General features: G+C 32.3%; 4 protein-coding genes across 4 annotated transcripts; 3 read left to right on the top strand and 1 right to left on the bottom strand.

Annotated features, from left to right (window-relative positions):
- The first annotated feature begins 52,320 nt into the window (after positions 1-52,320).
- On the top strand, positions 52,321-74,030 carry mRpS17 (mitochondrial ribosomal protein S17). The gene is made up of 3 exons (XM_035368854.2): positions 52,321-52,563; positions 63,172-63,249; positions 73,689-74,030. The coding sequence occupies exons 1-3, from the start codon at positions 52,450-52,452 to the stop codon at positions 73,866-73,868; spliced, it is 372 nt and encodes a 123-aa protein (XP_035224745.1). The 5' UTR covers positions 52,321-52,449; the 3' UTR covers positions 73,869-74,030.
- Positions 74,031-94,750: 20,720 nt separating this feature from the next.
- On the bottom strand, positions 94,751-98,622 carry Tfb1 (transcription factor B1). The gene has a single exon (XM_035368850.2). The coding sequence runs from the start codon at positions 98,280-98,282 to the stop codon at positions 96,621-96,623; it is 1,662 nt and encodes a 553-aa protein (XP_035224741.1). The 5' UTR covers positions 98,283-98,622; the 3' UTR covers positions 94,751-96,620.
- A 1,642-nt stretch (positions 98,623-100,264) lies between these two features.
- Positions 100,265-180,199, top strand: LOC118197349 (histone lysine demethylase PHF8-like). Its single transcript, XM_085812386.1, has 20 exons — positions 100,265-100,391; positions 100,921-101,006; positions 101,099-101,157; positions 113,654-113,712; positions 118,253-118,413; positions 127,083-127,224; positions 127,404-127,599; positions 130,643-130,893; positions 130,981-131,087; positions 131,891-131,982; positions 137,922-138,005; positions 140,129-140,236; positions 147,304-147,569; positions 153,064-153,248; positions 153,374-153,557; positions 164,665-165,002; positions 169,910-169,999; positions 170,082-170,194; positions 172,992-173,124; positions 177,364-180,199. The coding sequence occupies exons 1-20, from the start codon at positions 100,294-100,296 to the stop codon at positions 177,444-177,446; spliced, it is 2,835 nt and encodes a 944-aa protein (XP_085668512.1). The 5' UTR covers positions 100,265-100,293; the 3' UTR covers positions 177,447-180,199.
- A 5,282-nt stretch (positions 180,200-185,481) lies between these two features.
- LOC118181483 (pre-mRNA-splicing factor ISY1 homolog) lies at positions 185,482-266,782 on the top strand. Its single transcript, XM_035350636.2, has 9 exons — positions 185,482-185,619; positions 208,430-208,452; positions 230,873-231,039; positions 235,242-235,354; positions 243,313-243,374; positions 249,527-249,582; positions 262,797-263,020; positions 265,886-265,975; positions 266,578-266,782. The coding sequence occupies exons 1-9, from the start codon at positions 185,617-185,619 to the stop codon at positions 266,683-266,685; spliced, it is 846 nt and encodes a 281-aa protein (XP_035206527.1). The 5' UTR covers positions 185,482-185,616; the 3' UTR covers positions 266,686-266,782.
- The last annotated feature ends 21,576 nt before the right edge of the window (positions 266,783-288,358 follow it).

Raw genomic sequence — 288,358 nt, 5'->3', positions numbered from 1 at the left:
GTTTTGGATTATGTATTGTTGAAATGAAGGGTAAAAAAAAATCTGATAAGTATAATTAAAAGAATTATTCCACTTACATTTTATAATAACTCAGTTACAAGTTTTAAATAATACTTCAAAAAAAAACTTATTTTATTCCCTTTCAGAAAAGTTCAGAGAAAGTCAAGTACTATTTAAAGTATTTCGCTAATTCCTAATAATTCTCTAATTTAAAATGAACCGAATAGAGCATTAATTATAATTTGACATCCATTTTTCGATTTAAAAGATGCCTCAGAAGCCAAAAAATCATGTCATATTTAAGGAAGTATTTTAGGAAGAAGCTTTTAAATAGAAAAGAAATAATGCATAATTTTAATATTAAAAATACAATAAACTTTGATCTTAATTTTTGTACCTTAACCGAATAAAATCGAATTACCTTAATTTTTTTTCTAATGTAATTAACGAAAACTTGTGAAAATATTTCATTCAAATTAAACCATTCTGAGAAAACTGTCCTGTGAAAAGTATAGCATTTAATTCCGTTCAGAATGAAATGTTGTTTAAAAATATGTTGTTTTCACATACTTAGGACTCTGAAGTGTTGTAGAAAAAGAAAATATATACATTTATATGTATATTTACGACGTAATTACAAAATATTTACATCCGAACGCGTCAAATCCCATTGAACTCAATGGTAAATGACCCAATGTTTTGGTCACCACGTAGGGATCGCCAGTGCTTCAGAGCAGTAACTTGTTTAGAGCGACTCCATCTTACTTCCTACCTCCATGAAGTAGAACTACGGGGGTTAATTACCGCTCCTCCTCATTAAGTATTCAGAATGATTCCAAAACTACGTTCTGGCCGGAAGTGGTAAGTTGAAGTTAAGAATTTGACAGGAAAGAAGTTTAACTAAAAATTTAACTGTAAGTAAAATTAACATAATCTTTACAAAATGATACATTTTATTCTCACAGTTTCTTTTAACTTACAGTCTTCCTCATTATACAAAACTGCCGTTTATGTTGAATAATTGGAACTTTATGTAACTGATACTAAAGAGGAAGCAATTCGTACATTAATTTTAGGCTCTGTATTCATACATTATCTTTAAATGAGGAGATAACTGCAGATTATTAATAGTTTATTCACAGAAATACTTAAATTTCGATTTTTCATTTTATATATTATGCACAAAGAATTGAAAATTCTTAAATACTTTTTGCACAACGCTTAAATTTGGCAAAATTTGAATAATATATATAATTAAAAGTTATAAGAAACAAACGGTTTTACCCCAGGCGCATAATGCATAGTGTTTAGAACATCTTTTTAAATTAAAATAACACTGCAAATTATTCGTCAAAATTAACAACTGAGCATACGAGTGTATAGAGCTATATCTCCTCGTGGAGCATTTCTATGTAACACTAAATTTGCTGTTACTTTATTGCTCTTAAAATGTATACATCTTATCTTTTAAGAGATAGCGACGTCTGAAATTGCTCCAGTGGAATGTCGGAGGACTCATTTATATTGTTTCAAGTGCTAAAAACTCTATAATAAGCTCAATACTCAGTTTCATTCTATTTTTAGTGCTCAAGCTGTGGATGTGTTTCGTTAATTCAAAAACATACGAGGCAAATCTTATTGAAAAATATTTTCTCGTTTCATTATTGTTTGAAATCTCTTACCAAATTTAGAAGACTAACTAAGAAACTAAGAAGCAAATATCACATTGACTGACATTTAAAGTAATTTAATTTCAACTTTTGATATTGTTAGTGATCTTTTGTCAAAATATAGAATTTAAATTAGTGCGCTTTGAAACCATTTGGAGAAAAATCTCTCGAAAATATTTTGCACTTATTAAATATAAATTGGAATATTACTTGCCTTATGGTTTCGAAAATAGCCATTATTGTTGCTATTTAAATTTATCTGGTATCAAGGTATATTTTAAAAGATAAACGATTTTGTCCTGTCATTTCAGAAAAATTCCACATTGTGTCAAAAATGTATATTAAAGGAAAGTTATACATAAACTTAATATAAAGAAAGAAATTTAGAACTAATTTTTCACCAAAAAAAATTAGTTCTAAAAACTAAAAATTGAAATTCACAATCAATAAATTTCAAAAAAAAATCCATTAAATGTAGAATAATAATATATATATAATTTTTGTAAAGTAAAACAACATGTTGGTGTATGGTCTCCGTATATATAAACTTGTCCTGTTATTTCAGAAAAATTCCACATTGTGTAGTGTATTTTAATTATGGCAAAGCACACTAGGGCTATCTGCCTAAGGGGAGGGACGCCTTCGTGGAGGACTTTTTAAGGGGAACTGGCTCGTATACACGTTACACATGGGGAAAACCACGAAAACACCCATGCAGCCAGCCCGTTCGCGGGATTCGAACCTCGGACCGAACTACCAGTGTTCAGCGACTTTACCGCTCGGCCGCTGGTGGGCACCTATGATGTTGGAGTTTTCTATCAAATATCTCGGTTACTTTTTATTGTACAAGAGTCACATTTTTTTTTTTTTTTTTTTTTTTTTTTTTTAATAATAATGAGAGTAAAATTTTTCTAATATAATATAAGTATAGGGACCGAAGTAAAGCATAAAACGTTAGATATCGTAAATTTTACAAAATTAAAAGCCCAAGCCTAAATATTTGCTTCATTAAAGCATTATTGTAACCACGAACGGTTGAGAACATAAAAGCAGAGTAAGAATTTTGTGGACACGACGTATGTTAAGTCGAGCTTTCTAGATTTGAAAACTGGAGCTAATCTTTATCGATTGGCCTACTAGAACTGTCCTTTTCCCTTATTGTACGCAAAATATGACTCTAGGAAGATCTTTCATCAATTACTGTGATGTTACAAAAGTTCATAAAAACTATTTATTGGAGAGATTACAAATGTAATGTTTCTTAAGTTACACAAGTTAATCATATTCTTAATTAAAATAAAATTTATGAGTTTATAGCTTTTTGCAATTCAATTACCGTTGGAAGTAATTTGAATAATAAATTAAAGATCTTATGCCACATCGATCCGCAACATTTCTAGAAGTGTTTATTTGCAACATATAGTAGAAGATCGACTACAGAATTTTTGTTTCTTGCAACGGAAATACTAATTCATATAGATGATCAGTTCGTAATAACAAAATGTAGTAGTCCTAAAAATTACAAAACTACTTCGCTAAAGATATCCTTAACCTCATACTTTTCGGTTGAAGCTCATATATCTTTAAACAGAAGATTACATTTTTCTAGAAAGAGTTTTACCCTCATTAGTTCAGTTGTTTACTGGGCTAGCAGATTTGATTAAGTCTAAAATACTAAAATAATGGAGCGCGTAAGAACTACTATGCACTTAAAAGCGATGTCGTCGTGAAGGGCCCTCTCTAACTGAAACTGGCACATATAACCACGAAGATTCAATGAAATAAACTCGGTCGCCGAGAATTGAGCTTGGGATAAAGTACTGTTGATCAGCAACAGTATTCGTCTTATCTCAAGGTTAGTAAAATCAACACTTTTACTTTACAACAATCTTTCACTTTACGGAGTTTGGTCTCAGCTATTGGTTGGTAAACTGCTTTTCAGAGAAAACCTGATGTGGTTTCCCTTTTTAAAAGGTAATTACAGCTAAGATATTTTGACCAATTTACATTTCTGCTCCTTGATACAATGACAAGAATGCGGTGTAAATCCCTTTTTCTAGGAAAACTCAGAGTACTGTGACATTGTTCAGAAGATTTCTTAGCCTATCCTGATCAACCCTATCTTCGCATCTTTTCTTACGAGGGCAATCCCAAAAAAAAGGTCTCCTATATTTTTAGATATACAAAGAACCGTTTATTTTCTATAATTGCTACATCACTGTAAAGATTGAAGAATGCTTTATTTTTCAACATAATCGTTATTTCGGTCGATGCATTTTTGTAGACGCTGTGGCAGTTTTACAATGCCCATGTCATACCAGCTTGCCGCCATGCCCTTCAAGAAGTGTTGAGGAGCTTCAGGAGCATCCAGATGATCCTCCGATCTTTACGCATTTTACGAACTCAACAATCGCGAAACTCAACGAATACGAACTCAACAATCGCGAAAGTTGTCCTCAACTTTCGCGATTGTCTCGTCGGCAATTGACGGCCTCCCGCTCCGTTCTTCGTCATGAATTTCAGTACGACCGGCTGTAAACTCTCTACACCACTTGCGAACGTTTTTGACATCCATGCACGACTGTCCATACACTTCCGTCAATAGGCGGTGAATTTCAACCGGTTTAACGCCTTTTGCGTTTAAAATCGAATAACTGCGCGCACTTCGCACTTGGCGGTAACGTTTATCCCGAGCTCCATTTCGAATGGCTGCCAAGCCAAGACAGAGCATCCGAGCGAAGCGCCTGCGTGCTTTTGTGGTAGCGGAGAAGGCACCACTCACAACAGTGTTGCCAACAACCGTATTAAAACTTTCTCTACGTCCCCAAAAAATAGGAGACCTTTTTTTTGGGGATTGCCCTCGTAGTTCAACCAAACCTCGATTTTATGAATCTTATCAGATACGGAAACGTAACACTACAGTGACGCTTTTAAGATTTCAAAATGTAAGAAACAAAAGGCTGAAAAACTGATTTCTTTATCATTTATGTAAAACATTTTTAGCCTATCATTAGAAAAATTCTTTGAGATTGAAACATCTTCAGAGGACTTTTTCCGAAATTTTTACCATTACATTTAGAGTGCCATGTTACTCTATCACACGTCAATCATCTATGTGAATTAATAAATGTTGCTATTACATAAATCTCACGAACATTAATGTTCTGTTCACAAGGTTTAGTACACAGCCTATTCTTAAAGTGTTGTTACTTGACTGTAAGAGCTTTAATTTATCATCCAAATTTTGTAAATGCACTTTTAAAAAGTTTAAATCATCATTTTATTTTTAACTATTTCACCGGCATAGTTTAAAATGCAATTAATATGCATACAGTATATTCAGATAATAAATTTTATGAATATTTACAGCATATTTTAATTAATAAAAAATGTTTTTAATGTCATCATGAAAATAATAACAGTACTGTTAATTATTTTTTTAAACAGCCATTTAATAATTAATCTGTAATTGATTTCATAATTTAATAATCAGTTTGAAATTTTTTGCAATTTTATAGCAGACAGCTAAGGAGATCTCTTAATAAAGAGAGTAGCATTGATAAGTATGCTATTTAATGTGACCATTAAAACTCGTACAGTTTAATAATTTTAATTTAAGTAACGCGTTTTTGCTGCCCAGCTGAAATTTAATCCTATCGCCAAAGCCTCATCCAAATTCTTAAAGATCTCTCCGAAAGACTACAGAACTTCTTCCTGGAACTCGGTTAATATTTAAGTACTTCATCGCATTGATGACAATGCATCGCAGGTGTTGCCATCCCAGTAAATGCCGGTTTCTCTTTCGGACGATCGCCTGCATTATTAAAATTCGAGTCCCGGTCATCTTCTCTCATTTTCCCCTAAGCGAATTATAAACCCATTTACGCGGACAGACCTGTCACGTGATTGACAAGTCGGAGGGAAACTTTTAAGCGAAATTTTAAAATGAGTTGAAAAGATGCGACGATTTCGCCAGAGGCGAGAGATAAACAAGCGAACGCTGCACCGCTTTTATTTTGGTATTTATTCAATTTTCTGCTGTTTCAGAATTTACGCACCACTCTCGAACGAAATTAATTCTCATGAATTCTTAAAGCTTCGATGGCTTGAAAATTTTGTCCGATATGATACAGTTCTCTCTTTATATGCATATTTTAAGTGCATACATAAGTTTAAAAAAGAGGGATTTTATTCCCTTACATAAATATGTATCTATATCAAAGTTGATTATAACTTTTTTATGCTAGAAGCCTCTTTAGCGGAGTCTTCTCAAATTATTTCTATTATTACTTGTTGTAACTTCACCTGCATTTGTCTTAAGAGATTATTTTCCGTCTGAGAAATTATTCACGAATGTTGGAATCGGAAAAAATGAAGGAAGTAAATGGGAAAGAAAATGCGTCACATCCGTTTTGGCGAGTGTTTAATCTGAAACTAACATTATAGTGTTCCTCGAAATTGAATATTCACTCTTAGGTCACCAAGGACCAGTAATCTTTACAATATCACAAGCTTAATTTAATTTTAGCGATTTATGAAACTTGAATGCCAGAGACCTATGGATTGATTTCCAGAAGCCATAGGTCACCGGTGACGACCATGTCTAAATATACTTTTCTATCGGTTAACCACAACGGACCATCGATTTATAGGTTACCAATGACCAACAGCCTCGATGTACAAGGGATCAGAGACCTATGGATTGATTTCCAGAAGCCATAAGTCACCGGTGACCATGTCTAAGTATACTTTTCTATCGGTTAACCACAATGGATCATCGATTTATAGGTTACCAGTGACCAACAGCCTCGATGTACAAAGGTTTTCACGGATTAATTTTAAGTTATAAATCTAAATATACTACACAATCTGCGCCATTGACCTATGCGTTTATCATTAATGACTATCAACATGTAGATTGCTTGTGATCAGAAGCTTCAGAGGCAGAATTTTTTTTTTATTTTAAAATCTCTCTACATTTATTGTACTGCCTCACACAAGCAACCTGTAGGTCAAACACCAGAAACCGTCAACCTGTACGTTACCAAGGATCGAACAGCTTTGATGGGCACCGATATTCTTAATTTTAATTTAAGAGGTTCTTTTTACAACTAAGTACAAGAAATATGCCGAAGCATATTTCCAATTGCTGCACAAGTCCATAAAATAGCATTTCAAGTTTTATGAATTTCATGTTTCCAAACTGTGATTAAGTAATCTCTATTTTGGCACAAATGTTGGTAATTTTCAAAAACATGCCAAAATGCAAGGCAGGTAAACCAGCGTTAAAATTTAAATGAAAAGTAATAAAATACAACCCAGAATTTAAAAGCGACTCTCTTCCTATTCCCCAAGGCAAAAATACCAACGAGTGCAAATACTGTTCAACTATTTCAGCTGCACATGAGCATGAAAAATGATTAAGAATCTTCAAGCATGGGAAATAGCACATCAATACAGAAGTATTACAGGGCTTTCCCAATAAAGACGCAACTAACGCGTCAAAGCTATGCTCAACCAGTTTAATGTTAATAAGTAGCAATATGATAACCAAGTTCACATGACACATGAAAGTAAGCTATGACAAATAAAATCAACAAATAGAATATATAAAATTATTACTCCTCTAAACCTAAAAGTATTTTCGTTTTACATTTATTTTTACTGTCATGCGTGCATCATATGCGAAGCATGCGTAAAATAATGTGCGAAATGCTCAGAATGCTCTTGTAAATTTTGCAACTAGTTGTGACTATTTGATTCTTATTTTATTTTAGTCATGCAATTTTAATTTGTTGCGTATTCTTTTATTTCTTTATTTACTTTGTTTATACCTTATTTACTTTATAAATTATTTATTTTATCTAACCAGTAATTTTACGTTAAGTATCTGTACTGCCATTCTCCCTTTCCGTTTTCCTGCCATAATTCAAATTTTAGCTCGCGCGTATTTAAATGAAGTAGAGAGAGAGAAAGAGATTATTTAAGAGGAGGGGGTTTTAGACTGCTTAAACAGAGCGTGTTCCAGCTGCTTGAAGACCACGTTACTAGTTGAGTTTCTACAATAGGATTCTGTCTTCGGCGTTGCTTTATTTCTGCAAAATAACGCTTGTGAGCGGGTATAGGTTTGAGCCATCTAGCACGTTAAGCATTTCTTTGTAACTTTTGGCTAATTTCCTATCTAGATTTAGCTTTAACTTGAAGTTCCTTAATTTTGAGTTACGCTATAAATCCTGGCATGTGCTCAAACCAGCCAGTTCTTCTGTTTAATTGTATTGAGTTCTTAATAAAAGAGCCTTTTACATCTTTCTTACGTCTTTGTTGTGATTAACCAGACATATCGATAAGTCGCTTACGTCTGCACAAGCGTATTGATTAGCGGATGCTACCTAAAAGATCAGACACTACAACTTATTTTGGTGATTTTGTGTGGTAATTTTATGTTTATTTATTATTTATTTTACTTTATATTCTCTTTACAAGCGTTTATAGTGCATTCCTAATTTTTTTTGTTTCTTGTTGTATGCTGTAGATCTTTTAATTGAGTCGCCTGACATTTGATTTGTGAGAACAGTTCACGCCGAACTTGTAAAATGGACAAAAGGCTTCCCAATCGACAAAAGTAAAGATTTTTATCTCTATGTTGGCTACATTTGGTGACTTCTAGAATTTTCGGAGAACGACGTTTCTGAAACGTGCTTACAAAAATTAATTATCAATTACAAACTAAAACAGTTATCAATAGAATTATTAATAGAGCAAAACGCTTTCTAGTTTGTATTAAGTAAGAAGTTGTATGCATCTCTAGCAAGTTATTTTGATTTAAATAAGAACGAGATATTCACTTTTAGTTTTGTAGACTGAGTTAGAAAATGCTTGCATATTGTCAATTTAGCAAAATAACTTCGTTACTCATTAATCTGGAAATTTTTGCATTGTAATGCAATTTAAAATTGTTTTCAGCTAAGCCAAGTAAGAAATTGCATTTGTAAACGTCTTGTGAATTGTGTTAATGCGAAAAGTATTTTGCATGAAAGAGTAACTTTAAAAATTTTGGAAAGAATGAAATGAGTAAATACACCCCCTATGATACTAAACGAAATATAACTGTCTAAAACCGTCTAAAACCTTGTAAACTAAATTTTTCCCATTGTTCTAAATTATTTTCCTTCCAGATACCTGGCAGGAGACAAGACGAGAAAGCGTAAAGAAGAATTGTATGGATCCGCCACGATTATCATCTGTAACATTAAGAAAGATTTAAATTTCAGAGGCTGACTCACGCTTAGGTTTAAAATATAAATATCTTATCCAGGATTTTGAAGCTTTATTTATGGGATAAATAAATTCTGGTTAGAGAACATCTAGATCTCTTAGTCTGAATAATCAATTATTTTAATTTTGGTATCTTTCCTAAACTTCTTATTTCCTCTCGCATTTTTTTGCCAGGATACAAATTAGACTGAAGTAAAGAGAGTATTTAGACAAGCAAAACGAGAAAGACAGAACGCAATGTCGCTAGTTGCTATCCTTAGTTGCGGCTGCAGCTGTTAATCTTAGTTGCGGCTACGCATTCTGGCCGTTTATTAAGTATATCGCCGGTGTAAGTTGTGTAGTCTAGCACTACTATTTACCATTTTGACTTTATTGTTAAATTATCCTTAAATTCCTCACCGCAAATAGTCGGTGTTATTGCAAGCGCGAAGTACATGCCTTTTTGTTAAAGAGTTTGAGACTTAAAAGGATCGGTACTTTTCCGTTTGGCCGGCGCAATTTCCCATTTCGCCGGCGCAAGCGATAAAGTCGCCGAAAATGGTAGAATTGATGCCAAAAGCGAATATCTTCGCTGATAACCTTTCACGGCACTTTTTCAAAACAAGTCGTTGAGATTTATTATTAGATTTACCTTTTTTCTTTTCAATATTGGCATACAGTTACATAGAATTTTTTTAATTATAATATTGAAATAATTCTTGCATTTAAACTCGTATTCCATACTGAGATTTAACTTGAAATTAATGTAGATAATTCCTGAGAGAATCAGATTTTTGTAGCGTATTTTACGTGAGATGAGATCGTTTGGGATCACGTGATATTAACCTGCGAATCAAGAGGTTATACCATGAAAGCATAGTAAATCTTTAATTTAACGTCTTTAAATTCTTAAATTAACGACTTTTACAAATATGTCAAAAATGGATGAAAAACCAATGAAAATTTGGGATTTGCCCAGGACAGAGGAAGAATCCGTCAGATTCTTTCAAGCGAAAGGCGTTTTGCCTAACATTGCTATTTGTGAAAATAATCATGAAATGAAATTATATTTCGGAGACGAAATTCAATGCCGTTGCAACCTTTCAACTTGCCGCAGTAAAAGAAGTATACGGAAAGGCACATGGTTTGAATCATCGAGATTGAGTGTTTTGAAGTGTTTAAGATTCATTTATGGTTGGAGTGAAGAATTAACTTCAGTTAAATGGTGTGAAAAGCAGTTGGAAATCAGTCACGGAACAGTTGTGGATTGGAATAACTACATGCGAGAGGTTTGTGTGGATTCTTTACTTAAACGTCAACAACGCAAAATAGGAGGCCCTGGTATGATCGTTGAAGTGGATGAAAGTATGTTCACGAAGCGCAAAAACAACGCGGGACGGATTTTACCACAACAGTGGATCTTTGGTGGAGTTTGTCGTGAAACAAACGAATGTTTCCTTGTGATGGGGCCAAACCGATCCATGAGTATTATATTAGAGGCAATAAATGATAACATCGAAAAAGGAACTACAATATATTCCGATTCATGGAAATCATATTGCACTGAAAAACTGGAAGAGGAAAGTTTCGAACATTTCAAAGTGAACCATAAATACAATTTTGTAGATCCGGAAACTGGAACGCACACGCAAAAAATTGAAAGACTATGGGGAAGCGCAAAATGGCGGAATAAGAAACACAGAGGAACTGCTCGGCATCATCTGGAAAGTTACCTCGCCGGATTTATGTGGCGAAAAAACACTAAAGACCCATTTGAAAAAATTCTAAACGATATTAAAATATTTATGCCTCCAAAATAAAAAAAAAAAAAAATGTTTAAAATTCTTAGAATTAACATTTCTTAACATTTTTTTATGTGTATACTGTGTGTTGTCGCCAATAAGGTCTGCTTGGCGAGATTTGCGCCGGAGAAAGGGAAATGGCGAGGTATGCGCCGGCGAAACGGAAAAGTACCAAAGGGTCATTTACACCCTTCTTTTGCGCTTGTTAAATAAAAATTGTTCACTCCTGTGCGAGAAGTACCAAGATCAAGTCACTTGCCTGATAGCGAAAAGAGTGAAATCTTACAAGTTTTTTAGACATAGCAATAACTCGCTATTCCTCTGATTAAGGTCTGCAGGCTTTTAGCTTCCAGTTACAATAGCAACCCTGCAAATGCAATGCCCTTATCAAACCGACGGACACGAAACATAATAAAAAATATTTTCGAGAAACATACTTCTTGCAGAATAATTTTGAACGGCAGGTTTTGTAACCGTAATTTTGGGCAAAATGCTACATTCAGTGATCTATTTCGTATGCATATCCACAATGTTTTACAACGTTGAGAGAAAAATTGTTTCAGAAGCTCTGTTTCGCGTTGGTCAAACAAGCACATGAAGGTTTTTCCTCCGTGGTTGTGTACTTCTAAATGTTTCCTTCCTCACTTCTGGTGAAAATTTTCTCGGAAATGGTTCTCATTGCAGTTAACATCCGTAAGTCTGATAAGACCACTCTACTTTTAATTTATATTTCAAATTCAGCCATTCGTAGCTGCTTATAAAACGTGTAAATCTAAAAGCTGTAAGTGTTCTTCCTAATGATTTAAACTAACATTTTATTTTTAATAACATATGATTGATATTTTTAAATGCATTTCGCTTTTAATATGCCCAACTGATTGTTTTTGTCAATATGCTGTACTATTGTAATTAATAAAAATCCTATATATTATATATGTCAGCATAAAATTGTTTTGTTTATCAATCATTGAAATGGACCATGATTGCATTAGTCCAAATATTCAAAGGGTTAATCTTCGGATTATGGTAACTTGGCGATTTTTGGGGGGAAATTTGGCGACCGACCCTGCTACAGCAACCTGCTAGTTTTTTTTGGGGGGGGATGCCATTTTGTTTTGACGAAGTAAAGGCATGGTTGTTTTTTTTTTTTTTTTTTTTTTTTTTTTTTTTTTTTTTTTTTTTTTTTTTACTCAACATTTTTTTCCAACAATCTGCTAGCCGAATTACGCTTATGCTAGAACTTTTATGGTTGGTTTGGTTTATTAAATTATGGCAAAGCACTCGAGGGCTATCTGCCTTAAGGGAGGGATGCCTTCGTGGAGGTCTTTTTAAGGGAAACTGGCTCGTATACACGTTACGCATGGGGAAAACCACGAAAACGCCCATGCAGCCAGCCCGTTCGCGGGATTCGAACCTCGGACCGAACTACCAGTGTTCATCGACGTTACCGCTCGGCCGCTGGTGGACCAGAACTTTTATGGAACAAAAGTGCTTAATCATGACGAAGGTTAGGTGCGAAATTGGGAGAAAGTGCAGAATCGCCCACTTCTTGCCGCGTTTTTAAGAATTGCACATACACGGTATCATCCATGTACACGTCGAGCTATTTTCACTTAAAAAAACACCCCAGAATTGCACAAAAATGGCATTGTGCACACTCTTGACTTTATCCATGTACACTGCTAAAGTCCTAGCTAGTAACCTTTATCGCCTTACCAAAATGTCGCCAAACTACCTGCTACCATATTCCAAAGATTAGCCATTCAAAGCTGTACTCTCTAACTTATTTATCATCTAAAAAACTATTTCAGTTCATCAACATCAGTCCTTTTATCAGTCCCTTGCTTGACCTCTACCTCCTTTGATTGATGGTTCGTATGCTTAACAAATAATAACAGGGAAGAAAAACTCTCCAAACGAACAACTTTTCCAAACTTCTTCAAAACCGTGGTTATTAAGAAACATTTCCTAACAGCAGGTGTTTTGTTTCACCAGGCAAATCCGGAAACGCAAATTTTTTCGCTTTCTTTCTTTCTTTTCTTTCCCCTTATTCCATGCAATGATCTTGAAACTATGTTCACATAAAAGAAAGACTGCGTATACTTCTAGTAAAACGGTAAGAGGGGAAAAAAGCGCAGTAAGATGATTCATTATCACTTTGCTTCCTTCCATCCCCGTGAGCAATTCCAAAAACCTCTTCTAAAGCTATTTGCGGGACATTCGATTTAATTTTGCCAACTTTCCAGACATGCATAGGGGAGAGAGAAGGATGCTGAGGAGGAAGTTACCTTCCGTTTGCCGTTACTTCCGTTCCAGCGGCACGCAATGCTCGAAGTCACGTGATTATACCTTTCGTGAAAATGAACGAAATACACTTTATAGCAGCAGATTTGAGGTTCTGAGGCGCGTTTTCGGTATTCTGTATGAAGTTAAAAGTCCAAAAACGAATTTCTCCCGCAGGAACACGATGCCATTTTTGAGACTTTCTAATTCGGAGATACAGCTTTTCTAAAATTTACAGCTTTTCTGAAATTTAGTCTTTTCTGACATAAGAAACGTCTTTCATAAAGTTTCACAAAATGTTTTCCTGCATTTCTCAGTCTATTTATCATCTGCAAATCTTGGCAAATACTGCCACTGCATGAAGCGTAAGATTAACTTACCCTGCGAGTGATTTCGCAAACAGCGAGTTGTTCTCTAAATCTTCTGTATAATACTATTTTCAGACCGAAGGTCACGAAACGCAGCGTCAACTTTTTCCGATAAAAGCTTTTCTTGAAGAATTAGTTTGAACTGCAGGTTCAAGCAGCAAAGAATACGTTCGGCAGGATAAGAATGGCAAAGAATGATAACTATGAACTGCTTTTTAACATTTGATGACTTGCACCTGCTCAGAAAATTGTGATATACAGAAGCAATACATTTACATCTAATTTAAGCCTATTTTATTTTTAATAATGTACTTACTTTAGTTAAATTAAAATTTAAATTATGATGTGCAACTCGATTGACGTACTTTAAACACGTTATTAAGGTGTTAAAAGCTGAATCACTAGCATGGATAAAGATAACTGAAATTTTAAAAATAACCTTCCGTTTAACATAAAAGAAACTAGATCATCTTGAGAGTAAAAAAACAATGTTCAAAACTTTAGAAACTCAAAATTAAATCGTTAAGGTAGTGGTTAAAACACTTCATATACCTTGTACTTAATTCTGGATAGACTAATAAAATACTATATCAACTTACATACTGCAGGCAACCAGTCATAGGAATGCTACAGAGTAATGATAAGAATGTTCGGTACTTTTCCGTTTTGCCGGAACAAGCGATAAAGTCGCCAAAATGGTACAACCGATACCAAACGGAATATCCTCGCTGGTAACCTTTCACGCCTCATTTTTAAAACAAGCCGCAGCCATTTCTTATCAGATTGATTATATCTTTCGATACTGGCATACAATTACATAGAATTTTTACCAGATAGTTCACTTTTATGCCCTAAGGCCATTCGCGGTAATTAAGTCAATTAGGAGGCAATCACACCGCTTACCCAAAGGCGAAAATATAGAAAAGGTAAAGTCAAGGGTTAAATTCATCCATTCTAATGAAAATGCACTATCGAAGCAAAGCACTGAGGTTTTATATAATTTCTGAATAAGCTGTTCGTACGAATTGAAATAATTCTTGCATTTAAACTTGTATTCCAAATTAAGATTTAACTTGAAATTAATGTAGATAATTACTGAGAGAATTAGATTTGTATAGCGTAGTGATGAGATCACTTGGTGAAATCACGTGATATGAAACAGCGAATCAGGATGTTGTACCATAAAAGCATAGTGAATTCTTAAATAAATGTCTTTTTACAAATTTATCGTCTTTATTTATTATTTTATGAATTTAAAATAAAAATTTATTAGAACTAACATTTGTTAAAATTTTTTTATTTGTATACTGTGTGTTGTCGTCACTAAAGTCTGCTTGGCGAGATTTGCGCCGGTGAAACGGAAAAATACCGAATGGTCTAACCTCGGGTGAGTGTGTTAGTTTTATATTCCTTTGGTGGCTGTTGCATTGGGTTCAATTTAAAAAAAATATCGAAATTTCTCTAAAACAAATCAAAATAATATAAATCACGTATTCATAAGTCGAGATAAACTTCGTTTGTTTTTACCCTAACTGAATGCTTATACATGTATGCATGTTTGTATGCAAGATGTATGTATGTATGTGCGGATTTGACGCTGAAACTGTTAGGATGCTTATTCATTTTGAAAAATCTGCACGCAGGAATAAAATGGGCTGAATTAGGACTATACCATCGAGCATCATAAATTCCAACTCCATTCCTTATTCCTTAAAGATGCTTGAAACACTGCATTATAATACTACTAGGAATGTTGATAAGCCCACCAGCAGCCGAGCGGTAAAGTCGCTGAACGCTGGTAGTTCGGTCCGAGGTTCGAATCCCGCGAACGGGCTGGCTGCATGGGCGTTTTCGTGGTTTTCCCCATGTGTAACGTGTATACGAGCCAGTTTCCCTTAGAAAGACCTCCACGAAGGCATCCCTCCCCTTAGGCAGATAGCCCTCGAGGCTTTGCCATAATCACACACACACAGGAATGTTGATAAAGTTCTAAAAGTGAGAGCAAATTTAGCAGATTTTACATCTCTTTCATATAAGGCGTCCTTTTAACATTTACTACTCCGCGATATTCATAAAGAGCAGAGCAACCTGGTGAAATTATAGCCTGCTATGCCTCTAAGAACATTTAATGCATCCTCGTGCTCTAAAGTGTGATACTACAGAAGCGTCTGGTTCGTTTTAAGAATTTTTGTTTTCATTGGTATTAAAAGAGGCTAGGCATAAAAGACGAATTACCTTTATTTTTATGCCATTTTTTATGTACTGTCTCTATCTCTTTTTACTTCCTTGTACGAAGGAAAAAAAGTATTGTGATCGCGAAAAGTTTGAGGCATCATATTTAAACGAAAATATCCATTTTGACCGCTATCGAATGCAATTTAATGATGTTTTTGCGTGACATCTGTTCGTAAGGACAGAATAAAAGAGTATTTTCCTCCAAAAAAATTATAAAAATGCTTTAAAATGAATTCTGAAGAGAATTCATTTTACTTACGTACGTATGTACGTATGTATCTCGCATAACTCAAAAACGCGTAGCCTCAGAACGTTAAAATTTTGTATATAGGACTGCTATAACATGTAAATGTGCACCTCGTGCGAGTTTTTTTTTTTTTTTTTTTTTTTTTTTTTTCTGAAATTAAATTTAACTTCACTTCATCGCCCAAGTTTACTTAAAAGTTATCAGTAAATATAGTGCTGGCCATTAAAATTCCAACACCATGAAGGAATGCCAAACCAAAAATATATATTTATTGTACGTAAATAGTATGGCATGAAGACAAAATAATTAAATTTGTAAGCAGTTTGAGGTTTACAGAAGTGCGAAATTAGAAGAAACGGCCCTTACCCGGTTAGGCATGGAGTCAAACTGGGCTTGGATGATTAGAAACGGGCAACTGATTCCATGCTGCGTCAAGTCTAATCCACAACTCATCAACCGTATTAGCTGAAGAGGGGTGGCGGGACAGTCTCTCAGTAACTCATGACCAGACTGTTTTCAATGTGTGGCATATTTGAAGACCGTGCAGGCCAGGGCAGCAATCCAATACCCCGCGTATGGGGGAAGATTAGAACATGACATGCAAGATGTGGTCTTGCATTGGTTGGAAGATGGCGTTTAGCAGGCCTCGAAGCTAGAGCATAACCACTGGACGTAAGATGTCAAAAATGGACCGATCTGCGTTCAAATTACCGTTGAACCGAACTAGAGATGTGCGTGTCGTGTACCTAATGCTTGCCCAAACAATTACACCATATGGAGGGTTCCTATGCCGATATCGAATACAAGCAGGCGAGGTGCGGTCTCCACGGAGCCTCCAGAGACGTATACGGCCATCAGGATACTGTACGAAGAACCGGGATTCGTCTGAAAAGACGGCATTGTCCCACTTTGTCGTTCGGCGAACCAGAGAGGACGTTTCTCCCTCTGCTGCATTGTCGAGGGAAGTCGAAGTAATGATCGCTGTGCTGATAGTCCACGCTGCTGCAAACGTCGACGCATCATACAAGCGGATTCTGGGCGTGCTACAAACATGCCCATTTCCTGACTACGGTTTTGCAAGCTGACCTCACAATATGTCTGTCCTCTCGGCCGTTAGTCATGGGAGGGCGTTGAGATGGTGCATGCTGTTCAGTATGACCCTCAGCAACCTATTGATTCCATATTCCATGACAGTGGTTGGATGTTGACATGATCGATGGACGATATCACGGAACGATAATCCACACTCTCTATATTTGCTTCAGATGTCGTTTTCCCTCCTGCGTCGTCTAAATGTGTTGAAATACTAATCATTTGCATATCTCAACCACTTCTTCCTTTCATGTGATTTTGGCTTTCTTCAGATCATTCCTTTCTGGTCTTGCAGTTTTAAAAGCTAACAGTGTATTTCCAACCCTTTTAAAAAAATAAAAGATAAAAATATCTGCTAAAATTTTTCATTTGCAAGTTGGACTCTACATTGGAGTCAAATTTACATCAACTTTAGGATGTTAAATTGTAATCTGGAAAACCAGACTGAAAGCTTTATTTTACATACATTATTTAACTCTAAAGGATGCGCTTTAACTTTATTAAAACACGCTTTAGCTCCACACTCTTTTTTCTCCTCTTTCGAATATTTTATTTTCGTACTTTTTTTCTTCTGCGTGGTGGCGCTCTTCATTATAATCTAGCGCCCCGGCGAAGTTTTCCATCATGGCCATTTCGTGACTCAAATCTTCTGCACGTATTCGACATGAAACGGTTCTGCTCGCTCGTGTTATGCAAGCTTATTTTCCGTTGCGCGAGTAACACGCACAAGAATATGTCAAGGGTAGAATAAAACGAATTTTTAAAACCGTATCTTGATGTGCGGCAGACCGCTTTTATACCTTGTTAATCTCGTTAGGAAATAGTTCTTTATTCTAGAGCCCATGAATAATGAAAAATCAATAAAAAAAAACTCACGTTGCACTTATTGCACTTTTTATCACTGGTGCTCCGTTAGAGAAACACGATATGCATACTTGCATAGGAATTTTAATATTCTTTAGGTTCACTGTTTTGAACCTTATATTGTTAATACCTCGAAAGCCTTATATTGTTAATACCTCGATACCTCGTAGTCTCGATGAACTTTATATTGTTAATACCTCGATACCTCGTTGCCTTATATTGTTAATACCTCGAAAGCATTGTTTAAGCCGAAAACTCATAAAAATAAATTACTTGAAAACACTATTATAAAAATAATTGTTATAAATAAATTTAGCGAAATTGTTCTAAAATTTTTGAGATTAGAATTTTGGGACAAAGGAACGTGAGAAAATCAGCTGTGTCCACTCGTTTGCTCACTGGCCGTGCTAACTATTAACACCTAAAGAGCACGCACAAATTAGCTTATGACATTTCGTAGCATTGCGGTATCATGCGTCTAGCACATGCGCACATTGTTCAAGCTAGATGCCATTACGTGAAATCACTATAAGAAGTTTAATTTGTCTTTAACGCAGCCTTGCAAATAGCAAATTCGGCCATTTGACAAAGCATGTGATTTACAGTTTCTCTTCATATTTAGTTATCTGCAAATTAATAAACTTAATTTAACGATTTAAATGCGGTATGTCCTCTTCTTAACACACCGTTGACTGCCAACATGCAAGTCATCGGTGCCTCGGATTAATTTTCTTTTAATGATATCTGTTAATTTACTGTATCGTCTCACACTGGTAACAGTCAACTCTCAGATTACCAGTCAGGCCATTGACTTTGAAGATCGACTACATTTTATTTTAATAATCTATTTTATTGGTACAGTATTAAATGCATTTGGTTTATGATCCGTCCGCCAAAAAACTTAATGTTACTGTAATAGAGAAAATAATTTCTAAAGCTACACATTGCCTTGCTTGGAATAGAACTTTACTTTCAATGGGCTTGTAACTGATATAAACTGAAATGCACTTAATTTATAATGTATCCATTTCCTATAAATTAAAACAAATCTTGTAGAGACATTAGGTATTTTTGGAAGCAGTAAAGATGAAAAATATGCAACGCCTTCGCCGGAAATCGACCCGTGGACCTCTGGAATACGCTCCCAGCGTGCAGACCACCATACCACGAAGGCATGCCAAGACGCTAGGAGAAATACCTTATATACTCCCCCCTTTTAAAGGGGACTGGGGTTTTTAGGGAACACAATCTACAAATCATGGGTGAGGAAAATTATCATCCACAACTATTTTAGTTCGGGCGCCACTGTAGACACATTAGATATTTTTGGAAGCAGGTAAGAGGAAAAATGAGCAATGCTTTCGCTGGGAATCTAACCACGGACCTCTGGAATACGCGCCCTGCATGCAGACCACTACACCATGAAGGCACGTTAAGAAAGCGCGAGAAATACCTTATAATCTAAATTTATGTATACCTAATTAATAATTTTTGTGAATATTGGAGCCGTATTAATGAAAAATATTCCTTATGACATTTCTTATATATCTTGCACAAAACCATTCGGTATTTTTTTAATTTACTTTAAATACTAATTGAATTACTATGTTTCAAATGTTTGAAGACTTTCTTTAAATTTTACTTCAATAAAGAGTTGTCTAATATTATGGATGTTTGCAACGTTAAAAACAAGTTATAATATTTGTGTTAAAGGTTAAATTTGAGTGTAAAAAATATCTATTCAATTTAATGCCTAAGAATTTAAGAAAAACTTTTGATAATACAATAGATTTTCGACTATGTGTTATATAATACATTATTTCCTTAATTTTTTTGCCATAAAAACTAGAAATGAGCTTAGAAAAATCTATAGAAGATTTCTCATCTCTGTAAAGTGATAACGCTAATTTTGGAATAAGACTTAAAATTACTCGATAAAAAATAATAGCATTTTCCTGTTATTTAAATCATTCGTTCGAAAAACTAGCAAAAGATAACCGTAAGACAAAAGTTTTATTACTAATCATAAACAAAAGGTAACCTGAAAATAAAGTATCACGACTCGAAGAACACTACCAGATTACGAAACCCCCCATTAAGAATAGTTTACCATGAAAACTTTGAAAATTTTAGTATATATAGTATATTACTGTATTTAATTTGCTGCATTATTTCTTCAAAAATAATACATAACGGCAACATTTGGCGGTAGCATCCTTTTAATTGGAAAGTGATTCAACACAAAAGTATAAGAAACGCAAAACTAAGGCTAACACGTTTTAACTTCTTCATAACGAGAGCACGTCTTCATATAATGAGTTTATTCTCGTTTCATATGGCATAATTCCAAAAATACATTTAATACTTATAAATGTAATATGCTGTTAAGTTTGATTAATTCATGAATAATTTGCAACATAAAGAAAGACCATACCTGTACACTGGTAGTTTGATTTCAGGCTAACGGGCAGTCTGCAAGTACGTTTTCATGGATATATATCTCAATGTGTGACGTGGATACAAGCCAATTTGCATTTGAAAGTCCTCCACGAAGGGATCGATTCCCTTAGGCTGATAGTGTCCCTTGTGTGCTTTGCCATAATCAAATAAACAAACGAACTCTTTAGTAATAGTGTTTGAGGAAGCGAAAGAATTGTTACGTAATGTTGTGTTTTACCTTAAACTGCTCATGAAATGGAAAAGGATGGTTTTCATTGTAGTGAGTATCACTTTCCTGGAATTTTAGAAAGAGAGCTTGTAGAGTCATTAGGTTATTTCGAAGCAGGATATGTGAAAAATGTGCAATGCTCTCGCCGGGACTTGAACATGGACCTCTCGAGGGTTGTGGTCTTGAGGGGGTCGACCCTTTATAATCATACGGTCCAGTGGGACTAGGAGGATTGGGTCTTCCCTGTATTATGACTATGACCTTATAAAGGGTGACTGGGGATTCGCCAAATCCTGGTGATGACGAATTAACGTCTACAACTTTTTAGGTAGGGCGTCACTTGTAGAGTCATTCGTTTTTTGGCAAAGTCAGGAAACTAAAGAAAATCCGCAGTGCCCTCGCCAGGATTCGAACTCGGACCTCCCGAATGCGCGTCAAGTTTGCTTCCAATTACACTACGAATGCATGCAGAAAGAAGGGAAAATATACATTATAAATATTACTTACTTTTGTCAATGCTTTCAATTAATACAATGATTCTCAACCTTTTTTGCCCCTTGTAACCTTTTCACCATTGCTAGGAGATCCTCCCCCCCCCCTCCTTTCCAAAAAAAAGATACAAACGAAAAAGACAGGAAATGTTGGTAATTTTCAAGAACTTACTTCCTCACATTGCATTGTCGTTCATAAATAATGCATGTACAAAATTTGAAAACGGTAGCTTATCAGGAAGTAGTTAAGAATTGATGACAAACTTCTGATCATCCTTCTGATCAGTATGATTGAGCTAAATAATAGCTTATAGAAAGCTAAAATAGAATCAAATAATAGTAATTATTAAAATATTGAATAAATAAAGTGCATAAAATATATTATAGAGAAAAAAAAGCATGCAAATCAATTTCTCAGCTCTTTTTAAGAAAAGCAATTTTTATTTTTGCTAATTCATAAAATACAATAATAATCTTGCTACAAAATTCCATCTTAGTATCGATTTTAACTTCGGATGCAGATGGAAATTTTACGGTTAACCTATAGGACGTTAAAAAATCATTTTATTTATGACTTTCGCCATATATTTTGCAATATATGTTCCCGATAATATGAATAATGAACTCACTTTATACTAAACGACGCATCTTTTAAAATATCGAAGATAAATGAAAGATCTAATTCATCGTTGACTGACAACAGTGTTTATTTATACGGTATGACTATTTATCGAAACTGAAAACAATGACATCTTTTCGAGATGTTATAAGGTATTTCTCCCGCCTTCTTGGGATGCCTTCGTGGTGTGGTGGTCTGCACGCTGGGCGCGTACTCCAGGGGTCCGTGGTTCAATTCCCGGCGCAGGTGTTGCTCGGGAGACATTTGCTTCATGTCTCCTGCTTTCAAAAAATACCTAATGACTCTACAGTGACGCCCGAACTTAAAGGGTGGTGGATGATGATTCTCCCCACCCAGGATTTGGCGATTGGGTCCCCTAAAAAAAGCCCAGTCCACTTTAAAAGGGGGGTATATAAGGTATTTCTCCCGCCTTCTTGGCATGCTTTCGTGGTGTGGGAGTCTGCACGCTGGGCGCGTGTTCCAGAGGTTCGTGGTTCGATTCCCGGCGAAGGCGTTGCTAATTTTTCATGACTCCTGCTTCCAAAAATTACCTAATGTTTCTACAGTGTGTGAAAATTAAAATTTCTGTTCATATTCCAGTTTAATGGGGGTAAATAATTTTTAGCTTAAAGACCGTAAAAGCTATTTCCACATTTATAAAACTCTTAAAATATACGACAGGACGTTTAAGAATGAATTCCCAGGTATTCAAGCATAGATCGTTTTTTCATTAAAAATGCATTGTTAGAAATATCGACACCAAAAGTATAAGGAAAAAAATTATAACGTTATTCCATCATAAATTATCTCAAGCTGGAGAAAATCTGGAGAAACTTTCACTTATTTGACAAAACAACAGCGCAGTTGTGCATTTTTTTCCACTGAATCACTTGTGAACGCAACGAACATTTTCTTAAAGTACACTGACAAAGATCTGCATTTTACAAAGAGGAGAAACTTCATGTGCTGAAAACAATAGCACTTGATTAAAAAAGCAGCCTGTATCCAGTTACGTAATATATAACGCTAGAAATATCTTTCATAGATTAAAATAATTATGCGAATATTTTTAAAACCATCATCGACTGGATATATCTTTAAATAAATGTATTTTAAATTATATCAATTATACACATTGTTAAAACAAATAAATGGAGTTTTAAATTATTCAGTAGCTGGCTATTGTTTTTAAACTGCTCAGTTTGTTAAACAACAGTAAAATAATTCGTTTGAAATGTAAGGGAAAAGGTCCTTTCTTTACCGAATGATAACGCTGTAATAACTATCTTTGCTTTGCTGTGAAGAAGGTAACGGAAACTTCTTATGCTTCTAGCAAAATTCTCATGTTTTTGATAAGTAGTGATGATGAAAATATAGTAGCGTAATGTATCAAAACGCAATGGTCCAAAAATGTTTGAAAAACTACGCTAAAAGTGTTCCTGTGGTTATATCATTTTTTTCCTATATGTCTCAACGTACTTTGAGTGAAGAAGGTTATATCTTCACGGCGACATCACAATGAATACTTGTCAAAAAAGCATTAAGAAGATTTCCCAGTTAATGCTCTGTTTTCGCGCACTTTCTCATCTATAATAATAAAAGCAAGTGTAATGTGTCTGTCTGTCTGTCTGTCTGACCGAGCTCTCCAGCCAAATCTATCGCACGTAGGGACCTGGAATTTTTTATACGGAAGCACAAAGGGGCTGGCCACCAGACCTCGAAGCCCGATTTTCGATTTTTGAATTAGAAAAATTTTAAAAAAATTATTTATAATTAATTAATCACGGTTTTTTTGACTCACTGATATTATTATTTGTTTTCAAATAACGTTCGATTGTAACAATTGATTTCTTTATTCTAGCGTTAGTTTGCTGTTTTGACGATACATTAAATCGATTAATTACAATTCATTTCTTTTTTGTAGCTTATTATTTATAATTAATTAATCACGGTTTTTTTGACTCACTGATATTATTATTTGTTTTCAAGTAACGTTCGATTGTAACAATTGATTTCTTTATTCTAGCGTTAGTTTGCTGTTTTGACGATACATTAAATCGATTAATTACAATTCATTTCTTTTTTGTAGCTTATTATTTATAATTAATTAATCACGGTTTTTTTGACTCACTGATATTATTTGTTTTCAAATAACGTTCGATTGTAACAATTGATTTCTTTATTCTAGCGTTAGTTTGCTGTTTTGACGATACATTAAATCGATTAATTACAATTCATTTCTTTTTTGTAGCTTATTATTTATAATTAATTAATCACGGTTTTTTTGACTCACTGATATTATTATTTGTTTTCAAATAACGTTCGATTGTAACAATTGATTTCTTTATTCTAGCGTTAGTTTGCTGTTTTGACGATACATTAAATCGATTAATTACAATTCATTTCTTTTTTGTAGCTTATTATTTATAATTAATTAATCACGGTTTTTTTGACTCACTGATATTATTATTTGTTTTCAAATAACGTTCGATTGTAACAATTGATTTCTTTATTCTAGCGTTAGTTTGCTGTTTTGACGATACATTAAATCGATTAATTACAATTCATTTCTTTTTTGTAGCTTGTGGGGGGGGAAGAGAGAGAGACAGTCTACATGTCCTACACTACTATTCCTGCGCTATTCACTTATCTGCATTTTCTAAATGCACGGGCAACGCCGGGCGGGTACAGCTAGTTATAAATAAAAACATTCTACTTTTCGCACCGAACTCCATCACAGAAATTCCTTGGTAAGTACCCGATTAAAATCTTCAGCTTCCTTCAGCAAATATTTTACTGCCCTAAAACATCTCTCAGTATCTTTAATGCCACCTCGAATGAGACATAACATTAAAAAGACAATAAAAATCTGAGGGAAGAGATTATTTTATGGAGCAGAAAAAGATGCCGCGATTAAAACTTTGTACCATCTAAAGAGGTAGGTATTATGGGAGTCTGCAATTCATCTAAAGAGGTAGGCATTATGATTCTAATCTAGCACATTTAAGATTAATTTTTACATGCCACAGATGATCTTCCGGTCACTTACACGGTTAAAAGTCCCTCCTTTTTAATGGGTTCCATTTTTATGCTACATTAGTCCGCCTTTTTAAGGAAAACTTTATTCAAACGAGTCTTTTCTTAGACACCCAAAACAATTATTAAAAATAAATATATAATGATATTAATGAATCCAGTTAGTGTAATTTTATGGGTCTAGCCAGTGATTAATCGCAATAGAGATGAAGAACTGGGCTTACTAATCGTAAATAGCTTAGATTATTAATCAATGACTACTAGATTAAATTTGGAGGAAAAATTAAATATCTTACCCCTTACCGAATGCCAACATATGGAGTCTTTGAAGATAAAAAGATTTTATTTCGGGTAGGGAAAATATATTTCTTTTAAATCCCACAGTTTTCTGAATAAATTTGAAACATAAAAATCTTACACATTTTGAGTGACACACATTGCTTTTAAATCGCTGAGGTTTTTAATCGAAATTTCTTTTCTTTGAATTTTCGCAAAACATAAAATAAGTCAAAAATAAAATTCGAAATAGAAATTTCTGGCACATGTTTGAATAAAGAACTATGTGTGTTCAAAATCTGGTGGCTCTAGAAGCTGCCGTTTTTTCCACAATGCGAGAAAAATAAATATGTAAGGTACTTACATGCATACAAATTCTGCATTATTTAATCTCGACTAATAAACAACGAACAATCTATGTACGTATTGTTCCGTGCATACGATTTTTTAAATAAACTGTAACAGATTTAATGCACATTGAACCGATTGTAACTTGAAAAAATTTATTTTACAAAAAGGAACACTTTGCAGTTCTAGAACTTTCCACAAAAATGCTCGTACAGCTCCTCTCAGTATCAAAGAGCCCAATGGGTAGTTACACTTAAAACTACTTAGAACTTTAAACACAACGCAGTGCAAAACGCACCTAAAAAACGCGAACCCCTGCTGAGATCTTTCAATGCTTATTCTGAGCCAAACAATTGAGAGTTGATGCCTTCTTCCAGCTTATATAGCTTTCCCCTAGCCGATGAGAAATCTCTAGTACCTTCCATTTCTCGAAATTACTGGAAGGCATACACGGTTACAATTTCATATAGGGATCAATTTAAGTCATTCAATTACAATACGAATTACAGTTATGTAGGGACCGAATTGAAAGGTCGCTAAGTTTGGCGATTTTCCGTCAAATTTGGCGATAAAAAATAGTAGCATAACCATCGCCAGCTTGGCGATGTCTCTTCAATTTGGCGAGATAACCATTTACTCAATGTTAAATCGACTTGCCTCTGTATTCTTACTTTTCTGGAAAGGTTTTTCCTCGGCAGATTTTCATGCTACATTTTTGAAAAGATATTAAAATTTTATATATATAATTTCACTAAAATTATTTATATATGTACAAAATTCGTAACAGTATGCATGTATGTTCCTCTCACTGTGGGAAAACTCCCCGCAGAGCCATCAAATTTTGAGCACACGTAGTCCTCTACTTGAATCTTAAAGCCCAAACTGAGAATTTTAAATTCGTTTTCGATTTATTTCATATTTTATGCGAATTTTATATTTTTTTTATTAATAAAGCAGCGATTTAAAAGCAGTGTGTTACCATTCCTCGGAATAAAACGTTTTTATTTTGTCTCGCCATGTCTGTAACGGCAAGGCTTATACTTAGCTCTCTTATTTAATTACACTTAGCTTTCTAATTTAATTAATAAGCTCGGCTATATTCTTTCAAACAATTATTATTAAATTTTCTCCCAAAAATAGATAAGTCAGGAAAGTGACAACATTTATTTTAGAACTAGAGAAAAGAAAAGTATTTTTCTTGTAAACCGAGAACGAAACTAAGGGTGTGAGGAATCTTGTGATTGCTTGAGAATGATTATCAAAAAAGAAATGAAATAAAATTCACTGCGCTGTTACCAAAGTTTCAACTGATGCGCCCTAAAGTTTGAAAATTAAGAAAAACTATTGCCCGAAATGTGCGCTTTCATTTTATAATGCTCATACTTCTATTTTCCGAAAGCAGTTTGAAAGTAAACTGGAGCTCAGTTTTAGGTCATCTCATAAGTCTATGTAGCTCACCAGCGGCCGAGTGATAAAGTCGCTGAACACTGGTAGTTCGGTCCGAGGTTCGAATCCCGCGAACGGGCTGGCTGCATGGGTGTTTTCGTGGTTTTCCCCATGTGTAACGTATATACGAGCCAGTTTCCCTTAGAAAGTCCTCCACGAAGGTATCCCTCACCTTAGGCAAATAGCCTTAGTCTGCTTTGCCATAATTAAATACACTACTACACCACACCATAAGTCTATGTAAGTTAGAAGACTAATTATTCGTCGTTTTTCGAAATACATATACCTGGATTAGGCTTTTAAATTCGGCTTATACACGGGTTTTCAGTTTTGGATGAATTTTGCAGCAACATCTTACCTGTTGGCTTATCTAGGGATTCTGAATACTATACTGTATATACTTTCAAGTTATTGTGTGATTTATTGGCAGTTTCTATTTTAGTGATTATGATAGAAATTTAGCAAAAGTTATGAAGGATAGAAACAAATTTATACTATGGATAATTATAGTTGCAAAAACTAGAAAGATAATTTAAAATGATAAATGACAGTTCACAAAACTTATACAAAAGTCTATTTTAAATTTTTTCCTGCAGCTCTACCATACTATGCTTCCAGACACACATAGACCTTCCATATTTTTCACGAAGAATATCTAAAATATTATTTGTGGGTTTGTTAAATACACTTACTCCCAAATTTCTCTTTATATACCCAAATATTCCATGAAATATCTAAGCGATTTTTGCAGAATTATCTAATCAAAAGAGATCAGACGGTTCCTAAGATGCAAATCAAGGCGTTACGCTATCAAGGGCTTTACGCAAAATGAATACCTAAGTGAGTTTCTGTAATACATTGTTCGATTTCAGAGTGTAAGGACTCCAAACGGTTTGTTAAGGATCCGAAGTATAATATGGAAGAATCTATGAAGTGATGCACTATCGGCCGTTTAGAAACAGAAGAGATAAGAAGCAGTGAAATGTACGAATATTTCAGGACGTGTAGTCTGAACGTTATGGAGACAATTTGACAAGAACAAGGTCGTAAATGAATAACAACTGCTTCTAAATATGAATATCTGGCAATAACTGCCTGTCGTAACAAGAAGTCTGTTCATCGGCAGTTACGTTCAGAGCTTGAAGTCACCACAGGAACATTTGCATTACGGCAAACTGTATACAGAAGGCTTAACGAAAAGGGCCTTTCTGCCAGAAAGCAAAGGTTACGTGTTTCACTCTCTTCACAACTAAAGACGGATCGCTTTCATTGGTGCAAAGAACATCAGAACTGGAGTGAACACCAATGATTCCGTGTTCTCTTCACTGATGAGTCAAAGTTTAGTTCAATATCCGATTCTAAATGCTTCTATCAGGGGCGTAGCTAGAGTTTCCAGCGCCCGGGGACAACTGAACAATTTGCGTCTCTTTCTGTGTGCCAAAGGTGGAAAATATTTCATTAAAAAATTTCGCAGCATCAATTAGGCTCCCCTTGGAAGCTGCGCCCAGGGATAGATGTCCCCCCTTGCCGCACCCTACGCCACTGGCTTGTATATCTGGAGAGAGAGCCTGCAGGGCGAAATGTGCCTTCGAACATTACCGTTTTGGCAATAGCAGTGGAATGGTATAGGAAAAAATAATGACTGGTAGACGTACAGCCCTACAACGTTTTCAATAGCGGGTCTGTGATCGGCCAGAGATATCGAGGTGAGATCTTAGAGCCGTATGTAAGACATTTCACAATTGCTTAGGGATCTGACTTTTTACTTATGGACAATGATGCTCATCAACATCGAGCAACGTTCGTTGTCGAATTCATTGAACGTGAAGGCACTGAGCGAACAACGTGCCAGCAAAATCTCTTAATCTTACCCCGATGGAGAACTTACTAGACTATCAAGGAAAAGTAGTTATACGGAGGCCTCCTTCCCTAAAAATGTAAATGCCTTGAAGATCGCATTGCTGGAGATGTGGAACTTAATTCCCCAAACTCTAACTAACAGCCTTATTAACTGTATGAAAACACATTGCGATATGTGTGTACAATTTAGGAGAGATCACGCTTCACATTAAATTCATAAACCTTAATTTCCCCCCTCCTTGAACTCTCCTTGGGACATATGGTTACCATTTTTATTGTTTCAAATTACAGTTGTATATCATATGCAGTGCTCTTACTTTTTTTTTTTTACTTTCTACTATTTATGTGTTATAAAATGCTGTGCGTCCCTCCACAAAAATTCATAAACCTTCAGTTCCAATTTTCTGAGAAATCTGTGACTTCATGCATTTAAACATAATTCTGGTTAGGTTGTAGGGTCATTAGGATTTTTTGAAGCAGAAGGCAGGAAAAATGAACAATGCGCCCTCGCCGGGACATTGTTTCTCAATGTACTCATCTCCATTGTTTATTAAACTCACACTTGCAAAAGAGGGATTCTTTAGTGCCAAGATATCCTACTTGTACCTATCACAACTGTTTATAGTTCATCCTTTTAACTTATTCTGGAAGTGGCTTATTTATTATTGAGTCTCAGTGTTTGAAGGAATGAGAAAACCTCGATGCTTGAAAAGAATCAAGAACTTACTTCTAACTCAATCTAATAGCAAGAAGCAATGCATGACAAGTAATGATTTTACTTTTTTTAGTCCAAAGGGGAAATATGCCCAGAAGGACTATTAATTTCGTTCTGGCATTTTCCGTTGAAATGTCGGTTCACTTTTCAAATTGTTTCCACCCAATATTAGAGCCCTGTACTATAGTTCAAGAAATTAAATAACGAAGCATCTGCATAAATGTATATATGTTTCTCGGATTATGATAAAACAACGATACCTACAGCCATCCAGTTTTGAATAACGTACGTCTCCACCCGAATATGGGCATCTGGAAGCCCAAATCTGGAATTTATTTTATTATATATTTCATATTTTGTAAAACTTTAAACTTATAAGGTTATGTTATTTGAATACGGCAAATCAATGAGGTCTATCTGACTTCATTGAGAACTGTTTGAGAGAAACTGACTCGTATACATGTTACAGAAGGGAAAAACCACGAAAACCAACCATGCAACCCAGCCCTTTTGCCTGAGTTCGAATCCAAGCCAAGTCGAATTACCAGTATTCAGCGGTCTTATCCTTTCAGCCACTGATGGGGTCTTGATAATTTTGGACATGAATGTATATAAGCATGGTATAAATATATATCTTCTTATTTGCTTAGTTAATTCAAAAATTGAGTCATTTCTAGATTAGGATATACTGCATTGTGCTAAAGAAATATACGACCAGATCTCAATGTAATATAAATGCAATGATGAAGGAATTTTTTTTTCCACAGAAGCTTTCTAAGTTACAAGTAATATAAATCTTTTGTAAAGTCAATTCCTACTTAAATCAAAAAAGACAAATTTAAAAAATATATAAAAAAAAAATATATTTTTTTTTTAAATTATAAGTTTTAAAATTTTTAATATGTGAAAAAATTATATTAACATCAAGTGTCATTCACTACAAGTTTAAAAAAATGTATTTGAACTTGAGTGGATGGCTAAAAAGTATTTTATTAACGATTGAAAATTTGAACAAAATTATAGAAAGAGTGTGAGCTAATAGTAAGAATTTAATAAAAGTGCATTTTAAAACAAGTACTGTTAGAAAGTTAGTAAACTGCCTTCGCAAAAACAACTCTCTTTCAGAAATGCAAGAGTAATTCTAATATGATTTTTAATTATAAAACATTCGAAGCTTTATAATAAAGTAAAAATTGCACTGCAGAACAACTTAAGAATTCTTTGCGTCTTCTGTTGTGTAATAATAATCTTAATTTTTTATCAGTAACATGAAAACAAGTCCTTGCTTTATGGAAGTAAATATAAGGAATTTTAATCGGGCAATGATTTCAAAGTGTTTGAAACTCTTGGACAAAATTTTAAGAGATGACAAGAAATATCTAAATAAGCCCTTCCATCAAACAATGCATATGCCTAACTCAAGAAGTAAAGAGAAAGAAGGCTGTTCTTTGTGTTTGTTCTAACATTTTCCAGCAAAAGCATATGAGCGATGCTTTATTCACTTCATTTCTGCGATTGATTTTGGAATGGATCACAAAAACCCTCTTCTTAGAAAGATAGCTCTCGCGTGCTTTGCCATAATCCAATAATTCAATCCAATCCAGTCCAGTTGCATCAATGGCATTTCACAATAAATATTTGGAATGGAATCTCCATGACCATTTGACTGGCCTATGTCTTTTGCGAGGCCGACTGGATTTCAAAATGTATCAACTATTTTTACACGAATTCTTATCACAATTACTGAACGTTGTTCTAATAAATACGGACTAAAACACGTATCAAACCGAAGGAGCGCTACTCCGTTTCAGAGCTGATGTACGGAACGTCTTCAATAAAACATTCTCATGACAGTACATTGGTCATAGTGGCTCCATCAATTAACCGAAATAATCAACCGATCTCTCGTGTCTGAACTTTTTTTATGGGTTCATTTAAAAAGAACTATCTACGATAGCAGCACACTACAGTCTTACAACGCTTTGAGCCTACCCTGACGTTTGATTTATCTCTAATAACTTACTTATCGCATATTAAATCATGTATATATACCAAACATAGCAAGTACATAACAAGTAATAGCGGCATGAATTCCGTATGATGATCCAAAATAGCAGTCAATCTAAAATGAGCTAACATTTTTTAGTATGCATAATTTAATCTAAAAGACCAGCCTTTATTTTATTTAAATACTAGAGCTATCTTCGAATATATGACATTTAATTTATCATAATCATTCTACGTAATAAGTTAATGAGATTGTTTCTACAAAATATGAAACGCATTTTTTCTTTTAATCGAATATATTCTTGCTTCTTAAGAAAACAGGAAAAAGAGGAGATACAGATTCCGCCACTGATAATTATTATTAGTTTTGTTTCTTGAAAGTGGCAATAAGACAACTTTATAATGAGCTAAAAAAATACACACTACATGACTTCCTTGTACGGAACATTAAATTATACGTATTTTTTCTTGCATTTTATTTAAACTTATTAGATTAAATTAAACCTACTTCGCCGACTGCGCATAAACCACAATAGAATAAATGCATTCTTTAAAATTCACTTTGTTTACCATAGCGACACTCTGGCGCTAGGTTTACTTAACAGTATTATATTTCGTTCATATTAAAACTCTTAATGCACAAAATGTATATCATTTAAAGAATTATCTAATCGTTGCTACATGTTCTATTCAAATACTATAATAAAGCTAGAACTATGTATAAAAGAAATTAAGCAAACAAAACAAAAAAGAAACAGTTTTTCACAGACGATTGAGTATTTCTCATTCAATTAATTCAGTTTTCACTTCGCGACAAGGCAAAAATACATAAAAACTCAAAATATCTGTATTAAAAATTACGAAGTAAATCTTTAACGCTTATTTTCTCGAAAAAATTCCAGAAAGGATTAAGCATAATTTAAATAATAAATGAAGGCGTTATCTTTGTTGTTCCGAAGCTAAGTTTCTCTAGATTGGCAACAAATCCGTTACTCAGCTGTTTCAAATGTAAACAAAAGTAATGGCCGCCATCAAATTAGGCTTAGCTTAAAATTGTTGATAATTCTAAAAATATTGCATACAGATTTACTAAAGGCATAAAACCCTTAACTGAAAGATAAAAACAACATAATTCAATCATTTTTAAAGCAAAAAATGTACAATTTACAAACATATAAGAGTAAAGAAACTGAGATCACTGAGCCGGGTAACAGAGTGGATATATTTATAAATATATTTATGTACGTTTGGCGCGGCCGATTGAAACCAAGCACATCTACATGTTATAGTAGTCTTATATACAAAATTTCAACGTTCTGAGGCTACTCGTTTTTGAGTTATGCGAGATACGTACGTACGTTCGTACGCAATTACGTACATACGTTCCTACAGACGCCACGAAAAAATCTCTTCAGAATTCATTCTAAAGCAGTTTTTTTGGAGGAAAAGACTCTTTTATTCTGTCCTTACGTACATATATTACGCAAAAACATCGTTAAATTGCATTCGAAAGCGGTCAAAGTGGACATTTTCGTTGAAGTATGCTGCCTGAAGCTTTTCGCGATTACAATACTTCCTTTTTACTACGTACAAGGAAGTAAAAATACGTGCTTTTAGTAGGCTTATTAAAGAATGTTTGTTACTTATAAGAGAGATATTTTATTTAAAATCAAAACCTCTTTTCGAACATATATGATACTTTAGTCCTTGATACGCTGATAGCGTAATAGTTTATTTTGACGCGTTAGCGCAAATTAAGTGCATGGCCCTACATCGGTTGACCGTCAGTGACCCTCAACCAGCGGATAACCGGTGTTTCGGTTTAGTTTTATTTCAAAAATCCATCTAAATAATACAATTTTTAAAAAAAAAGGGCAGCAGCATCCTTCATATACCAGACGGCTTACCAGACATCCCGCTTAAACGGAAACTGCCGATTTGAGAATGTGGTCTCCGTGTCCCGGCCAGTTGGTCCTTTTGGCCAAGTTATTTGGTAAAATTTTGAAAGAACCGAACTATTAATACAGTAAGACCCCGCTTAACGCTGTTTCGTTTAGCGCTGTTTCGGTTTAGCGCTCTTTTATTTCAACCCGGGGATTCCACGAAATCGCTCGCAGCATACGGGGATTCCCCGAAATATTATGCAGCGATAGGTTTCAAATACATATCCGAAAGAGTGTACTTGTATTTCTTGTTTGGTGCGGTATTGTACAGACATATTTTTATTATTGGAAACATTCAATTCAAGAAGCAGCGGCTAGTCTTTCTAATGATGAGCTCAAGGAATTAACTGAACAAGAAGAAAACAAAAATGTTGACAGCAGTGATTCAGAAGAAGAGCAAAAAGAACTTTCGATGGCGTTTGTAAAAAGGAGTTTGTCTACCATAACTGAAATAATGGATCAATTCATTGAAAATGATCCGAATTTTGACAGGAGCTCAAAAGTAAGGCGTGGTGTTAGAGATGCTCTATCCGTTTATGAAGAACTTTTAAGAGAACAACGCAAAAGAAAAAGGCAAACAACATTAGATGCTTTTGTCACAAAAAGGCAGAACACTGAAAACGCGGAAGGCTAACTAAATATGACTGAGAAATTTATTTGTTTTTTTTTAAGAATATTCGTTTTGTTATTTATATTTTGTTTTTATTTTTGCAAGAAATAATAATGTGGTATTAATTTGGGCTTTAAGAAATAAATGTTTGGTTTTATTTTTATTAAAAAAAACATACTTTTTAAATTTAATACCTAACCAATTTCCTAGCCATCTTCCCCTAACCCCAATATTTACATGTAAAGATAGCCTCGTTTAGCGCTGTTTCGCATTACGCTCTACTTTGATGGAACGTATCCCCCGCGTTAAGCGGGGTCTTACTGTATCAATATAAACCTTAGAAGAGCTTACAGCGTTTTATGACATATGTCTCTCTTACATTGAGCTATGAAAAAAAAAAAAAAAAAAAAAAAAAAACAGTTTCGAGGAAGCAAAACCTTTTTTTTTTTTTTTTTTTTTTTTTTTTCCCTCCCCTCGATAAACAACAGTGAACTAAGGTGGCTTGAAATTAAGCTAATAAGGAAATTTAGGAACATAAAGTTTGTGAAGAAAAATGCATTCACTTATTTCTAAGAAAATAACATTTCATTACCTTTCTTGTTTAAAAATTAATAGGTTACATTTTCAGCATGGCAGGTACATCGACGCTAGTCGAAAGAGTTACGAATATCATATGGTCTGAAGAACGAAGTGGAACGCCTGAATTTAATGTAAAAGCTGTACTATACTGCTGAATTCTTAGGGAACTAAATTGCAGTGAATTTTTGCATGCCGTTAAAAGTAATAAAAAATTTCGATGGAAAATTCATACTTGTGATTAATACTAACAAATTCTTAATACTAAAAAATGTTCAGATGAGTTATAAAAATAATATATAAAAATTTTATTTTCATTCATTGTTATTCTTTTTAACAACTTCTTTACTTAGTCTCATCAAGCATAGGTACTTTCTTATCCTAGTAGATTTTATTTTCTGTTGTGAATATTTTCTCGTAACTGTTCTATTTTGAGCAAACAATATTATGATGAACCTACTCATATATTATTAATATAAGTAGCGTTTAAGAACAGAAATAGGCCTTGGCTCGGCCGGCACAGTATCAGACTTCAAATCAACGGAACTCCTGTCATTCTCCCATCGGTAACAGTGTACTGGCATCTCTCATAATTTAGGTAACAACTAAAAATGCATTCAGTTTGCAAAACAAATTCGTTTTCCCTACCGTTAACAGATGGCGCCATCAGACAAAAGACCGTAACTATTCTCTTCTTTCTACACAAAATATTACGACTTAGAATCGTTTACTGTATTTAAATTCTCTATGAATTTTTAATTTAATTAATCAGTTCTTTCAGTATTGAGGCAAAGTATAAAAATTATGCATTAATATGGCATTTGAATTACGTATGTTTAACCCTAAACCACGTACTACATTAGAAGAAATTCTCATACAGATGAAAGTAGAATCATTAACTGTGGACTGGAGGTTGTACGCGAAAATGAATAAATTTGCAGTAATATCCACATGAACTATACATCGAGTTTATAATGCAAATTTCAGCGCCAAGAAATACATGAAAGTGAATAAATCATACCTACAGCTTTCTTATTGTTCTTAATTCCATGATTATTTTAACATAATGGAGAGTTTGCTCTTAAATACTTAAGCTCCACTCACTTGCAACTGGGGATTGCTTGTATTTGTGAACTTTGTATTAAAAAACAATTCAAATAAGTCCAAAGTTAGAAGGTATTTAAAAAAATTGTTTCAGGAATTATGAAGCTTACAGAGAACCCAGAAAAACATGGAATTTATAAAACAATCAGTACATTAGGAATTTATCAAACAATCAGTACCTCAAATGAGGTGGAACCGGCATAAAAAACATGAATCAGAAAACAGAAAAGGAAAAAAAAAAGTCTAATTGCTAAAGACTTAGAGTAAGCTGAATACGAAAACACTTACTTCATTACCAGGTACCACCTTCCAGAAAATGTATTTTCGCTTCGCTTGAAAAAGTCCAGTCGCTGGTAGCTATGCTCTCAGAACATGAACTTTTACGAATAAAACTCTGCCACAGCCAGAGCTTAAATTGCGCCGGAGCCCACCGGAGCCCTGCTCCAGTACTTCACAGTTTTCGAGATAAATTACAATTTCAGCCGGAGCGCACCGGAGCCCTAAATAAAACGACTCGGGCAATTTTTTTATGCAAGTGAAGCACAATTTTCGCCCATAAATTTTGTTTTAATAGTAAACATGTCATAAAAATCTGATTCTAACTTCTGAATGCAAGCCTGTCTTTCCATAGCACTCAAGCCTTGCACAGAGGTTGAGACTTTTAAGGAAAGAAAAGCACCCAATTATATGTCAAAGGCTAATTCTTCAGGATATGCAATGAATTTATGAGAGCTGGTAAATTTTGTATTCCCTTCTCAAAGGACTAAAAGTGACACCCTGAAACGTCGTGCACGTTCCACGCTAGTGACTTCTGCAGAGCTGTAGACTTCCTGAATGATGTAACCAAACGGGGGGACCATTGTTGTCACTTGTACCGAGAAGTCTTATATTTATTCTCACGTTGTATTCAGGAAAAGTAATAAGGGAAAATTTCTGCTTGATGGCTAGAATTATATCGATAGGGCATCGCGATCCAAAAGTCTTGAACTCTTCCCCTCTTTATCTTCAAAGCTACACTTTTCAGTTAAATTCCTTTCCATACCCTCATACTTTTTCTAGAATTCTCAATATTCTCCTTAGTGGAGCTTTAATCGTTCTATCTTTTTCTCTTGGTGTGCTTCAAATACCTGTCATCACTTGGAATAGTACATTTTATGTATAATCAGGGCTTAAACTCAGACGGAGATCTGCTGAACTGCTTTATAGTATCTAAGTGGAATCGTAATTCCAGACGATGCCTCAAATAAGACGAGGTCCGATACTTTATTTTTCTATTTAACTATACAAAATTAATTTAATAATTTATTAGATTTCTATCTCTTTACATTTTTCTTCATTTAAATTTATTCTTTAATTAATTAATTAAATTTAATTAGTTAATTTGCTCAAATTAATATTAATCTTAATTTAAATGTATTATTTAATCATTAGCTATTTTTGTTATTTATTTATTTTTTCTTTCCTTTCTCAGAGTCTTCACAGGGCTCCGACACTTCTAATTTTAGAAACTAAGCCCTGGCCACAGCAAAGGAAATATCTAAAGATCCTTCAGATGTTATGTTAAAAAAAGGTTAAGACATTTAATTTCATTGTTGTATGTTCTCTTAAATATGTCTATTAAGCACTTAAAGAAGGGCAAGTGTAATCTGGAAACTTCAGATTGTAGTAGCGGATATCAAATCTTGTTATGTATATTTCTAGGAATGTATGAGAGACTTTCAGGCTGTATTCTTTGTAGGAATATGTGAGAGCTTTTCCGGCAGTATACCTTAGCTCTTAAAGGAAAGTTATTAAAGACTATTCATTTGTAAAGATACATGAGACATCTTTCAGGCAGTATACTACCAACTCTCAAAGGAAAGTTATTTAATTAGTTCTTTTCTTTATATTCAAGAGGAAAAAAGATTTCGTAAATTTTAAGAGGAAGGAAAGGATTTCAGAAGATGAAAAGGATTTTAGAAGCAGGCAAAAAAAATTTGAGGACGAGTTAAAGGAACAATTTTATGTGTGGCAATTTGAAGTACTAGCTATCTTCCAGCATTTTCTTTTTAATTTATACAAATGAATCTCAGTTGGGTGTAAAATGTTCTCATTAGAGACAAACAGTAATGATGACTACTTCATATTTTTATTAACCGTTTAATCATTATTATCAAGTTACGAGTTATGAGCAGTTAAAGAGTTATGAGTAGTAAGTGTCAGTCGGCCATCATATCTGAGTAGGCAAGACGAATCATCCGAAGACGGCTATTGGCCCATCTCTCCGTAATGACCAGGTCTTTGACCCAGTATGTTATCTCCAACCCAGGTGCAAGAACTAGTCAGGGCATATGTATTATCAAAATAAAAGTACAGCTATGTATCCTAAAGGCAAAAAAAGTGGACGCAAGTTTCCTGATATATATTTCACTCGAATTTTGTCAAATGGTGAAAAGGTTCAAGGAGATTAGTTACTATATTCTACTAAGAAAAATATAGTTTTCGGTTTCTTTTTGTGATTAATATATTCAATGATAGCAATAATCCCTTGACCTTTAAAAATACTAAATTAAATAACCAAGACGATTTCAATCATGGGCATCACTTAGGAAAACATTTGAAAATTCAAGAAAAAAGTAAATCTCGTTTTCAAAATTTACGTTTCTGATCAGATTTGTTACAAAGATTAAAACCTAAGCCGCAGATTTCGAAATACAAAATTTATTAAAAAGTGAAACTAAACACTAGCGCAGCGTCATTGAAAGAATAACTTATACAATTCAATTTTTGGCTGAACAAACGTGGCATTCCGTGGTCTTATTAACAAATCGTTTGAAAGAAATAATGGAAATTTTTTTAGGTGCATAGAAATGATAGCAAATTTTGACCCGTAATCGTTGTGTATATTAATAGGTCTCAAAAAGATATGCCACTTTATCTGAGAGATACAATTCAAAACGAAACGGCCCACCAGCGGCTGAGCGGTGAAAACAATGAACACTGGTAGTTCGGTCCGAGGTTCAAATCTCGCGAACGAGCTGGCTGCATGGGCGTTTTCTTGATTTTCTGCATATGTAACGTGTATACGAACCAGTTTTCCTTAGAAAGTCATCCACGAAGGCATCCCTTCCCTTAGGCAGGTAGCCTTCGTGTGTTTTGTCTTAATCTCAATAAACCAACCCAAACCAAAACGAAACGAAATGATTAAATTAATAGGTGATACTTGTAAGAAGACTGTAAGAATATTTTAAATGAAGCTAAAAAAGCATCGGATGTACTTTACTGTACTCCCTATGTGAGCTACCAGGAGCAAATTTCTGTTTGCATAAGACACATTAATTTAAAAAATAATTGAATTAGTATCGAAGAACGTTTTTTAACATTCCATCTTGTCAGCGATACAACAGGTTAACCTACATTTTACTGGAAAATGTAGAAAATTATGTTTTAGATAAGTAAAATATGCGCGAGCAAGGATACGACAATGGTTTGAATATAAAGGGTTATAGAAAGATTACATTGCGGTTTACAGAAAGAATTTTAGAGATTAGTTCACGAGCAATATTTGTACCTCGCTATAACCGTAGTCTGAACCTTGTGAAATCTAATATGTTTAGTATAATTTTTTTCTCAACTGTTTGAGAACTATATAATTTTTTCTCTGCCTCAAAAGGACGGTGGTCTGTTTTGAAAAGTAATATCTCAAATTTAACATTAAGGTCTTTGTCAGATACCAGAAGGTCTAGCAGAACTGATGCAATAACCTCTCTAAGATTCCAGTTAGGCTAAATTTACGATGCCTTTTATGAAATTTTCTCTGGAAATAATTTTGATAACAATACAAAACATTTGGCTATTTCTCTAGTTAAAGAAATTAAAAATTAAGAAAATTTTGAATTTGTACATATGTTGGTGTTGTGGCACAAGATACTAATTACTGTTGATGTTGCTACCAAGATTCTGTAAACTAAACGATTCAATATTTCACAGCCTTGTGAAGGTTTGAACATTCTGACTAACTTTTTAAACGAATGTCGATCAGATAACGGCTTCAATGACATGCTCATAGATGCCAAACAAATAGCATCCTGCTTGGAAGTAGATGGGAAAATGTCCAGAAATTTTAAGGCCACGAAATATTAAAAAAAAATTTCCTACGAAAGCGAAGATCATCCAATTGAAAACCAAGAATTAAAATTAAAATTCTTCTTTTTTTTCGGAGGGGGGGGGAATGCTGGACATTACTCTTTCATCTGTAAAGGAAAGATTTGAGGTGTTATCCTCTCATTTTGCTATTTTCAAATGACAGAATGGTGAGAATATTGTGGAATATTGAGGATTTTGGAAAGTATTCTGACCAAGATCAATTTAATTTTTGTAAAAAACTTGAACTTTAAGTGGCAAAAATCGAAACAAAAAAGACGTAAACAGAGCACACCTTTTATATGAATTATAATTTCTGCAAAACGGCGACAAGAATGTGACATCTGTAGTAGAAATACTCAATTACATTACAATAAATAACTTAGCCCACTCATTCCCGTACATTACGATTGCATTATATATGTTATCGTGAAAGACCGAAATTGGAGAATGTCGACTTTCACCGGAGAATATCAACATTCACCAAATACGTCGGTGAAAGACCGAATATTTCACTACATTCTTGAATATTCTACATATTCGGACCCTCACCGGTGTATGTCGACAATCACACATATGCTCTGGTGTAAGTCGAAAAGATAGGTCATAAAGTGCCATAATAGTTTAAGTTGTTGCAATAAATAAGATTTTAATCACATAATTTAGTAAGTTTTTTATTACTGTTATTTTATTTTCTCATTTAGAACGTATTGTATAATTAAGTAAGTTTATAACTTCTATTATTTTCCTTTCTCATTTTGAATGTATTGTGTATTTTAGGTTCTCATGTTCTTAAGTTCATATTTCAAGTCTCAAGTGCGTTTATTCGCGACTGAATGACGGAGAAGAAAATATAATATTGTTATATGTTCAACATTCAGCATTAGTACATATGGTGAATGTCGACATTGACCGGTGTAAGTCAGAAATAAGAGTATTTGGAAAATATTTCGGACATACACCAAGAGACTATGTGAATGTTGACATTCACCGGTGAAAGTCGACATTCTCCAGATTTCGGTGTTTCACCGTAACATATATATTGTTAACTATACTAAATTCTGTAGCTACAGCCGAGAAATAATTTCCTAAATTAAAGTCAGTTAAGAATTACTTACGATCTAGAATGGGCCAGGAACGGTTAGAAAATCTCGCTACCGTTTTTATAGAGTCTGACGTTTTAAAGAAGCTGGATACTTAAAATCATCTTAATGAGCTTGCCAAAAGTAAAGCTAAAAAAGTCTGATTTCTGTAAAACATTTCCATTGTTTTTCATCATGTATCTACATCCTTTGTCAGAAAAGTTCCCGGACAAAGGTCGTAAAGAATAGAAAATTGCATTTACGAAGTAATGATCCTAGCTGCTATCAAAATAGTTCCCTTGGCTTCCCACTTTTTTAACATTAAAAATTATATATCTGCTAGGGGTAGCATAAGAATTTTAGAGAGGATTAAGTGGGTCATAGCATAAAAAAGGTTGGAAAACACTGCTCTAAGGATTTTCATTGTTTTCAGTTATTTCATAAACACATTCAAGATTAGAAAAATAAATTTACGTTTTTCAATAAATTTTTAATAATTATAGTTTATTATTTTTAATAATTATAATTAAATATTTATTAAAACCTGAAAGGCCGTATTTGTAAAACAATAATTTTAATTTATGTTTTTGTCTGGATGGGTGTTTTTGTTAAGAAATAATCACAATGGTAGGTAAATAATGAAATAGATTTTACATTATTCTGAAAAATTAAAATAAGCCCTTAATGTTTGCTATTCTAGAATTTTCAGTTCATCATAAAGGAATAACATATATTCAACACAAAACTAAAACACGTAATAAGAATATTTAAATCTTATAAGCTACCTTTAGGTTGAAAATGCTAATTTAATATTACTGTATAAAAATATGTAATATAAAAAGAACTACTGGCATACTATCGGCGGTGAATACGTTAAGATTATTTTTTTTATTTGTATAGCAAAAATTTTGTGATTAAGATTAAATCTGAAACAAAACACTAAGTCTTAAAAGTTTTAATTATGCAAACGATATACTGTTAATAAATTTATGTGTTCTGTTTTGCTCACACCATGTGCGCAGCTAAAGTTTAGAATAGTAACCTAATTTTAAGTAATTTTAATAATAGTAACCTAATGAAATGTTATTTTCGCTCTCTACTATTGTAAGGATCTTAAGTTTTACTAACGTTTATTTTATTTTAAATCTTTACTATCACTTCTTATTTTCTACTTCCGGCCAGAATTATAAGCGTTAACGTATTTATGCAAAGTTTGTCTGGCGAACGCCAAGTATTTAAGTTGTGGCTTTTTGCCAAGCGAGAGAGAGGAAGCAGTTAGTCGAAGCAGGCCGCTTACCTTAGAAGTTTTACTCAGTTGCTGGTTGCCTTCCAGGCCAGAGGTTTAATCCTCTTGATAACTTTAAACGTATTGTAGTGTTCACAGTTCTCTGTACTACATACGGCTTCCTGTTAATATAAGGCCAATCTTCCACGTTTATTATTTCAAAGTTAAGAGTTTAGTTTTATTTTTATATTTTTACGTTTAGACCACAAGTAGTGGGTCTTTGTATTCCGAAGTACGGAAGTTATTGTAAATAGAGAAAAATAAAGGGTTTTGTATACCCTTCTTGTGTATCCTGTCTACTTCCCACAGTTATTGAACATAGCTTTAGTAAGCTCTCTGTTCCGAGTCAGGTCCTTGCATGTTCCCGAAGAAAGTAAAACGGAACATTGAACCTGATACTATAATAACGTAATATGTGCAGCATTTTTAAGTGAAGACTTTTTTTACAAAAATACCATAAGCAACATTAGTAAATAGTTTTAGAGACATTAGGTTATTTTTGAAGTAGAAGTCGTGAGGTTATTTTTGAAGCAGGAGTCAGAGCGGCAATGCCCTCGCCTGGACTCGAACACCGGACCTCTCGAATACGCGTCGAGCGTGTTGATCACTACACCACAAAGGTATTCTAAGAAGGCGGGAGAAGGTGTAGTGTGGTGTGTATTTAATTATGGCAAAGCACACTAGAGCTATCTGCCTAAGGGAAGGGATGCCTTTGTAGAGGACTTTCTAAGGGAAACTGGCTCGTATACATGTAACACATGGGGAAACCACGAAAACACCCATGCAGCCAGCCCATTCGCGGGATTCGAACCTCGGACCGAATTACCAGTGTTCAACGACTTTACCGCTCGGCTGCTGGTGGACAGAAGGCGGGAGAAATACCTTATATACTTCCCCTTTTAAAGGGCGGGAGAAATCCTGGTGGTGGAGAATCATCATCCGTCACCTTTTTTAGTTCGGATGCCACTGTAGAGACATTAGGTTATTTTTTAAGCAGGAGTCTTGAAAAATGTGCAATGCCCTCGCCGGGACTCGAACCACGGACCTCTCGAATACGTGTCGAGCATACTGACCACTACACCCCAACGGCTTGTTAAGAAGGCGGCAGAAATATCTTATAAGTTAAAAAATTATCAAGTTTGGCATAACATTCGTTAATTTTAAACTATTTGCGTTGTTCGTTTCATGTAGCAGATTTAATGGTTTCCAAAGAACTATTGACACTAAAGAATTTTAACATTTCTTTTCATACATGGGCCGTGTTTGGAAACAGAGTATTTTTATTTTTCCGATTTTTAAATTGATTCCTTTTCAAAATTTTTCATGAGTGTTGCACTTGTTTTACGCTTGCATAAAGATTTTGGCAAATTTTGATAATATACGTTTGTGAGTGTTCTCAGCAGATCTGAAACGAGTATAACAAAATGGGTCAATGTAATTTATCCTGAATAAATTATATTCTTGATATTCTTTCTACAATTACCATTTTTCTGTTACAATATACTTTTCTCCTAATTTAAGTGGGCCCACCAGCGGCTGAGCAGTAAAGACGCTGAACACTGGTAGTTCGGCCCGAGGTGCGAGACCTGCGAACGGGCTGGCTGCATGGGCGTTTTCGTGGTTTTCCCCATGTGTAACGTGTTCCAGTTTCCCTTAGAAAGTCCTCTACAAAGGCATCCCTCCCTTTAGGCAGATAGCCCTCGTGTGCTTTCCCATAATTGAATAACCCAACCCTAATTTAAGTGGATATATAATTTCTGATAATATTTCAATATTTTATTTTTGATCATAATAGGTCTCAAAAACTATTTGTCATTTATCAACAGTATCTGATCCAATCTTCTATATTTTTATACTTTTAATTATTCTTCGAAAATTATTTCTTAATAAATTTTCGTTTATAGTTTCTTCTTTAAAATCTGTATTATTAAAAAATTAATATTTTGATTAAATTTTGTTGATATGAGGGGCTCAGTGTCTTATTTCAATAACTGTCAGCAACTAATTATTATTGTAATTGATTACAGACAAAATCAGATGTATTTTTTAGTCTCTTGACAAACTTAAGTTTAATTCAAATCAAAGTGAAAGAACTAGACTGACAGGATTTTCATGTTTCCTTTTTTCCATGATTGATGCTAATGGGAATCAATATCCCTCATAAAGTTGTACAAGAAGATATTTCTTTTGAGGTTTTGCCTGATTTTCTCTTTTCTTCAATAAATAGTTCAAGCTATGTAATTACATCCCCTTCCCCTCCCTGGGTTTATATTAAAATTCTGAAAACAGAACAATTTCTGTGTTCAGATTATTACTTTATATTAAGACTTAATAAATATGCTATAAACTAATAAATATAAATTTTAAGAAATTATGTTTAAAAGTATGGTTTAAAATTTAATAAAAAACGCCAATTTTTAGATACAATAAATCCTCTTAATGATGGAGAGGATTTGAGATTCTGAGGATATGGCTATCTTATAAAGGTATGTTCAACAGCGGTGTATATTTATGCTTCCAAAAGACGGTTTGAAATAAATAAAAACCGCCAGTTTTTTAATATCTTATCAAAGATGGAGAGGATTTGAGATTCTGAGGATATGGCTATCTTATAAAGGTATGTTCAACAGCGGTGTATATTTATGCTTCCAAAAGACGGTTTGAAATAAATAAAAACCGCCAGTTTTTTAATATCTTATCAAAGATGGAGAGGATTTGAGATTCTGAGGATATGGCTATCTTATAAAGGTATGTTCAACAGCGGTGTATATTTATGCTTCCAAAAGACGGTTTGAAATAAATAAAAACCGCCAGTTTTTTAATATCTTATCAAAGATGGAGAGGATTTGAGATTCTGAGGATATGGCTATCTTATAAAGGTATGTTCAACAGCGGTGTATATTTATGCTTCCAAAACACGGTTTGAAATAAATAAAAACCGCCAGTTTTTTAATATCTTATCAAAGATGGAGAGGATTTGAGATTCTGAGGATATGGCTATCTTATAAAGGTATGTTCAACAGCGGTGTATATTTATGCTTCCAAAACACGGTTTGAAATAAATAAAAACCGCCAGTTTTTTAATATCTTATCAAAGATGGAGAGGATTTGAGATTCTGAGGATATGGCTATCTTATTAAGGTATGTTCAACAGCGGTGTATATTTATGCTTCCAAAAGACGGTTTGAAATAAATAAAAACTGCCAGTTTTTTAATATCTTATCAAAGATGGAGAGGATTTGAGATTTTGAGGATATGGCTATCTTATAAAGGTATGTTCAACAGCGGTGTATATTTATGCTTCCAAAAGACGGTTTGAAATAAATAAAAACCGTCAGTTTTTTAATATCTTATCAAAGATGGAGAGGATTTGAGATTCCGAGGACACAGCTGTCTTAGAGAAATATGTTCAACAGGGGTGTTTATTTATACTTTCAAAAACGCTGTTACTTTCGAAGATGATCTTCCTGGTGAGTTGACAGGGTACAGAGAGACGCTGCATTTTTTTTAATTTTTATTTTTATTTTTTTTTTTATAGAAATATAAGGCTAATTACTATTTAACATGGTAAAGGCCTTTCTTAAAAATTATTTCATGAATCTGGGCATAGCAAAGGCAAGTGATTATTTAAGTTAAATACAAGTTATTTATTTGAATTATGAAAAGCACACGAAGAGTATCTGCCTTGGAGAAAGGATGCCTTCGTGGAGGACCTTTTATCGAAAACTATTTCGTATTCGTGTTACACATGTGAAAAATGACTAAACCTCCAATGAAATTAAACCTCTGTGGGGTTTGAGCGCTAGGAGAAGTACTTGTGCTCAGCAATATCACCACTCTGCTCCTGATTGTTTTTGATAATATGTTTAAGCAGAACTTTATTATAATATATTCTTCATGGTATTTATAAAAAACGTCCCACAAAAAATTTAACACTTCTTTTTTATTCAGCTATTAAACTTATTTTTAATTTTTCACATTCTGAATTTTATTATTCAGAAAATTCTGAATTTTATTTTATTTTTATTGAATGAATAATTTTTCATAATGCATTCTATTTTCTCAAGTTTTTCTTATGGATCGCCAGGTAGAAGTATTTAACTGTTTGCTATAAAAATATAGATGCGTAGATCAGAAATATGGTCAAGAGAGCGGTAAACTGTTTAGGCTTTAATGTATGCTTCATACTGTTACGGATTTGGTATTTAAATAGCTTATGTTAGTTGAATTGTAAATTAAATGGTTTTATTTCCCGCGCAGTGCAGCGCGTGACGAATATTAAAAGAAAGCTAAGCCGGAAAATTGAAAATACAAGAGCGCGTGCATGTAACATTTAATAAATATCTCTTTTTGATTTCGAGAAAGTACTAGAAAATTCTCGCGCGCGATTTTAAAATCTTATAAAAGGAGGAAAACCTCTCAGTTCGTAGTAGTTACTTAGCTTGTTGTTATTTAGAAAACTGCTCTTGTTGACTGTAGCGAATTCACGGATTAGCTTTCTCTAGCTGTTTTGAATTAAGTTCCTTTGAACGCTTGAGTAGTTAGAAGGTAACTACTGTGAGATATTATAAAACTGAAAGAATATCTGCGGAAATATAAGCATTTTGTGATAATAATAAATTTTTTTGTTCATTTTTCATCGGACTTGTGAATTCATTTCGTAACGAACCCGTACGCACGCAACAATTTTTGGTGTCAGAAGTGGGATTTGAATGCCAATCACTCGAGCGATGGAAGAACAATTGAGACAGCTCATTACTGCTTTTGCTGCGTTCCAAGAATAGATCGAAGCTGGCCAAGCATCATTTAAAAAGGAAATGAAAGATTCCGTGAAGGAGAAGATAATATCTGGTTATGAAAAGATGGAAGTTTGTCAGGAAAAGATGGAAGAATATGTTAGAAGAGAGATGAAAGCTGTTAAAGAGGAAATGAAGAGAGAAATTACTTGCGTAATAGAAAACAAGTTCGAGGCTATGGAAGGAAGAATAAATACAGTAGAAGACAAAGTTGGAGAAATTCAAGAAAGAGTTTCTGCGGTAGAGGAACAAATTGAACAAAGAGTTTCTGCCGTCCATTAACAAATTGAGGAAAGTGTTTCTGCTGCTGTTGCCAAAGAAGTTGACACTTTAAAGAAGAGCATAGCTACAGAAGGAAGCAATTCTGAGGGTTTTAAATTCTTACCGATGCCTACTCGTCCATCTCTGAAGCTATCCACATATAATGGGAAGACATCCTGGCAAGTGTATAAGACCCAATTTTCTGTCGTTGCGGATGTGAATGGATGGGATTCCCAGATTAAGGCCTGTCATCTCGGCGCATCTCTGAGAGCAGACGCAGCGGATATCCTGCAGACGCTTCCCAAAAATCAGAGACTAAACTTCGAAGCTCTATCCGGCGCATTGGAGCTCCGCTTTGGCGAGAAATGTTTAAAAGACTACAGCAGGCTTCAATTAAAATCCCGTCAACAGAAGCCCTCCGAATCACTCCAGGAACTCGCCACGGATGTTGAAAGGCTGTCCTACCTCGCCTTTACGGCGTGCCCGACAGAAACAAGAGAAATCCTGTCGCTACAATATTTCATTGATGGCATCCGGGACCCTGAAATACAGAAAACACTGCGAATGGCGGATGTTAAAGATTTGAAAAGCGCCTTGGTGTACGCCATGAAGTTCGAGGCAGCCCAGCAAGCAACTAGTATAGATCGCTACCCAGTCAGAGATGTGCGAGTCTACGAGCCAGTGGATCAACTGATGGCTCGTTTAGATGATTTAGCCTGAGAAGTCAATGCTTTGATAAGGAGTAGGAGTGAGTACAAAGTGGCTCTAAGGTGTTGGAAATGTGGTATTGAAGGGGACATACGACGGCATTGCAGAATACCCAGGGTACGGATAATAAAATGGATGATTTGACAAGACCAGTGAATGACTTGAGACGAAATATTGGTGAGAAGAAACCAACCATAAAGTGATGGAACTTCGGTGTTGTAGGCCACATACGAAGGAACTGCAGAACATCCCAGAGCACGGAAAATAAGAGAGGCGGGTTAAACAGACAATTAAATGCCATGGGACAGAAAAGGATTGACAAGAAACTAAAGTGCTGGAACTGTGGAGCTGAAGGCCACGTACGAAAGAATTGCAGAACACCCCAGGGTACGAAAATTGAAACCATTTCTCAGCAACGACGCAGGAAACAAATTAATGACCATATCAATGATCGGAGGTTGCCAGATGATGAAAAGCCTTGTTTTAAAGCACTCAAAATTTCTACAGTGAGTGGCAATAGTAACGGACTGTCCATCAATGGGCATATCGATGGAGTTTCTTGCAATATGATCATTGATACAGGAGCTAATGTTACCATCATTCGGAGAGATTTAGCTCAACAGTTTAAAGATAAACTTATTTGGACGCCATCCTGTGTTACCCTTCAGAGTGCGTCTGGTGACAAGATCGACGTAGCTGGGAAGTTAAACGTGAACATCACTTTTGGAAGTGCCGCCTACCATCACACAGCTTATGTGGCGGATATTACAGATCCATGCACACTCGGATTGGACTTTTTAAGGAAATACAATTTCTCCTTAGACTTCAAAAACAACAAACTGCTTTCAGCATCTGAAGACATGACTATCCCTCCCTCAAAAGGGATTCTCGACTGGAAATGTCGACACCTTGTCCGAAAGACCCAGCTCGGGAAGCTGCCGAAATCATACTACGGACGAAAAGAAACGAAAGACTATCAGCTGCTCTCCATCCCAGATGCTCTTCGGTCGAGACCTTCGTCTGCCTTGTGATCGCCTGTTTGATCGCCATACGAATGCGCCTTCATCGCCTGATCCAAGATGTCAAGATGTCACATCCAAGATGTCAAGGCCCGTTTAAGTGATGCACCGTTCCGCACGAAAGCGAGCGAACTTGGCGACGGAGAAAGTGAAGTCCAGATACAACACGAGAGCTACTGGACATATATCCAACAACGGAGACAAGGTGTGGTTGCGGAACCCGATTCGACGAAAAGGAGTCAGGCCTAAATTACAGTCACCTTGGGATGGCCACCACACAGTCCTAAACAGGCTGAATGACGTCGTGGTTCAGATCCGTCGGAACTCTAAACCTAAAATCGTACATTGCGACAGGTTAGCTAATTACTATGGTCATAGTACGTAGTGTAAATAATTGTAAATGGTGTAAGACCATGGTCCTTTTTGTTTCTAAATGTGTATTTAGTATTTGATTCGTATTTTGTATTTGATTTGTATTTGATAGCATTTGATTTGTTTTATTTATTGCATTTATTGTTCATGTTATTTATTATTGTAATGTAATGCTTATTATTGCATTTATGCCACAGTTGTAAGTTTGGCTTCCTATCCAGGGATTGTACTGCCCGGGACGTGCAGTCCTTGGGAAGGGGGCAGTGTTACAGATTTGGTATTTAAATAGCTTATGTTAGTTGAATTGTAAATTAAAAGGTTTTATTTTCCTCTTAGTGCAGCGCGTGACGAATATTAAAGGAAAGCTAAGCCGGAAAATTGAAAATACAAGAGCGCGTGCATGTAACATTTAATAAATATCTCTTTTTGATTTCGAGAAAGTACTAGAAAATTCTCGCGCGCGATTTTAAAATCTTATAAAAGGAGGAAAACCTCTCAGTTCGTAGTAGTTACTTAGTTTGTTGTAAAACTGCTCTTGTTGACTACAGCGAATTCGCGAATTAGATTTCTCTAGCTGTTTTGAATTAAGTTCTTTTGAACGTTTGAGTAGTTAGAAGATAACTACTGTGAGATATTGTAAAACTGAAAGAATATCTGCGGGAATTTAAGCATTTTGTAATAGTAATAAATTTTTTTGTTCATTTTTCATCGGACTTGAGCATTCATTTCGTAACGAAACGGTACGCACGCAACAATGTGAAGTATTCTCGTTGCTGGTTTTTGCTGGTTGATATTTCCGAATTCTATTATATATAGATGTTAAATTTATTTATTAAATGTTAAATGCACCTGCTCTTCTATTTTTAATTTTTCCTGCTTAGCTTTCTCATAATATTCGTCACGTGCTGCACTGCACGGGGAATAAAACAATTTACAGTTACGCAAGCAACCAATAAACTATCGGCGACAAACACTTAAGCCGCATATATATATGATTTGTGAATGAAGGTATGTAAGCTTTTAAAAATAAAAAAGATATTTATGGAAATATTTATAAACGTACATATGTATGGATGTCAATATATCTCCCATAACTGAAAACCGATTCATCATAAAACGTTGAAATTTTGCACATGGGACTGGTTTTTTTTTATTGAAATCGGAAGTACCAAACATATACATATGTTAATATTATTATTAAAAAAGATTTTTTATATATCATCTCCAAGGAACATAAGTTTAATTAATGCGATAAATTATTGGAATAAATTTGAGTCCAGTCCATAATAACTCACTTTTATCACAATAATCGAGCAGTTTTATTATATATATATATTACAAAACTATTTTTTTTTAAATAAAATATAAACATGCCTAGTATTTTTGCGCATTAAGCTGCTACACCTATTCCTTTACCTAACTTAAAAGTCTTTACCCGCTTATCCGACATTATTTTCGAAATCGTTGGTCGTAGACATACGTTTCCAATTACAGAAGTGTATTAAATTATAAAAATATTCATATTTTGGCAATTTCAGATTTTAAAAAATTTAATTTTCGACAAATAGCGAAATCTAATTTTTAATGCAATCTCCCGGTTTCTATACTTATATTTGGGAAAGTTTTCTGCTCATTATAAAAAAATAAAATTATGAAAAGACTCACATAGAATACATTCGACTTACATAGAACAACAATTGGTCGAGATATTTAATTTCGGAATTTGCAACTTTTGATATTTTCAACTCGCCCTGAGAGATCGGGTAATTAATTTAGAATAATTCGAGGAAATCAGTTTAAATAAAGGACAGCAAATAGGCCATAGAAAAAGTTATGTCCACATCAGATTTTTTTTATTATTATTATTGAAAATTAACTTTAAAATTCTTATTTTAATTTGTATTTATAGCAATTAAGCTTTAGTTTTACAGAAAAAAAGTATAATAAATGTTTTATTTTAAATTATATTGATAGAATAAGTCAGTTCTATCATTTATTAAAACGGTAAACAACATCCCGGTCTCGCATACTTGTATTTAAGATAGGTTCAATATTTTCTAAGATTTTTAACCTTAAAAAAATTAAATCTATATCGTACAGCTCTTTAATTCTATCGTTTTCACAGGTGATCTTATAGAAGTGATAATCACTTATATACTATTAAGTAGGCAATATCCATCATTTCATAAAAATTTTAAGAAATTAATATATTAAAAGAAAAAAATTACACGCCATATAAACATAATATACAACTTTCATTTCACTGTTTCTCAGATTCCTAAAAGACGTTATAGTCTCTTTACGCTTATTACTATTCCTTATACCAATAATTGGCAAATATCTAATTTCTCGCAATAAAGAAAATAAGATACGAAACTAAAAACCAGGAATTTAGAATGATACGCATTATTTCAAGTAGAAAATATACTATCAGTTGCAATTACAATAGCAAACACTATGTATTAAAATAATAATGCAAAATTACTTATCGGGCCCAAGTTTGCGATTAACGCGACTTTTTATAGATCGTCGAACATAGTGATCAAAGAATTCTTTGATCCAAAATAATTCCTTTTTTCATTTTAAGTAGTTACGGTTATTAATTTTAAATCATTCATTTCAAATTTTCAATCGTTTGGTAAATCTTAAAAATGCATTTCTGAACGTTAACTTGCTATCATAAATGCTAATAATAGTACTCAAAAGAGTAGATTAAGAAAAAAAAAAAAAAAGAAAGAAAGAAAGAAACTCACGCAGTAATACTGTAAACGTAACTGCTATAACTAACTTAATCTATGAGCCTTTTGTTTCTTTTTTTTTTATTTGTCCCACCTTTTTTAATCCGGCTTCCTTTAAAATGCGAGATCCTCTAAAAATATATGAAGCTTTCTCTTCTAAAATGCGAGGTAAAATGCTCAGGTGTCGACAGCCTACTTTGGCTGAATCAACCAAAATGCGTATATTAAGAAGACGCTTCAGGTCCGTAGTATTTTCATTTAGAACAGTCTTTTTTGATGAATGATAAGATAAATTTTATTGAAAGGATAATTAAAATGCACAATGACAGGGTAACACCGAGTTGTCATCACCGACTCACCGGTAATATGTTGCTGAGGCCTGTCCTTCACACCTAAGCTTGATCTTTTTTCGCCCTGCGCGCAGAAAGACGGTAAATGCAAAGCAAAGCAAGCAAATTTAATTATTTGACGGTCTAATCTAAATATTGTATTCGGATGATTTGAATTTACTTCAATTATTAGTGTGTCAATCGGAATTATTAGTGTGTGAGAATGCAGTCTGTTAAAAGAGGTGCCCTTTTGTTTGGAAGGGTAATAAGATCTGATCTCCCCCAGGCTGTGAGTGTACGAGTGGGCAAGTATGTTATGGATGAAAGACTAACTATGGTAAGATTATAAAATTTTGAGAAAATTAAATTGTGGGGTGAATGAATTCGAATTTCCACTGATTCTGTAAAATTTTGACCTCATAGTGAATGTCATTTGTTATTAGTCATTTGTATACATTTGATATATTTTCAGAAATTATTAATAAAATAAGAACGCACTTACTGGAAAACTAACACGTGTTTCTTTTTTACCCTGGCCCCTCTAGTGTAAAATAGGGTGCCCCTTCGATTTAGCAACAATTTTTTTTTTTTTTTTTTTTTTAATTTTGGCGATGAAACCTCACTTCTGGTTACCATGGGAGTTTTAACTTTGTTTTAGCTTCTTGATTTTATTTAAATGAAAATAGATTGATGTGTACATGGACAAATTTATGGCAGTGCGCAATGCCTAGTTTGTGTAATTCTAGGATGTTCTTTTTTAAGTGAAAACAGATCCATATGTACATGGACATAGAGATTGTGGAATTCTTTGACTTCTTATTTTGGTTTTGTGTAGTGGCCATCTTGAAATTGTGCCTTCCTGGCACCAATCTTAGCATTAAAAAACAAGGGGCACCCAATTGTAAACTTTTACCCTCCTGGCTTTTAATTTTAAAACCGTATTTGGGAAAGGGTTTCCGAGCATTAAATGAAACTTATTGACTTGAAGGAAATTAAAATGTGCAAATCATTTTTCCACCTCTAATGCATAATTTTTTATACTAAATTTTAGGTAAAAGTGTATTTTAGGGTACCCCTTGGCAAAACTTGGTGATTTTTGGCGGTACATGGATACCGAATTTGTGCAAGTCTTTGACTTGTTATTTTGGCTTGTGTAGCGGCTATTTTTTCACCAAAAATCGAAATTCTATTTTTGGTGAAAAATCGTTGTTGGCGATTTTTTTCACCAAAAATCGCCTCAACACAAAGCCAAAATAACAACACAAAGAATTGCACAAATTCAGCATCCATGTACACATCGACCTATTTTCACTTTTAAAGCAATCCCAAAATTGCACAAAAATGGCATTGTGCACTCCCTTGACTTTATCCATGTACACATTGACCTATTTTCACTTAACTCTTTGCGGCTCAGCGTTCCACTACATGGAACACCCAAATTGAATCGCTTCTGAAACCTTTAAATTCAACCATAAATAGATAAAAATGCCTTTATAATATACTTTGAATTTTTCTTTTTAAACAGTAGATAGCAGCATATCGCAAGGAGACGCAGAATTTTCATTTAATTTGTGTTATTAAAACCCACTTTTTTCAAGTAATTTTCTCTATTTTTTTAATGATATAAAAATTTTTATTTGGAAAAAAAAATTAGGCACGATTTTGCTGGCTGTACTCCAAATTATTTGTTCTATATTTTTTTAATCTTTCATACAAAAACCATATGCAGAATCATTGACTAAAACCGGGTGTTCCATTAGCGGGAACACTGCGCCTTTAGCGATCTCATGCTGTTACGAATCAGAATATCCGTGCTTAGGAGAGAACATCCGTTGTTTACATTTTGTGCTTCCGTTGTTTTGGGGGGATGAATTCACAAAAAGCAGTATTGAGGGGTGGGTGAGGTGTGTTTTGTGTAATGAAAACCCTAATATTGGCATCTCAAATTTTTTGGGAGTAGTTTTTAGGCGGGAATTTTATTAGTAGCTTGACTCATCTTTGCTTAGACCTGCGCAAATTTTTTGCTGTCGCATTTTAGTCTCCTTCCCATATATTTTCAATAATTGTGTAAATATTTTGGAACTACTCTGATATGCACCCTCAAGGTGCAAATTTTCACCAAATATTTTTGGCGAGAAACTACACGCAGCCATATTGCTATCTAAATTTTTTGTCTACATTTCGAACTTTAAGCCTAAAATGTCTCCAAAAACACGGTTTTCGCGAATGCAAAAACCACGTTTTGAACACACAATTTAAGCTAAAAATCCAAAACAAAAACAAAAAATTTAGATAGCAAAACCGTGAAGTTTCTAACCAAAATTATTTGACAAGAGTCCATGTACACAGCGATATGTTTTAACTTAAAAAAACATCTACGAATGGCACAATCTAGGCAACGAACGAATTTACCAACTATGCACACCTCGCTTTAATAAATTAACATAACAATAAATTTCAAAGAATGCCATGTACACAGCATCCTGTTTCAACTTAAAAAAACATCTACGAATTGCACAATTTAGGCAACAAACGAATTTACGAACTACGCACACCTCACTTTAATAAATTAACATAACAACAATAAATTTCAAAGAATATCATGTACACAGCATCCTGTTTCAACTTAGAAAAACATCTACGAATTGCACAATTTAGGCAACAAACGAATTTACGAACTATGCACACCTCACTTTAAAAAATTAACATAACAACAATAAATTTCAAAGAATACCATGTACACAGCGTTCTGTCTCAACTTTAAAAAACATCTACGAATTGAACAATTTAGATGGTACGCACTAATCAACAAAATTAACTAAAATAAATTTCAAACAATTCAAAAAAACAATAATAACAACAGAAATTCATACTAAAAAAACAATGAACATAACATTCTACAAAATAAGAACAAGAATAAAATAAAATGCACTTACCATTAATGCTTTTTCGAACAGCAGAAATATCAATTTCATACCGCCTTTAACAAGCCGCCATGTAATCACTATCGTATTTATATGACAGCCAGACACACTATCCAGAAAATTCATACTATGGTTCACAAATAAATAAAATAACAAATAATCACAAATCCCTACTTCTATCACGCACAGCCACTAAAAATAATCTCCCATACCTTCTTTCCACACCTCCAAATACCCATTGCTCCTCAACAGGATGGCCACGACGATATTTCCTTATGCCGAACTTCAATTCAACAACTTTCACCATTAAATCTTCCCCCCCCCAGCTTCTCAGATACAAAGCATGATGGGAACCAACGAACTCCAGGGAAAGATTTTTCAACGTCAACAGGGTTGCCATACAACACGCAATCACGCCAAAAACCAGCGCAGAACACATATCGCCACATTTGGTGAAATTAGGGCGTATATCAGAGTTGAACCGATATTTTTCGTGTATGTGTATATTATAGGCTTATTTTTCTTTATTGTTAATATTAATCGTAGTTAATTTTTTTTATTAATTTTCCATAAATGGTGCGGAGAGGTCTAACTCTTTACGAAAATTTGTAAATATTTTTGTATATAGGACTTGTGTATATACATATTTATCTCATTTATCCGTATATATTCAAGAATATTGTATATATCTAGGAAACCATGTATACAGCCATAATACAGATTTTTTTCATTCTTATACAAACGCTTCTACTCATTTTCATGCTTCACTGCAATGCTCGCTTAGCACGCACTTTTAAAAGCTCTGGCGGCGCAGTGTTCCACCTCATGGAACACCCACAGAATTAAAACGGTAAGTGCAATTTTTACAAAATTTTACCTATATACTCCTTTAGGACTAAATAGACTGCATACAACTTTTTTTGTTGAAATTCCGACGTTAACGTATAGTGCACCGCAAAGGGTTAAAAAAAAAATCACAGAATTGCACAAACTAGGCTTTGGGCACTCCCTTGAGTTTGTCCATGTACACATCGATAGGCTAAAGTGCAGAATTGCCCACTTATTTGTTTGATGCTTTTTACAGAGTAAGAAGAATTGGATTTTTGTCAATTTTCTTTGACTTTCTAAGTGAAAATGGGTCAATGTGTACATGGATAAAGAGTGTGCAAGCCATTTTTGTGCAATTCTGAGGTGTTTTTTTTTAAGTGAAAATAGGTCGACATGTACATGGATACTGAGTATGTGCAATTCTTAAAAATGCGCCAAGCAGTGGGCGATTCTGCACTTTCTCCCGCGATATATTTTCTCTTAAAAATTCGAAGGAGCACCCAATTCTGCAGTAGAGGCAAACAAAAAATACATAATCTCAATAAACTGCATTTTAAACCAAAAAATAAAATAACATAAAAAAGGAAAAATCTGTTATGCATTTAAACATTACACAAAACAAATATCCACTTACCTCTTTGGCACACAAAATTCCTTAACAGCATCCAAAAACTTCCGAAAATTATATGAATTTGAATCCGTATATCGGCGTCGCCACGTAAATTCACAAAAATAAGAGTCGAAAATATCCTCCGTAGTTCCGGACTGTCCGGAAAATGGCTACTAATTAATCCTTCATTTACACGCTAGTCAATTAATGCAATTTTCCCCATTCGTTCCAAATCGTACAGAAACATCAAATTAATCTTACTACATTCAGCCATTCTACTGTCTAAACAATGAAACAAGCGATGCACTTCCTAACCTTACACACCACAAAAGCCCTTACAAACATCCCACGGAACTACTCTGATATGCGCCCTCAAGTCGCCAAATTTTGCGCCAAATATTTTTGGCGAGAAACTTCACGCTGCCATATTACTATCTAAATTTTTTGTCTACATTTCGAACTTTTAGCCTAAAATGTCTCCAAAAACGTGGTTTTCGCACATGCAAAAACTACGTTTTCAACATACAATTTAGCTAAAAACCCGAAACAAAAACAAAAAATTTAGATAGCAGAAACATAAAGTTTCTAACCAAAAATATTTGACAAGAATCAATGTACACAGCGACATGTTTTAACTTAAAAGAACATCTACGAAAGGCACAATGTAGGCAACGAACGAATCTAGAAACTACGCACACCTCGCTTTAATAAATTAACATAACAACAATAAATTTCAAAGAATACCATGTACACAGCATCCTGTTTAAACTTTAAAAAAATTCTACGAATTGCACAATTTAGGCAAGGAAGGAATCTACGATCTACGCACACCTCGCTTTAATAAAATAACATAACAACAATAAATTTCAAATAATACACAGCGTTCTGTTTCAACTTTAAAAAACATCTACGAATTGCACAGTCTAGACACTAAACAACAAAATAAACTAAAATAAATTTCAAACAATTTAAAAAAACAACAATAACGACAGAAATTCATACTAAAGAACCAATGAACATAACATTCTACAAAATAAGAACAAGGATAAAATAAAATGCACTTACTATGAATTAATGCGTTTTCGAACAGCAGAAATATAAATTTCATACCGCCTTTAACATGCTGCCACGTAATCACTATCGTATTTACATGACAGCCAGACACACTATCCAGAAAATGTATACTATGGTTCACAAATAAATAAAATCACAAATCCCTACTTCTATCATGCACTACCATTAAAAATAATCTCCCAGACCCTCTTTCCACACTTCCAAATACCCACTACCCCTCAACAGGATAGCCACAATGATATTTCCTTTTGCCGAACTTACCATTTTATCTTTCCCTCCCATCTTCTCAGACACAGAGGCGAATCAACGAGCTCCAGCGAAAGATTTTTCAACGTCAACAGGGTTGCCATAGAACACTCAATCGTGCCAAAAACCAGCGCAGAACACATATCGCCACATTTGGTGAAATTAGGGCATATATTAGAGTTGTACCCATCCCACGATTCAAAATTTCCCGGAATAATGCAAATGATTACATCATAATATGGTTTCCATAGCATTCAACTACTCAGGTTACCATAAACGAAACAACTTCATGATAATACAAGGGGTACGATAAAGTCAACTCTAACAAAATTTTATTTGAATTGTCTTAAACTGCTTTAGACATTTTTTAATTGTTAAGAAGATTCAACCCATATTTAATCGATGAATATTTGTATTTCATTTTTTAATACAGTCAAAAGTCATTAGTCGGGACTTCGGCGATTCCGGATTATCGATTTTTCCGGATTATAGATCATCAGTTTAAATCTCGTAAGATGGCATGCAGAAATTCTAAAATTAAAAATATGAAATCGTAATTTATGAAATAAAGAACAATTATGATCTAAAGGGTATCAAAATTTACAAAAAAAAAAAAAGCTTAATATTTATTTGTTTACTTTATTAAACATTTATTTCAATGTAAGTTGCTTCATTTTATGTGATAATACTTTCTCTTTAATTCTACAGACATAATTTCTTGTTCAGTTACAAAGTTCCGCTGTTCAAGTCCCGTAATTGCTGTGCTGAGAATACCGACTAACTTGTCAATCGAAATTTTTTCATTTTCACTAACCTCTCTGTCACATTCTTCATGTCTTTATCCATTCTTTGCAGCAATTCCACTTTTTGTTTGATGGACATCGAAACATACTTTCGTTTTGTACGATCCTTTGGGAGCTCCAGAATCGGAAATTCTATTTGACATAATCGAAAGTTCAAGTTTACTTTTATAGTATTGCTCTTACAGTCTGCAAAAAATAATAAGCCGGATCCAATTCGAAAATTAAGGAACAACGAAATCATCAACATTAACTGAAATAGATAATTAGATAATTTTAGCTTATACCGCCCGTTATACATAAAACGCGCACGCAAAAACGTATTCTGCGCTTGCTCACACGCATATGCACAGACGTAAGAGGTCTTACGTGCACGCGTAAACGCCTATGCGCATGTGTCAACGCGGCGCATGTGCAGAAAGTTTTTAGCTTTGAGGTCTGCATTATGGGTGTCCGAATTAACGACTTTTGACTGTATCAATTCTGTAGTATGTTACTAAGTTTATATCTACAGAACAATGTGTGCCTTCATAAATAAAAGCTTTGCTTTTCTACTCAGGATTTTTTTAGCATAAAAACTATAAAAAATTAACAAAATTTAATTAGTCAAAGAGTATAAAATTTATAATATCTAATTAAATATTAAAATATTTTCTATCAGACTCTAAATCGTAAATAGTTCAGTAACTTGATCATGCATTGTAAAATGAATTTTAAGTCACTTCAGTATTGTTTTGAAATGAAATACGCCTGCAGCACAGAAACCTCAGCTACACGCACAGAAGCACGAGTCTGTTTTTAAGCACGAGAATTTTCATTTTTCAAGGTTGGCATCAGAAGATTCGGGACTTAATTTCTAAATTTAGAAGTGTAGGAGCCTTATGGAAGACTGTCAGGAAAGGACAAAAAAATAATAAATAAAATAACTAAAAATTAAAACAGTTAAATAATTATACCAAAATAAAGAGATAAATAGAAATTTTATAAACTATTAAATTAATTACAGTACTAAGTCCGTAATCCGGACTCGTCAGGACTTCGGTGATTCCGGATTATAGATCATCAATTCAAATCTGGTAAGATGGCATGCAGAAATTATACAATTAAAAATATGAAACCGTAATTTATGAAATAAAGAGCAATTATGATCTAAAGGGTATCAAAATTTACAAAAAAAAAAAAAAAAAAAAAAAAAAAGCTTAATATTTATTTGTTTACTTTATTAAACATTTCTTTCAATGTAAGTTGTTTCATTTTTTGGGCTAATTCTTTCTCGGCTAATCTTTGGAATATGGTAACAGGTAGTTTGGCAACATTTTGGTAAGGCGATAAAGGTTACTAGCTAGGACTTTAGCAGTGTACATGGATAAAGTCAAGAGTGTGCGCAATGCCATTTTTTGGCAATTCTGGGATGTTTTTTTAAGTGAAAATAGGTCGACGTGTACATGGATACCATGTATCTGCAATTCTTAAAAACGCGGTAAGCAGTTTGTGATTCTGCACTTTCTCCCAATTTCGCACCTAATCTTCGTCATGATTAAGCACTTTTGTTCCATAAAAGTTTTAGCATAAGCGTATTTCGGCTAGCAGATTGTTGGAAAAAAATGTTGAGTTAAAAAAAAAAAATGCCTTTACTTCGTGAAAACAAAATGGCGTCCAAACAAAAACTAGCAGGTTGCTGTAGCAAGGTTGGTCGCCAAAAAATCGCCAAGTTACCATAATCCAAAGATTAACCACTTTCTCTTTAATTCTATAAACAGACATAATTTCTTGTTCAGTTACAAAGTTCCACTGTTCAAGTCGTGTAATTGTTGTGTCGAGAATGCCGACTAACTTGTCAATTGAAATTTTTTTATTTTCAATAACCTCTCTGTCACTTTCTTCACTATCGGAAACAGTATTTTCTGGGTTTAGAACCATACTACGGATTTTGCGTCCATTTATTGGTTGATGATTGGGGCATTGTCATCGCAAAAACTTCTGTTATATCATGTCATCTTCAGTTATTACCGTTTCTCTACATTTCTTTACAAAATTGAATAAATGGAAAATTTCACCTTTGGTTTGCGATGTCCGAAAACCTTCAAATTCATGGCTATCATCTTCATCGTCCTCACCATGAAATATGGTAGCTGGCCATAAATTATGTTAAGTATTTTTTAACATATCTGGAGACACATCCTCCCAACGTGCATGCGTAAAGCATACAAGAAAGTAGTTTGTGACTTTGAGATCCGAATTATAGATCATTCCGGATAATGGACGTCCAGATTATGGATTTCGTACTGTACAAATAATTAAATAAAAAGATAAATTATCAGATCTCTTCTTATTTGGGGTTCCACTTGAAATTACAATTCCACTCAGAAGCTAAGAAGTAGTTCAGCAGATCTCCTTCTGAATTTAAGTCATGGTTATATATATAATGTGCTATTTAAAGGGATGGCAGCATACAAATAACGATGAAGATAAAATGATTAAACTAAGAACTAATGATTAAACTTCACTAAGAAGAAAAGTGAAGTCTAAAAACAGTATTAGGCTATGAAAGGAAATTTTAACAGAAAAATGAAGCTTTGGAAATAAAGAGGGAAAAGCAAGATTTCTGATCGCTGTACCCTGTCGATATAATTCTAGCCATCAAGCGAAGATTTTCCTTAAATACGATTTGAGAGAATAAATGTAAGACTGCTCTGTACAAGTAACAGTAGTGGCCCCACGTTTAGTTGCATCGTTCGAAAAGTCTACAGAATGTCTGCAGTAGGAAGTCACTAGCATGGCACATGCGTGTTCAGGGTATCACTTCCAGTTTTCTCAAGAGCAAAAATTTACACACTCTCATAAATTCTGTGCACGTCTCGACCTCTGTTCAAGGTTTGTGTCCAAGAGGAACTTATATTCAGAACGTAGAATATATTTTAATGCATATTTATTATTAAAATAAAATTTGTCTGTCTATAGTGGGCTTCGGCAGAATTTTAGCTTTGAGAAGACCTGATATTGTAGCTCCTTCAAATTGATATGTATCCCATTGTTTCTTAAACTTTTGTCAATTGTGACTCCTTTTTATCACTGAGATTTTTTCGCCACTCCCAGGACTCCATAATATTTGAAAAAATTTCGTGGGACCCCATAAGTATTCCAAAAATCCGACAAACACGCGAGTGAAACTGTCAATTTTTTCACTTGTACTGTAATATACTATTACAGTTTTAGGTCATTAATTTTAATTTCTAATTTTAAGACGTAGAAGAATGTGAAAATTTTAATAAGTAACAGACGAAATGGCAGCATCACATGCAAGCAAGGAAAATGAATGTTTATATTATAAAAAGAATATGTCAAAACATTTTCATTTTTTAATTTGTCTGTATTGTCTTATATTTATCTATTTTCAGATACATTGTGTAAAAAATATGGTAATTGTAAAATTATTATAAGTTAAAGAAATATCAAAACTGCTAAAATTTTTTGCGACCTCCTGCTGCAGGTCCCACGACCCCCAGGTTAAGAAACCCTGCTGTATCCCATAAATAAAAATTAGATAATTAAAGCCATACTGTATTTCTGATAATTTATGTTTTAAAATTATTTGTATTTTCATTTATTTTTTTAATGTAAATATTATAACCAACCAGTACATAAGTATTATTTCAACCACCTGGGTGCAGTTTGACAAATCTTACAGAAAAAAAGAACTGTGATTATTCTATGCTTCAACTATATATTTATTCTAAAAGACAATCAATAAAGCTCATTACAAACAGCTTTTTGTTTATGTTGTGGTGGAGATTTCATAGTGATCGCATCCAGAAAGAAATCAAAGCATTGTTAATTTAGTGATTTTGCAGCAAATCCGCAGAAATTTTATCCCTTTTTTTTCTACGTTTCTCGTATTATATGGAAATTTTGCAAGCAAAAATATTAACCCTCTGGGCGGCCAGGGTTTTCGCTAAGAAAGCACAAATTTCCCAAAACTACTATGAGAACAAATTATTTTTTTGAATTTAATGTAAAAACTGTACTGGTATTTCATACGTAGATTTGTTTTCTTTTGATATATTGCCTTAATTTCGTTGACATATTTTATTATGCACGTATATATACGTTCTTACAGATATCACAATAAATATTCTAAGCCGTATATATACGGCCTTGCCGCTTAGAGGGTTAAAAATCGAGTTTAAAATAAAAAATAATCATAATTTTTCTATGAAAGTCATTGGAACTTTGACTAATTGAACTTGAACTAAAAAGAATGCATGTTAAATTGTCGATGTTGAAGACTAAATATTTATCATATATGGTTGCTTGAATGTTTGTTATGTGAGTGGGTACCAGAGTTTGGTGTACATTCTAAATCTTCGGCATTTTCTGCTTAAGTGGTTGCAGTAGTACACATGTACCAACCAATATTGCAATTTTAATTGATGTTAATTGTAAAAATTGTTTTCTTTTCATAGTATTTTAAGGAAAATTTCCAATATTATGCCTATGGTGCATCTAAAGAATGCAAGGAAGGTGACTATGTATTAATACGGGTAATGTATATATTCATTCTGCTTCAGTTATTTTACTTGTGTGTTAATCATATTCCTAAAGCTAAAAATAAATAGTGTCCTATTACTTTATATTTAATTTTAAAATTAGCTTTTCATGAATATACTACGTGCCTAAAATTCAAATATTTATGACTGATATTTATCTCATTATTATCTGAAAACAATCTATGGATTTGCATTATTAGATCTTTCAAATAAAATACACTTTCATAATATAAAAGCAATGCACTAAGAAGGAATTATCCTAATAGAATGAAACTATACATATGCCTTATGTTAGAATATGCAAATGATTAACTTTGGTGGTCAATGACTGACTAGCTAGAGCTCCAGTGCATCCATTACATTGGACCAGTATGGCATATAAAACAAAATATTCCAATACTAAAGCATAACTTCCACATGCAATTATACTAAAAGAAGCAAGGAGGTCAAAACACAAGATTGCTAGACATTTGGGTTGGAGTGATGCTACCAAGCAGATAGCAGTTGACAGAGTGAGGATACTGATCAATGCTTTTAGCCCCTGATGCATCTGTATCATTGATCCAACGTGTAACTGATACACCAGTGATTTCAATGACCATTAATAGGTGACTTAGCAAATGAGGGCTGAAGTTGTAGAGGCCATTGCACACCTACAGGTACATTTGCAGTAGTCATTGGAGCATTCAACCTGGGATCTCATGGACTCCATAAATATCCAAGACAGTGATGGGATAATTACCTGGGTAAAAAATATATTTACGGGTGCTCCTTGGCGATTTTTGGCAGTACGTGAACACCGCGTTTGTGCAGTTCTTTGACTTGTTATTTTGGCTTTGTGTAGTGGCGATTTTTCTATACGAATCCAAAATAATAAGAATTGCAGAAACTCTGTATCCATCGACCTATTTTCACTTAAACAAACATCAGAGAATTGCACAAACTAGGCATTGTGCCCTCCCTTGACTTTGTCCATGTACACATTGATCTATATTCACTTAAAAAGTCAAAGGAGCAGCCAACAAAAAATATTTAATTTCAGTAAACTATGTTTCAAATCAAACAATGAAATAATATAAAAAAGGAAATTCATCTTAGCACTAAACAAAAGAAATATCCACTTACCTTATTTACAAATTTCCCTGTCATCAGTTGAACAAAATTCCTTAACAGCATATAAAAACTTCCTAAAATTATTTGAACTAGAATCTGTATACTGTTGTTGCCACATAAATTCACAAAAATAAAAGTAAAAAATATCCTCCAATGTTTGACCATATCCATTTCTTTCATTCAAACAGAACACTTATAATGACAACTAAGTAAACCTTCATTTACGCACCAGTCAATTAATGCTTTTTCCCCCTTTTGTTTGAAATCATGTAGAAACTTCAAATTAATCTTACAACGTTCAGTTATTTTACCATGTAAACCACAAAATAGCAATGTACGAAAATCCGTCCCATCATTCAAATTCACGCAATCACGCAACCAATTATGTCATAATAGGGTTTCCGTGGCATTCAACTACTCAGGTTACCATAAATGAAACAACAATTTAGCGATAATTCCAAGGGGTACCCTTCAATCTACTCTAACCAATACCTGACTGGCGTCTGCCACGCAGCCTGATGACCAGGAATTATGATATGGGACGACATTTCATTTGATTGTCAAACACCTTTGGTTGTTATCTGTGATACCCTTACAGCACGGCAGAATGTCAATATTATTCTACACCCCGTTGTGTTGCTTTTCCTTTCAAGGACTCCTGAGCTTACATTTCATAGGATAATACCCGCTTGCGCATGGCAAACCTTTTTACTTCATGGCTTCATGCTTCTTGAACACTTTCGTGGCTGGCGCAATCGGCATATCTCTCCTCAGCAGAGTACGTTTGGCTGTGATGAGCAGCCGTCTTTACCGTCATACCTGGATCTTGCAAATCCAGAACTCAGTTCAATAAATACAGCAAGTATTGCATTTCTGTTGTTAATAAATTTTTAATTATTCACCTTCACATTTTGGTAGTAATTTTTGATGCTGCTTTTTTAAATGGATATATTTATTCTGAGAGTTCATAAGTTTATTTATTGTTAATATTTCATAATAATTCCATTGAATATATTTGGTCGTATATTATAATTCTTCAGTATAGTTTATTTTTATGTGGCTGTGTGTTATCTATAGCCTGTCTGTAGACTGTGAATTCATGAAACTGTGATTAAGATGATATGTTAAGAATTGTTTAGACCATTATTTTGCAGCATGGAATAGAACTTTTAATAATTCCTTTGTTATTGCAGATACAGAATAGTAAAGTGAGTATTAAATGATTCATTATGCATGAGGAACTATTAATTAACTTTTATAATTGTTTGTAATATATATTGTATATACTGTATGATACATTGCAAACTAAAGAATTTTTTTTATGAAACATTTGAAATCTTTTCTTTTCAATGGAAAAGCTGCCTTTTTTGTTATAGCACTAAATCTCTAGGGCAGCAGTTCACGGGTTGTTGATTATCTGTAGTTGTTAAATTGTTCATGAATTGCAGTCTTGTTTTTGTATTCTGATGCCATGTACTGTTGTGAATTGATATTAGTTTTATATGTTAGACAAAATATGCTTGAGATATATATTCACTTGAAAGAATATTGAAAGCTAGGTAATGATGTGCTATTCAATCTACTGCATTTAATTAGTTATTTCTTAGCTAGCAACACCAAAATGCATTATTAGATACAAAAATACATAGAAATAATTAAGAATAAATACATAAATGAAAATGATTCCATTATTGACTTTAATTACTTATAGAATTTTTAATTCCATTAAATTTAAATTCCTTCCAGTTTTATTAAACAGAAGCAGGAGTGGCTCTCAAAAGGGCTGTTTTTATAGTGTCATTCAGCACTTTGTCAGTCATTTCCATTATCAATACCGTGCAACATGGTGTAAAATCAGTTATCACTTTTATAAATGGATCTCCACCATTATTCTATGAGATAGCATAGTATAGCATTATTTATGGTGTGATACTCTTCAATGTTGTGTAGAATTTTCAGTTTCAAACCCTTCAGCATGATTTAATTGTTTGAATTATTAGTACCATCTGCAGGTTTAACTCTTGTCAGTGGTACTGCACATGGTACTAAAAAAAAAAAAAAAAAATGATTAAAACAACAACCAGTTTTAGTGTCACCATCAAAAAATAATTAATTAAGAACAGTAGATTACATACTATGTCATTACTGAAAACGAGGGGTTGACAAAGGGGCACCCCTCGCAGCCCTGTCCTGTTTTTGCAGCCCTGTCCTAATGTGCTCACACTAAATTATTCTGCTTTGTGTTTAATTTTTCAGGTTGTGTTTATATAATACATATTAAAATTATATATTTTTACATCTATCATTCAAAAGCCAATTTATTGCATCGCCACTGCTTGAAACATTTTATTGTCGAGTGAAGCCAATTAAAATCAGACCTTTGACATGTGGCAATGGTCAATGCATTTATCCGTAACTTCTGTGCTGCAATCAACAGTACTTGTAGACAAAAACACTTAGTACACACAAAAACACACAACAATACTTGTAGACAAAACAAGATATTTGTCTACTTTGTCTGTTTGTCACAATTTTGATTAATTTGTAAACATACTCTGAATTTCTGACTTTTACAGTGAAATCAGTAATTACAAATCATATAATGTGTATGTAGTCTATCGTTACTTTCTTGTTAGATTCATTACTAAATACCCAGGATGTTTTCTTACTTTCCTTACAAACTGATGATTGTAACAACCCATGATGGACAAAGCTAAGCAAGTACACATTTATAATTTTAATGAAGAATGGGAGCACCAATTTTACTTTATAAATCATAAAGACAAATACACATGCTTATTATGCAACAAAAGTGTATCAGTTCTAAAGAGAAGTAAACTTGAGAGATATTTTAAAAATGGTCCATCCAAAGCTTGCCTCAGAGTATCGTGAACTTTCTGGAAATAAAATTTTGTTGTTAAAGTCATCGATTTTGAAGTAACAATCTACTTTTACCAAACCATTGGAAACATCAAAGGCAGCAGCAATTACATGGCTTAAAGTTTCACATAGATTTGCTGACAACAACAAAAACATAAAAAAAGGACATATATGGATGGAGCAATAATAAAAGAAGCAAAGTTGGAATCTGTAGACATATATTTTGCAAATTTTAAAAATAAAATAAAAAAAAAAATCTGTACTTTTACGTTTTGTTGGCACAAGCGATAAAGTCGCTAGTAATGGTACAACCAATGTCAAATGAAATATCCATACTGGTAATCTTTTACATTAACTTTTACATTTCATTTTACCTTTAACTTTTACAAGTCACAGCCATTTCTTATCAGATTGATTGTTTCTTTCAATACTGGCACACAATTACGTAGAATTTTTACCAGATAGTTCAATTTTATGCCCTAAGGCCATTCGCAGGCATTAATTAAGTCAATTATGATGCAACCACACCACTCACCCAATGGCAAAAATATACAAAAGGCAAAATCAAGGGTTAAATTCATCACTTCTAGTGAGAATGCACTAGTGAAGTAAAGCACTGCGGTTTTACGTAATTTCTGAGTAAGCTATTCGTACGAATTGAAATAATTCTTGCATTTAAACTTGTATTCCAAATTAAGATTTAACTTGAAATTAATGTAGAGAATTAAATTTTTGTAGTGTTGTTTCCGTAAGATGAGATCACTTGGGGTCACGTGATGTGAACCGGCGAATCAGGATGTTGTATGATGAAAGCATAGTAAATTCTTTTTACAAATTTATTGTCTTTATTTATTGGCTTTTTTACAAAATTTAAAAAAAAACATTAAAATGTTTATACCTTCAAAATAAAAAATTCTTAGAACTAACATTTGTCAACATTTTTTATGTGTATACCCTGTGTTTTCGTCAATAAAGTCTTCTTGGTGAGGTTTGCCCCTGCGAAGTGGAAAAGTACCAAAAATTCTTTATGCCATAAGTTCCATGCAAATGTCAGCTACACTGGTGTGCAAAAATTAAGGACGAGACGGTTTTTTCAATATAACTTTGTACGAAAGCTTTCCAAATCAACACATTTAATACCGTAAGATCCCCAATACGTAAGGACATGAGTAATGTAAGCAACACTTACTAAAAGAGAAATCAGAGGGATAAAAAGAAGCTTTATTGAAAAAGTGGCATGGAGCGCAATGCGACTGAAGGCCGAAACATCCCTGTGATGGGTGTCCAGCAAGAAACATCCGGTCTTTAATAGGGGATATGATCTCCCCTGACTGCTAGGCAGGTTTCACAGTGCCTGCCCATGCTGAGAATGAGGGTCAATGAGTTGTTGAGGCATTGCTGCCCATTCGTCTTGCAGCGCCAATCGAAGCTCCGGAATCGTTACTGGTGGTAAGGTACGAGCTGCCAAGCGTCTGCCTAGAAAATCCCATACATGCTCGATGGGATTGAGATCCGGAGATCATGCCGGCCAATCCATACGTTCAATATCCTCACTCTCTAAGAGCTGTTCGGAAGCTACTGTGCGATGACATGGTGCATTGTCGTCCATGAAAAGGAACTGCGGATCCATAGCGCCCCTAAAAAGACACACATATGGAAGAAGAATCTCGTTACAATAACGGGTCCCGTTGACTGAACCTGCGTCGAAGATGTGAAGGTCTGTACGACTACCAAGCATGATGCCTCCCCAAACGAGAACACCGCCACCTCCATACCTGTCCCTTTCAATGATGTTCGAGGGATGATTGCGGCTTCCCCGCTCTCTCCAGATGAGTATGCGATGAGAATCGCTACTCAGACTGAATCTGCTCTCATCTGTAAAGAGTACTTGTCCCCATTCATTGTCTCTCCAATTCCGGTGTTCCGGGCACCATAGAGAACGCCTTCTCTGATGGGCAGGTGTTAGAGGTACACACCGTACAGGGCGTCGTGCAAACAGACCACCACCGTGCAGTCTTCTGGCGACGGTAAAACGCGATATCGGTCGTCCAGTCGCCTGTGTCATGTGTCTAGCGATTTCTCCCGCTGTCTGCCGCCTGTTTCTTTTGGCCCGTAAGGCAATATACCGGTCATCTGCGGGTGTGGTTCCTCGTGGACGACCACTGTTATACCCCCGGATAGCTGTTCCTGTAGTTCTAAATTGTTTCCAAAGTCGTGAAATGATGCTGTGAGAAATTCCGAACTCTGCAGCCACACTTGTCGCACTGCGGCCTTCCTCCAATTTCCCAATGATTCGACCTCGGGTAAAAGCATCCAGATGTCGTCTAACAGATTGATTATTCGCCATTTCTCGCTGAGGCAGCAACTCGGTGTGATTTTAACTGCTATACGGCGTGCAATCTCTTTGCCAGAAATACTGATCTTACACCGACAACATGCTTTATACTACTCAGACACTCCCCCATTATGTCTACCTGCATATCTGCGCATGTGCTACCGTACATCACCTTACTTAATCTCCTGATTGGTCTTTCTGTCCACTCTGCCTCTTCGTTCAGCTGATATGCTAATTTTTTCGACTTCGTCCTTAATTTTTGCACACCAGTGTAGAACTGTTACAAGGAAAACTGAAACTATTGCAGGCCATTTAGAAACCCAGTTGATAAAAGATATAAAAACTGTCACTCTTTCTTTTCTTTCTTTGAAAAGTCTGGAGCTGATTCTTCTTGTTTTGATGCTAGTGTCTTTCTGAGCAACAATTTAAAATTCAGACCCATTTCCTCACAGCTATAAATTTGTTGTGCATCCAGTTTATTTTATTGAATGATATTATCCAATTTGTTAATAAAGGAAGTCACTATACCAGAGTTAGCTGACTAAATCTCTCCAGCAAAGTTTAATTGTTGCATATCGTACTGTTTTTTCCTGTATAGATTTTGAATAAAACGCCATCAGTTTTGATGGCAATCAGATAAAGATAAAAATCGTTGAATTTCTTTAAGGAGTTAGAAATAATTGATAATGCTGATTTTATAGTTCAGTAAATGTATTTGTGTATGGTTTGAGTCTTCTGATGAATACAAACAGAAAACCAGAAGAATTTCAGGGTAAAATTGTTAAAAATCAAAGGCAACCCTTCAATGTGTGTAATTTCATTGAATGCTTGATGGGCAATCCTTTGGTGTTCTTGTAGTGCAATGACCATATTAGTTCAGGAGTCTAAAGACCTAGGTTTAATTCTCAGAGGAACAGTTAATTTTTGGAAAAAAAAATAATAAATAAATTCTTCAGAAAACTTATTTTCCGTAATGATGCAAGTTTAAGTGATAGATGATAATATTTGGTCATTAAGTTTTATTAAGCGATAGATGATAATAATTGATCAGTTGGGTTCTCTTTCTGCATAAGTTGCACTGTAGCTGGGGATGGAACAGAATTAAAAGCATTTATTTCCATGTAATTTATGCACTTTATATACCATAAGAATTCAGAGAAATACTGGCATGTATGATATATATGGTATCAGCATATACCATAAGAATTCAGAGAAAGCTTTATCCACTTATCTGACTACCTGGGTTTGGTTTCTGACAGGATTACAATTTTTTTTTTTTTTTTTTTTAAATTCTATATTAAAACTCTGGATGTCTCTGTGGCATGCACTGATACTAAAATAATGACTCAGGTGAACTGAGTTACATGTCAGGTGCTTAAGCAGATGCCGCTCCTGTATAGAATTGCATCAGCAGAACTTAATGTAGAATAATGGCTAACATGATGGTGTGGAAGAGAGGAGAAAGGCAAAAGCCATTTTCCCAGGGCATGAAGTCATCTAGACAAAGATATATTTCTCCAGAGTGAAGTTTGGTAGAACAATTACAGTATTTCATACAGTGAGTACAGGAAATACAGTAAGCAATTAAGGAGTGAAGTAGCAAATAAAAAGAACACAAAGGAGTTTCCTGAAAATCCAACATCTTCTAAGGCAGCCAGCGCTAGACGTGAAAACAAAAATTTGTAGAAGGTGTAAACAGTAATCAGGGAGGTGTGGCAATCAGTAATTTGCAGTCAAAGAAGTTCATGAGAGGCTGGAAAGAGGAGTGTATTCACAAACTAATGAAAGAATGTTATTATCTTCTTTTGAAAGCAGTTGTAGGAACTAGGAGGAAAAATAAGAAATGAAAGATCATAAAAAATTATTTAGGTACAATTCCGTTTTGGGGACCGTAAAAGAATTGCAGGTAAAATGTATGCGCAAAAGTGCCAAATCTGTGAAACACAACCATTTAACAGCATGCAAAATCTAGCGAATGCACTGATTTCAAATTGCGTAAGTTTAAATAGTTCTATATTTGTAAGTCGCCATTGAAATACTAGTTTCATTTTTTAATTCTTTATGATGCTATGGATTTAACAGTTTGGGAATTGCCCAGTAACGAAAAGTCTGCAGTAGAATTTTTTTAAAGAAAAGGCATCATTCATCATAGAAAATTATGTTTGGATAACAATGAGATGAAATTATGCTTTAGCGATAACTCAGTAGCGAAATGGCAGTGGAGGAGAGAAACTGGAAATGAGAAGAAAGGATTAAAAAGTCAAAATTGGTTTGAAGGATCAAAAATCCCCTTCTTTACAAGTCATAAGTTTCATCTATTTTTGGTGTCAGGAAATGATATGTATTGAAATTTGTGATCTTCAACTGAAAATGAACCACAATACAGTAGTAGACTGGAACAGTTACATGTGTGAGGTGTGTACTGCAACTTTAATTGCTCAGCCTGAGTTATAAATCGGCAGTTATGGCAAAAATATTGAAATAGACGAAAGCCTTTTCGGTAAAAAGAAAGAATAACGTTGGACGTGTTCTTCCACCACCATGAGTTTTCAGCGGATTATGCAGAGAATCAAATGAATGTTTCTTAGTCGCTGTTCCAGATCGATCGGTGAAAACCTTATTGAACATCATACAGGAAAATATTGCAGAAGGAAGTGTTATTTATACTGACTGCTGGAAATCATACAAGTCGGATGAACTGCGAGATGCCGGTTTTGGACACTTTACTGTCAACCACAACTACAATTTTTGAGGACCCCGAAAGTGGGTGTCATAATACAAACAGTAGAACGGCTGTGAGGCAGTGCTAAATGGTGTAATAAACGCTATCGTAGCACTCCACCTACCTTGACAGCATTTTGATTCTTATTTGTCCGAATTTATATACAGATGTTTGCACCAAAAAAAAAAAAAAAAAAATTCTCTGCTATGCTGGAAGACGTAAAAAAATTTCTCGTTTAAAAATTTCTAAAAAAAAAATCTCTCATTTAATTTCAGGTATATTTAGCCCCCCCTTTTTTTATAAAATAACAAAAAATTGTATTATATGAAATTAACCTTTCATCTAAAATAGTTACTTACTATTATGCTTCCATTCAGTTATGTTTAGCCTTTTTTAATATAAATTATAATAATAAAAAAAATTATTATATGAAATTAACTTTTCATCTAAATTAAAACAGTAATCTTAGATAGTTATTTACTATTATGCTTCCTTTCTTGTGTTAGGGTTGCCATTTATTTTTGGCAGCATTGGCATCAACAATAGTTTGGAGATTTTTTACAGTCCTCAAAATGGAAATGTACCGAAATTTGAGTTGAGGGCTATTGCTGGTTAGTTTCAGAAGCCTCCAACTGAATTGTATATATTCCTTCATTTGAAAAATTCATGGAAATATTATGTCATGTGTATTAAATGGACTGTTAATGGAAACTGGCAGTAGAAAAAATATATGAAGTGACATCATCCAGCACAAGTGTTATAAAGGCAACTTTCAACCATTTAGCACTTTGTCATAGTCTGAACAGATGGTGCTTAAAAATGCTTCTGCTCCTTTGATCAGAAACAGATTATTATCATGTCACAACTGTCTCATCTGTCAAATGGTTGAGCCTATCTAAACAATCTAATAATCAATTTATGATGGAAAAGGTCAATCTCCCAGTGCTCTCCAGATAAATGTCAAGAGTACTGAAATAAGTGTGCTTTAAAGATGACTGCTTAGGCAGTAATTTTTTTATACTTCAAAGAGAATGGTCCTACAAGTATTTTTCATGAACTTGTTTAATGTAGAGATACTATTTACATAAATGCTATTTAATTTAATTTATAAAGTCAATGATTTGAGAAATACATGTATTGTTTTGATATAGTGAACATTTATACAACTTTTTAACTTTCGAGATTGTTTTTAAAATTTTATTTTCTATTAAGCATATGATGTATGATATAAATGTATGATACATGTGAAATTAGCATGTTTGTAAGATAACTTAGTCTGTTTGTAAATGTTCTGTGACTTGATATTTTATCCAAAATATTGAATATATTGTTTAATAGTTTATAATAATTTTTGCTAGCTTTTAACTTCCATTGATATTTCAGGAACTAGCAGAATCTGATGATAAAAATATAACACATGCAGTGGAGAGTGTGGTATACAAATTAGGCTACTTTTATGACCCTGTTACCGGGAAAAGAAATGCTGGGACTGAATACATAGATGATATTAAGAGAACTTCTGAACTTTTTGGTATGAAGCCTCCATACCTGAATTCTTCATGAATTGAAAAACATTATTAATTTATCTGAGGTGTAAGAAGTAATAATAAGTACATTAGTCTTGCATTGTGAAAGACTGAAATGTATAGCATAAGCATTGTGTATAGTTAATTATTAAATCAAATGACAAATGTTATATCTGAAATAAAATTTTTAAAAACTGGATTCTTTTTATTAGATATTAACTAAAAATACATTAAATAGGAGTATTTCAATTCTACTTAAGATAATTTAACAAAAGTGCCTGAGCACAGGGTTGCCACGCTACCTGGAAAACCGGAAAAAGTCAGGGAATTCGGAAATTGACCAAAAAATTCAGGGAAAAGTCAGGGAATTTAAGTGTTTCAGTCGAAATCTGGAAAAGTCAGGGAATTTCATACAACAATCCCGCTAAAAAAGGTGAGTTTTGTTCCGACGTCGGAAGAGGTCACTTTTTTGGCGAATTGTGTATCATGTGAGTGTCATTCGGGCAGCTGGCATAGAGCCAATTTTCGCAACTCCAATTTGATTGTCTTTTTAGAAAGGCAAAGCAAGTTTTCCGCAACTTTTGGTTTCCAGTAACCTCGAGAATCGCACGTGCAGTGAATGAACTAAAGAAAGTATCTGTTCTCGTATAAAACAAAATGGGTTTAATCCTAGTATACGGTACCATGAAGGTTAGAATCAAAAAATATGTATCGTAAAGAAGGAAAACTTCTCTGCAAAAAACGTGGCTCCGTTCCATCATAGCGGGAAACAGCTGTGCATGCGTGATATATCTGTCGCCAAAGCTCGAAACTGGTGTCGAAGTTCGAAGGTCATGTTATCAAGAGTTCATAAAATGAATATCGTTTAAAATTTCTTTAAACTCTAAAGGAAAAGAAAATATTTTTTAGCGCAAATAAATTAATTCATGGATTAGTTATTTTGAGGGGGGGGGAAATCTACGAAAATCCGTTTTTAAAATTATTGCGAAAAATCCGAGAAAAAACGTTCTTTGATAAAACATTTCTTATTGGATTTTTCGCAATAATTTAAAAACGGATTTTCGTAGTTTTCTTTTTTGTCAAAGAACGTTTCTCCTTAACACATGTTTCTCAATTTCCTGTACACATCGCGAAGAGGGAAATTCTGGCCGCCAGGTTCCGTCGCCAAATCCCTTGGCAAATTTTCCCTCTGCTTTTTACATAGACGTTCTTTGGTTAGAAAAATCTCCATATATGGTACAGCGGGATTTGGCGACATGATGATGAGCAGTAAATGGGTAATTTTGTTCTTGGCGACAGTTTTCAAAATCATGCGAAGGCCGTATCGTATACTAGGATTTTACCGCAAAATCTTTTTTTTTTTTTTTTTTTTTTCTTTTTAATAAATACCTTGTCATTTTGCACTAAAATAAAAAAAATAGTAATCAATCATCTAGGATAACCATGTAATATAACTATATTCGCTAAAATATCGTTAATTATTCTAATTAAATTTTTAAGTAATTATCTTTACTTTTATGTTATTCATATCATTTAATGTTGCTTGTTCCCTCTAAATTTATTTATCATTAGTAAATAATATTTCCAAATTTCAGAAAATTTTCTCTGGCATAATCCTGAAATTAATTCTAGCAGTATCATGATATCACGAAATTTAATGCACATATTTTTTCCTTATGTATGCTGTGAAATAAATATAAAATACCTCAATTTAGTAAAAAAATATCATTAAATAGATTTTTTTCTTTCGTTTAGCTGCAGAGTGTCTGCAAAAAAAAGCCTTATTTTATTCCAGATTGGGCAGATTCTAATCTCAATCTTCAGTGGAGAAAACAACTCCTATTATATTTGTGTTTTCAAGTGTTAAGGTGCCTTTTAAGAATACACCTCACACAAATTAAATTTACCTAAAATCTAACCTAACTTTTAGCATTGCGTTGTGATTTATAAGAACCGGATGATTAGCCTCGTGTTGAACTGGGGATGATCATGAGTAATAATTAAATAAAACGTACAGTTGTTATCCAATGTACATATCTTAAATTTTATTAAGTTTTTTTAAATAGAAAAGTAAACAAAATTATCAAACAAAGTGTACCAAGAATAATTAAGAATAAATGTCCTCTGGGATTTATTGAATAATTAAGTGAATTTGCTACACAGTACAAGTAATACCATAATTAATTTACCTCTTAACACAGCCAACGTACATTACACGGATAGACTGGAATTCTCTCGAAACATACCTGTAAAACCTGGAAAAGTCAGGGAATTTCATTCTCCTGTTTGAGTGGCAACCCTGTGAGCAAAATAATGTTTATAAAATAAAGTATAAACCTAATCCATCTGTAATCTAGCTTACTAAACATGAAAAATTATTAATAATATTTGTTGCATACATATTACAGTTTTTGTGAAATTTTATGAATTCTCATGTTTTATTGCATTTAATGTATATTCCTTCACAGTAAGTTTCGTTGATTTTGCCGAACCATCATCTCATCCTGAGCAGCCAAAGTGCAAATGAACCACATGCTTCATTCATATGCCTCATCCACATGCCTCGCTCAGATGATGGTTCAAAATTAGTCCTGAAAAATTTGCAAATGTAATGCTGATTTTTGTTGTTTGACTTCTAAATTAATAACAGACAGGTTAAATATGAAGGAATAGTATCTTTTCCAAATAGCGAGAAACTCCTAACCACCTAAAATCGCATTTTGAGACTAATAGCACCTTTTGGACAAATAAAAAGAAATAAGATTGACCGATTTGCTATTGTAATACTATATATTTGCTACAGCAAGTGTATGTAAAAATTTTTACATACACAATCTTTTAATTTTGCTTCATATAGGTATATACTTATATAACTTAAAATATTTTTCTTTTTATCTATTAAATTTCTGAACTTGCTATAAATGTGAATGAGCAATCATTAATATATCGTTAAGTTTTTTTTCCCTGACACCAATTGTTACGTTATTTTCCTTCCTTCATGTTCGTATGAGTTCGTGTGGATTTAGAGTGAATAACGACGACACTTGATAAAGATCGAAACACACTTTATTGGCCATTATTGTCAGGACAACTCCAAAACACGTTTTTACAGTCATCGATGAACTACTGTAAACACGCTGATACGATCAGCCACACAGTCACCAAGTTATCAGGCTATCACGGTGGAGACAGCTTCACGGCAAAGCTCTAGAGTACAGCTCCCGACTCTGCTTAGTTGTTCTCGGAACTCCTCGTACTATCGAGAATCTCCACACTACAACTCGCGATGCACTCAATGACACACAGAGCTCCTGACTCTTCGGTTCTGTTGTTCCCGCAGCTTAACACACTCTCTCGACAATGCACTAACCGCAATACACTAAGAGACTCTAAAAACTGCTTTGCTGGGAAGCTTTGTGGGTAGTGTGGAGATTACTATCTTACCATGCCTGGACATTTCGTAACAATATTAATTTGGGAAAAGCGATTATTAATAATTATGATGTAACAAAATCTGATCTGCCATAAAATAATTAATAATCTATTTACAATTTGTCAGTTAATTTATTAATTAAACATGCAAAAACTAAAATTGTAAAACACAACATTTTTATTTTATTAAACAAATCATAATGATAAACAATGAATTGTAGATCATAATGTGATTATAATACAAAGTGAGACCAAAAAGTAAGGTGACTGATGTCATAATAATAACTGTATTATATATTTACATGTAAATACATCACTGTCCTTCAGTGTCATCATCACATGTAAATACTTTTGCTGTATTTACAGTCATACATCACATGTAAATACTTTTGCTGTGCGAGGAACCGTCTTAACACAAATTGCAGTATGAGGGCGTGCATTATCATGCAACAGGAACCACCTGCCTGATGCAGCGAGATGGGGCCGAACATCACGAATGCGAGCCAGGAGGTGCTTCATAACATGGTAATAAAATTCACCATTAACTGTTTGGTATTCTTTATGGATAATTTCCTGTGCATCGAAAAAGGTAATCAACATTGTCTTAACTTTTGACTTTTCGAAACGAAACTTTCTCGATTTCGGTGAAGAGGGACTGCGATACTCCATGCTTTGGCATTTCATTTTGTGAATCATACACAAAATACCACATTTATCTCCTTTGACGATTGACTGTAAAAATGTGTCATCTTTATCTGTTGCATTGATGAAGTCACCACAGGAGTCCAATCGCTGCTGCTTTTGTTCACCGCTTAAGTAATGAGGGACAAACATCGTGCAAAGTTTCCATTTACCCAAATCCTGCGTTAATATTGTTCGGACAATTTCACGAGGAAGATTAAATTCATTCACCGTTATTCAAACAGACAAACGGCGATCTTGCAGCAATAACTTCCTAACTCTTTCACTATTTGCCGTCGTTCTGCTTGTTAACGGTCTTCCACTAAAATGCTCATCCACGCTTTCACTACCTTCACAGAAAAGTTTGAATTACTGAAATACTGTCTTGCGAGATAAAGTTTCTTCGCCATACACACTTCAAAGCATTTCTAAGGATTCCAAAGCAGTTTTACCCATTTTAAAACAGTTTCAGATTCGTTTTCTGCTCAGTTATGCAATGCTTTAACACCTTTTATGTTTAAGCGACTGCACGAACAAACAAGAAACTTTGCAAATGACTCTGAACTTCAACGTTGCATACCAAAGATCGTAATGCGCATGTGCCAGGTCGTCGGGCTGTTCTCATTTTCGAAAAGAGGGATGAGTCACTTTACTTTTCAGTCTCACCTTGTATATTAATAAACAAGCAAATCATATAAATCTATTTTATTGGAAATATCATGAAGAGAATAAGCAGACAGAAAATAAAAAATATATTTTAACTCAATTAAGTTTGCTTTTTTATTTAATTCATTAAAGAGCTTTATTGCTTAATTAAAATAAAATTTAAAGTGAATATTAGATCACTATTTTTATTCCCAAAATTTACATATCGAAGTACTCATAACTGCAAATATTCCCAATTATGGGATCCCAGTATTGGGATCAATTCCTCAGCGTAATGTCAGAATATGAATATATATATCAAAGCATTACATGTCAGTGCAAGCAAAAATCAAAAACTGGAATAGCGTTTTATGATTAGAACCAAACAAATACAGCAAGATGATTCAAAGAGGCCAAGATTCGTTATTAGACGTGCACACTCGTACAGCGAGTCTCCAAAAATAGTTAATAAATATATAAAGTGGTTAGTGAATACATAAATTAATATTATTTAAATGTGCATTATCTTAGAAGTTCAAGCTTTGCTCTTTATGTAAAAATTTGACAGTTTTATTTATAAACTGAATTTAATTTTGTTTTATTTTTTAAAATTAAAAATTTCAAAATTTTTGTGTCTTCGTTTTTACAATCTTGTCACATAAGGATAATTTTTAAACACATGATAATATTCTGTTCAAGTTTTTACAATATTAAATGGAGCGTGGTGTAAAAGTTTTTTGTTATACTTAAAATATCAGAAGTTTTAAAACTAAAAAAAATATATAGTTTCAGTTATTAAATAAAATATAGTTTTTATTTTAAAATTTCAGACTCTTCTTAAATATTAAAAATGTTCATAGTTATCAATGAGCATACATTTATTTTTGAAAATGACTTAAATATTATGACTACTTAAAAGTGCATAATTTGCTTTTTAACCTTGTGTACACTTAATCCTTAAATGTAAAATGATTGTTTATACCAATTAAAAGACCACTTTGAAGTACTTTAAAAAAAAATTTTAAATTCAAGTAAAAAAAATATATAATTTATCACCTCTGAAGAATGTTTTTACTAATTTCCTTCAAAACTTAAATAATATACTCGCTTAGAACATGAAAGTTACATTTTGATATTTGAATATAGATATCATCTAAGCTCCATGGATAAACAGAAAGGTAGTGGCCACCCCAGAAAAGTTGATATATTCGAAGGTAAAAGCATCCTAGCATGACCCAATGGTGACCACAAAAAAAATAGTTGCTGATCTGGGGTTAGCAGGAAGCTCTGCAGCTAAGCATTATGTTTCAATTAAACAAACTTATATATCTTTTAATTAATTAAAAGATGTAATAGCTGTCAATGTTTTGTTAACACATTACCAATCTCTTTCTCTTAGCAGTCAGTCTCTGAAAAATGCTTATCACATTATAGTAATCTCTCCATATTACATTAAAAATTCCTCAATTGAAAAGGAAGTTAAATTATAATTATGAAGACATTTATGAAATATTTTTACATAATTTAAGAATTTAACAAATCTATTTGTTTCCATTCAAATTGTGTGAAACAGACTGCACGAGAAAAATTTCCTCAGTAAGATTTCAGTGTGTCAGCCTGCTTTGACTGATCTCCGTATTCAGGAGAGAATGAACTTTGTAATCAGTTTTCCAGTTGGGGGATTTCTGAATGGGATAACAGTTTGTTCAGCAATGAAAGCTTCATCTGGTCTGATTATTCTGGGCATGTAAAAGTTTGGAGACCTCGGGGTCAATGTTCCAAACCTTTATATTTTCATAATATGGCAAAAGTGGCAGATTTTCGATTTCTGTGTGGGGTTAAATAATCTGCTAACAGACTTGAAATTCTACACAGAATTCAAGGCTATCATGATGCCAGGAGTTTTGGACAACCTATTTTGTTGATAGGCTATTTTATTTTCAGCATGATAAATTTCCAGTTCATCATGCAAGACAAAGAATGGTTGGATCAGCAAGCTTTCTGCTCATACCATGGCCAAGCAAAGGAGCAGATCTAAACCCCATTGAGTATATTTGGTCTCTTCTGAAAATGACTGTCAGTTACAGAGGCAGAGAAACATGGAAAGCAACGTTGTCATCTTGGCAACTTATGTAGTATGATTCAACATTAGTTCAGTTGCTGTATTCGTCAATGATCTTTCGTATTTAAGATGTTATAATACTAAGAGGAAGAATGGCAATGTATTAAAATTCCTTTGAGATATTTAATTTATTGGATTGTTTTTCATTTCCTTTCTGGATTTTACTTCATGTAAAATTCATTTGTAAATAACACAAAAATTCTGTGAATAGTGCTTTTGATGGTGCAAAATAATTCAAATATTGTAATCATTAGTGTTGTATTTTGTTTTGCTTATGTGTAAAAGTTTTTAAAATTTTCCAACCCTCATAGAAAGATTTTAAATCATCAGAGTTTTAGAATGTCACAAAAGTTCATTACAATATTATTTAAAGTAATATATATTAGCATGTAATATTATTGATGCAAAAATTCATTCTACAAATGGTAATCAAAAGCAAAATACTTCTAAAGAAGGCAGACTTTTCTGTTAATTAGATTATTTTATTCTATAAATGTTATTTTATAATACGAGGGCCATCCAGGAAGTAGATTACGTTTCCGTCTGTGTCCGCTAGGGGCGGGGCTAGCGCGGCCATCTTGGGGTCAGAGCGTTGCGCAGCTCAGTCTGCATCTAGCCGTGCTAGTGAGAGGTTCGTGCTGTGCTCCGTTCAGATACTGTGACGGTTTGAAATGTCTGCGTTAATTGAAAATCCCGCGAGGTGCGCTCAGTAATAAGGTTTCTGACTGCAAAAAACTGTAAACCGATAGAAATCTATCGGCAGCTTCGTGAAGTGTATGGGGACAACATTATCACTGAAGGTGGAGTGCGTCAGTGGGTCATAAGATTTCAAAATGGCCGAACCAATGTTCACGACGAAGATCGAAGTGGGAGACCCAGCATAGTGACCGCCGAACTTCTCGAAAAAGTCGATGCTAAAGTCCGTGAAAATCGAAATTTCACAATAACGGAACTTTCTTTGAGTTTTCCACAAATTTCGCGAAGTTTGTTGCGCGAAATCATCTGCGAAAAGCTTGGTTACCACAAGTTTTGTGCAAGATGGATTCCAAAAATCTTGACAGAGGACCACAAAAATCAGCGAATGGCTGCAGCGTTGAACTTTTTGGACGCTTACCATAAGGATGGTGACTCTTTACTCGATCGCATCGTTACTGGTGACGAAACATGGGTGAAACATGTGAACTGTGAAACGAAATTGCAATCAATGCAGTGGGGGCACACAAGTTCTCTCCAAAAACCCAAGAAATGCATGCAAACAATGTCGGCAAGGAAGATGATGGCGACTGTTTTTTGGGACAGAAAAGGTGTAATTTTGGTGGACTTCCTGGAAAGAGGCACTACAATAAACTCTCAAAGGTATTGCCAAACTCTCCAAAAACTCAGAAGAGCAATTCAAAACAAGCGCAGAGGAATGTTGAGCTCTAAGATCTTGTTGATTCACGACAACGCCCGGCCCCACACGGCAAATGTCATTCGTAAAGTTCTTGAATCTTTTAAGTGGGAGTTGTTTCCTCATCCGCCGTACAGTCCCGACCTGGCACCGAGCGACTTCCACCTATTCCCAGCAATGAAGAAGTGGCTGGCTATGCAGCGTTTTGATGACGACGCACAGCTGCAAGAAGAGGTAACGAAGTGGTTGAAGGCGCAGGCGGCCGAACTTTTCGACGAAGGAATTTCCAAGCTCGTACATCGCTACGATAAATGCCTTAATTTGTATGGTGACTATGTAGAAAAGTAGTATTTGAGTGTGGCTTTCATCTGTATATAATAAAATTTGTTTCCTATACTTTGTTTATTTTTTTATTCCAAAACGTAATCTACTTTCTGGATAGCCCTCGTACTATAAATATTATTTTATAATATTTTATATATAATAATTAGATTATTTTATTTTATTCGAGAAGGTGAAAGAATAAAATGAATTAAATTTTGCATTTAAAAGCTAAAGTCTTATATAACTAATATGATTTTCCCCAAATTGAATGAAAAAGAAAATATTATCTAATCTGAATTAGAAGTTTTGTTTAATAACAAATACTAGAGTTTCGAAATCTGAAATTTTTGACAAGAAGGCAAACTGAACATCAAAAAGTAGAATTCAAAATTAATATTAAATTTTTGATTAATATTATTTTTATAATCCCTTCACTTTCAACTTGTCAAAATTACACTATTTATATTTCGTAAAGTTTCCATTTCTTTACATGATTCAATCATTTTATAATATTTTATTTGTTTCATACATCTATTTGGCACTCTTAAAAAATTACATACAAACCCAAATGATGTGATAAGCTTACAAATTAGTGATCTAATGTTTGCATAGATTTTCAGTTATGTCTGTGATTGAGAAAGAGATTTTGCACTCACTATGGCTGATAAAGCCCAACTACAGCTTTTGGAATTAAAAATAATGTTTCAAATGCTCAGGTCAGTGGAGTTTATTTATGAGCTTAAAATGCAGGTTTTATCACTCTGCGAAGAATGCGAGCAAAATCAGCTGGTTGCACATATTTTTTGCCATGAAAAGCAATATAAAATTTACAGAGCCAAATGTATTAAAATTAAAATAATACACGGCAATTAATAACACAAAATTGCAAAATATTTTCTGAATTTTCACCCACGAGCACGTGTGTGTCGTAAACTTTACGAAAAAGCTGCCACGTAGCACAAAAGCCCAGTAAAAAAAAAAAAAAACAGATAACTTCCTATTGGCACATTCCATGATGTGGGGAAGGATAGAAAGGAGGAATAGAAATGACATATTTTTTGTATATCGAAATCTCATTTCGATATGCAAAAAATGTGCATTAAAAACTGAATTTGTCATAAAGTTTGCACACGTGGTCAAAGGTTAAACTAAGTTAGTTGTTATTTGAAAATAGCATAAGACATGGGAGCTATTTGCCTAACAGGGAGGGATGTCTTCATGGGGGACAATTACAATTCTCTTTGTAAGGAAAACTGGCTCATATTCACAACCTAGAAAAATACGAAAACCAACCATGCAGTCAGCTTTTTTACCTGGGTTGAACAAATGACAAATAATCAATATTCAATCATTAGGCCACTACTGGTGGGGCTTGCTTAACCGCTTGCCTGGTTATCTCGGGTTCGTATATATTGCAGTTAATTACTATCCCGTGAAGCAGAATTTGTTAGTACGATTTGTTTTATCACGGTTTTACTCGGTCTGGAGGAATTGAAAGGAAATATTCAGCTTTGATCGGCAGTTGGCCAAATTTTGTTGGTTGCGCGTTTCTTTTGGAGGGACTGGTCACGTGTTTCCCTATTGTATACTATATGTCGGCTTGTGGATTAGTAATGTATGAAGAAGAATACATGCGTTGGAAAAAAATAAAATAATGGCAATAATGCAAGATAGCGAAAGTGATGATTTTTCAGATAGTGATTGTGAAGAGGTTGAGGGGGAAAAAAAAATCCAACAAGATGGTGTACTCTGTGCTCCTGTGAAAGAGATTCCAGCGGTAATCCAGTAAGAAAAGAGACTAGATACCAGCACCGAATGTCAATTATCACTGTGTTGTCCCTTGTTTCAAAAACTATCATACAAAGACTAATATTTAACTTTTTTTTGTTTATCCGAGAAAACTTGGGATAGTAAACTGATATTAAAAATAAATGCTTTTACACCTTCAAAAAATTAAAAATTCAACTTAAAGCCTACATATTTTGATTTGTTTCGTTTCATTGTATTTAATAATAAAATAAAAAAAAATGTGATGATTTTTTGCAAGTTTTTTCAAAAAAATTTGTAAGGGAAGCGGTTAAATTAGGAGCCAGATTAATAATGTCTGATTTACTATTTTATTTGTAAATATTTAAAATATTGTATTCTCAGACACAAAAAGTATAATTTAAGTTTTGTTAGCTTACTAATAAACTACCAAGCAGCAATACTAATGAATATTCAATTCTATTTGCTGTCATTATATTCACTTAGTATTCTTGGAACCTGAAGCTTCAAAACAATGCTGCACTTTTAAATGTTTTACTGAGCAGCTGAAAATTAACGAACAATGTTTAGCCGTTTTCAGTTAGAAACCATTGTATTGCACAATAATGCATCTTCCCATTGGTCAATAACCACATCGCAGAGCCATTTTGACCTGAAAATAGGTATTTGTACTTCTTCCAGCTTTTTCTCCAAATTTATGTCCTTGCAATATTTTTTGCTTCCCCAAAACTAGTTTTCTTTCAAAGGAAAGTACTTTTGACTTAGGAGAGACAAGAGGAATACATCTACTCTTAGAGGCATGTCAAAAACAGACATTGAAAAACCTTCTCTTTCGTTACCTGTCCAACTTGCCAGACAGTGAATATACACTAAAACTTTGATTACTTGAGCTTCAGTAAGTCGGAAGTTTTGGCAAAACAGTTATTGGAACTAGGAATTAGAAGCTAAGTGAATATTGAAGCATACATTTCGAAAATCAAACTAATTCAAGGTAAAATTTTTCAGTATTTTGTTTTCGGAGAAGGGGGAATTCTTTCAGTTTTGGCTCACTGAAACTTAATTATGTTTAGATTGTTTTTTTTTTCCAACTTACACATGATGTACATATAGTGCATCATAGCTTCAGATTAAAATTTAACAACATAAATTAAGCTTTAAGAATTTTTTAGTTGGGTCATGTTCCAGCTTTCAGTAAAAATATATGAAATATAAATTTTTACTTTAATCTTCTTACAAAGAATGTTTATGCTGTAGAGTCAGTAGGTTATTTTGAAGCAGGAGACATGAAAAATGTGCAATGCCCTTTGCTCTGGACCTCTTAAATATGCATCAGTTATGCTTCCAATCACACCACGTAGGCATGCAGAAAGGAGGGAGAAAAGATGTTGCACACTCCCCTTTTTAAAGGGTGTCGCAAAATCCTGGTGGTGACAAATTGTCATCCACCGCCTTCATTCGGGCACCAATCATTATGTAATTTTGAAGCAGTAAACGTGAAAAATGTGCACTGCCTTAACTGGGACTCAAACCTCTCGAATATGCATCAAATATATTTCCATTTACAAAGTCATGTGGAAAGGAGGGAAAAAATACCTTATAAAGTAGCTAGTTTTTCCTCTTAGTGTTATGGATTATGTAAAACATATTGATTGTTTGTATCCAAAATAAGAATTGGGTCACTCTCTGAACAGAACAAATGCTACCTTCTGTTAGCCAGAAAAGCTTGGAAAATGCTTTATATCTTTATCATTTGGTAAAAACGTTTTAACTTAAATATTCGTTCTTTGGACTTAGCTTTAAACTTCATTTATAGTTAAAATGTCTAGAAAATGGAAAAACTGTCTCTAAATGCTCTAAATAAAAAATCTTTAATGCAACTGATATTTTAAAAATGTTAACAAGAAAGCAAAATTTATGGCAATGTAACAATTGAAAAATCTTTTTTTTTTTTTTTTTTTTTTTTCAACATTGAACACACTTTTAGAAAGAAATTAAAAAGAACAAAAATTTGCAGGAAAGTTCTCTTCAAGGAAGTTGCATGTTCAAGGAGAAAATACCTGGAGGTTTATCTCAGTAAATACCAGCAAATGAGAAAGACAAGAAATAGGTGTGAGTGAGGAGTGATTGGTTTTTGATTTTGTATAAATTTAAGTTATGTCTTAGAACATCGTATCATATTATAAATGGAGAATTCCAAGAGGTCTCAGTCAAATTAGTTAAAGATACAAGAATTTATCAAAGACGTATATGAATATCATCTGAAGACTTTTCCCTGTTGATGAAACCAGTCTTTCCTTTCATCTTGTGTAGACATTCCATATTAAAAATCTTAAATGGTATTAAAAATTACGACATTCGGACGTAAACTTTTATGTGTGTGTGTGATTTGTGTTCTAAAGTTAGGCTGAGCAGACACAAAAGTCTTCTGAATTAATCAATTTTTGTATTAGAAAATGCATAATTTTTGTGATAGCATAAATTAGAGAAACTTTACAGTATGGCTCAGATATATTGCAGTAAAACGTTATTTTTCAATATTTGCTTTTTTATTTTATTGTTTGCATTAACTAGAATTTTATAGGCTATATATATATATATCTACATTAGAATAGTTTAAGCAGTACTCGTTTTCAGGCTTCCATAGGAAAATGCTCAAATTTTTATTTTGCTTACAGTATATAAACTATGCATTTCAGTAAAATATATTCACGATAAAACAATAAATAGTTCAATGGAAAACATCCAGATTTGGCAGCAAGTTTTATCCAAACCAAAACTGCAGCTGTGTATTAGGGATTATAAATTATAAAGCTCTTAAGTTTAATATCCATTAACTTCAGACTAAATGTCACACATTTCCTATGTATAGAATTTTAATTTTCATCTTGTATTTTTCATTCCATACCATAGTATAACATTCTCAGAACATTTGAAATATTCCAAGCATATCTCCAGAAAACATTTTAAAGGATCATGGGAATAAATATTTTATTACATTGTAAAAGATAGTTGATATTTTCTTTAAAAACATACCCAGCCTTAAAAAGAATGGGTTGCGATGGTGTCTTGTATACAAAGCCAGACAAAATCATTAGATATTGACAAGGTAAAAAATTTGTGTTTTGTTAATAGACTTAAGTTTCTAGTAAACGTAAAAAATATGAAATATGCCATAGATATTGCTGGGAATATTCCTGGCATACGAAAACAAACAGCAAATGGCTCCTGGCAACAAATATTTTTCTTATTTGTTGGGGTATTCCATAACTGGAATATCTCAGGGATATTGCTGTGGTGAATATTATATCATACACAAGAATGGTTACTAACAAATACAAAAAATATCAATGCACATTCCCCTTGGTATTCTACTTACAACTGTATTTCAGGAAAATAAGAAAATCCATCAAGTCCAAATGGCAAACACAATAAAAAAAACATTGGGCAGAGCACAACATAATGGCCATAAAACTATCAACAGATGACTATCTTGAGATATGCACAGGAAGTCTGTATTCTTATAGAGGAAGACAGACAGACTCATGTAATCTCCAACAAGAGCAAAGTTTGAGAAGAAAGCAGGTTTCAAAATGAAGGCTCTATCTCCTTTCCTATTCCATCTCACAAATTTTCTTGTGAGAGAGAAAAACTGGACAAATTTATGTCCCAAAAACTTTATATCAGAACCGTAAATGCTTTCATAATAAAAAAGAGTCATCTGGCAAGTCTGTGTATGGTAATGTTAAACATCATATGGAAAAATTCATAAAAAATTTTCTTATTTGTTAGAATCATTTTCTTGCTGGAAAATACAAAAATATTTCTCTTACTGAGATAGAAAATTTAAAATTCTAGTGAAGAAAAATGAAACTGAACTGACTGAAATAAAAGTTTTTTTAATTAAATGTACAATATGTTTATAAAAATGACAATTTCAAATAAATAATATATGATATTTTGTAATTTTTTATCAATACGGTACTGGATATGATAACTCTCAGATAAAAAAACAACATTGGTCAATCAGTATGATGTAGTTTCTTGAAAGCATTAATGTGAAGGATTCATGTGAATTATTTTTTTCATCACTAAAAATAAAAGCAAAATAATAATAATAATATTTTTTAAAAGTGAATAGCTGATTAAGAAATGTAGAAAAATAAAAATTAATTTGTTGATAAATTTCAGTAAATATTACTCATGTAATATATTTCTCACAAAAATGAGAGAAAATCAGAAATACATTGGCAGTTAAGAAGGGAATTAAAAAGTTTTGTTGCATAGCTCTTGCATTGTCCAAATAATTCAATATGTCCCAAAAGACAGTTACATTTTGCAGCAGATATTTTTTAAACAATCAATTACATAACAAACATAAATCATATATATTTAAATTTTTGATACATTTATTGATTCCCATACCATAAAAAAAGCTCTGAAATTAAATACCTAGCAAATACATTTTCTGGTTTCAAACTGTACTCAAAATTGTTAAAGAGAAGTAGATACTGATAAATAAAATGGGTAGGCCACATTCTCAGAATGGATGGAGACCGTGCAACCAAAAAAGTTTTCAATGCCCAGACCAAGAGGCACGTGGAAAAAAGGCAGACAAAATCTAAGATGATTAGACTGCCTAGAAAATGACCTTACCTTAAAAACCAAAATATGAAAATGGAGAGATTGACCTGGAAAAAGATTCTTGAGAAGGTCAGGGCTCACCCTGGGCTGTTGGACCATTGAGGAAGAAAGATATTGATAAAGCTATGCTATATTACAAAATTATATTATATTTCTCTAACAGGAAAACTGCTGATTTTAACACTTTAAAATTTTACATAAAAATGATTTTCATGTAGAACTTTATTTTAAAAAATGGATTTATTTGTTTGGAGAATTTTAATAACTTTTAAAATGAATAGTTTGGTTGCAAGCATTAATCATAACATCTTATTTTTTTCTAAACTGCATATGACTATATATATCTGAATCACACTGATTGATCATTGTCTCAGACAGATCACAATATTCTGTATACTAAACACTTTTCTGTCACTTTCATGAAGCTACTGCTTTACTCAGCATGGAAAATAATGTTATGGTCAAGTCCTAAATCTGGTCACTGCAAAATGACTGCACACTTCAGGATGGCTGGTGAAAGACAAAAATATTGATAAATTATTTTTTAACTTGACCAGTTCACGTAGCAAAAGTTAGAAGTGGTTATTCATTTCATGAAGTTACTAGCTTAAAGTTTTTGAATATTATATAATCCTTACATTAGAATGCCTACTTATGTCTATTCATGAGCTGCTGTCTTCATTTTATAGTTATTACCTTACTCTATAAATAATTTTGCTTTTTTTTAAAACCTTGAAAACATTCTTAAAAGCTTGATTATTTGAAAACAAGATAATAAATATATTAAAAACATAGTTTTTCATAAATAATTAACAGCTGATACTAAAAAAATTAATTGCAATATGCAGATTAAGGTGTTAAATTAAAAATACGAGAATCCTTTGCTTAATGCAATTAATTAAGCTCCATGAAATGCCATATTAAATTGTGTATGATATAAAACACATACATGCATTTAAAAAAAATCCTATGATCAAATTTTTATTGTTTGTATTTAAATTTTATTGCTTTCAATCACAAGCAATAAGTCACATTCACTACTTTGTTTCTTAGTATCCATATTTTTCCTTATGGCAGTTCAGTGCATTGTCAGTAATATAATAAATTTAAATACTTCCCTCCAGATTCGGATTTATGTCCATAATTTGTATTTTCAACTTTCCAGAAACGTGAAATTTTTCCTGCAACTGCTTCAATTTCATTTCACTTCAAAAAAGGTTTTATCATCAGTGAATTCATTATTTTCAAAATTTATATGCTTGTTGTTGATCAGTGTCAACAAGATTGCTAACATTATTGTGAAGAGCATTACTTACAATGCTCTTCACAAAATGGGTTCAACAGTTCTTGCATAGTTAGCAAATCCTTTTCATTGAAATCTTTACTCATGTCAAGTGGTTGCAGTTTCATCAAACTATATTTCAACTTAATCAATTGCAAAAGGAAACATGTTCTTTCCATACAGCTGATATCATTCCCTGCACAATTCTCTAATAATTCAGCTGATGTGTTTTTTTACTTTACTTCTTTCTTCCAAAACAGATTGTTGCTGGTATAATTTTATATTTCTTCTTCAAATATCAATTTAGGTGATTGCCCTTAAAATTTGTAAAAGACCAATACCTATAGGTTTTTTTTACTTTTTTTGGTTTAAAATAAATGTACATTTGACATTCAAATAGAAGTTATTTATTGAAGGAACATAACCAAAAATGTTACTTAAAAAATTGAAACTTTAAATCTCAGATTATTTTACTTACGATACTTTTATTACTGGACAGAAATAGGTTTTCTACCAACCTTAATAAAGTGACTTCTTTATTTATGTTTTTTCATTCAAGTGAAAATATTTTCAGGTGTCTTTGTGCTAGTGAATCTTTCTGTGCTGTTTGTACATTATTTGACAAAGAAGTACAAGCAAACCCATGATACTGATATCAACAAATCAGAAAATAAATGTTTATTTTTTACTTTTATAGTATACTATCTGGACTATGTTACGTAAAAGCAGGTTACAAATGATAAATCTTAATTCAAAAACATGCTAATTAAAGCCGTTTTTTAAGTGATGGATTCTAATCAAAAAACTTGTAAGTGCTTAAACATAAAAGAAAATAAGGTTAATATAGGCTTGGTAGTATTCAGAATTAAAGAATTTGCCAGCCATTAGCTACAAAGATTAGCTAAAAGTTTGTTATTGTCAAAATGAAGTAAAATTATGCAAATTGGGTCTAATTATTGAAAATGCTGTTATACTAATCTCTATTTCAACATTTTTCTTTTTTGCAAATTTTTAGGATAGTTCTCATTGATCCAAATTTATTTATTTTTTGCTGTCACCTACTACTTTCAGACAAACCAAGAAAAGTGTCATAGCTAAAAAGGAGAGTCACTCAGCAGGACAGCATTTTTCATGAAAAATTTTATAGAGTGAGCTATACTCTAAAATACCCAGTCTCCTGATCGCAGTTCCAAATATTGTAATACTATTACAAATTTCCCTGCAGTTGCTGTATAACTTGTTGCAAAAGGAATTTTTCTAATACAGACAGCACCTAAGACCTGCAAATGAGTATCTTGAATTTAAGAAACCTTATTGTAGTGAACAAGAACTGGAGTAATGAAACAAACTAGAAGCTTATCAAACTCATAGCACTTGGTTTGCTCACAGAAAATAAAAATCTGTTGTTATTAACAAAAGGGAGCCTAATTTGTATAAAACATATGTTGAGAAGCTTCAGCATTTGAAGAAAGATTCTGGAATAACAGATCTATAGCTCTCCTTCTTTTCTACACCTTTTCCAACTGTGATTCAGATGGAATAAAAATTCAGTGTGACTGAACTCTAAAGAAAAAAAAAAAATAGTGAAGTAGGTATCTCCAAGGTTTAAAAATACATAGCTGCATAATTTCCAAAAAATTACAAATCTGCATTTCAATGTATCATTGATTTCCATGTATCATTGTGGACAACTTTTCACACTCATGAAAAGGAACAAGTCCACAGTGAGATCCAGTTATCTGACATTTATTCTGAAAATCACTCGTGCAAGCAGACATCCAAAAGCTGATTGAAGGAAAAAGATGCAGATATTGGGACAGACACAAAAACAATATCTACTACTTAAATTTCTTTACATTACTTAGATATATATTTTTACATTACTTGAATACTGAGTTTGACATATCTGCTCTAGAATACCATCAACCACTTTGTTAACAGAAAAATGAAGTAGCATCTTAGAATGTTGTAAGTTTTACTTGAAAAATTAATAGAGTATTGATGAAAGTTCCAACTATGCCACTGACCAAGAAAATAATCTCTTTTGTACCAAAAAATGGAAACTTCTGAAATGGTAGAACACACCTTTTTTTGTCTTAATCTCAATAGCTTAATAAGAACCAGTTTTAAATGAAGTAAATATTTTTCACCAGGCACAATATTCTCACATAGAAGCTTTAAAAAAAAATATGTGGGGGTTTGGCACTTCTTCAGCTATTCCTTCTCCTTATAAGAAAACTATCACTTCTAGTCCAGTTAACCCTTTACGGCACGGTGTGCCCGGTTTGGGCACAGCTAAAAATTTCCTTCTGTATGCACAGAAAAATTTAATGAAAAAGGATTTGAAGATTACTATAGGTTACTCTGAACGTTATTTATTTATAGTAGATGGCAGCTCAACACAAACCAGTCCATATATTTAAGCCATGTTTTAGTTTTTTAAGACCCTCATTTTTCAAAGCAATCTTCCAGATTTTTTTAGGGTATAAAAGGAATTGTTTGAAAGGAAATTTCTGTTATTTTTTTGGCTGTATGCTAATCTCCTTATTCTATATTAGTTTTAAATTTTTACCTTGAAATCTTGCCTAAAATCGAACAGCGAACCGAGGTTTTTCCAGACTGGGCTCACTGTGAGTCTAGGCCACTGAGAGGCAGCTGTATCTTTGTTTCTCTGCAGCTCATTAACAAAGAAAGGTGGGTCCACATCTTTGTTTTATTTCCCATCTTTCTCTTTCTTTTTTTTGAGGGGAGGTTTGGTTATCAACTAAGAAATTGTTGGAGTGATTTTCTGAAGGTCAGGGATAATTTTATTAGTTAGCTGTATGGTTTTTCACTACAGCAGTTCTCTTTCGCTTTGGTTCAAAGGAGTTTTCTTAGCACTATGTTTAATAGGTTTGGTTGCAGACATTTATATTTTTATTTTATAGTTCAGAATTTCAAATTGTAGATATAATATTAGTTTATTTTTTTCGGATTTTTAATTATTTTCTAAACGGATCAGAGAGGGCTGACCATTTCTAAAGCACTCAAAGTGCTACATGAATTGCTTTCAGATAGTGAACCTGATACGGATCCCAGCATATGTGCAAAACATGAAATATTGGGTTGTGCTTTTTCAAAGGTGGTGTCACTTTCTTCAAAAAGTACCACCATGAAAAAAATAGACTAAAGTGTATACATGAAATATAAATATCATATACCTAAGTTACTTTTTTTCATTCATAAGCATGTAATCATCATATAACCCAAAATGAGCTTTTTAGGGAGGTGTAGAATAGCAGATCTCCCCGTGGCACACCCTGGGCAATGCTAAATCTGTTATGGTATTCAGTGTTTTTTAATCGTAGGCAAAATCTCTTACTCTTTTACACGCTTCCCAGCAATGCTCGTTTCAGCACTCTTTTCAAAGCTTTATCAGTGTGCCCACTTCGGGCACACCCACAGAATTAAAACGATAAGTGCTATCTTTACAAAATTTTACTTGTGTACTCCTCTAGGCTTAATTAAACTGCCTACCATTTTTTTTTAAATCGAAATTCCAACTTTAAAAGGTAGCATGCTGGAAAGTGTTAAGAGAGTCGCAGACATCAGGTCAGCATAACAGGTTCGAAAGATGATATTTGTAATGCATATTTTATTATTTGCATTTACAGCATATGAAAAATAAATTCATTCACAATAAGATATAATATCGCCTTGAAATTATTTTGGATAAACTGATTACTTCAGTTTGTAAGTTATGTGACAGCTTAAGTTCAGTCATCAGTTCTTAATCATTATCACAATATTTTACTCAAATAACAAAACTTAGCTTTCTCAATTGGTATTTTATGTTTTAGTGTTTTATATCTGATAATGATCATTTGTAATTAGCCTCTGATGAAAACTTTTATTTCAATAACAACTCTATTTCTGCTTAAATTCTCATTATTCCATTATATATATATATATATATATATAAACCAATAATCATAATAATTTATAAGAAAACTTTCCATTTACTTTTGGTTTAGTATTTTTGCGATTAAAGATTTTTTTTAATCGATTTTTAAACAAATAATTGAAATTATTTAAAATACTAATTTAAATTCTAAAAAACATTTTCTTTGACGGTTTTAAATTTGTATTCCTTGGAGATGGTATATGGAAAGTTTTCTTATTATAAATTATTGGTTTATTACTTTGTAACTTTAGCGCAAGTCATAGTCATAGGCTTACACTGAGACTGATAAGGAAATTTTATTTCATTTTCATCTTGGTAAGTTTTGACGTATGCAGAAATCTTGATAAAACAGTCACAAACTATCATAATTTGTAAGATAAAATCAAAAAGTCAGGTATTATTTTGTAAAAAAGCAGCTCATCAAAGGTTTTGGTTAAATTAAAAAGGGTTTGGTAAAAATCACCATAAGGTTTTGGTAAAAATTTAAAATCAATTTAAATAATTGTTTAATATCAATTTGTATGGTTTAAAGCTGAACTATAAATTTTTGTAATCTTGAAATATTTTAACAAACAGCTAAAGAAATCTTAATGCCATTTTAAAAATGCACCTTGCTACACTTCTGTCATCTAAGAACAGGCTGAAGACAATAAATATATCCTGATTTTATAACAACAACACAACATATGTCGTTAGGGTAATAAAGCCATGTTTCATTATAATTTATTAGATACATAATATAATATTATGCAGACAATCTAAAAATAATGTTTCCTAACATTACATATAATTCTTACAGCATCAGAGTAGAAAGATACTTTAAAGGAATTTTATATGTGGTTGAATTTCCATTTATTTATATTGAATACAAACTGAATGATATATAACAATTAAAGACACTGGTTTCATTTATAATTAATTATTGCAGACATGAAATTTTTATTATAATGTTACAGATAGCTAATTGATGAAATGTAATTTATGCTTTTGCTCAAGCATGTGGCATCCCTTCAAAAGAATTAAAAATAATCATTTATAAATTAGGATAAAATATGCCAATATAATTTTAGGTAACTACATATACAAATGTTTTTACCATAAGATAATCATAAAAATTTTTAATATACCTTGATCAACTAAACACAGTCCTTTACTCTTCTGTTATCAGAACCAGATTCAGAAATGTATGTATGTGCACGTGTGTGTGTGTGTGTACACACACACAAATACATATGTGCACACATACATGCATACAATTTCTGGATGTGGTCCCAATAACAGTACAGTACCCATAGTACAGTACCCATTCATTAACACCCTTGTAAAAAAATATATATATATATTTGTATTCCTATATTAAATGCAAGATATATACAAACATAAATTTTAATAAAAAGAAAACATCAACCTATTTTTTTTAAACTTTTTAATTCCAAGCCATGTACTTTTATTATTTACTTTAACAGTAAACTTCTCCTATATCTCAATATTCAACTTTTTCCTCCAGATCTAAAAATTGTTATGGATTAATACTTAATTAAATGCAAAATATACATGCAACATAAACTAATAAATAGAAAACACCAACCTCTTTCTTTATTTTTCAACTTTTCATTATTAAAAAACTGAAGTCTTATCAAAAGGCATATACTTTTCTTTTACTACTAATTTTTCTGGTAAACTTTTCATGTATGACAATATTCCATTTTCTTCTGTGGATAAAAAAATTTAATGTTTTTGAACATTATGTTTTATTAATACTTTAATAGCATGACTGCTATATGTGTTAAGATTTTTTCCACATATCTTGATGAAACTTAATATTGGCACTGAAAAAAAATAAGAATAATATCAATAATCAGGAAATTAAACAATTATGTCAGAGAGAAAACAGGAATATATATTTCAGTTCTATATCCATTTGAAAAAAAATAAAATGCAGATTAATTGGCATTAAATTCTTAACATATCAACTGCAGGCATGAATTTTTTTCTATAGCTTGAAGGAAATACTGAAAAAATAATATTAAATAATTGGAAAAGACTTCATAAAGGTGTAACATACTTTGATGAATTAAAATACTTGTAAATACAAATAATTAGAAAAACAGAATGTTAAAATTTTAATAAAATTTCATAAATTTCCTACTACATAATATGTACACCAATGAATGCATACATACAACATTAATGACTTCATAAATATATACTTCAAACCATACCCCTACAAAATTGAAGTTCAAAAATTTTATTCTTTGAACCAAATTTAACTTATATAATCTTTTTTGTCAAACATATAACAACCCTCACAACAATAAATCCCTTTCACAAAACATTTCATTAACACCCTGGTTTGATTTTTGTGATTTGACACTATCCTACACAATACATGCAGAACAATTACAATACAATAAAATAATTTCAACAATAGGCTGCATTAGCAACAATCAAGGAAAACATAAAGCAATGATAAAGCATTCTATGAACTGCACAGATAATGAGAATATAATGCAAATTTGTTTTCAAAACACTACCTAAAGGCATTCATAAATATGACATTTATCATCTACCAAGTCTGCTTTGCCATGTAGAATACTTTTTATATGCAGACTGCAGAAGACTTCTTAAATGTTCGGTAAGATTTAATGGCAAACAATTTCTAGCCAGTTTATCCTGAAAAGGTTGCAATTTTGCATACTCAAATCTTTGAAGACTGCCTTGCATAGAGATTACTTTCTCTTCAAGCTGTGGTGTTGTAGTAGGAAAACAGCACCAGAAATGACGTAGCAATTCACTTAATGCTAAATATAATTGTTTCATCTCATTCTGTATTTCTACTGGTACTGTATCACTTAATCGTGTGCCATCAACATTTTTCATTAACGAGCCACCAGGCATCAACTCACCAAGAGCAAGAATTGCAGAACTAGGACGAAGGACATTTGGTAAATCTGGAGTCCATGAATGAATAGAGTTGTTAAGTTGATCAACTGCAAATAACACTTCCTCAGGAGAAGTATTATCAGCATCTGTAATAGGTGTAGGTCCACTAAGATAGCGGCTGACTTTACTCAAGTTTAATGTACTCACATTCTGTTGTGCATCTTTATTAAGATCTTCATACAATATTTTATGCTTTATAATGCTTTTTTTGGGATTTTTTTCAATTTCTAAAACAGATGATGCATTTTTCTTGGAAACACAATTATTTATAAGAGCAGGTTTTTTTGCACTTGTTGCACCATCTACAGGAACATCTGACTTTTTCTTGGAACAGCTTTGAAGAACCATCATGGAATGATGATTAAAACGTCGAATCATAGACTGATTTATTTCTTTTTGGGTATTTTGTGCACTCACAATAACTTTACCATTATCATCAATTAAATTATCTTCTTCAAATGATGTCACATCAACAAATGGATCAGGAATTCCTTTATCTATAGCATTCTTTATATCCTGGTCATCAATTTTAGCACACTCTGAAAACAAATCTTTCGAATTTATATTTAATCTATCTCTGTGAAAATAATGAGACTGAAAAAATTTAGTCCAGAATTCATTTTCAGAAATTTTGTGTGGGACATTTTCCATGTGTTTCCTTTTCACAGCTGGATATGTTCGAAATATGGAATCAATGATTTCTGGAGTTATATTGTATTTAATACCACAGGAGCCATCAGTTTGAGGAGCAATGCCAATCAAAAATGATCCTGAAACTCCTACTTCTTGGTCTACCTTTGTTTTTGCATTTTGATTGGGTTTTTTTACATAATTAGCCCAAAATTCATCAGCTGTTATTACCTGAGTAGCTACAAGATCTCTGTACAGCTGGAAAAGTACAGGATCATTTGCCAAAATATTATTCTTTTCTTCAAGTTCTTTGTTGATCTTTCTTTTAAATTTTGGCAGGAGTTGCTGAAGCAGTTCTTTAACGCTATTTCGATCTTGAAATTGCAGATTGGTTCCCAGCGGATTAACAAAATGAAAAGTAGTTGTCTCTCCATTATGTAGCACCACTTGCAACTGCACCTTCGCCTTTCCATCAGGTGATATTTTCTGCATTTTGATATCCGCATATTTATGGCTTATAGAGAAAGTATCCTTACCTTCCGGCATCCATGCTATGCGTTCATTCATTAAGTACAATGTGCCATCATTCTTCTTATGATGAACGTGACTAACCATCAATAATACATCTTCGGATGATGTTCCTGGAGACATACTTAATTTAACAAATTTTAAGATTAAATGAAATTTGCGATTATTTGTTTTCCAAATTCCGATTCGTAACAGACGAAAGAATTTTTATATCATGCACTAATATTTGATATTCTATATAAAAGAATTTTAAATGAATGCTTTACTTATAATTTCTTTAATACTCAAATATATATATATACACATATAAATAATAACGCGTTCAATTTTCTAGCCTTTGTGATTTTGTTAACGGGAAAACAAAAATTTCTCTAATCGAGCTCGGCATGCACGCCTGCCATGTCGTATTCCTAACAAAGACTTGGCCTTCGCCTTCTCATCGTGCTCCGAGCTCTGACGAATTATCAATACTGCCGACTTCGCCAGACAACCGGCTGGTGACGTCACATGATCCCATCTAACCAATAGAAGTAGTTCTACGTCATAAATTTCACAAAAAGCAGAATACAGGGACTCTATAAATCAAATATTATGAACATCAGCAATAAGAACAAAAGTAATCCTGAAAGAATCCAGGATTAAAATTAGGATTTCAAATTTACAGTATTACTGATTTAATATTCCAAATTAAAACTATATGAATAGAGCGCTACCTAACGGTGAAAAAATGAATGAATCTTTCACACAGATCGCCCAGATCGTATTTTATTCTCGAGTGTCAAGATGTAGAAACATCGTGAGACGAAGTAGCAATGAAAGACGACTTGAAATAATATCTAATATTGGCTGGATCAGGCAGATCCAGACACTTCAATTTCTGAAATTTTTCCAATATGAGTGCCTGAAATAATCATGCAGATTGAAAGATGCGCAAAATTTAAACTTGATAGTGCCGCAAATTCTGAGTTACCGTTTACTCCGAACATTACTCCCCATTTATATTGAGCTATAAGTCAAATTAATCATGAATTTTAAAAAATGCAGTGGTATTCAAGCAAAATGCACTAGAAGTTTTGGAACTCTAATTATACATAGAGTTAAGTTAAAAAGGGCAATCTGAAAAATTAATCAGTAATTTCAGAAACAATCTAAAGTTTCAAATCTCTAAACTGGATCTTCCGAATTGAGAATCGATTTCAAAATGACTGGAGTTTACTGTAATTTTTAAATTGAAAGCTGTATCCATTTACATAATTGTTAGTTTGAGCGCTGTATGGACTCAATGGTACAATCAAGTGCAGTAATGATTTTGTGTACCTCTAAATATATTTATTTAATTATTTAGATCAACTGGGGCAGTTATTATTAACTGCCTAGTTGGCAGTCTGGGGCTAGAGATATCTGTATTGGCTAGTGTCGGGTCGTCTTTGTCAGGAGCCAGTCAGTTGGTTGATTTATTTAATTACGACAAAGTCTCGAGAGCTATTTTCCGAAGGGGATAAATGCCTTCTTAGAGGACTTTCTAAGGGTAACTGGCTCGTATACAAGTTTCACATGGGGAGAACCACGAAAATGCGTTGGGGGGATTCGAACCTCTGAACGAACTACTGGTATTCAGTGACTTTACTGCTCGATCGCTGGTGACCCGCCAGTTAATTGGAGAGCTGTATTCAAGGTAGCTTATACATCAGTGCAAGAGTTCACATCATTGCAGCATTCAAGAAAACGACCGATTTATTGGTGCAAGTATTTAGATACTATAAAGAGGGAGATTAAGAATTGAAGGTTTGAATAAAAAGATCGCAATGAAGATAATTTTAGTTAATTTATTTCGAAGATCTGATGAGATTAACAGTAATTAATGAAAATGTTTTGAGCCCTGGATGTGATGTTATATCGAAAGCCTTTTCTCATTTAATTTCTAAGAATCAAAATTGTTTATAAAAATTCGATTTAAGTATGCCATAAATATTTTCCAAGTATGCCATTTTCATCTAGATTAATTAAATGATAAGTTCTAGGATTACAAAACGGCTTATTAAGGAATCAGAATTTTTTCTGCTTTTTGTTACAATAATTTTTGAAAGAAAACCAGTCTTGCGTTTTGATCAACTCAACTCTGTGGGTTCAAAATATGGCTTCGCGAACTGTTTATTGTATTTGCGGTGAACCTTATGATTCACTTAGATTTATGATACAGTGTGATTCTTGTAAAGACTGGTATCATGGAAGGTATGACTGTACAAATAAAATTGTGTAGTAATGTTTTGGTGTATTGTTTCCAGAACAAAAATATCGAATTTTCGCTTTACAGCTTTCTTTGAAATCCGATAATCAAATTAATATTTCTTTTCTTTTTTATGTTAATTATGAATAATTTAGATATTTACACGCATAGATATTTGGTTTCAAAATTTGTTATGAAATCTAGTATCTCAATAAACAGAATGTATCTAAATACACTTTCCACCATGTTATAGAGGGGTCGCTGATGAAATGTGTTAACTTGCTCGTTATATTTTGCATATTTTTTTTTAATTTTCCGAATTAGACTAATCTTTGTTTAAAAGTTTGTACTATTATTTTTTCAAATTGCTAAATACAGTATTTTTTAAAGTTACGATCAAAATTATTGAATTAATAAAATTGTTTCATATGAGGAAATAGCTCAATTTCATAATATGTGACATTTGTGATTTAAAACCATTGTTGTTTACATTAAAAGTACTTAAGGCATTTAATTTTAAATATACTTTTACAGTTGTGTCAATGTTAAAGAACATGAATCTGTGGATATTGAAAAATACCACTGTGTACAGTGTCAAGATATTGTTGGTCCATCAGTTTGTAAGTATTTTTTACATAAAATTATTCGGTAATTATTCATTTATTAATAATTAAATTATATTATTAAATATACTTCTTTTTTCCCTCCACAGATCGTGAAGTGAAAAATTATCATAGACACGATTATGGTGATTCTGAAGCTGAAGGAAAGGTAGGTTGTGTAATAGTGTATTTTATGACGAATTCATGTAAATCATGTATCACAAATCATAACTCTAATGTGTACGGAGGAAGCTGTATGACTATTTTCAAAGAATAAACTATATTTTTTTTATGAGTTTAGAAGATCGTAAATATTATCTTGCTTGTATGATTTTAAATTTGTTAAAAATTTGGGTTCTTTTAATGCCTTTTTAAAATTATCCATGATGTAAGTGAAAAAACTCCAGTACTTGCATATTATTCCAACCACCTTAGTTGAAATTTCCAAAATTTTAGTATGTACTAAACTCTGGAAACCATGTGCATGACAGTTTTTCATTTTTTTACAAACTAATGTCACCACTTTTTTAAGCATATTTTCCACTTTTTTCTATTCCAAAGTTTAGGTTTTTGTAAGACAAATTGTATTTTCATCTGAAACTAAACATTTTGTAAGACGAATTGTATTTTCATCAGAAACTATATGCATTTATAGCTTTTGCCTGAATTGGTGAAAATGAAATTATGTATATAGGACTGTTATAACATGTAGGTGTGTATCTCCTATTTTGGTCGCAATCGGCCGAACAGAAAGTATATAACATATATATACATACCCTTTTGTTATTCTGTTAGCTCAGTTTTTAAAAATTTTTTATTTGGTAAATTGTGCATTTGGGTTTTCATCTGCAGAGAACCCGTTGGTGCTTCGGGAAAGAAACCGTTGGCGCCATTGCGTTTTTACTTGCCAAACTTGTGAGTAATCGTAAATGTTATTTTTTCTGAATTTTTTAACAACGAATAGATAGAGATATTTTCATGCTGGTTCTCGGTTCGGGATGAAAGGAAGAAAATATGACGGGAGGGGTGAATGCTAATTTGTAATACGGAATGTACATTTTAAATAAGTAATGCTTTTATTCTTATTATTGGTTATTGTCATCTAAAATTATGAGAATGAATCAATTTTTATGACATAAAATTTTAACAAGATAATACAGTTAAAAGTCGTTAATCCGGACTTCAAAGCTACAAACTTTCTGCGCATGCATCGCGTTGACGCATGCTCATAAGCATTTACGGCTGAGCATATGCGTGTGCGCATGTGCATAATACATTTACGCATGTACGTTTAATGTATAACGGACGGTATAAGCTAAAACTATCTATTTCAGTTAATGTTGCAGATTGCGTTGTTCCTTAATCTTCGAATTGGATCCTGCTTATTATTTTTTGCAGACTGTTAGAGCAATTTTATAAAAGTAAGCTTGAACTTTCGAATATGTCAAATAGAATTTCCGATGCTGGAGATCCCAAAGGATCTACAAAGCGAAAGTATGTTTCGATGTCCATCAAACAAAAAGTGGGATTGCTGCAAAAAATGGATAAAGGCATATCCTTTTTTCTCTAACCATTCTGAAATCTGTTTATCAATTTCACGCTGCTCTGCGGCACGGGGGGGTGGGGACGCCGCGGTGATGAATTGGAAGTTGATCTGTCAGCACTATCCTTATTTTCAGGGCAGATGTTTTTATTTTATTTGGCTTATAATTCCTTACTAAATGTAGTATTTCATCTCGATACACTCCGTCTTTGATATAATTTAAATCAAATTCCTCGTCATTATAATTCGCTTACAATAGTGAAGAAAATGACACAGAGGTTATTGAAAACGAAAAAATTTCGATTGACAAATTAATCGGTATTCTCGACACAGCAATTATAGGACTTGAACAGCAGAACTTTGTAACTGAACACGAAATTATGTCTGTTTATAGAATTAAAGAGAAAGTATTATCACATAAAATGAAGCAACTTAAACAACTTACTTTGAAAGAAATGTTTAATAAAGTAAACAAATAAATATTAAGATTTTTTTTTTTTGTAAATTTTGATACTTTTTAGATCATAATTGTTCTTTATTTCATAAATTACAGTTTCATATTTTTAATTTTATAATTATCTGCGTGCCATCCTACCAGATTTAAACTGATGATCGATAATCCGGAATCGCTGAAGTCCGGATTAACGACTTTTGACTGTATATGTTGTTGTTTGTTTACTCGCGGCTCATCGTAAACATGATATTTTGTAAACGTGATTTTTAGTGCATGTAAATTCAAGTTAGCAGACAAAACAATATATTAAGCATATGGTAGTAAAAATTCACAGATAGTAAGCATGTAGATGTAAAACAAACCGGTAACGTGATATACAAAAATAAATTTGTATTAAATTCAAGTTAGCACATAAAAGAATATATTAAGCATAAGACAATATATAAGCATTTATAACAGAAATAAAAATTAATTTAAAAACTATAAATTAGTGTTAATATACTGAAATTAACCGGTTAACGTGATATATGAAAAAAAATTTGTCTTAAATTCCAGTTAGCACAGAAAACAATACATTCCTTACACCAGCAGTTGTTTGCTAATCTTTATGACCATGGGGATGCATCAAACTATTCTGTCATCTTAGATAATCAGTAATATTTTTATTTCAATTTCATCATCTATTTATGCCACACCTGCCATCCTCTGAATGGTTATTGTTAGAAAAGCATTGTTAATACTTTTCTAACGAGCAACAACATATATTATCTTGTTAAAATTTTATGCCGTAAAAATTGATTTATTCTCATAATTTTAGATGACGATAACCAATAATAGAAATAAAAGCATTACTTAATTCTTTAAAATGTACATTCTGTGTCACAAATTAGCATTCACCCCTCCCACTTTATTTTCTTCCTTTCATCCCGAACTGACGCATCGAGAACCGGCATCTATCTACAGAAACTTCTTTAATTATACGAAAATATTTCTTTCTATTCATTGTTAAAAATTTCAGAAAAAATAACATGGAAAATCAGAAAAAAAAGTAATAAATAAGAGAAGAATAATATAAATCTGCAAATGCGGACAACGACAGTGATAATTCAACAAAATGAACGCAAGAGGAATGATTGCAATCTTCGAACAAGCGAATGGGATGAATCTGCTGGGTTACCAAGTTTGAACTATTATCGTCAAAGTTGGCAATGCGGAAGTGCTTCCGTGCATTTTTTCCTTAAATTGATTGAATTATGGATACTATTCTGTTTTGAAGGCCGTAAAAAAATTGCAGCAAAAATGTATGCACAAAAACGCCAAATCTAGCAAACGAGCCCATTTAACAGCGTGCCAAATCTAGAGATTTCAGATTGCGTAAGTTTATATAGTTCTATATTTCATAAGATGCCATTGAAATACTAGTTTAATTTTTAAATACTTTTTTGATTTAAAATCCTTTTTTTGATATCCTATAAATTTAACAATTGCCCATGATGAAAAGTTGGCAATAGAATTTTGGGTAAAGTGCAGAATCATCCACTGCTTGATGCGTTTTTAAGAACTGCACATACTCGGTATCCATGTGCACATCGACCTATTTTCACTTAAAAGAAAAATCCTAGAATTGCACAAAAATGGCACTGCGCTCACCCTTGACATTATCTATGTACACATCAACCTATTTTCACTTAAAAAGTAAAAGAAAATTCACAAAAATCCAATTGTTTTTACCCTTGTAAAAAGCGGCGAATAAATAAGTGAGTGATTCTGCACTTTACTAAGAATATTTAAAAAAAAAAGGCATCATTCATTATAGAAAATTACGTTTGAACAACCAACGAGATGAAATTATTCTTTAGTGATAAGTCGGTAGCAAAATAGCGATGCAGACATCAATTCAGTTATGTTTAGCAATTTTTATATAAATTATAATAATGGTTCGAAATAGTTATTTACCCTTATGCTTCCATTCAGTCATGTTTAGCCTTTTTCATATAAATTATAATAATAAAAAAGTATTGTATGAAATTAACCTTTCATCTAAATTAAAACATGAATCTTAGATAGTTATTTAGTATTATACTTCCTTTCCTGCCGCAATTATTTTTGCAATCATTGGCATCAACAGTAGTTTGGCGATTTTTTACAGCCCTCGAAACCGAGTAGTACCGAATTATGTTATTCTTATCTTCCGGTTAAGCTGTTTATGCCTTTAGTTAATCTGCATGCCATAGTTGTAGAATTATCATACAATTTTATAGTTGTTTTAGTGTGGCTAAACCTAATTTTTTTAAAATCATAATAGCTATATTTTTTTACATTTGAAACTTGGCAGAATAGCGAATTAAGTCTGTCAGGGTGCTACTTTGGTAGACAGTTGCACGGATTTTGGCAAGCGATACGACTTATGGTAAACCCACTACTGGACAAGTTATTTATGGTAATACCAATGATTATAAGTTATGGAGTGCCTATGGTTCAAAACCTTGTACCTCCACATCAGAAAAATATCTAAGTAGTAAGCAGAAATAGGAAAATTGCATAATTGATTATCATGATGCACACTAGAGGGAGCTACATTAACTCAAGAAAGTTAAAGGATAGTAAAAATCTAGTTTTTAATTTTTTGGAAGTTTTATGATTTTAAACTTTTTTGTATTCTTTAATTTTATATATTATTATTATTATTATTATTTATAACACACAAATATTACACTAAAGCAGAAAGGAAAGATTTTACAGATTAATAGGCTCATTGGCTATGGCACTAATCATAGCGAAGCAAAGATTAAATTTTTGCGACGAAATATCCAGGACAGCGGCCATGATGTGATTAAATAGTGAACAGATTGATAAGAATGCAGAGGTGGTCACTTTTCAGTAATACTGGAGTAGGAGAATGGCAGAGCAATTTCATGGTAGAATGTCCTTCATGGGCCAGGCGCTGGAACTGAGAACAGAGGGGCGTGTCTACGCCTTTTAGCTGGAGGATAGATGCTGTATTCGCGTCCCACGATGGAGCGAGGTCTTTTCTGTGAGCTGTAAATTGCAGGATCATAGGCCGGTAACTGTTGAAGTGCACGGTTATCAGTCTGTTTAATTTTGAGGAGTAAATTTTGACTAAGTTTTTTAATAACAACGTCTATGGATTTAATGTTAAGATTCGAACGAATCGCACTACGGACATAATAGGCTGCATTAAGGACTAAACGCAGGGTTTTACTTTGGAAGCCTTAAGTTTTTTTATGTGTGTTTATGTAGCTGTACCCCAGATGATGCAAGCATATAAAAATATTGGTCGAATGATGGAAGTATAGAGAAGAACTTTGTTTTTGATTGACAGAGGGCTCTTTCGACCTAGAAGGGAGTAAAGTTGGGTTCTGACGGTCTTTGCTTTATTGAGTGTATAATCAATATGAAGATGCCAAATTAAAAGTATCATTCCTAGATACAATGAATTTGACCAGGGGACTCATCGAAGAACTTTATATTAATGGTAGGGTACAGGATTCGGGAGCATGTGAATATCATGGGAGCACATTTAGCGACGTTAATTTTGATTTTTCAAGTAATAACCCAGTGCTCAAGGCTATGGAGATAACTCTGAATATTATGAACCAGAACATTCAAATGTTTGTGTTTTGTTAGGATGGCCATGTCATCTGCATAGAGTGCTAGAGTAACACTGGGTGATTTTGAAATGTCGTCGTTAAAGATGTTGAATATAGTCAGTCCAAGTAGACTACCATGAGCTACACTACTTAGGATTGGACAGGGAGCTGAAATGATAGAACTAGTACGGAGAAAGAACGATTAGTGAGATACGAGTTAATTATGTGAATAAGTTGAGCCGGAATACCAAGTCGCATGAGCTTTGTTGTCATTTTATTTAAAAAATAATGCATTTTATTTTGCATAAATTCCGTGTTTTAAATATTATTTATGGCTTCTAAATATTAAAAATCAATTTAATTTTGCATTTTTATTTGAAATAAAAATTTTATTGTTTATGATATTTTATGTTGTAGAGGTGTAATCAATTATGTCACCTTACTTTAAAAGTAATTGGTTTTAATATCTATAAATTAAACTAATGTTTTAAACATTATTTGTGGTTGTTAAATATTAAAATACAATTTAATTTTGCATTTTTTAAAAAGGATTTTATTGTGTATGATTATTTAAATAATTTCATAACGAGAAAGGTGTAAGGGAAGTGAAAAAAGTGGAAAGAAAGAAAAAAAAATGCTTCGGACCTCTCACCACCCTCCGCCGTCCCCCGTGAGATTTGTTTTTAAGTCAATCCCCCTCCCTCCAGTTCTATGGTGATAATCAATCGAACCAAAGAAGCAGCTTGTGCACCATATATTAGGTACCCAAACAGAGAAAAAAATGAAATTCATACTCCTGATTATAATATTGCTAAGAACTAAGCAATGGAAATGACTTAAAAATCAAGCAAATTTTCTAAATAACAATGCAAATAAATTTAACAGTGAAAGAAAAAGGCTTTCTTAATTAATCAAAATCTGAAACAGATCAAACAGAGAATAGAAACTTACTGAAAAGCATTCCTCAAATAAAAGGTTCAATTTTAAGAAAAAAAAAAAAAAAAAGAATTAGAAAACTTAACTGCCAACTCAAAAAATGTAGTACAAAAGCGCTAAAAGTCTAAACTTGAGGAATCTCTTAAGAATGGATATCTGCAAATTAATTTAAATATAGAAGGTTAAATGAAATGAGAATTAATTTTTAAAAAATGGATATTTAAACATTTGAAAATGAGCAATATAATTTTAAAATTTTCGTTAAAGCTAAGACAAATTAAACAGACTAACAATCGAATACAATCTGTAACGTACAAAACCAATAGATGGTAAATTTTTGATGATGTCAGAGGTCATGTGAGCATGCATAATTATGACGTAACAAAAATCGCGTGATCTCCGACGTCCATTTGCCATTTTAGTGACTTTTTTAGTCTTCTTTTGGTACTTTAGTTGAAAATTTTCTGGCAACACTGTGTCCCGGTACTCCTCCTATTAATTAGGAGTCCACAGTAAAATACCTGTGGAATTCCATTAATCTCAATAAAATGAGAAATGGGTGATGAGTGTGGGCTTCATCTCCTATATGGATAACTTGTATAATTTTTAATTTTAATGTCACGTGAAAAGTTGCCTGTTCCTCTACAGATTATGTAATGTAGACTTATGGTGTAAAAGCCAATACATATATCAGATATACTAAAAAATATTACATTTTTTTAAATGCATTTTTAAAAATGTTTGGGAAACATAATCCAAACAAAATATTTTTGTTTATGTCGTCTTCATTTAATAACAAGTAGCTAGAGTATCTTGACACCAGTCACCAGAGCAAGACAATTCGGTTGCCCCCCCCCCCAAAAAAAGAGGACTTTGAGAGAGAATTTTATTTCAAACAATTAACCCCATTCCTCTTCAGAACTGCTACATTTATTTCCAGTAAGCAGAGTTCAGTGTGTTTGTTTTACAGATTTGAAATGAAATGTTTGTTCTGGAAACAGTTGGTTTTCTTCCAGAAGAAACAATGCCTTCCAAGTTAGGGGGGAACTGAAAGAAATAAGCAATAGTAGTACATCCATGGAGATCCAAAGGTCTTGACCTGCAAGACTAAAATTTAGATTTGAAAAATAAGGTAAATAATACATAAATAAATTTTATATAATAATTAAATTTATCTAGTATCATGCTAAATGTATTGAATGGAAGGGTCTGTAGTTTTTTGGTGATAACTACAGATGAAGCAGTAAGGAAACCTAAAAATATTTCATTGAATCACATAAGCATTATTTTGTTATATGACTTTTTGTCATATCTCTAGCAGCTGGAATATTCTCTTTTTTTAAAAGTCACTAGGTTTATTCAGAAAGTTATCAAGATGCTGTTTGACATTCTTCAAAGAAGTAAACTCCAGGCTGTTTTCAGAAAATTTTGAAGGGACCTGAAGATATAAAAATCATTAGGGGTGAGGTCTAGTGAATATAAAGAGTGAAACCAAAGATCCCATGCATACTTCAATAAACTTTATCTGACATGCAACAAGCAGCATGGGATGCAACTCCCTTCTTGAGTTACTAAAGGAGGTTCCCTATTTTTGCTTATCCCATGATCTTTTTCTTGTGGCATAATGATATAGTATTCACTAGTCATTTCTAGTAATGAGCCGTTTGGGGAGAGAAAAAAAGGAGTTTCTTTGTTTCTGTTGAGTAAAGAATCACAAGCTCAAACGTAAAGGCAATCATATTCCACTCTTTTAAAGTATGGTGTACCTATACATTGTAGGGACTTACATATCCATTCTTCTTCAAATGATCATGTGCTGTTCGTTTTGGTATATTTATTCTATCTGACATTTCTTGATCTGTAGCATGCATTTTCAGCAATAGCTACTTTTAATAGGTCCTTGTTTACAGAGAAAGGTCATCTCAAGTGTATATCACCTTATATTGATGCAAGTCTGAAATTTCCATGCTTAAACTTCTCAAACCACCTCGAAACTACGTCACTACTAACAGGACTTTAGCCTGATACCATAGAATCTCTCTTAACCGGTAGCTTTGGGACTTAACTGATTCTGGATAATTGAGTATATATTTCTAAAACTTGCCTGTTTACGCTTTTTGATGCCACAAAAACATTATAGCATGCAAAACTGTTGGGCATATTTTCTGACTTATCAGCCAATATTAAACAAGTGTATCAAAAATCATGCAGGTTATTTAAAATTAAAACATGATTTTAATTTTCAGAGGAATAAATATTTTAAAATTGTATAGTAATTTGTTATCACATAAAACGTAACAAATTTTTTGTATGAAGAACTAACTTTGAATGACTGCCTTCTTAAGATATTGCCACTGAAGGTTTTTGCTCCAAACATGTCCAAGATGTCGGACAAGGGCACTGGATGTGTTTTGAAACTAGACAAACATGATTCATCATTTACGATTGCAATTGCAATTTACACAAACCTTGGATTGATATTCGTATCTTTGCAGCAAGAGCCAAAGTAAATATACGATCTTTAATTGTGAAATCATGGACACTACCTTCAAAGTTCACACATTAATGCATAAAAACATATCCATAGGCCATCTTTTTATTCTGCATAATAAATTGATTGGTGGCAGAAACATAACACAAGTGTTTTCATCCTCTAAGTCATCAGATTTTTAATTCATTATATATTTTTTTATCTCGGCTTAAATTTTGAATTTAAACTTAAATCTCCAAAAGTGCCATTCTGATTTCCAGTTAAGAGGGATTTTACTGTCTAGCACAATCAACTTCACTAACATATTTTCCTTTTTAATAAAAAAAAAGAGAAATCTGAAAGTCTTCAGATTTTAAATTACGTCCAAATGGACTTTTTTTTTTTACATTTTATGTGTTACCTTTGTTTATTAAATATCATGTTCTTCGCACTTAAACCATAAAATTCAGTTCAACAGCAATATCGAAAATAATTTTAAAATGAGCATATCTTTAGAATTTCCAATACACGGTCTCGTGCTCTGGAGATAAAAATGCTTTTTCTGTACAACATTTCCATTGCTCGCTTTGAAATCCTTGAGTTTTTTTAATTAAAAATTCATTAAAGTTTTACAAAATATTAAATTGATAATGAAAAATTTCAAATTTGGGCTTCCAGATGCCCATATTCGCAGGAGGATTACGGTATTCAAAATTGGATGGCTCTAGGTACCGTTGTTTTATTGCAATGCAAGAAACATACATACATTTATGCAGATTCTTCATTATTTAATTTCTTTAAATATAATACAGGGCAATAACATTTGGTGGCAACAATCTGAAACATGAAACAACGCTTATGGTGAATTGATGTTTTATTGATCCAACCAGTCACTGTGATATATTAAGGCCTATTATTTGTGCTGTACATTTCCTGCAGCAGTAAAATATATAGCAGTAGAAAATGTGCATACTGTAATCAAATTTTTTACATTGTCAAAATATAGGCATAGCATGATATTTATTGATAATGCACAATACAGGTAGTATGGAAAACATATTGTGGAAATTATTTCATTGATTTTGAATCTCATTTTCCTGAAGTTGCTAATAACATAGTAGAAATTTAACAGCAACTTGATTTCAGAGAATTAGATTCAGTCTGTGCATCATATCGAACGTTAATGATCTAGATAATGAAACAATTAACAGAGATGAACAATAGGTTTGAGAATGAGAGAGTAACTTAAGAATGACTGTTGAAGTGCCTGCATGAAAATGAACAGCTAGAAACTATGAAAAGTTATTGGAATGGTTAAAACCTAGTCGGGGTATATTATGAAAGTTGATCCCACTAATGAACTTAGCTTTACAATTTGTCAAACAATAAGCAATGCAGTTCATTGCTACAAAGAAATTGTTTAAAGAGAAAAGGTAAAATAAGTGGGTAGATATCGATATTGCAATTTTTAGAGACTAAAAATTGAATTACAGAACTGTGAATTTTCTAACTTTCATCTGATAAAATTATTTGAATTTATTCAACACATTATATTTATTAAAGAACGGACTTAAAAAAAATTAACCAATTATCTTAATATATATAGTTTCTCTACAGAATCTCATGCTCTTTGGTAGCATACGTTTATGGACTCTACGAAGACTAGAGTGAAATAATCCTATTGTCTTAAACTGTAGACTGGCAAAGTCAGAAGAATAGTGTAAACAGCCCTTTTGTTTGAACACAAACAAGTAACAATGACCCAGCTTGGGTTTACAGAAGCCAACACTTCTGGGTTAACTTAAACAAGTAATGTTGAACTAAAATAAAATGTAGTTAAATTAGCCTAACGGCTCACAGGACAAAGTAATGTGCAGGAAAGCTCTGGTTTGTAGAAAACTGGTTAGACAAGCCGAATGGCTAGAAGCACTCAACAGCACAGAATCAAATCTCTATTTAGTCACAGAAACAATGTGGCTTTGAGTAAGCAGAAGACATTCTAACTCTAAACTTGCAAAACCTTCACTTAAATAGCATTTCTTTCTCCCTCAATCTAACTAAATTCTCATTAATTAAGATACAATAACATGCTGAACAAATATTAATTTAGAAGTCAAACAACAAAAATCAGCGTTATATTTTCAAATTTTCACAGGACTAGTTTCGATAGTTTTACTGAACCATTATCCTCAGCTGCAAAAGCGCAAATGAACGAGATAAGATATAATGGTTAGATAAAATAAGAAAGCCTGGACAGGAGATAAGCTACTGGTGCCATCTGTTGATAAAACCGGAACTAAAACATAATTTCTTTAAAGGCTGAACGATAAAGATATTCCAATCCAGCTTTGCCTTAAGCCTTTAAATAAATTATGTTTTAGTTCTGGTTTCATCAACAGATGGCACCAGTAGCTTATCTCCTGTCCAGGCTTTCTTATCTTATCTCGTTCATGTGCGCTTTTGCATCTGAGGATGATGGTTCGGTAAAAACCATCGAAACTAGTCCTGTGAAAATTTGAAAATATAACGCTGATTTTTGTTGTTTGACTTCTAATTAATAAATACTCATTTACATTCTGGCATGAAAGCATGGGTGAAAAGGAAAGCAACAGAAAAGTTACTTTAACTCAAAATTAACTATTAATAAAAAATAGATAAATCCTCACACCTTGATTAGTTCAGTGCTGAAACCAATTACTTGGTATTGCTCTCTCTCTGTCTATATATATTATTATACAGAAAATAAGTAATTTTTTTTTATATTCCTCTCCTTATCAAAACATTTTTTGCAAAAAGTTTTTCTGCTTATTTTGGACAGTTTATAGTAATTTTCAACTTTAATTCATTTAAAATATGTAGATGATTTAAATTGCATGATTTAATTATGTCCATTTATCAAATAAGAAATACAGTTTGAATGCATTGACCATCTTCTTCATTGATGCTACTAAAATTTTAACTTTAAAGAAAGATTATTAAGTAAGTCTGTTTTGCAGTTAAGTTTGCTATTATTGCTGAGTAAATTTAAATATACACATGAATTTAATAATAATAATAGTAAAAAAAAAAGAGATAAAATTCCATATCCTTTATACCATTGCATTCACTTTGTTTAGCAGAAGTTGGTCTCAATGAACTAAATTTTGACTTAAATCTAAAACAAAATGTGAACATCTGTGTTAATGTTTGCAAAATAGAGAAATTTAGAATCTTTTTAGTATGATCAGATAGACAGAAATTGGTGGAAAGGAAAAGAGACTGTGGATGCTTTCAGATGAGATTGAGGTAAAACTAAGTTGAAAGCCCAAGCATACTTTGCTTTAGTTTATTAATTCAGTTCCACCTTTCATACAGTTGTTATTTTTATTGAAATAATAACATATTTTCTTACTACAGCCAAATAATCTAAGATTATATTTTGAGCAGTTTTTCTTTAAAATGAATAGAAAAAAATATGTAGTAGTCATAGTTTAACTTTGAATTTATTTTATTTCTATATTTGTATGTCTTTTGTAGAATTTATCTGAAAGTACTGAAAAGAAATCAAGATATTCTTGTTGTATGTTGTCAATAAACTTAGCTGTGCTTTTTTTTTTAACTGAATATCAGATATGCTTTTTGTTCTTAATTTAAAAATATTTTATTTACTAGGCTGTACAATCTGGAACACCAGTTTTTGTCAAAGAACTCAGGTCTAGGCATTTTAAAAGGTATGTTCTTTTCAATATCATTTCTTAATTATTGTTAGCACTATATTCTGTAAAACTCCATTAGTCAGAATTTGCTTAGACATGTCAACATTTGCATAATGCTTCTTGAAATTTTTTGGAAATATTTAGTTGCTTAAAAAGTTCTGAAGTACCACATAAATTTTCTGAAACTTTTATATAGACTATATATAGACTTTTTAGACTAAAATATTTTTCATTACACTTATTCTGCATGTATAAAAATTGTCAGAAAACCAACTTTTCCACATTTTGTGAGAGAACTGGTTATACTCTGTCATCTGTCTTGAAGTTTTCATTGTTGAAAAATTGTCTCTATTTTATCTATTCTTCATATGATAGAAAAGTCAAAAGGTGTTTTGTATTGTGAGGAAGATGTTGCACCATCTGCAGAGTATTTGCCAAATAACTGACATATAATTTGGAGTGTTATGCAGGACTTGTCGTTGAGAAGAAGCAGTGTGTCTTCTGTTAAACTTATTGAATATTTGTAAGAATTTAAACAACTTTAGACAGGTACTCCTCAATATGTAATTGTGATTGTCTTCTGTATTTCCTGTGGTACATGCTGTATGACTTTCATAATACTGAAATATACTACTAGTTTTTTGCCAAAGAACTCATGTCTAGATATTTTAAAAGGTATGTTCTTTTCTCTTTATTCTTCTGTTCACAGAATATCATTTTCTTCTTTTGAATACCATTCTTTTCTTCACAGATCATGATTTTTGTCTGAACCTGACCGTGTTTTCATCCTCAAACACTCAGATTCTGCTTTGGGCTTTTGTGTGTACATCATAATAATACAGTCAAATTGTATTATTTATTATTATATTTTCAATGTAGTGAAATGTTCCAATTTCAAACTTCTTAGACACCTCATGTGACTGACTGAAAACTATATTGTTTACTGATCGTATATGTTATGAAGTAACCAAAAGGAACACACTTTTCTACTTTAAAATGGTTGCTATCCAACTTTTGTCTTTTTTGTGATAGGTCACATCTGCTGGCCTTGACTGAAGCAATTTATTTTGTGACAGATGAAGTTGGGCATCCTGACCTTGAAGCATCTTCCAGGCTTTTAATTCACTCTCATAATCTCACCGTACAGTTTGCAAGAGAAAGAACAAGCATCTTCCATGGCACTGAAACTTTATAAAGTTGTAGATTAAAATGGCTCTTTTGACAAGAGTGATATTGTGAGCATTTCTTAATGCCACCGTCCTAGCACTCGGAGCTTGTCTTGCTAGTTGCAGTGCACTTAAAATATGTCTCAACATGCAAAAATTCCTGTGCATTTATTAGTAATGCCGTATGGAACAAATTTCTTAGTTATTTTTAAAAGTATTCATCTCTTTCCAAATAAGTATTCACATGAAGTCATTTGTCATGAAGAGAACTTGATTGCATTGTGTGGAACTGCAATTATAGTGATCTACACTATTTCAAATACACGGCAGGAACACAAATTAAAGTATCTTATATCTGTTTACATGCATCCTTGCAGATGTAGCAAGCTCACAAGTAGTCTGTTTTGCTTTATTTTCCTGCTTTTTATGACTTTTATGAATCTTTTTTGCCATACGATAGTAGCCCTTGGACGACTATTAATAAGAAGATGGAGATTTGTTTTTTTAAACTTTGTAATGTGCTAGAGAATGTATTGGTGTGGATGTCTATCTGATTTATTTGTATTTCTGTTCTTATCATCATTTGTCATTTTTCAAAATTATTAATGCATTTTGCTTGATTATTTGAATGTGCAATACTTGAAATTTACTCTGATATTTATAGAAATTGTACATATTTTAACCCTACTGTTCTAGCCCCATCATATATTATATGTCCTCAAATGTCTTTATTTGCTCTTTATTTTTGCTGGCATTTTAAAATATAAAAAAATTATTTAAAAAGAATTACAAAACTTGACTTTTTATGCAGTCTTTCAGCTCATATATCCATATTGAAGAAAATTTTATGCTGATTATAAAAAAAAAAAATAACCCTACTGTTCTAGCCCCATCATATATTATATGTCCTCAAATGTCTTTATTTGCTCTTTATTTTTGCTGGCATTTTAAAATATAAAAAAATTATTTAAAAAGAATTACAAAACTTGACTTTTTATGCAGTCTTTCAGCTCATATATCCATATTGAAGAAAATTTTATGCTGATTATAAAAAAAAAAAAGTTTGACTTCTCTTGACAAAAATCAGCCGAGTTATTTTATTTCAAGGTTTTGGATATTTGATTTCATTTTCAATGTGCCTTTAAGGGTCGAGAAATAATTAATTAGAATAACTCAAGGTTTATGTCATTTTTTAATTTATACAGTCAAAAGTCGTTAATCCGGACTCGTCGGGACTTCGGCGATTCCGGATTATCGATTTTTCCGGTTTATAGATCATCAGTTTAAATCTCGTAAGATGGCATGCAGAAATTCTAAAATTAAAAATATGAAACCGTAATTTATGAAATAAAGAACAATTATGATCTAAAGGGTATCAAAATTTACAAAAAAAAAAAGCTTAACATTTATTTGTTTACTTTATTAAACATTTCTTTCAATGTAAGTTGTTTAAGTTGCTTCGTTTTATGTGATAATACTTTCTCTTTAATTCTACAAACAGACATAATTTCTTGTTCAGTTACGAAGTTCCGCTGTTCAAGTCCCGTAATTGCTGTGCCGAGAATACCGACTAACTTGTCAATCGAAATTTTTTCGTTTTCACTAACCTCTCTGTCACCTTCTTCATGTCTTTATCCATTTTTTTGCAGCAATTCCACTTTTTGTTTGATGGACATCAAAACATACTTTCGCTTTGTAGATCGTTTGGGAGCTCCAGCATCGAAAATTCTATTTGATATAATCGAAAGTTCAAGTTTACTTTTATAGTATTGCTCTTACAGTCTGCAAAAAATAATAAGCCGGATCCAATTTGAAAATTAAGGAACAACACAATCATCAACGTTAACTGAAATAGATTATTAGCTTATTCCGTCCGTTATACATAAAACGCGCACGCGAAAACGTATTCTGCACTTGCGCACATGCATATGCGCAGACGTAAAAGGTCTTACTCGCACGCATAAACGCGTATGCGCATGTGTCAATGCGGCGCATGCGCAGAAAGTTTTTAGCTTTGAGGTCCGGATTATAGATCATTCCGGATTATGGGTGTCCGAATTAACGACTTTTGACTGTACAAGTAATTTTAGGATATGGCTATGTACCAGTACTGAAACTTGCTTTGTTTTCTTGAACATGATTTCTAAAAGATTCTGTGAGTTATATCTCCTTTTTGGAATATATATATATATATATATATATATATATATATTGAGCTTTCTTTCTTTCTTTCTTTCTTTTTTTTTTTTTTTTAAGCAATCTGCATAGAAATGCTCGTCATTTACTTTTTTAACATCAGAAATTTTTTTTTTCTCAACTGTTATTTTATTTTCTGTTATATACATATGCAAACATTTTGTCTTCACTTTGTGTATGGTCCTAAATGTGATCCTAAACTTAAAAAGGAAATATCTTCTTCAATTTTCTTCATATAGGAATTTTTTTGGGGAGGGATAATGGGTATAAAATTTTCCTATATAATATAGAACTGTGCATTAAAAGCCAGGTTCTACTTGTTTTTCATGATTATATTTTTTCATCTTGGAATGTATTTTCATCATATACACTTATTTTTGTCAGTCAATAAAGCTTTATATAATATTAAAAGTTAATTGTTTCATAAGAATAAATTGAATTTAATTAAAAAAATTAAATTTAAATATAAATTTAATTAAATATTCTTTGTGCCATTGCTGCAAGGAATGAAATTTAAACAAATTAAAATTTAATTTTTAACAAATATGTATGAAAGTAAAAAAGCAAATTAAAATCTTAAAAAAAGGAAAAAAGCCAAAATAATTTTAAACAAAAAAATGTGCAAACATATTATTTAGAGAGCGAGTTTAAAATAAAAACAAAACTATTAGAAAAAGAAAGTTGTTTTTAATAAAAAAAGAGAAACAAACCAGGTAATTAGCGCTAAAGCTGCTAAGTACAAACAAAATTGTTTCATAAGAATAAATTGAATTTAATTAAAAAAATTAAATTTAAATACAAATTTAATTATTTAATTTACTGCTATATAAATTATTAACATATTTTACTGAGAATTTGTCATTATTTTTATATGCAAAGTTAGTGTTATTTCCGTGCTTGATATCCTTTAAGTGCACTTAAGTATTTTGGAAGATTGTTCATGGGTATTGTTATGACCTATTCCTATTGTTATTTCAGTAATTCCAGAATACCATTTAGTAACAACACAACAGTGTATTTACTGTTGGGCAGAGGAACCAAAATTGAATTAAAATTTGCTAATAATCTCAATGCCATTTAAATAACTTGGGCATAATAATGGAAAGTACCTTTTTCTCTATATAGTTAATGATCTGTTTTAAAAATTTATTATATTATAGATTTCAGCTAATTTCTTAAATTTTATGTCTTAGTGCTGATGATATTGTTATTCGTCTGCGTGGACCACAGCTGTCACTTCCATATTTGATACAAAATGGTTTCAATTATCCTATACTTGTTGATTCAAAAGTTGGCTTGGGTATTCAGATGCCTTCAGACTCATTTACTGTTAGTGATGTCATGGATTATGTTGGTAAGAATTTGTATTTCTATATTTTATGTGATGGCAACTGATCATTTATATCAGTGATTTTTATATAAGTATTTTTGCTGCATTATATTTTAAAACTGCATTTGTTGTTATATTTATTTTAAATTTATATTTGACAACGAAAGGTTTCTGCTTTATTAAGTATTAGACATTTATAGGTGTTGAAAATTCATGCTTCTATTTCATTCACTAATTGTTGATTAATGTTAATAAATATTAGTTTTAAACCATTACTTTGTTTTAAAGCATGTGTTTTTCATTCCTTATGATTTGCATACATGTGTAAATATATGAGGGGCTGTCATTAGAGCTAACAATGCATTGTCTCCCTCTCCTTTCCTGCGGTTGCCGTTTTTACTAATTAATTAACAAAATTCAAGTTACATTTTTCATGGTTACAAAGTACAATTTAAATATATATATATAAGATTTCTTTATTAAAGAAATATTGACTATATTATCTCCTAATATAAATTTAGTAGAAATATCAAAAAAGAGTGAATGCATATGTAGGAAGTTTAATTCCGAAAATTGTGTTTTAAAGTAACTTGAATGTAAATTATTAAAAATGTTTTATGGGGACTTGAATTAAATCATGAATAACAAAATTTCAAACTTTGAAAAAGAAATTAAATTAAAAGCAAGTATTTATCACTATTGATCGGAAATTAGTTGACTTTTCAAGGAGAACAAACCAACTCCTGTTCAATGAACAATAATTAATAAATACAAAGGTGTTTCATCTTTTACTCAAGTAAGAATGTTTATGCCAAACCGGCAAATTAAGTTAGGCCAAATAGTTCCGTGAAGTGATGGGATTTAGAACCAAAGTTGAGTACCAAAGAACTCATTCTGAATTAAGCATTTTCACTAATGCAAATTTTGAGTGAAAAGTAATTTATGTAGTAAAATTTATAAAATACTTGACTAAATGTCCCCGACACCTTCGCTTTTATGCATGTTAATTCAAAACTATTTGTAAATTAAACAGTGGTAATCTTAATTGGAATTATGAAATAGAACTCAAAGTAATTGAAATAAACATTTGAAAATTAAGAAACATAATGCTATCTTTGCAAAAACAAATCAAATAATAAAAAATTTAAAAATTAATATATATATAATAAAATATGTGAAATGTACATGAAGATATAAAAGGCCAGAAAATAAACTTAGAGAAGGAAAAAAGTGATTTTCACTGTTAACGAGCTATTTGACAGACTAAAGATTATGAAATAGGCTCATTTTTTTAGTAACAGCATAAAGTCTGAAAAAAATTAGCTTTTTATATTATATACAATTTTGTAATTACACTATGTACAAATCCTCCAACTGATAGTCATCCAACTTATACCGCCTTCTCAGGTTTAGGAACAAATTATCATATCCCTATCAGTTAAATGATTTAGAGTGAGTATTTAACGCCTGCTCTTTTAAGACAGTGGTTAATAAATCGATTAGTTATTAGATTATTTTTGAGAATTTTAATAAAGAGCAAAATTTCGTGTTGTAGATCTATCGTATCTGTGCAAATATTTTTAATACGTTGTATTTGATTTATTATTGTATTATTAATAACTTTTTTGGAGATATTGGAAGTCCAATTTATTAATTTGTTAGTATTGAAACTGAAGTTTCTTGTTTTGTCAAAAAGTAAAATTTTTTTGTAGTTAATGATTTGAAGATCGAGATAGTCGATATTATTTTGCGAATGATTAGTTTTATTAAGTGTAAGGCATTCTGGATAAATTTTGGAGGATTCAATCTTATTAAAATTATTAAATGTAAGAAGATCATCTGTATATCTGTAAGTGTGCTTGTAGTAATTTAATTCTTGCTGTTGTAAAAAATATTTTTTTTGTTACTTCTACTAAATTTATATTAGGAGATAATATAATCAATATTTCTTTAGTAAATATATAATTATTATCTTACTTTGCAGCTATTGTGCAAGTATTAGAAAAACTTGTTTTCGAACTAAGTGAATTTAAGATCATGCAACATAATATTTATTTATAATATTTCTCTAATGTACATATTTTGACTCAAAATCAGACTTTTCTTTTTAAATGCTATCATATTTTTTTCCCCCATTTCTTGATTCTCTACCTCAAATTATGTCTAAATACCAAAGTTTGGAGAGACTGTATGAGTGTTTGTACATTTATTTGCATTTTAGAATTAGTAATAATTTTCAATTTGATGCTGAAATAATTTTGTTTGTAGAGGTGCTAATAGTTTCGAAACTCACTTTTTGTCCGAATCGTTTCTCAGGTACCACCAAATGTATCGTGATGCATTATTTTTAAAAAAATGAATAATCTGTATTTATGTTACTTGCATTGTGGAACAATGACAACACCTAGAACCATTGAATCTTTAATATGCGTAGTCCTCCATCCCAACATGGGTACCTTGTGGCCCGAATTTTGTATTTGATTTGTTTCATGTTTTGTACAAAATTAATGAATTTTTGTTTAACAAACTCGCCGATTTGAAAGCGAGAAATAGAAGTACTGAAAAATACTGTTCAAAATAAAGCATTTTTATTTCCAGCATTAAGTAACAGTCTATATTCAGTCTTAATCTATAAATTTGGGCTGTGTGAAAGCAATATGTTGCCACTGCCTCAAATAGAATGCTTATATATCAATGTTCCAATGTTACAATGTGTGAAATATTAACTTTCAAGTTTAAAGCAAACCAAGTGGGTGAAATCCATAAACAAAAATTTATATAAATAACGAGATGTATAATTGGAAATATTAAATGTTTATATGAAAATAAAAGAAATTATAAAATTAAAAATATGAAACCTTAATTTATGAAATAAAAAGCAATTATAATCTAAAGGGTATCAAAATTTACAAAAAAAAAAAAAAAAAAAAAGAAAGCTTGATATTTATTTGTTTACTTTATTAAACATTTCTTTCGATGCGAGCATGCGTAAAGTATACATTACGCATAGTCGAAATTAGAAAATTGCAACCAGAAAACTATTTGATTTGTATTCGTGATATTTATAATGACAAGGAATTTGATTTAAATCATATCAAAGATGGAGTACATCGAGATGAAATACTACATTATAAGTGGAATAAAATAAAAATATCTGCCCTGAAGATAAGAATAGTGCTGACAGATCAACTTCCAGTTCATTGGGCGCCGCGACTCCCCCCCTCCCCCCTCAGAGCAGCATGAAATTGATAAACAGATCTCGAAATGGTTAGAGAAACAAAGGAGCCTTTATCTATTTTTTGCAGCAATTCCACTTTTTATTTGATGGACATCGAAACATGCTTTCCCATTGTAGGTCCAGCATCGGAAATTCTATTTGATATAATCGAAAGTTCCAACTTACTTTTATAAAATTGCTCAATAACAGTCTGCAAAAAATAATAAGCCGGTTCCAATTCGAAGATTAAGGAACAACGCAATATGCAATATTAACTGAAATAGATAATTAGATAGTTTTAGCTTAGCTTATACTGTTTGCTATACATTAAATGTGCATGCGTAAACGTATTATGCGCATGCGTAGACGAATATGCGCGTGCGTAAATGTATTACGCGCATTGCGTCGACGCATGCGCAGAAAGTTTGTAGCTTTGAGGTCCGGATTATCATCAGGGTTGCCACGCTACCTGGAAAACCAGAAAAAATCGGGGAATTCGGAAATTGACCAAAAAATTCAGCGAAAAGTCAGGGAATTTAAGTGTTTTAGTCAAAATCTGAAAAATTCAGGGAATTTTATACAACGATCCTGCCAAAAAAGGCGAGTTTTGCGCCGACGTCGGAAGAGATAACTTTTTTGGCGAATTGTGTATCACGTGAGCGTCATTCGGGCAGCTGGCATAGAGCCAATTTTCGCAGCTTCAATTTGATTGTCTTTTAGAAAGGCAAAGCAAGTTTCCCGCAACTTTTGGTTTCCAGTAACCTCGAGAATCGCATGTGTAGTGCATGAACTAAATAAAGTACCTGTTCTCGTATAAAACAAAATGGGTTTAATCCTAGTATACGGTATCATGAAGGTTAGAATCAAAGAATATGTATTGTAAAGAATGATGCACGATATATCTGTCGCCGAAGCTCGAAACTGGTGTCGAAATTCGAAGGTCACGTTATCAAGATTTCATAAAATGAATATCGTTTAAAATTTCTTTAAACTCTAAAGGAAAAGAAAATATTTTTTTGGCGCAAGTAAATTAATTCATAGATTAGTTATTTTAAGGGGGGGAAACTACGAAAATCCGTTTTTAAAATTATTGCGAAAAATCCGAGAAAAAACGTTCTTTGATAAAACATTTCTTATTGGATTTTTCGCAATAATTTAAAAACGGATTTTCGTAGTTTTCTTTTCTGTCAAAGAACGTTTCTTCTTAACATGTGTTTCTCAATTTCCTGTACACATCGCAGAGAGGGAAATTCTGGCCGCCAGGTTCCATCGCCAAATTCCTTGACAAATTTTTAATCTGCTTTCTAGCGACGTAATAGCATTTACTTGTATGGAACCTTTTCTTCTTTACATACTAGACTTTCTTTGGTTAGAATAATCTCCATGTATGGTACAGCGGGATTTGGCGACTTGATGATGAGCACGGTAAACGGGTCATTTTGTTCTTGGCGACAATTTTCAAAATCGTGCGAAGGCCGTTCCGTATAGTACTAAAATTTTACCGCAAAATCTTTTTTAAACCTTTTTTTTTTTCTTTCTAATAAATACCTTGTCATTTTGCAGTAAAATAAAAAGTGTATAGTAATCAGTTATATATTAATGACTGAGACTCAATATTTTATAGTAATCAGTCATCTAGGCTAACCATGTAATATAACTATATTCGCTAAAATATCGTTGATTATTCTAATTCAATTTAAGTAATTTATCTTTATGTTATTCATATCATTTAATCTTGCTTCTTCCCTCTAAATTTATTTATCATTAGTAAATAATATTTCCAAATTTTAGGAAATTTTCTCTGGCGCAATCCTGAAATTAATTCTAGCAGTATGATGACATACCATCACGAAATTTAATGCACATATTTTTTCCTTATGTATGCTGCGAAATAAATATAAAATACCTCAATTTATTAAAAAAAATATCATTAAATAGATTTCTTTCTTTCGTTTAGCTGCAGAATGTCTGCAAAAAAAGCCTAATTTTATTCCAGATTTGGCAGATTCTAATCTCAATCTTCAGTGGAGAAAACAACTCTTATTATAATTATATTTGTGTTTTCAAGTGTTAAGGCGCATAAGAAGACACCTCACACAAATTAAATTTACCTAAAATCTAACCTAACTATTTAGCATTGTGTTGTGATTTATAAGATCCGGATTAGCCTCGTTTTGAACTGGTGATAATAATGAGTAATAATTAAATAAAACGTACAATTGTTATCCAATGTATATATCTTAAATTTTATTACGTTTCTTAAGTGGAAAAGTAAACAAAGTGTACCAAGAATAATTAAGAATAAATATCCTCTGGGATTTATTGAATAATTAAGTGAATATGCTACACAATACAAGTAATACCATAATTAAAATACCTCTTAGCACAGCCAATGTACATTACGCGGATAGACTGGAATTTTCTCGAAACATACCTGGAAAACCTGGAAAAGTCAGGGAATTTCATTCTCCTGTTTGAGTGGCAACCCTGGCATCATTCCGGATTATGGGTGTCCGGATTAACGACTTTTGACTGTATAATTTATTCAGGAATCAGATAAGCCTTAAGCAAATGCAGAAAATAAATTAGAGGCAGTGTTTGGAAAACAGATTAATATAATAAATAACTTAATCTAATTCTGGGTAGAAGTGAGAAAAAATTTAATCATCAGTCTTATGCTAGCTAAGCTAAGCTCTAGGTAAACTTTATGATGATAGCCACGACTTTGAAGGTTCTCAGATATCACAAACAAAAAAAGGAAATTTTCCAGTTAATAGAATTTGTGAAGAAATGTAGAGAAGTACTTATAAATGAAGATTAAGTAATGAAGTTTTTTAATGCAATGACAATGTCCCAATCATCAGTGAACTAATGGATGGCAAAATCTAGTGTTTCCAAGTCCAGAAAATATTGCTATGGATAGTGAAGAGAACAAGAAATTTTGATTGACAATTTTGTCGGATTTCTTGACATAGCAATTACAGTACTTGAACAATGGAACTTTGTAACTGAGAACAAGAAAGAACACTTTAAGAAAAGGCTCTTTTCAGGAGAAAGAAACTCCTTTTAGGGCCAAAAAAGCCTCTTTTTTTTTTTTTTTTTTTTTTTTTTTTTTAGACTGAGGAAATGTTTTATTGTATTTAAGATAAACATGCAATTTATTTTTAAATATATGTCCTTATATTTGGTATAAAATTTTTTATCAGTTTTCATTTGTATAATTCAGACATCTGAAATCAAATATTAAAGCAAAATTTTGTGTTAAATTTACAAGCAATATTAGAAGATCTTAATCTGAATCCAAGTATAGTGCGCTTCATTGATTTTTCATTCATATGAAAATCATTGCTGTCTTGATCATTGATTTTTCCAAACATATTTTTAGAACGTGTTGTCATCTAATTATTGAGAATTTTTCTGGTCTAAACCCAAAAAATTATCTTTATTAATTTAAGTATTATCTTAATTCATTTTTAGCAAATGTAATGTCAATTGAATACAAAATATTTACCAAATTCAACATACATTTGAATGAGAAACTACAATAAGATTGAGTACTTTACAACAAAAACCTCCCTGCAGATAATTTCAACCATATTTGCTTAAAATTATTGTACCTGTTTAAATGAAGGGGAAAAAATTATGAAATGTTTAAACTTCAAATTAATTTTGTTACTTATAGCCGTAGTTTCATTGCCTAATATTAAAACAATTTTTTAATTATATATGAGCTGTTTTTTGTATTTCTTAGTCTGCGTTATTTATCGGTTTAGGGGGGAAATACAAATTTTCATTGAGCTGTGAATGTCACCCCAGTGGTAATGGCAGGTGCTCTATAAGTTAATTGGGTGTCAACATTGCAGGTTATGCGATTTTAACACTATAGGCATCTTACTTCACATAGATGGGGAATGCAGTGTTAGGCAGGGAAACTAACTACATGTGAACTAATTTTCTTGTGCGTTCTTGCCCGTGCAGAATGAATTTATTTCATTGAGCTGCTATTCAAGGGGTTAAACATCCTTGGTTTTTAACGATTTTGTGTCCTCGTTAATTTCATCCAAAATTGGCAAAAGTCTTAAATCAGCATAATTTATCCAATTCCTATTTGCTGTTAGGTCCATAATTTTTTCCATTGTTAATCTTTAAATGAGCTTGATTTCAGTGTGCAGAAATGTGTACAAACTCTGTGTAACTCTAGTTTTTTTTTAATGTATATAAAATGTATTTAAAATTTAAAACCGTATTTGTATTGAATTGAGCATTATATGAAAAGACAGTAAAATTATAGAAAAGCGGTATTATTTAAGTATAAAGCAAATTCAATTATTATTATCGAGCTAAAATTTCGCATGATATCTTGGAGGGCTGAGAAAGAAACTCGGTGAGATTTTACCAAAATATAATAATTTGGCATGCTTTCAAGTATGTCATAGAAGTACAGAATGAAAAACAGCATGCTATTTTGAGAAAAGTTAGATTTTGTATCAAAATTCTGTAAAAGTTAAATTATCAAAATGCTCAAGAAATGCGGATTGCTGGATACATGAAATTTCCAGATAATTGAGCAAATACAAAATAGAAATGATAGAAAAGCTTTGTGGATGGGAAAAGAAATTTCTGATCTAATCATCTTCTTTGTTATCACCTTGCATATCAAAAGTTTGCTTTCAAATAAGTCACATGTTGGCATATCACAGGGCCATTCAATTTCATTTTTCTTGATGCCATAATTTTGTACTAATGGCAAAAATATTCCATGTTGTTCCATAGAAAGGAGATCCCAAGTTTTAGCCATTTTTCCAAACTGCAAGAGTAAACCAATAAATATCAGTTAACTTCTTTACAAAAGCTAAACTAACTTATGCAATGAACAAACTAAAAGCCTGTTGTGAACTTTGAAATCCCTTATGCATTCCAATTAGAAGTTCATTTGTAATAACTCCTCACTTTTCTTTCTGTGAGGGGCATCCTATTCCAAAGACGAATTTGTGGAAGAATACAATAGATGCAATGATGGGTGGGAGGTGTAAGCAACTCTTATAAAAGAAAGCTGTGTAATTCCATTCATGTTTTAGACATTTTCAGCAGGTTTCAAAAGTCCTGTACATGCTTTATGATGGTTTTGAGTCCCCCAGCTGCTTGCCGTTTCTGGTTGGTTAAATGCCTGATACTCGGGTTTTTACTATGCACTATTGCAGTGCTATACGTAATACTAACGTGTGTCCTAAGTTATACTCTGAAGACATGAAAATGCAAGTTTAATTTTATCAATCTGTTAACTAGCACAAGACTGTCCTCTCTTCCACTCCCTCTGTATTAAATGTTAATAATAAATTGCTTCTCATGTGTATATGTATTTTATGTTTCATTTGACTAAGTTATTTATATTTAGTTGTTGTTGCAACTAAAAATTGTTTTGTTGAGTCTTAATCTAAACATTATTCATTTAAAAAATTTTTATTTTGGGTTTTAGGCCCCAACTTTCCCTTAGACGTCATTGATGTAGCTCGGCAAGAAAATATCCGCATGCCGATGTCTGAATGGGCAGAATACTTTAACAGTCCTGTTCGAAGCAAAGTGTATAATGTCATTAGTTTGGAGTTTTCTAAAACTAGGTAAGGTTAATTATTAAAATTATTATATGTGTAGTTTTGGAATAGTGTATTAAAGAATGTTTTAGTATAATTCCTTGTTTAAAATGAAAAATAAAGTTTCAGTTGAATCTTATAGTTATTTATGTTATGATTTATAAAGTAAATGAAAAGTTATTTTAAAAAAATTCTATCCTCCTCAGATTATCTGAACTGGTGAAACCACCAACTATTGTACAGAAGCTAAGTTGGGTTGAAAATTATTGGCCCAAAAATTCTGAAACTCATACACAGTTCTGCCCACAAGTGATGAAATACTGCCTTATGAGTGCTCAAGATAGTTATACAGATTTTCACATTGACTTTGGGGGCACATCTGTGTGGTATCATATATTGCGTGTAAGTACAGGAAATGTTTTGCATCATTGATCAGAGCTGTAAGCATTTTCTGAATAACAAATTTTTTTATCATTATTTTTCTCATTTTTAATTTAGAAATACTTAATATGTCATAATTGCCTTTATTTTATTTATCTGTTAATTATTTCCTTTATTTTCTTGCTTTCTTATTTGTTCATTTGTAATAAACAGTAAGACATATTTAACCTTCCAGTGGGCGCGCCTTCTGCACCAACAAGAAAGGTCGAGCGTATTTCCTAGATGTGCTATTATAAAAAATAAATTTTCCAGAGCAAAAATATTAAAATTATTTTGTAAATAGTTAAATGTTAATAAGTACAATTGAGTAGAAAACTACAAGAGACCAATGCCTGGTGTTCCAGGCAACATTGTAGGAAGCACAGAGTTTGTCCACTGTATCCACACCTCCTTCTTTGGTACAATTGTAAAATGTGATAATCTCAGGCTGTTTTTGGTCCTGAGTATCTTCATCTATTGCTACGTCATCTTGAAGACTTGAAATCAGTATTACGTTTCTATAACGTTTTGGTACATAGGAGAGAAGTGTCATATTTTCTCTAAATTCAAAAAGACTCGTATTGGGTTCTCGATTTTTCGTCAGCTTGAACTTATCTGGAATTTGAGGTTTATTTATTTATTTATTTATTTATTTTCCAAAGTATCTATAAATGACAATTTTTTTTTTCATCTAAAGATCTCATACTAACTCAAAACTTGAAAACCAGTTGTGTGTGGTTACATTTCTTCCAATGTTATGAATGTGTTCTGTCAACCTTTTTACAACTTCTTGTGGTTTGTTGCTTATGCAAAAAGGACCATCTGACTGCGCTCCAGCATAAATTTCCATATTGTATGTGTAAAACATACAAGCGTCTACCATGGCATAAATTTTTATGCCATATTTGTTTGGTTTTTTTAGGAATTATTGAATGAAACCACATGTTCCTCGAAATCCTTCTAATTTCTCATCGATTGTGACATTCTCTCCAAGTGAACAAACACACTTCTGGCAATTAGAGACAAACTTTTCAAAAATGTTTCTTATTGGACCAAGCGGTCGACTCCTCTTCGTTCTGCTCTTGTGTTTATGTCATCAAACCATAAAGCTCTTAGTAAAAAGAAAAATCTCTTCAAGTTCTATTTTAAAAAGTTCCTCAAGATTAACTCTGTTACCATGATAAATACCAGCTAAGTAAAGTAAGCCCAAAAGAGCTTTTATTTCTGCTCCATCCATGTTTTTGCTGTTATACGAGAATAATTAGACCTCACAGAAGAAATAAACTTATTCGTATCTTCAACGATGATTTCTATCATACTATCAGTAAAAAAGCATTTCCATATATCCAAAATATGTTAGATATTTTAGCTTCACCGATGACTCCAGGAACATGAACACATATGTTATGAGGCGCTTGTTTAAGTTTTCTTAAACGGTTCTTTATGCTATGTCCAAGAATTGATTACTTTTCTGTTTTTCATTTGATGAGCTATATACACTTCGGAAGAATTATCATCATTATTTTCCTCTTCAGAATTGCTCTCTGCACTTATCTCCGATTCTAAATCACCTTCTCTTCCTGAAATTCGCTCCTCTTCATCTGTAATGCTTTAATCTAAAATAATGTCCTCATAGTCATCACTGTCACATAAAAGCATATTTCTTATAATCTCAAGATCCTTGGGATCATTCATGTTGAGCATTTTACTTTTATTCGCCATAACTGAAAAGAAAAGAACAAAAATATCATATATGATCGCGTGTGTGTAACGCATACAGTGCTTCTATTTTATTATTAAAAGTAATTATGCACACAAATTATATAAAATCATAAGATTTAGATGCAAAAGAATAAAAATTTTCTATAATAAAAAAGGAAATTAAATATAACAAAAACTTACTTCAACGGTCGTGCGTATTTTCTGGAATACAAATAGTAAATCTGTAGACTCTCATTAATCCCTCGAAATCCAGCAGACGACTGAAAGAAGGGCGAATGAAGAGGAGAGAATAGCCAAGGACACGTGGTCATAGTGCCGTCTGGCCTACGAAACAAATGTGAAATTAATATCTAGTCTATCTCACACATACGCGTGCCCGCTGGAAAGTTAAACTTCTTTAATTGATTCATATTGTGACTAAATGAAGTTTTTAGAATACACATATCCCATTAAAATAAATTGTAAAAGCTTGATCTTCATATTGCATGGAAGCTTCATCTTACCTGCATGTGAGGTACCTGTGAGCGAGATAAGTAAGTAGGAAATACTTCTGCCCATTAAAAAAATAAATAAATAAATAAATAAACTTTTGGGGGGATCTCAAATATATAAATAGGTCAGTCTCCACTATCTTTGACCTGTAGGTGATCAGTGCATTTGATTTCCCCATAAATTAAATGTATTAGTAATTCAAAGAGAAATACTTTTTCATATGGTTGTAGTTTCCAAGCAGATGCTTTAGATGACTGCTTATGTCATCACCTATGCTTGGAACTAACTCCGCCAAATTAATTTGACCACGTTTCACAGACGTAATGGAGATGTCTGTCATTGTATAGGTATATGGAATATGCAATAATGTACCTGGTCAAGTTCAGATTTAGTTAACAGTTTTCCATGCTATCTTCACAGTCTTTCACTAAATGATTTATGCACTCAACAAACTTTTTTTAAGGAGAATGAAACAGCTTCCAGGGCCCCGAGAATGGTATTTTGCAAAACAGAAGATTATTTTGAATATTGACATGCTTTGAGCTTACACTTTTTTAATTTTTTGGGTCACAGTTGAAAGCTGTGCTATATAGAGATAAATGAGAACAAAATGTGAGTTGACCAATTATGTATGTTACTGAATTAGGTAATATTTTGGTATTTTACATATTTTGACCCTTTTTTGTCATATACATATTTTTTTATATGCCAATGTGTAATTAAAAAAAACTTATATAAAATATAGATGCAGTAAATAATCTGTGCTATAACGTACTTTTTATAATAAAAGTTGTTATTTTTCTTTTGGTAGGGAGAGAAACTCTTTTTCCTCATTCAGCCTACTCCGGCCAATCTTGCACTATATGAACACTGGATGGCATCTTCAAATCAAAGTGAAACATTTTTTGGTGATCAGGTTGACGTTTGTTATCAGATGCTTCTTACACATGGTCAGACATTGTTTATTCCCACTGGTTGGATACATGCTGTTCTAACACCTGTTGATTCTATTGTATTTGGAGGCAATTTCCTTCATTGCTTAAATATACCTCTTCAGCTCCAGTAAGTGGAAATTTACTCCACAGATTATTTTTATTTGAAATATAAATTCCTGTTTCATTTTAGTCACCAATAACCATTATTTTGCAGCATTCATGAAATGGAGAAACGAATAAATACCCCAGAAAAATATAAATTCCCAACATTTGAAACAGTGCATTGGTTTGCAGCACCTCACATTTTGGAACAGCTTAAAGGTTAGCGTGAAAGTTTATGATTTCTATTGTCAGTTTTTCATATTTTATTTCTGTATGCAGTTCACTTTTTTCGGTTTTCGTAATAAGATATTTCAAATGCTATGTAAATAAATAAAATATTGGAACTTGTGTTTTGTAGCTAGTAATCTGAATAAAAAACTGCTGAATGTTACTATAATTAAACTTTTAATCACACTTTTATAACAAGAAAGCTAAATAAAAGGAATAAAACATGAAAAAAGCAATTTAAGAAACAGTTGCAACTAATTTCAAATTAGTAACATGTTTTTATTTCCATTATTAAGTTAAAAATTGCTTCAAACTTTGTACTTTTTTCTAAATAGATTATATCCAATTAAAGTTGTATTTGAATTTCCAGTATTTTTGTGGTTTGATTTTGGTTTTGTACTTTTAAACATAAAAATGCATTTGATTTTTTTGTTTCCTGTTTAGAAACGTATTTGAAATATTGGGTAGTACTATGAATATATAATTAATGATTCAATCCATTCTCCACTAATATTTCCTCCAATGTAAAACACAGCTTTTCAAAAACTAAACATGTGTTTTGCTGAGTATGAAAAGCAGTTTAATTAGAAATGTTTTAAGTAAAATTTAAAGATTTAGGTGTTATCTTTTTTAAGTCTTAATTGTCATTGAATAAATATTTTATGTTTAATTTTTCTTTTCCTTATATCAATCATACAGTATTTATGTAATGTTTATCCTTAAGCAAAATAATTAATTGTAGCTTTATTTAAGCTTACTTAATTTTAAGTTATACTTTTCTTTTCTTTCTACAGATAATAATGTTAGCAAACGGGAACTAAATTATTTAGTGACTGGAGCGAAGGCATTAGTTTCTGTTCTAAAAATATGGAGTTCTGACAGTCAGGTAATAGTTAAATTTTAAGGAATTTTCAATACCTTTTTGGTTAACAGAATGTTACTTTTTCCCATTTTAGTGTGAAATCTTAGCTAGAAATAGGATTGGCAACTTTAATTATATGCAGCCTCATAAAAAAAAAAAGAGCGCTTATATATATCCAAAATAAATTTTTAAAAATTATAAATAAAAAAGTGTGAAGTGGATTTTATAAATGAATTTCAGGTTATTCTGAGGATATGAAGTTATCAATTTCAACTGGGGAATTATCCTAAAAGTATTCGTTCTTCCTGCTTATTATGATATCATTGTGTACCCACCATAGATGTTGCCAGAAATCATACATGGCATTTTGCAGCAGGATGCCTCATTAATCGAAAATAACCACATAATTAATTAAAAATATGTATCTTTTTTTAACTTGCACTAGCCGACAAGCTCACCTGTGGCCAAAGCAATATTTGTAAGTTCTATGTACTGAAAAATTGAAAACAAAATGAACTATTAATTTAATATACTGTATACAGAGTTGCTAGCTGTGAGCAAAGCAAAACTAATTTCCATTTACACCTGAAATTAAAATAGTATGAGTGAAGTCAGTTCATTCTTTTCAAGCAACATCCAATTCATAAGTAATTTTTTTTTTTTTGTTGCCAAATCAGAAACTGGACACTTCAGAGTAATACGTATATGCATGACATCATGATTTAAATTTAATGTAATGTAACAACTTTTTCTCAATATCAATAAAAGAATAACATACTGTGACAGTTATCAATGCAATCTGAAACCAAAAAGCAGCTAATTATTTAAAACAAAAAATTTTCGACATGTATTAAGTAACGTCACATGAAATCGTATGCTTTCTTCAATGCCAGAACGTGACCTTATATAATAGTAATATATTTAATGTTTGGCAATGCTATTTTTATTTCGTATTTTGTAAAACTTAAATTTTTTCTATTAACAGACTGTACGATTTGAAAGCGAGCAATGGCAACGTTTTTCGTAATACAGCAGATTTTTATCGCCAAAACATGAGACTATTGCTACTCGAAAAAATTGAAGACAAAAATTGGCATTTTCAGAGTTTGGGTGTTTAAAATCATATGAAGAGGAGACTAGTCGAAATGGCTTTCTACAAATTTTTGGAATTCGAGGGTACTTCTCTCGAAACTCAATTCCTCTCCATTCCGGATTAGATAATGCCGAAAACAAACAGACAAATGTGCAGGAATTTTAATAGTATAAATTTTGTAGAGTCAAATCTGCGTGCTTTTTACAGTGATAATTTTAAGTTTGTATCCTTATAGTTTGACAAATTTATTAATTGTGGATATGTTGAATATACATGTGATTGTAAAATTAAAGTTCATGAAATATCATTTTATTTAATTCCATAATTATAAAATTTAATTGCATTTTTTTCAAATCATTGTAATTTTCAAGTTTAAAATCTAATAAATAGTATAAGAAAATAAGAATATATATGTAGCAATTCTAACTTTTAATTTGCAGTATCTCCTAAAATCTTCTTTTTAATTTCATTATTATTCCTTCTATCCTAAAAATAGTAAATTGCTTTCAATAAATCTTTCTGAAATGCATAATTTCAAAATTGATCTTTATTAGTCTGATTCTTATGTAATGTAGTGTACTTGCATGTGGCAAAAATGAAAACCAAATCATTTATCCAATTGCAGAGTTGCCAACTCTCCCGATTTAGGCGGGAGACTCCTGATTTTCGACCGCTCTCCCGCCAACCCGATTTACAATATATTTCTTCCGACTTTTTCTTATTCTTAATATTTCTCACGATTTTTATGGAACTTGGCTTAATACTTCGTTATAGGAACAAAAAAAAAAAAAAAAAGTGATTTTGGACGTCTGAAAGCAACTGAATTTTCTCTAGATTATATCTAAAATGAAACCTTGCGAATCAGATGAGAATTTCTGCTTTGTGATTGACAGCATACGTATCCAGAAACGTCGTTCTCCAGTTGTCCAATGGGCATCGAGCTCCACTGCGTGTCATCTGGCATATATTAGCCAATGAGCACAAAGAAAGCTCAAGGCCGTTGACCGTTCTTTGGATGTTCTTTCGCTATTTCGTTCATCTTGTCCTGAGTTGTGTGAGTACACGTGCCTTTAGGAAATAGTTTTAGAAATTATCGTCTTTTGATATGTCTGCGAGAAAGGTGAAATACTCATGCACGTTTCAAAAATTGTACACAGTTGACTTTCCTTCCATTATTTCTTCAAGGAAATGTAATAAATTTGCGAGGTGTACCATCTGTCGGTGCGATTTTTCGATTTCGCTTGGTGGAAGGGCAGATGTTCTCAAACATGTGCGTACACAAAAACACAAGGACAACATGAGTTGTTTTGAAAAAACGAAAAATTAAATTTTTCTTCGGAAACAAAAGACCAAAAAGTGATTAATGCAGAATGCCTGTTCTCTGCCTTTTTACTGGAGCACAACCTGCCACTGAATGCATCGGATCACGCTGCAGCTTTATTTAGAAAAATGTTTCCCGATAGTGAAATCGCTAAGAAATACTCAAGTACAAGGACCAAAACAGGTGCAATTGTTAAAGAAATGGGTTTGAAAAATAAATCTTCAGTTAATGATTGCATTAAAACAGCTCCGTTCTGCCTCTCTACGGATGGAAGCAATAATACCAATTCAAAACTGTATCCAATTGTTGTTTCTTTTTTTTAATCCAGAGTCTTCAGAAATTGAGTGCAGTTTACTTTCTGTCCCCACTTTAGAAGGACATTCGACAGGCTTTAATATAGCACAGCTAATTATTAAAACTTTAAAATAAAATGCAGTCTCTCTGGATAATTGCTTAGCGCTTGGTGCCGATAATGCACCAGTAATGGTAGGCTTGAAAACTGGTGTTGCAGGCATCTTAAGAAAGGCAAATTCAGATTTGCAGATTATGAGGTGCACCTGTCACCTCTTAAATTTAGCAGCTGAAAAAGGGGCAGATTCTTTACCATTAAATGTGGATGAACACATTGTTGATATTTATTATTACCTTGAAAGGAGTTCTAAAAGAAAGGAAAAATTGAAACAGTTCCAACAGCTGCATAATACTGAAATGAGAAAAATTTTGATTTTTTGTAATTTCTGCATCATTCAGCAATTCAACTGGCAGTTCTCAAAATAATACTGCAAAATATAAGCGTAAAGCTGATACAAATTTCTCTCAAAATAATAATAATAAAAAAAAATTGCTCAACACACGAAACATTTTCCGATTACTGTAAGTTTATCTTGTGAAGAACGAATATTTATGTTTTTTTCTTCGGACCTTAACAAAGCTTTTTGCTTTTTTTTTTACAATTCATTTTGCCTTCATTCGATGTTCTGAACACAATTATACAAAGCAGAATTCCATTAATTCATGTTTTGCAATCAATGATTTATGATCTGTTTAAAGACATTTTATCTAAGTTTGTAAAACCAGTCTGTGTTTTGTCTTGTAATTCTATATGTGATGTGATTTATGGTGAAACAGAAAATCAGAAGGAAGATGAAGATTTGGTAATAAGAGCTGCAACTACAAAAGTAGTGGAAGAACTTTCAGAAGAAGACAAAAATAAGTTTTATCTTCATGTTAGAAGTTACTTCTGTTGAGTATGTGATTACACACTACATAAATTTCCAGTCAACGATGAAGTGATTTTGCATGCTAAAGTTCCTGATGTTTCTGCTCTAGCAAATGCATCTTTTTTTGATATAAAGTACTTTTTGAACAGATTTCCTGTGTTACTTCGTTTAGTCATGAAAGATGATGATATTGATGTTGCTACTGATATACTGCAGTCGAAATTTTGCAGTTTACAATTAGAAAACTTGGATGAAGTTATAAAATCAGCTAGGATTGACACCCAGTGGAGGTTAATTGGAAAATTGAAAGGTGCTGATGGAATTTTAAAATATAGTGAACTCTCTAGAATTATGTTGGCCATCTTGACAGTTCCCCATAGTAATGCAGTGTGAGAGGATTTTCAGTGTTGTTGCAAAAACGAGGACTAAATTTAGATCTAATATTAGTGATGACACATTAGAAAAACTTTTATTAGCAAAAGCAGGCCTACGTGGCAATTGCTATGAACAAAATTATGAAGTTTCTTTCTTAACGAGAGCAAAATCTGCCACTGTCCATAACATTTGTATGAAAACTGATTAAAATGCCCCCCCCCCTTTTTTTTTTTTTTTAACGATGAAAGTAATAAAAAATTTTTTTATGTCTAAGGTATTTTTGTTTTGCTTGCATTTAAGACTTAGTAACTATTTAAAGTTAATTCATTATTAAAAACTATATTTTTATCATTTAAAAAGTCTTTTTAACATTGTGAAAAATCTCCTGATTTTTGAGTGTCATAGGTTGGCAAGTATGCAATTGTAATAAAGCCAGTTCTTTTATTAAATCTATAGTTATAAAGAAATACTATGTTTCTCTATTGATAATTAAATTTTTAAAGGAGCCATTAGAATAAAAAAAACATTCTTAATCTAGCATCATAACATAATCTTATTCATCTAATTCCTGTCTCTGTCTGGTACCTTTCTTTTTTCCCAGTTCTGTTTTAAATGTGAATTGCTTTTTTCGTTATTGAATAAAAGATGCACATTTAATGCCGCTTTAGCTATATGTATGCTTATTTTAATACTTTGTCAGAAATAAAGAATTATATCAACCAATCATAATTGCAACCATATCATCATCTCCTATATTAGACCCAAAATTTTATCTCACACTCGTATATTATTTCTATTGTTAAAACAATAAGCTTAATATTGAAATTTAATATTAACATTTCTAAACGGAGAATTAGTATTTTAGTTTTGTACTTGTTTTAAGTCCGTAAAGATGTCATAATCTAGAAGTGAATTTGGACATTGTTTTCTTATAGGAAAATGATATTGAAGATCTAATTTAGGTCCTTTAAATATCTGTAAAGAAAAACAAATACTCTGTAGGGTGAGAACAATCTTACCTATTTGAGTGTAGTTAACTGGTTTTATCAATTTATTTGCATGAGTGAATGCCTATTGGGCAATAAAATTTATTGGGAGTTATGCAATGTGAAACATCTTTGAAAGTAGCATTTCTTTTGTACAGAAGAAAATTTTAAGATTAGCTTATTTTTATTGGTACTACTCCATTTAGGGGGGCTATTGGCGATAGTTAAATTATTTTTCGCCAAATAAAAAAATAAGTCAAAAATCTGAAAATCTAGATCCTAATCTTGAATTGTTAATTTATTCAGAAGGCATTATTTATTCCAGCATGCGGTTTTTTTTTTTTTTTTTTTTTTTTTTTTTTTTTTGAGTAGCCTGAAATATGTATAAAAATAAAATGTGTAGCAATATTAAATGCTTGTTTAACCCTCTGAGAGTTATGGACATAAAACTTCGTATCAAAGGATGGCTTTCTCATTTGTTATGCATAAAAATTTATGCCAGATCTTGATAAATTCGATTTCAGCTTGGATGTATATACAGAAAAAAGAAGTCCATGTACAAAGGGTCATTTTGAAATTGTGATCAAGAAAATACCTCTTATTCATGGCATTTTGGGGGACTTTGAAATTTCAGGGCAAAATCCATAATGCTCGGAGGGATAATAAAGTAACTTTTCTGCCATTTTAACTTGGTTTGCTTTTTAAAATATTTAAATCCCAGCTATTTTTCTTTTTCTTTTTTACTCATGTTATTATGTTTCGTTTTGACTTTGCAAAGTATTAAGTCTGAATCTAATAACTCGAGATTTTTAAAATTGTGGCTGTAGATAGAAGATTATTAATGCAATTTTGTACCCAAAAAATGTGTTCTTGATGTTATTTAGAATAATTTGCTGAAAAGTTAAGCATATATGAGAATTCTGTTTTTAATATCTTTATCACTTTCATTTTTTACTTTATATGTTTAGAATCATAAGCATGATGATGTACCACCTGGGATAAATGTAACTAAACTCATAAAAGACCTTCAACGAGAAGTCCGAATAGCAGAGGTAAGTTAACTTATTTAATTTAATTATTGCCTCATTAATTCAGTATGGAGTAATGTATAAGGTTCCTGATATTTTATGTTTATAATGCAAATATGATTAAGTGATTTAAGTAGTTTGCACTTTAAATAAATATTTTTATACATTTCATTTTTGATCTATAATATGTTATTTGATGCATTAAAAATGTATAGTAAAGTACAAAAAGGTGTACTCAGTAAAAATCTGCAAAAAATCAGAACTATGAGAATTTGTTTTTAATCAAAATAAATCATATCTGGGTATTACATATTCAGCCTAATAACTGATAACTTAACTAGAAGAGAAAAAAGAAGAATTATTAAGTTTGTAAAAGTTTTGAAGAACTTATTATTTTTTTTTTTTTTTTTTTTAATTCGTAACATCAAAAAAAAAAAAAAAAAAAAAAAAAATAATTCAACAAGTCAGAATTTCTAGTGAATTCTAAAAGTTTCAGTGTTTTGTAATTATTAATGAAAATAATATATTATCGGAAATGAGGTTTGTATTCTCAAGTGTTCGTCTGAAATTTCATTGGTAATGGTTAGAATAAAGAAACTCAACTTGTGTTATATTAATATACGAATATTTTTTTTTCTTTTGCGATAGTGTACAAGAGAAAAGTTGGTCTGTCCCTTCCCCAATTAAAATAAAGGTTTTAAGAACTTGAGTTTTATTGTTTTTTATGTTTTGTTTGTTATTCATTTGATCGTTAAGTGTGCACTTAAGAGTAAAAATTTTAATTGCATCAATTTCTTAATTCACAAACTAGAACAAAGTAAAATAATTAATTAAAATATTCTGGAAAGACAGAATAAAAACAATAATATCTAATATTGTTTCACTAAGCTTACAATACCTTATGAAGTGAAATAACTATTGACAGTTTTTTGTAATTTTAATGCATTTTTTTCTGATTAACTAAATATTTTTTGGTCTTTTCCATTTTGCCATTGCAGGCGTTAAAAGTCGCCAATGGTGGTACAAATGATACTGGTAATCTTTTATGCCTCATTTTCAAAACAAGTTGTAGCCATTTCATAGCAGATAGATTGTTTCTTTCAGTACTGGTGTACAATTACATAGAAATTTTACCAGGTAGTTCAATTTTATGCTCTAAAGTCATTCACGGTAATTAAGTCAATTAGGATGCAATCACACTGTTCACCCAAAGGCAAAAATATAGAAAAGGCAAAGTCAAGGGTTAAATTCATCAATTCTAATGAGAATACACCAGCGAAGTAAAGCATTGCGGTTTTACGTGATTTTTGAGTAAGCTAGTCGTACGACTTGAAATAATTCTTGCATTTATACTTGTATTCCAAATTAAGATTTGAAATGAATGTAGATTATTACTGAAAGAATTAGATTTTTGTAACATAGTTTACGTGAGATGAGATCACTTGGGGTCACGTGGTATGAAAAGGCGAATCAGGATGTTGTACGATGAAAGCATAGTAAATTCTTAAATTAATGTTTTTTTACAAATGTATTGTGTTTATTTATTGGCTTTTTACAAAATTTTAAATGATATTAAAATAACTAACATTTATCAACATTTTTATGTGTATACTGTATGTTGTCGTCAATAGAGTCTGCTTGGCAAGATTAGTGCCAGTGAAATGAAAAAGTACCTATTTTGTAAATATTAATTTTTTTAAATATGTAAATATTTTTCATATGAGGAGTTTTATAAAATTTAAATTATTTAGGCCATTGAATAATGAAAATTATAATTGGTAAATATTTAATTTTTCACAGTAACTCTAACAAAATAATGAAATTTGAAAAGTTTTGTATCTTTTGTTTCATACCATTGACTAAAAAATTCACTCGTAATTTGATGCCTTATTTCTGATCTACATTATATGTGAAGTTTAACAAAAAAAGGAGAAGTATCAGTTTTGTGGTCAAATTTAAAATATATATATGCTGTTTTCTGAAGCAAATTTATAATTCAAAACTATGGTAATTTTCGTTTTATGATTTTTCTCTGTGTGTGTGGGGGGGGGTTGGGGTTTATATACTTCTTTTAGTACATATTTATAAAACAACAAATACATATATAATTTTTATTGTTTTTGATATTTTAAACTTTGTGATTTTAGAAATATGCAAGTAGTAAAAATCCTGCATTAGCTGCTCGAAAGACTCCTCTGCGACAAAAGAGGCAAAAGGAAATAATTGCTAAGCCTATAAAAAGGACTATAAAGCAGGTAAATTATTTTAATTTTTTCAAATGTAATAATTAATTGTTATAAAACAAAATGAGTGATATGGGTAAAAATAAAATTAATGTACTTCTGTAATCAAAAGCCAGTTTTTTTTTTAAATTTAATATAATTTTTAACATTTTTCAACCTTGGTTTGAAAATTTCTGTCAATCAGAATTTGATTGCTATTAAACTATGTAGCTTTTTTTTTGAGGGGGGAGGAAGTAGTTAACCGCAAAGGCTTTAAAATGTAATGTTGTTTAAAAAGAATTAAGAAATTGAACATATAAAATATTTTTAACATTTTACTTTTATAAATAAATGAAATTTAATGAACTGGATAATAAAAGGTATATTTAACAATTAAATGACATAAATATTATATACAGTCAACTGCTGCAGATTAACTGAACTCTGTATTAAAAAAAAAAACAAAAAAAAATTTGTTTAATGCAGAATGCTGAAAATACTACAGTCACACAAACTGTGAATTTAAAACAAGTGCAGGAAATACATGACATTTAAAATCAAATTTTAATACGACATTGCTTTTATTAGTATTATACTGAAACAGCAAATAGTATGTTGTATGTGCTGCCAATGTATGTGTAATATAATTGATTTTTTAGACACCAATATTCCAGCTCTTTAGAAGCACAACTCCAGATAAGCAAGTCATCAGCAAAAAGGATAGAATCCATCCACTGTGCTAGAGTATTTGGTAAATCATTAATAAAAACATTAAAAAGAAATGGGCTGATGACTGTTCCCTGCTGAGTGTCAGTTTCAGTCTCTTTAAATCTAGAAATGTCACAACCATATTGAACTGCAGAAAAATGCTGTGGTAAGAAATTCATAATCCATAAAAACATCCTGCCGTTTATTCCCAAGTTTTGTAATTTCTGAATAGTTCATAGTCTCCATACTTTAATCATAAGCTGATTAAGTCCTTAAATGTTGCCGGGACATCAAATGATTGTCTAAGTGGCTTGACTAACAAAAGATATCTGTTGGACAGTGGAATGATAGTGTCTGAATCCAGCTTGCTTAGGAGATAAAAGGCTGTTACTCTCCAGAAACCAAGTTAATCTAGAGACTATCATCTTTTCCATAATCTTTGACAAAACACTAGTCAGTACAGTAGGTCAATACCTTATAATATTATCTGCAGGCTTATCCTTTTTCAAAATAGGGATAATAATGGTTTTATTCCATTTAATGGATACATAACAGTTTCAACTAAATGGAATAGATGGAACTAAATAAAAAATAATAAAATAAAATGATGGAACTTCAGATCCTATTTCTGCAAGTTTATCTACAATTTCGAAGAAAGAAATTAGGTAATTATGCATTTTTTTGTTCATGTTCATCTTTTTGTGGATAAGTTGCTTCATGAAGCTAACTTACGTAATAGGTACTTTAGGCGGATGAATTTCGTTCAGTTTCATCCATGCTTCATATGAAGTGTGACATTTTTTTAATATGCACTGCCTCTGATTTCATGCTCAGAGCAATAATTGTTAAAGCTTTTTGATTTTTTGAAACCCACTTGTCATACTGTTTTATATACAAAGTTACTGCTACAAGTTTTTGTCGTATGCAAAGTTACTCCAAGTTACTGTACAAGATTTTCAGTTTGAATATTCAGGCTCATTATTTTCATCAGTTACACACAATTTTTATAAAACCAAGAAAGAAAGAAGTAATATGTTTACCTTGTTTTACACCAAAAGACGGATAAGAACGAACTCGGTCTTCCAGGACAATCACTTTTATCTTTATCAGAATACTTTTGGATACTTTCTTCAACCATTTGCAAACAAAACTCCAAAAGCTTTATATTTGGTTTTGCTTTTTGTAAAGTACATATGCATTCCACAACGATTGATCTAAAAACTGCCTGAAAATTTTGATATAATACTTCCCCTGTTGCTTTCGGAGCATATGGTAGTAGGATATTTCTTGGTTGCATAAATCAACGCCCCCCCCATTGTATTATTATAGTCACAAACAACAACTGGTTTCATAACAGTCTTTTTAGATTTGCATGTCACCAAATTAGAGTTTGCATCATGAATAGTACTCATAAGGCAGACACTCTTGTCCTGCCACTTCAGGGCCATAACTTTACCTCTTTGGTAAGCAACAGTTTCACCCTTGGGGACTTTCTCTTTTGAAAAATTGACAGGGAGGCCTTTTTCTGTTTTTATTCACTGTCCTATAAGTGTCCGTCTTTTCTGTAGCTAAGATGTCTGCAAGCTGTGGAGACATATAAAAATTATCAATAGTGAACACAATAACCTTTTTCCAGGAATCGATCCATCAAGAGTAAAACAATTTTGATGGATACTGGATATTGGCCGTATTTCGGATTATACACTGTTCCATCACCTGTGTATATGACGAAATCTGAAATGTATCCACTTTCTACTTCACAAAGAACGAAACACTTCAAACCTTGCTCTTTTTTTGGCAATTTCCATTCGAGCCTGCCTTTGAAACACATCAAACTCTCATCTAAACTTAGCTTTTTCTTGGTATATAGACTTCTCGAAATTTGCATTGAAGATGTTCCACTAGTTCATCAATTTTATTCAGTTTTAGCCATGGTTGTCGGTCTGTATCAAATTCCTCATTATTAGTAAAATGAAGAACTTCATAAGCAATAAAAACCTATTCCTTCCAATTCTTTTTGCAAAAAATTGGTGTGGATAATATTTGGTGCTTAGACCAATAATGCTCTTGTTCTGGCTTCTTTACGACTCCTTGGAGTAACAAAACTGCAAAACATAGTTTTAGTTCTTCAACATTCGTGTCTGTCCATTTTTTCCAGCGTGATCCTTTTTTTACAAACTGTTTTATGGATATATTGTTCAGCGTATCTCTTGGTTTCTTGGACTATCATTTGTAATATTTGATCATCTAAAAAAAGTTTAAAATAATTCAATAACTTGCACTGTACCACGAAAAGGAACTGGACGAGGAGGAATATTCTTCATATCAATTTTGCACCAATGCCTAAAGCTTTGCAAGTTTATTGAATCATGATCAGAGTCATCGCTATTTGAAGAGCAGTCCGAAAAATCTATATCACTATCGCTATCAAAATTAAAATCGCTTTCAGAATCTGATGAGTCATCAGGAATATACTCATTGTCAATCGCTAAACGTTTTCTAGCAGCCATTTCTGTAAGAAAAAGTGAAGTTTGAGCGGTAATACCACGTGTCTTCAAATGCCGCAATTTAGTGAACAACTAACGACATCTGTTGGCCAAAACGTAAACTGAACATGTAATACTATGTATAATTTATTTCAGTGGTTAAACGTGGGGGAAACAGGATGTGCTCCCTAATAAAGGAATAAAAACAAATGCCCATGGAAGTCATGGGCATGTGTGCATTTTGTTACGTTTGAGTTGCTTGCGGAAATCGCGGGATGAGCAGCCAGAGGGTTAATGCATAGTCGTGATGGCAGAGTGGCAGGACGAGAAGATGTTGATACCAAGTTTCAGCTAATTACTGTCTTTATTCCTAGGCACATTAGAATAATTCTTTGTAGGCAGTATACTTTTTTATCATAAACAATTACAATAATTTCTTACATACACAGGTTAACAGGGACGACATCATTTTAAGAGGAACAAGCAGAGCAGCGGGAATATGTTAGCAGTGGCAAAGCTAGGAAAAAGAATGACACATAATACCGAGTGGTATTTATACCGAAGTAGATGCAGTTATAGAGACAAGCTATGATTGGTTAATTTTAATTTTAGTTACCTTTTTCAAGCTGTGTTATGGAAAGATCTCGAATTTGGGAGAACATATGAATTTAATGGGAGAGCACCAAATCTAGAATAGTTAATTTTGAGGTCGCCAATTATTTTTAAAGCAACTATCATATTTTGTTATATCTTACATATGACTGAAATACGAAATATTGTCTTGTGTTCTTCTTATTCAAAGCATTAAATGCCATCAAAAGTGATGTTGAAGTGCTATTAGTTTTGAAGTGCTATTAACTTTCAATTACAAAGGCAATATTTTTTCATTAAGTTTTAAAATAACTTTGCTTTTATAAGTAATTGTATTATTTTATGATTTATTGATAGTAATAATTTGCTTAAATTATTTTAAGATGAAAGTTAATAATTTAAAAATGTTATGATTTATTTATAATGTAGTTTCGTATATTTGAATTAAAAAAAATACTGAACTTGATAAAACTTAGGTAAAGAATTTTGAGGATTTTACTTACGGAAGGTTCCTAATACGATTAATATATTTGTTTGTATATTGTTTAAATGTCTCTGAATTTATATTTTTTAATGTTTGCAGTATTTTAAGAATTAAATTATTGTTTGAAAATTTTAAATTGTATGAATTTCTTTAATGTTTTTAAGATAAATGTTGAAGGCTCTCACCTAATGAAAAAATACATTTTTTAAAATCTAAGTATTGTTATTTTTTCATATAGTAGTGTGTGTTTTTAATCCTTTATACTGGAATGATAGAGCAGTTTAAAGGCCTATTGCCTCTATCCAAAGAATGGAGGTCTTTTATATCATAACTGCAAATTTGGCATTTCTTTTGGCCACTGGTGCAGAATGAATTAGAGAAAGTTGTGGGGTCTCCAGGTTTTCTAAAGAATAAGTCAATTTTAAATGTCTTGATAATTGTGAAAAGCATAATTTTAATAAATTATCTCAAATGATGCTATATGGAGTGAAAAGTTTGAAATTTGTTGTGTTTGTGAACAATGTATACAAAATTTTTATAATATCATTATGGAGATTCTAAAAAGTAAATTATGGTAATTTTAATTCGAAATTTTTTTTTTCCTTCCTTCTTTATTGTAGGGTAATATTTAATTATATTTTGCTGACATTTAAGAGACTTTAACTTGATTGGATAAGTTATTTGTCTTAAATTTCTGTCTTAATTTTGTATAATGTTGTATTTTTATTAATTAATATGAAAGATTTTTTAAAGAAAAACAGAAAAAGTTTGACAATTGTACAATGCTAAAAACCAATTACCTTTTTCTAAGGAATGAAGATTTTTTTTATATACTGTACTTAAGCGTCCCCCAACCATTAGCAAGTTAGTAAGCGATTTTGTTGGAGAGGACATGTCTACTATAAATAACTAATAACTGCGTAGTCTCCTTCTTTTTTGCCTGCCTGCTGGCAGCGTGTTGTTCAGCCTCTGCTAGCTATTCGCCATTATTTAAAATGTAATTGCATATCTAAATTTATGGGGCACATTTAGAACCCCAAATCTTTTACCAGTTATAAAAATTTGTGTTAAGAAATTCGTCATTCAGAAATAAATTATTTTTAACTGTCAAGCTGATTGTGCTTCTTCTAAAATTCCATTCGATCGTTCACTACACCATAATGTTCAGTCATCTACGCAGCAGGTTTTTTAGCCATGACTAGAACATGATTGTTTCATCTCTCACCAAAAGCAAATATTACATATATATATAGTGTGTGTGTGTGTGTGTGTTATGTTCTTTTATAAGGCATAATTTAAGCTGTTTATGGTAACAGTGGCAAGTGGACACAATTCCAATAGTTAATTTTGACAGTCTATTTTATCATCTTATATTTGTGCACATAATTTTTTTATGTTCTGTTTTGTTCTAATCATTTTCATGCCCATGGTGATCATGCAAATTTCTGATAGTCCTTCCTGGAATTGCAGTTTTGATAGTTAGCTTGCGTAAAACTTCCATACATTAAAAAAAATTTAGTTTATTTAATGAAAGTGATTTATACAGGCATTAAATTTTGTATCCTTATATATACATTCTTTATTGATTGATTTTTATTATTTATTCACTTCTCTCATTTTTTCCAGCATGTAGGAAAGTGTAGCAAAATTAAATGAGCTTTGAAATCTTGATTAAAAAAAAAAAAAATTATCTGAATAAATAGCATCTTTGATGATGAATGGTATCTCGAGTTACCAACATATAAACAGGCTACAAATAATTTCAAAGGTGTTTTGTGGTAACTTGACATAGAAGTAACAATCAGGGACTTCTGGAAACATCATCGGAATATGTTCCTTTGCTTGACTCTCTGTAACAAACCAAGGCAGCAAATGGTTTATAGGACCAAATTTTTCGTCGGGAGAAAATATATTTAAACTTTGTTGCAGGCAAAGGACTTAAAGGGCTTTGCCACTGAGGATTTTTTGTTATTGATGATATTGTGTCTCTAAATAAAATGATTGGCTTACATGTTAGCAATAAAGAGGTGAAGAGGTTTAAAGAAGGATTATAAAAATAGGTTCAACAAAAAAGAACTGAAGCAACAACAAAAGGCATCTGTGGAAGAAGTTTCTTCAGGGGAAGGAGGAGCGAAGAAAGATAAATCCAGTCCCTTGATTCCCAAATTTTGTTTAAAAAGATGCAAAGTTTTATGTGGTGAATTTACCCTGATGAAGGAGTAGCAAGCTAAAACAAAGCATTTTGAATGACAGTGCCATGTTTTACCTTAGAAACATTTTTAAATGAAAATAACAAATCATATTGGTCAGATTTGTATTCAAAGTATAGTTGAATGATGCTAAAGGAGGGGGGGAAAAGGTTAGGGGAAATAAAAGCATAAAGGAAGGTGCTCCAGAAAGACAGTTACCAAATGTTTTTATAGAAGGGGATAACTCATCCAAACAATAACATCTCTACATTTTCTCTTTCTCATTACTTCGCTCTCATGTCATGCATGCTTCTTAGTGTGGATACAGTTTAAGATTTATGTCCATTGTTTTTATTTTGAACTTGTACTGTTGTAAAATTTAACTAAACAATCATATATGCGGTGAACCAATGTTTCACTGTAATTCTAATATTACTTTGCTTTTTAATATGTGTTTAAAATTCTGTTTTTAATGCCCCCCCCTTTTTTTTTTTGTCTTTAAAAGTGAGTTTTAAAGTAATATTTTATTTTCATATTAATATATATTTTAATTTCATATTGATATGAAATTAATTCATTTTATCATAAAAATAAAGTAGAAATATTTGAATAAAATTTTTATAATGAAAATTGTTATTTCAGGCTCCCACAGAATCAGAAAAGAATTTAAATTTAGTTTCTAAATTTTCTCTCAAGCCCAAACTGTTGTCAAACTCTGATCCTTTTTATGGTAACTTCAATTTTCAATCTCAGAGCTCTGACATAAAGTTTCATCTACAAGATTCTAAAATGATGTTAGATCAAATGAATATGGGCTTAAATCCTTCCCTTTTTGTTGATTCTCAACTGAAAGATGGACTTGTACCTCATAGAAATAGCTCTGTCCCTTTTGGCATTGCTAATGCATGGTAAGATATTTTCTTATTTCAAAGTGTTTTTTTTTTTTTTTTTTTTTTTTTTTTTTTTTTTTTTACTGATGTTTTAAATAATTTTAAAAATTTAATTTTTTCTGAGCTGTCAATAATTAGCTTGATTTAAAAATATCCATTTGTGCAAAAAATAACATACAGGACCATTTTTTCCAAAATATAAAACTTTTATGAAAGTCAGTAGGAGGGATATGAAATTTATTAGCAATTTAACCTTTCATCATTTTAGAACTTATAATTATGGTATTCATTGAGTGGTTGTATTGATTTAGGGAAATTACATTTTATTTAAAATAAATTGTGTCCATGAGCATGATTAATATGAAAGTTGTTCAAAATAATAAGAAAACTTAAAAATATAAAGATTGTAATATGGTTAAGTTCAGAAGTTGTCCAAAATAATGGAAACACTTAAAAGTATGAAGAATTGTGCATATAATAAATTTATTAATTATGTTTCATATAACAATAAAACAAAAATGTATTTCTTATAAATATAGAAACATAATAAATGAATATACATATAAAAATAAATAAAATTCTCAGTATGTTTACATTTCAGATCATTCAGTCTCTTCTATATTTCCAATTTTCTGCCTTTTTATCAAGAAAGTATCTAATGTAATTTGCGTTTTCCTTTAGCGCTCTGTAAGAAATTGGTTGTAAGCGGATAAGGCATCCATAACACCCCGTCTTGCCTTTGAACTCCTGTCAGAATTTCTTTTATAGTGATCAAACTGGTTTTTAGAAACGCTTTTGAAAGTTCTTTTAGCTCTTCTTCAGAATCACTACTTTCAATATTTTTGTATTCTTGTTACGCTAATTCCTTGAGTTCATCATTAGAAAGAATTGCTGCTGTTTCTTGCACTATTTCTTCGACATCTTCCACATTTACCTCATCTAAATCAGTTTGTTTCGCTAATTCCACTATTTCATTCACATCGACAGAGTGTCCAGTGTCACCTCCCTTGCTTAGATCTGCCCAAATGTTCTTCCACACCCCTTTCAAACATTTTTCTGTTACCTCATTCCAAGAAAGGTTATGTTTTTACAGTATTCATGATATTGTAGTCCATATCAGGACTACTCTCTTTTTGATCGTAAGAGTCCAAAACTCTTTTACTGATTGTTTCTCTTCTCTGTCTGTTTTTTCAAACGTCTGTCTAAATGTTTGCCGCAGGTAATAAGCCTTAAAATTTGATATAACACCTTGATCCATTGGTTGGATTAAGGCAGTTGTGTTAGGCAGCAAGAAAACCACTTTGATTGGAATGGTTGTTATTAAGTCAGATAAATTCATTGGATAACATGGAGCAAGTAGTGCTCTTGATTCAAGTTTTTTAATTTCGCAATAACGTTTAACAGACAGGCAAAAATATTGATGATATATGAATATTTTATCATCAATATTTTTGCCAATATTATAAAAATATTGATGATATATGAAATGATAAAAATGCGTTTGTATAACACCACAGAAAGAAGAAACACAAATAAACTGCTTCAGATATCGGGAAGCCTAACCAAAGAATATGCAATGTTAAGAAGGAAAACATTGCTTCCCTCTATGTTGGCTCCTTCCCAACGAAGAGGGAAACAGCTGCGCGTGTGCAAAATATCTGTTGGCAAAGCTAGAAGCCGGCGTCGAAGTAAAGAAAATATAATATTAAGAAGGAAAACTTCTCCGCAGCAGGAGTAGCTCTTTCCCAACATAGAGGAAAACAGCTGCGCATGTACAAAATATCTGTCGCCAAAGCTCGAAGCCATCGTCGAAGTTTGAAGGCTACGTTTATCAAGAGTTCATAAAACAAATATCATTTTTAATTTCTTTAAACTTTAAAGGAAAAGAAAATATTTTTTTTTGCTCAAGTAAATTAAATAATAAATTAGTTATTTTGAGCAAAAAAGTTCAAAAATCCGAATTTAAATTATCCCGAAATGTCAAAGAAGAAACGTTTTTGTCGGAGGTTGTTTCTTCTTAACACGTGTTCCTCAATTTTCTGTATGCATGGTGGAGGGGTAAATTTTCGCCGGCAGGTTCCATCACCAAATCCCTTGGCGAATTTTCACTCCTCTTTCCAGCGGCGTAATAGCAAACTGGTTTACGGAATCTTTCCTTCTTTGGTCTAACATTGCATGCAATTTCGGGGAATTCCACAATTCAAATAAAAGAGCGTTAAAATGAAACAGAGCTAAACAAAACAGTGTTAAGCAGGGTCTCACTGTACAGACATGTAGGCTCTAAATGATGATAATAAGTATTCTGCCATTCTTTTATTTGAAACTGCTTCACATTTTTAGAACATGCTTGAAGATAAAAAAGGACATTGTATTATCGAAGTGAGAATGTGGTGATTCAATGCTATTATGTCTAGTGATTGTGCATTCCAGGGAAGATCTGTAATTTCACATTCATGTTCTTAAAACTATAACTGAACAATCTGATTTTAGTCGATGGAAGCATTTTCATCTTGAGAGATGCAGTTAATCTGTAGAAATCAGAGTATCTGCACCATTGAGTAGACATGATCACTTAAAATGTTTATGTCATCAGCAATATTTATTCTTTCTTATAATGTAATAATTAGATCAGTTGAAAATCATGATATAACATGATCATCAGATTTTATTGTTAGAAATAGACACTGTGGATTGTAAGCTTTTCTTAAGGTGGGAAATAGTGTGAAAGTTGATTGACTTATCTGAAAACAGGATTGTTTGTTTCCTTTGATCTGCATTTCACATTTTATATTCGTAACCCATTTAATATTCCTATTTGAGATAGAAGCTCTGCTGAGAATATTATGCTTTTGTAGTTCCCCTTGTACTCTTCATGTTAAAACTGAGTTCTATAAATGCATATTTAGTACAGCAGTCACTTTTGATTTTCTGAGTGATTTTGACATCGCAATCCTACTACATATCCTTCTAGCCTTCTCGATAAATTTCATTTTAATCTCCCTATTATGACTCGCAACACATCATATTTTTCTGAGAATATTGTATGAAATCGTGATTTTGGACACTGCACATCTTGATTATCCTCAATGATTTTACAATTGAGATTACAAATGTGCCACTGAGCCAGATGCTGATATTTTGATCTATTTGGAGCTCAATAAATTCCCTTCACAATGAATAAATTTTTATAAACTGCAATTAATATTTACAACTTTTTCTGCTTGTAAAATAATCATACAAAGAAGTAATGGCTATGTTTGCTAGTTAATCGAGATGAATAAAATTAAATTTTTTAAGCCTAATGTTTCCATTATCTTAGACAATTTTATACATGGTGTATTAGATCATGCAATCTACCACTTTTATTCATTTTTAGCACTAAAATTAGGTAATTAGTTCAATATTAATTTTATTCATTTTTTAGCTCTAAATTAGGTAGCACTAAAATTGGCTGTTCTGTTAATCATTTTTCTCTTCCTAACATTTTATTGCTAATAGCGTTTTAGTGGCGCCATCTAATAACTAAATAAAAGCAGTATATCGCATACTACATAATTACCAATATTTATAAGTTATATTAATAACTGTTCCAGACATGATGTTTTGTATATGTGTCTGTTAATACAAAATAGGGATAAAATATTAATATAAGTCCAAGATGATAGCTTCAAGCCTCATTACAGTAGAAGTATATGGAGAGCGTTTTTTAAAATGCTGATTAAAGGCCAGTTTACATCTGTCAAAGCTGCTCATAGCGAGCCGCTCGTCCGGGCGTTTCGAACCGAGTGAATGGACCTGTACTCTGATAGATTGTTTACACCAATCAGAGTGGACTGACAACTCGCCACCGTTTGTTTACGAAATGGATACCGACGTCGCAGCTGCAGGAAAGAATATGCATTGAACATACATATATGTTCTTAGGCTGCAGTGCTTAAAGTCTGCGAAGCAGTTTCAAAAGAATTAATTTCTGCTCTTGGGAGGGAAAAAAAAAAAAAAAGAAGAAGAAAAAAATGGGTACGTCATTGGGTAGCTTGCCGCGATGAATTAGGTGTATCAAATGAACTATTAAATGAATTTCGGACTAGAATGTCCAAAGTTACAAAAACGTTATTGCATATCAGATACAAGAATTTAAAAGAAACTCAGTTTGAGAGAAGTTATTTAGTCAACTGTGGTTACTGAAAGTCAAATTAACAAAGTTTTTCTACTATATACAATATACAACTGTTTATTTACAACTAATTAATCATTTACAAAATAATGTAAAAGTAATAATGTGTTTTATTATTTATTAATAGAAAGAATATATTTATTCATACAGAATCAGTAGCTCTCTGTGCATGAATTAATTATGCAGAGTTCTGACTGGAACTGTGTTATTTCTAGAGAAGAATGCAAAATTAACACATGGAATATTTATTCAAAGCTACCATTAACACGACAGAAGTAAACTGTATGACATCTACCTAATTATTCAGAAAATCTTAAATAAATAAGAAGTACCAAAAAACTTGGGAGCATTACATATATTTACTACAGGTAAAAGAATATATATATTATGACATAGTTCCAAGAGGAAGATATTTATCGCAAATTGTTACTTTTGGATCCTACTGAAATTGTGTTTCTGGACAACACACAAAGTGATATCAACAAAATTAATAATGGGTAAATATAGTGATTATACTTTACTTTTAAAATGCTAAAACGGATAGTTTAAGGAGATTAGAATTCATCTAGCATAATTTGTATAAACCTTAATACACCTTCAGTACTTGCACTCACACATCCAAGCTGAACATGTTTCACATCCAAGCTGAATTGTAACGAATTATAGCCCAGAATCTTTTTATACAAAGCAAGAAATTTAAATATCCCCAATAAAACAGATCTACATATCTTTTTCAAATTTTTTTTTTATTTTTATAGTTTATCACATATTTATTGCATCCTCATGCTTGTAGAAAAATGAATATAAGCTCACATAATTATAGAAGTAAAACACTTCATAAGATGCGTATGCATTAAAAAATGCCATGGTTTGGCTATCGCTTAATCTCGGATTATAGAAGTCACTGTCACGACGTCCCTGCGAACGCTGCTCAGAGTAACTGCCCGGAGAGATTTTTCAACAGGTTCAAAGTAGAAACGGAAGCGCTGACTCATCTCCCCTACGTTTGTACTCCGTCGAAGCGAGCGTTTACATTGTCAAAGTAATCGTAAGGAGCGACTCGCTCCGAGCCGCTCTGACAGGTGTAAACTGACCTTAACTGTTCACCTTTTGTATGATATGCATTTCTGTGATAATAGTTCTTTCATTAATTATGAAGAAATTATTGCTTGCTTTAATCTTGTGTATAATGTTGCTTCATATAAATAACATTTTAAAACGGATAAATTAAAAAAAGTTACCCAGTAAGAAATTTTGTTTTAAATTGAAATACCTATATTTACCTTAGTTTAATAATTTGGCAACTTTAGTTAAATAAATTTATATTTTGCAATATAGTAAAGAAGAGGATGTTCCTGTCAAAAAGGAGTCTGTGTATGACTTTGTCGATTCAGATGATGACAACTTAGTTGTTGATGAAAATCCAACTAACAGCAAAAAACAAAGAGTAGAATATAAAAAGCAAGTTATTTCCCAAGAAGCATCAGAAATGCAACCCGGGGCTCTTAGGCTTCGCTTATCCTGTACGTATTTTGTTTCTATTTTTAGACTATAGCAGTCTATTAATATTTTGACACTTATATTTTTTATATTATTGTAGTATTAAGCCCTAAAAATGTGATATGCACTCTTCTCCTGTATTTTGTAGTCAATGGAAAACCTGTAGAAGGCAGTTTCAACTCAGTTTCAAGTGGTTTATTGTCACCACCACCACCACAAGATGATAGTAATGCAGAAGTACCAAAAAATGCCACTATAGATGATCTTCTTGTTGCAACTGGCCTAGCTGTTGAGACAGAAAGCAGTGTTAGTCTAGATGAGGATGTGTTAACGTAAGTTGAAATTTTCCTTTTATGCATTATTGTAATAACCAACTACTTCTGACTGATTTTGCTTAACAATATACATAATACAAAACTGCCATAAAAATAAGATGTTACGAATTTGTTATAAGTAAAGATTTTTGTGAAAAAGGTCTTTATATTATCAGGTTCAATGTTTCTTCTAACCTTCTTCGGAAACATACAATGACCTGACTAGAACAGAGAGCTTACTAAAGCTATGTTCACTAATTGTAGTAAGTAGACAGGATACAGACGAAGGGTATACAAAACCCTTTATTTTTTTCTTTATATACAATGACTTCCGTACTTCGGAATACAATGACCCTCCACTCGGGGTCTAACTTAAAAGATATCAAAATAAAACTAAACTCTAATTTAACTTTAGAATAGGATTGGCCTTATAATAACAGGAAGCATATGTAGCACAGAGACTGTGAACACTACAATACGTTTAATTTATCAAGAGGATTAAAACCTCTGGCCTGGAAGGCAAAGTAGCAACTGCGTAACTTCTAAGGTAAGCGGCCTGCTTCGAACTCACGGCTTCCTCTCTTCTGCTTGGCAAAAAGGCCACACTTAAATACTTGGCGTTCGCCAGACAACTTTGCATAAACTCCTTCACGCTTATAATTCTGGCCGGAAGTAGAAAATAAGAAGTGATAGTAAAGATTTAAAATAAAATAAACGTTAGTAAAACTTAAGATCCTTACATACTTCCCGGCAGAGTTAATTAGTTTGAAACTGAGGTCTAAAACGACCTTGTTGAAAACTTTTAGCTCTAGAAACTAACGCGAGGCCAACCTTTTACAATCATAACTTAGCTAGAAACTAGAAAATTTTAAAAGAAAGAAATTTGTTACAATAGCAGCTCCCGGAATATACAACAATCTTTTTTCTTTTTCATCTGTACTGCATCAAAACAGGAGCTTTATTCAATTCTGGTTCCTTCCAGAGATCTGGAAGGAAAACTAGTTTAATGAAATGTTACAGAATGACATTGCAAATAACATATAGAATATACTTTTCTTAACATTCTTATTTCATTCATGACTATTTTAATTATCTCTCCCCGTGCTCTCTGACATGTGTTGTAAAAACACCAAACACGAATGTGTTTCTGTCTATGTGTTCAACACTTCCTCCTACAATCAAAACACTAACGTGTTAAAATTCAACATACGAGACCTCTTAACACACCCTAATTTCAACTCTAGACCCTGAGGTACTATTCTGAAAGTGGCTAACTCTAAAGTGTAGCGTCAGAGAGCCTAACTACATCATTCAACCTTTAACACATATTCACCATGATTTAATCTTTACAGTCACACGAATAACAAATTTTTTAACATTACTTTCACTTTTACCATATCACGGTATTTCTAAACATTCAAAATAACAGTTCACATGTATACAAGAACATATCAAGATGCCGTTAATTTTACACATTTGAAAACATACATTAGTAGTACATTGTTAACTTCTATTCTTTTCAAAGCAAGTGCCAATTCTTTCTACATTGAAATAATACTACATTTCAAAAAGTCTTTCAGACTAAAACTTCTTTCTTGCTAGAATGTTTTAAATAAAATTTATACAATAACTTTTTACAATATTTAAGTCTTTACACAACGCTATTATACATCAACTTTAGTTTTACGCGCGAGTAATTGAAAAACATAATAAGAAAATCGGTCACAACTCATTTCTCGCCCTTTTGGCGATAAAGGTAGACCTCGCATGAGGTAAAACTTCTTGAAATCTGCCACTTGCAGTAAGAATGAAAGATTAACTTAAGTTTGTAAAGTAACATAAAATTTTACTTATCTTTGTAATATTCAGACATCCTTTTCTGGGCCCAGTCTTTAAAGGTGCTGCAGACCGTAGCTTGGTTGATCCTCCTTCTTGTACGGGCTCGCCCTTCAGTGCTTTCCTCTGGAAGCTTCCGTTTTTCACCACTACGGCCACCCTTGAACATCTTCCTTCTGTCCTCTGCTTGTGGTCTTGGCCGTTTGAAGGCAGCTGGTCTTGGTGGAACCGGGAAACTTCTGTCGTGATCCTGCTTGGACCTCGTTGTTGGCCGTTCAAATTTTTCTTGTACTTTTTCCTCCGCCGCTGATGGCCCTTCCGCAGTTCGGCGACTTTTGCTGCGGAGAGTTCTGTCGGATGAGTCAATCTTCCGTTTCACAGCCGGGTTATAGTTGCCGTCCTTTCTCCCGGTCTTTTCCACATACGTCGTCCTTCTCCCTTCTTCATTCTGGGGGTGTTCGTGAACTCTGTTTTTTGGACGGTGGAACGGCTTCTTTTTCTTTGTACCTTCAATTTTTCCGCGGGGCAATTTTCTTTTCACTTGCTTCTGTCTCTCATTGGCTTGCCCTTGTACTTGTCGTTTTCCCACCTCTGGAACTTGTACCTGCGGTGTCTGCCGTACCGGATCCTGCAAAAGATCTGAAAAGATTTGCATTTTATTACGATCGAAGTAGGGCTTGATTTGATCCATATTTGCGGAACAGGTTTCACCATTTCTTGCCTTTAACACTACAACAGTGTGAGTTATTTTTTCTATAACATATGGTCCTTCAAAGCGTGGAAAAAATTTGGCAGTTTTATCTTCTGGTGCTGAAGAAAGTGAATGCTTAATTTTTAGTACTTCATCCCCTACTTTATAAGTTACTCCCCGTCGTTTCAAGTCATAATACAATTTTTGTTTTCTTTGTGCTACTTCCGTATTCTTTTTTGCTTCTTTTATTAGTTTTTCTATATCACCCATTTTAAATTCTGGGGCTCTTTGTTGCACATAAAATAGTTTATCTAACGGTGTTATAACCTTTCTGCCTAGAAATAACTCAGCAGGAGTTTTGCCCGTTGTATCATGTTTTGCGGTCCTAAGGGCGAAAGCAAATTCATTGACATAGTTATCCCAGCTTTTATGAAAATTTTTAACATAACTACGGATAATTTTCACTCTATTTCTGTTGACCCGTTCCGCTATATTTGATTGCGGCCGATACGGGACCATTTTTAAATGACGTATGCCCAGTTTTTGGCACATGTCTTCAAATATATTACTTACAAATTGAGGACCATTATCCGATATAACTTTTAGGGGCGCCTCGTATTTTAAAATATATTTATTTAAAATAGAATCGGTAACTAATTTCACGGAGGCTCGTTTTAAGGGAACAATTTCGGTCCATTTACTAAAATGATCAACTATAACAAGGAGATAGCGACTTTTGTTTAACTGACTTTTTGGGAAAGGGCCCAATAAATCGATGCCAATTATTTCATTTGGAAATTCGGATTTAATACTATTTAGAAACCCGGCCGGGCGGAAATTAATATAATTAACGGCTTGACATGTTGGGCAGGACTGGACATACGCCCTTGTTAACTTTTGCTGTTCAGGAAAGTAGACTGCCTCGCGTACGCGTTGAGTAGTTTTTCGAATACCAGCATGAGAAGCTAAAGGGCTGTCATGGAGTTCTTGCAGGATATTTAATCTAAGACTAGCTGGGATAACAGGTCGAAATTCGTTGTTGGAATTCGTAGTTTTTGTATAAAATAATAGACCATCTATTAGTTCGTAATGGGCCGCCCTATTTCTTATCGCCACAATATCTTGGTGGCTAAAATTTTCAGGATCCTTCAGATACTCATAAATACTTCCAAACTCAGGATCCTTACCCAGTTCGGTTATTACAGTTTCTCGGGAATTTATTGTACACGCTGTCAGCATTGCAACTTTTACGGTATTACCCTGTTCGTCTAATTTAATTCGTGATAGGGCATCTGCTACGATATTTTCCTTTCCGGGGGTATGCTTGATTACCAGATTATATTCTTGCAGCTTGAGTGCCCATCTTATTAACCTTGGGGATAAATTTTTCCCAGAGTACAATCTAGTTACCGCCGCATGATCAGAATATACTGTTATCGGCGCCTTTCCAAAATAGACTCGGAACTTTTGCACTGCTAACAGAACTGCAAGTGCCTCTCTCTCGGTCGCGGAATAGTTTCTTTGTGTTTGATTTAAAGTTCGGCTAAAAAATGCCACTGGCTGCTGATTTTGCGAAAGTACCGCTCCTACCGCATAATCCGAAGCATCCGCTGAAATTTCTAAATTTTCATCCTTTTCAGGAAATTTCAACACAGGGGCTTGCGTTAATGCTTGTTTTAATTTTTCGAAAGCACTATTGGCTTCGGCCGTCCACGAGAATCTTGCCTTTTTCCTTTTTAATTTTAACAAAGGCTCAGTGATAGCCGCAAAATCTTTTATAAAGGACCTATAATATGAACAAAGTCCTAGAAAAGAAGAGAGCTTCTTTGCCGTGTTTGGAGTCGGATACTTTTGTACAGCGATTATTTTTGATTCATCTGTCTCGATCCCTTTTTGCGATATTTTGTAACCTAAATATTTTAATTCAGGGGCTGCAAATTTGCATTTTTCGACATTAACTTTTAGACCGGCCTCATTTAATAAAGAAAACACCTGTCTTAAATCCTGTACATGTTGGTCTAGATTATCACTAGTAATAATGATATCGTCTAAATAGATAAATGTGGACTTTCCGAGAACAGGTCTTAACACAATGTCCATGCATCGCTGAAATGTTGCTGGGGCGCCTGAAAGGCCAAACGGCATTCGCAAAAATGCATAAGTGCCAGACTTGGTTATAAAAGCAGTCTTAGGCACGTCCTCAGGCCTGATCCCTATTTGAAAATAACCATTCGTTAAGTCTAAAGTTGTCATAAATTTGGTTGATTTTATGTTCCTTAAAATTTCTTCTATAATCGGTAACGGATATACCGGATATTTCATTATGGAATTTAATTTACGGTAATCAATAGCGAATCTCCACCTTTTTGGATGCTCCAAAGGATAATCATTATTTTTCTTACATAAAACCACCGGACTAGCATAACTACTTGAGATAGGCGTTACGATCTTTTTACGTAGCATATCGGTAATATGCCATTCTATAATTTTTTCCTTATTCTTATCATACCGGTATGGTTTTTGACGAACCGGCAATGCATCTCCGGTGTCAATACTATGGTTAGTAACCTGGGTAAATCCTGGAATATCACTAAATAAGGAAGCAAATTCACTTACCACTTGTCGGATTCTATCTTGCTCGTCATTAGGCAGGTGGTCAAGATTTAACCTCGGCGGTTCAACCTTTTCTACACGCACTGGTTTCATCGTCAGCTTAAGAGACGCTTCATTAAAATCCAGTGTAGCTTGTGCGTCTGAAAGAAAGTCTATTCCTAGTATTAAGTGTGCTTGCAAATTCTTTAGTATAAAAAACATCACCTTTACTTGTTCGTCCTTGATACGGATGTACAAAGGTACTTTACCTACGCACTTACATTGTTCTCCTTGCGCCGCTAATACTGTTGTATTATCCGCATTATATATGCGGTATTTGCGAAAATACTTTCTAAAAAAGACTTCTGCCACACAGGAACACTGCGCGCCGGTATCCAGGAGTGCGGTGGCCGGGATATTATTTACCAAGACTTCAATCTTCGGAAGAGTTAAATTTTTCACCATTACTGTATTTAACTTGTAGGAAGAGGGGTTTTCGTGGCCTTCGGATTTCCGCACCCTCTCGTCAGCAGAAATCCGTTTTAGTTTAAATTATTTTTTCTTTCGGTGCTTTCCTTCTTTCTCCACTGGCCTTGAGACTTTTTTCCTGGGTTGCTATTGAACTGTCGACGTTCGCCGGCTGTTTTTGAATGCTCGGGTTTCCTTGCCCACTGATTCGCTTTTTCTCCGTAGCCATGTGCTTGAGTTTGCTGTAGTCTTGGCGTACCAAATTGGTTTCGCTGTTGATATTGGCGTCTTCTTTCGACGTCCGCCGTTCTTCTACTTTCAAACTGGATTGCTAGCTCAAATAACTTTTCCAGTGTAGTCGGATTTCGTAATTCAATAAAGTCTTGCACTTGGGGTAGTAACCTCGGCAAAATCACTTGAATTATTTCAGGATCCGGACGGTTTCCATACAAGAGCTTGAAAACGTGAATTTTTCTTAAAATAAAACTCGAGAGGTTTTCCATTCTTTGTTGATATATACTGAAAAGTTCTGTTTCTAATTTCGCACGATCCCTTACAACAGGGAAGGCTTTTAGTAGGGCAGTCTTGAAATTTTCGTAGGTATAGGTGGGACTTCCTGCTTGACCCAAGAGACTTCTGCCGATACATTTGAACCAGTTAAGCGCTTGGCCCCTCAAAGCGCTGGTAGCTAAGGTAACTTTTTGAAACTCGTGCACGGGGTAGAGCATGAAGTGGTCATCCAATTTTTCCAAAAAACTGGTTACCTGTGAGTTTCCATTAAACGTTGCTTCTGGTTTCATCGAAGCGCGCATGGTCTGGACAATATACCCAAATCCTTCCAGGGCGGCAGCTGGCATTTCTGGATTCTGAGCTGTTTCTGCAGGCAGCACAGGTTCTTCTTGAAACTCGGCCATGGTTATTCTTCGTCGGGCGCCACTATCAGGTTCAATGTTTCTTCTAACCTTCTTCGGAAACATACAATAACCTGACTAGAACAGAGAGCTTACTAAAGCTATGTTCACTAATTGTAGTAAGTAGACAGGATACAGACGAAGGGTATACAAAACCCTTTATTTTTTTCTTTATATACAATGACTTCCGTACTTCGGAATACAATGACCCTCCACTCGGGGTCTAACTTAAAAGATATCAAAATAAAACTAAACTCTAATTTAACTTTAGAATAAGATTGGCCTTATAATAACAGGAAGCGTATGTAGCACAGAGACTGTGAACACTACAATACGTTTAATTTATCAAGAGGATTAAAACCTCTGGCCTGGAAGGCAAAGTAGCAACTGCGTAACTTCTAAGGTAAACGGCCTGCTTCAAACTCACGGCTTCCTCTCTTCTGCTTGGCAAAAAGGCCACACTTAAATACTTGGCGTTCGCCAGACAACTTTGCATAAACTCCTTCACGCTTATAATTCTGGCCGGAAGTAGAAAATAAGAAGTGATAGTAAAGATTTAAAATAAAATAAACGTTAGTAAAACTTAAGATCCTTACAATATGAAATATGGAAAAAATGGATTTGTATTGATTTAGCTAAAGATTAGATAAATTTTAGCTAAAATGATAAATTTGCTAATTTGTAATATAAAATAAATACTAGTTTGTAACTTTTTAGAAGATGTTTGCAGAAAGACAGTTTTAGATTTAGAATGCCATTTATCAAATGCAGATATTGAAGCAATATTAATTTTCATTGTCTGATGCTTCGAACTGCTCCCTTCTAAAAATTATTTATTTGTAAATTCTAAAAATGTGTTTTTTATTTAAGTGAAAAGTTTGCTTGCAGTTATGTCACTGAAAATATTATCTTTGAATTGAAAAAAAAAAAAAGTATTAAAATAGTCTTTTTAAGCAATATTTTTAGAAATATTTACATGGTATATATATATATATGGCTGTCTAATTTGCTGTTATGAAATCTTATTACAGGTTTCTTTGTTCACGCAGTTCTATCAAAGGAATTTCTGAGGTTGTGTTGTGGCATAATGCCGTAAAATTATTTGATATGAAGCTACAAGAAACTTAAAAAATTTAGTTAAAATGCTTTGAACAAGATTCATGTGCAGTTCGTGTTAAATGTATCATATTCAGTAATTACTAAGATACTTAGTAAATTATCATAAGTAAGAATCCAGACAGGTGAAATTACCTTACTATGTAGAAATAGTATGTGTATGCATACTCATATCATGCTGTATATGTGTTTGTGTTAATTTTTTTTCTCTTTATTATCTTTCATGTGTGTATTACAGAATTTTTTTTTGGCTGGGGGTTGTATGTTGAGAATTACTCTGTGTGAACCATGCATACTGAGATGCACTTTAGTATCTTTATGACAGGATAAATCAGTGCTTATTAAACACACCTGTAAGAATCATAAATATAATAATTCTTTAAGAAATTTTTACTCGATGGATCATGATGCTTAATCAGTGGCTCCAGTTATGTGTTCTCCTTCCTCTTTGCTTATCTTCTGCTTTTCTTTTTTTCTCTCTTGTGGTTTCTTTTTCAGAGGCTGGGATTCAAAATGAGATGCTATTACATCCCTTCTGTTCCTTACTTCTCGCAGAGATAAAACTGGCTACACATTTGGAGTACATGGAGACCTGGGTTGTTGACAGGGAAGGTACTATCCCCAAAACACTCTTGTGGCCTCTGTTTTATATTAAAATGGAGGCACTTAACTGTTTTTGTTAGTGACAATTGGCTGATTGCTGTCTTTTTCAGCTTAGGGATAAGCGATCAGCAGTGCCTCCTTTCAAGAGATTTAACTGTGGGGCTTCATTGAGCATATTGCCCGGTTAGTGCAGAAATCTGTGTCCACTTGTTGATTCATATTCTAGGCCATAATCTGTTTTGGGAAGGTAAGCTTGCAGAAGAAATTGTAAAAAGATGTGTCTATTGATGATGCAACAAAAGGCATTACTGATGTTATTATACAAATAGCTAAAGTCTCTACACCACTGATTTGAAACAAAGTATCTCGAATTCTGTGGTAATTGGGGCAAACAGGGCCGAATCTTTTATTTCCTTCAAATATGTCTTCTAAAATTACACAAAGTGCTGAAAATGAGAACACCTGTCTATCTAAAAAAGTGGAAACGGATGTAGATCCACCAAGATTTCTTTGCTATCAACAATACAATAGGTGACCTTCAGAAAATGTCACCATTTATGATCCACGGTACTTAGTCTTACATTGGAGAACCAAAAAATATCAACATTTGTGTTCTGGTGGCCTCCTTATTGAAATTTCTCCATCTCAATCTGCTATGCTCCTTGGATTAAAAAAAAAAAAAAAAAAAAACTTGGGATAGTTAATTTTAGTGTTTCAGAGCGCTAAACTACAGTAATGGGATAGTTAATTTTAGTGTTTCAGAGCATTAAACTACAGTAATGGTGTAATCTTTGAGATCGACCTCCTCGCCCTACTCAGAAGAGGTAATTATCTGTGAGTTATCCAAACCAAATATATGGTAGAATCAAGATGTGCAGAAAGGGTTAATTGATCAATGTAAAACATGTAATCCTGACTATTGCCTGATCTGCCAAAAAGGATTAGGGCCAAGTATTTACATTGCCTTTTAAGGCCTTGCATACCAAGTCCTTTATAATACTTAATGCCTACACTTTTCCACTCAGAGATGTCCTATCTTGGCGAGTTCATATTGTGTATGTTGCTGTGTGAAAAGCCAGTGATGATTGCAATGCTGGCCACTGTGTGCAAATTGTCAAGGGCAGTGCAGAATGTTTTCTTGACTGTGCCCAAAATACAGATTAAGAAAGAAGATACAGACGATAAAAGTAAACAGATGTGTTTAAGTGACATAGAGATTAGTAGCAGAGTCACAATTGCACAAAAATGTATCATATCCCCTGCTGCAAGATGTGTCAAATAATACATATAAAATAAACATCCAGCACTGAATTTATAAAAAAGCACAGCATAAAAATAACAGCAGTAAGACAAAATAATAAAAGAAGAAAAGATAATGAAATTTAAAATATTAAAGAAAATTTCAAAACTTCTCAGAAATACCTGTGTATTGAGTATCACTTGAGATCATTTAAATTCTGGGACAGATGTGGAAGTGGAAATCGAACACCCCAAAACATCTGCTTTCATGTAAAACCAAAAAACAGCACCAAAGTTAAAAATTCCATGCATGATGGCCAGTCATTTTATGGAATTGTTGGAATTTCCACCAAAACCCCATTAACATCAAATTTATGATATTTGTGCATCACCCCGTGTACTGTGTGCTTCATTGGTAGATCTGTTTTATTCTTCAAATGGTATTACAAAAGTACAGCCTGCAGTGTTCATGCATAGATGATTGCTTTTAATTTTTTTAATTACTATTTGCTGATAGTTCCTTAATTTTTTTTCAGTGATGGTCTTTAGAAGTGTTTAATTTCCATGTGCAAATATGTCACGAATCTTGTTTATTAGAAATAAATATTTAGAGTTTGCTCCTGTGGCCTCCTAAATGATACTTTTTGCAAATTTTTCAGTGCATTATCACTTATTCATAGATAATTTATTTTAAAATTAAATGTGTTTAAATATTTATGTGAAAGTATATTGAGACACATTTAGTAGACCACTCAAAAGAGTTATTAAATGAAATTAAATGTGCACTAAACTTTGCATAAATTGAAAGAATTGTAGTGAAAATCTATACCAAATCCCTAAAGAATAATGAGGATTATTTTTTATTTTCATATATGTGCCTGCTATGTTGGATTTCTTACATGTAATCTTGAATAATTTAAATAATATATAAGCAGAGATTAATAATTATTAAGTCAGCAAAATTTTCAAATAAAAATAGTTCAAGGAAGTATTTGATTTGTTGTGGGTATTTGTAATGATATAGAAGATATTTCAACAAAGTATTTACCATAAATATCCTTTACTGGCATGCTATTATCAGATGTTAATTTAAAATTCTCAGTCTTTAGTATTTCAGATGTTCTAAGTGTAAAATTTTTAAGAAGTTTCTGTTCTTAGAGAATTTCAAATATTTCTCTAATATCTTAACTGTTTTTTAAAGTATGCAAATTTAAAAAAAAAAAAAAAAGTTTCTTTCAAAATAACAAAAACATGATTAAATGCCGAATTAAAGTTGTCTTAATTAAGTATTGAAAAAAATCATAGCTAACATAAATTAAGGTGCCAAGTGAAATTATTTCTCACACGAAGATGAAAATTGATGCCAAGTTTAAATAAGTAATTGCGAAAAATGTAATTTAAGACATGCAATTTAATTGGTGAATGAAAAATCTGCATTTCATTTCATAAAAATCAGTTTTTTATGCCTAAAGGAGGAAATATAAGTGCAAAGCTGGATATACATCCTATATAATTTTATCCTCTGAGACACAAAATATGTAATTTAAAATTTGTCAGTCAGCCAAATATGGAGGTAAAACTGCTCTTCCCCCCTTCTCTTCCTTTTTCCTATGTATATTTGGCCTTCTCATGCATTATAAGCAAGTAATTGCATTTATTACTCTTTTAGCGGTGCTCCAACACAACTCGAACCCTCAACTAGAGATGCTGTGCAGGGAATGCTCTCTATGAGCAAGGGTGCAATTAGATTTTCTAGTCAAAGTTATCCATCATCAGTACCCATTCAAGCAGTACAAACTTCCTTACAAACAGAAAACTGTACATCTGATTTATCTCTGCCTCATATGGACAGTTCTCTCGCCAATCTCTCTATTCTTGCCAGAAAATCAAGCCCACCTGTAAGGAATGCTAAAATTACACTTGGCTTGTCAAGGTGTAACAACAATAATGAAGAAGAAGATGATTTTGAAGAGCAGTTAAAACAGTGTCATCAAGATGGAGATTATAGTAAGTTTAGCTTTCACAATTTAATGTGTTCTTTATTAATATTATGCATTATGATAATTATTTGCAATTTTTCAAACATTATTTTTCTCTTTCCAAGTATATAATATTAGCTGCTTTTATACAGTCAAAAGCCGCTAATTCGGACACCCATAATCCGGAATGATCTATAATCCGGACCTCAAAGCTAAAAACTTTCTGCGCATGCGCCGCGTTTACACATGCGCATAGGCGTTTACACGTGCACATAAGACCCTTACGACTGCTCATATGCGTGTGTGCACAAGTGCAGAATATGTTTTCGCATGCACGTTTAATGTATAACGGACGGTATAAGCTAAAATTATCTAATTATCTATTTCAGTTAATGTTGATGATTGCGTTGTTCCTTAATCTTCGAACTGGATCTGGCTTATTACTTTTTTCAGACTGTAAGAGCAATTTTATAAAAGTAAACTTGAACTTTCGATTATGTCAAATAGAATTTCCAATGCTGGAGCTCCCAAAGGGATCTACAAAACGAAAGTATGTTTCGATGTCCATCAAACAAAAAGTGGAATTGCTGCAAAAAATGGATTAAGACATGAAGAAGGTGACAGAGAGGTTAGTGAAAACGAAAAAATTTCGATTGACAAGTTAGTCGGTATTCTCGGCACAGCAATTACGGGACTTGAACAGCGGAACTTTGTAACTGAACAAGAAATTATGTCTGTTTATAGAATTAAAGAGAAAGTATTATCACATAAAACGAAGCAACTTAAACAACTTTCATTGAAAGAAATGTTTAATAAAATAAACAATTAAATATTAAGCTCTTTTTTTTTTTTTTTTTTTTTTTTTTTTTTGTAAATTTTGATACTCCTTTAGATCATAATTGTTCTTTATTTCATAAATTACGGTTTCATATTTTTAATTCTAAAATTTCTGCATGCCATTTTACGAGATTTAAACTGATGATCTATAATCCGGAAAAATCGATAATCCGGAATTGCCGAAGTCCCGACAAGTCCGGATTAACGACTTTTGACTGTAATTTATTTTTAGATTATTTTTTATGAAAAAAGGAATAGCTGAACATCAGAAATATTATTATATTTTGGCTATTGATACTCTATTCATAATATGTGACTATGTTAAAATTTTCTATACGCAAGGAAAAAGACTTTGTATTTCAGAATTCTTTGGTGTAAAACATGATTTGAATTATATAAATTTACTTCACAATTTACAATCATAGTTGAATCTTCTCTGAGACAATAATAACTTTTATCATTATCTCTTTTTGTCTTCTGCATTGTAGGTCTTATTCATATGAGAATAATCTGTAGATTTTGGTGATTTTACCAGAGCATGAGATGCATTTTGTCTTGCCTGGCAATGCTGTGCCTTTTTTTTCTTCATAAATGTATTTTTAATGTAGTAACTAGATAATATTTTTAGCATTTTAGAATAAGAATTTTATATAACAGCAACAGTGAACTATAGGGATTTGTGTGAAACTTTAAATTTGTGTCTTAATTTGCAATGTCTTTGTTTTGGAGTTAGAAAGTTTTACAGCTTAATGTATACATGCCTGTATAATTAATAATTTTGATTCTGGTGGATTTTCTGAAAACTATTTCAAGACTCATTTATCTGCATTTGATTCCAATAGAGCTAATGTATTGTTAGGCAGAAAGACTTCTTAAAATTGAATAACCATTCGAATTATAAATATCTTTGAAAATTTCTGTCATTGTAATTTGGTATCATAAATGTTATAATGCTAAGTTTTCAGAAATTCAACATAATTTCCAAATTCTGTTAATTTTGCCCACAAGTTTAGTTTTTGAATGGCTTTCCCTATTTGAAGGAACAAACAACAAGCCAATCCATTTTGTATCAAACAATAAATATAAGATTTTTTTCAACCAGTTCCTAAATTTGGAATTTTAAAAAACTTTTTTCTTGATGAATATTCCAAAGGAACTGTTGTATCTTATATATTTTTTTATTTTTTACCAAGTGTTTTCTTTTTCATGCACAATTATTTTTATTTTCTGTTTTTGTAAAAAGTAATGCATTTCATCAGAATTTGATATTTTGTTTTATAGAATTGTCGAAATTTTCATTGCTGATATGTGTCTAGCAGTCGTTGAAATGTAAATGTATTAATTTACAATTATATACAGAAGTACATGTAAAAATTGTAAAATATAGTTAATTTGACTAAAATGAAGTTATTTTTACTTCCTTATACTAATAAAGGAAGTATTGTAATTGCAAAAAATTTGGTTATCATATTTCCCAAAAACATCCATTTCGACCTCTCTCGAATCCATTTGAACGATGTTTTTGTGTGCTATCTGTATGTACAGACAGAATAAAGGACTGTTTTTGCCAAAACAGGATTGTAAAATGGACTCAGAAGAGATTTTTTTCGCGACATCTGTACGTCCTTACATATATATGTATCTCGCATAACTCGAAAATGAGTAGCCTTGGAACATTGAAATTTGTATATGGGACTGCTATAACATGTAGTTGTGCACCTCTATTTTTGGTTGAAATTGGCTGCACCAGACTTATATAAAATTTATATATTTGCCCACTTTGTTGTTATTTGGCTCAGTGTTTTTATTCTTATATGTTGGTAAATTGTGCATTTTTTTGCTTTAACAGTAATTGAATTATGCTGTTCTTGTGTTCCAGTTAAGGTTTTCATGACTTTAGTTAATCTGCATGCAATTGTTATAGAATAATCAACAATTAAAAGTTGAAGTGGCAAGTGAAGCCTAACATGATAGCCATTTGTTTTTACATTTGAAATTCTTAGAAGAATATTGAATTAAGTCAGTTTTGTGTGCTGAAAATTTCGTCTTTGTGCTCGCTGGCCGAGTTTTTGGTGCAGAAACTGTCATTTTAATTTGAAAAAAAAAAAAAAAAAAATAGCAAGGTAGCCACATTTAAAGCTTCTAGTAGAATAGTGAATTAAGTCAGTTTTGTGCATTGAAAACTTTGTCTTCCTGCTCGCTGGACAAATTTTTGTGCAGAAGTCTCATTTTAATTGCAAAAATATTTTTTTAGCTGTATGTCATCTTTTAGATTTTTTTTTTTTTTTTTTTTTTTTTTTTTTGTGTGTGTGTGTGTGTGTGTGTGTATGTGTGTGTTACTAGTTAACGAAGGTGCTCTCTGAGTTTTAATAGATAATTTTTAAAGATGATTTCAGTTGAAATGAGAACTAATTGATTGAATGAGAAATATATTTCTAATGAAATTTGAGAAAATATGTTTAAATGAAGTGCAGCAAAAAATGTGCATAATTTAATAGGCTGTGCAAGGAAGTCATGTGGTGTCCGCATCAGATTTTTCTATAATTAATCTTGGCAATAAAATTTTTCTGAATTGGAATGTTGTAGTTACATCAATAGACCTTTTTTCTGTATTATTCATTATGTGCTTTAGTTGAAGATTATTTTTGGCCAACCAGTGGGTGAATAAGTTGACCATCTAATAAAAGTATTTTATACCAGGTTATGTAGGGTACTAGATTTTTTAAAAGAAATATATTAAATTCTTATTTGCTTTTGTTTCACTTTCTTTTATTTCACATAAAAGGCATTTCATAATATTACTGTATTAACATAAATGAATTGATACAGAATTGCTAAATTAACTCACGTTCAACAAATGGGAGAAGAAAAATGTTGAAATGCCTTTTTGTAGTCATCTACAAATTCAAAACTTAATCGCTACAGTTAACAGTCACTAATAGCAAATACATGTTTGTAATTCTAGCACTTAATTGTATATTAATTTATGACTTATCATACAATTTTTAGTTTGATTTTTTATTGCTCTAAAAATAATGTTGCCTTTATTGTTTTTATCAGATTTTTCTAATTAACTTTTCAGAAGTATTAAAATATGTAGCTGATGAATGTTTTAATTTTCTTTTTGCCAGAAGAAATCCATTAGTTGAGGAAATGTGTACTTGATTTTGTAATAAATTCCTATTCATTGCCACTACTGGAATATTCTTCAAGTTGCTTCTGATGAATGAGGGAGATATAATGCAACTAATTATTAAATTAGAAAACAGGTTCTCCCACAGTATTTTTAATTTCAAAGAGTATTTTTTTAAAGGTATTGTTAATCTTTTCCCTCACAGTTCTTTATAGTTACCATGTCACCGTTCTCTGCATAAATGTTTTTATCTATAACATCTAATTAAGAAAATTTTAAGCAAATGACATTATGCTGTGTAAAAACATAGATTTGCACATGTCTGGATTTAATGTTTCTAAACTTTTTATGCAGGATGTTTGAAATTTATGTGCAAAACAAACATATCACAGTTTTACAACTCCTTACAAACCTTCTTTCTTACCTAAATTCATTTTGGAATGGATGCATTTTGACTGTTAGCTGGATCTATTTCTTCAGTGTGTCATTTTCATTGTTGAATTTAATCTGTATATTTGTAACTTCTCAAAATTTCATTAATTTTCTATAATGAATTTCATATTACTTCTAGCTGATGATGATATTCATTATTTTAATTATTTAAGTTTTAGTTTATTAATGTTGGTAGAAGATTTTATGTTATCATTAAACTGGGCTTGTTCGGTCCATCTGCTGCTGCATTCTGTGTAAAGTATGATTTTATGTCCTCATGTATGTTGTTAATAATTGCAAGGGAAAAAGTATAAGTTGTATTCCATTAGAGTCTTTCATGAAGAATGCCTGTTAAGGCAGATAGCACTTATGGACTTCACCATAATCAGTTAATCAACAAAGCTTTTTTATGTTATAAACAGGGGTTAATGGTTTCACTGTTAATGTATTAATCAAGCTTTATTTAACTTTTTTAAATATTTTGAAGTGAAAAAAAAATTTTTTTTAATACTTTTTCCCTCTCCCATTTTTAGTATATTTGGGTTTGGATGCTTCAGATGACGAATGTCATGTGTTTAAACCACGTGGAAGAAGTAGGCGAGATGAACCTTGGAATCCCAAAGGTGAATGTTTGAAAATTAGTTCAGTTTATAAAGGATAACTTATAATTAAGTTCTGAATTATATATTCATCATATTATTTCAGCCAAATTAGTTCCAAACTGTCCAAAACCAGAACGTCCAGTCCGTGAGGGTACTCGCAAAGAAGCCATAGAATGTGGTTTGGCCGCAGCAGCTGCTAAATTAGCAACCATGCCAGTAAGTGTACTTTCTAGAATAGATCCAATTCCTTATGATTAAATATTTATAATGAATCATGATTAAATATTTTATGTATCCTATTACCATACTCTTGAATTTTTTATTTGAAATATTTTCACATTTAATAAATTGTAGTTAATTAAAAAAAACTTTTAAATTAAAAAAGTTGCTAAAAACACTATACAGTACAAAGTCCGAGATCTGGACTCATCAGGACTTTTTATAATGTCCTGTTGAGAAATCCCGGATTTAGGGTTTTTCCAGATATTAGATCGTCAGTTTAAATCTAGGAATATGGCATATTGAAATTATAAAAATATGAAATTGTGATTTATGATCTAAAGGGCACTGAAATTAAAAAAAAAAAAAAAAAAAAAGTAGCTTAATTTTTATTTGTTTACTTTATAAAACATTTCTTTCAATGTAAGTTGTTTGAGTTGCTTCATTTTTTGTGCTAATACTTTCTCTTTAATTCTGTAGACAGATCTAATTTCTTGTTCAGTTATAAAGTTCCATTGTTCAAGTCCTATAATTGCTGTGCTGAGAATTCAGATTAACATGTCCGTTGAAATTTCTTCGTTTTTGATAACCTCTCTGTCACTTTCTTTCCTATCGGTAGTGATAGGATCTTTCTGGATCTAGAAGCATACAGAAGAATTTCGCCGTTCGTTAATTGATTAATAATTGGGGCATGGTCATCGCAATGAAAAACTTCTGTTATATCATCATTTATTACTGCTTCTCCACATTTTTATAAAATGCATTAATTAGAAAATTTCACCTTTGGTTTGCGATATCAAAAAACCTTCGAATTCACTGCTTCTTTACCGTGAAATGTAAACACCTTGAAATCACGATAAAATATAACACCATCTTCATCATGAAATATAATAGCTAGCCATAAATCATGCCAGGCATTTTTTAAAGTATCTGGAGACACATCCTCCCACGATTTTGCAATGCTTCACACAGCAGATTTTATGCTAAAATATTTCAAGAATTCTTGAATAGTCTTGCCATTATTCAAGAAATTTAATATGGACTCTAAAAATGCTACTTTGTATTTGCATTTCAGCATGCTCACTGTTCCAATATTCATAGGCTGAGTGGTGGACGTACAATTTAGAGGAAAAAATAATGCGAATACTTTCCTTCACTTTCCTTGTAAAAAATGTTCATTATACTTTCATAGTATCAAGTTCTTCAAAAGCTGCCGTGCATATAAATTTGTATTGTAATCAAAAGTAAATAGTGCCACACCAATAATGGCACAGTATGGTCATTAGCAGAGATTTGTTGTTACTTGTTGAGCTCAAGTTATGCTTGAATTTGTTAGTTGTTGGAGTGCTTTGCCATAATCTACAAACCCTAAACTCGGACTCATCTCTAATAAGATATGGATTTTTGTAATTATTGAGTCTTTGTGAAATACAGGCACTTAAAATCTCTGATGCCCAGAAGTACTCTTGGAAGCTTGATGGTGGGAAATGATGGATATGAGACAAGATATCTCTGAAGTACTTTTAGTCAAAAATAAGGCATAGTTATAACAGGTAATCATGCTGTGCTAAAATGTATTTCTGGGTGTTTAGTTAGAATGTCAGGAATGGTATTTATTTCATGTTTGAATGATATTTATTGCCTTGTTTAACTGTGATGTCAAGCAAAGCCTGGCTGTCATGCAACTGCTGAAGAATAAATGTAAATCCTATGCAAGGCTTGGTTGTCCATTTGCTCTCTGTCCCATTTCATGTATTATGTTGTCAATTGCTTTCTGCATTGCATGTTGAATAGCATTATTAATGCTGAGACAGTTAAATGGATTATGGTTGTGGTTCTAGGAACTGCTGAAATGTGTCAATACTCAGCTGCTAGATTAAGAAAAGAATAACTTTCAGTTTCGAATCTTTGAAAAAGAAATCAGCAATACTGAAATATACTATATTCCATCACCCGATGTTCTTGGAATTCATTGATTAAAATATCTCTTTGGGATACTTAAATGACCAATCTCAATAGCATCACATCCAGAAAATGCTTCATTGTGGGAGAGATAATCTGGGGAGAGGGGGGGGACTTCATGCTAGAAACAATTGGTTTGCATTTGGGGTAATGCAGATTGAATTTTGATTCTTCTAACAAATTCAAATTTTCCAGTTCTTCACAGGCCAACTGGAAGGTTTTTTATGTATAATTTGGACTTAGATTTTTTAGTCAGCAGGGACTTCTTTCTTGGTCAACCTGCCATGAATCCGCTGCATGCTAATACTTTTATACTACAGAGGCATAGAAAATGCCATGTTTTTTCTTTAACTTATTGTCTAATAAGTTTAGTTTCAACATCTTTGTAACTAAAAAGGATGAAAAATTTTTTTATCACTAATAAAACTTATGCAAATTAGGAACTAAAATATAAAAACTTACAAGAAATTTGCATGTGGTAAGTACCAATTCATTTAATTTTAGATAGTAATGGTATATCTAAAAAACCTATTAGATGCATGGTTTCTTCTTTAAAAATGATATTAATTATATCAATGTTAAATTAATTTTAGATTTATTTAACTAATTCATAATATTTTATTTGCATTTTAATTTCTTTTTATTTTACTGAAGTATGAAATACTTTCATTTATGTTTAATTTGATTTTATAACTTGCTTTTTTTTTAAAAATTAAGCACAAAAGCAACCTGGGTTTATCATAGATTTTGAATAAAACCTGCATTTTATTTCAAACATTATTAACAGGAAAAATTTTCATTTTAAATTTTTAAATTATGATCTCTTTATCAGCCACAAAAAAGGCAGTATTTAAAGAAAAAGCCAGTCACGAAGAACAAAGTGGTAACCCAAGATCAACAAGCAGGTCCATCAAACCCTCTTTGGAATGGCAACAAGCGCCATCTTCCTGTAGAGCCACCAAAAGGTATGTGCAGTAATATCTTGTCCCTCCCAGTGGATATAGTTCAATCTCATGGTACTTTTTAATAAATTTTAAGTGTTTTATTAAATAAAAAATTGTTTATTTGAAATTATAATTGCAAGTACAGTCAAAAGTCGTTAATCCGGACTCGTCGGGACTTCGGCGATTCCAGATTATCGATTTTTCCGGATTATAGATCATCAGTTTAAATCTCGTAAGATGGCATGCAGAAATTATAAAATTAAAAATATGAAACCGTAATTTATGAAATAAAGAACAATTATGATCTAAAGGGTATCAAAATTTTCAAAAAGAAAAAGCTTAATATTTATTTGTTTACTTTATTAAACATTTCTTTCAATGTAAGTTGTTTAAGTTTTGCTTAGTTTCATGTGATAATACTTTCTCTTTAATTCTATTAAACAGACATAATTTCTTGTTCAGTTACAAAGTTCCGCCGTTCAAGTCCTATAATTGCTGTGTTGAAAATACCGACTAATTTGTCAATCGAAATTTTTTTGTTTTCAATAACCTCTGTCACTTTTCTTCGCTATCGGAAGCGAATTATAATGACGAGGAACTTGTTTTAAATCATATCAAAGACGAAGCATATCGAGATGAAATACTACATTTGGTAAGGAATTATAAGCCAAATAAAATAAAAACATCTGCGCTGAAGATAAGGATAGTGCTGACAAATCAACTTCCAATTCATTACGCGCCCGCCGCCGAGCAGCGTGAAATTGATAAACAGATTTCGGATTTCAAAACATACTTTCGCTTTAGATCCTTTACATATTAACAAATATATATCGGAAATTCTATTTGATATAATCGAAAGTTTAAGCTTACTTTTATAAAATTGCTCTTACAGTCTGCAAAAAATAATAAGCCGGATGCAATTCGAAAATTAAGGAACAACGCTATCATCAACATTAACTGAAATAGATAATTATTTAGCTTATACGCCCATTATACATAAAATGCGCGCGCGAAAACGTATTCTGCACTTGCGCACACTCATATGCGCAGTCGTAAAAGGTCTTACGCGCACGCGTGAACGCCTCTGCGCATGTGTCAACACGGCGCATGCGCAGAAAGTTTTTAGTTTTGATGTCCGGATTATAGATCATTCCGAATTATGGGTGTCCGAATTAACGACTTTTGACTGTATTAGTATTAAACATCAGTGTTAATGACTTTGTTATAAGAAATCTTGATCCATATTTGGTATAATTAAGTACTGAAATATAATCTTGGTTCTTCAAGACAAATACATCCCAAATTTTACTGTACCATAAATGAGGGTACTTTGTGTTCTTGTGTGTTGTTATGTTTCTAAATGTGAATGCACTTTATATATATTCATTAAACAGAAAGCAAAAGACTTTTATTGCAACGAAATTGAATGATACTTTTTAATAACCTATTTCCATTTCAGATAAAATAAAGCAATCTAATTTTTATTTATGTAAGCCCTGAAACTAAAAGCTTATTTTACTTCTATGTTACTCAAACAAAGAAATTTATTCACACGAAGCAGATCATGCAAATAGGGAAGTAATTTTATCACAAGAAATAAATGGAAAATTTTCATGATGTTCATGGAATAAAACTGCAATTTTCATAATAATTTTTTCCAATAACAGTTTTTCAGGCTAGATTTGCACCAGTAATTTAAAAAATAGCATTTATAGTTTAGATATTGCTAAAATATTTTAAAGAAATAGAATCATATACCTAGTAATAATATAAATAATAAGTGTATTAATTGTGATATATTTTTAATATATTAACAAATATATGACAATTTATATATATATATATTTATAATTACAAAACAATTCTTTTGAAAACAATACACAAAAATGCCTAGTTATTTCCACGCATTAAGCTGCAGAAAAATTATCATTAAAGATGTAAAGTAAGAAATTTAGAACTAATATTTCACAAAGACCAGAAATTGAAATTTAAAAATGTTAAAACCAAAACATTTCAAACAAGCAAAACCCCTCTAAAATTATGAAATTTAAAGAAAAATTAACAAAAACAGAAGAGGAATTCAATCAATTTCAATGTCACTTCATCAGGGGAGAGGAACTTTGAAATTAATTGAAATCTCTCTTCTACAAAAATCCTTGCTTTTCTGAATCCAGAATTAGCCGATGAACCATTTCAGTGTATTTAAATTATAATTATAATAGTTCACCCGAAAATTCTGGCCCTCCCCCAAAGCAATGAAAAAATTCTAATTAGAAACATTAGAATAATTTTAAATAAAGAGAATTCTATCCCTTTAAAAGAATTGAAAACAAAAGTGAAAAAACAAGATACTTCGTGAAAAATTTTAAAAGTTAATCTTTAAACAGAAAATCCAATGAATTAAGATATAGTTGAAAAACCTATTTAGAACATACAAAATGAAATTGAGAACTCCTTTCACTCTCAGTAGTCTAAATTTGAGAATATATATACATATATATACACATATGTGTGTGTAAGATTAAAAAAATATTAAAGTTCTAATACAAACTTTAATTTGCGATAGATCCTTAATTATCTTTTTGAATTTGGATAGTTCCCCTATCTATCCTTTATATAATGTTGATAAACATAAACAACCAATATCAAAACTTTGAATTGCTGATAAGAAAATTATAAATTATAACTTTTTCAGTTTGAACTAAGCTTTCATCTTGGAATACATGACACTCACTTTCTGCTTCTTGTTGCTAGACCTGCTAAGCTTGCTCCTTCGAACATATTTCAAAACTATGATCCATACCAGTGTAGTTCTTCAAGAGCAGACATGCATATAATGCCAGTTTATCTACATTGGCTTATTAAAATGTTTGTCTATTGAAAAATAAATATTGGTTGTGTCTCTTGCAGTGAAATGTATATATAAATTGTTGATTATTTTGTTCAACATTAGTATTGTACATGGGTACTACTAATCTGCTGATAGATAACTTTGCGCAGCTTGGAAAGTAACTCTACTTTGCATTTATTGTATATGAACAAAATTCATATATTGATTTGTTCTCATCTTTGAACTAAGAAAGTGATTAAAAACAAATAAATCTTCAAAAGCATCTAAAAAGATCTAAAAGGCCGTTCCCAGTGGGGTGTATCTGAGCTAACAGAATAAGTTCTCTGTGTCGACTAGCTCCACTATGCCTGCAGTTCAGATTTTTCAACTTGCTGCCCTATGGCAAAAAAAAAAACAGGTTTTGGAGACGAGTCAGCTAAGTTAGTTGTCCCCGTTAACTCAGAATCCCCAGTAGAAATGCCCCTTAAGAATTTAAATTGAATAAGATGAAACATATTATATGCAATGAAAGTAAATAAATAAAGGTCTGTTACTTTAAAATGAGCGCTTTAAGCAGTAGCAGCTCTGTCCTTATTAACAGTTGTAACATGTCATCATCACAGCTCAGAGGGAACATGGAAGTTTTAGCGAATTAGAGGATTCGACCATTTTTCTGCAGTAGCCATTACTATGGTTATGAGACTCGGCTGGGGGAAAGATGTTGTCCTTATAGTGCCTGTTTTATATATATATAAAATAGAAGAAAAGGAAGAAATATGGTATAATATCTGCTACAGTCTGATACTATAGCATATATTATACCATATTATATTATTATTATTATTTATTTGAAAATACTTTGAAATAAATTCTTGCTACTCACTTATTTAAATAGCAGTACTACTACTGTTAATAACTGTGTTGCTTAAGAAATACTTGTTAAGTGTCTTTCAGTGTTTGATTTTATTCATTTTATTTATTTATTTACTAGTAATATGAATAAAAAGGTGTCCTGTATTCTCTGTTCATGAAAATAAAATTCAAGACATTTATTCTAGGATTTAAAAAATCCAGTAAATAGAGTTCTACTGTTTATTTGATTTCACCAAACGGTGGAGCTGGAGAAGGACCAAATAATGAAATATCTGAGTCATATGAAATTAATTTTTGTAAAATTGCTTTAGTAGGAACAGGAAATTGCATTTTTAGGAAAACGTCATATTGATAAAATATTTTTTGATATGTTATATTTCTAGGATTTTTTATGCTTTTATGGAAATGCATTATCATTCTGTAATATATTTAATCAATATATCTGCAGTTTCCTGCATTGTTAGTCAGTCTGTAATGTTAGTAGTACTTCATTTTTTTTTCCAATATGTTTATGGGGGAGATATTTGTAGTAATTTTATTTTATTTTTTTAATCTAGTGAACAAAAAGCCGAAGAAAGGTTTTGCCACTGCTAAACAAAGACTTGGGAAAATTCTAAAAATACATAAAATGCTGTATTAAGAGTTGTGCATAGATATCTATTCATCAAACCTTATGTTTCTGTATGGTTTTGAATTGTAAATACCCTATTGTACATATTCTTCTACACTACAGTTTTCTGTAAGGAAGATATACTTGATCATTTTTTAATCTGGATCTTTGTACATTAATGGTTTGTTTAAATTTGTAGAGTTGATATATTTTTGCATATAGAAATGTTAAGTTGCTGAAAATTTCAACGTTATCATTATTAAATGTGTCTAATCTACATATGATGCAATTGCAGTTTAAATAATTTTTTTTCCAGTCCCCCTCCAACATAAATGTTTCAGATTAAATTTTTTATAATTGATTTCTTATCATAAGATACATTTTCCTTTTTTTAATGAAATATTGAAATTTTCAGCTTTAGTTTAATTTATTGAAGCTGTTTTAGCTAATCTAAGACCTTGTTTCTGTTATTTTGAACATTCCTGTGTTTAGTTTTATAAATCCTCATAAACGAGCATTTGAGATTTTTAATCAAACAGATATGTTTTTATCTGAAGTAAATGTTAAAAAATATGTTTTACATATTATAATGCTCTTAGATTATGAAAGAATTAAACATAATATTTCAAAAATTTTATAATATGATTGTTAACAACTTATTTGTAGTTTTAGTTTATTTTCCTGTTAATTTTCTTGCATGTGGTTTGTCATCATGCATATAAACTTTTTATGAAGGTATTGATGAAGAGATTTTGTATTCAATTATGTCAGTGTGTTGTGTTTTGTCTCCATTTTACCTTGGGGTATTTTGAAAAAACTGTGATACGAACTTTCATAATTAATTTCATTGAAATAGCACAAAACTTCAATGTGCAAATTTGTGAGTACGTTATTTTAACTGCCTGTAAATATGTTTTCATTGTATATGACATGTTTTTGTACATATTTTCTTGTATTTGATAGAAAAATACAATGATTTTCTTGTACAATTGAAAATTTATTTCTGTACCATTTTGTTAATCATTAAGAAGTTTTGAGAATGAAAATTTTCATTGCTAATTTTTACTGTGGTGTTCATGTACATATAATGCATATAATTTCATATTATGCATTGTAATTACCACTGATGCAGCATTCTACTCAATATACAAAATATTTTCACAATATATATTTTGGTATTTCAAAAGTGTATCACATATATCAGCAAAATGTACATTACCATCATATGAGTAATTCTTGAAATGTGTGATCAATTAAAATCAAATTTATACTCAATGTTGTTTGATTTGGTTGTCTTCAAAAAATATATACTTAATATCGACTGAAATTTTTAAAGATCTTGTACTGTAGTTATAAAATTCTGTTTTATTACTTTATGTGTACATATATGTATTTTAAAATGCTATTCACATTCAGAAATTTCTTTTTTGTCTTTGTGAGTTTTTATGTGTGTAGATATACACATTTAATTAAATAAGAAACACTTCATAAATCAACTTTTATGTCCATGCATTAAAAGAAAATTGTATAACTCAGAGGGCCAAATGTTTGAATTTGAATCATTTCCTTGTGTCGGCTGTGAGATTGAGTTTTCAAAATTTAATTTGAAAAATGTCTTCATTTAAATGAAGTTGAAATTACTTCATATAAATATTCATGGTGGTCTGCAATTTTACTCTTGAACTCAAGATTGAATACATAATTATATGTACAAAATTCATAAAAGGATATCAACTTTCTGTATTAAGGCAGATTATTACTAATAAATGTGAGGAGAAAATAAAATTTATCCAACATTTTATCTGTTCATTGAAAAATATTGAAAAAAGTATTTTCTTTCTAAGCCTTGGATTTTTGACCATGCTAATATTAAACATAATGACAGGTCTTTTAAGTCACCTAATATAAACACATGATTACATTTTTGCATTGGTCTAATACAAAATCATAGTTTTTTGTTATTCATCTAAATATTAAAATATTGTTTTACCTTCTGTACGAAGAAAAGTTATTCTGGGGCAGTAGGAAAGATTATCATACCTGCCAGCTGTGTGAAAGAATCAGATAATTTAACTAGATTTAGGGGGGGGATTTAATGAATTTTAAAAAGAAAACTTGCACATGTTATAATAGTTTTAAACATTTATAGAGAGAAAAAAAACCCTTTTTATAAAAATGTAAAATTGCACAAATGAAATTAATTTCAGGATTCTAACAATAGCATTTTTGCAATTATTAAATAGTCATTTAAAAATTGTGCATTTTTATATTTTATTGCATTTGTTTAGATTTCACATTCAGAATATTAAAAAATCACTAAAATGATTTTAAAAAAAGAAATTTTCAAATATGGTAGCTTCAAATGAAATTCCTTTATTTTTTAATGGTATTTTTTTGAAAAGAAAAATTTCAATGTATTATTGTTATTTTAATCATACCACATAATAAGACTATTTATATTTGTTAGGAAAAAATACCTTGAAATTTGAAAATCACCTTTTTTTTTTTTTTTTTTTTTTTTTTGTTTGTTTGTTGCTGTTGTTGTTGATAAATAGGTAGAGTGTTGATGAGGCACCAAACTTAAAAATGTACGATAACAGAATTCGCATTGCAGAAAAAGAAAAATTGTTTTTTTATCTGATTAAGTGAGCTAATTCAAGTGGTAAAATAAAGCATTTGCTAAAGGTTTGAGCTTTAAATATAGATTTGGTGACAAATTGCACTGGCACACAGTTTTGTTGCCATTACAAAAAAAAAAAAAAAAAAAAAAAAAAAATGAAAAATTCATGAAAAGTAAATTTCAAACACAAGATTGTAGAGCTAGAATAGTTTTCATAAAAATGTCAAAACATTCACTGAAAATTGGCAGACAGGCTTCACTAAGTGCATTTCAGCTGAAAAATTTATTGCAAGAAACTGTTTAAAAAATTGCTAATAGATGGATAACAATGTTTAAATAAAGTTTTATCATTTAATAGAATTTCTTTTTTAATTCATAACTGGCATGAGAACAGAGCCTATCATTAAATTTATTTTAATTATTTGGTAGCTGATTCCTTATAGTGTTGGCATAAAAATCTATTCCCCTTTTTTTTCTTTTCCTATTTTGAATTTTTTTTTTTTTTTTTTTTTTTTTTTTTTTTTTTTTTTTAAGTATAAAGTCAGATTCTAATCTTTGAAATGTTTTCGGATAAACTCTAGTTATTAAACAAAAGTCTACTAATTGTTTAATCCTATCAGAACTGAGAAAAAAAATAAATTAAAAGCCATGGTTTGATGTGACATGCGTTCACATGCATACCTTTTTCTTTCAGCTGCAAAACAGCCCCAGTAGTGCAGAAGATAAGCTCACGGAATATTGATAGTTTGACGCAGGTAAACTCGTTTGACTGCATGGAGTTTTTCATCATATATGTAATGTAAATACAAATCAGTGTCCTGTAGAAAATCCTTCACAAAGGTATCCCACCCCTTAGACTGATAGATGTGTGTGTTCAAAATTTGGTTGCTCTGTGTTCTACTGTTCCCCCCCCCCAACAATACATGGAAAGTCGATAGACATGCATGCATACAAATTCTTCATTATTTGATAATACAGATAGCATAGTGGATTGGAAATATATTAAGATGTGCACTACCATTTTAATAAAAAAAATGGTACTTAATATTATTCTGTTAACTAGCCAAGTAGCGCAATTTGATGCCAATTGTTGATGATTGTGTACTTTTAAAATTCTGCAGTTGTGATTGGTGACCATTGCTGAAATATCCACCTTTGGTCGACAAGGTAGCATGTATCTGTTGTATTTGATCTGTTGTGTACTGGTAAATTTTTAATAATCGTTAGGGTGGTCATTATTTATCAGTTTCAAGAAATTATCACACAAATATTCTTAAAGAAATATTAATAATTATAATGCTAAAACACTCAAATTTCGTACGTTCAATCAAATTCTAAAATACACCTTAAGAAATTGCTAATAGATGGATAACAATGTTTAAATAAAGTTTTATCATTTAATAGAATTTCTTTTTTAATTCATAACTGGCATGAGAACAGAGCCTATCATTAAATTTATTTTAATTATTTGGTAGCTGATTCCTTATAGTGTTGGCATAAAAATTTTATTTTCTATTGAAAATAAAATTTCACTTCGAGATACTATATCAAAATATCTTTAAAGAACTAATAGCATTTTATAATACTTTCAAAATATATGCATTAAAGGAAATGAGCACAACAGTTTGTTGGTTAAAAATGAAAGTATTGAAGATTGAAAGAATCATCGAACTAGCAACTGTTTAAAATTTGCATCAAAAAATTCTTCAAAATAATATTTTCAGAAGTTAAATACATTTTGTCAAATTTGATACCTTTAATTTTTCAATTAAACAGCTTTCATTCCCTTTTAATATTTTTTCATTATATCAACATCAACTGAACATCATCAAATAAAGTTAACATCAAATGACTTTATTGTTTTTAAAAAATGATAATACTTCATCAAGTGAGCATCATCAAATAAAATTATCATTCATGAATAACAGGCAAGTAATTCAAACATTGTACTTACAGTTTCGATTTATTACAGCAATGGCAACTGCAGCATTTTCTTCCTGTGTTTGATGAGAGACATCAAATGGTATTTTAATTGTAGTATTCCACAGGACTTCAATTAGAGGCTATGGTTAGTGAAAAGAGAGTTCAAAAGGGTTGAGAGCCAATGTAGGATGTAACTGTATTTATGAACTATAGGAACAATCCTATTGATGACAGTGGTAGTGACATTTAGTAATTTACTGGCAAAAACACAAGAACATAATTAACATGAAGACAACAAATAAAATGAAATAAGAAGAAAAAAGGTCTTTCCATGGCATCATATTAAGCGGAATCACATCATAAAAATAATTCTTTTGGATTTTCAAACTTCATCATCCTTCTTCTCTGCCGAAAATGGTCGCGTGATCTTGCCATTATTACTTGTAAAAAGAAGCACATCCCCATATATATATATATATGAATAGTGTTACTTTTATGCAAAGGTATATTTTTAATCTATAAAATTATTTTTTATGATGATGACAGCAATGATAAGTTCTTTGTATAGGACCTTAGGGAGGGTATATGTTTTCCTGCCAGGCCAATTTGTCACGCTCTTTCATTATAATGTTATCTCATGGTTGTATACACAGGTTCAAGACTTACCAGTGTTGATGATCCTTGATGTGAAGGATGGGTTATGCATGGCATGCTCACAAAAGTCGTGACATCCTGCAATGGGATGTTTCTTCTGTTTAGAACTCGGGGAGAAGCACTAATTCATGGTACACCAGCAGTGTTGGGAATCATCTTTTATAATCTACGTGCATAATTTTTGGACTGCGCTGGACATGCTGCAATTGTTCCTTAAATTCAGTCGGAAGTGAATTGCATTTACAGTTGATATCGAGCAAGCATTCTTGCAAATTTCTATTGCTGATGAAGATAGAATCACAGTGAATTTTCCTTGGAAGAATTGTTAATTAATGAAACCAAAATAAAATTAAGTCTCTTTGCATGACAAGTAATTTTCAGAGCAATATCCATAGTCTGTTTCTTCTCAGAGCAACTCTTCGTGTACATGTTAAGAAATATAGGTCACGGTGCTCGGCTGTATTTTCCAGGTTAACTGGAAATGTATATGTTGACAACTTAATCGCTGGAGCAGATGAAGAATCGGAAAATATTGAAAGAAGGTTGGTTTAACATGCGAAAGTGGAAAACAAACGGAGAGAATTTCGAAAATCTATGGAATGAAGAAGATTAGACTTATAATGGTATACATGGAATAGGTCTGATACATTTGTGATAAAAACTGAAGATTTTGTAAGAGATGCCAAAAAGATAGATACCGTACCAATTAAAAGAGAAACTTAAGGACATTTCTTTCATTCATTGGGTTTTTTAAATCTATATGCAATTTCAGTTAGTATTTTATTGCCAGATTAATGGCAACAAAAGGTATTATGATATATAGCAGGGATCACCAAACTGTCGGTCACGAGCTACTATTAGCTCACGGGTATATTTTTGGTAGATCACTTAATGCTCGAGTTGGCTAACCTTGACTCCTCCACTGAGCTGACACTGATGACAACTGCTTGTTTCTCTCGCGCTACTCCTATTGTCAGCCTCATCTCGTACTTGACTGTATATGCACGAGGTGCATATTGTATTTTTTGTGTGTATATTAGACATTTGCTAACTTGGATAGTTTGATTTATGCATCGGTACTAAGCTAGGTCTGTTCTAACGATGATGGCGTGTTCAAGCAAAAAACTTATCACTTTCATTGGGAATGGGAAACTGATTACTTCTTTACCCAGGTAAATGACATATGTGTGTGTTTACTGTGCTGTGCAAGTGTATCATGTAGTAAGAAAGTAATGAGTAGTAGTAGTAATCTTGGAAAATAGTGCTTCCAAGATTTCAAAAGAATTTGGATTGTTTGTTAAATTTCCTTTATAGAGATTCATGCTGAAGAGTTCTCTACTCGTGTTATAGAGCATTTTGATTTTCAAGAAGATAGTACTGCAGTGGAGTTGGAACTGAATGATTTCCAAGACAATATTTGTGTAAAATCACTTTCTTCAAGCTCTGAAAATATTTAGCCTCTTGTTCCTAAAGGAAAATACCCAATGTTGGTCCAGGTTTGTCTCAAGGTGAAGGCAATATCCAGCTCTACATATCTGAGATTTATTTTTCCAGTATGAAATTTAAAAATAAGTAATGAAACAGACTCGCTGATGAACACTTGAACAACTGTATTTGAGTGGCAGCCACTACCAGCTCTCGCGAAAAAAAAAAAAAAAAAAAAAAAGTTTGATCTCAAAATCATCATCCATCAAAGAATCTGTCATTACATTTGTTATTTATTAGCAAATTTCTTATGTACAATTTAATTTCAGTTTCTTTTTGTTATATGCAGTTTAATCAAAATTTGTTTCATATTTACTAGGAAGGTAAGTTTATAGGCAATAAACACATGTAAGATTTCTTTTAAAAAAATTTTAATTTTTGGCTGGTAACTCACAGTAGGATTTTAAAATGGTACAGTAGCTCAGAAGTGTCGTGTCTACTGATATATAGGAATACTAGAAAAACTCGTAAAGAACGACGAAGCTGATGTGATGAGTTAGGTGACATTTCTAGTTTGAAAATACTGAAACATCAGTTTGCAGGTACTGAGAAAAGGGGTGTGAAACCGTTATTCGAAAAATGTGTCAACACAAGGTTCAGTACATCGAAATCACTAAAAAGCACCTTAGAAGTTATCAGTGCCCAGATTGAAAATGGCGGGTACTTTATCCCACTCGTCAAAATACATCCAAAAGAATCTACAAGATATTGATTTAATTGTAGATTTATGAACTGATTCTAATAAAAATTTACTGGATTTGAAGAGATATGAAAAAAAAATTGAAGCCATTGGTGCAAAACAGAATTCATGTGTTATTCTGGTATTCATGAAATTACGTACGAATACTGGCCGTGAAAAATAACTTAATTATTTAGTTAAAAAATATTTGTAGCATCTTTGAATACGTGGCAAAATCTTTATACGTATCAAAGAGCATACGATCAGAAAATATTGAGTTGACAGACTTGTCCAAGACCAAACTATTTTATGAATGTTGCTCTGAAACAGACCTTTCAAGACCGTTACCAGCACCTTAATTCCAGGTCGTAATTCGTGGCATCCACAATGTATGGCATTTATTTTTTCCACCTAATCTGAGACTATAGTTCAAGTCAGCCTTCGTTTGCGTGCCTTTTATGAAACGAAATGCACTGAACGAGAATGGAGCATGGGAAAAGAATTTAGCGATTGAACGTCTCATCTCTCATCTTTTCTTATGACATAGTTACAAGTCAAATCAGGTGGCAAAGAATAATATTGAAATTTCTATTATTATTAACAGTTTCTTCCGTTTAAGATACATATGATTAACCTATCCTATAATTATTATATAACCCTTTGATTATTTTTATTCCATCGAGTTAAAAGACGATTATTGTGGTGCAACGTTGAAGATATTTGTTCGTCGTGTGGACTTTATACTCCGTGTTTCGTTGTTAGTTGCTGCGTGTTGAAAATAAATCTTTCATTTATTTAATCTGACAATCCGCATTTGTTTTCTAATATTTTAAACAATCATGGTATGTATTTTTGAAATATGTAATTAATTTTCACGGATGAAGTTTGTTGTTTGTTCCGTAGAATTATTACGTCTAGTCTCACATTTTATAGAGAAATCTTTCCAATAAATTTTCTGGTATTTAAATTAAGTGAAAAAAATTGTTTCATGTTTCCTTATGTGTATTGCATAAAATTAGATTCGTATCATTACTGGTATTCGTATGATTATTAGGTACTTTCAAACTGTAAGCATCCGTTTTCAATTTGCAATAAAATTGATGTGCTTTTGGCGTATTTTGTAAAATAGCATTGTATAAATATTGGTCTAACAGACCTGTATTTTAACTCTCAAATGTCTTATTTTTTTATACATCTTTTACCTATTATTTTAGGAATAGAACAGTGCCCATGCGCCCTGAAATTAATTAAACAAGCGTTTTTTCGGCTTAAGGTGCCAGCTAAACCTTTCGCCAATCTGAGTGACCTCGGAAGATTTTTTGCGATTTATATATTTTATTAAAATCGCGGTGAATTAAAAACTTAGATTTGTTTGCTTTCATTATAATGATTTTAACGGTGCTAATTCCTATATTAGCAGGACCATTTTAATGCTTGTGCCGGCTGAGCAGTGGCCTGAGGGCCTCACAAGCAAAGGGGCCCTGCGCTAATCCATTTACATTTCATTGGTTTTCCCAGGCACCCAGCTCACTGGTTTACCCGGAGTAATGTTGTAAAGATGGCACTGATTATTAGTGCAGCTTTTTTTCAACTCTGACAAAGATATTGCCAAATTTATGATGATTCTTCCCTTTAATGAAGAAAGAATATTTTTGTTAACTGTTTTATCATGTATTAGAATTGCTTTATAAACAAATATTATTGCTACGAATTTTAGAAAATTTCATGGCATTAAGGGAATATTAATTTTTTTCAGCACTTACGATGAATATTAATTATTTTTCTGAAAATTGGCGTAAGACTTTATTGAAATTATTTTTGAAGTGTTTCATGGAAACAACTATGAAATTTTCACGGACCAGCATTTTATGTTACGTAATAAGAATTACAGAATGAAATGAAAAAATACTACATAAGAATTACATAAAATTCCTAAAAAAAAAATAAAATAAAATAAAAAAAAACACTTAAGTTTTATTGCACTGATATCAAAACCATAACATATTTTATTTTTAAAACCATTTTAAAATGAATAATGATAAAGCAAACTAAAATGGCCTTGAAATTAAGTAAATCATCAACTTTATTTTGGTGTATATTTTAAATAAAACTCCATTTTGAGGGCGATTAGATACAGATCTGCTTTAGGAGCAGAGGAACATTTGTCTGACTGCTGTCAAAATCTGTAGAGCTTTATTTAAAATCTAAACCAAAAGAAGATTCCTGTTTTACCTTGTTGAAAATAGCATTATTTTAAGAATATGATTTTTTTTCGGGGATTGTATAAAATATTCTCTTTATTTTCATTGAAGGGTAAATAATTTTAATTCATGTATGTAAATGAAATAATTACCCTTTCGGAACTACTCTTGTATGCATCTTTAAGTCGGAAAAGTTCTCGCCAAACATTTTTCGCGAGAAACTCCATGGTGCCATATTACTATCTCAATTTTTTGTCTACCTTTCAAACTTTAAACCTAAAATGTCTCCAAAAACGCGGTTTTCGCACATGCAAAAAACCAAGTTTTGAACACACAATTTAAGCTAAAAATCTGAAACAAAAACAAAAAATTTACATAGCAAAAACGTAAAGTTTCTAATTAAAAATATTTCACAAGAATCCATGTACACAGCGATATGTTTTAACTTAAAAACAAATCTACGAATTGCACAATCTATGCAGAGAAAGAATCTACGAACTACGCACACCTCGTTTTAATAAATTAACATAGCAACAATAAATTCCAAACAATACCATGTACACAGTGTTCTATTTCACCTTTAAAAAAACATCTACGAATTGAACAATCTAGGCAGCGAAAGAATCTACGAAATACGCACACCTCGCTTAAATAAATTAACATAGCAACAATAAATTCCAAACAATACCATGTACACAGTGTTCTATTTCAACTTTAAAAAAACATCTACGAATTGAACAATCTAGGCAGCGAAAGAATCTACGAAATACGCACACCTCGCTTAAATAAATTAACATAACAACAATTAATTTCAAAGAATACCATGTACACAGCATTCTGTTTCAACTTTAAAAAACAACTACGAATTGTACAATCTAGGCACTATGCACTAATCAACAAAATAAACTAAAATAATTAAAATAAATTTCAAACAATTAAAAAAACAACAATAATGACAGAAATTCATACTAAAAAAAACAATTAACATTACATTCTACACAATAAGAACAAGAATAAAATAAAATGCACTTACCATGAATGAATGCTTTTTCGAACAGCAGAAATAGCAATTTCGTGCCGCCTTTACCATGCACTATTGTATTTATATGAGAGCCAGACACACTATCCAGAAAATTCATACTATGGTTCACAAATAAATGTTCAAAATCTTCTTTTACTAAATCCTTGTAAGATTTCCAGCCATCCGAATGAATAGTTGTGCAAGGCTCAATCCACTCTTTAATACGCTGGATCAGCGTTTCCTTACTTCTATCATGCACAGCCACTAAAAATAATCTCCCAGACTCTCTTGCAACCACGTCTCTCATTGCAACATAGGCCGTTTCGAAACGCGTACGACACGAACTAACAAGCAATTAAAACACTCCAGCAAAAGAGTATTCGTCGTCAAAAGGGTTGTCATACAACACGCAATCGTGCCAAAAACCAGCGCAGAACACATATCGCCACATTTGGTGATCTTAGGGCACATATAAGAGTAGAGCTGCCCTTTCTCTCAATGACTTTGCCTTTCAAGCACACTGCATATTTACAGATGCCATCAATTAAATAAGTTTTCATGCCTTAGACAGTGATAATTTTTGTGCTCTCTGTGTCAAATTTTTTTTTCTTTTTAAAGTAGTCAAATGAAATTGTTTTGTTTTGTCTGGAAATCAACAAAAAGACCTATCTGCATATGCTAATCAGTGCAGATAGGTAAGAGTTTTAATTTAAAATATAAATGTTTTTAATAATTAAAGAAACAACATTAAATATGTTGAAAAAAAATAAGTTTTAAATATGACTTATAAGTTATTGTTAAAAATTCTGGGTTATAAATAAAATCAATTGGAATTTTTTTTCCTTGGATAATAGTTATTTAAAGTACTTCTGTATCTTCCCATCAACTGTAGAAGCTGATATAGATCTTGGCAAACTTTTAGCAGACATCAGAAGAAAAGAATTGCTGTTTATTTAGTTATATAACCAACAGATATAAGTTATGAAAAGAGTGTATTAAAATTGAAATAAATATGAATCAGTCTTTAAGACTATCTGAAAAATAATTCATTAACCCTCTGAGTGGCATAACTGCCTTTATCCAGTCATGAGAGCTTGGTATATATTAGCTTATAATTTTTAAGATATTTTTCTTTCTTATTTTTATTTAATTGATATTAAAAATCAATATTTATTGATTATTTAATTTATAATTATTACTTAATCCATTATTATTTATTAAAATAATTAAAATTAAATAAAATGTAAAGAGAAAAATTAAAATTTAATAAGCAATTTTTATATAATTTTTATTGCTAAAAGTAAAATTTTCTAGATCAAATTTCTGCTGAAATAATTGTTCCAGTTGCAGAAAAAAAAGTGCCGGAGCCTTCTTATTTAGGGCTCCGGTGCAATTTAATCTCTGGGCTGAACCAAAAGAGCATTAAAATTTGCATCCAGTCTTATGCTTGAAGAAAGATAAGTAAAAAAAGAAAAAATTGATAGTTACTGATTATCTGCCCACATCCCTGAAAGGTATTCATGAGGCAATATGCTGTTTTGCAAACAAAGCAACTCATGACTTTGCTAAAATGTATCTATGTGGAAGTATACTGCCCTACAAAAGTTAAGGAACAACATATTTTTGAAAGCCCACCAATACAAAAATGTCAGTAACATTTAAATTCACAGTTCATATGCATGACAGTAATGAAGTTTAAAAAAATATATGCAAAAGCAATAGCTACAACTTTATTTTATAGAAATGAATACTTATATTGAAGTTGGAGAAAAAATGCAAAAATTGCAAGGTTCTGTTGACAATATTCAGGAGAATCTATCAATGTCCAGGAGAAATCATTTGTCTGATTCGTTGAGATAGTGGGCTATCTGATGAATGGAAATGGGGATGTCACAAGATGCTGCTGCTAGACATCTTTATGTCTCTCGTAGTGTGATCCACCAACTATAGAATCAGATTGAATATGAGGATTCTGTGTCTAGAAGACATGTTCTAGGCTGTTTAAGAGTTACAACACCTGTGTGAGACCGTTAATTAGCTCTTTCACCAGAAGAAACAACATTACTGTGTTTACAACATTACTGCATCTATACATAGCTCACATAGCTCATAGCAGATGATTTAGTGGCAACGTGAACAAGAGTCTCAGCTACTACACTACGCCGATGCATGCAAAATATACGTCTGTAATGCAAGATGACCAGTTGTTTGTGTCCTTTTGACCCGGAGACACAGAGGTGCTGCTTTTACGTTGGGCAAGAGGCCTCATCTCTTGGACCATTCAACAATTGGCATCTGTTCTCTTTAAAGACGAGTCCAGGTTCACACTGGAGAGGGACTGAGGTCGTGAGCCTGATCTGGAGGAAACAACACACCAGATACAACCAATCCCACACTGAGGAAAGTCACAGTTTTTAGAGGTGATGGAATAATGGTTTGGGCTGGGATTTTTCTTGATGGTCACAGTGATCTGCATGTTTTCCATGGAGGAACTTTGAATGGTGTGAGATATCGAGAGGAGATACTTGATCACTATATCCATTCATATGCCACTTCTTTTGGTCCATTCTTCTGATGGATGACAATGCGTGACACAGAGCTGGGATTGCTGAAGAATATCTTGAGAGTCACAGTATGGAACGAATGGAGTGGACAGCCCAAACCCCAGACCTGAATCTGATAGAGCATCTTTAGGTTTACCTTGGGAGACAGGTTGCTGCTTTAAGTCGTCGTCCAAAGTCGTTAGATGAGCTTGAACAAGGATTACTCTGTGTCTGGTCATTATTTCTGATTTCACTGACGGACAGTTTAATTAACAACATAGAATGTTGTTGCTGCTGCTAATGTATTGTAGCTAGGGGTGGACACATTCCTTATTAAAATCCATTTTTGTAATGTTACCACCATAATTTTCCTCAAACAACTGTGATATACTTTTTCTCCAAGACTAGGTTTCTCTGCCAAGAAAGCAATTTTTTGTTCTAATTCATGTATATGTTGAACTTTAGAACCATTTTATATTGCATTCATTAAAGAATGGTTTAAGGAACATGCTCTTTTTAAATTTCTTGTTTCTATGTTGCTTCATTCTCAAATTAGACACAGAAAACATGCTGTTCCATAACTTTCGGATGCCAGTGTATTAGTGCATTCACAGTAGATGAGTGCTGCTTTCCATCAAAAGCTGTGCTAGCATCTATACATTTAATGGTCATTAGTGTTTATTTTTGTTGTAAGAGTGCTATTTATTTTCCTTCCTTTCTTTCTTTCTTTTCTTTTCTTTTCTTTTTTTTTTTTTTTTTTTTTTTTTCTTGTAAGCAAACATAGCAGGACTATGGATTTTGCTGGCTGACGAAGAAGAATTATATTTCTTCTGAAACATCATGTTTTGCCTAACAGTAGGGATTGAAGAAAATTTGCATTTCATGAAGTTGTGCTTCATAAATGATCAAATTTTATGGATAAAAATTTGGTTTCAGTGCCGAATTTATGCAATTATCTCATTTTTTACAGACAGCAATGCCAAATTTTTTTTCATCTCCTCATGCACATAGGGCCTATTGAGATTGGTTAATGAATTCCTGTTTTAAATAATTCTTTGTGCACCTCCATTTTTGAAAATGTCTATTGTCTTAGCTTTGTGAAAAGCTAGTTGCCAATGGTTTGTGACTTTGGGGAACACTGGTGTGTATAATCAGAAAGTTCCAAAATTGTCATTAACTAATCATAAATTTGTGCTTAGCTAGTATTTTGACTTGAGGGTAGTTGGGTGAAAATTATCTAGAGTTTCTCCATTTGTTGAATTGAGTTTTCACATTAAAAAAAAAAAAAATATATATATATATATATATATATATATATAATGTTTGACAAATGGAAAACCTACCTAAAATGCACACTTTTTCATAACTACATCAAGTTTCAAAATCAACTTTTTAAACAGGTCAGAGGATTGCCAATGGGCTTACATTCCAGCACCTCGATCTGTAATATCTTTTTATTTGTCAAAGAATTTAACTTCCAAAAAAATCTACAACCACAAGAGTTAAATTACTACAAACACACCTACAGATATATTGATGACCTTATTACAATTAATAATTTTGGTAAAATTGAAAACTCCGACATTTATCCGAATTGTCTTAAACTTAATAAAACTAATACAGTCAAAAGTCGTTAATTCGGACACCCATAATCCGGAATGATCTATAATCCGGACCTCAAAGCTACAAACTTTCTGCGCATGCGTCGCGTTCACGCATGCGCACAGGCGTTTACGAGAGCGCGTAAGACCCTTACGGCTGCGAATATGTTTGTGCGCATGCGCGTTTAATGTGTAACGGAGTTATATGCTAAGCTAAAGTTATCTAATTCAGTTAATGTTGCAGATTGCGTTGTTCCTTTATCTTCGAATTGGATCCGGCTTATTATTTTTTGCAGACTGTTAGAGCAATTTTATAAAAGTAAGCTTGAGCTTTCGATTATGTCAAATAGAATTTCCGATATATATTTACTACAAAGCGAAAGTATGTTTTGAAATCCGAAATCTGTTTATCAATTTCACGCTGCTCTGCGGCAGAGGGGGGGGCAGAAACGTCATTATTAGATTATGATAGATTAGAAAGATTATGTCAAATAGAATTTCCGATATATATTTACTAATATGTAATTTGTATCTACAAAGCGAAAGTATGTTTTGAAATCCGAAATCTGTTTATCAATTTCACGCCACGGATTGGAAGTTGATCTGTTAGCACTATCCTTATCTTCAGGGCAGATGTTTTTATTTTATTTGGTTTATAATTCCGTACTAAGTGCAGTATTTCATCTCGATATACTCCGTCTTTGATCTGATTTAAATCAAGTTCCTCATCATTATAAATCGCTTCCGATAGTGAAGAAAGTGACCCAGAGGTTATTGAAAACGAAAACATTTCGATTGACAAATTATTAGTCGGTATTTTCAACACAGCAATTATAGGACTTGAACAGCGGAACTTTGTAACTAAACAAGAAATTATGTCTGTTTAATAGAATTAAAGAGAAAGTATTATCACATGAAACGAAGCAACTTACATTGAAGGAAATGTTTAATAAAGTAAACAAATAAATATTAAGCTTTTTCTTTTTGTAAATTTTGATACCCTTTAGATTATAATTGTTCTTTATTTCATAAATTACGGTTTCATATTTTTAATTTTGTAATTTCTGCATGCCATCTTACCAGATTTAAACTGATGATCTATAATCCGGAAAAATCGATAATCCGGAATCGCCGAAGTCCCGACGAGTCCGGATTAACGACTTTTGAGTGTAATTCACAAAATAGCATAGACTTTCTAGATCTTCAAATCATTAACTACAAAAAAATTTTACTTTTTGACAAAACAAGAAACTTCAATTTCAATACTAACAAATTAATAAATTGGAACTCCAACATATCCAAAAAAGTAATTAACAATACTATAATTAATCAAATACAACGAATTAAAACTATATGCACAGATACAATAGATTTACAACGTGAAATTTTGATCCTTATCAAAATTCTCAAAAATAATCTAATTCCCTTTCAATTTATCAACCATTGCCTTAAAAGAGCAGGCGTTAAATACTCACTCTAAATCATTTAACTGATAGGGATATGATAATTTATTCCTAAACCTGAGAAGGCGGTATAAGTTGGATGACTGTCAGTTGAAAGATTTATATATAGTGTAATTACTCAATTGTATATATTGTAAAAAGCTAATTGTCTTCAGACATATACTGTTACTAAAAAAATGGGCCTATTTCCTGCCTTTAGACTGTCTATTAGCTCTTGGACAGCGAAAATGCCTTTTTCCTTTCTTAAATTCTTAATCATTGTGACACGACAATTAGCCAGAAATTAATTAATTTCCATTCACTAGTATTTTCAAAAAAATCTTAACAGACGGTCTCTCTCAGATAAGAACTCCACAAAATACATCCCTCAAGAATTCCAAGTCCCACCCACTACCATAAATTACTTCACCCAAGTCTTACCGACTGATATTATTCAAAGCCCCTACTGCCGCTAAGAATTTTCGGACACCCTACACTTCTGAGTCAGACACGAAGAGAACACTTTGCCAACTCCCCCACTAGAAAGAATGTAAGTTACTTAATACCTTTCTGGCCTTTATATCTTCATGTACATTCACTGATCTTATTTATATTATTTTCTATATTATTTTTATATTATTTTTATATTTTCTTTGATTTGTTTTTACAAAGTTTGCATTATTTATCTTTTTTATAATCTTCTATGTTTATTTCAACTTTACTTTGAATTCGATTTCATAATGACAATTTCCAATGTTTAATTTCTACAAATAATATAGTACTCAAATACATAAAGATGAAAGTGTCGGGGACGGTTACTCGAGTTTTACAGGATTTCTCTACAGTAATTGATTTTTACTCCAAATTGAATTGACTAAAATGCTTCATGAGAATAATTTCTTTGAGTAGCAACTATTCGCGGAAATATTTGGCCTGACTAGAATTGCCGGTTTGGCTTTAACTTATAACTCGAGTAAAGACGAAACACTTTCGTATTTACGTATTTTTATCAATTATTGTTCATTGAGCGGGAGTCGGTTTGTTCCCCTTGAAAAGTCAACTAATTTCCGATCAATGACAATGATTACATGTTTTAATTTTTCCTTTTACAATTGAAATTTTATTATTCTTCGTGATGATTTAACTCCAGTCCCCGTTAAAACATTATTAACATTTTGCTTTCAAATTACTAATTCCATCATCATCTTTCCAAAACATGTTTCAAAATATAACTTACCAGTATGGATGCACACTTTTAAAATAATTCTACTTTGATTAAACTTAGGAGATAATATAATCAATTAATCAATACTGTTTAGGAAATAAATTATTATTAACTAACTTTGCAGCAATTGCACAAGTAATAATAACTTGTATTCACACTAAATGGATTTAATATCATACAACATTTGATATGCTAAATAGCAGCTATTAGCGCTATTTATCTCTTACCTAATGTACCCACTTTATATATTATCTCCATCCTTTTTAAGTTTTAAAGTTCTTATACAAAAACTTTACTGTATTGAAGGTTAGCAGCCTCCTTACTTTTATATCTTGCTATATATATAATTTGCAGTTAATGGCACTAGTTCCACTTGTGCTTTCAAAATTCTGGTATCTAAGCTTTTTGGTTTTTCATTACTGTTTTTTTTTCTTTCTTTCTTCAGCAGATTGTGCTATGTTCACTTTTGCTTTTGCTCTATACATTAGTTTCCATGTGATATATATATGAAAACTTATAAGTAATATAGTTCATATATCTATATACAAGTAAAGACAGAAAGTAAGAAATTTAGAACCAATTTTTTACAAAGACCAAAAATTGAAATTCATAAGTGGTAAATTTAAAATTAAATTCTCTACTGCATTTGTAGGGTTATTTAAAATTTATTACCTATGAATTTCAATTTTTGGTCTTTGTGAAAAATTCTTACTTTATGTCTTTACTGATAATTTTTCAGCAGTTTAATGCACAAAAATTCTAGACATGATTATATTTTGTTTTTTAAAAAATTGTATATATATATTATATATACACAGTGGCAGATAAGAAAAACTGCATCCTCTGGAAAAATGTACATTTTATAATGTTAACGCAGTATTTTGTTCATATAAAATTATCTTAATTGCTACAAAGCAAACTATGAGATCATTCAACAGTCATATTGCATTGTGTCATCTGACTTCTATAAATAGTGTAGCAAGAAGGGAAAATAATCATTCATCTCTTTCTTTAAGTGATGAAGGAATGCTGAATGCGTTCAATTGGCACAAGGAAAAAAATCGTGTGGCAGAAATGCTCCTAGAAGTTGCTTTAGCTAAAGAACAGTATTTTGCAATCATGATGGCTAAAAAATTGGCTACAATGCTCAACAGTCCTGAAAGTGATTAATTTGAAGCATGAAACTGGTGATGTTGAGAGAAGGGCCAGATCAGGCTGCAAGAAGGTGACCATAAAATCTGATAATTGATATCTAAAATGAGTGTCTCTCCATAGTCGTCATGCAAGTGCTGCTGATGTAAAAGGTGAATTTGAGAAAAACTGTATTAATGTAAGTGCATGAACTATCCACAGATGGCTTACAGAATATCACCCAAGAAAAAGGCTTTACTTAGAACAAAAATTGCGTGCTGTTTCTCTTTTTACCACGAAGCAGTCTGAAATGTAACCATTTTGAAATAGGCGTTAAATAGACTACAAAAATGTTTGTGACCACAACATGTTGTTTACTGAAATAAAGATGAATAAATAATCTGCCTTGGCTGTCTAGTTCACTTCATTACATATATATATATATATACATATATATGTGTGTGTGTGTAATATTTCCAAATGCATAGATGAAAACATTGAAACTTTTAAGATCTTTCAATGTTGCATATATGGCCAAGAAGACCGTAGTGGCTTGAAGGTAGTAGGGCTGAGTGGAAAAGCATGATGACGCATTTAGCACAACTGAGCTTGAAAAATCACAATCTTTATTTATTTATTTATTTATTTTCTTCTTATATCAAATCATCCTTTTTCAGACAAGATATTTCCTAATTATATTTGAATACAATAAGTTCCATTTTGAAGTACGACGTCATCTTAAGCAAGTAAGCGGCATCAGCATGGATGAGACGTGTCTTGCCAGCAGGAGAGCTTATGTGAAAGAGAAGGCAGCAGTTCAAAGGAAGAAGGAATGAAGTTGATACTCTCAGTTCAAGTTAGAGAAAGTTTTGGTTTACAATTAACTTGATTGGACAAGAGGTATCTGCATTAAAATGTTTCACAATATAAAAAAATCTAGGATTTGGAAGAACAGATGAATTTAGGGGGAGAGCACCAAATTTAGAATGTTAATTTTGAGGTCACGAATTATTTTTGAAAGCAGCTATCATATTTTGTTATATCTTACATATCCCCTCTTCAAAAGAAATGTTGGGTGGAAAAAAAAAAAGCATTAGGGCAGTAAAATATGAAAGATATAATTTTGAAAATACAAAACATAATATTAACTTTTAAACAAAAATTATCGTCGTAGAATTTTAACTGATATTTTGACTCAATTTGACATGTCACTGAAAGTTGTAGAATTTTGAATTCAATAATAATTTCAAGCACTATATACTTTTAAAACAATTGCACATTTTTGAGTCCTGAAATAAGAACGTCCAATGAAATTTTGTAAAGTTCTTGAGGAAAATAGATCCACAAGGTAAACGTTCAAATTTTTTCACAAAGTAAATGTTCAAATACTTTCATAAGGTTCTTCACTAAAAAGTCTTTCATATTTTTGTAGATGAACACACTTCCATTATAGTGTATATTGAATTATGAACTTTCATATTCAGTAAAATATAGTTGTCAAGCTATTTTCATATTCAGCAAAACATAATTTTCATATGTAGTTAAACTCATATTCAATGAAATACGAGGGTTGGAACTTTAATAGTGGCAACACAGCTGAAAAACGCTACGCAACAAAACCAAAGAATATCTCGTATACCACACATAAACTACATACCTACCTTACCTCTCAGCAAAAAGACTCGTCCTGCCTACGTCACGTGCATGCGGAGTGACACGAAGAACGGATCCTTGTATTAGCTCGCGGTCTAAAGTAAGTGTTATCAGGATGTTTTCAAAACAAGAACAACGATGTTGGATAAAAATTGAATGTGCCAGAGGTCGTACAGTACGACAGTGTCATAAGGGGCTTCAAGAGGCTTGCGGGGAATCTGCATTGCCTTACAGAACCGTAGCAAGATGGATGAAAGCATTCAATGAAGGACGCCAAAACGTGGCAGACATGCTGTGGCCAGTTGTCCAAGTGTCAGCGATGCAGACGTGCAAGCTGTTGCCGCACTAATGGACAGTGATCGCCGCCAAACTATTCGTCAGCTGGCCAGACAAACAGGATTAGTGCATACGACTGTGCTGCACATTCTGAAGGAACACCTGTCCATAAGAAAAATTGCTTCACGATGGGTTCCACATCAATTGATGGAAATGCAGAAATGGCTACAATACGATGCTGCCCGAACCCACCTGGAGCGCTATGAGCGCGAAGGAGATGCTTTTTTACGCTATATCATTACGCTGGATGAGACTTGGGCTCGATCGTACCAGCCAGAACTGAAACGCCAATCAAATGAATGGCGTCATCACGGGTCACCAAGATGTTTGAAATTTCGTCAGAACCCCAGCAATGTGAAAGTTATGGTGATTCTCATGTATGACTGTGATGGTGTCATCCTAACGCATACCCACAGCAGACTGTCACTGCACAGTATTACTGCTCATTTTTGGAGCACAATCTCCGACCAGCTTTGAGAAAAAAACGGCGACACTTTCTGCAGAACACTCCTCTCATTTTGCATGACAATGCAGCGCAAGCTGTGACTGATTTGTTCAAGCGATGGGGCTGAGAAGTGCTTTACCATCCACTATACTCCCCAGATCTAAGCCCTTGTGACTATGACTTAATTCCTAAGATGAAGGAACCACTTCATGGCACTCGCTTCTAAACTGTTCCTGAGATTCTTGCGGCAGTAGACCGGTCCATTCAAACTACCAACAAAACAGGCGCTGCTACAGGTATTCTGCGACTTTCACATCGTTGGAAATGGGTTGTACGCAATGCTGGCGACTATATTGAAGGACTGTAAAACATGGTGACATGAATGACTTTTGTATTCCTTGTAAATAAATAGTTGCCACTATTAAAGTTCCAACTCTTGTATAATACTCAATTTTAGAATTAATTAAATAAATTCTTCTTATTGAGGATACATGTGTTTAATACAACAAAAATACAATATAAAAATGTAATAATATGATGCAATACTAAGTAATATACTAACATTTTGATGATTAAATTGGCAAGTCCTCTCCAATGAAATCAGCATATTAACTTGCTGATGGTTAAGAGATGCTTAAGTACAGTAGATCAAAAACCTGCATTCCTGAAACAAGATAACTGGTTTTTAGCATTGTACAATTGTCAAAGGTTTTTGTTTTCTCTCAAAAACCTTTCATATTACTTATTAATAATACAGCATTATACTAAATTAAAACTGAAATTGAAGCCAAATAAGTATTATAATCAAGTTAAAGTCTTTTTAAATTTTTGCAAAAATATAATTAAATTTACCCTACAATAAGAAGAAAGAAACATTTTGTTTTAAAAATTGTGTGTCGGGGGTAGCATTTCTGTGCTAAATTATGGTCAGTTGAAAGTGACTGGTAAAGAAAATAGAAAAACTCAAAAACAAGTCAGTCTCATAACCATAGTTGAATCTCCTAACAAAAAAGAAGAAAAAATTTTTAGGGCGTGTTAGGAGTGTACCTAGAAGGACAGTTGGCGTGTGCTATCACTTCTTGTATCCTCCCCAAAGAGAAGATGCTAGGAGTAATACACATGGTGTGAAGCCTGGTGTTGGAAAAAGAGATAAACACATTTATCTTTAAATGAAAAATCTGGTATTCGAAGCATTTTTGAATCTGGTATTAAATCACTTTTTAATTTTTTGTTTTCATAGTCACTTGATACTTTGAACTGAAACATACTGGGGTTGTGGCAGCTGGTGATCCATAATTCCAATTAAGATCGCCACTGTTTAATTTTTATACAAATAATTTTGAATTAACATGCATAAAAGCGAGGATATTGTGGAACATTTACTCAAGTATTTTGTAAATTTTCCCAAATTGCTTTTCACTCAAAATTTATAAAGAATCTTATGTTAGCGAAAATGCTTAATTCAGAATGAGTTCTTTGGTACTCTACTTTCGTTCTAAATACCACCACTTCATGGAACTACAATTTTGGCCTAACTTAATTTACCAGATTGCCATCACCATTCTTACTTGAGTAAAAGACGAAACACCTTCACATTTATTAATTATTGTTCATTGGACGGGAGTTGGTTTGTTCTCTTTGAAAAGTCAACTTCCGATCAATAGCGATAATTACTTGCTATTAATTTAATTTCTGTTTCAAACATTGAAATTTTGTTATTCATGTTTTAAATTCAAGTCCCCGTAAAACATTTTCATAATTTACATACAGGTTACTTTAAAACACAATTTTCGGAATTAAACATCCTACGTATGGGCTCCCTCTTTTTTTATACTTCTACTAAATTTATTAGGAGATAATATAATCAATATTCCTTTAGTAAATAAATTATTGTTATCTTACTTTGCAGCTATTGTGCAAGTATTAGAAAAACTTGTTTTCGAACTAAGTGAATTTAAGATCTTTCAACATACATATAAAGCAAAACAAAACGAAAAAAAAAAAAAAAATCTGAAAGGTTTCAGATTTTAAATTATGTCCAAATGGGCGTTTTTTTAACATTTTGTGTGTTACCTTTATTTATTAAATATCATATTCTTTGCACTTAAACCGTAAATTTCAGTTCAATAGTAATGTTGCAAAATAATTTTAAAATGAGCATATCTTTAGAATTTCTGATACACGTTTCCACGCGCTGGAGATAAAAAGGTTTTTTTTTCTCCCCGTAGTGTTGCCATTGCTCACTTTGAAATCCTTGAGTTTGTTATTCAAAAATCCGTTAAAGTTTTACCAAATATGAAATCGATAATAAAACAAATTCCAAATTTGGTCTTCCGCATGCCCATATTTGTAGGAGGATTACGTCGTTCAAAATTCGATGGCTCTATGTACTGTTGTTTTATCACAATGCAAGAAGTATACATACATTTATGCAGATTTTTCATTATTTAATTTCTTTAAATATAATGCAGGACTCTAACATTGGGTGGCAACGGTTTGAAAAGTGAAATGGACATTTATAGTGATTCAACGCAAAATCGCAAAACGAAAACAATAGTCCTTCAGGGACAAAGCCCCTTTGGACTAAAAAGAAAAACTTTTAAATTAGTTAATTTTAAAATTTATTCAAAATGATTAAAAAGTAAAATCCTGTGCAGTTGCTGAAAAGATAATATTTAATTAGTGTAGCGAATTATCTTGCATATGCAAAATGATAAGGTAAAATTCAGACATGTTAAAATGTAAAATTAAAGGGAATTTTTTTCAGATATGTGAGATGATGAAACGTACTTGTTATGATTGTATGGAGCAATTCCAATTCTTCTTGATAAATTAGGATCATTCCATGGAATCAGCAACCATTCTGTTCAAAACCATGAAAAACAACCTTATATTTAGCGTAGGTATAATGAAACACTCAATCGATTTCGAGGGCAGCTAAAGGTCCCTCCTCATCAGGAGAAAGAAATACATAGAAAGAAGAAAATAGGAATCACAGAAACACGTGGTGCTTATCAGCACTGCACGTCGTTATAACTAGATTTTTAATCAGAGTTGCACTGGCCGCCTACTTTTACTGAGCCAGGCTGTCTGATCAAGCATAAAGAAATATTAGCGAAGTTAAAATAGGGAGCGAGGGGCAAATGCACATTACACTCAAAATCTGAACTTCAAATAATGGAAAGCAACCACTGAACGGAATTTATACCCTCTGGTAGTACCAAGTGCGAGGAGGTAACGCCATCTATCGGCAAAAATAATTGAATTAAGACAGTAGAATTTTAAAGGCATTAGGAAGGACTGGATTGGACTTCAAATCATTAACTAAACTTTCTAAATCTTTGTGAATGTGAAAAGCCTCAAGAAAATCCAATTCGCCTATGGAAGAAGCCTTTTGGATGATTTTTGCAGACCCAAAATCAAAATTATGGTTAAAAGTCCAGCTATGATACGCTATTGAAGACTTGTTAATTTCCCCTTTTTTGACATAAGATTCATGTTCCTTGATACGAAACTTCAACGCTCTTTTTGTTTGACCAATATATCTTAAACCACACTGACATGATATACTATAAATTCCCCAAGAATTCAAGACAGAAACGCAATCTTTTAGAATCGAAGGGTGAATTTTATTAATAGGGGAGAAACCGACTTGAAAATTGAATTTCTGGAGAATCCGTGCAATTTTATAGCTAACAGAAGGATAAAATGGAAGCACGACAAGGTCATTGATATTATTTCTAACAGTGGAATGTCTTCTTTGATGGGAATCTGAAAATTTTTTGACGGCTTTATCAATAATCACGGGAGAAAATCCACGGTCAATCGCAACTGCTCTCAAGCTCTGAGTTGCTCTGAGAGCAGTTGCGATTGACCGTGGATTTTCTCCCGTGATTATTGATAAAGCCGTCAAAAATTTTTCAGATTCCCATCAAAGAAGACATTCCACTGTTAGAAATAATATCAATGACCTTGTCGTGCTTCCATTTTATCCTTCTGTTAGCTATAAAATTGCACGGATTCTCCAGAAATTCAATTTTCAAGTCGGTTTCTCCCCTATTAATAAAATTCACCCTTCGATTCTAAAAGATTGCGTTTCTGTCTTGAATTCTTGGGGAATTTATAGTATATCATGTCAGTGTGGTTTAAGATATATTGGTCAAACAAAAAGAGCGTTGAAGTTTCGTATCAAGGAACATGAATCTTATGTCAAAAAAGGGCAAATTAACAAGTCTTCAATAGCGTATCATAGCTGGACTTTTAACCATAATTTTGATTTTGGGTCTGCAAAAATCATCCAAAAGGCTTCTTCCATAGGCGAATTGGATTTTCTTGAGGCTTTTCACATTCACAAAGATTTAGAAAGTTTAGTTAATGATTTGAAGTCCAATCCAGTCCTTCCTAATGCCTTTAAAATTCTACTGTCTTAATTCAATTATTTTTGCCGATAGATGGCGTTACCTCCTCGCACTTGGTACTACCAGAGGGTATAAAAATCCGTTCAGTGGTTGCTTTCCATTATTTGAAGTTCAGATTTTGAGTGTAATGTGCATTTGCCCCTCGCTCCCTATTTTAACTTCGCTAATATTTCTTTATGCTTGATCAGACAGCCTGGCTCAGTAAAAGTAGGCGGCCAGTGCAACTCTGATTAAAAATCTAGTTATAACGACGTGCAGTGCTGATAAGCACCACGTGTTTCTGTGATTCCTATTTTCTTCTTTCTATGTATTTCTTTCTCCTGATGAGGAGGGACCTTTAGCTGCCCTCGAAATCGATTGAGTGTTTCATTATACCTACGCTAAATATAAGGTTGTTTTTCACGGTTTTGGTTGTCACATTAGCGTGTTTCTCTTCTAGTCTAACCATTCTGTTGTTTTATTTTTTTCTTTTACATTTTAATTGACACAGCAGTATCTTTATTAATTTCAAATAATTATTATTACCACGATGATGCACATTAGCCTTCTAAATTGTCAATTGTTACCTCAATAGTATGCATTTGAAATCTAAATTTCACTTCATATTTTCTAGTAGATAATTTGCTTTATTTTCTCTATAATTCTTTTGAATTATATATAGAGAGAGAAACAGAAAGTAAGAAATTTAGAACCAGTTCCACAAGAACCCAAAAAAAGTGAAATTCAGTACCAATAAGTAAAAGATAAAGTAAACCAAACCAAAGTAAAAAATTTAAAGAAATACAAAACCCTCTAAAAATACAAAAACCACAAAAATAAATACATAGGAAGGGGAATGCAATCAAATATGATATAACATTATTAAGAAGAGGTACGTCAGACTCACTTGAACTCCCCTTTCCTCTAAAAACCGCTGTGTTTATGTTATCTAAGTATTTGATGCATATGTATATAGACAAAAAGTGAGAAATTTAGAACCCATTCTGCACAAAGTCCCAAAAAAGAGTGAAATTCAATACAAATAAATTTAGAATGAGTCTAAATGTCTTACTTTTTGTCTATACTGATCAATTTTCACGAGCATATCGCTCAGAAATACTTTGAATAGTTAGGTTTTTCATAAAAACTTTTTGTGATGTATATAAGATTGAATTAATTAATTTAAAAAGATATTTCCTAATATTTGCTCAATAGCTCAATATTTGCTCAAAAGTAAGATCTGGCAATTTGGGGGGGGGGGAATTCATTTACTTAACTAAACTGATACATTCAAAATGAATTCTTTATAGTACTTCACTTTAATTCATCTCACTTTAATCTCACTAATTGGATTAAAACTCGACATACAAGTTTGGCTTTAACTCAAATTGCCAGTTTGGCATCATACTTCTTACTTAAGTAAAAGACAAAACACCTCCGCATCTATTAATTATTGTTAACTGAACGGGGGTTGGTTTGTTCTCCTTGAAAAGTCGACCAATTTCGGATCAGTGATGATAATTACTTAGTTTATTAATTTTAAAAGTTTCCATTTCTATTTTTAAAAAATATTATTTTCGGGATTAAATTTCAGTGCTTCCAGGTTACTTCATTCAGATACATTCTACGAACTTTATATTAGGAGATAATATAGTCAGTATTACTTTAGTAAATAAATTATTGTATATAAATGTATACATAATTTTGTTATATATATATAGTGTTACGAATTTGGTATTTAAAAAGCTAATGTTAGTTCAATTATAAATTAAATGGTTTTATTTCTCGCGCAGTGCAGCGCGTGACGAATATTAAAAGAAAGCTAAGCCGGAAAATTGAAAATACAAGAGCGCGTGCATTAAATAAATAAATATCTCTTTTTGATTTCGAGAAACTACTGGAAAATTCTAGCGCGTGATTTTTAAAATCTTATAAAAGGAAGAAAACATCTCAGTTCGTAGTAGTTGCTTAGTTTGTTGTTGTTTAGAAAACTGCTCTTGTTAATTGTAGCGAATTCACGGATTAGCTTTCTTTAGCTGTTTTGAATTACATTCTATTGGACATTTGAGTAGTTAGAAGGTAACTACTGTGAGATATTGTAATACTGCATGATAATTTGAGAAAATTTAAGCATTTTTGTTGTGATAATAATAAATTTTTGTTCATTTTTCATCGGACTTGTGCATTCATTTCATAACAAACCCGTACACACGCAACAATATATATATACAGTCAAAAGTCGTTAATTCGGACACCCATAATACGGAATGATCTATAATCCGGACTTCAAAGCTAAAATCTTTCTGCACATGCGGCGCGTTGAAGCATGCGCATAGGCGTTTTACGCGTGCGCGCAAGACGTTTACGACTGTGCATATGCGTGTGCGCAAGTGCAGAATACGTTTTCGCGTGCGCGTTTAATGTATAACGGATGGTATAAGCTAAAATTATCTAATTATCTATTTCAGTTAATGTTGATGATTGCGTTGTTCCTTAATCTTCGAATTGGATCCGGCTTATTATTTTTTGCAGACTGTAAGAGTAATTTTATAAAAGTAAGCTTGAACTTTCGATTATGTTAAATAGAATTTCCGATGCTGGAGCTCCCAAAGGATCTAGAAAACGAAAGTATGTTTCGATGTCCATCAAACAAAAAACGAATTGCTACAAAAAATGCATAAAGGCATATCCTTTGTTTATCTAACCATTCCGAAATCATGGACCTTATAAGAGATAGACTAACCCAGTGGGCGGGGCGCGCGTCACCGACATGTCGGCACGAAAGAGTAGGGACGATCTGGTTTATTTTAACACTGAAACCTATGGCGTTTCTATCACATAACTCTTTTTAATTATTAAATGTGATACGTTGTATAGTGATGAGATTATGTAAGCCACAGTTTTTTCCAAATAGGATTTAATATATCTCATTAAAGCACTTTTTACTGCACTTCACACGTTTTTTTCATGCATAATTCATGTACAAACATCTTTACTTTGGTAAAACGATAAAAACTCTAAGCACAAAATTTATGAACTTAATTTTGCTTACAAATAACGTAAAATTAAATAAGATTGATAGTACGTGATGCTTTGAAATAAATAAGGTAAAATTAAACAAGATCCGATTTCATTTAATAATTGCCTTTCTCAGGCAGTGATTTTCAAAACTATAATAACATTACAAAACAATCATTTATTTGATTATATCATCATTAACTTATTAACATTAAAGTGGAATATTTATTTTAGTAATTTATAAAATTCGGCGCATAAAATTTTCTGAGTGTAATGAAGGGGAAAAAAAGGTAAAATAAAATCTAGAAGCACTCAGATTTATATTACGCCCAAAAGGAACCTTTTTTTAACGTTTTGTACGTTACCTATAGTTATTGAATATCATGTTTTTTGCCCGTAAACCACATATATTTGAAAACAGCATATCTTTAGAATTTCGGCACTGGAGATAAAACTGTTATTTTCCGTACAGTGCTCTCTCTGAACTCGTTGAGTTTGTTAATCAAAAATTCGTTAAAGTTCTAAAATATGAAATAGATTAAACAGATTCGAAATTCGGCCATCCAGATGCCCATGTTCGAATGGAGGATTACATTATTCAAAATTTGATGACTGTAGATACTACTGTCGTTTTTGTCACAGTGCGAGAAACACACATGTATTCATGCAGAATCTTTATTATTTAATTTCTTTAAATATAATACATGTCGATAATATTTGGTAACAACAATTTGCAAGGAGACACGGACATTTACAGCAAAACAACGCAAAATGCCCTTTCGAAACTAACAGCCTTTCTAGGCTACCGCCCCTTTAGGCTAATAAACTAAATTAACAGTAAATAAAAAAAATCTTATGCAGAACTCAAAATAAATTAAAAAAGTAATCACTATATAATATAGCAAAATTAATTGTTACAGTTAAATACAATTTTAATATTAGAATTTAAATGTATAAAAATTTTTTAGGAGTCAAAAGTGTTTATCACTGTGATGTATTATGAAATATAATTGAAATAAAATTCCTTTATAGAAATTGCGCTATAATACTCATCTATAATTTTAAAAAAGCAGCACAATTTAGAATTTTAAACAAAACTTTCAAAAATTCGTTTTAAATTATTTTAGTATTTTTTACTTATTTACACCAATAAAAAGCATAAAAATTGCTTGTTTGAAATTTTTCATTAGTTCAGATTTAAAATATTATTTTCTAAAAGAAGTAGTTACAAATTTCCTTATAGCATAGGAAAAGCTAAAAAAATATGCAGCCTTGAAAGCATGCAATAGCTTTATAATTATTTGGAATGTTAATTATGCTTGATAAATATGCTAAATTTTTAAAAATAAAAATATGGAGAAATTCTAATTTGTGAAATGAGGCGCTACAACCAGCTTTTTCTTGACAATTATACATGCTGCAATAGGCAACCACTGTTAAATTTCTGCAAGTCGTCCTTACTCCTTCAGATAGGATCAAGGTGACAGACGGGAACGCCTCAGACGAAGGAGAAAACCCATTTGGGTTAGTCTATTTCTTATAAGGTCCATGTCCGAAATCTGTTTATCAATTTCACGCTGCTCTGCGTGGGGGGGGGGGGGGACGTCGTGGCGCGCAATGAACTGGAAGTTGATCTGTCAGCACTATCGTTATCTTCAGGGCAGATGTTTTTATTTTATTCGGCTTATAATTCCTTACTAAATGTAGTATTTAATCTCGATGTACTCCGTCTTTGATATGATTTAAATCAAATTCCTCGTCATTATAAATATCACGAATACAAATCAAATAGTTTTCTGGTTGCAATTTTCTAATATCGGCTATGCATAAGGTATGCTTTACGCATGCGCGCGTTGAAAGAAATGTTTAATAAAGTAAACAAATAAATATTAAGCTTCTTTTTTTGTAAATTTTGATACCCTTTAGATCATAATTGCTCATTATTTTATAAATTACGGTTTCATATTTTTAATTTTATAATTTCTGCATGCCATCTTACCAGACTTAAACTGATGATCTATAATCCGGAAAAATCGATAATCCGGAATAGCCGAAGTCCCGACGAGTCCGAATTAAAGACTTTTGACTGTACTGATCATTGATAAAAGTTAGACTTAATATTAAAAAAATTTAATTTAAGAATGTATAATATATTTGAGTTTTCATTATAGAGTTTTGTTTGTATGTTTATTGTATAGTATGTAATATTATGTGCATTTCTAAAATATTCTACAGGATATAAGAAAGAAAAAATTGAAATAAAATTTGTGTACTTTTCTATTATGCACCTGCTGCGCCTTTTTCCTGTGAAAGAGAAGTTGAACATGCTGAGACTTAATGATAACACTGTCTGGGGACTACGTATGTGTTAACAAGAATAATTAAACACACACACATATTATTACAATAGTACTGCCAAAATGCATGGCAAGTCCATAATAGAAAAGTACAACAAATTTTTACATATGTGTTTTAAGAATTAAATGCAGATTTTTCTTTTAAAGATTGTTTTCAATTTATAAATTCATATTTACACTTTAATGAAAGTGTAAAAATATAAAAGCGTGTAAAAATTAAATATTTTATTATTATGTTATATTATTATTATGGTATGTATAATCTGTTTTAATTCTTTTTAGGCTCGAAATGCAGAAAAGGCTATGTAAGTATTCTTTAATTTTTATGATGCTATTGGGGGAAAATTATTTTATTAAATTATTTATGAAATCTGTTATCTATTAAATTATATTATTTATTAAATTTATTTAATGCATTAAATATATCAAAAAATCAGGGTCTTTAATATCTTCAGCCTTTTATTTTTAATTCAATTTTTTTATAAATTATGCATTTTCTAATATACAGTAGATACAGCTTAATATGATCAGATTTGTCTACCTCAATTTCAATAACATTAAACAATGAGAAAAAATATGCTTCAAAACAGTAATGGAGTTAAATTAATGTAATAGGAATATAACTAGAAACATAAATATTTTCGCAGCATTTCAATTAGGAAAATGCAAAAGTTTGTTTATGAACTAACTATTCACATTATTTCAGAAACATATTTGACTAATGTTATATCCCTAATCTAAATATTGGAAAGCATCTCTCATTTATTGGAAGAGAACATGCTAATGTAAAGTTAACCACTTAACTGTGTTGCCACGAAAATGGACTTTTTTTATTTGCCTGTACATCCCTCAGGCAGTGTTTTTTTCTATACCATTCCACTGATTTTCCCGGCTTTTTGACATTTTTGACTTTGCCTTTGCAGTGTTTCTAATAGATGTATCTAGTAGTACAAGAGAGATTGGATTGTAAAATCAGTTCAAAGATAGGTTTTTACCACTTTTCATTAGGTGAAGAAATTCAACGAGTTTGTTTGCACATGTTCAGTGTATTAGGTTTTTCAAATAGTATTTCTTCCAAATTTTGTCATGAAATAAAAGAATGATAGGTGACAGTAAATAGCTCATAACAAAATATAATTCTAATACAGTCAAATACCGAAAATCCACGTTGCCTCTAAAAATATAAACATTCAGTTTGCAGGTTTTGGAAACTGCTACATTGAGTATGAAATATCGAAGAAAAAATACTTGACGTCATAATTACCGAATAATAATGAGTCATAATGGAAATACCAAATTATTGACATCATGATAAAAGTTTTCCCCGCTCTAATCTGCATCGAGGTAAAAAAGCAGACAATTCACTCAACTCCTTCTTTCAAGTTCACGGTTCACGCTGTTGTATTTTCTGAGCTTTGTTACTTCATGAGATTATTTAGTGCTGCCATTTTTTTAATCTGGATATTTTGTGGATAAATTAAGAATATTTTTAAGTTTCAGCCCTTTTTAATACAATGACAGATAAGAAATGCACTCATGATTTTGCTGCTTGCAACGTTGAAAAACGTAAAGACATTGCATTGATCATAATGCAAAAAGTGCAAATTCTGCAAAAGATGGAGGCAGATGCTACTCCTCGGTTTATAACAGAATCGTATGGAATTGCGACACGATTGTATATGATATATGAAAAAATAAAGAAAAGCTGTTGAAGTTTTACAGCAACAGTGATTCTAACGCCAGAATCCGAAACCGGAAATCTTTGCATGAGGTGAAATCGTCAAACCTCGATGCTGTGTACATATAATAATATAATCAATTTATATATGTAATAATAGTTTAATGCATATAATAAGTGATTGCAATAATGTATATAATAATTTAATTAAATGTATCTAATACGTCTTATTTATTTTGCACTTTTAGTCTGAATATTATGATTTATCTTTTCTGTCCTGAAATCCGCAAAATCCTAAAATCGGCACAACCTCTGGTCTCAGGCTTTGTGGATTTCTGGACTTCTACTGTATTGGATCAGAATGCAAATCTGAATTTTCTCTAAATGGTTCTGGTAGACTTGAAAGTCCTGTATCGGAATTCTCTAGTGATGATGAGGAAATGGAAAGTTCAGATCATCTATGTCAGGGTCAGAACTTTTGTGATATGGATACTAGTAATCCTCCTCCACCACCACAGTGATTTCCTTTCACAGCGAATTCACTTATTTCACTTTTATGTTCTGTAAAGTGTTCTTTTCAGTTCTGCAGTTTCATCAGAAAAAAGCCAACTTTAAGTAAAAATGCCATAATTTTTCCATAATAAAAAATTATCTTAAATTAATGAATTCATATAATTGATTAGAATACAAAATTGTTAATAAAAAATATGCTTATTTTTGGTCGCAATATGGCAGGAAAATGAAATACACTGCTGGCCACCGTAAATGCAACACCCTGTGCAAATGATTAGAATTTCAGTGCTGACGCACATAACGCGCGCCAGTGGTGCCACTTCAAAGCGCAATTTAACCCACCGGACGGCGGGCATTTGATTCTATTTATGTTCCGAAAACTGCAATAATAAAACCGTGCGTGCAAAATTTTTTTCCTTTAGCTGAAACTAAAATGGTTCTAAAAACGGTTATTGTAAGATTTCCCTCCCCCCTCTTTATAGGATGATCAACAAGTTGTTTCACCTAACTAATGGCTTTCCTAGTGTTAAACTGTTGTTCACTGATCAGTGCCTAGAGGCGGTAAAGCAGGTGGTGGCTTACCGAGGATGAAACAAGTTCTGTCTACATGCTTTGGACAGAAGAAAAAGTTTTTTTTTTTTTTTTTTTTTTTTTGTGGAAATCCAAATCCCTATTGACTTGCTACTAGTTTTGTGGATATTTCTGATTTTAATTGCTTATCAAGTAAAAATTTTATTGAACTTCATCGGGTTTGGTCACATTAATGTACGTTTATAAATGTTAATTTATTGAAAATGCTTAAGTCCTTCAAAAATGAATATTAGTGCAGTGCAAATATCTTAAGTGGAAAACAAATAAAAGTTTCAATTTAATTTGTATAGATACGCACACCGCAGTCATAAAATCTTACGAACTAGCGAAATAGTCTTAGTTTTAGCTAATTATCTGCCTTGAATTCAAGCAATCAAGTTTTTAGGCTAAGTCAAAATTTGTAAAAGGTTTAAATACTTAATTCCTATTGAAAGGTTACATGTGCGGAATAATTAATACATTATTTAAATATCAAACACATGGTCATTTCGGCAGATTTTGTGTGCTTCATTTTAACATAAATCTATTTCATTCATCTTTTTTCATATTTATAAAACAGAATTTAGCCTTTATCTCATTTATTGGTTAACAGAAGTAATAAAATAGTGAATATTTTGAAAGAAATTTCAGTCATAATCTTATGCGACAACCTTGTTAAAAAGTTATCTACATACAGACAAGATAATGTCACAGATACATCTCAGTTTCTGAAATAAATGGCATGATTGTGAAATTTGATGCATCTTCATATGGTTATTTTTGACAGGAAGAGTTGTGTTATGTAAATCATAAAAGAACATTATTTTAATTCTTGTCTTATATAGCAGTACTTGTATTAAGTTGCTAAAATTCCTTTTAAGGAAAATTTTGAATAAAATATAGATGTAGAATGTTAAATATTTTTACCTTAATGTTAAATATTTACAAAGTGGATGTTTCGCGATTTTTCCCATGCCTATGCAATATGGATGCCAGCAAGTTTCCCTTAGAAAGTCCTCCATGGAAGCAGTCCTCCCGTTAGTCAGATAGCCCTCACATGTTTTGGAAAAATCAAATAAACCAAACTAAAGCAAAATCTTTCAAACTGTTGTTTCACATTTTTTAGAATTCTTATACGCAAATGATTTAGGTATCTCAATTCACATTATCAAATATTTAAGTAAATAAAATCAGCTGAGCATTTCCATTTAAATTATTTCTTTTACAGTAAAAAATAAGAACAGTAATTTTTGAATAAATCTTTCTAAATATCGAAAAGGCTCGTGTTTTAATCCATGTATAGTATTAACATTTTGTTTACTCATTTCCAATGTTTCACCATGGCAAGCGTATTCTTTTTCCGCTTTCTTTTCCTGCCTTTTTTTTAAATTACCGTATCCTGAGTTTTACTGGAGCTGTTAGTTCTGCTAGAGCCTCGCAGCATACATTATAATTCAAAACATAATATAGATTTTCAATATCAACAAATTTTATTTTGAATAATCCATTAATTCGATTGATACTTTAAAATTACAGTTTATTGCTTTAGGCAATTATTCTGAAAATGGTCATTTACATTCGATTTAAAGCAACATACGCATTCTATCAGAAAACGCGATATATCGAGCACTATCGTTACAGGAAAATACTGTATATTCGACTATTTCAAAATGTGTAAATATAGCATAACTTCTTTTTGAGTGTTTGTGCTGAGAGTTTCCTTCAAGTGAACCTTAATGGAACTTAGTTCACAAAAATTTAAAAAGTATAAAATAGCATCAGTATAATGCATGGCCAACCAGCGGTAAAGACCCTGAACGCGTGTAGTTCGGTCTGAGGTCTGAATCTCGCAAACGGGCTGGCTGCGTGGGCGTTTTCGTGGTTTTTTTCCATGCGTAACGTGTTAATACAAGCTCTTAGTTTCTCTTAGAAAGTCCTCCACGAAGACCTTCCATGTATTGGCTTCGGGCGGAACACATAAATAATAATAATAGAAGTATAATGCATATAGTTTGCCTCTATATAATGTATTCTGTGGTGATGGCGATAAGGAGCGCACCTTGCGCCCTCCGATAAGTGTGGCAACCCTAGAGGAGAAATTTCTTACGAGTAGCGAGCAGAGCGAAACAGGCAGGCTGTCGGGGAGTATGCGCGATGTTCCTAAATAAAGTTTAATTTTTATTGTGCACTATGTCTTGTTAATATTTATATTAATGCAGTAAGAACATAATCTGTGATATGGAATTTGAGGATTGGTGGTAAAAACATAATAGGAAATCACCATAATGGTAACCCGGACTGTGTTAAATCGTATGAACAGTTCTCAAGCACTTTCGGTTTTGACTACAAGCCATCACTCAAGATCTCCAAACCAGAAGTAATGGATTACATCGGTTTTCGTCCTCCGGATCACAGATGAGTAGTAATTATAGATCATTTTATAATTCTGTTTTCTACTTATCATTTAATTTCATTTTCTTTAGTTAAATTTTTGCTTTTATTTTGGCTTAAAAACCTTGCACAGTGTCTGATGTTCATGCCGTCCAAATTCCGGTTTATAACCGATCAGACCCATCTTTATGGTTTATTATGTGTGAAAGTACTTTTGCTCTTGCCACCCCCAAACCTATCACAGAATCCATTACTAAATATAATTATGTAGTTGCTCATCTTCCTCCAGATATTGCATCAATAGTACGGGATTTACTTATGAAACCAGACCCTATTGATCCATATGCAAAGCTTAAAACTGAGTTAATAAATCGTTCAGGAGAATCTTCTCAGCAAGAAATTCGCCAATTATTATCTGGAGAAGAATTAGGTTCTCGAAAACCTTCCGATTCGCTTAGAAATATGAAACGTCGAGCAGAATCTTTAAATGTTCCTGATAACTTAATGTTAGAATTATTCCTTCAACGTTTGCCTTCGACTGTTCAGTCTATTTTGGCAGCGGTTTCCAATTTAACTGTAGATAAAGCTGCAGAAATTGCCGACAGAATTTTAGAAGTAAATCCAACCCCAGGGACTTGTGCCGTTTCTCGCACAGTCGATCAGTCTCTTGAGGATAAATTATTTAAACAAATAGAAAAATTAAACGTATTGATCGCATTTCTCTTTCTCGTGGTCGCTCGCCAAATCGCGGAGATCGCAATAAGGAAAGAAGCAATTCCAAAAGGAGAGATTATTATGCTTGCTGGTATCATAGACGTTTTGGGAAAAAGTGTAGAGATGACAAATGTACAAAACCTTGTTCATGGCAGGGAAACGAAACCAGCAAAGAATAGAGGTGACTTGTTCTTTGCCTCAAGTTTCACGTCGCCTGTTCGTTCGTGACCGTAGAACAAACCTTTCATTCTTGGTCGATACCGGCTCTGACGTGTCCTTACTTCCAGCAAATAATTCTCAAAAACGGAATTCGTCCCAACAAACACTTTTCGCTGCTAATTCTTCTACTATTCATGTTTATGGTCAAAAAACACTTTCTTTGGATTTCAAATTAAGACGACAGTTTACATGGACTTTTCTTATAGCAAATGTTAGTACACCCATTCTTGGAGCAGATTTTCTCCATTTCTTTGAATTGGTGCCTGATCTCAGAAACAAATGTCTCAAAGATTTAAAAACGCATTTTAAAACCGTCGGTTGCGTGAAAAATGCAAGCATTTATTCAGTAAAAACTGTATTTAGTGATACACCATATCACAAAATTTTAAAAGAATTTCTTCAGTTACTAGATTACCAGATCCTAACCAACCTGTTAAACATAACACCGTTCATTATATGATAACTAAAGGTCCACCTGTGGTTGCAAAACCTCGTCGGTTAGCTCCAGATCGCTTAAAAATAGCAAAACAAGAATTTCAAACAATGATGCAATTGGGGCATTTGAGACCTTCGAGCAAGCAGCAATTATGCATCCCCACTTCACATGGTTCCAAAAAAGGGAAGTCTGGAATGGAGACCTGTAGGAGATTATCGAGCATTGAACGCTCAAACAATAAAAGACAAATACCCTATTCCATGCTTAGCCGATTTTACTGCTGCATTGCACGGTACTAAAATTTTTAGTCATGTCGACCTGATTAAGGCATACCATCAAATACCAATTAACCCAGCCGACATCCACAAAACCGCCATATGCACACCATTCGGTTTATTCGAAAGTATCCGTATGCAATTCGGCTTATGCAATGCATCTGCGACTTTTCAACGTTTTATAGATGAAGTCACGCGGGATTTAGAAGGCGTTTACGCTTTTGTCGATGACTTGCTCATAGCCTCTAAAGATTCTGAGGAACATTGCAGGCATTTGAAAGCTTTATTTTCCAAACTTCAGGAATATGGACTTTGCATAAATGTTTCAAAATGCACCTTTGGTCAAACATCTATTGATTTCTTAGGTTTTCACCTTAGTGAAAACGGAATTGAACCTCTTCCTGACAAAGTCAAATGTATTTTAGATTTTCCTCAACCTACCACTCTCACTCAGCTTCGCCGATTTTTAGGCATGTTTAACTTTTACAGATGTTTCATACTTAAAGCAGCACATATTCTTTCTCCTTTAATAAAATTGTTAGAAGGCTATATTAATAAAAAGAAATCTCGTTCTCGTGTTCAGGATTCATCCCCACAATTAAATTGGAATGAGAATGCTGAACAAGCCTTTATTGCTGCCAAAAATGCCATTGCTCAGGCTACCCTTTTGAGACACCCTATTCCCGGAGCCCAGCTAAGCATCTGGGTAGATGCCTCAGACGTCGCAATCGGCGGCACACTTATGCAGTTGTCTCAACAAACATGGGAACCTATAGCATTTTTCTCTATGAAACTCAATAAAAGTCAACAGAAATGGTCCGCGTACGATAGGGAATTATTTTCTATTTATTCTGCAATTAAGAAATTCCGACACATGTTAGAGGGCAGAAATTTTATAATTTATACGGATCAAAAACCGTTAATATACGCTTTTAAACAGAACCCTCATAAATGTTCACCTCGACAATTGCGCCATTTAGATTTTATTTCTCAGTACTCTACTGATATTAGGCATGTGCAAGGTTCAAAAAACGTCGTTGCTGATGCTCTTTCAAGAATCGAAATTGATTCCATAACAAAATCTCCATTTTTGGATTTTAAAAAATTTTCGGAAGCTCAACGGCATGATCCGGAGGTACAAGACCTTCTCAAAAACAACACATCATCTTTGAAACTGGAATTTAAACCGTGCCAGTATTCTGATGGTAATATTCTTTGTGACATATCAACAGACATTCCTCGTCCATTTGTTCCGAATTCCTTTCGCAGACTCATCTTTAATCATCTGCATAATATGTCACATCCAGGAATTGCAGCTACTACGAAGCTTATTTGTTCTCGTTATGTATGGCCCGATATGAAACGTCATATCAAAAATTGGGTGAAATCCTGTGAATCTTGCCAAAAATCGAAAATTACTAGGCATACGAAAGCACCACTGGGCACATTCTCTCTTCCTGATGCACGTTTTTCAGAAATCCATATGGATATCGTCGGACCGTTACCTCCATCAGAAGGCAACGTGTACCTTTTGACTCTAATAGATAGATTCTCCAGATGGCCTGAAGCCATTCCCATCCCGGATATGAAAACGGAAACTATTTGCAGAGCCATCTTCAACTGTTGGATATCTCGTTTTGGCTGCCCATCGATCATAACAACAGACCAAGGTTCTCAAATGAGATCCGCACTTTTTGCAGAATTCACGCGCATTTTGGGTACGAACAGAATCACAACAACAGCCTATCATCCAATGTCAAACGGCATTGTTGAACGATTTCATCGACATTTAAAATCTTCTCTCAAGGCTCACGAGACCAATAACTGGACTGAAACACTACCAGTTGTTATGCTTGGTATTCGGACAGCCGTAAAGGAAGATCTACAGTCATCTTGTGCTGAACTGGTGTACGGCACAACTCTCAAGCTGCCTAGTGATATGATAACGTCATCTAAGATATCTCCGTATGACACACAATTTATCACGAATCTTCGGCATAGAATGCAACAGTTGAATCCAATAGCAACATCTGCACATTGCCAAGAAAAATGTTATGTAAGTGCTACCTTAAAGTCGTGTACGCATGTATACTTACGTGTCGATCGAGTAAAGCCACCTCTGTGCCAACCATATACAGGTCCGCATAAAGTTCTTTCTAGAACGGACAAAACTTTCACAATTGATATTAACGGTCTGAAATCTACTGTGTCTATAGACCGTGTGAAACCAGCCTATTTGCTTTCGGACTCTAATTTGCCTGAACTAAAAACAAATAAAGACTTAAAAACAGTTCAGCAGAATAAATCTGCAAACGAACTCTCTAAGACACAAACTGTCACCAGATCGGGAAGATATGTTCACTTCCCTAAGAAACTTGCTTCTTACATAACAATTTAAAACACTTTTTTAAAATTCATATCTTAACATATTTCTTGTTATTTCATGTTTATTATATGTGTCAATACCTTGTTATATATTGAATTGCATTTTGATCTTTTCTAATTTTATATTCTAATTTTGTAATCATGTAAAAAATACCCGACAGTACGGATCCTCTAAGATAATTTCATAACCTATGTCGTTCCTTTGAATAGTCATTAAAGGAACTGGGGGGAAACTCTGTGGTGATAGCGATAAGGAGCGCGCGTTGCGCCCTCCGATAAGTGTGGCAACCCTAGAGGAGAAATTTCTTACGAGTAGCGAGCAGAGCGAAACAGGCAGGCTGTCGGGGAGTATGCGCAATGTTCCTAAATAAAGTTTAATTTTTATTGTGCACTATGTCTTGTTAATATTTATATTAATGCAGTAAGAACATAATCTGTGATATGGAATTTGAGGATTGGTGGTAAAAACATAACAGAAAAATTCCATAATTCCCATTGCAAAGCTTTATGAATTGTGTAGGAAAATATATAATAAGAAGTACAGCAATAAGAACACGTTATCAAATATACATTTCAAGAGAGTAGTGAAACATCTTTTCAGTATCGAAGATATTAAAATGTTCAGTATTGGTGCTTTCAATAAATACTAATATACTAATCTATAGAACTCATTTGATGTTTTTGCAATTACAAGTATGATATAATTATAACCATTAAAAAACATATTAACTAGAATTATATTGTAATTCCAATTAAATTTATCAGTACTTGCTGTGTACTGCACCTTGAGGGAGACGCATTATTTTTATCTATGATATAAAATACTTTCCTTGGAAAACAAAAATTGTAGACACGATTATGTCTAGGAAAAAAACATTCGAGCAGCATTTGGCAAGTATTGTCAGTGGGCAAAAAATAAGATCTTAATTAAACTTCGAACATCCTTGGCGAATACACTTTCTTATACTGTCGTTCGACAAATTATAAGATCTTTCATTTATCTTTAAAATTTAATCTATCAGTTATCGACTTAAAAAAAATTTGTAAGTCGTAGTTAATTTATCGTTAAATCTACAACTAACGCAGCTATAACTGCAGTTCTAATCCAATGACTGTTCGAATTACTATATAACTGCAAAAACAATTAGATTTTTGGCTCAGCAATAATCGAGTAAATGAACGTCTTTTAAATAGTGCTAGTTCAAATTGGATTCGAATTCTGGCAAACAATCTACATATTTAGACATCTCTATGGATTTCCTTCTGTGTAACCTGAATACAAACCAATTTCCTCTAGAAAATTCCCCACGAATACATCATTCTTCTTAAAGAAAGTAAGAAAGCAACATATTTTAAATTATAAGCTAATATATACCAGATAGCAAAACTTCTGATGACCAGATAAACCCAGTCATAACACTCAGAGGGTTAAATGCTTTGTCTCATTCAATTAAATAAAGACCTATTCATGTGCGAAGTGAATATGAGAGTTTCATTTAGAAAAATCTCCTCAGAAGCATCTGGGAAGGGACGCTTTACTATAATCCAAGTAAATATAACATTCACAGATGCAAAATAAAATTATACTTTTATTTGTTTTTACCTGAAACTGTGGAAAATAGTTCGTGCAAGTACTTTCACTTCTAAGTAAAGAATGCATTTTAACTATTTTTTGGAAGTATGTGTTATGTTTAATAAAAGACTAATTCTCAATAATATAATTTTAATGACGAGTACTAGCCGTTTTAGACAATGGCCATTATTAAAGCCAGAAGCGGTGGTCACGTTACTATGGAGGTACCTGATAAGCGGGTCACTGTTGCGTCCTATAAAGGGACTGCTAATTTACCGGCCTTATCCGGGATTCGAACCTGAATCTTTTGGTATGGCAGTCAGGTTCACGAACCACTTTCCCGTCTGGGCAGCAATTCGTAATAAATAGAATTAGTAAAACGTTTTACTATACACAGCAATAAAGCAGACTTATTGCAGGTCAGAGTCATTTTTCTACCAGCTAAAGCAATCGATTGGGTACAATTGTAAGACTTAGTTTAGTCCTTGATGTTCCCTTTTCTGAAAAGGAAAGGATAAATGAAATTTTTATGATTTATTTCTTATGTAATGTAAAACAAGACCAACTTCCCATAAGAAATCCTTCGCGAAAACATCGCTTGGTACAGGCATACACTCTATGCTTGCTTTTCCTTAATCTTGTAATTTAAATTCACATGTATGTCAAAGAAGATCATAAACATACATATTTGCTTCTAACGTTATGTGCATTTAGGTCTGTATAAATTAGCCAATATTTTTTTTTTTTTTTTTTCCAATTTATGCCATTATCACAAACTACGATACATGTAAGATGATTCAGAAGACATGGCAGAAAATATTAATATTTTTCTTATAGGTGATTATCCTATTGCATTATTTAACAACTTATCATCCAAAATGCAGAAGCATTTCGGATATACAGTAAAACCTCGCTTAACGCGGAGGATACGTTCCATCAAAGTAGAGCGTAATGCGAAATAACGCTAAATGAGGCTATCTTAACATGTAAATAATGGGGTTAGGAGAAGATGGATAGAAAATTGGTTAGATATTAAATTTAATAATTTTTTTAATAAAAATAAAACCAAACATTTATTTCTTACAAAAATAAAAACAGTATAAACGAATATACTTATAAAAACAAATAAAATTCTCAGTCAGATCATTGTCTATTTTCTGTGTTTCCAATTTTCTGCCTTTTTGTCAAGAAGGCATTATGATAGATTGGCTTAATGGCATATTGCGTTTAATTTCGTCGTCAATCCATATAGACAGTCGTTTTTCCATTTCCTCTATAATGTTATTTCTAGAACGGGTAATTCTAGTTGCAGAGCTTGATGTAGTTGCAGTTGCCTATGACAGTATTTTTTCTTTATTGTTAAGAATTGTCCTTATTGTCCACACTGGTCCTGCACTGGGTATTATTGGATATCACTGTCGCACTCCTCTAGTATGCTTTGCCGGTACTTTAAACAGCCAGCGCTACATCTGCGAGGTGTTGGAGCTTGTTTTCCTTCCTTACCTTCAGGGCTTGCCCACAGCCATATTTCAACAGGATAATGCGTGACCACACGTGCCACGCATTATCCAAGGGTTCTTTGTCAATCACCAGATTTAATTCCTTCCCTGGCCGGCTCGCGCTCCAGATCTTTTGCTGATAGAAAACATGTGGTCCATGGTTGCTGAACGATTGACCTAGATTTCATCCCAAGCTGCCACACCAGATCAACTTTGGCAACATGTGGAAGCTGCTTGGTCTGCTGTACCCCAAGAACAGTCTCTTTGAATCAATGCCGAGGTGTGTGGCAGCGGTGATCTCCAACAATGGTGGCTACTCTGGCTACTGATTCTGGAAGGAACCACACTTCACAGAAGTCTATAAATTTAATCATTTGATACTTGGTCAACATGTTATCTACTAAATAAATTTTGTTGTGATATCTCTTGTCTTTTTTGGTGTTGCAATTTGGGTGGCCAACAGTGTAATTAAGTGGTTAAAATTATGAAAAAAAGCAATCTTAATTAAGTGTAGATGTTTTCAGGTACGTTCTTTTAAGAGCAGGAGGAAATAAAAATTCTGCTCTTTTTTTTTTTTTTTTTTTTTTCCTTCTTCTGAAAAAAAAAAGGGGGGGCTGGACCTGTGTCTGATCACTCTTCAAAATCAGTTGTTATTCAAAATGTGCCCCAAACTAAGTTTGCTTTTTTGCTTAATTTTAAATTGTTGCTTAAAATCAAAACCAAGCTTTTTGATGACTTAAGGGCAACATTTCTCAGTCAAATGATAATTTTTATAATCTATTTTGATCTTATTTGGCAACTCTGCTTCAGTTTAAAAAAATTTATACTATAATACTTCAATATTATTAACCGAATTGTGGATCACGATAAGTAATGTATTTTCCATGTTTCTGAGTATGAACAGGCAGGATCTTGCCAATTCGATAACAATATCCAAATGATAACATTAACTGCAACCACACTGAGCAAGCGGTGTGTACTGTGTATATGTTTTTGTGAGATTATTGAAGTATTCTTTATTTTTTTCATTCTTTGACCTTCACAAAATATCTAAATTTTCACCTAGTAATAATCCTCCTTTTTTATATAATTAATATTTTCACACACATTTTTAAAGCAAAATTATGTTTGAAATTCTTGAATGATTTTTACTTTTCCATTGTTACATCCTAAAATTTACTATCTATTGCATAAACACATAGTTAAAAAAATAGCTTTCTAAAAAAAGAGTAGTTAAATATTTTACTGCTTTTGAATGAGTTAGTAATGAAAAGCAGTTTTGGTACTTTTAAAGTGATTATAGCTTAATCCTTTGATGACATTTAAAGTTTGCATACTACAGACTGGGCAATTAAGTTTGGCAACTAAGTGTGGTGGCCATTTATGTTCAGAATGGCAGTTTGGTTTAGTTATCTGTGCTAAATTGGTCTGCAGTTCTTTTATATTCTTTTTCATAGCTGAACTTTTAACAGATGATTCTGTTTCTTTAAAAACGTTAAATTTGAATTAAAATAAATGTATGTACATCTGGTTGTTGTCACCTCTACGATAAAGCTTATTCAAATAGTGCCATGGGCAAAGATGACTGCCCTGGCAATGTGCAAAATGTTGCATTGATCTCTTGATCATGATTTTGATCATCTCTTGATCATGATCATGGTTTGATCTCTTAAACATGAACCCAATTTTCAACAATTCTGCAAGGATGGGCGGATAATTAGAAATGTCTGGTATTCTTTTGATGAGGATCTATTTATATCTTAATCGTAATCTGAGTTTCCAAAATTGAGATATCAGAGTTTAACTAGTCAATTACAGCTAGGTACATACAGTAAGACTCCCTATAATATCTATAATTTAAAAAAATAGCTTTCTGTTTTCTTCATGGGACTGGAAGTTAGGTTTCCTGTATCGAATCTCATAAGGAAAAAAAATTGAGAAAGAAAGAAAGAATCACATAAGAAAATTATCACAAAATGAATAAATATTAATTGATGAATCGTAAAAGTACACTAATTAACACTGTCACCTTTAAAAAGAAGTGAATAATTACTGTAATATAAAATCTTAAAGTTTAATTACAGTTATTAATTAATTAATTATTTTTATTTTCGTAGTTTTTTCAGTTTCAGCATACCATAATAATTTTACATGATAAATTTAGCATAAAACTCATGATTTAGATCTTTCCTTCCAGTTCCACATCTCCTTCTAAAATAGTCGTTTAAAATTATGAATTATCATTTTATCAGAAAAACAGAGAACCATTAAAAAGTAAATAACAAAAATATTGAAGAATGTTTCTTTTATGTTTGCTTAAAATCTGAGTTCAAAAATAATGAATAATTTTCTGTTGGTGGGATACAGATTGGAAGAAAATGTTATGCATGTTTTTTGTCCCAAAATTGATAAGACCACATCATTTTTGGCTCTAACAACTTATTAATGACATGCATTGCAGATTTGACAGCTTTTGTAGTAGAATTTGGTATCCTCCATAGTACTTTTCTTGTGGTGCATTTCATCAGCATCCTACAAGAAGAAGAATCAGTGTAAATGTTTCTCTTTTAATATCTATCATAATATCTTCATCAGCTGGATCTTTATATGCAATAATATCATCAGTGCATGTTCAAAAAAGCTCCATATCATATTTTGAAAATATTAAAATATCATTTTTTTAGCCACTGAGTGATAAGCAAATTCTTGTCTTCATCATCATTGAAAGCAATTTCAGATAGCTAATTCTGTAACAAGTTGCCAATATTTTTCTAACATATTAACATTGCCTCAAGAAGTGAAACATTATTATCTGCTTGATTATTATACTTCTCTAAAATGTGTAAAATGAGTTATTTTCTGTAATGACACTTCAAGCTCTGGATTGCTCCATAGGATTAGGATCAAAATTGTATTTGGTGGCAAGAAAGTTTTAATCATTCCCAAGTTTTCAGTATATGTATTTGTAAAAATATTATGAATCAAGACTAAAATCCTTCACATTTTGGCCAAAATTTCTTCAGCCCTTATTATTGCTATTCTTCAAATTGTACTAATCACTCATACTTTACAATTAGCTTTGTAAGTGTTTTGATTTTTGAAATTTTCTAAGCACCAAAAGCCTACAATGCCAAGAGCTTTATATATTGGGAAACACAAGAATTATAATTTGAACTCTTTAACAATTTCATGCCAGTGCATCTTTTAGATTCTGATGTTTAATTTGGCAACATCTTGAAGCAGCCCAGCTTTGAAAATATTGTTTTATTTCTGTTAAGAAAAGACATCATCCCAAATATTTTCTTTCAATTTCTTGACCTCTAATTTTGTAACACTGCTTAATTCTCCTACAGTTTTCCTGAAGAAATTCTATTCTGCCTTTTGAACCTATTCAAGCAGTCATTTGAGCACAAAAAAATCTTCTTGTATCTCTCCAACATATCTGGAAAAAGTTTTTGGTCTTTATTTGAAATGTTTGGCCAGATATTGACTTCTTTAAATGGTGAACTGTTTCAGCAATGTTCTTTCAACATTTTTATGAATGGCATTTCTGAACTTTTTCCGGGAATGCTATGAGTATCTATATTCCCTATAACGTCTTGGGTTCGAATCACACATTGGGCCAAAGAGGCCTTTCCATGTAACTAGAGAAGGTTATTTAAACTTTTGGTAATCTGCACTGCTCTAAACCTGTCCGAAGGGAAGGACCCAGGTTTACGTATATTATATCACTCCAGCGTGCAGAGACTGTTAGAATGTAGATCATACAGCTTGGACATTGATATGTTAGTTATATCAGTTAATTAGTTGATAAAAATCAATCAGTATATACAAAGAATGGCTGAAATATTTTTTTTTTTTTTTATGATTTTGCAAGTAATTTTGATTAAATAAATGACTGAAAATATTGAAGTATAAGAAAATTATTTGGGAGAACTTTTAGAATGAGGAAAAAATTATTCTTTGTTACTAATACAATTTTATATGTTCAGCATGGCTCTTGTATGTAAATTTTGGTACTTTGTGATTATCTTACTATCTGCATTTCTGATTATCTTGCTTTTGGTACTATCCGCAATCCCACTGAAAAGTTGTGAAAAAGTATTTCTGAGGCAAAACAATATGTCACCAAAATAGTTATAAAAATAATGGTTATTGATGCTGACTGCCATACTAAAGGTTTGGGTTCAAATTCTGTAGAAAACATGGATGTCTGTATACAGTATCTGTGCAGCAAAGGGGAACTCAAAATACATGACAAGCTGAAAGGTGTTTTATCTCAAAATTCCAGATTGGGGCTGAAGTTTAACATTTATCTAGGTACAGTAGTATTTCAATCACCTACAGAACTACAGAGGTGCTGGCCTAGCTTCTGTCTGTAACTGTATTCCCTGCAGATATCAATTTGGTTACATCCATTGCAGATATCAGTTTGGTTGTATCCATTCTGTATTTTTCGAATAATGATAACTTTATCTTCAATGCAGAATGTTTTACATTCTCAACTTGCCATACAGCTAAATTTTTGAATGCTGTAGAAAGTTTTCATGAATACGAAGTGAAAATATTAAGTATATATGAAATTTTGCCCTTTTGGAAAAGATGAAAATGGAAGATAATTTCGTCATTAGTCTGTCCTGTTCAGTGTCAGATTATCCTAAATTTTTCAAAAAGTCTAAACAATTAAAACTTTCCTATTCAGAAGACAACATGAAATTCATTGGAATACACTTTAAATGTTGAAACAAAACAAACTTATAAGAATAAAAAAAATTCTATTATTTAAAAGATGAATCACCTTATAGCCCAAATAGCCATATGAATTTAATTTACTATTACTTCTTTCCCTGAATAGTGAAAATTAGAAAATTCCAAAGAAGCCTTTCCATGTAACTAGAGGAGGTTATTTAAACTTTTGGTAATCTGCACTGCTCTGAACCTGTCCGAAGGGAAGGACCCAGGTTCACGTATATTATATCACCCCAGCGTGCAGACACTGTTAGAATGTAGATCATACAGCTTGGACATTGATATGTTAGTTATATCAGTTAATTAGTTGATAAAAATCAATCAGTATATACAGAGAATGGCTGAAATATTTTTTTAATTAATTTTAAATTTAAGTAATTTTGATTTAAATGACTGAAAATATTGAAGTATAAGAAAATTATTTGGGAGAACTTTTAGAATGAGGAAAAAATTATTCTTTGTTACTAATACAATTTTATATGTTCAGCATGGCTCTTGTATGTAAATTTTGGTACTTTGTGATTATCTTACTATCTGCATTTCTGATTATCTTGCTTTTGGTACTATCCGCAATCCCACTGAAAAGTTGTGAAAAAGTATTTCTGGGGCAAAACAATATGTCACCAAAATAGTTATGTGGCAATCTACGATTTCGCCAAAAAGTATTTATGTAGCAACCCAGGAATGCACATAGCATATGTCCTTTTTTGATTAGTGTTCAATGTGGAAGTTACTTGGCAAAATTTTGGCTCTGTAGAGCCAAGTTTTTGTAATTCTCTGATGTGATTTTAAAGCAAAAACAGATTGCTGTGTTCTGGGGAGAGCAATAATGTAAAAAAAGAAAGATTTCTTGGTAAAGGTAGATGTTTTATTACTGATGTTTCTTTCTTTTTTTATTGATTGACTGCTCTTCTGTGGAATTTTTACTGCACCAACATTTTGAAAATGGCTATTGATTTTCACTCTTGAGCTTGGTAAAAAATTAATCATTGGGTTCGTGTATGCCTTCCAAAAGATACCAATGAGTTTCTGACTTTTCAGTGGAGGTGTGGATGATCAGAAAATACGTAAATTTTAGACAGACTATATTTTAAAATTTTTTGAAGGAAAATATTCTCATTTTGCTATACAGAAAGAATATACAAATTCTGAAATCACGACATTTAGGGATACAGTGAACAGTATCATTTATAAAAATGGGGGGAAATTGGGATAATCATGACTTTCTACAGCACATAAATGCCAATTGTTTATTTACAAAATGTAAGTTTTTCAAAGACCATTTCAAAAATTCAATGTATGGTTTTAAAAAATGACCTGCCCTCCTAAAATGTCAGTTAGTGCCCTGTTATACTAAGAATCACTTGTCTATCTTCTAAGTGACTACTGTATGTGTAGGAACTGCACAGAAGAATTGAAAGTATCCTTTATTCAGCTTTCTAAAATTAACAATGTGGCAAAGAATTTAACACGTAGTAGAAATTACTCTACAGGGCTCAGATAATCCCGTTTCTGAAGCCCGCATTGAAATAAAGTGGCAGCAAAGTAATAGCTGTTATGCTACGTAAACCTGCAATAACTGCAGAAATAGAAGCTCATGCTACAGAGGTGACGGTGATTGCCCAAACTCTCACTTTCCCGTCTAGAACTCAGTATTTAAATTTTTTCTCCTCAAGGTAGAATTCGCTTTACTTCACGTCCGCTACCAAATTTAAATATTCTGGCATTGACAATCAGGGGAAAAAGGGCTTATAGGAAAGAATGTAAAATTAAATTGGTTATTTAAAATAAATATAAATCCTTACGAATATATTAGTAAAACTACTACAGTAGAAGTCAATAAATTTTCAAAATATGCAATGCTGTGGTAACTGTGGGTATCCACAAAATCTCTGAACAATTTTGACAGTGTATTGTTTGGGATTTTGACAGTGTATTATTTGGGCAGTGTTTGACTCGTTGAAATGGTGAAGAATGTCTTTAACATAGCCCTGCAGAAAGGAGTTCAAAAGGGTTATGTCAGATGAAAGTTGTGGCCTTGACGTGAGTCCATCCTTCCGAATCTATCATTTGGGAAATGTTCTGTCAAGAAAACTATGAATGCACAATTCTGTGTGTGGTGGCATGTAATTCTGCTGAAAAATGACCTCTGTTTTAGGATTCTCATACCATTGACAAATGTAATAAATCAGCGTTTTTAGGGAAACTTCGGCTATAATTATCTGTTTGTGGAAGAAAAATGGTCCTAAAATCTTTTCATGCAGCATCCCACACCCAACATTCACTTCCGGACTGCTCTGTTTCAACTTCCTCATAATATAAGGATTTTCAAATCCCCAAACCGTGTGTATACAGTCAAAAGTCGATAATTCGGACACCCATAATCCGAAATGATCTATAATCCAGACCTCAAAACTACAAACTTTCTGCGCATGCGTCGCGTTCACGCATGCGCACAGGCGTTTAAGAATGCGCGTAAGACCTTTACGGCTGCGAATATGTTTGTGCGCATGCGCGTTTAATGTGTAACGGAGGTATAAGCTAAGCTAAAATTATATAATTCAGTTAATGTTGCAGATTGCGTTGTTCCTTAATCTTCGAATTGGATCCGGCTTATTATTTTTTGCAGACTGTTAGAGCAATTTCATAAAAGTAAGCTTGAACTTTCGATTATGTCAAATAGAATTTTCGATATATATTTGCTAATATGTAAAGGATATAGAAAGCGAAAGTATGTTTTGAAATCCAAAATCTGTTTATCAATTTCACGCTGTGGATTGGAAGTTGATCTGTCAGCACTATCCTTATCTTCAGCGCAGATGTTTTTATTTTATTTGGCTTATAATTCCTTACCAAATGTAGTATTTCATCTCGATATGCTTCGTCTTTGATATGATTTAAAACAAGTTCCTCGTCATTATAATTCGCTTCCGATAGCGAAGAAAAGTGACAGAGGTTATTGAAAACGAAAACATTTCGATTGACAAATTAGTCGGTATTCTCAACACAGCAATTATAGGACTTGAACAGCGGAACTTTGTAACTGAACAAGAAATTATGTCTGTTTAATAGAATTAAAGAGAAAGTATTATCACATGAAACGAAGCAACTTACATTGAAAGAAATGTTTAATAAAGTAAACAAATAAATATTAAGCTTTTTCTTTTTGTAAATTTTGATACCCTTTAGATCATAATTGTTCTTTATTTCATAAATTACGGTTTCATATTTTTAATTTTGTAATTTCTGCATGCCATCTTACCAGATTTAAACTGATGATCTATAATCCGGAAAAATCGATAATCCGGAATCGCCGAAGTCCCGACGAGTCCGGATTAACGACTTTTGACTGTATTAAAGCAAAACAAATTGCTAAGAGAAAAATTTGATACGCATGTAATAACTGAAAATTTGCAGCACTATCCCTTACAGGGATTCTTTGTTTATAACAAGAACTTTACCACTTTCATGTGTTTCTTCTGCAGGAATACAATGTTTTGCCACAAAATTATTGAAGGGAAATTTGTGTAGTGTGCGTTCTTAGTGATTGTTATAAATTTTTGCCTAAACGTAAAGAACAAAACTCTGCTTGCAAGTAATTTTATTAAATTTAGTGAATTTTAGATAAATACCAAGTTAAAATGAAAAATATGTATGTGATAAATAATTTTTTTACATTTATAAAACAGCATCCTTTTCATTCTGTAAAAAATTGTTAAATTGTGCCAAGGTTATTGCACTAATACGTAAGTACCAAATAATAAGTGAAGATCTAAACTTTATTAAAAATCTTTTATTCATTGTCTTCTTCTAAGATATGTTGTAAGGTTTTACATGAATTAATCAGTTATCCTATTATTTTACCTTTAACTTCTTTTTTGTTGACTTGTCAACTCCAGAATGCAAATTAATTAATGTATATAAGTACAGAGTTCTTAAGTTCAAGAGAGAGCCTTTGCAACCATCGATGACCAGTCTCTCTGTTGTTTTCCTTGTGGCTGAATTTTTAAAATTGGTTTTGTTAGCCATAATTAAAATTGAGGGTTAACCAAAAACTTAGGCATGTGTTACTTTGGAATTACCAAGTTTAGCTTTAATTGAGCTTTGATTCTAAATTTCCTGCAAGCTGCAAAATTTGATATTTTGTTATTGAATGAGTTTCTGTAACTGTTAGGTTGACAAGTAAATAAAAGGTTTTATTTTAAAACCTCAACTGAGTTTGTTTTACGTTATTTTAGAAATAAGATAGGTCAGTAAGTCATCTGTCCATGTGTATGGTTTTAGGAGTTAAAGTATAGTGCAGAATCATAGAACATTTTACAAAAAACAATTATTGCATAAAAAACAGAAATTTGTTGCAATTATAGATGAAGTGTAGCTGTGAAGTAACAAGAAAGTAAACAATTAACTATTAAAAAAGAGCAGAGAATGTCTTAGAAATTTAGTTTGAAGAGTCTAAAAGGTTGCATAAAAGCTTTAGGATCTTGGCTGGTTTTTCATATAAAAAAAATTACGTGATACCTGTACAATGGTTTCATGCCCTTATATAAAAATCAAATTTTGCTTCTTTATCCATGCAATGTCAGAAATTTGAATCCAAAATGGTAAAGCTGGGAATCATATGTCAACATCAAATGTGCAAATATCAAGATCAATTTGGAAAAGAGAATAGCATGTAAAGTATATAAAAACTGATGAATTACAGAAAGAGGGAAGGAATAGGAAAGTTACAAGATCACAAGAATAGGAAAGAATATCATGGGACAATTAAGAATTTTTCTTTTGGCATGGAAATCAACGTATGTACTAGTAGTTAAAATTAAGGAGTATTATGTGAAGTACCGAAAAAATAATGTTTGTATTATTATTAATTATTTTACTGCATTAAAATCATTAAAAAAAGTTCAGACATCCTCTGTGCATGTTAATTTTTATTACAATATGCATGTATGTATCTACTGAAATTCCAAAAAACTACTGTGATTTCAATACCTTAATGAATTATGTTGTGTGTAGAAGGAGTAGCAGATGCTTAGTGTAAAAGGAAGCTTCTATTACATTGAGGAAATTCTGCCAAACTAGAAAAGACTTCCTGAATATATTTATTTTACCTCACTGAAGTTTTTTCTTTTAACTTTCGTGGCGATTTTAAAGTTGTTTACTAATTATCCTATTACTTTTAATAAGCTTTTACATGGTTTAAGACTTTAATGATCTTCGCATAGGATTTCCGCATTTAAGATTTCTAATCCTCTGGTTATTGAAATCTTAACAGAATTCTGCTGTATATGCCAAATTTCCATATAATCAGCAACATTAAATTTTAAGAACAATCAAAATTAATATCCATAAAAAATTTTAAATAATTTTTTAACTTCATTATTTTTCCATTCATTATTATTCTTTGAAATATTTTATCTAATGCTGAAAATTTGAAAAGCATACTATGTTATTAAAATTAATTTTACTTAATTTCATTAGCTTCTTAAACTTTCTATACATTTTCTTTTAAATCAAAGTGTAAATTAAGATTAGATAATTATACTTCAATAAAAGGGTTTTTTTTTTTTTTTTTTTTTTTTTTGTCCTCTTATGTTTATTTTATATATTTGACTAAAACATGCTTTCATTACTCAAAAGCTTGAAATTATGCTAGAAATTAAAAAAAAAAGAAAAGAATTTGATTATCTTTCACAAATTTTAACTTTATTTTATCCATACAGGACTACTCTGGCTCGTTTTCGAGCTGCTCAGTTAGCTGAACAAGGTAAAGGACAACAGGAACGTCGACCATTCTTAGCTTGTGACTGTGATGACTTGAAGGCTGCAGAGAAATGGAGAAAACAGATTATTGGAGAAATATCAAAAAAGGTTGCTCAAATTCAGAATGGTATTGAAATTTTCTTTATCGTATTTAAATTAAACAGTATGTTAAGAATATTTGATAGAAGAAAGTAATGATTTTTCTTTCTTACTGTACATGTAAAATTTTAAGAATATTTGATTGAAGAAAGTAATGATTTTTCTCTCTTACTGTACATGAAGTCTTACTATATTCAGTGTAAATTTTTAGGTCTAAAAAGGAACTGACATATTTATGATTTTGTTTTATCTATACACGTGTATACATGTAATATTGTTACATACTCACACTTATGTAATACAAAGTCTGAAATCTGGACATCAAATATCTGGAATTATCTAAAATCTGACACAACTTTTGGGAGGGGGGATAAGGTGGAATTTTTTAAAAAAAGAATTTCTTAGCCCAAAAGATTCGCTCATTCAGGCTATTAGTCTCAAATGCAATTTTTGCACTGTTTTCCACTTTTCATTCAGGTCTGTTGCCAGTCGGCAAAATGCAAGGTAAATATTATGCATTTTGCCTTTGTAATATATCTTAGATTACATTCTGACAAATTTAATTCGGCTGTTACTGACGAGCAGTTTAAGCTAGTTAAAAGCAAAGGGGACCACATGCAGTTCTTAAGAATAGTATTTTTTAACTTTTCAATCTGAATTAAATAAAAATGCATTTACTTCATGATATATCAAATTCAAAATATTAAATATTTTTGTAGAACTATGCTATCACTTTATTTAATCACTTTTCAAATATATTTTTTCACTTTAATGTATTGTTTCACTTTTCATTTGAGTCTACTACCATTCAGAAGAACATAAAATATTATTATTTCGTGTTTAATCTGTCTGTTATTAATGAACCAGTTGAATTAATTAAAATCAGTAGATGCAGTTTTTTAGAATATTATTTTTTTTCTACTTTTTAAAATGATTGATTTAAGCAAAAATGAATTTCAATCATAACATATCTAATTAAAAACCTTAAGTATATACATTAGATTTGTAAAGTTCCCATGTTAGCCTAAATGCAATATAATATCTATAAAATGTTTTACTATTCCACTTGGGCCATGTCTACTGATAAACCATATTAAACTTTAAAAAAGTAACCTCTTAATTAAATCAACTCATTTTTTGAGTGAATTTTAAAATCTTGAGCCCCATCAGAATTTTTTTACATATTGTTTTTTATTTTTGATATGCTTTATGCATATGCATTTGATATTTTCTCATAATAAAACATAGACAGTCCTGATTCCTAATTTTATCAAAAAATAAATAAATTCGTCAAAAAATAAAATATTGAAGAAACAGTCATTTGTTAGCATAAACGTATGTGATCAATCATTTGGCTCTGTAGCCCCCTTTTTATTGGGAATACATATCAAACTAAAACAATTCTACATTTTATTTTATTACTTGGTGAATAATTTATCTCCCTTTCACTGACCTGTCAAATCATTATTTACTTTTTTTTTTTTTTTTTGTTTTTGTTTTCATCATCCCATGACTGTCAACACACAACAACATGATGACTCATGCAGCGATGCATATATATATATTTTTTTAGTATTAACAACTGAATACCAAAGAGCATGGTAGTTTGCACTTAATTTGGCATTAGGCTTGCCTATGATTACAGACTTCAGCTAATTGTGCTGTGAAGTGTTGAGTGTGATAATGAGAAATCTCACAGAAATTCCTTTTCATATGCAAAAAATAAATTGTATAAATAATATTCATAGGCCAAAAGATTACATTTAGTGCTGTTTGAATTAAGAATAACCAATTTGTTATTAAGATAAGCGCAGGACAAGCACTAAAGTTGATGTCGCCATATTGAGAGGTAGAATTTAGGAGAGCCAAATTGCCAAAAATTTTTTATAATTTAGAGAAGTACTGAATTACAAAATTAAGGGATGGCAAAATCTTTAGAAATTTGTGAGGTGCTTGGCAGCAGAATTTAGGACAAACAGAGACTGCACCAGATGGAAAAATGGGTAGTGCTGGCCTTGGGTATGCAGAAACTATATGTTGGATATTAAATCGGGTCTCAGATAAGCCTTAAGCACATGTGGGAAATAGGCCTAAATATAATAAATAACTAAATTAACATAATTCAGGTTTAACTTGATCAGTATGCAGTAGAAGCAAGATATAATTTAGCAGAATGATATGTCCTTAGTTGCAAATCTCATGATACATCATTAGTAGTGTATAGTGGATGCTAGTTAAGCTTTATAATGATAGCCACGAATTTAAAGGTTTTCAGATGGCATTAAAAAAAGTTAAATTTTCCATTTAATGGAATTTGTGAAGAATTGTGGAGTAGTAGTAATAAATCAAGATGATATAATAGAAGATTTTCTTTTTGATGGCAATGTCCCAATTATTAATCAACTAACGAATGATGAAATCTAGTATGATTCTAAATCTAGAAGATATTGCTATTGTAATGAAGAAAGGGACAGAGAGGTTGCTGAGGAAAAAAAATTAACTGACAGTTTATTGGAAATTCTCGACATGGCAATTACAGGACTTGAACAATAGAACTTCGTAACTGAATAAGTAATTACATCTGTCTAAGGAATTAAAGTGAAAATATTCACTTAAAAATGAAGCACATGAAACAATTTGCATTGAAGAAATGTTTAATGAGCAAAACAAATAAATATTAAGCTTTTATTTAATTTTTAAAATTTTGATTTTGGTTCATAAAAGCTTTATTGTTTCATAATAAAGCATTTATGCATCAAAATCAAATCAAATTTCACATTTTTGATTTTATAACTTCTACATGTGATCTTATTTGATTTAAACTGATGATCTCATATATGGATAAATCTCAAATCCAGAATCGTGGAAGTTCCGACGAGTCCAGATCTCGGACTTTGTACTGTGTATACACCGTGTCTGCAAAAGTCATTACCTGGCTTTTATTTTTGTAAACATTGGTGATAGACATGTTTTAAAAATATTTTAAATGATGCTAAGATTCATGTTTGAGAATTTTTAAATTTAAAGAAATTAATGATGTAAAAATTACAAAGCGACAATATTATTAAAAATTTCAAGAGTGAAATATTTCTGCAGCTCATAAAATTAATTCCATTAAAAAGCTATCCAGTTTGCATACATTTCTTGCATTCAAAATTAGGCTGTTGTAAACAGGTTTTTAAGGTCGAGTGGTTAGCTCCATTGCCAAAGGCCTGTTTACCATTGAACACTGCTAAACTTATTTTTAAATCCTAGTAAACGGGCTGGCCGCATGGAAGTATCCATGGCTTTTCCCATATTATGTAATGTATACATTTGCCGATTCCCATTAAAAAGGTCTTCTCCCCCCCCCCCGCTAGGCAGAGAGGTGTGCGATTTGCATAATAAACTTAATAAAGTCATTAAAAAACAAAGACTTCACCATGATTAATTGTCATATTTTTCTTTCATTGCCAGTCTCAACATCTGTGCAATTTTTATTGTTCTCTGCTGAATTTTTACCATGAATGATTTTTTTTTATTATTATTATTATTACTCAAATCCTAAAAATGTGGTTCACTGTTTTCTTTATTTATCCATTTCAAAACATCATCCTTTTATCTTTTTAAACATTTCTACAAATTATCTGTCAGTAGTATTTTTAAAATTTTTAACTCATGTAAACCAGATTTTTTTTAAAACCTTAATGCACAATAGAATGGCTATGAAATGAATGTTATTTATAAGTCCCAAAGATCATCTACTGATAAAGTATGCAAAGTTACTGATTTTTCACTTAACCCTTTCTCCTACATTTTTTCTGTTATTTCTTTAAATTGATTGCAAGCTGAAACAAAGACTTTTTTTTTTTTTTTTTTTTTTAACAAAGATAGTTGATGAAGTTTCTACTATATATATGTGTGTGTGTGTGGAATATTTTGTATCTAGTATAATGAACAATTTTAGAACTGGATTTTGATTTATGGAGACCACACAAAAAGTTAAATTTTGTATGCACAATTCCTATTTTGTATGTGCACTATTCCAGTATTGAATTTTTATGAAATTCTGTACCATAAATGCATTTAATTTTTATATATTGCTTAAAAGTGCAATAATCTGCAAACTTATTTTGTAATAACAAATGTACTTTAAAAATATTTATTGTGTGGTGTCCCCCTTCTCTATTTCCATTTATATATGTTGATATAGAGAAAAGCAGTATCATATGCTACATATAATTTTTTTAGCTGGTTTGGGAGAATTTCGAATTCGTGAGATCAATGATGAAATTAACAAACTTCTGCGTGAGAAAGGTCATTGGGAAACTAGAATTGTAGAACTTGGTGGTCCTGATTATTCTGTAAGTATTTTTCCAGTTTTTTTTTTTTTTTTTTTTTTTTTAAATATTTTAAGTTTTTGAAGTTTACGATACTGCTTAATCATTTATTGTAGTATAAATATCAAAATATATTTTTTGTTCATCTGGATGTACATAAATTTTATGTACATCATGCTTGGTTTATTTTCATGCTTGGTTTATTTGAGATTATTGTAATGAAAATTTGTCCATAAATTTAAGCTATTAAGCAAGTGTTGCTGCAAGGGACTCTGGATCAGTATTTCTGTGATAGAGTCCATCCTGATATAAAAATCAGAATACAGAATCTATATTAATATAAAATTGTCTTGTCTTCCATGCAACAAATTCTCTGTAATTTTTGGTGCTTTCATTCCAATCGCTATGTTCATATTTATTTTAGAAAATTCAACTTCTTAAGGATTGCTTAGTTTTCATAAATAAGTACTTTTAATAAAAGCACTTAATTATCATTATTATTATTAAAGAAATTAAATGCTTCCAAGTGAAATATGCCTCATTTTTTTTTTTTTTTTAAATACTTGGAAAAAAAGGGGAACCAGTAGAGATAATTTTATGAAATTATCAACATATAGAAATTTCGCAATTAACTGTTGGCTTTAAATGTGCTCACTTATAAAATTTGTATTTGTTCGGAAATTTTTGCACTGACATATTGAAAAATGTTACTTAACAGCAAGCAGTATTTCATGCCATGCATGTCCTAGTGAAAGTATGACTACCTTATTTCTGTCAAAAAATTCATTGTTTACTTTATAAAATATTGATTTATTTCTAAGTCATTGCTGAATACACTAATATTATAACCACCACTGAAGGGCATGTATAACATAATTTCATAATCCTCACAAGCAGATTTGATTGTGAAAATGAATGTAGGGAGTTTTGTTCATAGATGACAATGCTGAAAAAAAAACATCAACAACATATATTTAAATAAAAAAAAGTACAGCACAAACATATAAAATAGTTCCCCCCCTTTTTTTTCGTATTAAAAAAAAGTTTCAGCTTCTTGCTCTCTTACATCTGTTGCTACTCCCGAACAGAGCAATATACCTCTCATGGAGTTTGATCATGATGCAACATTCTCCCCACCTTTAGTTTGGGGGATATAAATTCAAAAACAGTAACATAATGATAATGTATACATACAATTTGAGATAACAAAAATGTACAAATAACAATAGAAATATTTCAAAATATTAGAATGTAAATTAAAATCAATATTTAGTGTTCAAATATAGAAATTTCAAAAGTTTGTTTAGAAATTCTTTCTTCTCTTTCTCCAGAAGTTCAACTTTCTCCATTAACATGGCTTCACTCGAAGAATATTCTCCAATTTTGCCTTCTAGATTTTTGCTTTCTGCCACAACTGCATCTTCTAGTTCTCTGACTTTGTTGTCAAAAGAGTTTAAAATTTCTGTGCTCAAATTTTCAAAATCTGCTAGCTTTGAAGCTAAATTACCTTCATCTTCATTCAGATAAGATATTACATTGTTATCAGATTTGACAGCAATTTTCATCAGAAAGTCTTTCTTCTTCTTTTCCAGAATTTCAATCTTTCTCTTTGTGTATGCCTTCTTTCAAAAAACAGTCACAAATTTTGGCTTCTAGATTAACATTCTCGGCTTTAGTTACAGCAGCTTCATCTTTCAGTTGTGCTTTGGCTTCTAATAATCCATGTGATTTTGAGAGAATTTCCAGTTCCTTTTTCTTTCACTAGATTATTGCTGCCCTCTAGTTGTAAATGAAGGGTTTTCATTTCTTCAGTCAAAGAATTGTTTTTGTCTTGCAGAACTTTACATGATTTTCTGAAAGGAGAGCTTGCTTTTTTGTTTCACAAGAGAGCTTTGCTTTTTGAATTTCTTCTAATTTTTTCTCTTTTTGTTTTAGGGAAAATTCATAAGCATTTATTTTCATATCAAAGCTCTTTTTGTCAGCTTCTGGGTGCACCTTAACTTGTTCTGCTTTGCTTAACTGAAGAGTTGTGAGATCTAATTTTTTGCTGGCTTGAGAAAATATTTTGCTGATATTTAGTTCTAATTTCTTTCAGTTTTTGATCTAAGTCAGCAATTACATGAGCTTGATGTTTTATTTCTGCTTTTAAGGCATTTTCTTTTTCTTTCATTTTTTGCTCAAGCCTATTTCTAGAAGCTTCTGAATTATGTCTCTGACACTCCAGCTCGTGACATAATTGTTTGTTTGATTTTTTTTCTTCTTCTGTACTGCTGAAAGTTGAAGAATCACTATGGTGCCTAAATCCTCGATACTCTTTCATAGGGGTTGAACCAAAACTATTCCAAGCAGACTTCGGAAGTGAATCTACAAATGACCCTCTTGCTTTGGCAGGAGTATTAGGAATTGATTCCAGAAGTGTCTGATCTTGTGTATTTAACTTCTTCCTGAGTTCTTAAATTATGTTTTCTTGTTCTGATGCTTTTCTTTTAAAGAATCTAATTTAAAAGACTGGTAATCTTGAGTGCAGCTATGATATTTTTAATATTCTCTTTTACATCTGATATATCCAACAAAGAATTTTCTCTATTCTGAGACTTCTGTAGAGTTTTGATTTGCTGCTCTAATTCCAAAATAACACAACCCTTCTTCCCAACATTTTGCTCTTGCTTCAGTTTTTTCACTTCTTGTTGCGCTGATTTTTTCAAGCACTGTAATTCTTCAATATCCTTTTCTAATTGCTGAAGTGTAGAGTTCTCTTTCTTAGCTTGATATAACATGGTTACAATTTTCATACTTGCATCTTTTTTGTCGGTATAGTTGGGTGTTTTACCCATCAAATTCCAAGCTAACTTGGTTTCTAATGCTACTAAGCCTGTATTTAATTCTTCTTTGTCGTTCAGTAACTAATTTACCGGCAACGTCTGCACACAAAAGTATCTCAATGGGACCTGCGTTTTCTTGAATATTGGTTAAGGATATCTTTTTAGTTTTCAATTCATGTATCACAAAACCATTTTTTACACTAGAAATGTCATTTGTAATGACATCATGATCCAAAGTATCTAATGTACAAATATAGTTCTCATTAAGACTACTCAAGTATATTTTATGACACTTGTGTTTATATATATTCTTGATTTTGTTCTGCTAATGAGGAATGACAAAATTCTTCCTTCTGCAAATTAAAACCCAATTCTTCAGCAGTAGATTTCAAAATATTCAATTTTTGCGATCAGGTTTCGATGATAGCCCTAGCTTTAATTATCTCTTGATGCCATGTACATTTATGACAAGAGTTTGTAATACAACTTCATTCGTCGCACGAGAATGCAAAGAATCAACTGTTTTTTCATTAATATTTTTGTCATTTACATCTTGTTTGGATGAATCAGACTTACAACATTCAATATTTGAGCACACGAACTTTAAATGTCTTTTAGATCACAATTGGCACTTTATTTGGGATCAACATGTAGAAGCTATATGTCCCTTAGATAAACATATTCTACACAATCCTTTCCTTTTTATTATTGCGATCTTTTCTTCTAATAGGATGAAAAATGCCCTCTTACAAGAGTGAGTTGCATAATTCTTTTAACAAAACACACATACATCGTTTGAATAATTCATTAGCAGATGGAAGCGAGTGTCGGCTCTCTGCCAAGTTCTTGCTTTCACGCTCATAGGGAAATGTGTCCGATCTACTTAATTTTTCTTCTGATTGCACTTCGCTTTATAGAAACAAAACTATAGCATCAAGTACCAATTTACTCTGTTCAGACCCAATATTTTTTCTTTGTCTTTCAAATGATTGCAATATATAGGTCGGTAATGAACTTTCGACTAACAGATATAATATTGTGCTGCACTGATCCGTAGTTACACCAAAACTACTTAGAGCCCAAAGTTGAGTAGAAAGCTTCTTATACAGACCACATAAAGAATCTTGTTTCCTTTTAGTAGCATTATTTAAAACAAGTTTTAACAATTCTCGTGCATAAAGATCAATTAATGGTTCTTTTTGTCCATATCTTTCAGTTAAGCTCTTTCGCCAAAGGGTAGTTTTCATTAGTAATAGGAAAAGATTCAATAAGCTCTCTAGCTTCTGACTTAATTTTTATTGAATGAACTAAGTAATGAAATTTATCACAATTAGTTAAATTTTTATTTTTGTGTAAGTTTTAAACTGATTCCAGAAGGTTAACCAGTCTTTTAATTCATCCCCAAATTTATACAGTTCAATTTCAGGAAGTCTTGTGGAGATCCTTTTATATGAATTTCTTATACACAGCCAATAGAAAATTATTGCCAGAATTACTACCTGTGTTATTATTTTGTTTGCTCTTAATATTCTCTAATACTCGTTTAGACTTTAATTCCATACTCGAAGCCTTTAATCTATTCTCTATATTCTTCTACAATATTAAATTAAGTTTTGAATTCTGTTTCATCCGTTAAAGTATCCAAATAATTGTTGTGTGTTAACTCTTAATGAAGTGCCTGAAGAATCAAGTTTTTGCTTAAGCAAATGTAAAGACATTTCAATTTCTTCTGTGTTAGTATTTTCATTTATCAGCACACTCTCTAACTGAGTATATGCAGCGCACTGTGCTGTTTTATTTCGTTTAATGATTTCCATCTTCACTATCTTATTAAATTTGTTCATGAATTCAATGATAAATGTCTATATTCAAGATATAACTATATCAATAACTTCAAAATGGAAATTCAATTTTCTTACCATTATTAAACTCCAAAACGAAACTCACCCACCCGGAGGAGCCAGAAATGTAGTTCCTGTTCGGATATATATTTAAATCAAAAAATAGTACAGCACAAACACATAAAATGCTTTTTTTTTTTTTTATTTTATATTTAAAAAAAAAAACTTTCAGCTTCTTACTCTCTTACATCTGTTGCCACTCCCAAAAAGAGCAACTTACCTCTCATAGAGTTTGATCGTGATGCAACACATACAGTGTTGTGCACAATCCAAGCTGCTTAAGCTGCCTATTGGCAAGCTAGTGCTGTATGTGCTTTTCCCAATAAAACCTTTGGGTATTGTTTGGGTATATTAATTATAATATCTTTATTATTGTTATTAATAATAATTGTTAGTTTATAATTCTGAAAATATCTGAAATTGAAAGGTATTGAAATATTCTTAGTAGCAGTAATAGAAAATCAGATAGAATCAAATAGTAGTAGTAAAGTAGAAACTCAGTAAATCCGATTAGAAAATGTCTTTAATATTAGGATAAACTTAGACTATCACCAACTAATGCATATTTTTCAAAATTACTTCAGTTTTTCTGTATTAATGAATAATGTATAGGTATGAAGGATTCCTCAAAATGCATACTTTGTTAAACAAATTTGATGTCTATCCTTGAAGTCACTCTCATGGATTACGTTATTTTTCCTCTCTTATGTAAGAATTAAATAAAACTGGAGTTCAAAGTGTGGCAGTATAGTTCTTTAATAGCAGATTCTTAAATTGGCTGTTTATTGATTGTCAGTTTTTATTGTTGAGGCATCAAATTATTTTTAGATAATTTACTGTGTTTGAGTGTTGATCTGATTTTAAGCTTAACCTTCCAGCACGCACGCTTGGGAATTTTACATGAGCATGCGCGCGTCGTATTTTTTACAACATCTGTTATTTTACCGTTTTTGGCATGAAAAATGACAGAAATGTGTGAATATTGATAATAAATTTGTTAAAACATCAAATATTAACCTTATTACTGCAAAATACAAATGATGTCACATTTAAATGATAGTAAATTATTTTTAAACGTTCAAATCAGTCAGGTGGAAAAATAATAATGTATTTCATTATAAAAATTTGAAAATTTATTATTTTAATAACTATACTTTAAAATCCAAGCTAGTTTTAATATTCATCTGTCTTGTCCTGTTGATTTATCATCGAATCAAAGACAACTAGTCAGAAATAAAAATCTCTTGTAGATCATCACAGCTATTGTTATTTCAATTCCAGTACCATCACTTGAGAACAATTCTTTTGAAATTACAGGGTGTCCTTTTTTTTATTCGCATCATATTTAACAATCCAAAGTAGGCCATCATTTCCACTCAGGTAACAGTGATATTATTCTCACATCCAAAAGTTTCCTTGTCTTCTTTTTCTTCATCAGATAATTCTTGAAGGATGCCAGCAAAATCAGCTGGTTGCACGTATTTTTTACCACGAAAACCGATATAAAAATTATAGACTCAAATTTATACAAATTAAAATAATACACGTCAATTAATAACACAAAATTCCAAAATATTTTCCGAATTTTCCCCAATGACCACGTGCGTGTCGTAACTTTTACAAAGAAGTTTTTACCACATAGCACAAAAGCCAGTAAAAAAACAAAAAATGTCATATGACTTCCTTTTGGCATGTTCCATGATGTGGGGAAAGGTTGAAAGGAGGAATAAAAGTGACATTCAGACGTCTCAGCTGCGAAAAGTGTGCATTAAAAACCGAATTTGTCGTAAATTTAGCGCACGTGCTGGAAGGTTAAAGTTTATGATAGCAGAGCTTTTTTTTTTCTTTGAAAATAATAATGTTGCTCCCCCTAACCATGAATAAAAGTCACCAAAATAAATAATTATAGTCAACTATGACAAAATTCTATCATTAACTTGTGTGTATACCATATAGAGCAAATGTATTATTAATTTGGACAGTTTTCATTTGAGAAATAAAATTACCAGTGTAGGAAGCTTTTCCTTGTCTTTGTAAAACTTTTTATGGTGCTTGGATCTGAAAACTATACATGATTTCTTCTTTGAAAAAAGACATTTCATTTTCCCCACTCAAGTATCTGGATTTTAATGTTTGAGGGAAATTCGTGTGTTCTATATTTTAATCCATATTTTATCTTGAGTCTTCTTTCAAATGCAGGCTTTGTTACATTTTGAATAATAGTTCATATTATTCAGAAGAATTTCTTTCACTGAACAAATTATTATGAAATGTGAAACTGAGTTTTCCCCCCTATTATATGATAGGTTAATATTTGAAATAAAAGATACAATATCATAATTTTAAAGGTACATTTTTAATGAAATATCAATTTAAAATCATGTTATGAAATATTTTTTCATAAATGTGTCTTAATAAGTGCAGTGTGTACTCTTTATTTATAGTGATTTTAATGGAAAATTTGAAATTGAAATAAAAATATATTTTTATGAACATTTAAACTTTTATGTAGAGTAATTACTACACAGAATTTAATAAAGTATGCAGAGCTTTAATTTCTAGAGATGTAATAAATTTATGATTTATTATGTTAATAATTTGAGGGTTGAAACTAAATATATGCGTGTATTTAAATAATTGTCTTATGTAATTAAATTACTAATTATTTGTTTCTTAAAAGATAACTTTTCTGTTATTGTTCTAATGAGATATTAAAAATAAATAAATAAAGCAATAAAATTATTTTAAATTTTCATTTGTGAGATGTTATTTGTGTATTCTTAGAAAGTTTTATAAATATCTCTGAAATTGCCAACTATTTTATTTGAATAATAAAGCAATAAGTTCACTTTAAAGTGCCAAACAATGTAATAATTTGTATGTATATGATATTTCCTGGATTGAAAATGTAACTGTATTCTAAAAGAACCAGATGCAGTGTAAATGCATTATACCAGCGGTTCTCAACCTTTTGACTAACGTGTACCATCTATACAAAAATTGAAAATCTTTAGTACCACCACTACTCTTGAACAAAGCTCAGATCACATAAATTTACGAGTGTTAGCGAGAAGACTCAATCAGGATGTTGGGATTTTTGAATTTAATAGTTATAAATACTTTGCTTACTTTGTTAAAAATACTTATTTTTCTCTCGTTTACCACCAGTGGTATGCGTACCACTGGTTGAAAACCCCTGCATTATACTTTTAAACATGAATTAAGTTTTTGTTTATTAAAAAAAAAACTTTTTCTTCAGAAATTAGGTCCTAAAGTGTTAGATCATGAAGGCAAGGAAGTTCCTGGAAATAAAGGCTATAAGTAAGAATTGTGATTTTATTTCCTTTGTTCATATACTTACTTTTTTTTTTTTTTTTTTTTTTGTTGTTGTTGTTGTTGAAATTTTGGTTAAAATATAAATGTTTAAAAAATAGGCTAATGTCTTTGATAAAAAGTGATGGTAGCTGTTGGCCTAAATTCTGTGTATTTCAAAATTTCATAAAATACTTTAAAAATATAGCATAGTTTTCAAGGATATTTAAGATGCTTGAAAATTATCTGTAATCTTTTGAATTTTCAGCAAATTTTAAGGTCCAAAAACATCATCTGGGCAGAAATTAGCAAACTGAGCTTTATGTTTTCCCTATGTATGTGTATGGAAGGATTTTATCTCCATGCTTGAATGTAGAGGGAGAGGTGGAAAATATATATGCATGGTATGTTTTATTTATAGAAAAAGTTTGATGCAGTGTATTACTATGAGTACTTGTGCATATTATGTAGGAGAATGTCTTAAATATATATATATATATATAACTTGCCTGAATAAGGCAATTTCCTCAAGTTAAAAGAGCCCTTGTGTGGACCTTATTTTTGATCCCTGAAAGATGTTTCTTTAGTGGCTCTCCAACTCATCCAAAGACTGCCTATAAATAGTATCTTACTATGAATAGCAGTTTTTTCCGGGTATTAGATTTTGGCTGTGAGAAGCAAAGGCACTGTATTGAAAGTCTGTAAAGGAAAGCTACCTGAAATAAAATAAACCCAATATTTAAAAAAAAAAATTAAGAGTGCAATACTTTTTAAATGAGCTTCACATCTGACCTTTGCACTGGGTAACTGCTCATTATCTGCTAAATGACCATGGCTCATGGAAATGGAATTATTTGCCATTTTAAGACATTGTGATGTATTAGAGCATTGCATCAAATAAATTATTATGCACATATAATTTTTGGAATTTAATAAGAAAATAATAAAGAAGCTTATCATTCCATGATTTCTATTCCAAAATGCAGTGGGAGGGTTTATGTTTATTATCTTATTATTTTCCCTGTAGTATACCACTTTTACTGATATTGGCTTCCACCAGAATGCAAATTGTTAACATACATAAGAATATACAGTGTCTCACAAAAGTGATGGGACACTTGTGCTTTACGAAAGGAAACTGTAATAAAATAAATTAAAAAAACATGTAAAAATTTTTTGTGGGTGTATTTCATACTTAAATTTAGTAACACTTATTACATAACATACATTTTCTCAAAATATTAAAATAGTAATTTAATAAAAATACAATTGTTTAGAACGGAGCAAGAAATGGCTCACATAAGTGATGGGACACTTACTTTTCCATCAAATATTTATCCAAAAATTTTACTTCTTAAAATGTTTTAATATTTTGTTGGATTTCCTTTTACTTTTGAAACGTGATTTAATCTTCTTGGGATGGATTCGACTAATTTTTTTGTGATTTCTGGAGGGATTTTACCCCATTCTTCTTGAAGCAATGATTTTGATTGTTGTTTTGAAGAAATGGTGTGTTTGCGAATTCTTGATTCCAATTCTTACCAAATATTCTCTATGTGATTTAAGTCTGGAGATTGTGGTGGTGTTTTTATTATTTCAGGACAGTTATACAGCAGCCAGAGTCTAACGTTCAAAGCAGTGTGTTTGGGGTCATTGTCCTGGTAGAATTTAAAATCGCTACGAAGGATCAATTTTCGTGCTGAAGATTTCAAATTTTGATTTAAAATGTCAATATACTTGTACTGATCCATTTTACTGTCAATAAAAACAAGATTACCAACTCCAGCGGACGACATACACCCCCATACCATAACTCCTCCTTGGCACCAAGTTCTGTTTGCGAAATTCTTTCCTGGGTTTTCTCTACACCAAGATTCTACAGTCAGAACCAAATATATTAAATTTACTCTCATCAGCAAATATAACTTCATTCCAGTAATCAGAGTTCTTATTTATGTTGGATTTTGCGAAAGCCAGTCTGAGTTTTCTATTCTTTTCACTTACGAAGAATTTTTTCCTGGCTGCTCCAGCAGATCGAATTATTCTTCTAATAGTCTCAGGATTAACAATTACTCCATATAATGCTTGTAAATCAGCAGCAACTTTAGGAGCACTCATTCTTGGATTTTTTTAAATATTTTGAACAATAATTCGCTTTATTCCATTGGATAGCTTTGATGGTTGGCCAGGTCTTCTTTTATCCTGAATCATATGATTCTTTTTATATCGTTTAATGATACTGAAAACTGCTGAATGACTCATGTTAACTGTTTCAGCAGTTTCTCTAATAGATTTTCCACGTTCAATATGGAAATTAATAACTAATTTTCGAATTTCAGGCAAAGTTTCTTTTCGTTTAGCATTTATGGCTCCACAGAGCTAAAAAACACAAAAATTCCAAAACAAACTGGAAAGAAAGACTGCAGACGATTTTATAAATTATTGCCAATTGCTTTTGAGTAAAAATAAAAAACCCAAAAAATATTTTTATTGTAGTATGTAGTAGTATCTAATGGTGTCCCATCACTTATGTGAGCCATTTTTTGCTCCATTCTAAACAATTGTATTTTTATTAAATTACTATTTTAATATTTTGAGAAAATGTATGTTACCTAATAATTTTTACTAAATTTAAGTATGAAACACACCCACAAAAATTTTTACATGTTTTTTAAATTTATTTTATTACAGTTTCTTTTCGTAAAGCAGAAGTGTCCCATCACTTTTGTGAGACACTGTAGTTCTAGATTTTAGGAGAGAGCTTTTAGCAGCAACTGCTGACCATCTCAGTACAGTTTTTACCCAGCTTCTAAATTTACTCAAACCAACTTTACCTTTGTGTTTGCTCGCATGAGTTGAAGACTGGAGCCAAAATGTATAGGTGAACTTCATCTTGTGAATTTTGTGTTCTAATATACTTAAGTTTTACTGTAACATTTTCGTTCTATTAATCCCACGATTAGTGAAAGCATTTCTATTATTACATGAGATGTGAAAATTGTTTGACCAAAGACTTCATAAGATTTGTTTTAAATCTTGTTTCAAGTCCATGTTATTTTACTTAAAGATTAAAATGGAGTGATAAGTTATCTGGCTGTCTTTCTTGAAGCCAAAGATTAATGTTTAGGTTAGTTTCTATACACAATAGTTAGTTAGATTCCAAACGCAAATATGTTTAAAAAATAACTGTTGTTTTTTGCATGTATTACATGTAAAGAACTTAAAGAGCTATGTATTACATGTTAAGAACTTAAAGAGCTGCATGTGGTTTGCAATCCTGCAGATTGACCATGACTGATATACATAATATATATATATATATATAAAATAAAGGTATGTGTACAATTTAGTTTCATTTTCTAGAGTAAGACAAGTACACGTGGAGGCTCAGAGGTGGTTTTGTTTTCTTAAGTTGGCATAATAGGAGATGGAAGAGACCATGATGTTAATGAATGGGAAGAAGAACGTGTAATTGACGTCTCGTAGACATTTAAAGCTACGAAAGCAGGCAGGTCACTAACACATATAATTTTTTTAAAGTCTGTCTGCTTTAGTGTCAAACATTCAAGTTTATGTTCTGCTTTAGCTGATGTGAAAGGTTTAAAATTTGATGATTTGTTAGTTGCTTGGATTCATGCATTTTTCTGTCATGAACTGTAGTTCACAGTTAATGTATGTGGCTATATCCTCTTTGGATATTCAAAATAGCTTGTGAATTGAACCTAAACTTAAGAACTATGTTAAATTAATACTTTCTTTGTAACTATTGCATAAAAACCAAATGTTTACAGTAGTTGTATTACCTGTTTTTTATAAAAATGAAAATAGTCTTTTGATTTCTTTTGGTTATTGAAAAAAGGTTCGTGTGCATAAAAGTGGAGTAAAGCAGAAGGTACCCCAACTAAAATATCCAATGAAAGTTTTGTTTGCAATTTCTTACCTCGAAAATGGAAAGTTTAGTACAGTACAAAGTTCGTAATCCAAATGTCCATTATCCGGAATGATCTATAATCCGCACCTCAAAGCCACAAACTTTTTTTTTTTTTTTTTTTTGTATGCTTTACGCATGTGTGTTAATGCACGTTGGGAAGATGTGTCTCCAGATACATTAAAAAATGCTTGGCATAATTTATGGCCAGCTACCGTGTTTCATGGTGAAGAGGATGAAGATGATAACTGCAAATTTGAAGGTTTTCGGATATCACAAACTAAAGGTGAAATTTTCCAGTTATTGGATTTTGTAAAGAATCGTGGAGAAACGGTAATAAATGAAGATGATCTAACAGAAGTTTTTCATTGCAACAACAATGCCCCAATCATCAATCAACGATGGCGAAATCTGTAGTATGGTTCTAGATCCAAAAAATACTGCTTCCGATAGTGAAGAAAGTGACAGAGAGGTTATTTAAAATGAAAAAAATTTAATTGACAAGTTAGTCGATATTCTCGACACAGCAGTTACAGGACTTGAACAGTGGAACTTTGTAACTGAACAAAAAATTATATCTGTTTATAGAATTAAAAAGAAAGTATTAGCACAAAAAACAAAGCAACTTAAACAACTTACATTGAAAGAAATGTTTAATAAAGTAAACAAAAAAATTTTAGGCCCTTTTTTTTTTTTTTTTTTTTTTGTTGTTGTTGTTGTAAATTTTGATACCCTTTAGATCATAATTGCTCTTTATTTCATAAATTACAGTTTCATATTTTTAATTGTATAATTTCTGCATGCCATCTTAGTAGATTTAAATTGATGATCTATAATCCGGAAAAAACCCTAATTGCCAAAGTCCCAACAAGTCCGGATTACGGACTTTGTACTGTATTACAATATATATATATGAATAGGTGAAAACAGATATTTCCTAAGAGTAATTTCTTGTCATTTATGAAACATTCTTTCATGTATTTTGACTTGAAATTGCTATGTTATTTTAATCTTTTGTAATTCTATGTCAAAGAAAATCCTTAATATAAAGATTAAATACTTAAAGGGGTGATATTTGGTATGAGAGTGGATTATGAAAACAGCATGTGATGATGTTGAAGAATTATTCTGATCACTTCAGAATCTTTTATTATATCATATTTTATCAAGGTTTATGTGTAAATATCGTTAAAATATCAACCAGTTTTCTGAATAATTCTCAAAAATTAATAAATAAATAATGTAATAATATGTGTGTGAAACCAAGCAGATTTTATGCAGTTATATATATAAATATTTTATTATAAATAAAAAGTCATGCATAAATAATTTTTTAAATTTTTCCCACAGTGTCCAAACAAATAAGTTAAAGCTTAAAACGCTTTTGGTTCTTTAAAATTTAATTATAGCTTCTACTCTCAAGCAAGGAGGAAGTGTAATTAACGAGTAAAATCAAAATATGGAATATACTTGAATACTTGATTGTTGTTTCTTGTGAGAGACTGAATTCTGATTATTTTTCTTTTTTAGATTTTTTTATGGTAGTGTCAGCTTCATTTGTGAAATTAATAGTTCATAAATTTCATTTCAATTGTTTACCTAAGTTTCATCAATCCCTAATTGAAAATATTTAATATTAGTACTAACTTAAAGTAAGACAATGGTTAACAGGAGTTTTTCAGAGAATGTATTATATTATCTTGAGTATGCAGAGACAGACTAAAATTATCCTGACATATTTTTGTGCAACTTGTAATGGTTTGTAAATTTTTTTTTTTTTTTTTTTTTTTTTTTTTAGAATTTATTTATTATGATTGCTATTTCAAACAAACAAAAGAGGCACAAGAAAATTTATGATTTTTTAATTATTGATATATCAATTCATTTGAGTTAACTTTTTGCAAATATAGCATCATATCACAAAATGTATCTTTTCTAATTTTTAGGTAGCTGCTTTAAAAGAAGAAAAATTACAATTAAATTAATTTTAATAATTAAAAAAATCTGTGTTTTTAAAATTGAAAAAGGAAATAATTCATGTAAGATACTTAAAAAACCAATACGTGCCATTTTTTAAACATGATCAGATGTGGTATTATTGCCCAAGCTGCTTCTTTTATTAAGAGTACTCCATATAGCAACTGATTATGGAATAATAAATCTTTTACATGTTGTCTATTTTCTTGATTTTGAGTCTAATTATGCTTATATCAAAATTTGAAATTTTTGTTAGGTATTTTGGATCATCCAAAGATTTGCCAGGAGTCAGGGAATTATTTGAACAAGAACGTAAGTACTGATTACTCACTTACTGGTTCATCTCTTCAAAAAAATTAAATATAAGTACAACACATTATTAAAATTTTTAATTTGCATGTTATGCTAGAAATGGTATATTTGTCTCCCCCCTTTTTTTTTGTTGTTGTTAGTTTCTTGTTAGTCTTATCTTATAGCACAGTACAGTGTAAAATTCTCTTGCCTTTCATAGTTCATATCATTTAAATTTTCTAGAATGTTCTATTCAATGGTAATTATTTAATTATGAGATTAAGATTTGAAAAAGGTGATTTTCTTTTAAATCTTTTTGTATTTATAGAATAGTCCTTCCAAACCACAAAAATACCAGTATAAAATATTTTATGATTAAAAAGTATAAAATATGATTTTTTTTAAATTTTGGTATGCTTTGATTTTTCATAACTGGAATGAAAAGTTTCTTTAAGGCATCATAATATGAATATTATTGTATGAAAAAACCTCTGGCATTTATTTAAGAAAGATTATTTTTAGCAAAAGTGACCAGTATGTTTCAACAAATATCAAATGATTACTCATTAATAGTTATTATACTAGTAGTCATATTTGCTGGCATATTTTCCCCCTAAGTCTTTTGGTAAATGATTTAGAAACTCCTGATTTATGGTAACGGTGTAAAATGTATGCACAGATAATAAGATATTTTGCATAAGTGAAATTAATATTACTAAAATTGTCTTTTGAATTACATCATATAAATAGTCTTTTGAAATACATCATATAAATATATTAATGAGCATTTATGTGTGATTTTTAATGTGTTATGTTTATCATTTATGTCATCTCTTCAGAAATAACACCATTCTTCATCACCCTATACTTTACTTCCTCTTAGTTATAGCAATCAAAATAATCAGCAAAGGGGTTAAATATATTTGTAAATGTGGCATTTTGAAACTATAAAGAATACAAAAAAGAAATGCTAAAATATGTGTCACGCTGGTTGAAAAATGAGATTTCTTAAGTTGTAAGATACATTAAACGAAAAATTTCAAAACTTTGTCTCCTGGAGCTTTAAGAACAATTTCTATTGCAGAGCTGCTTAAGCAAAGGTTGGTGTCCATGGGTATCTGTGTGCCTATGAAATAATTTTAAGGTGCCCTCCATTCTAAATTCTAAATTTTTGGTATTTGGACATAATTGTAATGAATAAGTTTAATAAAAATTCTTATTTTTATCTTTACTGTTTCAAACAATTATATAAATTGTACAACTGGACTTTTTACAAAAACTTAATCTTAGCAACATCTAGATAATATTATATGGTTAAATGAATGAATTTTTGATCTAGAAACCTTTGATTCCAGACACAATGAATTATTTTCTGGCTTCATCCTCGTATCTTTACTTCAACCATGGCACGTTATGCTTTATATGTGACGTATCATCAAATTTATTTAAGAAATTTTATTATTAAATAGATCCCGATTTGCAGAGGAAAAAACACATTTATTAAAACACATAAATTAAAAATAAGCAAATAACTTACTTTAGGCTTTTAACAAAATACTTTACCTTCTTGAAGAAGAGAGATGCTGTACTTATCTCCAAGAAGTATGTACAAAAGTTTCCTATAAAACCATTGTCGGCATAAGGTTACTTTTAAATAGCCTCAGTTATTCTATGGTGATTTTTCTGTAGTCAAAAATTAACCCATCTCTCTCAGATCCGGGATTCAAATCAGTAAGTACATCATGGTAGTCGAGAATTCACCAAAAGAATCAGTACTTTTCTTCTCACTGTCTTTTACAAATGGAAAATAAGTAAAAAAAAAAAATCCAAAAGGGCATAAACTTGACATTTCGTGAATCTGTGTTTCAAGTTGTAAGCAGAATATACACTCTTCTCTTCAGATTAAAAGCTAACAAAAAGATACAGACAACATTGCTTTTGCAGTTATTGGAACTTTCTTTCTTTCTTTCCACCGACAGCAAGGCAGCTGATCCATTGGGGCAGTTAGCATATCGACCAGATAGCCCCGCTTACGGAATTAACTTGGTTCATACAACACACTTTGGTACATATTGTGCTCGAGACGAGTGCTGGGGGCAGTGCAAAGAAATGTTGGGTGAGATGATAGTGCAGTGATGGAAGAAGGGTGCATTACAGGTGAGGAGAACAATTTCAGTTACCTATTTACAGAGTTATGGATAGATGGTTACGAAAGGCATCCACAATGTGAACAATAAATGAGTACAGTGCAATATATGAGCAATTAACAGAGTGACTGATAAAACAGTAAAAATAATATCTAAAATAAGGCAAAATACTAAAAAGCAAAATAATACATAAATAAAATAAGGCAAAACAGTGAAAATAATACATAAAATAAGGCAAAATACATAATTCAAGGTTCACAATTCAAGGTTTGCAGTTCAAGGAGATAAGTATAAACAGAAAAAAAAAAAAAAAAAAAAAAGAAAAAGCTAACTTAAGATAAAGTAAATTCACTACAAGCATACGGGGGCTGTGCTGGTGATGAGGATGGAAGCTGAAAATTACTCTAGCCTGTCTGAGATTTTTGCATGCAATATTTATGCAATTGTATATGCGTTTCAATGCATAGCGATATTTCAAAGTAGTTTCGGCCCATGCATGGATGTAGTTCGCTACTGGTTGCCTAAGATGATGTTCGGCAGTCTCTCTGCAAGCGAACAGATAGTGGTCCACATCTCCTGACATCCTGCATGAGCAATGGTCGTTTTCACGTCGTCTGAAGTGATGAAGGTAAGTCATGAAGGGACCATGCCCTGTTAGAAACTGAGTGAAGTGACTTTTGGAAAGAATCTGTGAACTCTTCGGCCAGTGGTCTCTGTCTCCCACAGATGTTGCCAACGTTTCAGTAATTCTCTCTCGAGCTCAGCTTTTAAGAACAAGCCCGGGAGAGGCACATCAAGTGTGCGAACATGGGGGGGGGGAGTTGCTGCTCTTTTAGCTATTGTATGTGCAACTTCATTACCCAGTATTCCAATGTGAGCACATACCCACTGGAGTTCAGGCCTATAGTAATTTGGTGTTCTTATTAGGAGTTTTTATAAGGCCCTGACGAGTGGATTTTTACTGCACATGTCTTGGATTGCCTGAAAGCTAGAAGCTGAGTCTGAATAAATACTGAAATAGTTATTTTCCGTTGCATAGCAAAGTGTAGCTTTTAATGCAACCAGTTCAGCCTGAAAATTTGAGTTGTGGTGCTTAAGCTTTCACAGGTCTTGAAGATCTGGTTTCCATATAGAACACAATATCCGCTACTGGTGCCACATTCTCCTTTGGAACCATCAGTGTAGATTGCAGTGGCTTTGAACCAAGTTGGTGACCTGCAGTTAATTGAGATGTTGAATTCAGCCGGGTGACAAGGTGACTCAGGAATGCTTTGCTCATAGTCAGTATAAACATGAGTCCTATCCCATAAACTTATTGTCTCTTTCAGTCGGAGTACTCGCACTATTGCACTCTCACACTCAGCTAAGAGATGCAGAGTGGCAGTCCTGAAATCACACTTAGAGCATTAGTAGGCGAGGTTTTATATCCTCGGGAAATGCTTAAGAGGAATGAATGGTCTTTTTGCCAAGCGTAGCAGATTCTCCATTTTAGTAGTGATCGTTATGCCCCACATGGAGATTCCATACAGTGCAATACTCTCAGTAACTACAGAGTACCATGTCTTAAGCATCCTCGAAGAAACTCCCCATGTTGGTACTGCTCAGTCATCAATTACAACCTCAAGGTATCTCAAATTTCTCACTATTATGAAAATAGTTTCATTTCAGCTGTTTATTGTCTGTCAGCAACTTGTTTCAGGTGCACAAGAACAATTTGCTATTTTCTTGCTTTGCTAGCAACATTTAAGAACAACATGCTGTAGCACCATTTTTTCCAATAATGTTTTTTCAGTGACAAAATAAATTATTAGAAGGTTACAACTTTTTGCAATCCATTACATTACCTTTATTTTGACATTGTAGGGCTCTGTTGTGTTCTGTGTCTCACAAGCTAATGCTGTTATGTAATTAATTAAGGAGTCAAATAACAAAAAAAATCAGCTTTATATTTTCAAATTTTCACAGGACTAGTTTCGATGATTTTTACCGAACTATCATCCTCAGCTGCAAAAGCACCAATGATCAAGGTAAGATATAGTGATTAGATAAATAAGAAAAGAAAGACTGGACAGGAGTTAAACTATAGGCACCATCTATTGATGAAACCATAACTAGAACATAATTTCTTTAAAGGCTGAAGGCAAAGATGGATTGGAATCAGGGTTGTTAACTAGAACATATAGATTTTTTTAAATGTGAAATGCCTGTAAAAAATTCACCAATGGAAGATATTTTCTGAATAATTTTGGCTGAAAAGAAAAATTGAAAGTGTGATTTTTGGACGAACAATGCTAGGTAACTAACAGAAGATTTCTGTTTCCTTTTTTCTAACATATGCTTCATGTCCCTTAATGCGAGATTTTAAGGCTCTCTTTGTTTGACCAATGTAAATTGAACCCCACTGGCGGGGAATCCTCTAAATACCCCATGAATTCATATCCAGAATGATTCGGAATATCCTTGAGTATGGAACTCTGAATTTTATTGATGGGAGAATAAACAACCCAAAAGTTAAATTTCTGTAAAATACATGCAATTTTATAGCTAATTGAGAGAAAGAAGGGAGTAAAAACAAAATTCTTATAATTTCCTAAAACAAGAATATGGCTTTTGCTGTTTTGAGATGAGAATTTTTTAACTGCTTGATTAATAATGCTGGGTGAAAAGTCCCTGTCAATAGCTACTGCTTTTAAATAATTTAGTTCTTCTCAAGAGACAGTTTGAAGGAGCAAACTTGAAGAGCATGGAAAACATAGCAATAAAATGAAGCTAACTTTTGTTTAGTCGGATGATACGATTTGAAGTGTGGTAGAAGGCAAACCGATGAAGGTTTATGGTAAACCGTAGTACTGAAGTTGGATGTGTTACCCGTGACCAGAATGTCGAGAAACGGAAGAGAATTGCAAGTCTCAAGTTCAAAGGTGAACTGAATAGCAGGATCAATGGAGTTCATTTTTGAAAGGACTTAATTTAAATCATCTTCATTACTTTCAAACAGGGTAAAAGTATCGTCTACGTAACAGGACCGTACCGGGAAGTTTAAAGTTTCAAATAATTTTGATTCATAACAATGCATGTAGATATCAGCTAGGATGGGACTGAGGGGGCTTCCAATGGCTAATCCCTCAGTTTGCTTTGTTTGTTTGCTTGTAACTCTGTTTGAAACAAATGCATTTTGTTTTCCAAAATAAGTATTACAAGCAAACTGAGGAATTAGCCGTGGGAAGCCCCTTCAGTACCATCCCGCTGTGTAGACAATACTTTTACCCTGTTTGAAAGTAATAAAGATGATTTAAATTAAGTCCTTTCAAAAATGAACTCCATTGATCCTGCTATTCAGTTCACCTTTGAACTTGAGACTTGCAATTCTCTTCCGTTTCTCGACATTCTGGTCACGGGTAACACATCCAACTTCAGTACTACGGTTTACCGTAAACCTTCATCGGTTTGCCTTCTACCACACTTCAAATCGTATCATCCGACTAAACAAAAGTTAGCTTCATTTTATTGCTATGTTTTCCATGCTCTTCAAGTTTGCTCCTCCAAACTGTCTCTTGAGAAGAACTAAATTATTTAAAAGCAGTAGCTATTGACAGGGACTTTTCACCCAGCATTATTAATCAAGCAGTTTAAAAATTCTCATCTCAAAACAGCAAAAGCCATATTCTTGTTTTAGGAAATTATAAGAATTTTGTTTTTATTCCCTTCTTTCTCTCAATTAGCTATAAAATTGCATGTGTTTTACAGAAATTTAACTTTTGGGTTGTTTATTCTCCCATCAATAAAATTCAGAGTTCCATACTAAAGTACCCCCATTCTGGATATGAATTCCTGGGGTTTTTACAGGATTCCTTGCCAGTGCGGTTTAATTTACATTGGTCAAACAAAGAGAGCCTTAAAATTTCGCATTAAGGGACATGAGGCATATGTTAGAAAAAAGGAAACAAAAGTCTTCTGTTACCTAGCATTTTTGGTCCGAAAATCACACTTTCAATTTTTCTTTTCATCCAAAATTTTTCAAAAAACATCTTCCATTGGTGAATTCGGTTTTCTAGAGGCATTTCACATTTAAAAAAATCTATATGTTCTAGTTAACGACCCTGATTCCAAACCATCTTTGCCTTCAGCCTTTAAAGAAATTAAGTTTTGTTCTGGTTTCATCAACAGATGGTGCCAATAGCTTAACTCCTGCTCAGATTTTCTTATGTTATCTATTGGCTATATCTTATCTCTTTCATTTGTGGCTGAGGATGATGGTACGGTAAAACCACCGAAACCCTTTGAAAATATAAAGCTGATTTTTGTTGTTTGACTTCTAAATTAATACTTGTTCAGCATGTTATTGTATTTTAATGTTAAGTAATGTTATAGAGGTAGGAAGAGGATACACAAAATTTCATTCAGAGCTCAGTAAATCAAATCATTTGCATTACAACTTATTTTACATTATTTTGGGAATAACAGTGAAAGGGTACATTAGAGTCTTTCAGTTTCATTACTTGTTATTCAAAATTTTTGTTACCTATTATGGAAGACAATTTAAATCTAATTTTGCTGAGTGCCAATAGTGCAATTAGAATGAAGTGTAGTGCAACAGTAGACCTAAATTAAGACATAAAATAAGGTAATGTATAAACATTACTGATACACCAGTTAATGTACAGTTTTACATACAATGCAATACAAAATTTGCAGAGTGCCAATACTGGAAATAGGATGAAGTATAGTGTAACAGTAGATCTAAATAAAAAATTTTTTTTATAAATGCACCCAAAATATAGGTATATTTTGGCTTTGAAATATTTCAATTCTATTATGAACTATCAAATTGATAAGGACCTCATATCCTGCTATTTAAGCTGGGTGGTTTTTATTATTATTATTATTATTATTATTATTACTCTTATCACATTCAGTTCCCATTTAAAGTCATTAAGAATTTTCTCTTACTCCGCCAAAAAGTAATATTCAAGCAAATCTTTCAGATCCTCACCTGGATGTTTCTCTGTATTTTTTCTTGAATTTTAAAGTTATTTTCATTGAGAAAGCTTTTTGTAAGAGGTAAGCAATCAATATCTTTTTTTTCCACATTCATCAATACCTAAGTTTATTGTCATTGGTGTTTAGATCAAAATAACACTCTGGTATTTTCCCCTTGCAACAATCATTTTACTCATTTTGCAAAGTATTTCAGCTAGTAACGCCAGTTCAGCACACAGTTCTCACCATTTGTTTTCATATCACCAATAGGACATTATGGTCTGTCACAAATGCTGCAGTTTCATTAAAGGTGGCAATGGTGTGCCCAGAGTCAATAATATATAAATTCCAAAAGTTAAGGAACAGCACATTTTTTTGTCTAATTTGAAAATGAAGTAACATAGAAACAAGAAATTTACAGGACATGTTCATTAAACTGTTCTTTAATGAATGCAACATAGAATGTTTCTAAAATTAAACACAAACATTGCACTCTTGGCAGAGAAATCCAGTCTTGGAGAAACAGCATATCACAGTTTTTTTTAGGGAAAATGGGTTCTAATAAGGACTGTCCACTTCTAGCTGCAATACATTGGTGGCAGTGATGTTCCATGCTGCATATTAAGTTTTCAGTTAGCGACATGGGACGCAATGACCATACACAGAGTAATCCTTGTTCAAGCTCATATAACAGCCTTGGAGGAGGACTTAAAGCAGCAACCTGTCTCCCAAGGTAGTCCCAAAGATGCTGTATCGGATTCAGGTTTGGGAATTGAGCTGTCCATTCCATCCGCTCCATACCGTGACCATCAGAAGAAATCCAGAACCAATAGCAGCGACATATGGGTGGACATCTTGATCAAGGATCTCATCTCGATATCTCGGACTTTAACATTTACACCCTAAACTTTTTGTGTTTAGTTATTCCATCCTCTCAGACAGAAGCTGAACAAGCTGCATAAAACTGTAGTATGCAAATTAGTATCGCTGCAATAGAAATACACCATTGCGATGAGCACGGAATTGCATATTTCACAGCAGGCCTGCAAATTTCGCTGTGATACTGAGATAAGAAATTTGAGATAGCCAATTTGTAACAATTACCTCTAGTCATCACTTGCTCGAAGAACTGCGAGTTACTAGGAGACTAGAGGTAGGATAAGTCAGACAGAAGTGGCCAGATGGCTAAATGAGGGTCCTTCTGTGGTTCATAGATTTTGGCAACAATTTTTAACCACATATTCAGCATCCAGGAGATTCAGGCAATGGTTACAACGATTGCTGATAACGGATATTTGTTGTTATGTGCATGAAGGAATAGAACCTCAACTTGGACTCAACTCATATCCTCCCTTGCTGCGGTCACTGGAAGGTTGATGTCAATATCAACTTTGCATAGAAAGTTGAGAAACTAGTCTCACATCATGTCATAGAAGGGAAAATTTGAGGTCCACTGGACAGCTGATCAATGGAGGTCTGTTCTCTTTACAGATGAGTCGAAATTTAGCCTAGTAGGTGTTACGTATGTCTTTCTACGTGGAACGTGGTTTAGCCTAGTAGGTGCTACCCATGTCTTTTTACGTGGAACCGTGAATGCTCAGGGCTATAGAGATGACATCCTTGATGCTTATGTGTGCTCTTATGCTGAAGCAATACATGATGATTTCTTGCTACAGGATGATAACACTAGACTGTGCAGGGCTCACTTATCGTACATTTACTTATCCTCAAACTAATTTCTGTTTCAGTAGAATTAAACCTAATTTTTGGGGGGAAGGGGCCTTAACCTCTTGTGAGGAAAATGAATCCTGCTCATATTGCATTATGGTTGCTGAAATAAAAACTTACTAAAGATGGAATATATAATAATTGAATAAATCTAATAACCTCATTTGTGTATATTGACAAAGCATAGATGTTTTTGCATGTAGTAGTGAGTATTTATTTATAATCTTGGTCACTAATACAGTTAGAGACCTTGGCCAAAAAAGAAAGTCTAAAAGTGTAAGATAAATTAGCATCAATGTTATTAGAACTAAATTATGAACGATTAATTGATTAATCTTTTGTATCTGATGCTGTGAAATTCTAAGCTGAATTCTAATGCAAAATCACTCTTAAGTACAGTAGAAAGCCCAACTATTTGGCATTCAACTAACTAGAAATCTCAAGTAATTAGAATATTTAAAAATTTTAGGAATTTTCTTTTCTCTCTTTTTTTAATAAAAATTAAAGTAAATGAGAAACTTGTGAAACCATCATATAGCACGTATAATGAGAGAGACTGTGATGGGAATGAAGAGGTCTTGTTATATGGAAGATGCTAAATGTGCATCTATGGAGTGCAGATCTTACTTTTAAAGGTCATAATAAATCATAGAGAAGGAGACTTATGGATTGGGATAAAATAAAGCAATATCACCGATTTATTTTTCAAATCCACTTAGTAGTAAAGAAACAGTCTCTGATGGGGAAATAAATACAAATAGTAATGGGCTATGGATTTGTGAAATGTGTATTCGTGAGAAGTTTCTCAAGAGCTTATATCATATAGATTGTAAAATGTTGGAACACAAGCAGAAAGCAAAATCATGTCAAAAGGAATCATAAAATCAGTAAGCACCAAATTTTAAAATTTTGAATGACAGACTAAGATTCAAAATTGTTACTAACTACATGAATGGAATGACCAACTAAAGATGATAAGAAATTAGCAAAGAGCTCCAAGAATTTTTTGCTAATAATAACACTGAAAATTTAATCATGCATTTACTTCAGATTGTTACAAATTTCGCATCTTATCCATGTCTTCTTGTCCCTCTCTGAAGCTATCCACATATGATGGGAAGACCTTTAGGCAAGTAGATAAGACACAATTTTCTATACTGGCGGAAGCGAACAGATGGGATTCCCAAGCTAAGGACTGTCATTTTGTCGCTTCTGTGAGAGCAGACGCAGCATATATTCTTCGAACTCTTCCAGAAAAACCATAGACTTCAAAGCTCTGTCTGTTGGAGTTCTGCTTCGGGAAGAAATGTTTAAAACACTACAGCAGGTTTCAATTAAAATTCTGTTAATGGAAGCCTACGGAAACACCCCAAGAGCTCGCCATGGATTTTGAAAGGCTGTCTCACCTGGCCTTTTTGGAGTGACCGACAGAAGCAAGGGAAATTTTCTCCCTGCAGTACTTCATCGACGGTATCCGGGAGATCCTGAAATACAGAAAACTCCTATGAATAGGAGATGTCAAGGATTTAAAAAAACACTCTGGTGTATGCCATGAAATTCGAGGCAGCCCAGCAAGCAACTCGTAGACACCACCATCCAATCAGACCTGCAGAAATCCAGGAGCCAGTGGATCAAGTGTTTGCTTGTCTAGATCAGGGTTTCTTAAACTTTTTTCAGTCGTGACCCCCTTTTATCTAATTTTTTCACTTGTACTGTAATATATTATTGCAGTTTTAGGTCATTAACTTTAATTTCTAATTTTAAGACATAGAACAACCTGAAAATTTTAAATAAGTAACAGACGAAATGACAGCGTCATGTGTAAAGCCTGAAAAATGAACGTTTATAGTATAAAAAGAATGCATCAAAACATTTTCGTTTTTTCTTTGTCTGTGTTGTCTTATCTTTATCTATTTTCAGATACACAGTGTAAAAATATTTGGTAATTGTAAAATTATTATAATAAGTTAAAGAAATATCAAAGCTGCTAAAATTTTTGGTGACCCTCTGCTGCAGATCCCTAGATGATTTAACCAGACAAGTCAATGCTTTGAGATGGAATAGGAGTGAAAAAAAAACCAACTGTAAAGTTTTAGAACTGTGGCACTGAAACCACATACAATGGAACGGCAGAACACCCCAAGGCACAAAAGTTAAGACCACTCCTATCAAGAAGGAGGGAAACTAATTAGTGGCCATCTTGCAGGGCGGAGGTTGCCAGATAATGAAAAGTCCCAGTTTAAAGTGCTTCAGATTTTTGCAGTGCGTGGCAGCAGTAATGGACTTTTCATCATGGGACATATCAATGGAGTTCCTTGCAGTATGATCATCGGTACAGGAACAAATGTTACCATCATTTGGAAAGATTTAGCTCTACAATGTAAAAGAACTCATTTGGACCCCATTCCTGTGTTACATTCGAGACAGCATCTGGTAATCAAATAGAAATAGATAAAACGTTAAATGTAAACATTATGTTTGGAAGTGCCGCCTACTATCTTACGGCATATCTGGCAGATATTACAGATCTTTGTAAACTCAGATTGGACATTCTAAGGAAATATAATTTTTCCTTTGACTTTAAAAATAACGAACTGCATTCAGCGTCTGAGGACATAGCGCTATTTGGAATTAATAATGGAGTTAAATTTCTCCACGAAATCATAGCTCAAGTTGATATGCCACTACCAGCAAGAACAGAAATTTTATTTCCTGGATCCATAGCCGAAAGTAGAAATTTCAGCTCCAGCGTCATGGAATATCCTTAGAACTTGTATCAGTACAAAAGGAGTACTAATAGCCTCAGCACTCGTTGACCTATCGAGGACCATCATTTCGGTGAGAGTCACCAATGTAACTAACAAAGTAAGAGTTATTAAGAAAGGTGAAGTGATTTACCAGTGACCAGTGTTAAACAAAACAGTAACATCCCAGAATCCATGTTGTCAGAGAGCATTACATCAGAGTTAATGCACAATTAAATGATGAAGAGAGGAATGCTACTGAATGTGTCAACTTGAAGATGTTTTCTGATGTGGGACGAACGAGTTTGACACAGCATAGAATCAATACCGGGTTTCATCCACCAATTAAGCCACATCCAAGATGTCTAAACAAGAAGAGGTAGGAAAACTTCTAAAGGACATGCAAGAAAGCAATGTCTTTGAGTCTTCAGCATGTCCATGGGCATCTCCCATCATCCTGGTCAGTAAGTTAAACTAGATTTTGCATCGACTATTTGTGCTTGAACAAGGTTATGAAGAAAAACAGTTACTTCTTCCATAATTGACGACATTCTGGACATTATTTCTGGAAGCAAGTGGTTTTTGACACTTGATTTAAAAAGTGGATATTGGCAGGTAGATATATATCCTGATGACCAAGAAAAGACGGCATTTACTACCAAACAAGGACTTCAGGTTGATGCCTTTAGGACTATGTAATGCACCAACAACATTCAAATGCCTCATGGAGACTGTGTTGAGGGGTCTTTCCTATGATGCCTGTCCGATATACTTGGATGACATCATCATCATTGGGAAGACTTTTGAAGAACATCTAGAAAATCTTAGAAAGGTGCTCCAGAAACTTAAAGAAGCCAATCTAAAGTTAAGCTTTAAATAATGTAATCAAATTTATTTATATTAAGCATTAATGATTTGCAACACTGAAAGTTTCAAAGAGTGCAGATGTATTTTGCTTACACGTATTCCTAGTGTCCCATAAGCAGGACATTCATTTGCTCAACAAATATGGTAATCGTGATCACTTTGACACCTAAAGTGTATTTAAACCTTTCATAAGCGATATAAGTTCATTAATATGGATAAAATTGCCCCCAAAAAAACTTGGGCATAAATGGGTTAAGGCCGGAGAGCATCTGCTCTCAGTTATTTAGTTAGCTGCTGTTATAGTTGCCAGTTTAGTACGAGATCAGATTAGCTTTAAGATGGGCTTTGCAAGGTGTTGTATTTAACGTTCTTAGTAGTTTGTAGTATAACTACTGATTATACCGTATGATACAGTGAATATGTGTACGAATATTTTTATGGAAAATTCCAGAGTTCTGAAATATTTCTTTTGATAAAAAGTAAATTTTATTAACCTATTATTGGACTTGTGCATTCAGTCTATTATGAACCCGTACACACACAACAAGGGGTATTAAATTACGTATCTGAATATTTTATTAAAGTGTATGTCTATAATATTAATTACCATAGTAGCAGTTCTAAAATATTAGCTTGCAAAAATAGCAATGCATTTCTAGTTATGATCTATGCATGTGTTGACTATATCATATATCAAGTAATTGGAAAATTGTGAAGTAATTTGTTTGTAATAATAAGACAGATATATCTGAGATGAATATTTTTTCAGCACCTCCTCCTCTGAGACGGACTCGAGCTGAAATGATGAAAAATATAGATGCAGATTACTATGGTTATAGAGATGATGATGATGGCATATTGATACCACTGGAAAAAGCAAGAAGTGAACAGCTGGAGAAAGAAGCTATGGAAAAATGGTTATTAAATAAAGGGAATGATGCCAATTTAGGAAAAGAAGAAGAAGATATTTATGCTGTTCAAGAAGAGCCAGTGGTATAATCTTGAATTATATTTGTTATTCATTTCTTATAATGCTGAATTATATTGTTGTTTCGTATAATGTTGAGTAATGTATCAATTACTTCATTTTTTAACGCATGACTTAAATGAAGGTAAAAAATTATTAGAAATAATGTGTAATAATGGTTTTTAGTTGGGTTATAGTAATTCTATTTTATGTGATGAATTAAGATTAACTCCAATGCACAAAAGGTCTTTAAAAACTTGTCAATAGACAAAAAGTTAATAGGCTTGTCAACTTAAGCAATTTGATGAATGAAGACAGAAGGAGGGAAAATTTTAGTAGGGATAATCATTGTAATGATTTTTCTCTCCTTCCAACCATATGCAAAGGCAAGGGAAGTAATGCTTTTAGTCTGAAAATTCGACGGTGAGTTTTTAGTAAATAAGCACAGGTTCTCACAACATGTTTTTACTATTTTTACAATGATGTCTGTTGGTGTGTGTGACGATTTTTTTTGTCCACAGTTATGCTTATGTTAAACTCTCCAAAATTTCTGTTTTTAGGCTTCTAAAGGCTATTTAAGCTTTCATATAAAGAGTGTATTAGATTTTGGGTAAAGTTGGTCACCTGGAAGTGGTTTCCCATGACAGTTTTTAATGGACAACACTTTAAAAACTAGTTTAAACCATTATGGTACTTTACTTGAAGCCCATAATGGTTTTTAATGAAAAACTATATCAAAATATAATCCAAGACTTTTTAATTTTAGTATTTGAGACTTTTATATCAATGGAAATAACATGGTAGATTAGGGCTAAAATTGATAAGCTAGAAGTGATTTATTATTTCAAGCTCTGGGCAGACTTTTGGGAAAACATATCATGATATAATCCAAAACTTTTCAGATTTAGTTTTTAGAACTTGTATATGCATATTTGCTACATATACAATAATGACTGAGAACAACATATTAGATTTTGACTATATATGGTTAACTGGAACTGGAACTGGTACTTTACTTAGATCTCCTAATAGATTTTTGTGGGGGGGGGATATAGAACCACTATAATAAGAATTTAATCTGAAATAATGTAATACATATGAAGACTTTTCAATTATATTTGATATACTATTTTTAGAATTTGTAATATTGGCATGTTACCAAAAAATGTACTTACTTTCTTGCACTGTCAATGATGATGAGACGCAAGAGCAAACAAGAAATTTGAGAACACCTTATTGCTTTACTTCTAATTCCAGAATGCATTTGTTACTATAGAAATAACATTAAAAAAAATAAATTATGCTATTCAAAGTATTTATTTTAAATGGATTGCAAATACTTAATCTTCTGTAATTAAAAACCAGTTATATATTATTCAACCACTCGATAAAATGTGATTTTTAATAAAATAAAATAAAGTGGAAAAGATTTCAATATGTTAATATAATATAGAAAAACTAGCTTTTACACATGGCCAGTTATATCTAATAAAATTTAAGTTATGTAATACAAATTATTCTATTTATTGCAACAACAAATATGAATTTGTTTACAAATTATCGACTTGAAGTGGTACTTTTATTTAAAGGTAGCTATTTAAAACATGGAATTAGCGGAAGTCCTGTACTAGCCGCATCAGATTTTTTATTATATGCTGCTTAGCTGTTTATGTATGTACATAAAAATTATTTCAGACATTTACTTGAGTAAGAATTCCATAAAAATTGTTTTATAATGCAGTATTATTTTATTTTAACTCTGCGGAAGAAATAAATGTATACAAGGTCATATAAATTATAACAATGTAATATACTTTTTTAAATTGCAATTCAAATGAGTGTAATTCATGAAAGAGAGATTTATACAAAAGCTAATAGAAGAGTACGTACTTTACTTTTTTTTATAATTATTGTAGCAGAAAACTGAAATTATATTCAGAAGTATTGAATTTGTATAGTTATCCATCTATTACATTTATTATATTAATATTTTGTATTTCCCTTGCACAATTATAAAATCAGTTAGTATTAAGTTTTCAGATTTCGGTTGAAGGCAAACAAAACTATTGATGACCATTGGGATGGCATTACCAACTAAAGCTAATAAGAAGCTAGTACATTATACAAGATTAATGCAATAGATGGACAGCTCTTGTTAAGATAATTTAAATATATGAATAATTAGTAGATAGCAATCTTTCCTGTAGTGGGAGCATTCTCATGAAAAATTGGGAAACCCTGATATAGGTTTATAAATCATATAGGTTGATATCATAAATTGTAATTAGCAAGTTAGCATAGCCTAGATTCTTTTCAAACTTTAGTGACTGAATTGAATTTTCTGAATCTAGTTTAGCCATTCTGGAGTAAAATGCTGATATTGATATGCAGCACATATAGTGTGGAAGTGCATCAAATAATCCTTGTTAATGTATCATTTGGCATAAATAATGAAAATATCATACAAAAAGACTGTAGGATATTTTTGTAAATGTAAACTTAAATTACATTTCTGAAGTTAAAAACAGCCCAAAACATTATATATCTAAGTCTTAAAGTATTAACAAGGTATTCAGGGGGGGAATGTTTAGACATAAATTTAAAAATGGCCAAATCCATTTATCATTTTACAGTTTTATCTATGAGAATGCTGCCAAGGCTGCAATGCAGGGAAGAGATAGCAATATTACAGCCGCTAAAAGGAACAAATGTCACAAATATTGGTGCTCACTCTGAATTTAATCACATTCATTATGTAAACCATCAGATTTAGATAAAGATTCAAACAAAGATCAAAGATTTTGTACCTGTTCTGTTTTTTAATAATAATATATATTAATCTTGTTAATATTTCACATTGAATCTCCTATGTTCATTTTTCCTTAATTTAGAGTGATGACGAAACTTCAGTAGATGACCTATCTGATGAAGCTGGTCAGCCAAGGTTTATTGCTCATGTTCCTGTTCCCACTCAACAACAGGTAGCTCATCTTTTAATTGCATGCAAATAAAAGAAACTTTGTGCATTTTTCTGTAAGGCCTGTTACAGAAATTAATTTAATAAAAAATATTTAAAGATTTTTAATGTTCATATCTGCATTGTCACATAAACCAGAATTCAAAGCATTAAAATGTTCAAAAATTAAAAATGTTTTTTCTACTAAAATTGAAAGAGTTAAACATATGTGCAGTTAATTTAGATGTCAAACAACAAAAATCAGCGTTATATATTCAAATTTTCACAGGACTAGTTTCGATGGTTGTGAAAATTTGAAAATATAATACTGATTTTTGTTGTTCGACTTCTAAATTAATCTGTGCAGTTGTGAAAATAAATTTTTTTTTCCTGTGGGAAGTTGTTAATACATTGTAAATATGTAATAATACATTGTAATACATAAAATCTAAAACATTAAAAAATTGCTTTTAAAAGTAAACTAAATATATTACAATTTGTTAGTTTGAATATTAAAATATAAAGGAAAACTACTTAATTATGGAAAATGTTCACATATGTAATTTTTAATTAATACTATTTATTTATACTTTTGTTTTCTGAGTAACTTAATTTACTTTCTTACAGATTGAGGATGCCTTGATTAAGAAAAAGAAAGAAGAACTTATGCAACTTTATGCATCATCAGATATAATAAAAGCTGTAGAGGAGACCAAAGCCTTAATAGGGAAATAATTTTTTTGGGGCCCTATCTCAATGGAATTCTTTTGTATATATTGTTGATTATTATGTAAATAAATGCAGTTTTTAATAAAATTATTGTGTGCTTTAAGCTGTAAAAAGAAGTTTCTGGGGCTAAACATTCTGGAAATTGTACTCATATAATTGAACAGTCAAAAGTCTTTAAACCGGAATCGTTGGGGCTTCGGCGATTCCGGATTATAGATCATCAATTTAAATCTGGTAAGATGGCATTCGGAAATTATAAAATTAAAAATATGAAACCATAATTTATGAAATAAAGAGCAATTATGATCTAAAGGGTATCAAAATTTACAAAAAAAAAAAGCTTAATATTTATTTATTTACTTTATTAAACATTTCTTTCAATGCGCGCATGCGTAAAGCATACATTATGCAAAGTCGAAATTAGAAAATTGCAACCAGAAAACTATTTGATGTGTATTCGTGATATTTATAATGACGAGGAATTTGATTTAAATCATATCAAAGATGGAATACATCAAGATGAAATACTACATTTAGTAAGGAATTATAAACCGAATAAAATAAAAACATCTGCTCTGAAGATAAGGATAGTGCTGACAGTTCAAACGCAATGAATTGGAATTTTTCATGTCTCGAAAGCACGACTTAGGATATGTATTAGAATTATATATAGTATTGTTCTAATATAGGTATTTTGACACAAAATCAGATTTATTCTGAAATAACAATGTAAAACTGCTTAAGAATATTTTAAAATATTAGCTCTCAAAATTTTAGCTCTTCAATGTTAATTGAGTTTTATATATATTTATTAATAGCTCTTTTTTTTATTAAACTTACTTGATTCATTCTTCCAGAATTTGAAATTTAGGTTCATTCCAAATAAAATTCGTCCATTTTTTATGATTTGTTTTAAATAATTTTCATAAATTTTTCGAAAAAAATTTGGATTATAACCTATAAAATTTTTAACATCATCTTAAAGTAGATGGATTTCTAATTGCAAAAAATCTGATGTGTACACCACATGACTTCCTTGTACGGAATATTACATTATACGCATTTTTTCCTTGAATTTCATTTAAATTGATTGGATTGAATAAAATCTACTTCGTCGACAGTGCATAAACCACAATAGAATAAATGCACTCTTTAAAATTCACTATATTTGTTTACTATAATGACACTCTGAATGCACAAAATTTATATCATTTGAAGAATTATCTTATCCTTGCCACATGTTCTATTCAAATACTATAATAAAGCTAGAACGATGTATGAAAGAAATTAAGCAAACAAAACAGAAAAGAAACAGTTTTTCACATACGATTTAGTATTTTTCATTCAATTAATTCAGTTCTCACTTCGCGACAAGGCAAAAATACATAAAAACTCAAAATATCTGTATTAAAAATTACGAAGTAACTCTTAAACACTTATTTCCACGAAAAAATTCCAGAAAGGATTAAGCATGATTTAATTTGCAATAATAAGCTTGGTCGCTCTAGATTCGCAACAAATCTACAATTCTGCTGTTCAAACGTAAACAAATATGTCCGCCATGTTATTTAAAACTTAACCGCACTTAAACAGCTTTTAAATTGTTGATAATTGTACAAATATTGCTTCTAGAATTACGAAAGGCATAAAAACCTTAACCGGAAGATAAGAACAACATAATTCAATCATTTTTAAAGCAAAAAATTTACAATTTACAAACATATAAGAGTAAAGAAACTGAGATCACTGTGCCGAGTAACAAAGTAGATATATATATATATATATATAAATATAGTATTTATATACGTTTGGCGTGGCCGATTGCAACCAAAATACGAGGTGCACATCTACATGTTATAACAGTCTTATATACAAAATTTCAACGTTCTGAGGCTACTCGTTTTTGAGTTATGCGAGATACGCACATACATTCATACAGACGCCACGAAAAATTCTCTTCAGAATTAATTTTAAAGCAGTTTTATAGTTTTTTTGGAGGAAACGAGTCTTTTATTCTGTCCTTACGTACAGATATCGCGCAAAAACATCGTTAAATTGCATTCGATAGCAGTCAAAATGGATATTTTCGTTGAAATATGCTGCCTGAAACTTTTTGCGATTACAATACTTCCTTTTTACTTTGTACAAGGAAGTAAAAATTAGTTTTTTATTCAAAATTTCCTAAGATATACATGAATTCGCGTTTTGAAAGTTGACGCATTTAATATAAGCAATAATAACAAAAATGTGGTTTGCACACATTTTTAAAGTCATTTGAAAAAATTAACGATGAACCTTTTTTCCTCTCATGCATCAATGAAAAAGAAAAGTAAGTAGATTACTATAAATTAAGAATTCTGCCAAGTGAACTATTCTTGGTGTAAACTGAAAAAATTGTGCCAATATAAATCTTTAAATTTTTCGATAAATTTGTCACCAAAAATTACGAAATTTAATATTTAGGCATAATTTGAGTCGTAGAATCGAAATATAGAAAAAATACATGTTATTTCAGAAAAGGTTCGATTTTGTATCAAAATACCTATGTTAGAAGAATGCTATATATATCGTTAATCATGCTTTCGAGACATGAAAAACGCAATTTTAATTTCGTCCGTTGGCTCAGTAGAATGGGAGGTATAGAACTGTCCCTCCTTTTTTTTTTTTTTTTTTTTTTTCCCACAGTGTACATGCATTTCAAAATATTTGCAAACTATTAAAGATGTTTAATAGAAGAAAAAGAAGAATTTTGATGCAAAATAGCAGAGGCATTTCAAATTTATGGCCAAAAAAAATACTTTTCCATGGCATTTTAAGAACTTAGGTTTTTTTCGATCCAGATATGTAAATATTTGGAGGGAAGAAAGAAATTAAAGTAAAAACATAGTAAGGAAAGAAAAATTAAGATGAAATTGGTGTCAGTCAAAATAATCTTTTGAAAATTTTTTTAATTATTTTTTAAAAGCTGTGTAGTTTTAAACTAATAGAAACCTATACTACTTGATTAACATAACGGGTGTACAAATAAGTCTCCGCTGTTTGACAAAAGATATTAGCAATTTTGTTTCAGCATCATATATATTTTTTTATGTCGAGTTTTGAGTTGAATCAGTGTCATTTGCAGGAACTTTTGATTTATTTCTTTAATTTGAAGGAAATCTGTAGCTGAGGCACATTGATTGCTTGTAGAAGCTGCTTTAAGTGAGAGTAATTGTCGCAAACGGTTTCAAAAATTTAAGAATGGTAAATTTGGCGTCAGAAGGCAAAGAATGTAATGAAATGCTGAAAAAGGATGAGGATTCAAAATTGGAAACATTATTGGATGAAAAGTCATGCCAAACGCAAGCAGAATGTGCAATTACATTAAGAGTGACTCAACAAGCAATTTCGCATTGTTTAAAATTATTGGGAATGATTCAAAAGCAAAGAAATTGGATTTCATATGGACTGAAGCAGAGAAACATTGAACACCATTTTTTTACATGTGAAATGTTGCTTGTGAGACATAAATGAAAACATTTTTGCTACAAATAAGTCACTAACCATGAAAAATGGATCCACTATGATAACCCTAAGAAGAAATTATGGGGACCACCGAAGCATGTTTCAACATGGACAACCAAGCCGAATATTCATGGGAAAAAAAATCATGCTGTGTATATGGTGGGATGAGCTTGTTGTCATGTGTTACAAGTTCCTCAATCCAAATGAAACTATTATCGGGCTCTCTGCTGAACACAGTGGATAAGATTGAGCCAAATATGCAAGGAAAAACAAGCTGACTGCTACTTCAGACAAGACAAAATTATTCTCCTGCATGATAAGCTCAGCTGCATGTTGCATTGCCCATCAAAACGTACTTGGAAACACTCAAATGGGAAGCTTTATCCCACCTGCCTTATTCACCAGACATTGCTTCTTATGATTACGACCATCTTTTTCTGAAAATAAGACATCCTCCGAAAATAAGCCCTATCGTGATTTTCGGAATTTTTTGTAAAATAAGACATCCTCCGAAAATAAGCCCTATCGTGATTTTCGAAACTTTTTGTAAAATAAGACATCCTCCGAAAATAAGCCCTATCGTGATTTTCGAAACTTTTTGTAAAATAAGACATCCCCCCCCCCCGAAAATAATCCGTAGTTAAAAGAATGTGACAAAAAGAATTTATTGAAAAATGCTGTTGATTTATTAAGTATAAGTAATAATATGTTTAGCTTTCCTAATACTCGTATTTCAGAGAAATGTTTGAAACAAAATATTCCGAGAAATTAATTGTTTACCTCTACAGTTTGTTTCAAATTAATTCTTGGAATTTATCTTAACCAGTTCACCGTTAGCCCCGAGAGAGATACGTTCACAGGAAAGGCACCATCATCCGTTAGACAAAATAACTGATAGTGATGTTTCCAATGCACTACGAACAGGCTACTTAGACAAGAAGTATTCATTTAACGATAGCTATATCGCAAGACATGAGAGATTCGGACCAATGATTCAACAGGAGATGGATTTGGAAGAAAATCAGAATATAATTCAGAATTTTATTTATGACGATGTTCTAGAAGAAGATGACATGACTGTAATTAAATAAATTTAAATTTCTGTATTCTGTGTAAAATAAATATTAAATAAAAATATATAAATATACTTTTATTTTTGCCCTTTCCCGAAAATAAGCCCTAGCACGTATTTTGGACCAAAAAAGAAAGTAAGACAGTGTCTTATTTTCGAAAAAAGTCGGTACATGTTTTGATTGATGGTGCATGGACTGTCTGAGCTACGCTTCACATCATATGAAGATACCGAAAATTGGGTCGATTCATGGATAGCCGCAAAAGATGCAGCATTCTTTCGACGTAGTATCCATACGCTGACAAAAAGTAGTGGTTGGATATGTACAATGCTTTGAATAAAATATAAAGTACTGTTCTTTCACAATAAATGCTCAATTTTCTATAAAAAACAGAGACTTATTTATACTCCCAGTAAGAAACAACAATAAGCATTGCATTTTAAACTCCAAGGGGAGCTGTGCTACAAAAGGTCATATGTATCAGGTGTTATGGATTACATTAATATATGCATTTACTTGCACTTGCAAGCTTCTAAGTGTATGAGTCTGGTATTCTTCAAGGTGAAATGTAATGTTTGTGCAAGATCTGAGAAAGCATATTCTTACTTTATGTAATCAAAATAACTTTTCAAGCAAGTTACATAATAATTTCAGTCCCATTTCAGAGTGAATCTATTACTATATCAGTGCAATAAAATATTTTAAAATGAAAAAATATGTCCAGAAACCTTCAGCTCAATTAGATCTCTAACTTTTATGGGGGGGGAGGTGTGCCAGCTTGCCTGGTTTTTTGTTACACCTTAGAAACTATTTCACAACAATAAATCAAATATATTAAATTAATAAAACTTAAATTATGAAAATTCCATTCTTCTACCCTTAGTGATTTGCATTATAATTTTTCTAATTAATTTGACTTAATCTGAATTGCCTTAATCTATTGCGGACATTTGAAAAAATGTTTATAAAGATTCAGCCAGTGTCTAATCAGTTACTATTTGAATTTAGTTTTCTTTCTCATGGATAAATGTTATATTACTAAGTTTTTCCACGTAATATAATAGTATGTATGTTAGTTGTTTTATTTTTATCAGATTTAAAAGTTCTTTAATTATTAAACACTTTTCTTCAGGAGTTTCTCAGTTATAAGAAAATCTTAAATGAAATTAGCCAAAGAATAAGTATGTATAATAATAATTTACATCAAAATCGCATTATAAATAGCTCATTAATCATGCATTATAAAGTGAATTTAAGTTAATTTGGAATTCTTTGGAAATAAAGTTTCTGCACAGCACGAAAATCTCCTGAAAGTTCCTGTTTTTTAATATTTCAGTGTTGGCAGATATTCACATGTTTACATGGACAACAACATGATACAGTGTATATCATATCGTAAAATAATGCAAAAACAAAAAATAAACCTTAATATAAGTTTTTTTTTTTTTTTTAAATTAATCTGGTAAGTGGTATTGGGGCAAATGTTGTAGTGTTTTTGACAAATTAATTATCTATACATGCTACTCTTAATACAGCTTCAAGGTGAGAATAAACAAGTTGATTTCTTAATTAAGACACAATAACACGCCGAATAAATACCAATTCAGAAGTCAAACAACAAAAATCAGCGTTATATTTACAAAATTTTCACAAGACTAGTTTCGATGGTTTTACCGAACCACCATCTTCAGCTGCAAAACCGCAAATGAACAAGATAGGAAATAATGATTAGATAAGATAAGAAAGCCTGGACAAGAATAATCAAGTGGCGCTATCTGTTGGTGAAACCAGAACTAAAACATAATTTCTTTAAAGGCCGAAGGCAAATTTGGATTGGAATTAGGATCGTTAACTAGAACAGAAAGATTTTTATGAATGTGAAATGCCTCTAGAAAATCCAGTTCTCCAATGGAAGATGTTTTTTGAATAATTTTGGCAGCAGAAAAACTGAAAGTGTGGTTTTCGGACCAACAATGTTGAGCAACACAAGACTTCTGTGTTTCCTTTTTTCTAACATATGCCTCCTGTTCCTTGACGCGAAATTTTAAGGCTCTCTTAGTTTGGTCAATGTAAATTAAACCACACTGGCAAGGAATCCTATAACTACCCCAGGAATTCATATCCGGAATGGGGTCCTTGAGTATGGAACTCGGAATTTTATTGATGGGAGAATAAACAACCCGAAAGTTAAATTTCTGCAAAATATGTGCAACTTTATAGCTAATTGATGGAAAGAAGGGAATGACAACAGAATTTTTATAATCTCCTAAAACAAGAGTGTGCCTTTTAGTGTGTTGAGATGAGAATTTTTTAACTGCTTGATTAATAATGTTGGGTGGAAAGCCCCTGTCAATAGCTATTGCTTTTAAATAATTTAGTTCTTCATCAAGGGCTAGTTTGGAGGAGCAAACTTGAAGAGCACGGAAAATATAGGAATAAAATGAAGCTAACTTTTGTTTAGTCGGATGACATGATTTAAAGTGTGGTGGAAGGCAAACTGATGAAGGTTTACGGTAAACCGTAGTACTGAAGTTGGATGTGTTACGTGTGACCAGAATGTCGAGAAACGGAAGAGAATTGCAAGTCTCAAGTTCAAAAGTGAACTGAATAGCAGGATCAATAGAATTCATTGTTGAAAGAACTTTATTTAAATCATCTTTATTACCTTCAAACAGAGTAAAAGTATCGTCTACGTAGCGGAACCATGCCGGGAAGTTTAAAGTTTCAAACAATTTTGATTCATAATAATGCATGTAGATATCAGCTAGGATGGGACTGAGGGGGCTTCCCATGGCTAATCCCTCAGTTTGCTTGTAATATTTATTTTGGAAAACAAAATGTGTTTGTTTCAAACAGAGTTGAGTGAGAGAAATTAGCTCATCAATTTCGATGCAAGAGAAATGAAATTCGCGAAGTCTGGTTTCTAGACATCTTAATGCATCCTCCACTGGGACATTGGTGAATAATGATTTTACATCAAAAGAAACCATAAGTAAATTACTAGGAGAAATGTTTTTAACTTTTTTTACAAACTCTATTGAATTTTTTATGGTGTAAATGTTATTGTCTAATAGAGTTGAAACTCTAGAAACTAAATATTTAGCTAATGGATACGAGGCAGTACCTAAATTTGATACAATAGTGCGGAAAGGAATACCACTTTTATGAATTTTGGGAAGAGCATATAATCTGGCACAATTCGCAACAGATGGGATAAGTGAATGTTTTAAGTTGAATTCTAAAATATAATTTTAACTTCTCACAAACCTGTAAACCCTCGATTCCAAAGATTTTGGCTCCTATCGAAAAAGCTTTCAAGTTCAGTAAAGTTTCAGATTCACAGAAAGAAATGATTAGGCATCTTATCGCTCATAATGTGAAATTCAATAATAAACCTTTGAAACCAAATCTAACTGCGAGAGAAAGAGCTACATTGCGTGAAATTCATTCTAACCCGGATATTATTATTTCAAAGGCCGACAAAGGTGGCCAGATAGTCGTCATGAATAGGAACACTTACATCGATGGTGTCACTAAACTCTTAAACGAAGGACCATATAATCCGATCCCTAAAGATCCTTCACCTTCGGACTTGTCAAAAATAAAAACTGCGATCAAATCTTCGCGAATCATTTCAGGCAACTTAAAACATTCACTTATCCCATCTGTTGCGAATTGTGCCAGATTATATGCTCTTCCCAAAATTCATAAAAGTGGTATTCCTTTCCGCACTATTGTATCAAATTTAGGTACTGCCTCGTATCCATTAGCTAAATATTTAGTTTCTAGATTTTCAACTCTATTAGACAATAACATTTACACCATAAAAAATTCAATAGAGTTTGTAAAAAAGGTTAAAAACATTTCTCCTCGTAATTTACTTATGGTTTCTTTTGATGTAAAATCATTATTCACCAATGTCCCAGTAGAGGGTGCATTAAGATGTCTAGAAACCAGACTTCGCGAATTTCATTTCTCTTGCATCGAAATTGATGAGCTAATTTCTCTCACTCAACTCTGTTTGAAACAAACACATTTTGTTTTCCAAAATAAATATTACAAGCAAACTGAGGGATTAGCCATGGGAAGCCCCCTCAGTCCCATCCTAGCTGATATCTACATGCATTATTATGAATCAAAATTGTTTGAAACTTTAAACTTCCCGGCATGGTTCTGCTACGTAGACGATACTTTTACTCTGTTTGAAGGTAATAAAGATGATTTAAATAAAGTTCTTTCAACAATGAATTCTATTGATCCTGCTATTCAGTTCACTTTTGAACTTGAGACTTGCAATTCTCTTCCGTTTCTCGACATTCTGGTCACACGTAACACATCCAACTTCAGTACTACGGTTTACCGTAAACCTTCATCAGTTTGCCTTCCACCACACTTTAAATCATGTCATCCGACTAAACAAAAGTTAGCTTCATTTTATTCCTATATTTTCCGTGCTCTTCAAGTTTGCTCCTCCAAACTAGCCCTTGATGAAGAACTAAATTATTTAAAAGCAATAGCTATTGACAGGGGCTTTCCACCCAACATTATTAATCAAGCAGTTAAAAAATTCTCATCTCAACACACTAAAAGGCACACTCTTGTTTTAGGAGATTATAAAAATTCTGTTGTCATTCCCTTCTTTCCATCAATTAGCTATAAAGTTGCACATATTTTGCAGAAATTTAACTTTCGGGTTGTTTATTCTCCCATCAAAAAAATTCCGAGTTCCATACTCAAGGACCCCATTCCGGATATGAATTCCTGGGGTATTTATAGGATTACTTGCCAGTGTGGTTTAATTTACATTGGCCAAACTAAGAGAGCCTTAAAATTTCGCGTCAAGGAACAGGAGGCATATGTTAGAAAAAAGGAAACACAGAAGTCTTCTGTTGCTCAACATTGTTGGTCCGAAAACCACACTTTCAGTTTTTCTGCTGCCAAAATTATTCAAAAAACATCTTCCATTGGAGAACTGGATTTTCTAGAGGCATTTCACATTCATAAAAATCTTTCTGTTCTAGTTAACGATCCTAATTCCAATCCAAATTTGCCTTCGGCCTTTAAAGAAATTATGTTTTAGTTCTGGTTTCACCAACAGATAGCGCCACTTGCTTATTCTTGTCCAGGCTTTCTTATCTTATCTAATCATTATTTCCTATCTTGTTCATTTGCGGTTTTCCAGCTGAAGATGGTGGTTCGGTAAAACCATCGAAACTAGTCCTGTGAAAATTTTGTAAATATAACGCTGATTTTTGTTGTTTGACTTCTGAATTGGTAAGTTGATTTCTATAAAAGGTTTTCGTACATTTAATTTTTGAAAGAAATGATTCACAAAGCTATAGTGATGCAAAAGATATGATAGTATTTTTGCCGAGTTATATCCCAATGTAACTAGTTTTATAATAAATGCTTATCTTTTCATGCCAGGGAATTTATACAGGCAAAGACTATTCTTAATATTTGTTAAATCTTGAAATCTATTGTTAAATTTCTTCATAATAAATACATAATTTATCTTTGAAGACAAATACTTTATCTGTAAAATGCTTTTATTTTCGCCCTGTAAATCTAAACTGAGAGCATTAAGTTTTTAAAAGCATCATCCAAGTTCACTGAAAACTATTTTTTTGTTGTAAAAATAAAGTTTTTTTTTTTAAGGGGAGCAAAAACTTTTGAAAACGATACTTATTTGATCACCTTTGAAGTCGATAGAGTTTTATTCAAAATCTACATCTATTACGTTTTAGCATGGTTTTAAATAGAGAGAGTGAAGCTTTAAATCATACTAAGACACAAAAATGTGCAATATTGGAACTGCAGGGTAAGAAACTCTTTTATGGAAGCAGTTTCTGACAGTCGAAGAGGAGAAAAGTTCAAAGTCTTGAAAAGAAGGTAGAGGTGGTTAGACAATTGCCTGGTTGAGGAATAGATATTGTACCATATGGAAAAGTGCCATACTTTCTGTTTTTAGATTTTGCAAATATATTTTTCTCCACGATCGATTTCGTCGCATCATCTCCGTTTGGGAATCTTTTCTGTATTGGGCACACAGTAGTGTAAAATATATTGAAGACTGATACGCAATTGCATGGACCTCCGACCTAAGGTTCTACACCAATCAGAGTTATATGTCCATGCGACGGAAAAGAATCTACTATCCACCACCAGCGGCATTCACTGAATCAATGATAGTATAATATTACAATGCTAAATTGACAATGTCATCTATACAATAATTGTTACATAATAATCCGCATGAAAAATAAATATACGATCAATTAATAATTACATTGTCATGGATCATGGATAGGATCTATGTTGTGGAGAGTGGAACTTATATATCAACCAGCTTTTAAACCTTTGTCTTCTTCAATACGTCATAACTTATCAGTTACACACCTAATGATGTGTCCATACACCTTACAGATGGTTTCAGATATTGATTGTAGAGTATTAATGAGCAGTGTTTGACATGAAGACTACTGAAGCCTCTACTGTTGTCAAAGTAATTTACCTCAAAGAAATTATTTTGACATACACAGTGCATCTAGAAAATATATTTTTTCAATTAAGGCCAGCAAAGCAGCCAGATGATAACTACTGACAGTGATTACTTAGATGCATTTGCTTGTTTGCTTTTGAATATCCTTTGATACAGAAAAAGTTTAAATGTTTCCTTGGATTTTTATGTAGCTGATATCTGCTGTTGTGAATTCAAAAAGGCAAGAGCAAAATGTAATAGTGTCAAAAGGGGGAAGGCGAAATTTGTTGCAGATTAGTTTTAAAATAAATTTATATTAAAATACGGAGCTCCAATGAAAGTAATTTTAAACAATATTCCGCAGTGAGTCAAATTTTTGAGGAAATGTGCACGGATCTTGGCATAAAACATTTTAACCCTCTGAGTGGCACAGGATTTTAGATCCGTCATGAAGACCAGTATTTATGGGTAGTCGGTGTGGCTGAAAAGCTATAAAGCTTGACAGGAAGAATTTAAAATGACAGACATTGAGAAACTAGAGGCTGAGGCAACATGCAATTCAGATATGGCCCATGAAAAACAAAAATTTTACTTTGATAAGAAAAGGTGGGAGATAAGGCTCTAAAAATTAAGCATTCACGTTCTTGTGCCCCCGAAGAAAAAGTGGGAAAATTTGGAAACAAATTCGACGGGCCCTTTTTTATTGAAAAAATGAGAGAATCAATGTTGTATTTAAAAGGATTGATTTATTATTATTATTATTTACGTGTTCCGCCATAAGGCACTATATGGAAGGGAGGGATTACTTAGTTGAGGACTTTCTAATGTATATTAACACGTTACATACGGGGGAAATGCCCATGCAGCCAGCCCGTTCACGAGATTCAAACCTCGGATTGAACTACCAATGTTCAGGGACTTTACCACTCGGCCGTTGGTGGGCCTAAAAGGACTGGTTTGGTTTAGTTTATTAAGGTAAAGCATACTAGGGCTATCGGCTTAAGAGGAGGGATGCTTTCGTGGAAGACTTACTAAGGGAAACTGGCTCATACACACGTTAATAATAGCGGAAACCACGAAAATGCTCATGCAGTTCGCCTGGATTCGAACCCAGGTCGGAGCTGCCAGTATTCAGCGATTTTAGCTCTCGGCCTTTGGTGGGCCCCGCATTTAAAAGGAAAGAATGATGAATTTGTAAGTGAGAATGTCAGCTAGGTGGGAAAATACTGCCAGCGAGCTGATATGCCGCTCATAAGGGCTGTAATAGAGGAAGCCCCTGGCAATAAGGCAACACCGGAAAGTTCGGTTGATTCAGTAACAGCGTAGGTAGGTCCGAAGAGCAAATGAAAGGTTTCCAGCAATTGAAATAAAGTGAAAAGGTACAAACTGGATGTACGATAGAAAAGAAAGATTTCAGAGGTGGCGGGAACAAGAAGGAAAAAGATTAAGTATTTCCGAGATGTCACCCGTGTAAGACAGAAAGGCAACTTGAAGAAACGGAAAGGAAAAAAGTACCAGTGAACTATATCAGAAGGAAACTTGCATTGACAGGGAAACGACCGATTAGTTACAGAGAAACCTTCGCTGGAATAGTCTGCTAGAGGAGGAACCATTGATCGGAAAACGCAGATGGACATCAGATCAGATGGTGGAGACTATGAACCCGAAAGGAATGCTCCGAGAAATAGACCACTGCCTCCAGAATACGTCGAGGGTAAGTTTGGTTTGGTTTTATTAGATTACGGCAAAGCATTCGAGGGTTATCTGCCTTAAGGGAGGGATGCCTTCGTGGAGGGCTTTCTAAAGGAAACTGGCTCGTATACCCGTTACACATGGGGAAAACCACGAAAACGCCCAACGCCGAGGGTAAAAAATCATCGATGATCATGGACCGAACTGATCAAGAGAATGACAATGACCACCAGCCTCGAAAACAAATTACCTGAACCGTGACCTACCCCACTTGGAGTGAATTTGTGTAAGGGATGGCCGACTTTCCCCCTCGCCAAACGAAATTTTATGTTTGCTAAAATATGTGTACGAAATTGCTAGTATACTTTTGTTTTTCCTCAAGCGAGGATATCTAAGAAGCCTTTTTGCTGATATATTCATCTGTTTTTATGTTTGTGCCTTAGACACGATTATGTTATTTTAATCGAAACGACTAAAAATACACTCATGTCCATAAATTAAGGATAATTCGGAGTCACGCGGAAATCGAACTCTAAAATAAATATATCACCTGTAAAATCACTACACACATCTTCAAGAATCATATGCAAATTTCAGGAAGTAACCAGATGACACCGATGGTACGTCACAATGACAACACTGTAAGAGAGTGATATATAAGAAATACAGGCAAAGAAGTAAAATTGTTCGCAGGCGCTTTATGAGCATTTCAGTGCAATAACCGAATAGTTATGACACAAAGGACGCATTTGGATGATTTTTTACATAGTAGAATTATCGGCCGTCTGGAATGTGGGTGTACCCAACTTGAAGTATCAAAGGAACTTGGAATTGCCCAGAGTTTCATCTCCAGGCTTTGGCAACGATTCCAAGATGATGGTAATGTGAGTAGACGTTACAGCACAGGTCACCCCAGAGTTACAACGCCGAATGAGGACCGGTATTTGGCAGTTACTGCCAAAAGAAACAGGCAGAGCACAGCCTAAGACCTGTCTCGTCAAGTCTCTTCAGCCACTGATACGACAATTTCAAGGCAGACCGTGTACAGACGCTTAGGGCAGATTGGTCTATATGCTCGTAGACCTGTCAGATGCGTTCCACTTACTGCAACTCACTGTCGCCTGCGGTTAGCCTGGAGTAGAGAGCATGCATTGTGGACACCGCAACAGTGGGCTTGTGTGATGTTTTCCGACGAGTCCAGGTTTAGCTTGCAGTCTGATTCTCGCCGGACTTTCATATGGAGAGCTCCAGGTACCCGTTACCACCAAGAAAACATCATTCAACGACACCGTTACGGTGGTGCAGGAGTGCTCGTTTGGGGTGGAATTATTCTGGGTTCCAGAACTGACCTGCATGTTCAAATTGGAACCATGACAAGCCAAATCTGTCGGGACGTCATTCTGGAACAACATGTACGTTTGTTTCGGGGTGCCATGGCTGCACAATTTGTGTTTATGGATGACAACGCCCGTCCTCACCGTGCAAACATCATAAGCGAATGCCTTCAATCGGAGGATATCACCCGTATGGGACTGACCAGCATTCTCACCGGACTTGAATCCAGTAGAGCACGTGTGGGACATGTTGCAGCCCGTCAACCTTCTCCTACATGTCCACTGGAACTTCGGAGAGCATTGCTTTTTGAGTGGTGTAATACCCCCCCCCCCCCAAGATCAGATCGATAATTTGATACTCAGCATGCCTAGGCGTTGTACGGACTGTATTGCATCGTCTGGGAGACATACAATGTATTAACAATCATACCAACCATGTAATATTGGTTTTTTGTAAATAGCTTTTTTTTTTTTTTTTTTTTTTTTTTTTTTGTAATTTGCTCCAGGGAGAAAAAATCGCTATTTTTTTTAATAATATCAAACATATAGCATCTTTTTTTTGCTCTTTACCTTTTGTTTAATGAGTAGGCTTTACAAATAAGTCAAATTTGTTTTGCTTCTAACTTTCCCTTTGCCTGATTTTGCATTATCCTTAATTTATGGACATGAGTGTAGTTAACAAATTTGGCGCAAATTCAAGTCAAAATAATAGTATGTAAGCATTTTTGCATTATTGTTAAAGTTAAAACTTTACAAATGTAATCCTTTGAAATGTAGTATCTTGATTTATGTTAAATACCAAGGACTGAATGTGGCTTGCCATATTAGTAAAACAGAAAACCTAGCACACAACTTAAATTCTTTGAAAGAACAAATTGATTAAAAAAATTTTTTTTTTTTAAAGATCGTTTTCAAGATTTCGGTTACATACTCAGTTTATTAATGTTCTATTAGTATAACATTAACAAATTTAATCGCTAGATTAATTGCAGAACCCAGAATTGAAGCAAATGATATCAAAACAAATAGTGTTTAGTTCTAAAAAAAATCCGGCTTTAATTGTAAAAATGTTTGCCATATTGCTTCTTTTTGCGATAAAACAAAATTAACTGTGTGTATTGTGGATACGGCAAAGCACACTAGGGCTACCTGCCTAAGGGGAGGGATGCCTTCGTGGAGGACTTTCTAAGGGAAACTGGCTCGTATACACGTTACACATGGGGAAAACCACGAAAACGGCCATGCAGCCAGCCCGTTCGCGGGATTCGAACCTCGGATCGAACTACCAGTGTTCAGCGATTTTACCGCTCGGCCGCTGGTGGGCCAAAATTAACTGAAAAGAAATGTTTCAAATGTAACAACACTCTAGCTAACTCTTGCAGAAAAGAATTTTTCAAAATAAACAGTTTTGAGTTTTGTATATAAGAAAAATAATTATAATGAAAAAGACTGCCTTCCCCCCTTCGAAAAAAATAATGTGAAGTTAATATTAATAATCGAAAAGTATCTTTTTAAGTGTAAATGAAGCAAATAATAATGATATAAACAGTTGTAAGGCTCTACTTATGTACAAATTTAAATATATACCGTTCAGACCCTACTACAAATAGACTGAGAAGCAAATTACCACCGTCTAAATTAATATGAAAAAGACCTTATGAACAATATATGTTAAGAACTAATGTATTCTAAAAGTAAAATGTATTGTTGATACAGTGTATTTTAAATGAAAACTTAAAAGCTCTGTATCGGGGATGAAAATTATGTAGACGTTAGGTTCACCAGTCAACACTTTTAAAGTTAAATGAAACTTAAATGTTTTTAAAAAGTTAAATCATTAGGTATAAATTTTGAAATAGAGTTCGGTTGAGACCTGGCGTATTTTTAATTACTCTAATAATGTTGGAATTTTGTTAGCAGATAAATTTGTTGAAATGCTTCAATTTTACACACTGTTTTACTCTACATAAAGATGGAGAAAAAGGTTATTCTTGTTCATACATATTGTGCATCTCAAGTGTTCTCTGCCAATCTTCCTTCCAGGAATGCGGAAGGAAATGCGAGCGAAAGAAAATCGTGAAAAAAATTTTCTTTGAAGGGATCGTGAAAAACGTGTACTGTGAAATGTAAATTGAAATGCGTTGGGAAATGGAAATTTAGGTAGCAGTAATTAATATTAACTTGAGTGAGAATTCATATGAGTTGGCTGAAGCTTTTAGATCGGAAAATTTCAAATCTCATCCAAGGTGGTTTTCGAAGGTGGACGATTCGTTCGACATTTTCGATTAGTTTTAAATTCTGGTGGGAACAACTAGAAGGAATTTTATGTTAAATAACCAATTATTACGATTCAAACCTTTGCTATAACTCCTGTTTTCCGCAGTCCTTACGAGAGTGCAAGTTAGTTGCTTGAGTATTTAAGTCAATAGTTTTGAATGTTTTAGATTTAGAGCTTTAAGCAGGCTCACCTGGAATTTAAGTCCTATCACCCTCCCACAGATTACTGATTTAACATATTAAAGATTAAATAGATTAAAATTGAACTAACTTAAGTAGGCAAAATTGTTCAGTCTCTGACAACGATACTTAAATTTGAATTTCAACTTATTTTAAATACCTGTAAGTGGTGAAGGCTATTCGTATGCACAAGTTGTGCCTTCTATTTAAAGATTTTACAAAAAGGTTATTTTAATTATTTTAACCTCATCAGGTCTTTTTCATATTAATTTAGACGACGATAATTCGCCTCTCGGTCTACTAGAGTCTAAAGAACATATTGTTGAGTTTTTTTTTTTTTATTTTTTATTTTTTTTTTTTTATTTTTTATTATTCTTCTGACATCAGTTGTTACGTTATTTTCTTCCTTCACATTCGTACGGGGTTCGTAGATTTGGAATGAATAACGACGACACTTGATGAAGTATCGAAACACACTTTATTTACCAGTATTGTCAGGACAGCTCCAAAACACGTTTTACAGTCATCGATGAACTACTATAAACATATTGACACGATCAGCGACACAGCCTTCACACTGTCAGGCAATAACGGTGGAGACAAGCTTCTTGCAAAGCACCAGACTCTGCTTTCCGAAGTATAGCTCCCGACTCTGCTTGGTCGTTCTCGGAGCTCCACGTACTCTCGAGACTCTCCACGTTACAACTCGCGATGCACTCGACGACACATGAGCACAGCTCCCGACTCTTCGGTTCAGTCGTGTCTTCGGTTCGGCTGACTCAACACGCTCTCTCGACGATGCACTAACCGCGATACACTAACAGATTCCTTCGGTGCACTCGACAACCCACTTGGCACTCGCTGCCTGGCTGTCAACTCGATCGACTCCTCAGGGATTGACTCGCTAGACGACACACACACTCGCCCTCTCGACGAGGAACACACACTGAGACACACTGACTGCGGACCAGCAGGGTTTATATAGCTTTCAGCTTGTGTTCGAGAATATTCTGCGCTAAACCGGTAAGAATTCGTTCCAGAAGGTTCTCCATCCGTCCATGGTATATCGCCAATTTTGTCGCCAAATGGGCGATTTCTCGCCAAATGTGTCAAAACAGCCTTCCCTTGTCATTTTATGGCAACCCTAAAACTGCTTTGCGGGGAAGCTATCTTACCACGCTTGTACATTTCGTAACAATATATTTAAACTTGTACACAAATAGAACCTTGTACTGTTTACATCATTATTATTTGCTTCATTTACACTTAAAAACTATACTTGTCGATTATTAATATTAACTTGACATTTATTTTTTTCGAAAGGGGGAAAGAAAGGCAATCATTATGATTAATCAATAATCGTTATGATTATTCTTCTAATACACAAAACTGAAACTTGTTTGTTTTGACAAATTCTTTTCTTCAAGAGTTAGCTAGATGTCCATTTTTGTTACATTTGAAAATCTCTTTTCGGATAATTTTGTTTTATCGAAAGAAAGAAGCAATGTGACAAATATTTTTACAATTAAAACAGGATTTTTTTTTTACAACTAAATGAAACTATTTGTTTTGATATCGTTTGCTTCAATTCTGGCTTCTGCAATTAATCTAGCTGCTAAATTTGTTAATGTTATGCTAGTAACAGAACATTAATAAACTAATTCCCAAGTACTAATGAAATATTTATATGTAATTGATAAAGTTACCAAAATTAAAAACAATTTTTTTAAATCATTTTTTTCTTTCAAAGAATATAAGTTGTGTGGCAGATTTTCAGTTTTATTAATATGGCAAGCCTCATTCAGTACTTCTTGGTATTTAACATAAAAAAATTCTTCCAGAAGGTATGTTTTTGTTGATTAGAGTAATCACGCATAGAACTCAGTTTACCAAACATAGCTTTTGAGTATAGTTTAATTGTACGTATCATTGGACCCTTATTTAAAGAAGAAATTACATATTTTTTAGCTTTTGCATCTTTTTTCATCCACTCTAAATTTTTAATTCATCTTTGATATCAATTAATATTTCCCGGACCGAACTACTTAGTGTTAGTGATTTTACCGCTCGCCCACTGGTGGGCTGGAGTGAACATCTTTTAACTTTTCAATATAACCATTTTCATTCGCGTCCATTTTACTTTTTTAGAACAATTCCATTCACATTAATGTTTCGGAAGTACTTGTAAACTCGTTCAAGTCATCTTTATCACACTCTTGCTACCTGACACAAGTTTTGTTCCAAATAGAAAAACATGTTTATTATTATTATTTAGTGATTTTATTTCTGCATTAAATCACATCACAGAACATAACACCCAAAAACATTACATAGCAGGAAAGTACTAGAATATGTTGCGATTTCAAATTAAAAATTTAACTACTTCCACTCAATTTTACATAAATAATTATTGAAATACAAAAATTAACCCTCAACAGAATGAGTGGCTGAAAATCGCTACGGATACTGTATCCAAATATCGAATTTTATAGCCAGTCACGATTGACTGTCTAAACATGTGCTGATTAGGCAATCGTTGAAGACTTCTTTTTTTAACAGATTTTAAGAGAACTTTATAATTATGAAGAGTTTAAGAAAATTCATTTAAATGCTTATACGAAGTATTTATAACTCTCGCAAGATAATTTTTGATGATATTCGTGTTTCTGTGGCTGAAAGAAGACGAATGAGAGATAATGAGCTCTAGTGTGCCTTCATGGAAGCTGGACAGTGAATCATAGATGTCACCCTTTTCTTTGGTGTTGATCATTCGATTATTCTTCAAATGTAGAAACGATTCTTAATAAGTCAAATAGTTGTACAGAGAACTTTCGACCAAGAGAACCTCCCCATTTGAAGACCGGTATATTGCTATAGTACCAACCGGGAATCGGCGAGAGATTCCTCAAAATTTTACATCCATGGTTTCAGCGTCACTTGGTAAGACAAAATCTGCCAACACTGTGCACAGAAGGCTTCACATAAAGAGAGTGTGCGCCCGAGTACCCAATATTTGTGTTCCGTCAACCACCCAGACCAGAGAGGCAAAATTAAAGGGTTATCGCCAGCACTTCAAATGAACTGCCTCGGAATGGCGCAACGTCTTGTTCACAAACTAATCCAATAGTGTCATATGCATCATAATATATAATGTAATATGTAATGCAATCGTAATAGTGTCATATGTATCATAATTATAATGTAATCGTAATAGTGTCATATGTATCATAATATATAATGTAATCGTAATAGTGTCATATGTATCATAATATATAATGTAATATGTAATGTAATCGTAATAGTGTCATATGTATCATAATATATAATGTAATCGTAATAGTGTCATATGTATCATAATATATAATGTAATATGTAATGTAATCGTAATAGTGTCATATGTATCATAATATGTAATGTAGTATGTACTGATTAATAAGCAACATGACACACAATGCAAATCCCAACTGAAACAATGTGAAGGCAAACTGTATAATAGTATTATGCATAACGACGTAGGCAGTGTATCGAGTAATGGGTACAATTGGCATGGTCCAGATAACAATTCAATATGCATCCAGTGTATAAAGCCTATCATGTGTATAATTTATCCTGTATAATGCAATACCTGTTTATAACTAACTTCCTGTGAATAATTTAACCCGTATCGTGCTTATAACCCCCTATTGCGTACAATGTTCCTATGTATCATTAATTTCCCCGTATGTAATGTAATGCGTACCTAGTGTATAATGATAATATAATGCATATCCTGTACCTAATGCGAATCCTGTGCAAAATAACCCTTTTATAATGTACCAATATAGGGTTTATTAGGAAAGAATTTTAATGTAATAAGTTGATGTGAAGTTAATGTAATGTTAGGGTAAGATATTAATTTGATATGTAATATATAATGCAATGCGTAAATCATGTATCGTAATATATAATGTAATATGAAATGTAAGATAAAGGTGGACGTGGTGCTGTACTGATTAACCCAAATGGTAAAGGAACAGTGCCCACGTCCTCCGTCGCTTATCACTTATCACAAACTAATCCAGATTTTGTCATGGAATCAAATGATAAGCATGAAAACGAAGCATACAGAATCAAGTTCAGAACATCGACGGACATCGTGCATTCAGAGGTGGCAGCACGATGGTGTGGGCTGGAATATCAGTGCGATATTTCACCTAGCTGCACATTTTTAAAGATGGTTCTGTGATGGTTGCGAGGAATAGGGAAGAAGTCCTACACTATTTTGAGACTCCACCATGCCGCAGTTGGTTCTGATTTCATCCATACGGATGTTAATGCTCCTCTCCATCGAGCGAACATTGACATGAGGAGTAAGAGATTTCTCGTATGGTGTGACCGCCGTATTCTTCCGACTTTTATTCCATTGAAAATCTTTGGATGCCTTTTGCACATTTACCTCCGACAGCCAGCCTCAGATAGTTGGAAACTGCCCTAATTCCTTACAGCCACTGATAGTAGGCTGAAAGATTAGCCACTGCTAGCATCGGCGATGGATGCTCATTTCATTGAAAGCACGGGCGATAGCTGAAAAGTTTATGTGAAAGCCCGGAGTGGTCAAATGATTAATTAATGTAAATTTTGTTTCTTTCTTTTTAACTTGTAACGTCAATTTGTTAATGACCCAAATGTCATCATACAATTTACGAAATTTTAAGTGCTTTTTCATCTTTTTTCATAATGCTTGTTTTTTCTCATGCATAAAGACATTTGCTTCTTTCACGCACAATTTGCTATTAATTTGCTAGCTTTGCTTTTCCATATTTGTTAATTTTACCATCGCGTGCTTAACTTTTGGAATCCAGTTTATTTTATTTCGTTTTATGTATTTCGAAGTTCGAAAGCGAAGCTAGATATATTTTGAGGAAGAATGATACTGTCCTTTTTATTCAAGAAAAAGTATTCAGCGTATATTTAAGAAGAATTTTTTATACGAAACCAACGTCTGCCGGGAATCGAATCACGGACCTGTGGAATACGCACACAGTTTGCAGACCACCACACCACGAAGGCATGCCAAGAAATGCGGGGAGAAACACACCAACCTCTCGAGAGGAGGTGATAGGGGTAGAACCGTATATTTAGAGTGTCTCTGTGCCACA

The sequence above is a fragment of the Stegodyphus dumicola genome, chromosome 1, assembly GCF_044657685.1.
Source record: "Stegodyphus dumicola isolate Sdum_Otavi_A_Nest chromosome 1, ASM4465768v1".
NCBI lineage: Eukaryota > Metazoa > Arthropoda > Arachnida > Araneae > Eresidae > Stegodyphus > Stegodyphus dumicola.
Note: the sequence above shows the minus strand (reverse complement) of the source record. Positions and strands in the feature narration are given on the sequence as shown.

Bases quoted from the DNA above. Each gene is read 5' to 3' on its own strand.
- LOC118197349 (XM_085812386.1), top strand. From the start codon at position 100,294: ATGGCTTCGCGAACTGTTTATTGTATTTGCGGTGAACCTTATGATTCA. The intron at 147,570-153,063 runs GTAAGATATTTT...TTTGCAATATAG, and splicing joins TTTGGCATTGCTAATGCATG to TAAAGAAGAGGATGTTCCTG. The intron at 170,195-172,991 runs GTAAGTGTACTT...TCTCTTTATCAG, and splicing joins CTAAATTAGCAACCATGCCA to CCACAAAAAAGGCAGTATTT.
- mRpS17 (XM_035368854.2), top strand. From the start codon at position 52,450: ATGCAGTCTGTTAAAAGAGGTGCCCTTTTGTTTGGAAGGGTAATAAGA. The intron at 52,564-63,171 runs GTAAGATTATAA...TTCTTTTCATAG, and splicing joins TGGATGAAAGACTAACTATG to TATTTTAAGGAAAATTTCCA. The intron at 63,250-73,688 runs GTAATGTATATA...TTGATATTTCAG, and splicing joins GTGACTATGTATTAATACGG to GAACTAGCAGAATCTGATGA.
- Tfb1 (XM_035368850.2), bottom strand. From the start codon at position 98,282: ATGTCTCCAGGAACATCATCCGAAGATGTATTATTGATGGTTAGTCAC.
- LOC118181483 (XM_035350636.2), top strand. The intron at 249,583-262,796 runs GTAAGTACTGAT...ATATTTTTTCAG, and splicing joins GGAATTATTTGAACAAGAAC to CACCTCCTCCTCTGAGACGG. The intron at 263,021-265,885 runs GTATAATCTTGA...TCCTTAATTTAG, and splicing joins CTGTTCAAGAAGAGCCAGTG to AGTGATGACGAAACTTCAGT.